General features: G+C 38.9%; 1 pseudogene; it reads left to right on the top strand.

The window, feature by feature from the left end:
• Window positions 1-137026: 137026 nt before the first annotated feature.
• LOC131808146 (KATNB1-like protein 1) lies at window positions 137027-137969 on the top strand (annotated as a pseudogene).
• Window positions 137970-288358: the final 150389 nt, after the last annotated feature.

The following is a 288358-nucleotide window of genomic DNA, read 5'->3' as shown; positions in this document are numbered from 1 at the left end:
CTCCCACTGAACAAGGAGCCTGACCTGGGACTCGACCCCTGGACCCTGGGACCATGACCTGAGCCAAAGGCAAATGCTTAACCAACTGAGCCATCCAAATGTTATCTTAAATGTGGTGATGGTTTTGCAGGAGTATCAAACTTTTCAAATTGTACCTTTCAAATATGTGCAGTTGATTGTATGTCAATTATGCTACAAAATTGTGTATAGCAGCAATGGCTACAGTCGCCAAACTGTGGAAAGAACCAAGATGCCCTTCAATGGACAAATGGATAAGGAAGATGTGGTCCATATACACTATGGAGTATTATGCTTCCATCAGAAATGATGAATACCCAACTTTTGTAGCAACATGGACGGGACTGGAAGAGATTATGCTGAGTGAAATAAGTCAAGCAGAGAGAGTCAATTACCATATGGTTTTACTTATTTGTGGAGCATAACAAATAGCATGGAGGACATGGGGAGTTAGAGAGAAGGGAGTTGGGGGAAATTGGAAGGGGAGGTGAGCCATGAAACACTATGGACTCTGAAAAACAACCTGAGGGTTTTGAAGGGACAGGGGGTGGGAGGTTGGGGGAACCAGGTGGTGGGTATTAGAGAGGGCACGGATTGCATGGAGCACTGGGTGTGGTGCAAAAATAATGAATACTGTTATACTGAAAATAAAAAGTAAATAAATTTTAAAAAAGAAAAAAAAAACATCAAAATTAGTGGTAACCCTCTGTTATTACTTATAAAATGAGCTTATGGACTCCTTCCATAAGCTAGTAAATATGCATATGTCATTTCCGATCAACAACACTGAAAAAATTAACATTATGCCTATATTACAGATGAGGAAACTGAGACATTTTATGTAAATTGCCCAATTTCACATAACATGTAATTGGCAAAGCCAGGATTCTAACCGAAAGTTGTTTGATCCCAAAGTCTGGGCATTTTCTCCTATTCCACATTCTTCAAACAACAATGAATGTGCACAGCAATCACATTAATTTCAGAATCAGTTTTATTTTATTTTGATTATAAACATTCATATATGCTTCATCTTTGCAGCATGGTCTAATATTCATATCTTTAAAAAAGAGAGAGAAACGAAATGTGTCTTAAATTCCATTTCACAGAAGACTACCAATAACTAGAATGGTTTTTTATCAGTTGAGAATAAAAAGTAATAAAGCCTGGCATAATCTGAGTACTATTTACAAATTCCATGGGGAAAAACTGGACCTGTGCACACATGGAACGGGTTCCTTTGAAGGGTATGGATTTCCTTAACTACCCATTTACCCATATACTATCAATGCTGGTCTGGCTACCCCATGTCCAAATAGGCAAAAGTGGGATGAAAGAAAAGGATGGCTTTGGCAGGACGCTCCGCCCTTCCAGTGCCTTTGACTATTTCCGGGATTCTTGGTTTTCTACCCTCCTCCAGCTCTGGAAGCCTAGTGCGCTTTCAAGAGACTGCCTGATTTCCAAGGAGTAATGAAAGTCTGAGGAGTTAATCCTGCCTCCAAGAGTATCTGCATGCCATGCAGATTATTTGGTGGTGTTAGTTGCATTATTGCAATTATGCAATTGTGCAATTAAGCTTTAATTGGTGGTATTAGTTTCTTTCCTTTTTAATTTAAGGCATCCGTGCTATAATGCTCAACCAAGTTATTAATGATCTGATTCAAAAAATGATACCACATATCATCCCAGTAAAAGACGTCACCAAGGTACCATAAATGTAGAATGTTTCAGCAACTGTAATAAGAGCAGATCAGGAAAACATTGAGAGAAATTCTAATAATTTAACTTTCTTGAGGTAACTTCTATTAAAAAGTATTTAATTTAAGAATAAACAATAATTATTCATGTAGATTTTAAGTTAAAAAAATTGATGCGTATGTGTATAAAAAACAGTTTAAGAGCAAATAAACTCATATAAACTGGCTTACCTTTAATCTGACGTCAAATGAGGATTTTTCCTAAAATCCTGAAATTGGTAAATAGGGACAAACCTGAGGCCTAAAAGCACTAAATGTTCAGTCCACATACAAAAGAGAACTACCAAATGTTGTAGTCGAACAGCTTCCCCCAGAGATTAAAAGGAGACCAAGGAAATGGTTTTACTACCATAAGCATCTAAGAAGAGAGGCTGAGGAGGGATGGGAACTGAAGGAGGAGGCTACTCTTCCAATGCCTAGCCCCATCCCCAGACAATTTCCTAGCCAAGTAAGAGAGGAGACTCCAAGAGAATCACTGTAGAGATTACGGATGCCTGCAAGAAAGGGCATTCCATTCACTCAGTAGCAGGGCTGTGCCAAACTAAGGGAACTGCTGATCTACCCTTGTGCCTATAAAAGAGAAGAGGTTGCTGGAGAGAAATCGCAGGCAGAGGGCATAGAATCCCCAGCACGGGGGCAATCTTCACTTCTACTATTTGTGGCACTCAAGGTGAGTCAGTTTCCCATAGATGAAATGGACATCATGGAAGGTAGCTGGGTTATAGACATTTTGCTAGTACTTTCTAAAAAATGTTAACACTGGGGAAAACACACCCCCCCACACACACATGCGTGTGTATGTACACACATATATACACACAGGCTTAAGAAGCTGTGAGATGAATGTCAGTGGCAGCCATTTAAATACAAAGATTGGGTGGAAGTGACGGATCTGAAGTCATAGCCGCCAAGACAGTAACCTACGCAGTGGGAAGGCCTCACAGCTCCTCCAAGCCCAGGACCTACCTAAGAACTCACACATGTGCACACAAGAAAGCCAGTAATTGGACACCTTCAGTGCAGAGTGTGTAGACAAGTAGTCCTTATAAACCAAAGGAGTGGCTCAAATAAAGGCGTCTCTGACAGTGGTCTCTTATATAAAGAAACTTCCTCCTTCCTTGCCATCCTAACACTCCGGGTTCTGACTTGGGGGAAAAAGGAAGAGGGAGAATTTCAAAGAGATTTAAACTAACCGAACGTGACCAGGAAGTCATACAATCTGCCCAAGTTCTGTTGAGGAACAGGAAAGGGACAGTCAGAGGACCCTCTGTTCTTATATATTAAAAACATTAGGGCCATGACGGGAAGAAAAAGTAGTAAGAGTAAGAATGGTTTCATGTTTGTCCTGACAAGTAGTTGATACTATTGAACGAATTATTTATTCAAGTTTTTCAGCTGACTTTGTTCACCACAAATGATAATCAGGAGCATAATAATGACAATACGATACAAAAAGGTCCTACTGTTTTTTTCTTGGCTCCTCTTATTTTTAAGTTTTCTTCAGGATTACTCTACAACTTTTCTCTTCATGCCTATCCAATTGGAATTATGAATCAGGTGGAGGGAACAGTCGACTCACTCTTTTAAAGGACCATATCCTTTGTGTTTCCTGTTTACATAATCCTATGCCTAAAGATATCCATTTTATTTCAAAAATATTTAAAACGATGCAAAATACAATTATTCATCAACATCTATGTTACGAGTACTTTGCTAGGTACCTCAGGAATGCAGAAAAATAAAATAAAAGCAAACACATAAATAGAGAACAAAAGGAAACAAAAAATAATGTAATCCAATGCTAGGTATAAAAGAAGAGAGTTTACTGGGGGTCATGTATTAGACATGCTTCATAGAAAAAATTAAGACATGCTAAGAAAGTTAACATTCTCTTTATTAACTACATATACCTTGATCAATTCTTTTAAAAACTAACCTTGATATATATATATATTTCTACTTTTCTATTTCCCCTAGCCCCAACATCCCTATAAATCATTTAAAATGTAATAGAATGGAGATTTAGCTTACACAACTGAGTGAGAACTTTATAAGGTCATTTCTACTGAAGTAAATCAGCTGGGCCTCTAAGCCACGGTATTTAATTACTTTATTTACTAGCTAAGTCCAACCAAGGAAAGCATTTTATTATTCAGCATATTTCACATCTAAAAGGCTCTAAGTTTATACACCAAAGGAGATATGTAACTGATGTAACAGGGAAGTAGTTTACAGCTCTAGTACTAAAAGTATTCTTATTACATAACGCTATCAAGACAGACCACTACTTGATGAAGTTCTAGAACCTAGGTGAGGTTCGGTGGGGTGAGGTCCGGAGCCGATGACCAAGAAAGAATTCTTGAGAGAAACCAAGAAAGAATTCTTTGGTGCAAAATGGTGATTTATTAAAGCATGGGGACAGGACCCATGGGCAGAAAAGAGCTACTGCTCCGGGGATGTTAGGAGTGGCTGGTTATATACACAGGAGCTGGGTAGGTGAGGACAAAGGGGTATTCAGAAGGGCTATTGGGGTAAAGAAGACTGTCAGGATATTGAAGGCCTGGTTACTATCAAGCCAAGGCCGCTTTCCCTCTAATGGCACTAACCTAAAGACAATTGGGAGTCTCCTGGTAGAATGTTACATTCCTGCTATCAAGCGTCCTTGTTAGTGAGATTTAGGTTTAGAAGAAATTTAACTTTATTTACTTTTCCTTCTACCTCAGCCTCCTTCAGTTTTGTTAATGGAGGAGAGGGTGACATTAGGGCTTGAAGAACTGAGTTCTGTGCCTCTGGAAATTGGGCTATTGATAAGGTAACTTCTTTGTTGAAAATCTCAAGGACATTTGTAAGATTTTTATTTATTTATTTGACAGACAGAGATCACAAGCAGGCAAAGAGGCAGGCAGAGAGAGAGAAAGAGAGAGAGAGAGAGAGAGAAGCAGGCTTTCTGCGGAGCAGGGAGCCCGATGCGGGGCTCGATCCCAGGACCCTGAGATCATGACCCGAGCCAAAGGCAGCAGCCTAAACCACTGAGCCACCCAGGCGCCCCACAAGGACATTTGTAAACCATGGGAGACTCCTGCCTTGCAGGATTGTGATCTCTGCAAGTTAACTATTTGTTTTTCTTTTAGGGCAGTCAGGGGTGCCTGAGGAATGTGACACATATTACCCAGGGGAGCAGGTGGAGAGGGGGTGCAAGGTGCCAGCTTTTGCTTTGTCCTCAGCCAGCCTCCTGCTCCCTCATCATACTGACTAATAATTTAGAATATTAAGATGTTCCTGAGTTCTTGAGGGGATATGCCAGATTTCAGTATATCCTTACTTGTGTTGGAAGTTTATTGCTTGTGATATGGTAAATCCTCATAAATTGGTTATTTCCTTTTTGTTTATTATGGAAAAAAGGTCTTCAATGTCTTTAATCAAACTGCATAATATTGTTCTATGTGTTTTTAAAAATTACAAAGATGTTAATGAACTATAAGTATCCTTCTGCAATTTGCTTTTGTGCTCTGTATCATGTTTTTGAGACACACACTAACTTCTAGGGAAGGAGAATGACAAAGGGTGGGGTCTAGCTGTATTTGTAATCTGTAATTTGTCAGTTATATATTTTTAAACTGTTCCGTATGTTTAAAATGTCACCAATTTTTAAAAATTTAACATCCTTTAAATGAAGGCAATGTCACATAACACAGAAAAATGCTGTAAGTATGTTACCAATTCCCAAACCCACATTAACAAATAATGTTCTAAATTAAAAGTTCTAAACAGGTTTCCTATTGTTCTGTAGTGGTCAACCTTGACTTACCTGAGACCTTATCAAATTCAAGATATATGAATTTGAAAACAGTAAACTCCACCCTTTAAAATATTCAGTGCTTCTGAAAATCTGTTCATTGACCACTTAGCTGATCACAATGATTGACAATGCTCTGGTCTTCTCACAATATTTAACTTGATGGTCCCCATAGAATTGAATCTATGAAACAGCATACTAAGCTGAAAGCCAAGCCCTTCTAAAGCGAAATATGCTCCATGCCCAAGCTCTGAGATATCTGCCAAGACTTTTTACAAGGACAATGACCAATAATTGATATTGTCAGTTATTGATGAGCCAATTAAACTTGTAGGTATGGTTAAAACTGAAAGGCAAGAACTGGATCATCACCTTGGGAACCAGTGAAGATGTGGCTACCCACAGCTCCAATCAGTGAGAACAATAGCAATATGGAAGCGCAGAGCTCACCCTTCCTTCAGATTGTGACTTAAGAACTACCAGAGCTTCTGGCCACAAACCAACACTTCTATATACCATGGCTACTCCATAGCTGTGTTTTAGATGCAATACATTGCATTTTTTGTTCTTATATATTAAAAACATGTAAACCTCCAATTTGTTAACCGACTCTTGTTTTGAATTCATTGTTCACTACTCTTTATATATTTTGGACATTAACCCCTTATCAGATGTATCATTTGCAAATATCTTCACCCATTCAGTAGGTTGCTTGTCATTTTGTTGAAGGCACAGAAGCTCTGCAGATGCTTTTTATTTTGGTGTAGTTCCTCTTGCCTCAGGAAACATACATAGAAAAATGTTTCTACAGCCAATGTCAAAGAAACTACCTAAGTTTTTTTTCTAGGACTTTTACAGTTTCAGGTCTCACATTTAGGTCCTTAATCGATTTTGAGTTTATTTTTGTGCATGGTGTAATAAAATAGTCTAGTTCCATTCTTTTTTTTTTTTAAGATTTTATTTATTTATTTGACAGACAGAGATCTCAAGTAGGCAGAGAGAGATGGGGGAGAAGCAGGCTCCCTGCTGAGCAGAGAGACTGATGAGGGACTAGATCCTAGGATGCTGGGATCACGACCTGAGCCGAAGGCAGAGGCTTAACCCACTGAGCCATCCAGGCACCTCAGTTCCATTCTTTTGCATGTGGCTGTCCAGTGTTCCCAACACCATTTGTTAGAGACTGTCTTTTCCCCAATATATATTATTTTCTCCTTTGTCAAAGATTAGTTGACCATAGAAGCATGGGTTTAGGGGCACATAGTGGCTCAGTTAAGCATCTGACTCTTGATTCTGGCACTGGTTATGATCTCAGGCTTGTGAGATTGAGTCCTGCACTGGGCTCTGCACTGGACATGGAGCTTGCTTAAGATTCTCTCTCTTTCCCTCGGTCCCTCCCCTTCCTTCTTCTCTCCTGCTCTAAAAAAAAAAAAAAAAAAAAAAAAAAAAAAGTGCATGGGTTTATTTGTATACTCTCTAGTCCGTTCCATTGGCATGCATCTATTTTTGTGCCTGTACCACACTATTTGATTACTACAGCTTTGTAGTATATTATGATATCCAGGATTATGGTACTTCCAACTTTGTTCTTTTTCAAGATTGCTTTAGCTATTCAGGGTCTTTTGTGGTTTCATACAAATTTTAGGATTGTTTGTTCTAGTTCTGTGAAAGATGTTATTGGTAATTTGATAGGGATTATATATTAAATCTGTGGACTGATTTGAGCGCTAAGGATATTTTAGCAATATTTAGCAATATTGGTTCTTCCAATCCATGAGTGGCATATTTGTTTGTGTTATCTTCAATTTATTTCATAAGTGCTTTATAGTTTTCAAAGTGTAAGTCTTACCAGAGTATAAGTCTTACACCTCCTTGGTTAGATTTATTCCCAAATATTTTATTATTTTTGGTATACTTTTTTATTTTTTATTTTGGATTTTATTTATTTGACAGAGATCACAAGTAGGCAGAGAGAGAGGGGAAAGCAGGCTCCCTGCTGAAGAGAGAGCCAGATGCCGGGCTAGATCCCAGGACCCTGAGATCATGACCTGAGCTGAAGGCAGAGGCTTAACCCTCTGAGCCAGACAGGCACCCCTATTTTTGGTATAATTGTAAATGGGATTGTTTTCTCAATTTATCTTTCTGCTGCTTCACTGTTGGTGTATAGAAATGCAACAGATTTCCACACATTGATTTTATGTCCTCAGATTTACTGAATTCGTTTATTAGTTCAAGCATTTTTTGGTGGAGTCTTTCAGGTTTTCTTTATATATCATGTCATCTGCAAATAGTGAAAAGTTTTACTTCTTCCTCACAATCCAGATTTTTTTTTTCTTCTTGTTGTCTGCTGTGGCTAAAACTTCCAGTCCTATGTTGAATATGGTGGCTAACATAATAAAAAAATAAAATAAAATACCACTGGGGGGGAGAAACGTGATGGGAGTGATTATCTTTGTTTTGTTCTTGATTTTACAGGAAAAGCTCTCAGTTTTCCACCACTGAGTATAATGTTAGCTGTGGATTTTCGTAGCTGCTTTAGTATTTGAGGTGCGTTCCCTCTAAGCCTACTTTCTTGAGGGTTTTTAATCCTGAACGGATGTTGTACTTTGTCAAATGATTGTTCTGTATCTACTGAAATGATCACATGGTTTTTATCCTTTCTCTTGTTAATGGGACATATCACATGGACTGCTTTGTGAATACTGAACCACCCTTACAGCCCAGGAATAGATCCCATCTGACTGTGGTAAATGATTTTCTTAATGCGTTGTTGGACACAATTTGCTAATATTTTCTTGAGAAGTTTTATATCTATGTTCATCAGAAATATCAGCCTATAGTTCTCTTTTTTGTAGTGTCTTTATCATGTCACGGTAATGCTCACCTCTGAGAATGAATTTGGAAGCTTTCCTTCCTCTTCTATTTTTGGGAAGAGTTTGAGAAGAATAGTTATTAACTCTTCTTTAAATGTTTGGTAAAATTCACCTGTGAAACCACCTGGTCCTGGACCTTTGTTAGTTGGGGTTTCCTGATGACAGATTTAATTTCACTGGTGGTAGTTGGTCTGTTCAAATTTTCTATTTCTTCCTGATTCACTTTTGGGAGATTATAAATTTCAAGGAATGTATCCATTTCTCCTAGGTTGTCCAGTTTGTTGGCATATAATTTTTCATAATATTATCTTATAATCCTTTATATTTCTGTGGTGTCATTTCTGATTTTCATTATTTAGCTACCCCCCCTTTTCTTCTTTTTTTTTTTTTTTTGGATGAGTCTAGCTAATGGTTTTTTGATGATCTTTTTTGTTGATCTTCTTTCCAAAGAACCAGATCCTGGCTTTATTTATCTATTCTATTGTTTTTTTTAGTATCTATTTCATTTATTTCTGCTCTAATCTTATTTCCCTCCTTCTCTTGGTTTGGGGCTCTGTTTGTTCTTTTTCTAGCTCCCTCAGGTATAAGGTTATGTTGTTTATTTGAGATTTTCCTTGCTTCTTGAGGTAGGCTTGCACTGTTATAATCTTCCTTATTAGAATAGTCTTTGATGCATACCAAAGATTTTGGACCATGTGTTTTCATTTTCATTTGTCTGAAGAGGGAAAAGTCTTGACACAGATTTTAGAGATTACAAATCCCTTCATTTACCCCAACCAAAGAAATAATCAAATAAGTTAAAAAAGAATATGACTTGCAAAACGAAGGTCATTCCCCTCTCTAAAGAAAAGGGCATCCCCTGCCCCCGCCACCAACCGCAGGCAGCCCAAACTGTTTGAACTGAAAGTAAAAATATATGAGTTTACCTTTATAAACAAATTTAAGGTAAAAGATATAAAAATTTAGTCCACAATAAATCATCCAAAAGCATTGTTCTACCACTGGCATATTAACTCATTCAATCCTAACAACCCATGAGATAGGATTACAGCCACTACCCCAATACAGATGCAGAGCTCAGCATAAAAAGTATGGTAATTTCTTCCAAGTTACACAGTTTGTAATGCAGTTGAGATGACATTTGAACCCAGGCTCAGTGTGTAAAACATGGTGCTATACAATACAGCGCCTCACTAAACAATTTTAAGTCTCCCGACTAACTTTCCCTTTCAACAAATTGCACTGTTCTATAACATGGAGATACAGTGATGAACAGGATAATGGGGGCATCATAATAGGAAAAATGACCAAAAAAGTAACAGAAAGTATCAAAACTGTTTTGAGAAGGAAAGTTCAGGGATCTGGAAGATTAAAGCAGGACCCCTCATTTGTTCCATAGAAATGAAGATGAAGATGAACCCAGAAAGGTGAGGAGGAATCTGCCTGGTAAAGAAGGAGAAGATGGACTCACACATGTGCAAGAAACTAGTAGGAATCCTATAAAACTAGAGCAGAGAGAGCAAGCTAAAATAATAGGTGAGCCTTGAAACAAGGTCGGCCACATTACAGAGTTTGGGCATTATGGAAAAGGTGACAAAAAGCCACTGGAAGGGGGTGCTTTCGAAAAGGAAATCTTCTAGAGCTACTGTATAGAAACTAGACTGGAGAGAAAGACCAGAAGGGCAAGCTGCAAATGGGAAGAAACTATTTCAGTACTCCAAATATAAGATGCTAGTGTGGCGATGGTAGGGATGGAGAGAAGTGGATATATCTGAGAGACATTTATGAGACAGGATCTACAGGACTTAGTGATGTATTGGATGTGGTAGGTAAGATAAAGGGAGAAGTCAAGGGTGACATTCAGAAAGGAAGCAGGAAGAGAGCGATGAAGCACCCAAGACACCAAGCCTTTTGCTATAAGCATCTGATGAAAAATAAAAATGTAAAATGTATTAATATTTACCAACCAATACCACTGATCAACTGAGTGTTGAAGAAAACAGATTACTACATCTATCAGGATGATATTTACATTTGAGATGCTGAGCATTAAAAGGTGGAAACAGAGGAACAACTGCCTAGATTTTAAGCATACGCATATAAGAAGTACCTCAATATGCAGAAAAAATAGCACAGAAAACCAAAGCAGAGATTAAGAAAAGTAAATGTAGAATGGGAATAAGAGCCAGCACTAATGAGTCTTACAGAAGCATCGCTCTTAGCTTAACTATGTTTTTAAACTCTGAAAGGTGTGGGTGTTAGAATAAATGGACAAGAATCAGCAACTAACCAGAAGAGAATCAAGGGTCCAATCTCTTAAAATTCTTTAAACAAGGAATCAGGATCTACTAGTAGCAGCGTCATCAAACAAGTATGCTAAAGAAAGTAAATCCAGGGTAGGAGGGATGTTTGTTCCTGTGATTAGTTGCTATCCTTAATAATATTAATAATTAGTAATAATAATAATAAATAATAACAAATAATATTTTATTAATAATATTATTTTCTGGGATTTGAAACAGAGGCTACAAATGCTGTCCATTAATTTTTAATTATTGTACCATCAATTACTTGAAATCATTTCAAATATACAATGAACACAATGGCAAATATTAAGAGTTTATTCATCTTCAATATAAAAATAAAGATTCTGTAGAGGTAAGTTACAAGTAGAAAAGCAGAGACCTATTATTTTTTGTATAAGATAAAATATGGTTTTATATATCTTATAAATAGACAAAGTTATGATTCCCATGATTCTCATCTACAATATCTTTATTACCTACATTTTGGAGATCACCGTCTACTAAAAACATGTATTCATTAAATATTTATTTATTCCTTTCCCTATCTTTATTCAACAAAAGCCTCTGTCACTGCCAATCAGAACTCCTCATGACCACAAATAACCACAATGAGTTTATATAACTCCATACAAAAGCTAAAAACTTGCTTGGCATTTTAATCAGCTTGTGCAAGGTTACAAATGTTCAATTTCCATTAGGCTTTCTAAAATACTGAAAATAGCTTACAAATCCCCTCTATCTACAGAGGATGTATTCCAAGACCCCCCGTGGATGCCTGAAATTGGAGACAGTACCAAACCGTGTACCCATTGGGTTTTTTACTATACATACATATGATAAAATCCAATTTATAAATCAGGCTCAGTAACAGATTAACAACAATAACAAATAATAAAATAGAGCAATTATATTGTAATGAAATTATGTGAATGTAGTGACTCTCTCTCAAAATACCTTACTCTACTGTATTCACCCTTCTCCTTATAATGATAAGACATAATAAATGCCTACACAATGAGATGAAGCGAGGTGAAAGACATAGGTACTGTGACATAGCGTTAGGCTACTACGGACCTTCTGATAATACCAGAAGGAGGATCATCAGCTTCCAGACCACAGTTGACCAAGGGCAACTGAAACTGAGGAAAGTGAAGCCATGAATAAGAGGGGACCCCTGGGCTAACTTGAAGGACCCCAATTAGAAGATGCTGCCCTAAGGTTGGTAACATTATCTGAGTGTGTTATTAGGCAATGGCTATAAGTGGTGATGAACTTTCCTAGGGACAATGAGGAAGAGCTTCTTTATAGTTTCCCAAAATGATAATGATATTGTGCAATGACTAGAGAGAAAATTTACATCACAATGCACTCAAGTGTCACTAAGTAACAGGTGAGTTAATATTTTTTAATCAGTAATGTCAGAATAGTCATCAGGCAGAAGAAAGTAGCATTTTCACTAGGCATTAATGCCATTGTTCCATTATCCCAACAATCTAAAAGAACAAAGACTGGCATTTAAAAAGACTACTGTGGGTGCCTGGGTGGCTCAGTGGGTTAAAGCCTCTGCCTTCAGCTCAGGTCATGATCTCAGGGTCCCTGAATCGAGCCCCACATCGGGCTCTCTGCTCTGCTCAACAGGGAGCCTACTTTCCCCTCTCCCTCTGCCTGCCTCTATGCCTACTTGTAATCTCTGTCTGTCAAATAAATAAATAAAATCCTTTAAAAAATTTAAAAATAAAAATAAAAAGACTACTACATTCATTTGTAAATTATTATTTCCTTCAATGTCTGTCATTACAGAGATGGCAGACTGGTAGGGTTGAAAATCTTGTTTGAAGTTTGTCTAACAAATGATAATCCTGATAATTTAAAGCAACAGAAATAAATTTATCTGAAATATTCAGCATATTGAATGGATTTGCCATTACAACAGGGGCCTTGTTTTTCTCCTTTACTCTGCAAATTAAGTGGTTCCTCACCCAGAACGACTGTATGGCACCATTATACGGAATGAGGAATCCATTTGTTTCCAAATTCCACTGTCAAACAGACGTGTCACCTTAAACAAGGCACTTAAAACTCTGTTGGATTCAGCTTCCTCATCCATTAAATGTAAAATTAACTGACCTCTAAATTCCTTTTAATTCTGAAGTACCAGCTATGCTTACTCTAACAGCAAAATAGAAAGGAAAAGAAAAGCACTCAAAGTTCAGTCATCAAACATATATAAAAGCATACCACATTCTGAGGAACTGAGAAATTATGTTTTTCTGTCATTCACTGCTTTCTGACCAAATCTATATCTCTAATACAAGACTTACATTCCATAAAGACAGTCTCACTAGGTGTTTTGTTGATTAAAAAATATTAAGAACAAGGATTTCAGGTCTGATAGTTAAATAATTGCATTTCGGCTTGGAATACACGTACCTCACAACTTTAGCACCCATTATATCTTGTACCTAATACATCTTTACTCTGTCCATTATAATCTTTAGGAAATTTAATTTAAAATTTTACTATTGGTAAAACTATAACTGAACTTAGATAATAATGCATTAAAAAATTACTCCTGAAGAAAGGTCTTAAAAACCTGAGAGAAAGGTGACGGGAGTTGTAAAACCAGTGCCCTCTCCAGGCCTGCTCATATTATAATCATCGTCTTTCTCTGAGTTCGTCTTTGTCTTTCTGTCTGTCTGTCTCTCTCTCTCCCTCTCTCTGTAGAGCAATAATTCCAGGTGACCAAAGGAGACTAGGCATTGACTCTTATTCTGATGTCCTAAGGTTAACTCTCTATTCTAATCTTCAGCAGGCTCAAGTGTCCTTACTGGTTAGCCAAGCTTGGAGATAAACAGGTGCTTTCACAGGAATCAGTTCCTGAGATAAAAAAAAAAAAAAAAAAAAGTTTGGATCCTACTTCCTGCATGCTACTTCTTGTTAAAGTCCATATCTTTTATTTAGAATTTTCCTTCAATCTGACCCTAGGTACTCAGACTTTGCCTGAGTTGTAACTGCCTGGCTCCAAGACCTATTTTTATACCCCTACTTCCTAAATGAGTATACTAACCACTCCTAGGGTTCAAGTGTTAACACACAAAAAAACTATGTGTAACCATAGGATAAATATAATGTTACAGAATGAATCTTTGTCTTGACTGTAATATAAAAATATTTTATTTAAACAAATGTGGACATATTATGAAGTATCTAGTACAATGCAAAATCTAAGTGAATTTTAAGAATTGGAGACTTTATAGTATTTCATTTTTGTATCGGACAGATTTCTCTAGTTGACTTTGTTGATTTTTATTAGGGACACTTTAGCAGAAATTTTTTGAGGGGAAGATGATTAATGGTATCAGCTATTCCTTCTCCTATGCCTCCACATTCCTTTGGGGACGTGACTTACATTGCATTGTAATTATCTAATTGGATGCTGAGCCCCTTCACTTTACAGGCTGAACAAAGATAAAGTCAAAGCCCCTGACAGCAAATTTCCCTAGTTGACAAAATGAATTGCTGAGATTTACAAAATGAGATTCAATCTACGCTAATATAAGTTTTATTTTGACTAAATCAGCTCACTTTGACATGAGGCAGGATTATGAAATATAATTTACATATATTTCAAAAGACTGTGATTTTATCTTTTTAATGAACTGATCCTATTAAAAATATATTAAAATTTCTCTAAATACTGTGATCATAAACAATGTTGACATTATGAAATTTAAAGATTTTTAAAAAGTAGAAAATTATTTCAGAAAAGCAAGCAAAATGTAAAAGCAAAAATTTTTAGTCAAGTACAGTTAATGATCAAATTCACAAAAATCTCTGACATGTTTGCTAGTTCAACTGACCACCGTGGGAAGAAATATTGAAATTCCTTAGATTCAATAAAAAATAAAATATTGGCTTGCATTGTACCACTAGGAGGAAAATGAAATTTCCATTTTCAAAGTGAAATTTCTTTTTTTTTTCTAAAGTGAAACTTTTTAAAGTGTGTGAATCACAGCATATAACTCAGACCTGAATAACTCTACAGAGCTCTTCTCTTGATAGTAGAAAAGGAGTAGAAAGCGGATATTTTACATTTCCATTGACTCATTTCTTGCAGGTAGACTTAATCAATACCTCAATTAGAGGAAGGTTTCTTCCATTAGAGATTCTGACCTGCTGGTACCTCTTTCTGCTTAACATAGCTCTGGGAAATGGAAGGTAGATATCAGAAAAAAAACATTCTGAGAATAGCCACTGCTGAGGACTAAAATATGTCCAACCTCTCCAAGCCATGAGGTTTCAAGTAAGATCTGGCTATAAACAGATGGGCAAGACTATGTGGGGTCTCACGTCCAACCAACAACTATGATTTAGTCATTTTTCACTTTTACTTACTAGCATTTTCTTAAACATACATCTGTCCTCAGCCCACAAGACTGGGTAGGTGGTAGCTGTTTCCATAACACCTCCCTTATAACAATGACGCTTTGGCAATAGGGACCAATGACTGTTTATTATCCAAATATTATGGGTCACACTCCTAATTACTATTGAACTTTTTACTTTCCTATATTCTGAATTCTTCAAGGCCCAAACTATATTCATGGTGAGAGAACCAATAGATGTTTATTTTCATGGCTACTTTGGGGGATTCCAGGAACCTCATCTGATATTTGTTATTTCAAAAGTGACCTTTAATGATGTTGAATTTATTCCATGCATCTGTCAAGGTAAAAGCTAACAACTAAATAACCCAAATCATTCTCACTTGAAAAGCTCCAATAGGGACCATACCAACTCTAAATGTCACAACCAGAGCAGGTAGCAAGGAATGGGGGAGTGAAAGGAGAAGGAGGCAATCAAGTATTATTTCTAAGCTTTGAAAAACCATAACTTGACCAAAGAGAAGGCAGGATCAGCTACTGCATAATTTGTGAAACCCAGTACAAAATAAAAATGCAGAGCTCCTTATTCAAAATGAAGAACTCAGGACAGAGAGATCAAAGAACTAAAGCAAGTGTGGGGCCATGAAGTGCAAGACCCAAAGCAACCACACATGCATGAAGTCCCTGGAGAAGGCATCCTAGTTGGAGAAATGGTATTTGTAAAGTCTCAGAGTCTAAAAGAAGTAAATAGCAAGGAGAAAGAAAGAAAGAAAGAAAGAAAGAAAGAAAGAAAGAAAGAAAGAAAGAAAGAAAGAAAGAAAGAAAGAAAAAGAAAAGAAAGAAAAAAGAAACCCAGTGTTGGGGGAAAATCCTACTCTCATAGAGGACGGCAAAGAATAACAAGATTCCAAAAGAGATGACTATAGCTGTTGGGTTGCCATCACTCTGCAGTTGCCAAAAGTATACAATGAGACAGTGGATCAGAGCAACAGTTTATAACTCAACAGCGCGACAGACAAGCAGCACTGTCCCCTCTTCCCCCTATCCCACCCAGTGATGTAAAATCCTAGACTGCAGCTACATTTGCCATGGGTTACATAATAGTTGAGGAACTCAGGGCTAAGGACTTAATGACTTTTATAGGAAGTAGTAAACAAGCCAGTCCCCCTCCCTCAGGGAGGCTGGGAAACCCAAGATCTCTCTTTCTTTCCTTTCTTACAAGGCCACCCATCCTACAGGATTAGGGCCCAGTCTGATGACCTCATTCAACCTAAATTACCTTCAAAATATGCTGTCTCCAAAAATAGTCACACTAAAAAAAAAAAAAGTCACACTGGGTATTAGGATTTCAACATATGAATGGGGAGGAGGGGCAAAATTCAGTCCATAGTACCCTCTCCATGCTTCAGAGAACCAACCCTGCTAACACCTTGATTTTGAACTTCGAGCATCCAGAACTGTTAGAAAATAGATTTCTGATGTTTTAAGCAACCTAGTTCATGGTACTTTGCTACAGCAGCCCTAGGAAACAAATACAGATTTTGGTCCTGGCAAGGGGGTGCTGTTATATAACAAATACTACAATTGTAAAAGTGGCCCTGGAATTAACTAAGAGGTAGAGGCTGGAGGAATTTTGAGTTACATGACAGAAAAAGCCTAGATTGCCTTGAACAAAATGCTGCTAGAAACATGAATGTTAAGGGTGCTTCTGGAGAGGGTGGAAATGAAGGACATGTTATTGAACACTGGGGGAAAAGCAATACTTATTACAAAGTAGCAGAGAATTCAAGTAAATTTTCTTCCATTGTTCGGTGGGAAGTAGAACTTGTAAATGATGATTTAGAAGATAAGATTTGGAGTTTTTTGAGTAGATTTTATTTGGATGAGATTTTGGACTTAGAGTTAACCATAGAATGAATCAAAACTTTGGGGATATAGGAAAGGGATGAATATATTTAACATGTTAGAAACACATAAATCGGGAGGACAGAAGATGGACTGTTGTTGGTTGAATGTGTCCCCCAAAATGTATGTTCAGTATGAATGAGACCATATTTGGAAATAGGTTTTGCAGATATAGTCAAGTTAAGATGAAGTCATACTGGTAAGGGTGAGCCCTTATCCAAAGATTGGTATCCCCATAAGAGGGAAATTTGGACACAGACAACAGAAAGAATGCTATGTGATGGCAGTGGATGATACTGGAATCGTGAGTCAATAAGCCAAGAACAACAAGGATTACTGATGACTGCCATAGCTAGGGAAAAGGCATGGGACAGGTTCTCCCTCAGTGCCTCCAGAAGGAACCAATCCTACTGACACTTTCATTTCCAGCTTCTAACCTCTAGAAGAGATATAATAAATTTCTGTTTTATCAAGCCACCCAGTTTATAGCACTTATTACTGCAGTCCTAGGAAATACCATTTCCTTTGGCATAAGGAGAAGACAGTAACTATGCCTCTAGTATATTGAGATAGAGAATCTGAAATCAAGTTTTCTAGTTATGAAATTCTTACACACCTAACCTGAGTGTTTACTAGAATTCAGTATGCATGTTTATTCTCTGGGACACCCTGGCCTTGTACCTTATGAATTGAACATCTAAAGAGAAATCTGGAAGTGTTGCCAACATCTCTTTACAACAAAATGACAGGAGGGCGAAAACAACTGAGCATCCTTAACTTAGGCATACTCTCTAAAGCAAAGGAAACTCATCAGATTAGTGTCCTTCTTTGAAATAAATGAGTTAAAGTGTTAAAGTGCACCGAGGATCAGAACACTAAATTGTATTTACACTTCAAGCAGCAAGCCTATCTATCCTACATTTTCTTTTTGGTAAACCGTCACTGGCAGCCTCAAATAAAAGGGTTAGACCCTGATGCCATGTTTCTACCACTTACCAACCCTGATCACACTGGATGAAGCTAAGGTTCAGACCTCTGGTCTATGAGAAGAATCAAATTCTCTCTTTCATGGGATTTTAAACTAAGACATACACTGGAAAGCAGTTAGAAATGGCCTCAAGATCTAGCTGTTCTCATAAACTTAGAAGCTGGGGCAACCATCCTCAATGTATACTGATGACCAACATGACTGCATCTGTAGCAATGGGCAGACAAGAGAATGTTGAAAGTGGAAAGGTAATGAAAGGGAAGTTTCATGAGTTTTGCTGGAACTTTTGCTCTCAGGTCTGATTTTCTTGATGCTCAATTGTATATCCTTTGTTTCTGTGAACTATCCCTGTTTCTTTATAATAAAACACCCTTACACTATGTTGAATGGAATTTCTGTTTCTTCTAATCTCCTTGACATGTTTCCTCAATACAATTCAAGAGTGTTTGGAATGATTCTGTTTAAGGAATGATTCCTCAAAAGGAGTGCCACTACAAATAACTTTCTCCTGAGTAGAAAGAACCACTTAGAGCTGGCCAAGAATAAAGAGACCACAGTACCAGTTAGGAGGCTACCAGGAGAGCCACTGCCAAAGGAAACAGGCTCCACTTAGCTGCTAAGCCCTATGGGAACTACAGCCAATGAGAGAGGCCATGAGCAACATTGATCCATTACAACCTAGAGCTTACCATAAGGTGCTTCATATTATTTGCAACTTTTCCACCTCAGAGTGAGGAACTCTTGGGAGACAGTAGATATACCACTCTTATCAATTTCTTCAAATCAAAGCCATCACCCAAAAACCACCCAAGTAATGAACTAAACAGCCCATTTTAAGAATAAAAAGAGGCCTTAGGAGTAACTTATAAGCTTCATGTTAAGTATTCAATTTATGAAATTAAAGATAAAAATAAAATAACCAAAAAAAATTTTTGATTCTTTTGGGATAATAAAGATGAATTACAGGTAGTAAAGACAGAATATCTGGCTTTTTAATTTTTTTTCCCTAATGCATCAAATTAATGCATCTTTCAAATTAAGTCTGTGAGTTCCATTTTTTAATTCTTGTTCTGAAAACATAAATCCATAAAATGGATGGAGAGTGGGTTGGAAAATCTCAATTGCTCAATGATGAAAAACAATAGCAAAGGAATACAAATGAAACTCAACAATCCATAATTCTTAATGCAGTATGACATTTAAGTTTAATCCCCAAATAGCTTTAAGAATCACCAGACCTAAATATATTGGAATGATAGTACCTGATGTTAAGTTAAAATGCATTACTAAAATCCTATTTCAAGAAGACAAAAAAAAAAAAAAAGATTGATGTTTACCCCTTATAGTGCAGACAAAATTCATAATAATCACGATCGTATGTGAAATTAAAACAACCTTGAAGAACTGCCTTTTGAAGTTTAGTTTGGATTTCAGTGATCTTGATATGCATATATATCAGTCACAAGCAAATGTTATGCTCCATCAAATGCTCATTCCAGATTCTCAATCTATTTTAAGAAGCCAATTTTTAAAAATGCAGTCTCATTTTTGTTAAATTAAACCTTCTAAAAGGGAATGGCAAGTTTCTATACATATGCCACCTTCTTTATCCTCAGTAAAACCTACAGAATAAAGTTAATTCCATTTCCACAGTGGGTAAACATCAAATAAGACTTTCTGTTGTTCTCTTCTAATAAAGAATTTTAATCTTTCCTGTAGGCCTTTATCATGAAAGAATATAAGTGCCTCTGTTAGATCATTTCTGCAGTCAGAAGTAAATAGATAGGCAATGAAGACTGAGAACTCAGGAGGTCTACTGCAATGGTATTTCCATTAGGGATACAGCAGCCATCTGCCTACTTCCTTCATTGTTACCCCTCAAGGCTTAGTGAAAGCATTCTTGGGAATGAGTTCTTCTTTATTTCCTCTACCCATTTGCAGAATAAATCATCATGCCAGCAACTTATGTCCAGGTAGTTACTTTGACTGAAGAAGTCTGTACCTTACCAAGGACATGCTTAATGTTTAAATTTAGGCAACTTCAATTCATACAAAAGACTTAAAGCTCACCTTCAAAAGAATTCCTGCTAACATAGCAAAGATTTAGAAAATTTTTATCATCATCAGTTCCCAATTATCTTAAGAAAGAACTGTGAGTCTTAACAGTAATAAGATCTTTATTCGGGGTCTCTAGTTCAAGTTCATTTGGGATTTTCTGAGAGCCAGACTAGGCCAGCATGATATGGTTACCAAAAATAGGATCTAAACTACTTAGAAATTGGGTGTACACATACACAATCTTATTCTGCAGCATTGGCCACTGTTCCTATTCAGGGAAATGGAAAACATATTTGAAATCTTCTGTTTACACAATTTGTGAGTTGCTCACATTCATAAATCATTTATAAGGAAAGAATCTGAACTGCATATCTATGAATACAATGGTAATCAGTTCAAACCTCATTTTGACTGCTTTTCACTTCTATGTTATTTCTACAACTCATTTATTTAAATATGTATTGAGCACCTGACAATGGGCCAGGCCCCATTATAAGTAATAGGGAAGCAGCAAACAACAAAGATAAATACCATATTAACAGGGAGCTTACCCTCTGCAAAGGGGATATTTATAACAGACAAGTTAAAAGCATAAGCAATATCACTTGATGCTATGAAGTAAATGAAACACAAGGATGCTTTGGATCGCTAACAGGTAAGAGTAGATTAGCCTGGGAGTCAGAAACAGCTCTCAAATGAAATGACATTGAACTTAGATTGAGTAACAGGAAGTAGTTGTTCATGGATTCACTGTTCTAGGCAGAGAAAACAGCAAGTGCCATTCTAAGGTGGAAAGAATTTGATATATTCAAGTAACAGAAAGAAGCTCTGAGGGACTAGATTTAGTGAGAGAGGAGGAGAATGGTTAGGGATGACAGCCGAAAAATAAGCAGGAAGAGCCCAGATAGGGTCTTGTAAGCCCTTGTAAGGAGCTGGAATTTTATTCTCAGTACAATGAAAAGCCACCGAAGGAATTTAATCAAGAGAATTATGTGAACTGATTTACATTGTTAAGTTTCCGTCTAGCTTCTGGGACCAGCCTGGTGGTTCACACCAGGCTATCTATCCCCATGGACTGAGAGCTCAGGAGAACTGGACTGCAGTGACCTAAGACCTAAGACCACCTGACTCTGAATGGACCACATGAGGCTACTGTATTCAATACCTATATGTGAGTGAAGCCAGATCTAGCTGGCTCTCCAGGCCTGAGGAGAGGCCTAGGATAACTCTTCCTGCCAATTTAAGCCATGTTACTTCATGAAACAAAGTACCAACTACGCAAGGAAATCCACCAATTGGACAGGCTGTACCTGGACTACAACCAAAGTTAGACTGTAAGAGTCATCTATAAAACACTAAAGAAACCCAGAGTGCAGAGTGCAGAAAGATAATAAGTCCTGGTTTGTAGCATTCAATGATCGCACTAAGAAGTAGCAAGTCTATTTGTACTGAATGTAAATGTGAAACATAATGGATTGTTGCCTAGCAAAGGGGAAAAATGCTTTGTCACATACAATATTTCTGATGGTTGTTTGGTTAGAACATGAAGTGATTGATATTTCCTAATGCACATTGTTTAAAAGGCACATTTTACGGGCTGTAGTCTTGTAAATGATCTTTTTTAATGGTCATGAATTCTCAGCAAGCTGAAGCAGGAAAGGCAAAACAAATCTCCAAGATGAACTAAGCCTACAGAGGCCAACCTCAGAAAGGAAAAAGGAAAACAGTAATCATGCATCAGGTACTTCCTATAGCTGTGTCATCTCATTCATATAAAACCCCCCAGTGAAGGGTACTACCTTCTTATTACAGACAGAAAAACTGAGGCTCAGAGACATCATAGGGCTTGCCCATTATCATGAAATGAGTAAGCATCAGAGCTGTCTCTGTAGTCACTCCTACACCTGAGCATACAGTCTGAGTTCCTTCCAATACACCAAGCAAGGCTAAAGCCAACAGTAAAGAAAATCAGATAGTACATTCCAAAGGATTAAAGCACTTGAATCCCTGGAGAACCTATGTACAAAATGAGCCCATGTGTCCTTCCAGTCAACCTGCCATTTTCACCACTGTTAACCCTTCCTGCTACTAAGGTCTCAAGACAGGACTACAATGAAAGAGGCAATTCATGCATAGTCCCTTGCCCCCTTCTTGGATCCTTTTTCTACTTAGCAATGCCCCATGTTTTCATGCTTCCTTGGCCCATAGAATTACCAGCCTCTGTTCTCATATTCTTCATTCATGTTAGAACTGAAATGATTCATATCAAGAAGACAAATCTAAAAGAGATTCATTGTATGGTGATGAGAGATTTAAATTATTAAAATTAATGTCCGTATTTTTCAGAGATCAGTCCATAGCCACGGGTAACTTAGGGGGAACCAGGACCTGCCTGAAGTCAATCTGCACGGATGATACCTGTAGCATGACTCAAGTAGACTCTGGTCCAGTACTTGCCCTGTCAAAGCTTACTTACCTTGTCTCTTACTTCTATCCTCTCCAGCTACTCCTCCCAAACAGACATTATTCTTTTCCATTTCTGTAATTCGGCTTCTACCATGCGCCCCACCTGAAATTCTCTCCTTCCTCTTCTTTATGCAAATCCTACTCATCCTCATGGCTCTTGTCAGGACAAGTACTTTTTTTAAAAAAAATGAATCTTATTAGCATTAAATATGTTACGTATTAACACTTTTAAAATATAAACATACATAAAGAAGAAAAGTTTTAAATCAATGTGATTCTATCACCAAAGTAACCATTTTTAGTAAGCTTTACCTGTCCTTAGCCCTTTTCTGATCATTCCAGCTCTCTCTCAATACTCAACCTCTCTCTCTCTCTCACTCTCTGTCCCTCACTCTCCTTTGAACTCCTTCAGTTTACTGACTATAATATGCAGTCGCTAACATATTTATTCAATTATTCCTTTAAAAAGTGTTTATCAAGTCTACCTATTCTGTATTAGACATCATTCTAGATTCAGGGTGGTAAATAAGACAGATTTGGTTTCCACCTATAGGAAATTTACAATCTAGTGTCTATACTCCTGAATATAACTTCCTAATTTAACAATCTGCATTTTATAAGTGAATACTATCTCCCAAGTGAACTGAAACTCCTTGGGGTCAGTAAGTACGTAATGTCATTATGATCAAATATATAGCCAGTACTATTTATTACAATGCCCACAGCATACAAAAAGTCAGAAAGCTGGCCTTTCTTCATATCAAAATCAGCTTCAATTACATGTGACAAAAGCCCTAACAATGAACACATTGTTGATTTATAAACATTGTTATATTCTACTCTATTCCACACTAGATCACATTAATTAAAAATTTTTAGCATAGCAAAATCTTAATTGAGGATTACAGTTTATAGTCTGCCCAGGCAGAAAGGACGTCTACGCTATATTAACATGGTTTCTGAGCAGGATAAATTGAACAGCTATTATCTAATCAGGTGCAATAAAAAGATGGGAAATTACCGTGAAACAGGTGACATGTGTTTATTGTACATAACATAATAACTGACTTGAACAGTGTCTGGCGGAGACTGGATGCTGCAAACTGCTTGCCAGATGAATAAATGGTGTCGAGAGTTCTTGGGTAAGAACAGCAAGTACAAAATGAGGGAGCACTAGACTCTGAGCTAGGTAACCTGGGTTCCAATCCTGATCTTGCCTCTTTAGTTAAGTTCCTTTACCTTCGGGGACCTTAATTTCACATATAAAGAGGGGCCTGGTTTATCCACATTCAATGCTTTTTATTCCCCCATAGTCTTTCTTTTCTATGCATTATGTCACTGTCTACAATACAAAGAGCAGTAGGAAAAGAAAGGCTATGCAGTCGATGTGATTTTTTGTAGTCAACAGCATTTATTTATTTATTTACATACTTACTTCTTTTCATTGGAGTAAACAGTTAACACATTACATTACTTTCAGGTGTACATTAGGAATGTGACAACTCTATGCATTACTCTCTGCTCACCACAAGTGCAGCTACCATCTGTCACAATACAAAGCTATTACAATACTACTGACTCTATTCCCTAAGCTGTGCCTGTTACCCCATGATTTAGTCATCCCGTAAGTGGAAGATGGTATCTCTGGCTCCTCTTCACCCATTTTGCTCATGCCTCCCTCCACCCCTCTGGCAACCATCAATCTGTTGTCTGTATGTATGGGAGCTGCTGCTCCTGCTTTTTTTGTTTGTTCATTTGTTTTGGTTGTTGGATTTCACATATAAGTAGATCTACACTCAGTTCTTGAAGAGTAAATGCAAAGTAAGTACCACAAGAATTATATTTGTTGTGACTTATTTTGCTGAACTTCTCCTAACTACTGAACACAGATGAATAATGCATTCTTCATGCAAATTTCAACAAAACTCCTAATTACAATAGTCTATACAAATCAATTCATGTCGTATAAAACACATCACATTCTATAACATTGTGATGCACAAAGTAGAGCATCTTCTGGAGAACATTTTGATTACATTACAATCTTCTTCATTAATCTCAAGTTACCAATTTATTTCATAGACTAAAAAATAAATTCTATGCTTCTATCAAAGAGAATATTCCTTCCTTTTCAGGAGTGACCTCCTTTTTCCTTTGCTGAAGCTTTAGTTTTTATATTCTCTTATTTCATCTCCCCCATGATCATTCACTTCCAACCTCCTACAACTCTTTATTAGAGAGTAGCAGGGAAACATAAATCAAAACTAGGCATATCTTTGCCATTTGGCTTTTCTACTTGTACTAGTGAACACACATTAATGGAAATAAGGAGACCTGCCTACTGAAAAGCAGATATCAGGCCATAAAAGAAATCACCCTCCTTTCATTCTTTTACTTTAAAAAAAAAAAAAATCAATTCCTTTTTGTTATGGTATCAGGTATGGTATCAAGCTTCCTATTCCAGAGCACATCCTACCTCATGTACAGTAAGCTTAGGCCATACTGAACTGCAGTTTCCTGGACTGACCACGCACACTCTTCTTTCAGGACCTAAGCCCATGGTTGCCTTTCTATACAAATTCTCTCCCAGCCTGACCCCTTGTGTTTACATTGTTCCTACTCATTCTTCAAACTAACTTAAGCATGATGTCCTCTGAGGCGTTGTTCTCGACAACATCTCTCCTCCCCCTCCACCTGCCCGAGTAGACATTAAGGTCTCCTCCTCCACCCACAAGCCAACGTTTCTGACTGCCTATCTTCCTTCATACTTCTCACATTAATCCATTAGCACTTGAGAGATAGGAATCATCTCTTATTCATTTTCCTCGTTCCAACAAAAGAAGTACACAATAAGCACACAAGAAATGGTCACTGCTGAGTGAATTCATTAACTAATAATGAATACGGGGTGGGGGGACTTTGTATACCTAGATATATGGAAAGGGAACTTAAATGAATAAATCAAACACCAGGTTTTAGGACTTTTCTTCCCTCAGAGCACGTTCTCCAAATGGCAGTAGATTTTCTTCAGCATGTCCATTACACACAGGCTTCAAGAGATCAGAAACCAAGTCTTTTTCCTTCGTAATTTCTTCTGATGGCCCAAACAGAAGTAAGAGCTTTTAAAAAAAATGTTTTTTGATGAAAATTATACAACCCTTTCTATCCATGGACATTTAAAATTTCTCAGTTTGAGCTAAGTACAAAAGACTACACAAGTTAACTTGCCATAGGATCCAAGATGATAACTTACCTACATACTTCATGCAAATTTGTTGCTAGTGGTCCTAGACCACACTTGTAAAACACAAGCATAGATTTTGAAAGAGATGGACCCTCACAGAGATTTAAGGCCAACCTCAAACCTCAAAGCCAGTGAGACATAGAGTTTGGGTGAGTTGTTTGAAGCTATGTAGCTCATTAAGCGAGGGCTCAGGTGATGGTCGTCCTACAGAATTAGAAGCTTTCTCCAATTTACTTATGAACAGGCCCCTCAAGATATCTCAAGCCAAGAACTTTGATTATCTTTAATTCCCCTATTTGATATTTATTCATTGATTTCTCTTTTTTTTGAATTATTAATTTTTTATTTTTTATAAACATATATTTTTATCCCCAGGGGTACAGGTCTGTGAATCACCAGGTTTACACACTTCACAACACTCACCAAAGCACATACCCTCCCCAATGTCCATAATCCCACCCTTCTCCCAAACCCCCTCCCCCCAGCAACCCTCAGTTTGTTTTGTGAGATTAAGAGTCACTTATGGTTTGTCTCCCTCCCAATCCCATCTTGTTTCATTGATTCTTCTCCTACCCACTTAAGCCCCCATGTTGCATCACCACTTCCTCATATCAGGGAGATCATATGATAGTTGTCTTTCTCTGCTTGACTTATTTCGCTAAGCATGATACACTCTAGTTCCATCCATGTTGTCGCAAATGGCAAGATTTCATTTCTTTTGATGGCTGCATAGTATTCCACATCTTCTTGATCCATTCATCTGTTGATGGACATCTAGGTTCTTTCCATAGTTTGGCTATTGTGGACATTGCTGATATAAACATTCGGGTGCACGTGCCCCTTTGGATCACTACATTTGTATCTTTAGGGTAAATACCCAATAGTGCAATTGCTGGGTCATAGGGCAGTTCTATTTTCAACATTTTGAGGAACCTCCATGCTGTTTTCCAGAGTGGCTGCACCAGCTTGCATTCCCACCAACAGTGTAGGAGTGTTCCCCTTTCTCCGCATCCTCGCCAGCATCTGTCATTTCCTGACTTGTTGATTTTAGCCATTCTGACTGGTGTGAGGTGATATCTCATTGTGGTTTTAATTTGTATTTCCCTGATGCCGAGTGATATGGAGCACTTTTTCATGTGTCTGTTGGCCATCTGGATATCTTCTTTGCAGAAATGTCTGTTCATGTCCTCTGCCCATTTCTTGATTGGATTATTTGTTCTTTGGGTGTTGAGTTTGCTAAGTTCTTTATAGATTCTGGACACTAGTCCTTTATCTGATATGTCGTTTGCAAATATCTTCTCCCATTCTGTCAGTTGTCTTTTGATTTTGTTAACTGTTTCCTTTGCTGTGCAAAAGCTTTTGATCTTGATGAAATCCCAAGAGTTCATTTTTGCCCTTGCTTCCCTTGCCTTTGGCGTTGTTCCTAGGAAGATGTTGCTGCGGCTGAGGTCGAAGAGGTTGCTGCCTGTGTTCTCCTCAAGGATTTTGATGGATTCCTTTCGCACATTGAGGTCCTTCATCCATTTTGAGTCTATTTTTGTGTGTGGTGTAAGGAAATGGTCCAATTTTTCTGCATGTGGCTGTCCAATTTTCCCAGCACCATTTATTGAAGAGGCTGTCTTTTTTCCACTGGACATTCTTTCCTGCTTTGTCGAAGATTAGTTGACCATAGAGTTGAGAGTCTATTTCTGGGCTCTCTATTCTGTTCCACTGATCTATGTGTCTGTTTTTGTGCCAGTACCATGCTGTCTTGATGATGACAGCTTTGTAATAGAGCTTGAAGTCCGGAATTGTGATGCCACCAACGTTGGCTTTCTTTTTCAATATCCCTTTGGCTATTCGAGGTCTTTTCTGGTTCCATATAAATTTTAGCATTATTTGTTCCATTTCTTTGAAAAAGATGGATGGTACTTTGGTAGGAATTGCATTAAATGTGTAGATTGCTTTAGGTAGCATAGACATTTTCACAATATTTATTCTTCCAATCCAGGAGCATGGAACATTTTTCCATTTCTTTGTGTGTATTCATTGATTTCTTAATAAGTGCTTGTTTTTCCTACCAATAGTTTTCAAATTAAGCATTCAGAAAAGAAGAGGAATTAATAATGATAATTTAGATGAAGACTGGATCTTAAGTATCAAGACATTTAGATGGTACTCGAATTGATGAGTTGTTTGGCAATATTAAGTTGCATATATGCAAAGTGTTTGCAGGGAGGCTCTAGGAGTATTTAGGGGGCTTTAGTAGCACCTGCCATTCTTAGAATGACAGCAGAAAGCAAGAGTCAAATGCCCGAATCTTCTTTTAATACGGGAATCAAAGTAATACCAAGGAGCTATTGTATTAGTTATTACCCTATAATGCTAATTAACAACCCACCCCCAAACTCAGCAGAATATAACAATAAGCACTTGTTCTCATGCTCAGGTGTCTTCAGGCTGGCCATAAATGGACTGATCTAGGCTACACACAATTGAGCAGCTCTGTTTCCAGCTGCAGATCCAGATGGGCTTGGATCCCCAGTGCAGGTTGGATTCAGTGCAATAAAAGGTATATACACATTCTAGAGCACACACACACACACACACACACACACACTCACTCTCTGGGACCTAAGATGAAAAGGAAGCAGCTCTGTTTCAGGCACACACACACACACACATTCTGGGACCTAAGATGAAAGGGAAGCAGCTCTGTTTCAGGCTGCAGATCCAGCTGGGCTTGGATCCACAGTGCAGGCTGGGTTCAGTGCAATAAAAGGTATATACACATTCTAGAGCATGCATACACCACACACACACACACACACACACACACATTCTGGGACCTAAGATGAAAAGGAAGCAGCTACCTGGAGGAAGCTCTTTTCATGGCAATGGCAAAAGAGCAAGCTCTACCACACAAGCCTTTCTTTTATGTCTAATGTCTACTAACAGCTCACTGGCCAAAGCAAGTCACATGGCGAGCCCAAAATCAATAAAAGGAGAAGTATACTCTACCACAGAAAGATGTGGAGGGAAGCGGACATGTGCTGAACAAGAAACTCCACAAAGTATACAAAGCTATACAAAAACTATAAAGCTGGCTTAAAATTGGAATCCTTCTGACCAATGTTTGGAAAGAAGTATATTGTTTAACATAAGCTCAATATGAACATATTTAAATATCACTTGCCTTCTCGCTCTAATCAAAGCTATAAGGAGAGAAAAGCAGGTTATGGCCAGAACAGCTCATTAAGAACACAAATGACTCTTAATAATGATTAGATGCCTTGATTGACACAAAATGGCAGGACTCAGCCAAATTCACTCCGTAGACGTCATCCTAAAATTTAGTCAGGGTGAGAGCTTTGGAAGAAATGCTATTTGTCACTAGCAAGTCAGTGGTAGAAATACCTATTTCCCTCTACCTATTTTAGTCTAATACTTAACCTGCTTCTCAGCACTCCACCAGGCCTACCTGCTTCCCACTTTAGACAACACATGTCTGACTATGGTATTACATAAAGGATTATTATATTTTATCACTAAAACTGATTTCTCACAAATAAATTTAGTACCGAACTATCAACTGTATCACTGATTTTCAGATGCTATATTTATTTTTAAGTTATATAATCAAATTACATATTTTTCTGGAGCAATCCCAATGTACACTTGATGTCTCAACGTTAAGTATTAAGAGTGTCACTTTCTGTTCTCAAAATTATCCCGATTTTTTCAAGATTTTATTTATTTATTTGAGAGAGAGAGAGCAAGCACAACAATGGGAGAGGCAAAGAGAGAGGAAGCAGCAGACTCCCTGATGAGCTGGCAGCCCAACGTGGGGCTCGATCGCAGGACTTCGAAATCATGACCTGAGCTCAAGGCAGATGCTCAATCAGCTGAGCCACCCAGGTGCCCTATCCTGATTTGTTTAAAAAATTACATTGTAGCCCTAATCATAAAAAACACATGATGATCTATAGACTATCATACTGGCCAATTACCACCACCTAAGCTTTGGTGAAGATAATTAAACTACCAGTGATTTCAGAACTATTTGATAATTCATCAAAATTTCATTTTTATAATCATGCTAATTGTCATTTACAACTTTCTAGTTCTAATAACTTCTTTCCCAATATCCTATATACATACTAAACTCTTTTTTGACAGAATCTACTATAATACATCATGTTTATTGTAATTGGTTTCTTGGGCAATTTTCTTGAAATGCAGAGTAAGTTAAAATGAGAAACACTAATCTCTTAAATGGTTTATTTAGACCTTCAATTGGCAAACGTATAAAATCTTGAAATTAAGATTATTTCTCAGGAGACAGTGCCTTTGTGAGCCATTCTAGTCTCAGAATTCTTTAATGTATAGATTATGTTCAGAAATGTTTAGACACTGTTTCCTATACTACAAAGGCTATATGCAAAATCTTCATCAATGTTTCTGGACAAATATGGTGGTCAATATGCATGTCAATTCTATTCCCACCACACAAAGCTGATCTGGTATTTTTGGATATCATGGTCAGTTCATGAGCAATCAGTTCGTACTCAGTGCTACCAATCAGATCAAATGATCAGGAAAATCATCTAAAAATAATGGATTATACAACCAAAAATGTACAGACTCAACACAGATACTATAGAAACAAGTCAAAAATATCTATAAAATAGGGACGCCTGGGTGGCTCAGTTGGTTAAGCAGTTGCCTTCAGCTCAGGTCATGATCCCGGGGTCCTGGGATGGAGTCCCACATCGGGCTCCTTGCTCGGCAGGGAGCCTGCTTCTCCCTCTGCTTCTGCCTGCCTCTCTGTCTGTACTCGCTCGCTCTCTCTCCCTCTGTCTCTGACAAATAAATAAAATCCTTTAAAAAAATCTATAAAATAAATATTATTTTTTAAATATCATCTTCTGAAAATACAACTGTTCAGTGAAAACAGTTTTCATTTCCCTGTTGGCTTTTCAACAATAAAGACTGCTTCTATCCATTCTCTGTTGGGATTTCCAGAATTTCTCTTTCATTTTCAACCCATTCTTTTTCTTTGGTTGGTTGGTTGTTTTTGTTTTCTGTTTTTTGTTTTTGTTTTTAATTTAATTTAATTTAATTTAATTTTTTTCAGTGTTCCAAAATTCATTGTTAATACATAAACAATCCATTCCTTATTAGCTTTAGATGCCAAATCACATCTGATGCTCTTAACCATGGTTTGTCTGGCTGCTTGATGTGCTTACAGAACACTGATTCAACTCCTGAAAAAGCATCAGCTGCTATGGTATCACATGAGAAACCATGGCTAAGTTGTTAAATGGCTAAATGACAAAAGATAGCTAAGTGGCAAAACAAATTATCTTGTCACTGAATAAGTAAACAATTTATTTGAACAAAGGAAAAATCAGTCATACCAATTTGTGGTTGCATGATAGAAAAAAATAAATGTAACCCTGTCTTTTGCACCTGGTTTTGATGGTTAGGAAGATGTTATAAAAAACAAAAACAAAAAAGCAAACATGAAAACAAACCTCAATTATCAGACTCCAGGAGAACTCACTTTCAAATACTACCTGTAAGGTTACAAGCTGGTGCTTACAATTAATAGACTAGTCCTCCTAATTTTCAGTTGAAAATTCTCAGTTTGCCAGCACACATGACAGGGTCATGCATACAGTAAATACTCAACTGAATATTAAATGAGGACCAAAATTTGGCTGGATAGAAACTAAATAGTGTAGTGCCTGTCATAGCTATTTTCCTCCATTCCACAAAATATTAAGTATCTAGTATGTTTTGCAGAAGCTTAGCAGATTACTTACTTTCTAAGCAATCACAACCAAAATAAAATATCCCAGAAAAAATTTTTACAATATCACATTCAAATAAGACTATTGTCACAAAGTACTATGGAGTCTCAGATTACACTAGGAAAGGACAAAAACAGTATTCTGTGATGTCATAAAATGGGGAATTTTACATAACCAAATAGTCTGATTAATAAAATGCTATTTATGCATATATACACAAATATATATGCATATATATGTACCTTATACTTGAATTTAACATTAAACATATATTGAACATGGCCAATTTTTCTTTGACTATTTATAAAACACATCAAAATTTTCCAAAATCTTGATTATCATTTTGAAGACCAACTTTTTTTTTAATTGTGGAAAATTAATAGACTCACAGAAATGCTAGGTAACACATAACGGGAAAGCTGGATCTGCCAGCTTTTACTATAAGCGGTACTAAGTGACATTTGTTTTTACCCTTGCAATTATCCTCTTACATGAAAAACTCTCTGCCATTTCATGGACTAAATGAAATTCTATACAGGAGGAGTCTAATGGATACAGAGTTTCTTGTTAAGGGGACAAAAATGTTCCAGAATTAAATCATGGTGACAGTTGCACAATCTTGCAGATATACTAGAAACCACTAATTGTATGCTTCAAAAGAATGAATTTATGATGTGACTTACTTATAGCTCAAAAATAAACAAGTCATTCTCCCTTATAAACAACCTGACCTACTTAACATGTTAAATAAATGCATAAGTGCAACATAATTAATATACTGTTCTGATTATATAATCATACATAATTTTAAAATCTTACTTCAGGATTAACAGCAAAGAAGGCAGGAATAGGTTTAGTTTTGTTTTATTTATGAGGATGGGCAACGGAAAAAAGTTTAGGGACTAACTTCTTGGAAGTGCGTACCTGCAGGACACCTCAGATAAAGAATGTATCCAAAGTCATCATCACTCTAAAACTAAGGAATCGGGGGGAAATTCACCATAAAACTTCAGCATTAGTACATTAAGACTACAGGAAATTGCTCAAAAGCAGGCCTCAGGAACAGAAAGCAGATAAAATAATGCTTTTTTGTTATGGCAGCTGTAAAACTAATTTCAAAAACCTGACAGTCTTTTCAGGCAAACCATCTATAGTGATAGCTCCACTGGGTTTCCTTAAAAATGGCTGACCCCACACCTGATTCCAAAATAAATATTTTAGGAATGGGGAAATAACAAGCAAAGGTTACCAGGCACTTCCTATCAATTTATCTACCAATATAACTGGATATTGTCCCCTCATACTCATAACTGTAGGACCTGGACCAACTAGAATGATGTTAACTAGAGCTTATCCATTTAATTAATTCATTATTCACTTAATTTTGCCTTGATTTACTTAGCATGGAGATGTCATTTAAAAATGGCAAGATATCTATATTCTCTAAAATAAAAAGCAGGGGCACCTGACTGGCTCAGTGGGTTAAGCCTCTGCCTTCAGCTCAGGTCATGATCTCAGGGTCCTGGGATGGAGCCCTACATCGGGCTCTCTGCTCAGCAGGGAGCCTGCTTCTCTCTCTCTCTCTCTCTCTCTCTCTCTGCCTGCCTCTCTGCCTACTTGTGATCTCTGTCAGATAAATAAATTAAGAAAAATTTTTTAAATAAAATAAAATAAAAAGCATTTCAACTATCTTCCTAGCTTTCCATTTGCTCTATTTGTCAGCATAATATAATTCTCCCTATGGACATCGGAGTGGCACATATAATAATATCCACAACAATTCAGAATATTCTAGGAATGGTTTATTAACTATGCTTTTCTGCTTAATTTAGAATATATTAATTCCCAAACCTTACAGTAAAAATATTTCTCAAACTGTATTTGTGTACTTACCTGCCTTATCAGATAGAGTGCCCATAATTGAATAGCTCTGTCATAATCAGAAGTAACAGTAAGTGCACATTTCATTAGAAATGGAGGTAAATGATAATAAACTCAGAATAATTTTGGAAGATTATTTGAAATAAGTGAAGCCAAACTGCTTTCTTGATTTCTTGTTATTTTAACCTATTTTTAAATGTTTATGCAAAAAAATAAAAGTGAAAAGAACTAAATTATAAGGAGTTATAAATCACAGAACAAGAAATCAGTTATAAAAATAAGAATTTTATTTTACTTGTGTTCTAGTCAATAAAAGTAAAATCACAGACTGGAAAAGGACCAGAAACTTCATCTTTCCCATAATTTAACTCAGTGGACTTCAATCTTGAATGCACCAGACAATCACCTGGGGAACTTTTTACAACTTCCTGGACCCCCCTCCCATAGTGTTTCAAGTGGTCTAAAGAGGTACCTTGCCATTGATAATTTTTTAAGTTTCCCCAGGTGATTCTTTTGATGAGCCAGAATTGAGAACCACCATTCTTTTTTTTTTTTAATATTTTATTTATTTATTTGACAGAGAGAGAGATCACAAGCAGGCAGAGAGGCAGGCAGAGAGAGAGAGAGAGGAGGAAGCAGGCTCCCTGCTGAGCAGAGAGCCCGATGCGGGACTCGATCCCAGGACCCTGAGATCATGACCTGAGCCGAAGGCAGAGGCTTTAACCCACTGAGCCACCCAGGTGCCCCGAGAACCACCATTCTTAAATCCTACTCCCCACACAGCTCAAACTTTACCCAATTCTTTAGGCTTCTCTGTAGAGTTCTTCTCAAAGTAAGGTTTTTCTCCCCCAAACTATCTGTCTATATAACCTGTATATGTAACCACCTGGATCTTGTCCATCACTGCTTCTTGATCTACCTGGTATTTCACTTATATGGATATATCTTTCACTCAACCACATTTGTGCCCTTGGAGCTGATATCTTTTTGCACATCTTAAGTCCTCAACACCTATGTATAGTACGAATGTAAGAATGGACGAAAATAAATGCAAATGCTTTCCCATATTCCCAATACTTGGTCTCGTGCCCCATTCTACTCCCTTACTTATCTCCTGGCACCTTGTTTCCCCTTCCCCACAAAACTTTTCATGCAACTATTCAACTACTTATTAGAGTAGAGAAGACAAGACTTTGGAGAAATAAAGAGGGCTATCTTACTAGCAGATTGTAATCCGCAAAATTAGAATCATAAAAATCTCATTTACCTTCAGCTGGTAAGACTTCCAGCTTCCTTGGGTTTATTCCATACCTATATGTCTTATGTTTTAATAAAAAGGAGGCCACTCACCACTGTGTTGTCCTCCACTTTGCACAATGTGCATTATTACGATCCAAGATCTATTTAATGTCTATGTCTTATTTTACATAATGTTGTAACGCCACATGGCAGCTCCATTTTAAGTGTCATGTTGTTTCAGTTTTGAAAATGCCACCTTCAGTCTAGACAAATTAGTGTTTCAAACTGTTACTATTTAGAATAATGGTAAGCTTCCTTTCATGGCAGATCATTTCTTACCTAACTTCAGATATTCTTGATTTGTCATTGGATGAGATAGATGTGTAACTGTTGCCTCTCTAAAGGATAATTAAGTTATGTGACCTCTTTAAAATCCTGTAGGGATATAGAGGTCCATTTCTTGATGGATACAAATGAACTTGTTTAAAGGAAGAAATGTCTGGTTATTAAAAGCACTGTAGGATGAGTGAACAACCATTGCTGATCTTCTTCCTCTCTAATGATCCTTTGTCAACCACCTTCCTCTTCTCACCCCTCAATATATTTGTTTCCAAAAACTTCTAGCCTCACTGTCCTTCCTTCACAATGTACAGACTTTCCCTTGAAGAGAGCAACTCCTTTTTTCCTGATGACAAACATTCCAAAATATGAACCTAAATCATTCTTGATTCTGAGTCTCTGATATGTAATCTGACTAACTTTCGGGCATCTCTAACTTGATGTCAAAGATGACATGACTGGATAAACTTGTCATCTCATCCCTAATCAAATTTCCTTTCCTCTCTATCCTCTCTTTCAGTGAACAGCAACTTGTCTGCCCACATGTAGCTCCAGGGAGGAATTTCCGAGATCTTCACACAGGATTCCACCTCTTCACTCACCACCCTTTTTCAGGCAAAATAAGTTGGCAATAAATTCTCTCCTTCATATGCCTGAAACCTGATTGATTCTTCCATCCTTCTTACTGCTACTATAATCACTTCTCCCCTATATAATATTAACTATTGAATTGTCTATTGAAAAAAAGTTCTAATCACATCATTCCCTATTTAAAAATCCCTCCCAGGCCAACTCTTTTTTCTTTCTTTCTTTCTTTCTTTCTTTCTTTCTTTCTTTCTTTCTTTCTTTTTTTTAACAAGTAACCATAATATGCCATAGAAATATCTCTGTAATTTGGCTCTTGCTTATCTTTCTCCTTTTCACAATCATCTTAAACACTAATTGCCCTCTCAGGAAGTTTCCCCTGACTTCTCAGTCAGGGTTAAGAACCCTGCTTAGGATCCTAGAAAATGCTGTGCTTACAGGATCAGAGCATGTACTGCCATGTACTGTACAATCAGTGTTTACTTGTCTACTCCGTAAAGGAAGGGGAGGTATCTTCATTAAATTTTAAACCCAGCACTTAATATAATAGCTGGCAATAAGAAATGTTCAGTGAACAAGGTGAATAAATAAAAATGAAGGGGCATTTTTATTACATCAAGCAAACATGTATCGGAGGGTAAAAGGAAAAAAGGAATAGGAAGAGAAAAAGAAAGACTTCTAAAATGAAAAGAGGTGGGTGGAGACCAACCTTCTCTTCCACCTACAAATGGCTTTAATTGCCACGAAGGCTAGTATGAAACCTTTATATTCCCGATCCCTTTTAGCCATCTTCTGAATCTCAGTTAGTTGAACACAGCCTAGAATTCTCTTTAAATCCTGAGCCTGGTGTCAGAATGAGTTAGGAGAAATATGAAATCTTTTTTCTCTCCTTCAACACTAAGAATTGTTTGCATTATGCTAAAAAAGACAGAGCCATTTTGCAGCTCTATTCTTCATAAATATGCTCCTTCCATACTTGCTGAACACAGCAAAATTAAAACGTCCCCTTTTCATTGGCTTTCTCCAGAGAAGAAAGAAAGCAAAATTTGAAAGGAATTTTTAATAACTGTAGAAGTCTTTGGCTTAAAAAAAAAAAAAAAAAAAACCAGTGCATCACAGAGTATGCATGAAATTAAATCCAGTCCAAGGCCTAAGATTAAAAAGTTGCCAGGGCATGTAAGTGATCAATTATGACATCTATGAACTTGGAGCCAAGAGACCTTGATTTCAAGTCTTTGTTTTGGATAAGTCATTCAAATTCTTCTGGCCCCAGCTCCACATTATAAAATAGGGATATCTCTCCAGCCTGCCTTATAAGATTATTTTAAGAATCAACTTCATGGGTTCCAACATGTATTTTAACAAATACTTTTTTGAATGTCACTGTTCCGGGCATCATTGATCCAGGCCTCCTAGAACTCACATTCTATTAAGAAAGAGCCAGAAATCAAGTTAAGTAGATGGATGTAAAATGAGCGCTCATAAGGAAAGTATACCAGGGCAAGGGGACAAAGAATGATCGGGAAGACATGCATTTGTTGGGGAAGGGAGGCAGATTTTTTTCCTGAGGAATTGATTTCTGAGAGGAGATCTGAGTGAAGTGAGAGGGTAAACTATGTCAACATCCAGAAGAACATCCCAGGCAGAGACTGTAAAAGAAAGGTCCTAAGGTAGGCATATGCTTAGGGCTGTCCAGCAACAGCAGAGAAACCAGGGGGCTTGAAGTCAAATGACTGAAAGGAAGGGGGAAAAAAGGAAATAAGGTTAGAGAGAGAGAGAGAGAGTAGGGCCAGACATATGTGTGAGAGTATTTTGTAAACTATTACTGATTACAAAATTGCAAGGCTGATTCACCCTAAATGGCATGAAAGACTGGCATCGTTCTCCATAAATTTTAAATGGTTTGTATTTATCACTTTAGACCTTGAAATAGTGTCATTTGTTGCAATGCTATAGATTACTGTATCAAATGAACTTCGCCACACATGAGCACATGGGCACACTCACACAGTGCACAGCTTTGTCTCTATTCTCTATGTCCTGTGATGGAACAGTCTGGGATTTCTCATTTCCCTTCAACATCCACAAACAGTACCAAATGGTCCTTCAGCCATCTCACCAATAGTACCATAGAGACCTCCAAAGTCACGACTTTTATTGATTCTAAAGCAAAAGCCAGGCCCTTGTTAAGATTGTAGCCTAACCTTGGTTTCACTGTTAGAGAAGAACGCTGAAAACTCAGAGATGAGTCAAAACAAAAATGACAAACAGCAATCCAAGTATTGATATAGGAAACCAAAAGAAGCAAATAAATGAGCTGGGACACACATGGAGATTGTAAAGAAAAACCATAAGCAGAAAGAGGGCACACACATTTTTATTTGTTAGATGACAACTGAGGTTGGGCCACTAGACAATGATATAACCAGATCCCTAGAGAACATTTGGTTCTATGGGGATCTCAAAAATATGCAGCCCACGGAGAGCTTAAAAATAACAGGAACTTCAACATAGTGAAATCCACAGCTACAGTTTTAGAATTCCTTTTCCCTGACCCTCTCCTTTGCTACTTGCATCTGCCCCTCTAGCAGATTCTTCTGCCACCTCCAACCTGCCCCCTTCCACAGTCCCTATCTCTCAAACGCTGCTCCCAATGCTTGATCACACTGTTTAATGCCTACATGGTTTTCTGTTAAACATCTCCCCCGGTATGTCTTTCTGTGCTAGTTTCTCAGTGTAGCAATGAACAAAGCTACATTCTCCCTCAAATCAGTTTCCTTTATTACTCTACAATTTATCTTCAGTGCACCCAAATTCTCAGTAACTCAAGCTCAAATCCTCAAAGACATCTATGAGGCCCCTCCCCTCTCCCCTACTCCCCAGTTCAATCAGTAATTAAGCTCCATTGATTCTCCTTGAATATCACTTGTCCCCTTCCCTCTGTTGGCCCCACCCTTCTACCTCTTGCGGACAGAATAGTGGCTTCTCAGCATACCTCTTCCTCTAGCCCCTCTCCTCTTGATAAAATGCCACCAGGGGATTTTTCCAAAGTATACCTCATTAGACCACTGCCTTCCTCAAAAAATCTTATATCCTAGGGTATTAGAGCTACAAAAATATCAAGAGAAGCTTGTAAAGGAATTTGGACAAAATTAGAGATCAGTACCTGTCTGTATGTCTGTGTTAGTTTGCAGAGTGGTCATAGATCACTCCAATACCTTCCTACCTAAATTCTACCAAAACTCCAAATTTGAATAATTCTTCATTTTTAGATTTATGAACATTAGATCTTGAAGTATACAAAAATACTTTCCTTCTACAATTCAACATGTTCCAAACATGCCGCATGGGCAGTTCCTGCTATAACAGAAGGTTATTTGTTGTTTCCTGACATTAGGTAAGAACTAAGAATTAAGTGCAATGGCATATTCATTTAGAATTTCATGTGCATCCCACTGATGTCAGTAGATTGGCATTAATTATACTGGAACAGAATATTTGATGGATCTAAAGAAAATCAGTCATGTGGAACAGTACACAGCCTCAAGTTTTAGGTACGAAATCTGAATCTTAATTCAGAAAGCCTGATACTCATATAACCCCCACTGTGTAAAATTTCTGACCTTCAGATAAGTCTCAGTAATGTTTTACATTTATTCCATAAAGCACTAGAATGAGAGACAGCGTACGCTTGCTTCCCTGAAGCTTTCATCGTTCTCCAGTGTTTTATGGTAAATTTTTTTCAATTTCTAAGCTGCAGAGTCAAAATGCTGTGACCAAAAGCTATGGGTCATATTTTCTTTATATTACAGAAGATATGGAATGATCATCTTTTTGTGTGCAGTATATATCAGAGTAGCAAGAAATGGTTTTCCATTGTATAAACCTTCTCCCAACAAACACCCCCAGCAATACATCTTTTTTAACACCTAACCCAAATGCAACTCCCACAGATAATTTCTTTCAGAGTCTAACAATCCATAAAGTTCAAAGTGTTCTAGAACTTTTCAAAACTTTAGTCTGAAACTACAATTCACAGGGCACGCTGCATATGCATGCAAGTGCACGCGCACACACACACACACACACACACACACATTTAGTAGTCCTTCAGCCATCTCACCAACCCTGGATAGGTTCTGAGAACCTAGATAGACAGGTGGAAGCAGGACAGATCTGTGGCTGTGAAATGTGAAGCAAAGGAGATCCAGAGAGACTATTTGAGAACAGCAGTGATCTATGAGCCAAAGAGGCTATTCAGGAGTGCCTGGGTAGCGCAGATGGTTAAGCGTCTGCCTTCAGCTCAGGTCATGATCCCAGGATCCTAGGATCAAGCCCCACTTCAAGCCCCACAAGGGGCTCTGGGCTCAGCAGGGAACCTGCCTCTCCCTCTCCTTCTACTGCTCCCTCTGCTTGTGCTCTCACTCTCTGTGTCAAATAAATAAACAGAAATCTTAAAAAATAACAACAACAACAAAGAGGCTATCCAAAGAAATATCCAAGACAAGGGGGATCAAGTGAAAAATTATGCCCAGAAAAAAGATCTTCATCTGGGTTAAGAGAATCTGAGGGGGATCTGAATAGGAGGCTCTTGAATTCCCTGAAACACCAACACATAAAGCGAGACCACATTCCACAACAGATTGGGCTTTGTCTGTAGGTAAGGAGGGTATTCTTATAGCTGAGAAAGCTATTCACACACAAGATGTTTTTTATACAGGCTAAATGTCCATTTTGAAAAAAAAAATGGTCATGAAAATTGTCATACACTCAAAAGACCTGCTATGCAATCATGAAACATGATGTTAATAAAAGCTTCTGGCTACACAGGGGAAAGCATGTGTTTAATTAATACATAGGAAAAAAGCAAACTAAGTGGATACACTATAACTGCTTAAATCAAAATTATGTATTAAAAAGAGGGCTGACAGACTGTGCCAAAATTTTAATTAAGACATTATAAAAGGTTGTAATGTTTCTCTTTTTTGTTCTTGCTTTTACTGTTGCTTCATTTTCTGCATCTGTACGTTTTCTTAATTTTTTTCTTTCCATACATGAATTATTCTAGTAAGAAGAAAAGTACTAATAAGGCTTATCTATTTTCTAGGCTATAACACCCAGAATTGTGCTGTCACAAAAAGAGCTCAGAAGTGGAATCAGAGATCCCGAGTTTGAGAATAAACCTGATGCTGTCTGATAGTGTGGATTTAAGAAAGAGACCTAACCTCTGTACTAACCGCCATCATCTTTTGACTAATGAATATGTACTCTTTGCCCACTGTATCTCATCAAATATTACACATCACTGAAGTAGACTGGTCTTGCTCCACCATTACACAGATAAATGAACTGAGGTCTAAAAAAAAAAAAAAAAAAATCAAGTAATTTCTCAAGTTACAGAGCGAGCAAATGGCAAAAAGAGGAAGAGAACTCAGAACTGTGAGTCCAAACCTTTTCAATTATAAAATAAAGATAGGCTGTGAGGCTCAAACTGTTCTACTTATGAGTTTCCATGAAGGTCAGAACCCTGTATTAGTTTTGCTCAAGCCCTTAGACCAGTGCTTCCTTAGCACACAGTAGGTACTCAGTAAATATTTGTTATAATACCTGCACAGGAGATTGAAATAGTGGTTTTGAGAGTTCTGGAACAGCTCTCAAAAGTTACCTTCTACAAGCTCAAATTTCTTTGGAGTTAATTTATCTTAAAACTTTATGCAGATTTTGTATTCTACTTCATAAAATCACATATGTGGTTTAATAATATCACTACAATATGTGGTTTAACTTAAATATTTTTCAAACTATTCAACTCTTAAGTAACTTTAGCCTCCTTTCCCTCATCAGATAAGTAATACGGGTGCTCCTGGAAGATTCTGTAAATTTAACCTATGGTTTCTTGTATGCGTGGCACAGCTCACATACCATTGTGTCGACATACTTGGGCTAAGGACCTTGGACATCAGTGGCCTCAAATGTTCTTATCAGCTCAAAAATGCTACGCTTTTGGAACAGAGCATAATCTCCCAGCTAAAAATGAACTAGTAAGACATATAGTGGAACATCTTTGTTCTGGACATAAAGAAGCTATGTCTTTCATCTAAGACTGCATTAGGTTTTTTTGGCAGCTGAAATTAAAATTAGTTCATTTTAAGCTTATCACGAACCAAACCCCTAGGTCTTTCTTACAGGTACTGTAGTAAGCCAGATACTCCGCATCTTATACTCACCTATTTTTATTTTTTGAACCTGCGTGCAAGATTTTACCTTTCCTCCCTAATAAAATTAATCATTAGGCCCAGGTCATTATTCCAGCCTGTTGAGAGCTGTCTTGAACCCAGTTGTGTCATTGATCAAAGTATCCTTCTGACAGAAAATTGTCATATATGCCTTTCATATATCTTCATCCAAAACAAACAAAATAAATTTGTAAACAAAAACAGTGTGGGACAAGGCTTCAGGGCATGCCACTAGACACCTTCATCTAGGTCAAAGATACTCATGATCGAGAGAAAACACATGCCTTAGTAAAAGGACATATCAAAATCCTTGTGTGAGCATGAGATATTTTTATATTTTTCAAAAGAACAGGAATTAGCTTTATAGGACTAGACACACTGAACTAGGATGACAAAGAATAATTCATCAACATTCTAGGTACTGTTGATCAATTACCTGTAAATTTGCCCATCTGCACCTTCATCTGTTTTTGTCTACAGGATACATTTAAAAAAAAAAATGTTAACCGTATGAGCTTCTAAATCAGGATCTCTGATGAACCATTCTAGTGGTTTGGTTTTTAATGAGGCTAATTTGGCATTATTTAGTTTCACTGTTTTTTTTCTCTGAGAGTTCAAAAGCAATAGGCGTTTATTTCTGGAAATTAACATACATTTCAGTAGTATAAAGATTCTGGAATTTTCCTTTTATCCATCACTTTTAAGATCATTTTTATCTATCTGGAACAGATGTTTACAGAACCCTACTATACCCCCTCAGTTTTCCCTGAAGGTCACTGCACACCTTCTCCCTTTGTATCTGCCAGAGGACATTCTCTGCCAAAGGAGCCTGCTAAACCCATGAGCAGGGCAGCTGAATCCCCCTCAGAGAGATAATTCTGAGGCACATTCCACAGTCTCTCAGAAAGACCTAAGATAGCACGAATATAATTCCCAATCGGAATAATTCGCTACAATGTCCTTCTGCTTGCTTGCCTCCCTTTCTCTCACTTTCCCATTCCCATTCTGTTTCCTGGGATCACTTCCCAAAAACCTACTTGCACCCAAATCCTTATCTCTGAGTATGCTTTGGGGAAAATCAAAACTAAGACGCAATCTCCAACCTCCTAGCACTGTTCCATCTGTGTGATTTTCTTAAAATTACTGCAAGTGCTTGCCCAGTCACATCAAATGTTGTCTCACTACCCATGGATACAGTGCATTTGTACCTACAGAATAGGAATCACTGAAAACCTATGTATGGGTGCTTTCCTATCACTGCCCCATCTCTTTCTTGCTTCAGTGGCACTTAGTCAGGCTTATCTTACGTTTTACCGTACAAAAGTTATCCTTCTTGTTGGAGAAGATTAAAAAAAAAAAATAGCAGTTAAGAAGTATTCTCTTTTCCTCTCTCAAGATACCTCAAGGTCATACTGAAAGTCTTCAAAAGAAGAACCCAAGGTTAAAATACATACACATAGTTCTAATTAGCATCTGTAAGTTACTAAGAGACTAAACAGTTCAGCAAGTGGGAATATTGGTCTTACCATCCAAGGGTCTAAATTCCAAACTATGGTTCTATTATTCTTTCAACAAATACTTCTTCACTTCCCAATTATGTGTGAGGCACTAGGCTAGAAAATGGGGAGCTGTATCTGAGAACAAGATATGCACCCTGACGCTTACATCTGAGCGGAAAGTATTGGGCTAGGTACGGGCAGGAGCATCTGACCATTCCACATCATTCCTCTATATCCATTCAAGTAGGATCTTGAATTTCTATATTGATACTTAATTCATATCCTAAAGCTTCTGAGTCCTTTTAATAAACTGGCATATTCTTCTACCTATACTTTTTTCTAACCCAGATGATAACACAGAATATTCCTCACAGCTCCCAAAATTCTTTGTGATGTTCTAATCCTTCTTAATTCTCTTCCACTGAGAGGTTTCATTTGGCTGAAAGTAAATGGCACCTTATGAAAGATGGAAAAAGAACATGCTGGAGGCCGAGGCACTGAGGAGAATGTGCTGAGTCTACGTAAAATGGTCCCCATGGGAAGACCGCCAGATAAGCACGTTATGCCAAAAATGACCGCCCTGTGGTCAAGAATATCAGCCTTAGAATACGAAAGGCTGTGAAACTGCCACAGATTAGAACTTTCCCAAATGTGGCCTGGCACTAAACTGCATTAAACCCTGGTAAGAAACTGAGGTTCCATAACACTGGTTTCAGGCCATAACTCGGAGGACAGATTTAGGAATATGTCACTTCAGACAGTGCTTGTCTTTGCAAGAAGCCTTTTCAGGCTGAACACAAAAGGTCCACCAGAGACATACTGCATGTGATTTCTGTACACCATTTATAATGACCTTTTTCAGAATATGTACTGTTGACATGATTCCTTCTTTTTTTAGACTAGCACAGCAATCGCTTTTAGAAAACTTAGCTATTGAAATACATGAGTCTAAAAGAAGAAAGTTCGCTTTCTATTATGTTTCTTTCATTAAAGTGAGTCAGATGTATCATTGCTGTTTGAGTAGAATTATTTAACTGATTTTTTTTTTTTTTTTTCTGGAAGAAAAACACCTCAGGAAACATGGTAAGAGGTTTTCAAGTCCTCGCCCTGGAAAAAGTTTCTTGCTAATGTCCCATTTCCCCTCTGCCAACTGAATAAGCCTGATACCCACTGGCTGATGAGATGATAAATTATGGAGACAGAAACAACTGTGGCTTTCTGCTCCTTTACTAGCTTTGTGGCCAGAAGAGAGTCACTTAATCTTCCTGAAACTCAGTATCCTCTTTTTCAAAATAGACTCTTTAAGGATTAAAAGAGATGACATATCGACAATGTCTGGCCCAGAACCGGTACTCTGTAGAGTAACTGAAGGTCATAGAGTTGCAACACAACAGCAGCAGCTGTACTCGGAGACAACCTGCAACTCAGGCTTCTGTTCCAGTGCTCTTACAAGTTCCATGCCCTGGCTCAGGGAAGCCACAGGTTTGGGCGATTTCCTCTTAATTTTTACTCCCAGTATCTTAGACAACTGAAGTTTTCATGCATACACATGGACTCAGGATCATGAACAATATCAACAATCCGTTTGTGAGGCTGTCATCCCAGTGGTTCTAGCATATCTACGAGTAATTTATTATTCTTAGAGATTTTTTTCTCCTTATCATAGAGGGTAAAGAAGAGAACTCTTTGTCCATCCCAGAATGGTCTCCTTTAGGGGACAAACTTGTCCAGCAAATACTGTTTATATAAATCAACTCTTAGTTTTTAAATCTTGTGATTTAATCAGACTCTTATTGAAGTGGGAGTTAACTTCGAATGCTCACTCATCAGATATGGGCATTTTCTAAAAACATTAAATGCTAAAGAATAAAAGCCTATCCTGTCCAACCTATAAAATGTTTGATATACAGGTTAATGTCAAGATACGTGACACTTTTAGACTAAACACTCACTGTTTGTCAGATTGTTTTACTTGTCAACCACAGCACTGTATAGTAAAATACACTGTCAAAAAGCATTTCTTTGAGAGGGCATTTCTTTTGTTGGTTTGCCTGCTTCTGCTGTAAAACTAATTATCCATGACAATTAGCATAGGTGCAGATCCTAAAAGAAACAGGAGTAACTGAAATGAAACCATGATACCAGCAAGTCATTGTTATAAAAATGAAGCATGAGACCTGGGGCGCCTGCATGGCTCAGGGGGTTAAGCCTCTGCCTTTGGCTCAGGTCATGGTCTCGGGGGTCCTGGGAATGAGCCCTGCATGGGGTTCTTTGCTCAGCTGGGAGCCTGCTTCCCCCCTCCCTGCTTCTCTGCCTCTTGTGATCTCTCTCTCTCTCTCTCTGTCAAATAATTAAATAAAAAATATTATTAAAAAATGAAGCATGAGACCTAACACCAGCAAAAACGCTGTTACTTCCCTGGGCTCATCACCACCAAATATATCCCTTTTGACACTTCCTGGAATGATAAACAGTTTCCAGTCTGGTAGGTATTTTTTTAAAGTGACCTTGCACAAATTTTAATACAGAATTAAAATTCTGTAATTTTAATACAGAAGAATTTACATTTTAATACAGAAGAAAATCCAAATTCATAAATTTTATACACTTCAAGGAAAACATTCAGACAAGATCAAAGAACTCAGGGGCAAACAAAACAAAAAACCCTCAATATGTAAAATTCAAATTTTACAAGAAAATCAAATGAAGACCCTTTTTTTAGACACATAGGCAATGATGTGCCACATTTGAAGCAGATCAGAATTCTTCATTGGTAGCTCAAATGTATGAATTCTAAACAAAGTTTAGAAGCAGAAGCTTTTTTGTAGCAGAAGCACTTCACACACTGGTTTCCATGGTATAGTCTATGCAGAAATATTCCACTAGAGGGATAAGGTACTTGAAAGAAGTAACAATGTCATCTGGTGGCACCTTGGACCTCTGCAGTCTTTTAAAGGGTTTTCATTATTAATTTTGGGGGCTCATTGGAACCTATCGCTTCCTCAGATTATGGATTTCTTTTAGAGTCAATAAACACACTGCATTTTTTTGAAGAGAATAAACAGTAAAGATGAGGTTTCAATTGCTGCAAAGGTCATGATCACCACCATAAGATTAAGTTTCTTCTTTTTAGTTGAGAATCATTATTTATGATGACCACAGTGTAAAATGTCACAGAGGTTAAGCCAGAAAGAACATTAATGCTCAAGGTAAGGTGATCTTACCAATCCCTCACAACCCACCTTGGTATTTCATGTTCATGTAAATTATTTTCTTTTCAGTTAAAAAAAAATCTATTGCTCTATGTTCTATGATTTTTTTAAAAGCTACACAAAAATAAGAAATTTAGTTTTGCTGTTCACCTCTGAAGCAGGACAGATGTTTAAGAAATTACAGTTAACTTCAATATATGCAAATCTTATTTTTCCTTAAGGGAAAAAAATGCTAATGATGTTCTTGCAACAGCAAACTTCTCCTCACCTGAGGAGGTCATTTTAAGAATTACTTGTTACTCAAATTGGAAACAGAATTAATGCAGAACAGCCTAAATTATTTCTTGGGCATATTACTCTAATGATGGGTAAATCTGAGGAAAATTACTTAGAAATATTCATTCCAGGAATTCCAATGATCAGTTTTACTGAGTCATCAATTCCTTAATTACTCAATAACACACTTGCTACTCCCCCCCATTTCTAATGGAAAAATCTCTCTCTCACCAATCTGGCGAGTGATTCCATTTTCTTAATACAACTAAAAATAGGAATATTTGTAGAAACCATTACATTTCAGAGGGACTTATACCCAGTTTCAAAAAGAAAAGACATAGTTTTGGAAAATAAAACAGAATTTAGGGAATAGGCGTAATTTTAAGACCACCAGTACATTGCTTTCATTATCCCCATGTTTGAAAAATCTTAATGATATCTTTAAAGACCTACAGAGGGCTTTGTTTTTTTTATTCAATAGTTGATTGAGAAAACCTGAGTCTTAAGTGAAGAAAATTACCAAATTGTAGGCCAGAATGGCAAAATACAGAGAGTGTGTCCCCAACCGCATGGATGACCTGGATGACCCCAACAATATCTAATCCCTGAGGACCTCAGTGTCTGCCACGGTGAAGTGAAAAGCGTGACCTAAGTGATCCCTGATGTCATTCCTAGTATTTACTGTTAGTACATATTTGGAAGACCCTTATCAGAATTATTTTTAACATGACAACTAGTTTTTATGAATATTTTTAAAGATAATAGGGAAGAGGATAGACATGTATTTGTACATTAAAGAAAAATTCAGCAGGATACATAGTAGTTCATGGGAAGAAGTAGAGTGTGTGTGTGTAGAATAGGGAAGTGCTTTGTCTCTATATTCTTCTGAAATCTAAGAATGTTTATAACACAAGCATTTAACTTTTGCAATCAAAATAATATAAACCAAATACACATGAAAACTGTAGCACAAATATTCCTTCACAATTACCATTTTTGAATTTCAAATATATAATTATTATTCCATGGCTGTAGTGTTGTTGCTGGTTTTTTTTTTTTTTTCAAGAAAACATTGAAATTTAGAGTTGTCTTAACCCTGATGTTCTCCTTTTTGTCTATTATCCACTTCTACTTAACGTCCAAGCCTGTTCACATATCACCTCCCTCTCCTCCTGCCCTGGCTCTTCATCAGCAGCTCCACTCCATTACCTGCACAGTAACGTAGTCATGTTCATGTCTCTCTCTCCAGGCCCCAAACACAGAGAATTCGTCTTACTCATTATTTCCTCCCAAATTCTTAGCACAGTGCCTAGCATTAGGAGGAGACTCCATGTATTTTTTTTTTAATAACTCCATGTATTTTTGTTTAAGATTTATTTTATTAATTTGAGAGACAGAGTGTGTGCAAGCATATGCAAGGGGAAGGGCAGAAGCAGGGAGCCTGACATGAGGCTCAATTCCAGGACCCCTGAGCCAAAGGCAAAAGTCAGAGGCTTAACCAACTGAGCCACCCAGGCACCCCAAGAGTCTGTGTATTTTATTCCTGGAATGCACTGTGAAATCTGACACCGTATAAATGCTACTCAAGAGATCTCTTCTTATTCCATTGAAAACACAAGGAGAAAGAAAAAGTAAAAATCCTATCGTATACTATAAACATAAGCACCTTATAACAAGTAACAATTCGAGCTAATGTCAGTGGAAGTATGTTAGCCGCATAAGAAGCTCGTTCTTTTGGGCTGCTTTGCCTGGGCTTCCAGGATAGAGTCAGATTCACTGACAATCATCTAAAGGTATTCTATTATCTAAATTTCTTAAGAGAATTTTCTAATCCAAAATTCTGCAGGAACAGGAGTTAAATTTAAAGAAAAAAAAATGGTGAAGTATTGGGCTAGGTAAAAATAGTAAAAATTAGAATTGTGAATTGTGTCTTTCATATATGACTGCTAAGGTTAGTATCACCAAGCAGCCCATTTCTTAGTAGAGGACGCTGAGGACCAAGAGGCAGCTGATTTGTAATGGATAGCAACTTCTAATGGTCCAGGATATGGAAACAAATTCAAGTTCTGTTTTTATCACTTACTCTCTGTGCCAATTTGCACAAGTCACTTTAGTTATCTGAGCTTAATTTCCTTATTTATAAAATAACATATAGTATGCCTGCTTATGGGATTATTGGAAAGATTAGATGCCCTAGTGTATATAAAACCAATGCACAAGCTATTTATTGTATATGGATATAAAATACTACTCTTCATTATAGGGATTTCTTCAACAATTTTTCTTTCCAAGGGTTGGGCAGAAATGTGTGATGAAGTGGGAATAGGCCAACGCATGGGAACCAGAAGTCTTCTAGTCTTTGCTCATACTCTTTCTAAATGTGTAGCTTAAAGCATATCTTAACCTCTCTGCTTTGGTTTCCCATTGGGGGAAAAAAAAAAAGAATATTATGTTCACATAGCTGAAATATTTAAAATAATCAAATGGAAAAATGGTTGTGAAATGCTTTGCAAAGCCAAGAACTTTCAGCCGATACAAGCACATTTGTGTCTTGAAAAGTGGGTGACAGAAAGGTAAAGTGACTCGTGCCAGGATGCTCAGCTTATTGTTATACATAGGAAGAAACTGGGCTAGAAATTAGGTTCAAGTTCCTTCTACTTCACTACCTATTTGAATAAGTGGATCATGTACACAAAATATTGGTCCAAAAATATATAACACTATACAAATGGAAGCTCTATTTTCTAATATAAAAGAAGAAGCAAAAAATATTTATATTCATAGTTTAAAATAATATTCAGACATTGAGACATCACTGTTTGATCACATTATACAACAAAATACATTTACTGCACATATTTAACAATGACTTTGCTGACTAGTTTTTCACAATTACTACTGGTTTCCAGCCACTCATCTACTTCCCATCAAAATTAAACACCTTTTATTTCCAAGTCTGTTTGAGTACAGCTGCTGTTTGTCCTGGTTGCACAACCAAGGATTTATTTATAAATTTATCTCAGCCTTGCCCAAAATGTTCTTGAGTGTTTATCAACTAAGAAAACTAACCTGACTTTCTTGCAATCAAAGCTTCTAATGAAGTTTATCTATCAAGGTATAATGAGTTACAATTCCTTGTTTATTTTTTGTTTAGATGTGTTTTATTTTTTAAATTATATCAACTTACTATAGAACACCTTTCCTGATACTGTTGCAAGTTTTCTACTGAGTTCAGATTTTTTAAAAAAGAAAGATTTTTAAAAATTCTTTTAATACTTTGAGGGAACAAAGAGAAAAATGACTTTTTCACATCTGGTTAACTGAACAATGTTATACTATGTCTCTTTTGTATTCACTTCTCTCTCCAGAGATAATCTTTATGCATTATTCAAATTTACTATTATGACACAAAAAGATGGCTCCAAACAAAATTGCTGATCCTTGTTTACATACACAAAGGGATCTGAAATATAAGCCTTCATATTAGCATAGTTTGTGAAATGTCATTCCATTGTGATAATTTCCTGTTCTGTAATTTGGGTCAGCATCTGAAAAAATCATTATCATCATTAGAAAACACTACAAAAGTACGCTCCTTCCAAAAAAACTTATTTGCCAGATTTGAGACAAAAACAACCTCAGAAACTCCACCTTGCTCCCTTCTTAAAGACTCTTACTACTGTCCTATGAAGCTGTAGCTCTTTGTTCACTTCTCCTCCAGCACTGGATCATAAACTCTTCAGGGCAGGACCCATGCACAAATCACCTTTATAATCCAAAGAGCTTAGCACCTAGAAGGTGCATCAAAAGTGCTTGCAGGTGGGGAAAAAAAAGTGTTTCCAGAGTTGAGTTTATATAACAAGAGATGTATGCTACACTCTTGTAACTTTATCTTCTGCATTTTTAACCTCATGTGGAGATGGAGAAGACATCCCAAAGAGCATGCCTTTCACCAGCTATAAACACCTGCTCAGCCTGATTCCTTCCGGATACCAGGACATACCTGTTATTTCTTATCTTCACACGAGCACAACTATGTAAACACATGGCAGAAAGAACCAACACATTCAAGGGGTCAGTAGCTATCATGACCAAAAATCCCAGTTTCTCAGGAGCAAGCCCTAAAAATCCCAGTTTTTCAAAACAAGCCCTATTAACATGCATTGTCCTGGCATCCAGTTTGGCTTAGGAGATCCCCTGTGCCCTCAAAAGTGTATTTGGAATGATAAGTTATATGGTCCTCTTATTAATAACCATGATTCAACTGTGTTCTTTTTTCTCTCCTTGGAGACCTTGAGGGAAGGTTCTGGAAACACAAATGATAGGCAAAATTGTGCAAGGAATAAAGACAAGATAACGGGAGGTTGAGTGGAACATTTTCTGTTGCCCCTTAATTAGTACCTAAAACCCAAAACTGAGAATAAATAGACATAGAGTCTGTCATATTTTTATTTATTTACTTACTTATTTCCTTCCTTACTTACTTATTTTTTAGAGAGGGAGAGAGAGAAAAGGGAGGGAAGGGTGGGGGCAGAAGGAAAGGGAGAGAGAGAGTCTTAAGCAGGATCAGGGAGCTGGCCGGGGGCTCGATTTCACAACCCTGAGATCATGACCTGAGCTGAAATCAGGAGGTGGACACTTAACTGACTGAGCCACCCAGGTACCCTCAGTATGTCCCATTTTAAACAGAATGGCCATGATCAAGAGTCAGAAACCTGTGTCAAAACTCATTAAGAAGCAGAAAAACTTTCCCTAATACTCCCAAATCATCAATCCAACCCTTTGCAAATCCCCAGCCCTAGCACTTCTTGTAGCTTATAAACTGAAATGGACAGAAGAAAGAAATGTGGGAGTCCTGGATTGTCCACTAAAAGGTGGCCCAAAAACCTAAGTAGAATGTAGACACTTTCCAGTGAAGGGAGAGGGACTCCCAGGGAATCATTCAGAGAGAAGGATTCTCCCTTCTCAAATCCTTCTCAAAGAGAAGGATTCTCTCTCTTCTCAAAGAGAGAAGAGACCATTATCTCATGCCCCAAAGGACATCTGCTTATGCAGAAAACTTTTGAGATTTTCTCCAATGTGCCTTCAGAACCAGGGGAAGAAAAGTGGCAAGAGAAATCAGTACAGAGAGAGGAAGAACCCACGGAGGGCCTCACATCCTCTACTTAGGAGTAGCAAAAAGTATGTCTTCCTTTAGGGTCATGTGAACACGAAAGAGAGAAGCTACGCTTAAGCTGTCCTGCCGGTACCAGACTCAGGAAAGCTCGCTGCTGGAAGAGGTTCATTCAAAGAGGCTGAGTCTAAACCAGGGCCAGACTTCCTCCAAGGACAACTGTGTGGTAAGGAGACAGCACGCCCTTTACACACACCTTCCACAAAGGGTCACCCCAAATACATGTGTGCTTCCAGAGAGACAGCCTTTGGGCCTGTGTCACACAGAGGCCATCAGAGGCTGGTCAGTATTGTCCAGACTGGCAGGAATAATGAAGGAGCCACAAAGGGGCAAGTTAAGGAAAAGACACTAGTACCTTTCTCCTCTCCACTTACCATTATTAATGTGGAAGAGGAACTACAAAGAGGAGGAGGACAATGTGAAGAACCCCAGGAGTAACACAACCCTTCTCACTCTAAGGTCATCCAGAGCTATAAGACTTAGGTTAGAGAGGAGATTAGAATTCTAAACTGGATGGATTTTTTTTTTTTTTTTTTTTTTTTTTTTAAGCTAGAAGTGACTGAGAAACTTCACATACTGCCCAACGTCATTTGGGATGCCATTTAGCAATGAAAGTCGAAATCAACAGAGTTGAGGGAAATAATTAGAGCAAAATAAAATTTCCAATTCATACCTTACCAAGGTGAGCTACAAGAACTCAAAATCAGGATTTTTTTTTTTTTCTGTAAGTTTGAGCTTTTTACATTTGTCAAGTGCTCAAAGATAAGTGCTCAAGGTTTTCTGAACCTGGAAAGTGTCCAGCAAGGACTGACTTCTAGTCTACATCCTATGTTCATAACCTATGCCTTAAATGGCTGCTCAACAATTCATGAATTCCTATCAATGGTTTAATTTAACAGTATCTGATCCATTGATTAGAACCTGGCTGTGACCTCAAAGCCTTGCCTTTTTATTTTCCAAACCACTTTCCAAGGTCATGCTTTCTCTCCTCCAAATCCATGCATGCCTAAGGCTTGAAAGGATTCCCAGCTAGAAGGACACAACCAAGGGTGTCCTCTACCACGCAGCCTGACTTCCAGGTAACAGTACTTTTTGTCTTCATCTTCTGCATCTGTTTTGAGAAACAAAAAAAAACTTTCCCCATAAAAATGCTGCCCCTCTCAGGAATGGTAATCTAAGGGCCATATTTGCTGCTGCACTTTCAAAGAATATTCATATTCTTTTGAAAGCTTCTGAAACACTATGTTAGATCTATAGGTTTCAGAAATGGCTTTGATTTAAAAAAAAAAAAAAAAAAGTTTAATCTTAGCATTAGTTAAGTTTTGTAAAAAGTTCAATCTTAGCATGAATAAGTCTCCAGGTCAGAACTGGTTTCCATTAGGCCAGAGGAGCATAAAGAGAGCTGAGCTCAGTCAAAAAATGGTTAAGTATTAAAGACTTATCTTTGATGAAAGGGCCATGAACCCTTTTTTCTGTCTTCACTGTACCTTTATCCCTGTGAGGTTTTGTAGCAAGGTTTTTATAAGATCGAAGTCGAATTAATGGTTGGTCAGGGGTCACAGATCTCTTGGCTCCCGAATTTATCAGGAACTTGGAACCAACCCCAATGTTTCCACGCCTTTCCTGGCTTTTGACTCAGCAATAATCAGTTTAGTGTGTACCACTGTGCCAATCTTTTGGGTCCACAGCTACCCAAAACTCCCATTATGAGAGAAAGACTAATAATAACAAATCTCTATAAGCACTATAGAGATTTAAAAGAAAATTCTTTTCCATACATTTTCAATATCTCTCAAATTACACAGGTGGCTCCAAACTCTACTTAAACGTAATGCCAACCCTTTAAGTTTCAGGCGATATGCTATAACCTTAACCATGTGGACACACCCACACCCACACACACACTTCACCATCACAATGACTACTCCTACCACTAGGCCAAGTATACAACTTGGAAAACAAAATACCAAATTCTGTTACTCATCAGATAGCTAAGAAATAAACAGGAAATAAACTCATTTAGCAGAATAAACCACAATGAGCAAAACACATCATAAAATGTTTGAATAGGACTTTAACAACATATTCTGAACCAATATACTGAATTTGGTTTTGGTAATTTTATTTGTTCTATCTAAAAATCTACGGTGTTTTCTTGTGCATTATCCATGAGAATGCAAACCGGTACAGCCACTGTGAAAAAAAGTATGGACATTTCTCAAAGAACTAAAAATTAAATCACCAGATGATCCAGTTAATTCCACTACTGGGTATTTACCCAAAGAATACAAAAAACACTAATTCAAAGAGATACATGCACCCCTCTGCTTATTGCAGCATTATTTACAATAGCCCAACTATGGAAGCAGCCCAAATGTCATCCATAGACAAATGGAAAAGAAGAGGTGGTAGATATACACAATAGAATATTACGCAGCCAAAAAAAGAATGAAATATTGCCATTTGCTAGAACATGGATGGATCTAGAGGGTACAATGATAAGTGAAATAAGTCAGTCAGAGAAAGATAAATACCATTTGATTTCATTTACATGTGGAATTAAACAAACAAACAGACACAGAAAAAAAAGAAACGAGCCAAAAAACAGACTCTTAACTATGGAGAACAAGCTGATGGTTACCAGAGGGGAGGTGGGTGGGGAGATGGGTGAAATAGGTGAAGGGGATTCATACTACACTTACCATGAGGAGCACTAATATATAGAATTGTTGAATCACGGGGCGCCTGGGTGGCTCAGTGGGTTAAAGCCTCTGCCTTCGGCTCAGGTCATAATCCTAGGGTCCTGGGATCGAGCCCCGCATCGGGCTCTCTGTTCAGCAGGGAGCCTGCTTCCCCTTCTCTCTGTCTGCCTCTCTGCCTACTTGTGATCTTTCTCTCTGTCAAATAAATAAATAAAATCTAAAAAAAAAAAAAAAAAAGAATTGTTGAATCACTATATTAAAATTGAAAAACAAAAAGAAAAGAAAACTGACCAAGAAAAAATCAATGGTGTTTTATGAAGCAGGAAAGAAAGCTAAAGTAATACACTGTCCCATGTACCCCCAATCTGAAATATTTAGGATAGAACCAACCTCTTGCTAGCACTCTTCCCCTTGTCTTTAGCATCATTTCACCACCCCATAGTCATATTCTCAGAAGAATTATCAGGAAGCCCTTAATATTCTTAGAAAAATCACAGCATCCATTTGACGTGAAGAGAACCATGCTTACCGAAAGACAGGTTGCTTAATGGTCTTAAAAGAACAGGAACTTTGCAGTAAAGGCAGAGTGAAGTGAGCTTCTGCCTCCAGCTACGAAAATTTGGATTTATTACCTCTCTAAGCCTCTGTTACTTTATCCATAAGATATGGTAATTTGGTCCCACCTATGAGAGTTACAGTGACCATAAGTAATATATGTGGGAGAGCTAGCACACAACAGCTTTTGTTTTTGTTTTTTGATAAATGCTTTGCAAATGAATTTGCAGCTCTTAAAGTGAAACTCAAAAGCAGTTTCTGAACATTTTAATTATATAATACTTAATATCATTGAAATGTTATATGAAGTGCTTTGGTTCTAGAGAGCTCATAAGATGGCTAAATGAAACGTCATCAGCTTTCCCTTTTTTCTTGTTAATTTTCAATTATTTACCTTCTGATTCTGGCTAGCAATTCACAGATTGTTAATTTGCCCTCTAAAATCACCTGAGGAAACAAGGTTTGTTGGTACACAGCTCAGAACATAATCAAGATTCTGATTATTGGCTATGCTGCATCCCCAAGAGACCGTAAGAGGGAAAAGATGATGAATAAGGCATTGTTTCTCTGATCACATTTTCAACAAAACAGCAAAATTCAGTACTGTTCAGCAGCTTATAATTTTTAACAATTTATACTTGTAACAGAAAGAGAAAATGATTTTTAAGACCTCTTTTTTTATTATTGTAAGCAAATTCTGCATTTCTAACCAGCTACGTGGAAATAACATTTAAGCAAGAAGCAGTCAAAAAGGTATAAAATAGCAAGTGACTGAGATCACTATTGCGGCGAGAAGGATAGGGGAAAAATATTTTTCAAATGTTATGATGGTCCCCTCCTTGCACCCCTGCCCCCCCCATTTCAGAGATAAACCTCTTATAGGCCACTTATAAATATAGTAGACAGATACAAGCCTGGTTGAGACAAAAGCCTTTAAGGGACGGATGGGCATTATCAGCTTTTAACCAACCAAATAATGATTGCAAAGAACTGCCGACTTGGAAACTGAACTCTGATGACCTGCTAGTCTGGCCACTCCCCCCATATAGAAGTTTCTCCTGTAACATAGTTAAACCACTCCTGTGAGAGAACTGTGTTAACTTCCTTCCAGGTAACCCATCCCAACCTGCTATAGCTTTTGAAGCTCAGGTCAAGTTCAGGAAAACCGGGCTCTGAAAATTTTATAACTACAGAACTACTTCACAGACAGGGTCTCGAGATGAACTGCTGGAGGACAAACAAGGAACAGGCCGACTTCTGGAGCTCCACAGATTCCCAATGAGGCTCCTATCTGTGAGACCTAACATCAGGAGCAATTCTACCGCGGGCAGAAAGTGGTTCTCCAAAGATGCCTGTTCTCAGCTGAAAAGCATGACAGCGGTCAAGAGAAGTGAGGACTTCCATCAACTCTAAGGGCTTTAAAAGGTGGCTCAGTAGGGCGCCTGGGTGGCTCAGTGGGTTAAGCTGCTGCCTTCGGCTCAGGTCATGATCTCAGGGTCCTGGGATCGAGTCCCGAATCAGGCTCTCTGCTCAGCAGGGAGCCTGCTTCCTTCTCTCTCTCTCTCTCTGCCTGCCTCTCAGTGTACTTGTAATTTCTCTCTGTCAAATAAATAAATAAAATCTTTAAAAAAACAAAACAAAAAAACAAAAAAAAGGTGGCTCAGCATGGTGTTTGAGCCTGAATTTTTAAGAAAAAGAAAGAAAAGATCCCACCCCTTTTTCTTTTATCTTGCTTAACTTAGTCAATACCCAATTACTCAACTGGCACCTCAAGTTTGTGGAGCCCAATCCTAGATCAAAAGGGTGCATGAAACCTGAAGCGAGGCAGGCCTCGGCCCTCGATCACCACTTTTTCCTCTGTGGAGGGAAGGCCTGCTCAGGTGATTTCTTCCTCACTGACAGAGGACTAACGGGAAGTCTGTGCAGCAGAACTGGCTTATTGCCAGCTGGCTTGACAATGAGGAGGACAGGAGGTTAACTAGAATTATAGTGATCATTTTGTAGTACATACAAACAAAATCACTATGATGCATACCTAAAACTAATTTATGTTATATGTCAATTATATGTCAATAAAAAGAAAATGGCCTCACATTTAACTTCTCACATGAATTTTTTTTTTTTAAGATTTTATTTATTTGAGAGAGAGAGAGAGCATAAGCAGGGGAGAGAGGGAGAAGCAGGTTCCCCACTGAGTGGGGAGCCCACTGTGGGACTGCATCCTAGGCCCCTGGGATGATGATCTGAGCCAAAGGCAGACGCTTAACTGACTGAGCCACCCAGGTGCCCCTTCCATGAATTTTCTAACGCAAATTTTACCTCCAACATCTGAAACAGCAAGAAATTGGCCTTTACCAACCATGTCTTATTCATCTTTGCCCTCTTAACATCCAGAGCACAGCCAAGCATACAGCAGGTGCTTGGCGAACATTAGCTGACCTAGGCAAAGGACTGAAATGTGTTCACACACTAACCTTCAAAAGCATGTCTTCATGTTGGAGGTGATCAGAATCAGAAGGTTCTCTGCACAGTTTTTCCACATCCACAGTAAGGTTTTTGTACCCAACGACGTGCAAAAGGCAAGCCTGAATGAGTCCCAACCTAAGGAGTTCAAAAATAGAAGAAATACACATGAAGTAAAAACAACACATTCTTTGGCATTTGTTCACCTGATTTATGTGCAATAGAACTTTTCTTATTTATATATTTAGAACATTGCTCAAACAGGATCTATTCAACAGAAGCACAATTTCTTTTTTTTTTTTTTTTTAAGATTTTATTTACTTGACAGAGATTACAAGTAGGCAGAGAGGCAGGCAGAGAGAGAGGGGGGAAGGAGGCTTTCCACTGAGCAGAAAGCCTGACGCGGGGCTCAATTCCAGGACTCTTTGGATCACAACCCGAGCCGAAGGCAGAGGCTTTAATCCACTGAGCCACCCAAGTGCCCCCAGAAGCACAATTTCTTACTGAATTTCCATGTGTACCACTGTGGAAATTGGGTAAAATCTACCTCTCATTTTGGAATTTTTAAAGCCAAGTTGCAACAGCGTGACTTAAAAAACAAGGAAATTCGTTATGCAGTTGACTTGAAAGTAAGACATAGAAAATACAATGATGGCGCCTTAGGGATCATTTAGCCACTCCTAAGGGGGTATATCAGAAATACCTCAAAAGGGTGTGTGTGAGAGAGAGAGAGAGAAAAAAAGAGACCTCAGAGATTCTTTCCAAATAAAACACCACCTGCCTACAGGTGGTTGTTAGATCACATCTCCAGGGTCTTCCTAGTGCTAACATTTGAAGAGGATTGTAGTGATAATAACAGCTGTTTTTAATGTGATCTTTTCAAACTCAGATATGAGATCACTCCCCCGTTTAGGGTCCAGGGAGAGAGAAGCCAAGCGTGCAACCCTTCAGGACAACTGAGCTGGGATGCCCTGCTGGCTCACTGCAAGCTCTGTCCACTCCGTCGGACCGCACCAACATCAGCAACTTCCGGCTCATGGATGGGGAAGGCCCCCACGCTAGCCACCCCCCTGGGACGCCTGGCCTGTCATCACCACGGAACAGGTGACCTTCAGAGACTCTGAGTTGGAGGCAGGGGGCACTGCTAGCCCTCTGCCCCCACCCTGCCCTGACTGAGCTCTTAGTAGTTTTTGAAAAGGCCTTTTGGGGCTTGCCCCAGCCAGGTAAAAATAAATACATAAGATTTTGTAGGGTTTCTCAGCAGCAAGAGCTCCGCACGGGGATCCTCAGGGTGAAGGATTACCAAACGCTTTCCCACCTTCTCTACATTCACTGCATGTCTCTCCTGTGTAATTTCTCTTGGGTGTAATCTGGTTAGAATGGCTTCAGATGGGTATCCCACACAGACTATACGCATAGGGTTTCTCTCCAGCTTGAGAAGATAGATGCCTGCTGATGAAGGGATATGTGATAACTGAAGGCTTTCTCATTTTCATTAAACTCAAAGGGACTCTGCCCCATAGAAAATCTATACCTTTTCCTAGCAGTCAAGGGCTTTTCCCAAATTTCATTCTGCTTTGCTGTGGTCTCTTGGGTTGAAACTTCTGGTCTGCACAGATGTCCTGGAGAAACCTCTCCTGGGTCCTCAGCTCCTCCTGGCTGAGCAGGTTTCGGCTTTAGGAGAGTAGTTCTACTTCGGCCAGCTTCCTAAAGCTCCCCGTGTCATGTCTTTGTACAGGATTTTCTGAACAGGGTCCAGCAATGTCCACTCCTCCTCGTGGATAAGTGTGCTACCCCTTCCTCGAAGGTTCCCGTGTCCTGGGACCAGGTGGTCATCAATCCTGGGAGCCATGGCTTCCCATTCCACGTGACCCTCCTCAAGATCAATGGGGTCTTGCACAGACACCGTGAAAAAAAGTTGCAAAGTGTCTCCCTTTTAACAGGCAAGAACAGCAGGTGTCACCATTTAAGTGGTGATGGCGCTAGAGGTCCCCACCAGGCCGGAAAAGCCAGAGCTGTGTGCAGGAGCTGGGGGCAGTCTCTGGGCTGCTGCCCTGGCGGCCAGAGGCGTCTTTCCAGTTGCTTCCGTCTGGGCTCAGAGCGCTTGAGGCAGGGGCGGGGCCGGATTGCGGACGGGTAGGGGGCGGCGGGGGGTTTGCTCAGCGCCTACTCGGCAAACTGTCCATCTCCTACCAAGGCCCAAAGTCCTTCTGCGTAGCCACTGCCTTCCTTTCTGGCCTCTTCTCCTTTTGTGCACCCGCCTCTGGCCTATTCTCTGCGCACCACTTGCCAGCTTCGCCTGGGCCACACTGAGCCTCAGTTTCCACAAACTGAGCTCAGTTTCCTCAAACTGAGCTCAAACTACTTGCAGTAGTAATGCTTTCGCATCCAAGCAAACGGACTGCACATTCCCCTCCAGGACCTCCTCCAACAACTGATAATGAGACATTAAGTTTGTCAACCAGCTCATTTCTAAAACAAACAAAAAGCATTATTCTTCTTCGAACCCGGTGAGGACAGAGAGAGCATGTTCAAAATAGAACAGAACAGAAGAGGCTATAGTGGGAACTGAGGAAACCTCATTTTTTTCCCTTCCACGTGCAAGTAAAGGTTCATTATTAAGGGTCTACAGAATATAAAGATTTATCAGAAGTATTGGATGACAATGACCACTGTGAAGAGGCAAAGTAAATATAATCTTTAATATTATATATTACATATAATATAATAAATTAATATTATATATTAAATATAATATTTATGAGATAGATTACATGGTCATTGCCCCTTAAAATTCTAATTTAGGGGCGCCTGGGTGGCTCAGTGGGTTAAAGCCTCTGCCTTCGGCTCAGGTCATGATCACAGGGTCCTGGGATCGAGCCCCGCATCGGGCTCTCTGCTCGGCAGGGAGCCTGCTTCCCTTCCTCTCTCTCTGCCTGCCTCTCTACTTCTGATCTCTCTCAAAAAAATAAAATAAATAAATAAAATCTTTAAATAAATAAATAAATAGATAGATAAATAAATAAAATTCTCATTTGCTCATAATCCATTTCAGCACCTAGTTAAACTAAATGAACATGAGGCAGGACATCTTCATGTATCTCACTATTACACAGCAGTTTCAGAATTCAGTATGCTTGTTTTGTTATTGTTTGCTTGCTAAAATTGGGCTTCATTGAGGAAAATATGCATTTTTTTTAAAGATTTTATTTATTTACTTGACAGAGAGAGATCACAAGTAGGCAGAGAGGCAGGCAGAGAGAGAGGAGGAAGCAGGCTCCTGCTGAGCAGAGAGCCCGATGTGGGACTCGACCCCAGGACCCTGAGATCATGACCTGAGCCAAAGGCAGTGGCCCAACCCACTGAGCCACCCAGGCACCCGAGGAAAATATGCATATTAAACAATTTTTAAAGTTCTCTGGAAGTCAAACTTTATTCATCAGTGTTTACATCTCTGGAGAGCTCACCAAGCCTCCATGGACTCTTCACACAGGAGCTGTGTGCAAAGCAGCATAAAGATGAGGATCTCACAATGGGTGGTTTTCCATTTTCTTGCTGTAACACAATTTTCTCCATTTTTGTTTATAGTACTAAATGTCTCCTAATGTAAGATCAGGGCCAGAAGAGTTGCGGGGCAAAGGAAAGGAAGTAGATACTTGCCTACAGCATTTTTAGACAGCAGCGATTAATTTCCTCATAGTTCTCATGCCATACTCTGATTCAGTCACAATAGTGCCATTAGACTTACAGATCCAACAGGCATTCAATTATAACTGTGAAATGAAGAAAACAGGAGTAACTCATTTTTCTGTTAACCTAAATGATACTTGGTAATTGTTTGAGTGAGACCCTTATTTTTAGGGATCTTTAAGCTCTGTGATGTTAATCATTTGACCAAAAGTTCTTGGGCCCTCGCAGGTAATCCCTGACTTTATTTGCAGGGAAAAGAATGTGCCCAAAGTAGTTCTCCACATCTCTGAGTTGGGCAAGTATGCATACTTCATTTACTCATTTTAAAAGGTGACCTGTTTTTTAATACCTTTCCTTGACTTCAGAGCTGGGAATCAATAAGCATATGATCAGAAAACATTAAAGATATAGGTACTAGAGCTGAAATGATTGCTATTAGGAAATCAAAAAATAATCACACTCACATCATGGTTCTTTAATTCATATGCAACCTTTACCCACTGCTTTATGATTAAAATGTTCCTTTGAAACTAAATTTATTTTTGCCCTCTTTGCAGGATGATGAATGATTAGGATTTTTTTTGCAGTCTGCCCAAATCATCCATTTACATACCACTGACCACCCTCTGCAAATAGTGACACTTTTATGGATGAAGCTCAATTTTCTATTAAGAACTAGAAATGAAATATTATGTCTATGTAAGTCAGTAAATGAAAGAAACAAGTGACTTTGATGGAATAATCTGAAGCAAAAACAATATTTTAAAAGATGAAGCAGGAAGATAGAGCATCCCTTTCTGGCTCCTATATGACGAAGCCAGCTCACATCCACCAAACGGCAGAGGGAGTTCATAAAAACCTATCACATTTGTCTTTTGCTCCCCAAATGTATCCAAGTTAGTCCCTACTTCCCTGTTATAGTACTTACTTCGAGCTTTCCAAGCACCTTCGTTCCCCCAAGGTCCCTCACCCTTAAACACACTATTACCCATCACCCACCTTTTTGACTCCAAACGTCAGGCCTTATTTCCCACCAAATCCTTTCTATCAACTATCCAGTTGAGACTAACTGCTGGGACTCTTAGGGAATACAACTTTAATCTCCTGTGGGGCCTGGAGCATTGCCACAACTAAAAGAGGTTTTTCCCCGGCCCCAGAAAACACACAGGCGGAATAATCCCACCCTACCCCCCCAAGGGAGGAGGAGTTGATGGTTGATTATTTAAGCACCTAAGGGACCATAATTACAAAGACTGGGGTGACACAAGAAAGAAAAAAATAAGAGCTTGGGAAAGGAAAAAGTAAGTTATCAACACATACTATTTGGTACTGATAAATCCATAATGATAGGCTTAATTTTTACTGCAAACAAAAAGGACATCAAGAACATAGAGAAAATGCAAAAGCCCACAGATATTTAACCTTTTTTTTAACGTTCTCCAGGTCTGTAATATATATGGAAAAAGAGACATTATGTGATTAAAATTATCTGAATTTTTTATTCCATAACTTCCCAAACCCTCTCCAGGCAAAGTCATATAGAGATTCTGAAAGTCTTACTTCTGTTTGTCCAATCATTATTTTATGTCATATTATATAAATTATAGCAATTATTGAAGAAGTACAAATGAATCCTTATAACATATGAAGAATTTATCATGAATACTCATGCTGTCACCTGATCCTAGCTCAAAAGAAAACACTTCGATTTTGATGCTCCCGTGTTCCCACTTGATCTCCCCTTCTGCCGTGTGCTTCACAACCTTGCTTCCAACAATTTTGTGTCTATTAACCCCATACTTCTCTTTATGATCTTACCTCATGTGGCTGTAACTCGACAATGCAGTTAGTTTTGCATTATTTGAACTTCATGCAAATTATATAATTCTTCTGAAGATTACCTAATTGCTTCAAAACTCTGATTTATGCAGGTTGACCCATAGAGTTAAAATTCATTAATTCTCAGTTTTGCATTTTGTTCTATTGTATGACTACACCAAATTTCAGTTCAGTTGGAGTTTTGAGTTACTTAAAAGATCTGGGGTATGAGATTATCAGAAGTAATTAAATTTACAGGATAATCTCAAATAGTTTTCCAAAGTGATTTTATCAACATATTCTGTCCATTACTATGAGATAGGTGTGAAAATATTCCACTATGATGGTAAATTTAACAATTTTTACTTACTTTTGGGGGGGTGTGGCCTTGTCACTAAGTTTGTAGAAGTTTTGAACTATTGTCACTTGCTAGGGATTTGAAACTCATAGCTAAGTAATAATTTTTTATGTCTCTAGTAGCACATTATTTGAACTTTATGTCTTAAAGTTTATTTGGTATGGTATTAATATAGCTTTTTTAACATTCTGTACTATTGGCCTCCCAGATCATTTTTTCAACCTTCCAACTTCTCATGGCCTTACATTTCAGGTGTGTATCCTGTAAATAGTCTGTATCTAAATGTTTTTATATAATCTGAAATATTTTTGTTTTAACTGGAAATTTTAGTCAATGTAAAATTATTATTATTTCCTCCTTTCTAATCCTTATCCCTTTCATTTATTTTTAAAATATTTTAACATGCTATTTATTTGTGCCTTTCCCTTTTTCTTTTTTTACTTTCTTCGATTTTGCCAAATATTTTTCTTGTTTTCAATTTTATTTTTATTTATATTGTGTCCTGGCTTTGTTTTTTTTGTTTGTTTTTTTGCTCTTGTCTGTTATTTCCTTCCTCCTACTTTTTTAAATTAATATTACTATTCTTTTGTTAATATCTTAAGTTGTACACCTGGCTCATTAGTTATCAAGTTCTATTTTTCACTAATATAAGAACTTAAGGCTAAAAAAAATTTTTCAAAACATTACTTTTATTGCCTCCCACAAGTTTTACATGAAGTATTTTTATTTTCCTTCAGTTCTTAGCATTTATTTTTAATATTCATTATAAATTTCTCCTTGATTTTTGAGTAATTTAGAAAATTATTTTAATTTCCAAATATTAAGAAAATTATTTCTTTCTCTTTTTAAGCTCTGACTTAATTGCATTGTGGTGAGAGGTTTTGGCCACAACAATAATTTTGAAATTTAATGGAAACTTGCTTCATTGCCCAATGTAATCAATTTTATAAAAGACCCATTCTATAAAAGCTTGAGAAAAACATATATTCTCTACTGTTTGACACAGAATTCCATATATGTCCATTATTTTTTTAATTTAAGGTCAATTGGCCAACATGGGAGTACATCATTAGCTTTTTTTTTTTTTTTTAAAGATTTTATTTATTTATTTGACAGACAGAGATCACAAGTAGGCAGAGAGACAGGTAGAGAGAGAGGAAGGGATGCAGGCTCCCTGCTGAGCAGAGAGCCTGCTGCGGGGCTTGATCCCAGGACCCTGGGATCATGACCCGAGCCAAAGGCAGAGGCTTTAACCCACTGAGCCGCCCAGGGGCCCCCATCATTAGCTTTTGATGTAGTGTTCAATGATTCATTAGTTGCGTATAACACCCAGTGCTCATCACATCACATGTCCCCCTTAAAGACCATCACCGAGTTACTCCATCTGACCAGCCACTTCCCTTTCCGCAACCCTCAGTTTGTTTCCCGGAGTCAAGAGTCTCTCATGGTTTGTCTCCCTCTCTGATTTCTTCCCATTCAGTTTTCCCTCCCTTCCCCTGTGATCCTCTGTGCTCACATATGTTCATTAAATCAAGTGTGCACCTGTCTGTTGTAATCTTATGAAAAGTTTGCTTAATTTTTTGTCAGGTTTTGCTATCAGTGGTAGGTAGAGGTATGGAATCTCTCACCAGGATGGTGGCAAGTTTCAGTTCACATATATTATGAGACTATTTATTAGCTGCACAAATTAGAGTTGTTACATTTTCCTAATGAAATCAAATTTTTCTCATTGTGTTGTGTTTCTCATTGTGTTTCTGTATGCGTTAGGCTTTTTGCTTTAAAATCTTTTTTTTTTCTGATATTAATATAGTACACTAGGTTTCCTTCATTAGGAATTTCCTAATGAAACTTTCTGTTACTGTTATGTGTCCTTACACTTTAGATGCATCTTTTGTAAATGACATTTACCTAAATGATTTATCGATTTGCAATCTCTGTCATTCAACTAGTGAGTTAAGTTGATTTACATTTATTATAATTACTGACATAGTTGGAATGACTTCTAAACTAGTTATTTTTTCTGCTTGTCTCACATTTCTTTTTTTCCTGCTTTCCTGCTTTTTAAATAAGTTTTTGTTTCATTTTTTTCATTAGTACACTTTTTTCCCCATATGTTTATTTGAAATTTATACTCTTTCTATTCATTTAATGATTGCCTTCAACATTTTACAATGATTGTTTAATTTAACAAAGTCTATCATTAAACCATCCCTGAACTTTAAAACAGATTAGTATTGATCATCTCCTCCTTTCCTAATTTATACACTATTAGACATCACCATCATTATTTTACTTAGGCAATGTTAATCAGACTGTTCAAGTTTTTTTTTTTTTCTTTTGTTTTTGTGATTGTTTTTGCATTGTCTGAAAAAATGGTCTTTAGATTTTGGAGGTTTTATGAGAACAGATTCTTATAGTAGGCTCCTGTTTATTGGTTTTTTTTTTTTTTTAATCTTCACAAGTCTTTTTTAGAACATATTTTATATAATTTACCTCATTTTTAACTCTAAAATATTTACATCATTTTTAATTGCTTTCAGTAGAAGTATCATTTAGGGAAGCTGGTTAATTCCTGCAGAAAATAGAAGAGCAACTCACAAAAATCTTTAAATATTTGTAAAATAGGACCTAAAAAAGTGAATTGGGAAAAATAGACTTTTTATAGTATTAATCGCCATCCTTCATATAAAAAGATCATCTACCATTAGCTGAGCCTGTGTTTTTAATTCTGATTTGTAAAGCTCTAGCCTTATTGCATTCTCTGTTTCCCAGGTGGCCATTGGCACACATTCCTGATTTGGTAGAGGAAAATTGTTCTCTGGCCCTGAAACAGAGCCTGGGTAATTGGCCCACACTGTAGCCATGGCCTTGGCTTTCTTAGTAGAATGTACTAACCAACTAAGCCATCCCACAAAGGTGACCACCCTCATAGATTATTCCCAACAAAGGGAAGAGGCTGATTTTTATCCTTAACTTCAACCGTAAAAATGATGCACACACAGAAATATAGCTGACAAATGTAGATAGAAGGACTAAACCAGAAAAACACCATTTCCATCACCAATGTAATAGCTGACCCAGACAACGATTATTATTGGATGTCAAAGCCACCAAAATTCAGTCTCTCATATCACCCTACTAATTACATATTAAATGCAAAGAGGAAACTACATTTCATAATGGAGAGCTCTCACATTAAAAAACCTTAATCAAATGTAAAAACTTAACATCACCAGCTGTGGCACAACCTTATGGCAGTTGATACAATAAGAAACATCAAAAGGAGGGGGTTCCCCGGGCAGCACAGTCCTTAAGCACCTGCCTTAGGCTCCAGTCATGATCCCAGCACTCAGGTTTGAGCCCAATACAGGCTTCCTGCTCAGTGAGAAGCCTGCTCTCCAGACTCTGCCTGCTGTTGTTTCCCCTGCTTGTGTTCCCTCTCTCACTATCTCTCTCCCTCATAAATAAATAAAATAAAATCTAAAAAAAAAAAAAAAAAAAAAAAAAAAAGGATCCCTGGGTGGCTCAATCAGTTAAGCATCTTTCTTCAGCTCAAGTCATGATCTTATTGTCCTGGAATGGAGCCCCTTGTCAGGCTCCCTGCTCATCAAGAGGTCTGCATCTCCCCCTTCCTCTGCCCCTCCCTCCCACTCATAAACACATGTGCACTCTCTCTCTCTGTCTCAGATAAACAAATTAAAATCTTTTTTAAAAAAATAAGAAATACCAACATTATTTGTATCATATCTTGCCAGAAACATTTAGCCAGATCCTAATCATGAAGGGAAAAAATTTTTTTCAAGGAAAAATTTCTTTAATTTCAAAATATGGAACATTCTACAAAACAATAGACCATTACTCTTCAAGAAAAAAAATCAATGTCATTAAAAACAAACAAGAGAAAAACAAGTAGAATGTTCCAGACTAAGAGACTAAAGTCACATAACTAAATGTAATGGAAGAACTTTGGATCTTAGATTCTTAAAAAACATTTCATCAATTGATATGGACAGTACATTAGGCAGTGTTATTGAATTCACACTATAAGTGTGAGATTAGCCTTGGAGTTAAGCAAGAACACATCCTTGTCCTTAGGATTTATAAGCTGAAGTAGTTAATGATAAAGCGTCATGATGACTGAAACTTAGAATATGATAGAGGGAGAGATAAATTAGGGGGAGCATAGAGAGAAAGAAAGCAAAGGTGGCAAAATGTTTACAATTGAATGAGAGATATATAAGTGTGCATTTTCTTAAGTTATAAAGTGTCTCAAAATAAAAAATTAGGGAAATAATGCAGATGATCCATTCTCTTCCCTTACTTCATTAAACAAGAAATCTGATCTTGAAATGGAGCCTAAGAGATTTAGGTAGATAGACTACATTTCAGAGTGAAAACTGATAAACAGTGAAACAAATGTCTAAACAAGTTATGGCATCTCCTTATGGACTTAAAACTTAGATGGTGTGATTGGCTGAGATGACTTGGTGTTACAGTCACTCCTAAAAGTCAACCAGCTAAATGTCTGGTTGAATTCTAACATCTCAATTTTCCCTCCTGTTTAGGAATTTCTGATCATTAATTCACATTAAGGACATTTATTATCTTATAATTAAGAATTCAAAAAAATAATACAGCAGGTAATGTATTTTTGAGGTCTTTGAAACCATATTGAGGCTTCAAAATGTGGGTCAGTACACTGATATAATAGATTGCCAGTACTTAAACTGTATTAATATTCAGTATCTCCAGAGTAGTTTAAAATACAATCTAATTCTAACACCAATGGATTAGGGGAAATAATCCCCCAACCTAAAATCAATTTCTGGCCAATTTGCACTGTTGAACCATTTTATGCTAAAAACATTATTAGCTAAGAATGTGGGCTGTAGGGGCTACCTGGTTGGCTCAGTCAGTAGAGCATGTGACTCTTGATGTTAGATTCATAAGTTTGAGCCCCACATTGGGAGTAGAGATTACACATAAAAAAAGAAAAACATTAAAAAAAAAAAAAGAATGTGTGTTTTAGTTTGTACATTGTGCCCTCTTGGAATAACTTGAGAATGTTAAGGTTGATTACAGGTTAATTTTTAGCCTAAATATTGGCAATATGTTAGGGAAATAAAAGCTACTGAGGCAAATATATATTTTACAGTACAATATTGTGAAAAAGTGAAGAGATTACAACATAAATTAAGAAACATAATGTAAATTTAAATGAATGTAAATTTTAATTCTGTAAATTCTTTCTTATTTGCATTAAATACCAAAGTTAATAAATCATTCCTCTAGCTACCCAAAATGGCTGTACTGGTTAAAAGAGCTAATGCTTTAAGAAAATAAAAAAAAAGATGAATGGATCAAGAAGATGTGGTATATATACACAATGGAATACTATGCAGCCATCAAAAGAAATGAAATCTTGCCATTTGCGACAACATGGATGGAACTAGAGCGTATCATGCTTAGCGAAATAAGTCAAGCGGAGAAAGACAACTATCATATGATCTCCCTGATATGAGGAAGTGGTGATGCAACATGGGGGCTTAAGTGGATACGAGAAGAATAAATGAAAGAAGATGGGATTGGGAGGGAGACAAACCATAAGTGACTCTTAATCTCACAAAACAAACTGAGAGTTGCTGGGGGGAGGGGTTTTGGGAGAAGGGGGTGGTATTATGGACATTGGGGAGGGTATGTGTTTTGGTGAGTGCTGTGAAGTGTGTAAACCTGGCGATTCACAGACCTGTACCCCTGGGGATAAAAATATATGTTTATAAAAAATAAAAAATTATATTAAAAAAAAAAAGACATAGACAAACAGTAAAAAAAAAAAAAAGAAAAGAAAAGAAAAGAAAAAAAAATACCAGGAGGGCATACAACTTGAAAATATGAAACTGTTAAACAAGTAATATTGCCTAGATATTGAGTTGTTTACACAATAAAGAAACAATTATTGGGGCACCTGAGTGGCTCAGTATATTAAGCAGCCAACCCTTTTTTTTAAAGATTTTATTTATTTATTTGAGAGGGAGACAGTGAGAGAGAGCATAAGAGGGGAGAAAGTCAGAGGGAGAAGCAGACTCCCCATGGAGCTGGAGCCCCCATGAGGGACTCGATCATGGGCCTCTGGGATCATGACCTCAGCCGAAGGCAGTTACCTAACCAACTGAGCCACCCAGGCACCCTCAACTCTTGATTTTATCTCAGATCATGATCTCAGGGCTCCAAGACAGAGCCCTGTGCCAGGCTACCATTACCAGCGTGGAGCCTGCTTAAGATTCTCTCCCCCCTCCTCTGCCCTCTCCCCCCGCCAAAAAAAATAAAGAAAGAAAGCAATTACTTTACCGGGTGACAATTCTTAAAGAATCTATGGAGACATTTACTCAAGACTCAAAAAGAGCACTGTATCCAGAAAATGCCTAAATCACCTAAAGAACTTTTTAACCTTGTTTTTAAAGATTCCCAGAATTTAAGATTTGTCCCATTAATTAACACTTTTATAATCAAGAGCTTCTTCCTTCTGTTACCACAAGCTATCTCTTGTATGTTACCATTTTTCTTATTTAAACTAAGTTGGTCAAAGGTATGTGCTGATATGATAATCATACCAACCAACTCCAAGCTGTTTCAACTTACTCTAAAAGCACTCATCATCAATTCTGTTTTCTGGCTTCTCTGTATCTCTCTTGCAAGGGAATGACTGATTGGAAGGGCTAGAAGGGACTTTTAGACCGTACTGTTCAGTGGTTTTCAATATGGGCACTGAGAAGCCATCATGATTTTCACAGATATATCTTCTCTCTCTTCCAACCAGCAACCCGGAGTTTCCCAGAAAGCTGACATTTATACTAAAATCTTGAGGTCTACATTTGAGGCCCATGTACTTGGTTATTCACTTTTATTTAGTTCTTAATCTTTCCAGTATATATTTTTTTCTTCTCCTCTGTGGACCATGCCAAATTTCTGAAAAAGCCATCAAATTTAAAGACTGTAAAATTAGATATATGCATAGTCCAAAAAAAATTTATAGTTTTCAAGTGAAGTGCTGACCAAAAAGTAATTACAGTAAAATTTATTTATAATTTATGTCCCAGATGTTGTACTCGGGTTATTTTGAATGCCTTAAGTAAAAAGAACAAGAATAGAGTATCAAAAACAAGAAACTTGTAGCTATGTTGCTTATAAGAAAGATTTCACAACAGCAATAATTCATTTTTTAAATATAAAAAATATAATTCTTTTTATCTTAATTTATCTTGAATAAATAATACAGTAGCAAAGTTCAAAAATCGAACAAACTATGAAAATGTCCACAGTGACAGCATTCCTCCTGGCCTGATCCTCTGTCCATCATGTCCCCCTCCATTCCTCCATTTCAAACAGAGTAACTGCCATTATTGTGCTCATCCTTCCAAAACAATTTACACTTAAAAACATCAAAATACAATATGTATTTCTCTATCCTCCTCCATTTTGCAAGGATGTAAATATTCTACACATGCTGCTCAGAAACTTTTTTTTTTTTTTCACTTAATATACCTCCAAATATTTATTGAACCTGGTGCCTGGCTCCCTTACAGGAAGCTATAAGAGAATTACACAAATATTCTACTTCTAATTCTCATCAGAGTATTCTCCTAGAAGTTGTCTTAAACTAAGCTGTCAATAATTGAACAATATGTCTTTATATGAACAATGTTATAATCAGGGGATGGCTTCCAGGACCATTAACCAAATCAAATAAACGGTAATTATGACCAAAATATATTATTAAGCCAAAGATAGAAAAGGAATCTTTAAATTAATGTTAAATAGCTAATAGAATTACTTTTCAAATACCATGACTATACACATATAAGAACAAATTTCCAAGTGATTATATAAGCATGCGAACACACTTCTAACATAAATTTTACCTATCTAAAAATACATTCACTACAAACACATTTGATGATATTTTTCTTGCTTCTTAGAATTTTTAAGGTTTGGTTTTTATTTTTTGCATGATTCTGATGCCCAAATTCACCTTTTTTTGCAAAGTCACATGCTTTTTCCCCCTCGATAAATATCTTATGCAGAAGAATTTAAAATCATTTCACTGATACCACTCTTCTGAAAAATAATCATTGAAACATATATATGTCATATTTAAATTCAATGAGGGCTGCAGTTTCAAGAGTTTATTTTAAAACTCTCTTAAACTGATCATTTTGTCCTTATTTTCCTTTGTCTTTATCTTCTAAATAACATCAGTGAGAGCTTTCAAGGGAAAAAGGAGTCTCACGTGAGTCTTCTGGGCAGAGGATGTGAAAGCTGTGGGGCCAGGCTCATGATCACATGCTTTGACCAAGGGTAAGAAGAGCATAGCAAGCAGAAGAGGAGCTTGCTCTCCATTGTGGAAGATCTCTCTCTCTCTTTTTTTTAGACTGCCTAAATCACTATTTAGCATCTTAACTTGGGGGGAAACCCTCAAATAAACGTACAAATATAGCTGTGCAATTAAGAAAACGCTTTGGCAAAATGGAATCAATGAAGCTGTAATCAGCAGGAACTGCCCGTTTTAAATCTGATTCTTGGCCACAAATTACTTATGGTTCTCAATTTTTTTTCTGTCATTTCTGTTTTTAAAAACTCAAAATATGATCGCTAATCTAAAAACATAAAAACATGAATTTTCACTCAAGAATAACTATTCTGATTTAATGATTTTAAATGTGGTATGAGGTTATGGTTAGTGCTGTGTAGGTGTTCACCACAACAGGTATCTTAAGAACGTTTTTTCTTTTAAGTATTCACATCTCCTTTTCTGTTCCTCTTACCCAATAGCCCTCAGATCCTCCTCCCCTTAGAGGCTAAGTATTTTCACACTGCTTCTGGCCCTTCCCAGCTCCTTACTCAGGACCAATCTCTCCCTGAAAGTTAAGAACTTCCAAAAGGGCCCACCCATTCCCCAATATCCAATCACATACTCCCCCCGCTTCTCCTAGGCAAGTTCATGTTTCGGGGGTGATGAGTACTGACTAGAGAACCCAGAAAGGCAGAACGTGAAGCAAGTGGATGAGCTAAAAGGAAGAATGCCTTACACTTGTATGATTACAATTACCTGCTACCACCGATTGTAAAACACACCAGTGAATGGGGGCTGCAAGGTTGACTTCCTGACACAAAAGCTGAATGGGTGCCCCCCGCCATGATCCTGGCAGTGAACCTGAGCTCCTGGCACTTCATACTTATTGGGACAGCACAAAAGCATTCTCTTCAAATACAACAGTTCTGCAGGTAAAGGTTGAGTGTTGTTTCTAGATGCATAGTCCTGAGTGTGATCTTCAATTCCCTCAAAGATTTTAATACGTTTTATGTATCTGTGGTCTGTGGTTTTGATAAACCATCCAAGGTAGATTCTGTTGTTTGCGACTAGAACTTCTTTTTTTTTTTTTTAATTTTTTTATAAACATATAATGTATCTTTATCCCCACGGGTACAGGTCTGTGAATCGCCAGGTTTACACACTTCACAGCACTCACCATAGCACATACCCTCCCCAGTGTCCATAACCCCACCCCCCTCTCCCAGCCCCCCTCCCCCCAGCAACCCTCAGTTTGTTTTGTGAGATTAAGAGTCACTTATGGTTTGTCTCCCTCCCAATCCCATCTTGTTTCATTTATTCTTTTCCTACCCCCCCAAACCCCCCATGTTGCATCTCCACTTCCTCATATCAGGGAGATCATATGACAGCAACTAGAACTTCTAATTAATAAACTCTATTTCACAGAGTTGTGAGGTTCCAATAAGATACTGTAAAATAATTAATGTGGGTTGGTCTTATGATAAATTGTTAATCTTGTGTTTCAAAAGAAAGGGTAGCACCAAATTCTGTTAAACACAGTTGACGCTGTGGCTTATTTTACTTCCAGTGTATGGCCTCTCTGAATAGTACCTTATATAATTTGGGCCTTATATAATTTGGGAAGGATGAAAAGTAAATATATATTACAGTATTGTTTTTACTATGAAGATCTTTACTTAAAATATATTTAAAACCCTTCATTCAAGCAAATTTTTAATCAAAGTAATTTTCATTGTGGATTTATTTGCACTCAGCAATCCTTGCAGTGTTACCCATCTAAGTCTCTGAGACATGAGACTTCAAGGACTTTATGGGCAGGCACCATGCATCATTCATTATTGTACCAGCACTGGGCCTGACATATAATAGATATTCAATAAATGTTCGTTCAAATAAGCTAAATTATAATGAGAAGGGCAAGAACCTTAACACTATCAATTTCATTTGCCTTTAGTAGAGACATTCTGTGTATGCGTGGGAATGTTTGCACTAGTCAGTTGGTGTTTTACTCCTTGTGGACATTATTTAAATTGTAAATTGATGAGTAACCTCTCTAATTCTATGTAATATATAAGCAATATAAGCGATAGATAAAAGAGCTGTATTATTTTACTGAAAATAAATTATTTTATGCCAAACAAAGACTTAAACTCATCTGTCTCCCTTGAGGTTAATTAAGAGGTAATTATTGTATATGGGCAAAAGGTGCAACAACTAAAAAAACAAGGTCTTTATCTGTGAAACAGTATTGTTTGCATTTATCTGGACAGACCAACAAGAAGCAGAAATGCCCTTGAGATCATCACTGAGAACTCAAGTTTATTTTTCCTCAGTTGTTTCATGTTGATCAAGTAACAAAACTGATAAAGTAGGAGGAGAGAAAGGAATGCTGATTCATCTGTGAAATGACCATCCCTTACATAATAGTTTTTGTTCCAAAGGCCCTTCTGTACAAATTTAACAGAAGTGCATTTGGATGAAATTCTAACTAGATGCTCCCTGATGATCTCAACCATGAAACCACCAAGTCATTCAGTTGGAATGTATTATGATTCTCTCTTCCTTGATGCTCTCATTTCATTATGGAAACTCATGCAGAAGTAATGAGCCATCCTACACAGATCTTGGTTAAATGCTTTATTTTAAAGATTATTTGATCTGATTAAAGAAAAAAGCTTAACTTTATTTCAAACTTTTACCTTCGTAATTTTTTTTTCCAAGCAGAATTACAGTACCTAGTCTGCACCTAGTATATGGAAACACTACCTTTAACATCTCAAATAACAGAAAGCTTCTGGTGTTTACTTCCATAAGGTAGCCAGCAGGATGTAGAATATTTCTGACTAAACTTCATCAAAGAATGGAATACTTTATATAGAAGTACAGATTAAAGATTAGTAGTTTTTCCCTTGGAAAAGATAAAGACTAAGAGGAGGTTTGTGTGAAATGAATAAAATCATGTAAGTGAACAGAGATCAGGTTTCCAGATGTAACAGTAGTAACTGCTGTAAACCCAATGTGTCCCCCCCACCAAATTCACCTGTTGAAATCTAACCCTCATTGTAATGGTATTTGGGGGTGGGGCCTTTGGAATTAGATCATGAAGGTGAAGCACTCATGAATGGGTCTAGTGATCTTATAGAAAAGACCCCAGAGAACTCTTTGTTCCTGCCTTTAGCTGTGTGAGGAAACAGGGAGAAGGCCATCATCTGTGAAGGAGGAAACAGGCCCTTATCAGACACCGAATATGCCAGCACCTTGATCTTGGACTTCCCAGCTTCCAGACCTGGTGGAAATAAATTTCTATTCTTTATAAACCATCTAATCTATGGTATTCTGTTACGGCAGCCAAAATGACTAAGCTATAGCCCTAGTGTCTTTTCCTTATAAACTCGTTTTTTTTTTTTTGACAAATAGAGGGATATATAACTTTAGCATAGTTGAGAGGTGAACAAAAGTCTCATGTTCATAATCTTAATAATCACTTATAATCACTATAATATATAATATTATATATTCTTATTTTATTATATTATATTATATATGATATATTATATTATTATATATTATAGTAATATATAATTATTATATATTATAATTATAATATATCATTATATTTTATTATATTATATATAATATTTTATATACAATATTTAATATAGTATATTTTATATAACATACTATAATTATAATTTATTATTATAATTATAATACATAATGATCACTTATATATCACTATAATCACTAATAATCACTCCTTTACCTAGTCTACTAAAAACTGATTGGAGTTGGCAGGCTTCTTTTTAAAACCAGAAGCAGTCCCAGGAAAGGATCAAAACCACTAAACATTCACACCATAGCACAAGCTACCATATTTCCTTTATCCTAAACATTTATAATTTATACATACTTTTAATAAGTAGTATCTCCTCCAGTAACCACATCCTTCAACTGCCAACCCTACCAGCTAAATAGAATCAGGCACCAAACTCTTCCTCCCCATTGCTTATAACTGAAATACAGGGTCCCATGATACCTTTGACTGGTGAGGAGCAGGTGTCTCCTAAGGTGCTTGGGAGGCTGGTGGGAATTCAGTTCTGACCTTTATAACAATAAGGCTATCCTCATAAGTGGGGGATTTCTCCAAATATAAAAAGACTAAGGGAAAGATGATGGGTAAGCACAAATATGACGAACATCTAATAAAAAGCGATAGGGTTGGACTCACCGGCCTCATTCTTCAGAAAGATTATGTGAAGTAACTAAGATCACAACCAGAATATGGGAGACCTCCCACGAAATTTTTTCTTGGCTGAATGCCAAAGTACCCCAGATTAATACTTCTAAAGAGAGCATCCACACACTAGATGACCAACGGACAGATTTTAACAGGTACAGGCAAACGGTGTTCAGATTCAGTAACTATGCTTTCACCCAAAGTCAGAGCAAACTATGTCTGAGGACATAGTTGTCACAATTACACATGACATCACCGAGACATCTCGGCCTCCACCAAAGCCTCTGAAACAGGGAGTCTAGGGAGCTGGATAAAGGAAGTTGAACTACAACCCTTCAGATGTTTCAGAAAGCTTACAGCATTATTCGATCACCATGGACAACCAGAGCCCTGGGAGCTTTATGGGCTGTACTTAAAGCATGACTTGCAAATGGACAAGAATGCTGTGTTCACACCATACCAGTGGCCATTGGCTACAACTGCCCCAGAGTTGTAAAGAAGAAGAAAAGAAAGCCTCTCTCTACTGTCGTTTATTCTACTCTCCATCCTTTTTCCTCTATGTCCCACTTTGCAGGTCTGTTTTTGCAAAACTATTTTTAAAACTGACAACAACAACAAAGCATGCCAAAGACTGATACGCCCCAACAGGATTTCCATACCGCTGCAGGCTTCACTGATGCCCTGACACAAACAGGACAGGCACCTTTTGTGTGTGAGCACTGAATCATAAGATCTCAGATGTAAAATAGTCCTCAAAACAACAGAAATTGGTTACATTCTGTCAGATGAGTAGGGCTGAGAAAATGTTAAAGTAAATTTTGGTCTCTTCTGTTCATCAGATGTGGCTACCATTGTTTTCTAAATGACTTAAATAGCAAATGCATCTTGCATCCATACCAAGGACCTGGAATACAAAATACAAGTTAAATTCTTTAACTCTATCATTAATAAATAGCGGTAAAACTAGGTAAGGGTACTTTGGGGCATATGTTAAGAGGGCACAGACTTTAAAAGACTTTAACACTGACGTTCTGAATGCAGAGATATGGGTGTCTAAGTCATAATCTTTCTTAATACTTTAACAGGGAAAATTGGTCCATATTATGAAGAATAGCTGTTTTGTTCATCTATATGGGCTATGCCTTATTGCAGTAAAATTATAATGAAACTAAACTGGGGTCTAGAAAAATCATTCAAATAACTATCTGTCAAATCTCCTGCAAAAGTTACTCTTTGTTTTATTGGCAGGTGCCATCTAAAAGTATAAAAATTGTGAAGTGAGCGAACACCTAAGATCCTAAGAAAGGATGACCTGGACTGGATGGCTCAGTCAGTTAAACATCTGCCTTTGACTCTGGTCATGATCTCAGGGTCTTGGGATCGAGCTCCATGTCAGGTTCTCTGCTCAGTGGGGAGTCTCCTTCTCCCTCTCACTCTCCCTCTGTGCTCTCTCTCTCTATGTCGAATAAATAAAATCTTGAAAGAAAGACGGACAGACAGACAGACAGGCATCTGATTATCTGTGACTTAAGTGACTAGGAGTTACCTAAGAGTTTTCTAAAACTATTAGGTTTTTCTTTTAAAATCTAATAGATTTTTTTAAATACAAAACTAATAGAATTAAAAATGTTTCACATCATTTTAAAACTGAATTTGCATCAGATCACTGAATCTGGCTCTTTATTCTGACTCAATGAAGAACAGTTCTAGGTTATATTAGAATATTAAATTTGCCACTGACAAGTTGGTGCTCTTAAACATTACTCTGTATCCTGAAAAGTCTATTTCTTTTGTGCTCTCTAATTCTGTCATTTTTCACTCTACCCTAGATTTTCATTTCATTTTAGACACCACACTCAGATGTAGTAAGGATTTACTGAAAATTTTATGAAGTTCAAAATTGAAGTAACATAGTAGATGAGAAGGAAAAGTGCTGTCAATCGGTAATTTGATTTAACTTCTGTTTTGTTTGTTCATTGTTTTCCAATAGAAATGGTGCTAAAGGCCAGCGCAAAATCCATAAAATGTCTTTAAAATCTGTAAGTGGAATTCATCAGAAACCCATGCAGCTTCTCCGTGAGCCCTAAAATTTGAGAAACTGGTCATTTGCTATTACCATCTTTAAATTTACCGGCAAATTAGTTAATTTTAAATGTCCTAAGTTTAGAGAACCCTTTCTATTACCATTTTTTCTTTCGCTTAAAATAAAAAAATCCCACACTTCACAAAGAATTCAAGGAGAGTGACTTGGGCTGGAGAAAGAGCATGGATTATGTCGATTATCACCAGCTTATAAAAATTGAATAACGTTGAGAGCTAAGCCAATGATGCAAAGAATTCCCAGCCACCCTTAATTTTCTTCTTTCCAATAGAGTTTTTAATATTCTTACATTTCATTTTTGTGTCCTTATTTTACTTTTTGGTAATTAAAAATATTGAGCTAAACCCCATTGGTAAACCACAGTCTCGGCTTTGTGCCATTTAGAGATTAAATAGAAAGAAAATATCTTACTCATAGAAAAGAAAATAGTCTTTACCCTTATTTATTTCTATGGAAATATTGCTAGTGAGTTGTAAACATTTTATAACCAATGAAAAACAAGTAATTGCACTAGATGAAATTCAGAACACAAATAGCAGAAGAACATACAACTAAAAAGTTCACTGCAGTTATCTCTGGGTGGAAAGAATATGTATTTTTACTTCCTTTTTATTAATAGCAATTTCTAACTTTTCAGCAAAAGGCACACGTTGCTTTTGTAAAAAGAATAAACAATAAAAGTCATGTTTAATTTTAAAAAACCCACAGCCAGAACTTAGTCCACAAAGGAAATGCAGAGGCCTCTATTCTGTTCAATCCTACGGTCTTGCAGGATGATAAGGATTTAAGAGAGAGACTTCACAAATACAAAAAGATTAGCTGGAAGTAAATACCGTGCGGTGGTTAGAGGCTCAGGTTTTCTTTTTTGTTTTTTTAAAGATTTTATTTATTTATTTGACACAGAGAGAGATCACAAGTAGGCAGAGAGGCAGACAGAGAGAGAGGAGGAAGCAGGCTCCCCACTGAGCAGAAAGCCCGATGCGGGGCTTGATCCCAGGATGCTGAGATCATGACCTGAGCCAAAGGCAGAGGCTAAACCCACTGAGCCACCCAGGCGCCCCTAGGCTCAGGTTTTGAGGTCAGACTTATTTTGGAACTGCACCTCTGCCTCCTACTCAGTGTGTTTAGCCATTTCCTAAGCTCTCTCAATTTTGGTCTCCTCCATTGTGAAACGGAACTAACGATGCCTACCGACAAAGTTCATAGTCACTGTGAGGATTAAGAAATCACACAAGAACAAAAACACGGCAACATAATACAGTTAACTTAATAGTAATAACAAGTAATAACTACAACATTATCCAAAAATTAGTCCATACTGGGTGTTGGCCCCATTCTAAGGGCATTCATGATTTATCTCATTGAATTGTAACAACTCTAGATGAAGTAGGTCATGCTATTTTCCCATTTTATACTTGAGAATACTGAGCTAGAGAGCCTCCAAGTACAAAGTCTTGACTTCCTCACCACCATGCTACACGATGTCTCTTAAGACTATCATTTTTGCTAGTGAATAGTAACAATAATTTGTATTTGTTGATTTGTTCATAAGAATTATTTGGTTATGTGTATAGTATTTTAGAAGCTCAGAAGTTTAGAAATCTTCTGGCTCTAAATTTTATGTTAATTGAAATATACTTCAAAGACTATCAATGAGGGGTAATAAAAGGGTGTTTAATTGAAAAGTCTGAAGCTGTGATTGATCCCCTAGAGCGTTTGTTACAATGTTTTTCTTCCAAAAGCATTTGGGACTGGGGCTTGTCCTAATTAAGGAAACGAGCATCTTAAGAGCTATTCCATGGCCCCTCCATATGGCCTGGCAGGAGACCAGCATTATTTTAGCCTTGGTCTCCTAAATGATGTTTTCTTCTCTTTGGAGTCCCAGAATGCTTCTACAGCCTTAATGGTGATTCCTCTTACAAGAGACATAAGGAGAAAGATAGATAACAAGCCTTCCAGAAAAATCTGTTTCTCTTGAAGATATATGACAATGTTCTATTGTCTTTAGAATTTTCACTTTTCCTTTTCTATGAATAAATAACTTCTCACTTAATATTCTAAATCACGATCCCTGGGTTTCTCACTCAAATTCTTGTGAAATATTAAGGAAAACAGGCCTATCACATTAAGAAAAACCTAGTGAGATACTTTATACTTTGATAGGGAAAGCTAGTTTACTTTTCTTTTTCTTTTTTTTTTTTAAGATTTTATTTATTTATTTGACACAGAAAGAGCACATGCAAGGGGAGCAGCAGAGGGAGAGGGAGAAGTGGGCTTCCCATTGAGCAGGGAGCCAGATGTGAGGCTTCATCCCAGGACCCTGGGATCATGACCTGAGCCAAAGGCAGATGCTTAATGACTGAACCACCCAGGCGCCCCAGAAAGCTAGCTTATTTTTCTTGAGTTCTATGAGGACTATGGTCATCCTTCATATCAAGTGGGTGCATTTATCTACGGCTTCTCCCTATGCAGAGCCTAATTTCGAAGTTTTCTGGGAATATATATAATTTACTTACAAGAGCCTCAAAACTGTATCCACATCAGGGAGCAGTATAATAATGATGGCCACTTATGGCAAGAGGTTCTTTTATAAATTGCAGAGCATTAATGCTTTAATTTACTCTCTCAGAATCTAGATGGTGATTGAATTCATAAGCTTATTCTTTCCTCTGGGCAAGCCTCATGCTGATTTATACGGTGTGGAACTTTTAGTCAGTTCTGTTCTTTAGGATGTTATTAATCAAAATCTAGGAGAAGATGGCTTTTAGACTGAGGCCAGAACTCCTGGATTCTAGCTGTAACTCTGCCACTTCCAAGGTCATTAGCCTTGGATAAGTTTACATTTCTGAGCCTCAGTCTTCTCAACTGCAAAATAAAATGCTTAAACAGATGATTTTCCATAGGCCATTTCCAGTTCCAAAATTCTAGGGTTCTAAAGAGTTGCTTAGTTTTATGTACTGCAGTTCATAAAATGAGAAAATTGGAAAGATACCCTGACTCATCAAAGGCATGTGAACATTAAATTTTTACTGTCCAGAACACAATAGTCACACATTAGCAGTAAGGATTATTTATTTTTTCATGCATATTTTCCTACAAACATTGCCTAGACTATATTTCCTGTGTATATAGAATATAATTCCTGTGTATACAGAATATATTATTCAGATGTACACACATCAAAAATTATAATTATGGTGCATAAATTGTAAAGGGAAACTACTTCTTAGCCTCTGCTTACACCAATCTTTCCTTTTTAATTAATCAGGTACTCATTCATTCAGTAAACATTCAATAAGCATTTTTGGAGCACACATCATTTAATATAAACTGACATTCCACTATTTATGTTTAATTCTCCCAGAAATCCCGAGGGATACAAAACCAAGTATTAAAGAAGTTACATCTTTAAAAGATGTAACTTTAAAAGAGTTGATAACTAGTGGGGCCAGAATTTGAACCCAGATTTGTTAGACCTGTGCCAAATGTTTTTGTTTGCCTTCCTGACTCATTTGTTCTCCATTCTTTTCCCCCTGCTGCCATCCAGAATATTGACCTGTATGACCAAGTCAGTGTGCCATTAGGGATGTCCAGAAAGAGATATTAGAGAAAACAGGGAGTGAGGACAGATAAGGACAAATTATGTTCTTGCCTCCTTCCCTGTAGGCCTACCAAGAGCTGGCTGAGTCCCCACCAGAGCTCAGGGTTCCACTGAAGTTGGCCTACCCTACACAATTCTCCCTTCCAGGTTATGGTCACATTACTTACACTAGCGAGTCTAGTTGTAACAGGTCTGGGGTACTACACTTCACTTATAATCATATTCTGACCTATAATCGCATTCTGCCCTTGCCTTGGGAAACAGTTCCTTTTTAAACCCCTCCCAGATTATCCTAATTAGAATGTACCTTCTCTTTCTTGCTGCAACCCTGACTAATACAGTCACCAAATCTCTTCCTACCAAGCCATGCCATTTCGCAGGTTAGGATGCAACAACAAACTGATTTAATCAAGAATCCAAGACCAACGGTGTCAGCCAAAGCTAGTATTTGAAAGACATAATCATTGTTCTGTTTCTGTATTTCTCTCAATTAAAACTTCAAATGAAATCAGCTAGGATATAAGATTCAAGAATGATCAAAATTCTGTAATTGCCTCAGTATGTTTTGCGTCAGAATGAGTCAAACAACAACAAAAAAAAACATCTAACCCACAGTGGTACTGAGTAACTGACCTATAATAGCTCCTACCATTAGAAGGAAATGCTCTTGACATGCTATCCCTTCAACTACCCACACTTCGAGACAGGGCCTAGGATTAACTTTGAAAGAGAATTACAACATAGGAGGGATCATGTGACATCACCAAAGAAGCACACTAACTCTTTGTGTTGTTATTTATATTGCCTGGAGGTTGACATAAACTCTAATTTTTTTGTCTCCTCTATCTGAACAAAAAGTAGTGGGAAGAATTTCTGCTGATTCTACCAAATGGGCAGAATTCTAGGACTACTGGTGTTAACTTACATTCTAGCTGAGGAAGATACCTACACACCAATCTCTTTGTTTGAGTCAATTAGATAACAACCATGAGCTTTGATAATTTCTTGGCCTGAAACAAGCAAGGACTGATTAATCTATATAGTTGCAATAATGGAAAAGACATATTTAAGCAATGAAAAATAGGTCTCTACACTGTGAATCCCTAGCCTGCGGTCTGTTGACTGGGATTTTAAGTCTAGGTTTTTTGGGAATCTTTGAAACTACTGAGATCCGTGAAAAAGCTTGTGTGCATGTGCTTTTGACTGGTGAGCGTTTCCATGGCATTCACTGGAGTCTCAAAGAGACCTAAGAACCAAGGTTAATAAGCAAAAATGGCAGTATATCTGTTTCATTGACAAGACTGGATTATACATTAGTAGATAAGATCACACAGATATTATTCTGATTCCATATAGTCATCGGGCAACTTCTGATTTTTGCTTTAATTTCCCACATAGAGTTTTGGAAAGCTATGTATTTTAACTTCAATTATTGCTTTAGCTAAAAATCAGCTTCATGGATTTCAAAAAGTTCCTTTATGCCCCTTTTCTCAAGGCGTGAGGTGCCCTAAATAAGTTATTTATTGAATTCCAGACATATGGGACTAGAGAACTGGACCCAGAAACAATGACAACCAAATAAATCTCTGATGTCTTTGAGATCTTTCCTGACCACCAACCATAACCCCACAACCACATAGCCTCTCACTACTACAGGTTTAATCTGGAGTTTTAATATGCCAATATTGAATATCAAAAACCTCACATGTCCTAGTACTTTCCTTCCCTTATATGTTTATTATATTTTTTTCATCAGAGAACCAGCAGTGAGCAATTTAATGACTGTAAAATAGTTTTTTTTCATTTGAAAAATAGACGTCCTGAGGATATAATAAAGAATAACATTTGCTTAGAGGGAGCAGGTAATAATTGTTCCTTTCTATCCAGATCAGCGGATTTTACTTTTTGTGCTATGGGGTAATAATGTATTTGGTCAGCTTTGTCCTCAAAGGGTTATTGATGTGATTTTTAAGAAGTTATATTTTTCTATTATTATATTCACATGAAGGAGTGCTCTCTTCAAAAGAAATATGCTAGAAAGAAATCCATTATGATGCTGTAATGACTGTCCTTCCCCAAATACAGGATAGAGAATTAAAGCTGTAACTCCAATGTTCTTATTCATACTGGGAAAGATTTTGCATTTCTAGTTCTCACGGAATGCTCAGCTGTCTTTTATATACATATATTTTTATCCCCAGGTCTGTTACTGTATATGGTCTCTGTTCCTTTCTGATCTACCACTTGTAGGCTCTCTCTTTGCTTAGAGGACCCCTTTCAATATTTCCTGTAGAGCTGGTTTGGTATTTGCAAATTCTTTCAGTTGTTGTTTGTCCTGGAAGCTGTCTTTTAAAACCATTATATCCACAGAGGCATTCTTAATTCCCTCTGTAGCCCCCAAGTTTCTTTCAAACCCTCTCAAAATTATCACCCATGCCTTTCAAGGCATTGATCATTTAATGATCTCTATCATTCTTGAACTGCCTTTACCATTTGACACTAATCACTCCCTTCTTCAAAAATTCTATCTCCTTGGCCCCTGTTCAGCTGCTGAGAATATTTTTTCTTTCTTCTTGGTCTTCTCATACCTCTCCACCACTCCTCCTCCTCTCCATTATTGACACTCAATGCCTCAGCCCTTCTCTTAAATGCTGTGCCCTCCAAGGTTCCACCCTTGTTAATTTTCTCACTGAAAAATTTCACCCACCACTTCTACGGTGGCAACATCCAGATCTGTGTCTTCCTGCCAGGCCACTATACTGAATATCTAGATCCAGTGCATCTAAATACCAACCAGGCATCTCTATATGGGTACTTCAGGTTTACCTGCCCAAAATGGAATCCATTATCTCCTTCACCTTCCCCCTAGCCAAACTAGCTCCCCCTTCTATGACCTTTCCTTAGCTTAACTTTGTCCTTGTTTACACGGGTGTTCAAGTCAGAGGGGACTAACACTCAAAGATCTTGACACAACTGATAACATTTGAGCTTCATCCTCATGAATATATAGAAATTTAACAATTTAGGGGTGCCTGGGTGGCTCAGTTAGTTAAGAGTTCGACTCTTGATTCCGGCTCCGGTCATGATCTCAGGGTTATGGGATCAAGCCCTGCATTGGGCTCCACTCTAAGCATGGAGCCTACTTAAGATTCTCTCTCTCTCTCCCTCTCTCCTTCCGGCCCTCCCACCCTGCTTATACGCACATGGTCTCTCCCTCTAAAAATAAAAATAAAATCTTTTTTTAAAATTAAAAAAAAGGAAATGTACCAATTTGGAAAGAGCATAGAAGAGAATTCCAAGACTGAGACAAGATTTTCAAAAAGTCATTGAGTTGAGCATTTTTCCTTATGTGTTCTTTTAAGTTCATAAAAAAGGAAAGGACAAAGATAGGGGGAAAAGTCATTGAGTCATAAACAGCATGATGTGTTTAGAGAATGATATGAAACTATATTGGTCTGGGATTACAGAGTTTAAGTAAAGTGAAAATTGGCAGGATATTAAATAGAAGTAAACTGGGGTCAGATTGTAAAAGATCTTGTGTATCCTGCTAAGGCTTTGTACATTATTCTATAAGCAATAGAAGGTCTCCTACAATCGTCAGAGAACGGTCTTTTTTTAGCAACACCTTTTGGCTTTTACACTGACTCCAGCCTCTACCAAATTCTCATCAGATCTGTCCTGAGCCATTTTTGGAAAAATTATGACTCTCACAGAGACATTCAATATCTATTGATATTGAGGTTCATGGAGTCTGCAACAGCATGGTACTACCTTATAATCTTCTTAGGATATGGTGGTGAACATTTATTGTGTTAGGTAGCCATCATCCACTTCCCCATCTTTTGGAAACAGAAACTCAATTTTCAGGGTCCCTGGTTGGCTCAGTTGGTTAAGCATCTGCCTTCAACTCAGGTCATGACCTCGAGGTCCTGGGATCAAACCCCACATTGGGCTCTCTGCTCAGCAGAAAGTCTGCTTCTCCCTCTTCCTCTGTGCGTTCTCTCTCTTTCTCTCTCTCTCAAATAAATAAATAAGGAAGTAAGGAAGGAACAAACGAACGAACGAGCTCAGTTTTCCTTTGAGGATCACCTCTCTTCCAATGAAGTCTGTGTGTTTCAAGTGGAGGTGACTGTCCAGCTCATGCACCCTTTCTTCCACCAACTGGGCCATTTCATCACTCTGACCAGTGCTTCCAGGGTAATGCTTCCAGGGTACCCATGACTCAATTAAAGCAAATGATAGTCAGGTTCAGATATTTGGTTTGTACTATTTAGGGAGATGCTATCTTTCCTATGGAATCTGAATGTGGGGAGATGTTAAGAGCGTAGCAACTGCAAACCAGCTTATCCCCACCAAGAGCCTGAGGATAAAGACAACATGGAACAAACTATATGCAAGAGATATCTGTAGCTGTGTTCTGAGTGCCATGGGGAATACAGTACAGTAATTGCAAGGCCTCTACCCTCACTAAGCTGAAAATATATCTGAGAAAACATAGTAACTGTAAGAGTCATACTTAAAAAAAAGAAGAAAATTAGGAAACTACACTCTTCTAGTTACAGGCCAAGGAATCAAGGACATAAAATAAAAATGTGCATCTCTTCTCTATTAAGACAAGCAGGAGAGTCTGCCAATCTGCCCAAACACAAGGAAGGTGAGGTTGAAGAAGTATTAAATTAGGCATTTAGGCTTTCCTTTGTCTCTCCATCTTCTTCTTTCTCCCCATCAGCACACATTCTTAAATGTTAATGGGTAAAAATATTCTTACCCCTCACCCTGCCCTGGCTTTATTGTGAACTGTCTTAGAACCCTGTTTTTCTGTAGAAAAGGAAGGGTGTTGGCATACTAATTTCAAAACAGATTGACAGGCAACAGAAGGTTAGACTGAGAAATATTCACAAGATCTGAGTGTGATCCAGGGATAGCGATGGAAGAAAGATGCTTAAGAAACTGCAAAATCAGGAGAGGGGATGACTGAGTCAGACTGAAGAATGGAGAAAGAACTTAAGGGAATATGAGCAAACTAGAGAAAAAAAAAAAGCACTAGTAAGTAAAACTATCCAGGCATAGAGGAAGCACCTGGAGGAGAGGTATCATTAAAATATTTTTTATCATGCAGAGAGGAATCTGAATGAGTGGAAGAGATATAAAATGTACTTTTCAAACACAGTTGTTTCGAACTAAAATTAAGGAGTAGACCTGAGACCAAAGTACAGAGCTGATGATCAGAAAACTGTAACTGCCTCATCCTGGAAAAGCCCAGCACTGTTTCTCTCTGGCTCGTGCTGGATCTAGTAACGAGGCCATCTGCTTATAATGTTTGCTCCGTGTGTGGCTTATGCCCAGAAATCTCCACTCCTTCCAGCAAAGTCATTTTTACACTGTACTTGACAGACAGAGCATGTGTTTGTGCTAAAAACACTGCAGGAAAGGGGTACCGGGAGGAATCAGAAAAGCCTTGACCTTGGAAGAAGACAGCCATGGACTCTAAGGAGGTAGTATCAAAAACCTAGGGGCAGTAGAAGCTGAGGAACCTATCAGAAGAAATTCCTTATACTCCTGCCACACTATGGTAGGCAAAAACATCTGTTTGCAGTTGCTTTGGGGGGAAGACAAAGCATGGTGGCCTCATTCTTTGATTTTAAGTAAATTTACTTTCTTCAATATTTAGCTAAATGAAGTAAACCCAAAAAATGACTTTGAAAATCTTAGTGAGGACCCCACTGCCAACTGGATAAAGCCCAAATTACTCATCATGATCCTTTGCAATCTGAGCCCAACTTACTTTGCCACCAACCCCATCTCAAGCCATTTACTACTATACCCACTCACATTTTTGACCATCCACAAATACGGCATACCCTTCGATGCCTCCACACCATTGAAAGTATAGTTTGTACTACCCAAAACATAATTTTCACCCTTTCCCAAGTGGATGATAATCCTGATGAAAAAATATTTCTATCCAGTTTACTACTTCCAAATACTAGACATTGTGATTAAGTGACATTATATTCCTTTTGTGCTCATCTTTCTTTTTTTTTTTTAAGATTTTATTTATTTATTTGACAGACAGAGATCACAAGTAAGCAGAGAGGCAGGTAGGCGGGGGGAGGGGAACGGGACACAGGCTCCCCACTGAGCAGAGAGCCGGATGTGGGGCTTGATCCCAGGACCTTGGGATCATGACCTAAGCCGAAGGCAGAGGCTTTAACCCACTGAGCCACCCAGGCGCCCCTCTGCTTGTCATCTTTCAGTGACTATTTTCTATCACACCAAACCAGATGTTTGTTCTCATTCATTTAAGACCTAAGTGCTCCCCCAGTTTTACCTCACAACACTGATTGATTTTAGTATTGTTTTCTTAATTAAGCAAATTCATGTTTGGTTACACACACACACACACACACACACACACACACACACACACGTTTGTGCCCTCAGACTTTCTTGCTTGGAGGTTTGCTGGGAAGCCAGGATGGGAAGGAATCTAGCAAGTCTGAGGTGCAAATGAGTTCTAAGAAGCAACCACCCCAAGGTAGCTGACAGAGAAACTAGAACCAGACCTCCAAGCAGGAGCCGGCAACAGAGAACAGGAAGACTGCAACATGGAGGCTTGGAAGGGGTGAAAACTTCTTCGGTGTTGACTACAAGCTCATGTAAGAGAAGGAGCCATGGAGGTTACCCTGTTTTTAAACAACGAATACTGCCTCTGCCTCTGCATCCCTCTAGACTAGCGGTTCCTTTATTTTTTTATTCCAGTGTACTAAACATACAGTGTTATATTTGTTTCAGATGGGCAATACAGTGATTCAACAACTCCATACATCCCCCTGTTCTCATCGAGAGAAGCACACCCCTTAATTCTCACATCTAATTCATGTACTACCATCAGTTGTTCTCTGTAGTTAAGAGTGGGGATTTTTTGTTTGTTTGTTTTGGGTTGGGTTTTTTTTTTTTTTTTTTTTTTTGGTCTGTCTCTTTATTTTTCCTTGGTTCATTTGTTCTGCTTCCTAGATTCGACATATGAGTGAAATCATATGGTATTTGTCTTTCTCTGATTGACTTAGTTCACTTAGCATTATACCCTCTACATCCATACACATTCTTGCAAATGGCAAGATTTCATTCTTTTTTATAGCTCAGTAATATACTGTTATACATATGTGCATCTACCACCTCTTCCTTATCCATTCATCTGCTGATGGACACTTGGGCAGCTTCCATAATTTGGCTATTGTAAATACTGTTGCAATAAACATAGGGGCACATATATATTTTTGAATGTTTGTTTTTGTTTTCTTTGGGTAAATACCCAGTAATGGAATTCCTGGATCATATGGTAATTCTATTTTTTAATTATTTGAGGAACGTCCATACTGTTCTCCAGAATGGCTTCCACCAACAGTGCAAGGAGGTGCCTTTTTCTAGATTCCTAGTTCTCATTTTCCCTGCCATTGCATATGATGCCCAGAACTCACAACCTCTAAGAAATCCCAACTCCACTCTGATATCCTGCTGTGTTCCTTGCCCTTGTATCTTTGTCAGCTACTTCAAGGTGTACATGTCTGTCTCCACAATGAGCCTGTAGACAATCGGAGAGCAGTGGCACTATCCTAAGTTTCTGACATATACTCCAGCACATAGGTCGGTCTGTGCTGAAAAAGTGCCTGTTGACTGCATGAATTAGAGGCATTTTAGCCCCACCACCCATGTCATAATTGTTCTGTATATGAATTGAATGGATATTTTCTTTACCTCTTCTGCTGTTGAGATAGGTGATTTATTTTTTTACATTCTAACACCATCCATGTTTTGTAGAGTTGAATGAAGTTCCCTTTTGTTCTGCAGCGCCTTGCTGTATTTCATGTAAAGAATATTAGTCATCCCTCCAGGTCAGGAGTATCACATGTCTGGATTGCACAGTTCGTGTTTTGTGAATAACTGCTTCTTGTCTATTAGTCCAGTTTCATCATGGTGATGATGAAAGGAAGCACTGTGAAAGAGAAAAACTTTTCCTGATTTTACATATTTCACATGTCCTGATTTTACATGCCTTGTAATATACTAATAGCATATTCAATTATAGCTTTCAATTCCAAATCCACAATTATTGGGACAGAGTGGGTTGAATTGTGACTTTATTCGGGAATATCATTCTTCAGGGTCAGATTATGCTTTCAAAGTCCCTCAAATCTTCCACCCTACAAATGGATATATAAAATGCTGTCCAGACACTCTCAGTCATTGTCAAAGACAATCACTGTTCTGCCCTTCAAGAGAAAATACTGTGTTCACTTAGGTAAAGATACTTTATGGCAAGAAGGTTCATTTCAAAATATCTTACAATGCAGATTTTTTTTTAATTAGGGCAGGTTCATATTTTTAACCTATAAATCTTACTAAAGGAAAGAGCTTTTATTGCACAGTTAAATGTCATTTCAGTTTAAGTTTTTTGTCTTTTTTTTTTTAAGAGGGGGATTATTTCTAGTGGCTTTTTTCAAAATTTAATTTTTTGAAACAGGAGTTAGAGTCTCTAATTCCTCTAGAAAACTCATAATTGTTTGCTCTTCAATGCATTGTTTATATAGAAACTGTCAGACTTCAGTTTTTCTACCATCTTCACCTCATGTAACTAGAATCTTATTTTATAAAACAAAATAAATTAAGTAATTATGATAATGGTCATTTTGCTTTTGTTTTCTTTTTTCCATTTGAAATCCCACAATGAATATGTTTTAGGTTCTTTTTTCCCCTAATCTGGAAAGTTAAAAAAAATTGTTTTTCTTTTCATTGATTTTATTATATGGTACTGCCATCTATGGGTCCTACTCAAAGAAAAATTTTGTCTTGGGGGGAAAATTTTTGTAATCTGGAATTTAAAAACCATCTAGTCCTCACCTCTTAGTTATAAGTAAGAAAGACAAGACTAAAAGTTACTAAATAACTTCAGTATGGGCACATGGTTAGTCAATAACAGAGGCTGAATTATTGCCTATATTTAATGTTTCATAACTGTATAAGTGATTTTTAATTTACATTTTTTTATCTCTTTTATAACTCAAACAAGCAGAAGGATCTGGTTCCTAACATCTGAAGAGGTACTGTTTTTAAAAGTGACATAAAGATGAGCTATTTTAAATATATAAACATCTAACCATTTAAGGATCCTTACATTAAGTAATTAACTTCTATATTTGTTGGGAGGAAATTTTAAAGAATAAGGCAAGATCTCTGTATTTAAGGAAGTTTTAAATCTCATTTTGTTAAAAAGATATTTGCATATGAAACTTAGGTAAGTGTTATTTAAAGGTAGAAGGATTAAGAATTCAATGTAATTTTTTATTTCTTTGTAATAATCTCTAAACACAAGCAGATCATGGAAGAAAAGTGTGACTATTATTTCCGAGAGTAACTACAAAAGTATTTTGAAAGTTTAATGGCGGATAATTCCAGTGAGAAATTTGTTTTATATTTCTTCCCCCAAAAGTTCAAATTTAATAAAATACACATTGGAGTATAATGATTTTCAACCTTTTATTTTTTGGTGTTCAATTTAATATTGTCAACATTTTAATAATTTTTGCAATAATACATGTGAATGAAAGTGATCTTTGATTTCTTTTTTACTCAACCTTGGAAAGTTCTGGAGGTTGAAGTTAAACTAGCTTCTGAAAATGAATTAGGAAACTTTTATCCGTTTTTACGCTGCACAGCAGTTTTAATGGTACTGGACGTATACTTAATTTTATTCCAGAATTTACCCTCATTTTAGGTCATCAGCAGCTCCTCAGGGACTTCTGGAAGTTGTTACTATACCCTGAATATGTTTTGGGCTCTTGTTGTTTTGTTTTGTTTTATAGCTTTATTGAGGTATAACTGATATACAGAAAGCTGCACATATTTATGTATATAGTTGGATGAGCTTGGGATATATGCATACACCTATGACAGCATCACCACTATCAAGCCAAATATCTTCATCACCTCCAAAGGTTTGCATCCCTTTGGAGTTTTTTCATTTTGTTTGTTTTCATTTTTTGTTTTTTCTCCCCCCTCTGGTAAGCATGCTTTGCATGAGATCTACTCTTAACAAATTTTTAAGTGCACATTCACTTCTTTTCTGATACCAACACTATTTTACCATTTTCCAACTGTATTAATTTAGTGTTTGATAACTCTGAGATGTTAGCATTTCCAAAAATCATATCATATGACCACTACTGAATAACAAACACTACACACACTAGACGTTAAAATCTGTATGTGAAAAACTGAAGTTATCAGATAGTGGGTCAGCCCACACTCTCCTACTTACCTACTGTTTCTCCAGTAGGAGAATCGGTAGGAGAATCCAGTAGGAGTCCAGAAGGAGAATCTCCAAAAATACATCCTCAAATGTATTTTTGAAATACATCCTCAAATGTATTTTTGAAATACATTCGAAGTTCACTGTGAAACAAGGTAATTATGAGGTAGGTAACTACTTATTCAGAGAGAATGATTAGGGCAAGTTGAGCAAGTTAGAGTCAAAAGTACATTATTTCTTTTTGTATTTTCTAAGGAGATTCACAATTATTATAGTGATCTTCTGCAGGATGCAGAAATAATTTATTTCAAGAAATTTCTTTGTTGTGTATCAGGCTAAGCCTAAACACCTAACTTAACTTAGTGCAAAGAATGGGCCTTAGCACCCTCCCCAAAAAGGCTTATAATGAATGTCCATTGTAAATAGGAAAATAAATCTTTTCTCAATTCTCCCTGTACAGAACATACATGTTCTTGTTTACAAATCACTTTATAAACAGGGTGAGAAATAATGTGAAACTGCTTCAAATAAATGTAACCACATTCTGTCAGCACTTACTGAAGATTTCATAACAAAAATAATTAGAATGACCATTTAGAATATTTACTATGTGCCAGAATTCAAGCTCTCAAAACAATATTATAAATTTTTAATATCCAGTCATGGTCATTCCAAATATTGCAGTCTCATGAAGAAATAATTTTATAAATCACTGGAATACAAAGAAAATGTATGCACAAGGAAGGTACAAACCAAGTGCTACTGGACAAAATTATTGAAAGAGATAATCTTTGAGATCAAACTTTAAAAGCTCAGGTAGCATTTGAATAAAAGTTGAGGCCAGAAGTATATACCAGAAAGAAAAAAAAAAAATAGCAGATAAGAGATAAGTAAGTGGGAAAATTCAGATGTGTTCAAGTAATACCTAGTTACCTATTTTGGCAAGAGCTTCAGTTAACATTAGAAGCTAACCTCAGAAAGTGGAATTAGAAACATGCTGTAAAAAGTCTTGCAAATCAGAGTTGATTTGTGATGGATTTAGACACAGAAGGTAACAAGAAATTTCTATGAGCTCTGATCTGGAATGGTGACAAAGAAGCAGCTAGATGGCATAGAACAATGAAGGAGACTATTTACAACTTTAAAAGTGGTTGATGTGGAATAACAATATAAACCAGATTGGTGATGGTGAGAAAAAACAAGTGGACAGTTATGGGAACCATTATGATGATGGACTATCCCATGCCTTAGCCATCCAGTGATGTTAGGAGGAAAGAGGAGTCAAACACAAGTTACAGGTTTGAATCTAAAACACCTGGAAAATGAGGCTGCCATCAGGAAGAGGGAAGTCAGGAGGGATACTTCTAGATGGAGATGTGACAAGTTTCTGGTGATAATATTAAATTCAAAGTAGCAAAAAGCTTTCAAATATAATTCCCAGGAAGTCATGTTGGAAGTACAAATCTGAAGATCAAGGTGGAAAAGGTCATGTCAATTATTTCCACACTGATGAGATCACAGAAATCATAGGAGTAGAAAATGAAAGCAACTGAAAAATCCTTATTTCCAGAACTGCAGGAAGATAGATAAGCGAAGAAGGACATACAGAGGTCTTCAGATAGGTGAGAAGAGAACCAGGAAAAATGCTACTGAACAAAAAAGGGGACCAGTTTCAAGGAGGGAACTGTCAGTTCCTTCAGTCCAAGGGAAGACAATAAGGATTTAGAATAAATTTCAGACTAGGAAATTAGCAACAATCTTTGACAGATTTTGATTAGAGTAACCATCCCCAAAATATTAATTTTCACTAACAGTGTTAGACTGCACTATTTACTAATAATAATATTTACTAATTTACTCCTCATTTTCACTGTTGTCAGTGCGAAGCACATGCCTCCAACACAATGACTTTGGGCTCGGCCTTATCAATTCTTTGGGCCAAGAGACTGTGAGCAGACATATGCCATCTTGTAGCAAAGGCATAGATTGTCTCTGTGTCAGCTGTGTGGTTAGGCTCCACCCCTCCTGTGTTCCACCTTCAGCCATGAAGATAGCACAACCCAGACAAGGGCTGCTCCTTCAGCCTGGGTCCTGGAATGGGAAGATAGATGGACCCCATCCCAGCTGATCCCAGCCAAGACAGCCCAGCCAACTTTCAGCCCTCTTGCAATATAGGTTAAAAATAAATGCTAGTTCCTGTAAGCCACTGAGGTATTATGGTTATTTGTTACCACAACAAAAGGCAATACGTCACCTTTAGAAAACAGGTAAGACTGTTTAAAATTTCTAGACTCTTAGGAAATATTGCTGTTTGAAGCTCCTTGAGGCATACAAATGAAAAATAATTTACATTAATCATTGTCAGAAACCTGCATCCATGTTTGGAAAACATTGCCTATTAGCCCTTGGTCATTAAGTAACTTGTAGACATACGTGAGCTTTTGTAAAGTCCTTCTAATCATATGATATACAAGATTAAAACGTGCTTTCTTTTCATTTGTCTCCATGGGCTATTTAAAAGCCATATAGCCACAGTCTCCCAATACTTGGATTTACCATGGAAAGTACTTTTCCTCCCTGTTATTGTTGGCAAAATCTGCATCATTCTGGTCTGTTCAGAACTCAACATTCTGTACTGCCAATTGTGCTATTGCAGTGTCTCTTAAGATTTCCACCACTGTTCCTTTATTCTTGGTACTTCCTTTGTGATTTATGAGTTGTTTTATGGCATTGTAATGTAGCTCTTGACATATCGTTGCAACACACTAAATTACCCCGATTTAAATAAACAACTTAACATGTGAATGTATTCAAGCATTTTTAAATGTGGCATTTTTCTTCCTTGATTTGGCCTGAAAAGCCAATGGCATAAAAGTTTAAAAACACCCTGCCATAGCTTATAATGTGCACAATGTTTCCTTTGCTGCTTCTATTTGTGATGTTGCTGGAAACTGAAATTGTGTGTTTTTGAGGAAAGATAGTGTATTGCTTTACAACATGAGGATTTCTTTCATTTATCATCACAATACTTCCAAAATCATATGCATGCTTTTGCTTGTATAAGCATACTTGCATAAAAATACTGACACTTGTATAAAATATTGATAATTCAGTCTTTAATTGTGTTTCCTATCAAATAATAAAGCTACATATCAAATAATAAAGATACAAAAGGTCAATAATAAACAACTGTCCATTATTTTCCTTATAAATGTTACTAGCCCAGCTCTCTGTGGTCAGAAGCATGTTGCTGATAATAATCTGTTACATCTGAAAAACAATAAGATTGAAGACACGCCCCCAAATATGCTACTATCTTGAATGCAAAAGTCGCATCTGTTATCACTGCTGACTCAGGTGAGAGGCAGCAAATGGCACAATGAGGCAGCTGTAATGTCCAGGAAGATACAAAGAGCCTAGGATGAAAATGCTAGTGAAAAGATTAAAGGGATTTTTAAAAAATGAAAACTCACCAGCTTTCAAGACAAGGCAAACTGAGGAGGGAAGGTTCTCAGTGGGAAATAACATCAGATCTGCATCAAGAAATATTTTTAATAAAAGGAAATCTGGATTCTTAGAAAACAGTACCTGTCCAAATGTTCTTTTCCCTGATTTTATTACTTGAAGGGTTTAGTTCTCATTCCTCATTAAATAGTACTACCTGCCTAATTGTGTTCTCAAGAGTATATTTAATTACAGTCTCTACATTCAGTGATTTGGTCATTAAATCAATACACGGTGACATCATGTTTCTCCTGGAGCAGACTCAAAAAACATAACCCACTCAGCCCTTAGATTTTCCTTTTTTTCTCCTGAAAACATTCATGGGAAAATATGGCATTTCAATTCCACTGTAATTTCTTCCTTCAGCAATGGAGCACCTGTAAGATTGCCTTGAACTCTGAGCCTACTCGTTGACAGAGAGGCAGTCCTAAGCTCTGAATCCTATAGGACTAAGTGGGAGTCATACTTAAGCATCTACCTCAATTCATCCTCCAAGCTCAGTTCTTAGTACCACTGTGGAGTCTGAGAAAAATAGGAAATTCTTGGCCTTAGCAGCTCATATTCTCAAATATCTCAGTAAAGCTAAAGATTTATTTCTCCCTAGTGCCCCCCCCTTCAGGAAACCACATAGTCTAGAAATCATAAGAGACCAAAAGTTAAAATTTTTAATAGGAACTGTCAAATGTAACAATGCAATTTATTTTTTGGTATAGTTCTCCAACAAAATTTTGGAAACCCATGAACAATAGACAACACCAAAAGTATTCAAGTTGTAAAATTCACAAAGGACCTACTTTGAGAATTAGTGAGGTAAATAGGAAAACAAGTAAAAGATGCTAGCACATATCATGAGGTTAGGTAAAATTTTATTAATTTCAGCACATCATCCTTAGTGAAAATGTGTACCAACAGACAAAAAGTGCATTTCCCCTCTTCTTAATGAGTTTAGATGTTTAAGCTCAAATATTAACTTTAGCCATCTTTAAATAATCAAATTATGAGTATATAAGAATCAAATGAAAAGATTTTATTCCTTTAACTGTCCGAATTAGAGAAGCTTACATGACAGCTCACATTCTTGTGTCCTTTCTTCTGCTTCTATTATTTCCTAAGACCACAGTTTTCTTTCTTGTAGGCATAGCTTTTGTGTTTTTAAGAGTTTATATAAAGTAATAATATTGCTTCTGAATAAAGACATATGTTATATTTTCAGATTCCTGAAGATCCTGGTAAGTTCTAGGTTTATTTAACATCAATATTTTAATAAGCGTATAAGCAAAGGACATACTTAAGCTTAACTGAAAGTCAACGAGGTAGTTTGTGTGTTAAGCGCTGTCATCACCATTTTACAGATGAAAAATTGCAATTCAGTGAATTTTTTTTTTGATCTTGCATTAGCTTAAACTTAGTAGGTGAAAGCACCACCCAGGTTTGGCTCTTTTTGCCTCATCACCTTTCCTTCCAGATGTGTTCTGTCTAAAGATCCAGTGTCATGCTTGATGCTTCTTACCGCCTACCTCACATCTACCCTCCAAACTTATGACCATCAGGCCGCATTAAACTGCTGTGCACCTCTGAGCCTTTTCCCTCACTCTTCTGGAATTTCTTACTCTGCTTATGCCTGCCTGAAAACTAAATAATTTGGGGGGCGGGCAAAAAAAATCACAGCTCAGAAGTCACCATCTCTCAGGAAAGCTTCCATGAACTCCCTCTTATATTTTGCACCTACTACACCGCATTGTAAGTTTCCTTCCCCCTATCTCTTTATCCCTTCTCCTCCTGGTCCAGCATCTCCTCCCAGATTGTAAGCAATCTGAGGATAGGGACTAAAATTGTTTTTCTCTGAATCTACAATAATTAACTGTTGAAGACATCACTGGCCCTAAGTGAAATTTGTTAAATTAGGCCCTCAACTGTGGACAACAACCATTAGTGGCCACACTAGAGTCAACTTTAACAACCAGCCCCATTGTGATTCAGTCCCATTGTGAAACAGGTTCTATATAAACAGCAGATGGATATGACAGACAATGATGCTTCCAGAAGAAGTAAAAGAGACTTGTATTTTGTATCCGTAATGACTTGACAGTATTTTTTAATGTGCTGCTCTCCATTCATCAGTAAGAGAAAGACTTACATCCCCATAAACATTTTCTAGTCTCATAAAATAAGAATGGTATCAATAGATGAGTGGTCCTACTATTAGATGACTGTCAGAAAGATCAGTTATTTCCAAAAAAGAGCATTTTAATCAGTTTACAGCATATACTTTCATATGGCGAGGAATCTTATTTATTTCTGTTTTCATATTTGTACTAATTATCTACTGCTATAACAAATCTGTATAACAAATTACCCCAAATTTAGTGGCCTAAAACAAAGTTTCTGAGGGTCAAGAGTCTAGGAACAGCTGACTTGGGTGAATGTGGTCTCTCATTAGGTAGTAGTCAGGCTGCTGACCGGGGTTGTAGTCATCTCAAACCTCAACTACCACTGGAGGATTAGTTTCCAAACTGATTTGGCCTCTTATTTCCTGACTGGCAGCTGGCTGGGGGCTTTAGTTCCTTGCCATGTGGGCCTCTCCACAGGGCTGCTGAAAATAGAGCAGCTTCTTTCCCCCAGAGCAAGAGAAATGAAAATGAAGGAGGGAGAAATGGGGTTGGTGGGTGGGTGGGGGGCGGCGGAAAGAGAAAGGACAAAGGAGGGGGAAAAAGAAAAATAAAAAAGAGAAAAGAACACTCAAGCTGGAAGCCACAGCCTTTTTTATAACCTAATCTTGAAAATAACATCCATAATTTCCACCATTTCCAACTTGTTAGAACTGAGTAAGTCCAGTACATATGCAGCAGGGAGGAATTGAACAAAGACATGAACACATGGAGACAGGGGATCCTTGGGAACCATCTTAGAGGTTATAATGTTACAAATTTATGCTGGAGTATTCACCTGGAGGATACAATGCTTAAAGCTAGACATATTTTGGAGATAAAGATATTTATGGCCAAGCTGGACTTCTGGTTACACCTTTTTAAATTTTTTTAGCCTATAATTACTGCAGTCATACTTTATATTATTGAAACTTGAGTTCTAAGTTATTAGCCGATGCATGTTTTAGACTAAGTCCCAAATTAATTTATTTAAAAGCTTTTGGTACTAACTCTAAGGGATACAATTTTGTTTCATATTGCCTTGTAAATATTAAAGAACTTCTTTTACTCCAAGCTTGGATAAATTATTAAAGATATGGCTCCATAATTAACTAGCAAAACAGACCAGCCAGCCATACTCCAAGTATTGGCCAGGAAATACAATCTCCAATTGTTTGCACACAACATTTTAGCCCAGCTGAGAAAAACCAAACTTTTGGATGACTGACTGAAGTATATGGAATCCATCTGCTCCTCTAAAGACTCTAAAACAGTGTTTTTCAAGTATGGTTCATAGACCTCTTGTACCATCAAAGACTCCCAAGGTGATTACCCAAACACAGATTCTAGGAATCCACTTCCAAACTACTGAGTCAGAATCTCTAAGGGGCAATAAAGATGGAAGAGATTCATGAATCTACCCTTAAATGAGCAACCCATGACCCTTGTTACATTAGGAAAGATCATTAAAGAATGATCATATTGGTCCCCTAGAAAACAGATTCTACTGAGTTATATTCTAGCATCAGTGTTATTTACCAACATTGATGAACCTTATAAGAAATAAATCTACAAGACTCAGTATTTTGTATATCTAAGAATCCATAGGAAAATTTTTTCAATGGTCTCAGTAGATTTAACTCCCAAATGAATGACTTGATTGTATGTTATCACCATTATGAATCTTAACACCAATCCTTTTCTTTCTCTGACTGATCACTAGAAAGGTCAAAGTCAATCTGCAGCTCACTTCTGGCCTGCCCATAAGACTTCATAGTTGAACCTGATGTACTATTTTCATTCCTGCCTTCATTTTAAGTGGCTGGCTTCATTCTCCTTTACTTTGCTTTTCCTAAAATAATATTAATCTACTTAACCTTTCTACATTTTATGTTTCCTTGTAAGTTTGTTTAAAGACTTACTGGAACAAGAAGAATTAAATGATTTAAAGACATGACTATTTTGAATGAATGAATGAGAAAATCATATATAATTTTTTTAATTTTACTTTCTAAATTCATTGTTTTATCTATCTATTTATCTATCTATCTTTCTCTTACCAATTCCCTGAGCCAAGGTCTAAGTTACTTATCCTGGGCCTTCCTTGAGAAATGTTAGCTTGGAAATACATTTACCATGTGGCTTCCCATCTATATTATTTCTCTTTAAATTTGTACATTTTTCCTTTAAAATAATTTTACCAACTTATAAAGATACGGGAATTATCTATGCTTTAATTTTAGAGATCTAATTGGCTTTATTAAACAATACATGAATCTAGTAGCATCCCATCTAGCAGAGGGGTGCTACCAAGGAATTGTTTTTAAGTCACTCATGATCCTATAATTTGAACACAAATAATAGTATTTTGGTTTGGTTGTATTTCCTTCCAGTCACATTTTGTTAACTTACAGCACTTTTCAATTTTACTCAGCAAACATTTTCTGAGTGCTATGTGCCAGTGAGTATGTTACATACAGAGATGCAAAGACGAAGACAAAGTAATAGCCTTCAGTCAGCTCGCAGTCCAGCAAATTATGTCAACATATAAATAAGTAATGCAATATAATGCAACAAGTGTGTGGAGATCTAGAGCCTTCCACAAACCACTAACCCTTAAGTCAAGACCTACAAGATGAATAAGAGTTCTGTTAGTAACCATTGGAAAGAAAGGCATTTCACACGGTCACCTTGTGATGATCTGAGTGGAGCAGTTACAGAGAATGAGTCCAGGAAGGCAGAGACCAGGACTGAAGGGTATTGCCTGCCAGGAAAAGGAATTTGGATATGCATTCTAGAAACAACTGCAAAACCAGAAATAGTTCTAAGTGGTGGCTCAGTCAGTTAAGTGTCTGTCTTCAATGCAGATCATGATCCCAGGACCTGGGATGGAGTGCTACATAGGGCAAGGGCTCCTTGCTCAGCAGGGAGACTGCTCCTCCCTCTTCCTGCCACTTCCCCTACTTGTGCTCTCTCATGTTCTCTCTCTCTCTTTATCATAAATAAATAAATAAATTCCTTAAAAATAAAAATAAAAAATAAAAAAAAAGAGTAACATGATCAGATTTGCATTTCAGAAATCATTTGGGTAGCATTAGAAAGGCCTATTTGGAAAAAGGGCTGCCATTAAGACAAATAAGTCATCTGGGAGGCCATTGCAATGGTAGCAAGAGACAGTCTGAACTGGGCCATTGTAGTATAAGTGAAGAGTCAGGGGATGAAACTGAGAAATGTTTAAAGTGAATTAACATGACTCGGGGGAGAGCCAGGTGGGAGCAAGGTAGGAAAATGGAATCTTAAGTGATTTCAAAGTGTCTAGTTTAGGCTGCTAGAATGACAAAGTTGCATTAACAGAGAAAGGAAACATCTGTTAAAGATAGTGGAAACAGGATTGCGGGGGAAGGGCAGAGACTAGTGAGAAGATGAGAATTATCTGTGACATCATCCTATTTGAAGTGCTAGTGGGGCTCAGAGAGACATCCTTCGTGGCTCTTGCATATACAGAGTTGGTAGAGATTTGGAGAAAGGAATTTGGGAGCATTCCCTAAACACTGGCAATTAAAACTTGCTAAGATTTTGTTAAGGCTGATTTAATGTGTGCTGGAGGAAGGAGGGGAGGAGGCAGTAAAAACCTGATGGAAATGCATGGAGTGGTTAACCAGGCACAAGGAAACAGAACCAGCACAGACAGGAGCCAAGATTTTGCTGTAACTACAGAGACACACATAGCCACAGGAGAGACTTCTTTAATTCAAGATGAGAGAGGCTAGAGTATATTTTTAGTCCACAGAAAAAGCACTTACAGAGAAGACAAGGATGAGAGAAAGGAGAGAGGAATTAATCAGCAGAATAAGAACACAAGGGGGGGGAAAGGGATGTGATCAAGAGACAGATGCAGAAATCACCTTGGAACTGGGGAGGAAATGCTTCTTGTAAGAGAAGAGGGAAGAAAGAGAAGATGGGTAGTGATCGAATATTACAAGTATGAGGTGGAGGTTTAAGGACCTTCAAATCCGTTAGCTTCTTGACACTCAGGAGATGATATCAACTGCCGGCCATGGACAGGGTGGACAAGGTTCTCGAAGAATCACGGAGTGTGAAGGGAGCTGCCACAGAAAGGGAAGAGGGCATCCCCCAATGGCAAGGAAAAGACTGCCCAGCACCATCCAGGCATCACTGCAAATTTATAGTGGTGGTGAAGTGCTTAATGATTTGCTTCTAGCCATACTTGGCCAACTGAGTAAAGAAAAGGAGAACGCTTATTTAAGCAATGACTCAGAGTTGGGGACTATTTTGGGTAAGAAAGGGAACAATACATAGCAATCTTCAACAATAAAAGCTAGTTTGAAGGCTGCCCAGAAATTTAGGGAAAGCTAAACAATGTGAGGCCTCCCCTTTAACTACACGGCATGCAGCAGAATGTGTGGTGTCCATAGACAGGCCACGTTCAGAAACCACTGAGTGTATGCTGTCTCTGCAAGCAGGCAAATCCCAGAAAGGGTCTAGAAGAAGCAAAGCGTGCTTACATCCTCTTCCAAATTTCATCATTTGGGTAAGTCATTCCTTGTCTCCTAAAAGGAGTAAGAGAAACAGAAGCCAGGAATTTTGTTCCTAGGGGAGGTCTGGCCACAGGGAGGATGAAGAGGGGAGAAAGTGTCCCTTGTGCTTTAGCAGAAGCATGGGGTTTTCTACCAGGGGCTAGAAACTGGATGTGCTGGTGAGAGTGATTCTAGTGATTTTCTAGCCTGGAATAGGAAGGAAGCATAGACAAGAGATTGGCTGGGTGGACATAAAGAAGAGAATGCCAAGGGTGATGGTCTATAAGAATAGATTTGACAGTTATGAGGTAGATTTGGTGGAAAAGAGGGAGTTGGATAGTCTGATTTTTCTCAGCAAGTAAGAGAACTGAAAGCTTCAGAAAGCAAGTCGCTCTGATGACTGAAACAGGAGGAAGAAGCAGGCTTGGCTGCAGGTCACACTGCAGTTGAAAACATCAAGAAACTGAAAGGTGAGGTACTAGATAGGCTGACTACATGGACACTCAGATAAATCCCAATGTAGGCAAGACTCAAGGTGGGGAAGGAGACAGTCAAACACCAGAGTCCTCAAAGGATGTGAAGCAATGAACTACACCAGGTGAGAAGATGACACTAGTTGCTGGGATGACCGTTGCAACAAGTAGGGGGATAGGTAACATAAATGTTGGATAAAGCCTGGCAAGACTTTGCTTCTAGGCAGGAAAAAAAAAAAATCCTTAGTAACATCAAGATAGCATTAGGAAAATGCATTCATTGCCTCTTTCCCCTGTTATGGCTAGACCAAAAAGAATGAGCAACTTTAACTCAGAGCCTACAAATGTGAAACCTCCCCTTTTCCATACTGCCCTCGAGTGTCCAGAATAAAACAGAATGACATAGGAGTGGTAAAGGAGCATGGATATCTATCCAAATAATGTTCCCACACAGTATATACCAGATCATGTTCCTATATAATGCATCCTGTCCTAAGGAAGTCTCGATAGCAGAGAAGAAGACCTACAACATAAAAATTGTTTAATTTGCATAAACCAAGGGTTTCCTAATGATGCGATGAAAGAGTTGCCCAAGGTTATTAGTGAGTTAGGAATAAAATCTGGGTCCTTCTGAGTATTAATCCAGGGGTCTTTCCAAGCACCCAGCAGAGCTCTACCTCTGTTCCTGGCAGTCAGGTGCCAATAAGATACCTTAGAAGTTGCAGCAACGGCCACAGTTGCCAAACTATGGAAAGAACCAAGATGCCCTTCAACAGACAAATGGATAAGGAAGATGTGGTTCATATATACTATGGAGTATTATGCCTCCATCAGAAAGGATGAATACCCAAATTTTGTATCAACATGGATGGGACTGGAAGAGATTATGCTAAGTGAAATAATTCGAGCAGAGAGAATCAGTTATCATATGGTTTCGCTTATTTGTGGAGCATAAGAAATAACATGGAGGACATGGGGAGATGGAGAAGAGAAGGGAGTTGGGGGAAATTGGAGGGGGAGACAAACCATGAGAGACTGTGGACTCTGAAAAACAATCTGAGAGCTTTGAGAGGGCGAGGAGTGGGAGGTTGGGTGAGCCTAGTGGTGGGTATTATGGAGGGCACATATTTCATGGAGCACTGGGCAATGAATTCTGGAACACTGAAAAGAAATTTAAAAAATAAATAAAATTAAAAAAAAAAAAAAAGATACCTCAGAAGTCACCAGATGAGACAAAGAAGAGACTGGGTAGGTGGTGTTCCAGGTGTACCCAACCATTTCACTCAAAACAGCTTTGATTTTATCTGTTTTATATATCAGTGTTCCACTTAAAGTTTAATGTTTTCAAATAGTGTACTAGGTAGATGCATGTTTAAAATGGAAAATGGTGTTCTGATATCGCCAGTTGGGTGATGTTCTTTGGATCAAAATCTCTAACCACCCAAACAAATTAAAGGCTCCTGAAGGTCAGAATTTTGCCTTAAACATCTTTGAATCTCCTGCCTCTTATCAAGGGACTTTACACAAAATAGATGACCAGAAAAAATATTTATGAATGACAAGTTTGATGCCTAGACACTATTACTCAGTGACCTTCTCCCAAATGTCTCTATTAATAGAGAGAAGACATGGGGAAAAGTCTTCTGCTAACCAAGGATCTTCACTTCCTCTAAAGTGTGTGTGTAAGCTGGAGCCCCTGGGAATAAGCAAGTCTTATTGATCAGCTAATGTGTTCCAACACCTGAGCAAGACAGGAACCATGAGATGGAAACTGCGGTTGGAAGGTCAGAGCTCAGCCTCTTTGGTGGCCCAGAAACTAGACCCCATGAATACAAACAGAGAAAAATTAATTCAGAGTGGCTAAGGAATTTCTCCTTTATTTTTACAAGAATCAGTATTACATGGTAAAAGGGAATGATAGACATAGATATAAAACCTGTTCTATAACTTACTAACTATGTGACTTTGGTTAAGTTCCTTAAACTGCCCCATCTTCAGTTTATTCATCTGCCAAATGGGGTGAACACTTACAAAGATGCTGAAGATTAAACAAGGTCATGTGTTTACCATGCTTTGCACTATATGGTATCTCTGCACAGTGCATGTAGTTATTTCTCAGTAAGCAGTAACCATTATTATGTAGGAAGAGGCACAAGGTATAGTAGGAAAGGTTGGGCTTTGGTACCAGCAGGGGCGTGGGGGGAAGGAACCCTGAATCTAATCATCTAATCTCTATCTTTGGTTCTACCACACTGATGAGTTAGGTAACATCTCTGGGTCCCACATTCTTTATATGCATAAGTTGATGACACCTAATTCCTTCATCTAGTGATAGCTCCCTGAGAAGGATTAGGGATCTGGGATCTTTCCTTTCATTTTTTTTTTTAATCTTTCCACAACAATGCAATGCACATAAGCCCATAACCCATGTATTTTAGGTTATAAATCATGAAGCATTTAAGAAAGCAATCCCCAAAGCTAATTCCCAGCTTTATTTTCTTTTTCAAAATTACCCATTATTTCATACTTTTCAGCATCCCATCATCCCTAAGAACCTCAAATTCCTCCATGTGAAGAGGAATTTGCCTCCATCTTGCTTCCTCCATTATAGCTACCCTGTCCTCTCAACCCAGCACATCCTCTAGATGATGTATCCTTTGAATTTCCTCAAAGTTAGAAAGGAAGAGGCCAAGTGGTACTGTCTAAGGCTTTTCTGATCTTGTCACACGGGGTCTGGGAAAGACTGTTTACCCCCACATGAAATGATTTTGTACTATCACCAGGAGATTATATTATCTTGTCTTCTCTACCTGGGGTCTATGAATTTGGTAATTTTGTGACTGTGTAAACTGGATGCATAACAACACTTGGCTTAAGAGCTCACACTCTGCTCCCTAAACAGATGTCATGGCATGGTCTGAGAAACAGACATGTTCTTACTAATTCTTCCACTTATTAGGTAATTTTTATTTACAATTCGCAGAGACACTGTTTGTGTTAGGACAGCTCTGGCATTGCTGAAGAGTTCATTCTAGGGCAGAGGTTCTCAAACTTTGATTCACTTTTATCTCTGGAAGAACCACACGCCAATCAAATCAGAATCTCTGGAGGTAAGATTCAAGCATCAGTATTTAAAAATTTAAAAAAAAGTAAAGAAAAACTCATGTGATAACAATGCACACCCAAGTTTAAAGAACAGTGCTCTAGGGCAGTACATCTCAAACTTGAACTACATAAGAGTCCCCTAAAGAGGTTTTGAAAAATTCTGTTTCCCAGTCCCTACACTAATTATATCATAATCTATGGCCCCAAGGAATCAGTAACTTTTAAAATACTCTGTGTGGTTCTATGTTGTCCATTTGAGAAGTACTGTTCTGTCAAGAGAATAAGACAAACCACAGGCTGGGAGAAAATATTTGTAAAGCATCTATCTAATAAAGGACAACTGCCCAAAGTATACAAAGAACTCATAACTCAACAATAAGAAATTGAATAACCCAATTAAAAATTGGACAAAAATCTAAACAGACTCCCCAACAGATGGCAAGTAAGCATATGAGAGGATGTTCAACATCACATGTCAACACATCTTAGTTCCAACCAGAGATAACTCTCAATCCGGCTCTCAAACCAGCAAGTACTTAAACTGTATGGAACTAGAGAAAGAAGAAGGTGAGAAGGCAGGAATAAAGGAGGAAAAACATCCTATAAAGACTTTGGTTGAAGTACAGATGTACCACCCTTAAAGGATCAAGTGGCCAATATCCCTTCCAGGAAAAGACGATCCAGCATTTCTCAAAGCACAACTCCTCATACTTACATCACATGCAGACTCCTGGGCCCCATGGAGACTTGCTGAATGTGAATCAACAAACATGAGGTAGAGAAATGAGAATTACTAACAAGCATGCCAGAAGATTCACATGCCCAAAATGTCTGTAAAATATTGATTTAGAGGAAAGCGAGTTCTAGTCTCATAATGCTAAGTCATATAGCTCTCTCTTTAAACTACCTGGAAAAGTAAAGCTTAAGTCTCTGAAGGCAGAATGAGAACAAAGCCCCAGCGGCCCTGAATAGAACTTGACACCCGAGTGTCCTTCCTAAGACTGAAGGACAAGGGTTCCTATCACCCAGACCTTTTATTAAATTGCACCCAAGTGAGACCCAATCAGCTTGCAGTAAGAGATGCCATGAAAAAGAGGAATTTGGGATGCCTGGTTGGCTCAGTTGGTTAAGCAACTTTTGGCTTAATCTGCTTTTGGCTCAGATTGTGATCCCAGAGCCCTGGGATGGAGTCCCGCATGGGGCTTCCTGCTCAGCAGGGAGCCTACTTCTCCCTCTCCTCCCCTGCTCCTGCTTTCCTTCTCTCTATCTCAGTCTCTCTCTCTCTCCAGTAAATAAATAAAATCCTTTTAAAAAAAAAAACCTGGAATTTGTTGTTCTGTCTCCTACAATGAAGTCTTGGACGATGTTGCTGATTTAGAAAACGGATTCTCTTCATAAGATACTCAAGAGGTATTTCTTTTTTATGTTGTAAATAGTGGTCCTTCTCCTGAACATATATATATATATATATATATATATATCTTTGGAGAAACTGAACTGCTTAACTAATCAGAATTCCTTCTGTACATTGACCAGTAAAACATTTACAGTCCAGTCTGAGGCTTATGCCTACCAAACACCAAGGATTTAATAATGTGTATTTGAGTTCACTGCAGTCCTAACTCTTTTTATGATGGTTCTCCTTCCCGCCCCCCACTTGCTTTTTTCACCTATTTCCAGTTTGTTATCTTTTTATCTTTTATGTATCCTTATAAACCACTTCAAAATACTTTTTTAGAACAAAGCATACTCTAGGCAGATAGATGGGTAGACAGAAAGAAATCCTTACGGACCTCATTTTCCTCAGTTAAAAATGAGGGATTCAGACCAGATGGTCATTAATGTGTCTTCCAGGTCTAAAGCCCAAAATTCTTACATAAGTTTTGGTACAACAATGAAATCTTCTTTTAAACATGCCATATTCTAATGTGTTGCTGCAACATTTTGCTAACTAAGAGCTTAGTCAGAAAAGTGAAAAAATATCAAGTCAGGAAGGATTTTATATCTAAAAAATATAATTGCTTTTTACTCCATCTGATTTTAGGATACAGCTTTATAACTTTTTGAAAGCAATTGAAAAATAGAAAAACTACAGTATAAGTAAAAAAATAAATCTTAATTTTAATCAACTTTGCTTATTTCATCATCTTCCAACCATTTTTTTTTTTTAAGATTTTATTCATTGATTTGACAGACAAAAATCACAAGTAGACAGAGAGGCAAGCAGAGAGAGAGAGGAGGAAGCAGGCTCCCTGCTGAGCAGAGAGCCCAATGCGGGGCTTGATCCCAGAACCCTGGGATCATGACCTGAGCCGAAGACAGAGGCTTTAACCCACTGAGCCACCCAGGCACCCCAGTTCCAACCATTTTTTTAAAACTTGTTCCTTCTCTTCCTTCTCCCAGTAAAGAGAAACAGGAAATTTTGATTTGGAGGCAACAGTCACAAAGTTTAGATTTTCAGACTACAACAACATCAAACATTGTGAATGTATTCACAGTAAATTATATGCTTACAAATGGTTAAAATGATACATATTATGTTATATATATTTCACTACAATTTTTTTAAAAAACAAAGTTAGCCATATCAATCACAACGGGTTGCTACCTTTAAACCTTACCTTGTGTGTTAATACCTTTGTATTACTCTTTTCTAATTTATATGTTTGAATGTTGCATATATTCAAAAAACTATAAAATGGCAGAGTTATTTTATAAATTCTAATCTCCTCTCAATAATGTTGCTATTTAAAGAAACATAAACAGCAGCACACAGAATGCAGCTGCCACAGAATTAACAGGGAGATACAGTTTTCTCCCAAATAATTTAGACACTTTTAAAATTTATTATCATTAACTGATTTGAATAACATTCTGGAGTGTTTCCTAGGATATACTTTCACTCCAAAATACTTTAGTGAGACTTCCATAAATCATTATCCCTGCCTAAATAACACACTAGGTCTATTTTCAGCCCCTCTGTCCAAACATTAAGATCTTATTCATACTCCCTAAACAAAAGTCTCTTTAGTTTTACTTAAAAAAAAAAAAAGTGTGTAAAGTCATGTATGTAGAGATATAAATGTAGCTAGAGATAGACACAGACATAGACATAAAGATAACTGTTACTGCCAGATTGAAAATCTGCATTTAGCAAGCATGGGAAGCATGGAAAACTCAAAAAGGTGAGAGACAGTAGGAGAGAATTTAACCTGATCTTTATCAAGACCTTTTGTGTTTGCAAGGTGTTTGAAATAGAAAGTCTCATTGAATTCTTGTCCTCCATCCTTAAAACAGCAACAAACCACTAGCATCGAAGACAGACTTGCACATCTCTTTCCCTTATCCTCCTTCTACCTACTTTAATACCCGTGTCCTCATTCTAAACTGTTGGTTCTGTGGCGTCACTTCAGGCCCCATACTTGACCTCTTCAGATATGGCATTTGGATCTTTCCTGTAACAGAGAAAATAAAAAGCACAATGCAGTCTCACCACCTGCTTCTTGCTGACCCCAAAAAGGCTGAATGAATGTCCAGGTCCACCCACTATGCCTTCTCTGAGGCAGGCTTTTTATTTTTATTTTTTTTTAAGATTTATTCATTTATCTGAGAGAGAGAGAGCGAGAGCGCGCAAGTACAAGCAGGAGGGGTAGAAGAAGAGGGTAAGAAAAACTCAAAGCAGACCCCCCCGCCCACTGAGTGGAGACCTTGAGATCACGACCTGAGCTGAAATCAAGAGTTGATCGCTTAACCATTAGAGCCATCCAGGGACCCCAAGGCAGGCTTATTTTTTCACGTGTGTCTGCTGACAGAAAGTACCACCCTAACCAAACAACAGCTACGCTAAAGGCAAAAGGAGAACCAGGCCTTTTCTGTACTTGAAACAAACCCCTAGCCTGATGGAATATTTTGGAAAAACACAGAACTAAAAGTAGCAGTCACTGGTCTCCCAATCCACATCGCAGTAAAATTCAAGAATACGGTGGAGTTTTATAGACTTGACCTTGGTGCAACCCAAAATGGTCCCATGTAAATGCATTATGAGTACGGAGGTTCCCTTGGCCTTATGTCTCTCATGGTTGGATGCCATACACCACCCCGATCAGACAGTCCCGCCCCTCTTTTTTTTTTTTAAGATTTTATTTATTTATTTGACAGAAAGAGATCACAAGCAGGCAGAGAGGCAGGCAGAGAGAGAGGAGGAAGCAGGCTCCCTGCTGAGCAGAGAGGCCGACGCAGAGCTCGATCCCAGGACTCTTGAGATCATGACCTGAGCCGAAGGCAGAGGCTCAACCCACTGAGCCACCCAGGCACCCCCCGCCCTTCATTTTATACTTGGTTTCTCTCTCCAGGCCAGATTTGAGATGTAAACAATGTGAGTCTTTTAAAAACTCCCGACCTACACTTTGAATAAATTTTTTTTTTTTTTTTTTTTTTTTTTTTTTTTTTTTTTTTTTTTTTATTTTTTATAAACATATACCGGCTGTTGAACATTACTTTATCAAGGTATCACTGTTGGAGCCTTCATTTCATATAACTCATGGTTACCTACAAGACTTTATATTAAAGCAAACACCCAAAACAGGAAAAAGACAGAATAAACAGATTTTAAATATATAGACAAAAGCTTATTAGAATAGCTTCTTTTAAAGTCCTTCAGAAGTCTTATATTGAAATAATCATTAATACAATTTAATTCACTAGTATAATGACAATTAAAAGTGGTTACAAATAAGAAAAATGAGCAAGTCACATTGTTATAAATATTTTTGTTGCCCTTTTAAAGATTTGTGAAATTTAAGGTTGAACACAGTAATTTAATGCCTTTTAAACTGTCACCTAAATATCATGTTCCTTTTAAAATTACAACCTCTCTTAGTCCTAATGAGTCATAAATCCATTACTGTTAAACTCATGACTGATTCTAGGCTAAAGAGCACCCCATAGTTGGCTTACATTTTATTATACCCCTTAAATTGCTTTTGCTATGTTTTTTCAAATTTTTTAAAGTGTGTCTTTCATTTAATATGCAGTAATTTTACACAGTTAGGAAAGAGAGGCAATTTTTCAAATGAAAATCTTACGTTTTATTTCCAAATACACAGGCTTCATCTTAATCGTCTTTATAAGACGGGTGGTTAGCACAGAGCCTGGCATATTCCTGGCATCTAATAAGTGCTGATTGAATTAATAAAAAAACGTTTTTTACACAATGAATTCCTGCATATATCTAAGCTAAAGTCGTGCTATGATCATGATACTATTCTCTAGAACTGCCCATGCAAGACTTGAAACTTTGAAGACAGCTGTTTGGTTTGGCTTTTTCACTTTCTTCTGGCTTGATTTCCTCTTACTGTGCTTAAGATGACATATTCCTTTAATTCTAAGGCTATATGGATTATAAAGGAAACATCAATTTAATAATAGCTTTTCAGGTGAAATAAGAAAGAAAAAGGAACTACCCAAGTGAATGTATACATCGATCTTATGATGTATCCCAATCTTACAAACGTGAAAACATGAAAACTTAGTGTCTTGGAACCAAGTAGAGAGATCATAATGATGGTGACTTGTCATGTTATTATGACCTGTCTTTGTTCTGTTCTCCAGCCCATCAAATGAACTTATGAGGAATGTGTACTCGTGATGCTGTTTGGGAGAAGTTTATGGGCAGTACAGAGAATATGTGGCGGGTTTTTCTACTCATGATGTTGTTTAGAGGAAGTCTATGGGCAGTATTAGATCAAAGAATATATCTTCCTATAGACTTTGGTTCAGTGTCTCCTGTACCACGAATTCCTAACAAATGTGAAATAGCAAGCATCTTATGTAACAAGGAAAGAGTAATAGTTTTCACCAAGTGTAAGTACCAAAATTCTTTTCAAAGAAAGAGAACGTTGAAATGTATATATGGAAATTTATATAATGGAGATGCTTTCATATAAATAATTATGAGAAGAATTAAAGTTTAAATTGTTCAGATTTCTCCTTCCTTATAACCTAGTCTAAATGACTCTATTTTGAAGACTTAAAGTTGAAACAATTAACAGGTTTATAAAGGCATGTAAAAATAGCCTGGGAGAAGAAGAAGAAGGAATGGAGAGTCCAAGAAAAGAAAAGACAATCAAAGGTAAAATATAGGTTAAGAAAGTTCTTGGAAGTTCTGGGACATTCTAATCCAAATCACCAGTTGTTACTTGTCCAACATAAAATGCCTGCCCTGCATTTATTTCTGGAATTGTAATGGCCTGAAATAAACATCCTAACAAGGCGCATGAAACAAAGCATAAAAATGTTGTCACTGAGTCTCCTAAACAAGATGCTTTATTATGCCCAGATGATTTTTAATTCAACTTTTAATTTTTCTCTGCCTTGGAGCATGCTTCTGAGTTGTTTTTCCCTAATAAGAGTTTTCATATATCCAGGAAATGCAAGCTAATTTTAATTCCCATCTAAGCAAAACAAAGAGGAAGATAAGCATGATCCTGAAAATAAAATAATTTGATGTATCCCAAATTCTCATCTAAATGATAGGCTGCTACTATTCTCACTTGTGAACAAGCAAAAGTTGATTATACAACAGTTAGAAAAAACAGATTTTTTTTAAATTTCCATCATCTATTTATTTAATGTCACTATTTATATTACAAAGCAATCTTTTAGAATGATTTTGTTAGTAGAAATGGTAGCAAAAATAATTCTCAAATGCTTATCTGCTCTAAATAGAGAGCAACTATGTTTGAATAATGATCATAGTCCCATTGGGACAATTCCTAAATTTTTATTCCAATTAATGATTACTGGAATACAAAGGTGATGGTTTTTTAAAAGCAGAGCTCTGATTTAGTAATGAAAATAAACAGTATATCAATGTAGAAATTACATATTCATGTTAGTATAAACCATCTGAAGATCATTTAATTCATTCCCCAGGTTTCTATGTAAATGATGCAAAATAAATTATAGTTGCTGATGTTCTTAAAACGTCTAGTGGAGATTCTAATTTCTTTAACAATAATTAGTTCTTGTGACAAATTTCTGAGAATTCTTAAAGTCATCTGCTATTAGCTAATCTAAATCCCCTCTGACATGTTAATCCTTTATTTTTTCCTATAGTGTCAAAAAGAGCTGACCTGGTAAAAACTCTTTAAAAATGTATTTATCTTTTTCAATATGCACCAAACAAAATTGTGATATGAATCAAGAAATAGTTTTTTTGGTATCTGGGAAATGCTGGCCTCATAGAATGAATATGGAAGTTTTCCTTCCTCTTCTATTTTTTAGAATAGTTTAAGAAGAATAGGTATTAACTCTTCTTAAATGTTTGGTAGACTTCACTTGCGAAGCCATCTGGTCCCAAACTTTTTTTGTAGGGAATTTTTTGATTACCGATCCAATTTCTTTGCTGCTTACTGGTCTGCGGAAATTTTCTATTTCTTCCTATTTCAGTTTTAGTAGTTTAAATGTTTCTTGAAATTTATCCATTTCTTCTGGATTGTCCAAATTGTTGGCATATAACTTCTCATAATAATCTCTCATAGTTGTTTGTATTTCTGTGGTTTTAGTTGTTATTTATCCTCTCTCATTTGTGATTTTATTTATTTGAGCCTTTTCTCTTTCTTTCTTGATAAGTCTGGCTACAGTTTTGTCAACTTTATTAATTTTTTTCAAGAACCAGTTCCTGGTTTCATTGATCTATTCTATGGGGTTTTTTTAGTTCTTATATCATTTATTTCTGCTCTAATCTTTGATATTTCTGTACTGCTGGTTTTAAGTTTTGTTGTTCTTTTTCTAGTTCCTTTAGGTATAAAATTAGCTTGTTTATTTGAGATTTTTCTTGCTCCTTAAGGTAGGCCTAGAACACTATAATCTTTCCTCATAGAACCACTTTTGCTGTATCCCAGAAGTTTTGGACAGTTGTATTTTCAATTTCATTTGTTTCTAGTGCTTTTTATTTCTTCTTTTATTTCCTGGTTGACCCATTCATTGTATAGTAGCATGTTGTTTAATCTCCATGCATTTTTTGACCATTTCCTTTGCTGTGCAGAAGCTTTTGATTTTGATGAAGTCCCAAAAGTTTATTTTTGCTTTGGTTTCCTTTGCCGTTGGAGACATATCTTGAAAGAAGTTGCTGTGGCTGATATCGAAGAGATTACTGCCTATATTCTCCTCTAGGATTCTGATGGATTCCTGTCTCAAGTTGAGGTCTTTTATCCATTTTGAGTTGATCTTTATGTATGGTGAAAGAGAATGGTCGAGTTTCATTCTTCTACATATAGCTGTCCAGTTTTCCCAGCACCATTTATTGAAGAGACTGTCTCTTTTCCACTGTATATTTTTTCCTGTTTTGTCTAAGATTAATTGACCAAAGAGTTGAGGGTCCATATCTGGGCTCTCTACTCTGTTCCACTCGTCTATGTGTCTGTTTTTATGCCAGTACCATGCTGTCTTGGTGATCACAGCTTTGTAATAAAGCTTGAAATCAGGTAACATGATGCAACCCACGGAATGGGAGAAGATATTTGCAAATGTACAGACAAAAGGTTGATATCCAGGATCTATAATGAACTCCTCAAACTCAACACACATGAAACAGGCAAACATATCAAAAAATGGGAAGAAGATATGAACAGACACTTCTCCAATCAAGACATACAAATGGCTATCAGACACATGAAAAAATGTTCATCATCATTAGCCCTCAGGGAGATTCAAATTAAAACCACATTGAGATATCACCTTACACCAGTTAGAATGGCCAAAATTAACAAAACAGGAAACAACATGTGTTGGAGAGGATGTGGAGAAAGGGGAACCCTCTTACACTGTTGGTGGGAATGCAAGTTGGTGCAGCCTCTTTGGAGAACAGTGTGGAGATTCCTTAAGAAATTAAAAATAGAACTTCCCTATGACCCTGCAATTGCACTCCTGGGTATTTACCCCAAAGATACAGATGCCGTGAAAAGAAGGGCCATCTGTACCCCAATGTTTATAGCAGCAATGGCCATGGTCGCCAAACTATGGAAAGAACCAAGATGCCCTTCAACGGACGAATGGATAAGGAAGATGTGGTCCATATACACTATGGAGTATTATGCCTCCATCAGAAAGGATAAATACCCAACTTTTGTAGCAACATGGACGGGACTGGGAGAGATTATGCTGAGTGAAATAAGTCGAGCAGAGAGAGTCAATTATCATATGGTTTCACTTATTTGTGGAGCATAACAAATATCATGGAGGACAAGGGGTGTTAGAGAAGAGAAGGGAGTTGGGACAAATTGGAAGGGGAGGTGAATCATGAGAGACTATGGACTCTGAAAAACAATCTGAGGGGTTTGAAGTGGCGGGGGTGTGGGAGGTTGGGGTACCAGGTGGTGGGTATTATAGAGGGCACAGATTGCATGGAGCACTGGGTGTGGTGAAAAAATAATGAATACTGTTTTTCTGAAAATAAATAAATTGAAAAAAATTTTAAAAATAAAATAAATAAATAAAATGGAGATAATATTAAAAAAAAAACAAAACTCCATGTATTTGCATTCTTTCCAGATTTTTTCTTGTAATTGACCTCTAGCTTCATAGGTTGTTTTTTTTGTTTTGTTTTGTTTTGTTTTTTTAGATTTTATTTATTTATTTGACAGAGAGATCACAAGTAGGCAGAGAGGCAGGCAGAGAGAGCGGGGTAAGCAGGCTCCCTGCTGAGCAGAGAGCCTGATGCAGGGCTGGATTCCAGGACCCTGGGATCATGACCTGAGCCAAAAACAAAGACTTTAACCCACTGAGCCACCCAAGCACCCCCTCCCTTTTTTTTTTTTTTTTAAGCTTTTATAGTTTCATAGCTTTTGTGGTAAAAAAAAATATGCATGGTATGAGTCAGCTAACTTTTAAAGCTCCAGGCTCCAAGTCCTGCTAGTTTCACAAACTCATGGAATTCAGCCTCTTTGGTTTTTAAAGCCAAGCATTACAGGAATTAGTCTTCTTCATGTGAGCCCCCTGGTAGGCTCTGCCCTCTCCCCCACTCTGCTGCCTCCCTCCTGAGAGCTACCGCCTTCCACCTTCCTGATCTTCCTAAACTTTCAGGTGTAACTTCCTCTCTATATTTAGTTGTGGAGTTTGTTCTGTCAGTCTTCAGATCACTCTTCAGTATATTGATTTTGAGGTGGATGATATCTAGTTGTAAACACGATATAGGGTGAGCTCAAGGTCTTCCTATGCCACCACCTTCCCAAGCTCCCTTCTAAAAGCATTTTTTAAACATTCACCAAAGCGTAACAAAAAACAGTGTGAATAACTTTTCTTTATGACACAATTAAAATGACATTCTTTTTAATCATAAATTTTGGCTGACATTGAATTTTATGTTTATGCATCTAAGCTTCCAATCCTTATGTTTTTATAATCGATTTCTGTATCTAGTTCTGCTATAAAACTATGTCGTCTCTTGGTATAGGAATTTACTTTTTTTTTAATGTTTGTAGTCTTAGTCTTTCAGACAACAAATCTATGTATTCATTTTACTTACTTTTTGAATATATTCTGCCTAATTTTGTCAAAAATCCCAAGAACATCTTGGAGAAAAGTAGACCATTTACAAAATGAGAACACATGCAAATATCTTTCTTGAAGTCATAAAATAATCAAAGCATAAACCATAAAGATGCTGCTGATCAATTTTTAAATCTTTCATTTATCCACACAATTTATTTAAGGAGCTTCATGATATAATTACACATGATGTAGATGAAAATTCCCTAGATAAGAATTTATGAAGTTTGTTAAGAATAATAGTAGAGCTTTCCCCTGATAAGACTAGTCACCTCGAAAGTTTGATAGGTTTCTGTGGGTAAAATACTTTGAAATTTCTCATGTGTTTTGAGGGCAGGACACTGAGCTATAGACTAATTGTTATAACAGCTCATCTGTCATATACTTGAATGCCATAGTAAGGACAAACCTAGGAAACCACACACACCCCATGTGCCACCTTTGAAATATTGTTATACACTCTTTATTTGACCCATCTCCTATTAAAGAACTATTAAAGGAAACCACACAGTGTACCCATTGGTTAAGCATAGTCCCCAGTAGGCATGCCCTCCCTGAGGTCCTGGGCTAAAGTAGACAGCAGTGCTAGGTCTGGTGGTATGATGAAGTCTAAGAGGTGCTAGCTGTGTGCACATCAAGCACTTATCACTTTTCACAATCTCCAGCCCACTCAGTGTAAGATATGAAGGTGGGGAGGGAACTGTGCTAAAGACTGCAATCACAGGGACACCTGAGTGGCTCAGTTGGGTTAAGTGTCTGCTTTGGCTCAGACCATGATTTCAGGGTCCTGGGACTGATCCCTACATCAGGCTCCCTGCTCAATGGAGAGCCTGCTTCTCTCTTTCCCTCTGCTGCTCCCCCTGCTGTGCTCTCTGTCAGAAAAAAAAAAAAAAAAAATTTCTTAAATCTTAAAAAAAAAACAAAAAAAAAATTGCAATCACAATCCCTGCCCCAGTTCAGACTTGAATCTCCCCTGGGACCTCATCTAATGGTCTAAGTGTCTTCTTGTGAGACTTAGAAATCTTGTGATAGGCTACACGCTCCAGTTACCACTGAAAAAGTTCCCCAGTGGCTTTTGGAATCTCCAAAATCTTGGCACAAACATGATAGCTTAGATTCAAATATTTCTCCCCAACATTCAGTCAATACCAAGACCATATAAATTCCAAAACCCTCAGCTTGATCCATATAAATCTCACTCAACCACAAAGGAGGAAGAAAGGAGAATGGAAGATTACATAAAGCATCACAATGCATTACAAAGGCACAGTCTCCCAAAAGGGAAAAGACAAGGAAAGTTGTGTCTTCAGATCTCTGTCTAGTATAATCATCATATTTCATTTCCCAAACACATTGGACCTGCAACATTTTAATCCATTAGCACAGCAAGAAGAGCTCCATTCTTCAGCAGGCCATTCACCGTCCATCTTTATCCCCACACTCAAAAGGCCTTTCATTCACACATATACATACCACACCCATACATTCCTGCATCTACTCTAGTAAGTTATTCTCTTCTCTCTGCCCTGGTTATACCATACCAACTTTCAAAGCCATTCAGAAGGTCACCAAGAAACCAATAGGCTCCATCATGGTTAACAAACTTGATAGAGAACATGCTTATTTTGTTAGAACTCAGACTTAAAAGAATCCTGATCTTGGTTCTCCTAATTTAGACAATGCACTTACCATTTGTTTCCTTTTTTTAAATGTGCATTCAGATAGGAATGTGTGGTAGAGACGACTGGATCTCTGTCTCTTGCCTTGTCGCCCTACTTCACGCAGGGCAGTAAGGCACCAGCTAAATGACAGTGTTCCCAGGCTCCTTATCATTTGCTGTTGGGAAGGGACTTGGTGCTGAACACGGAAAGATAAAAGGATTGCTATGTGGAATTCCACGGAGGTTTCTTTAAGGCTCTGACTGAGCTAGTAATTGCTCCCCTTTTGTCCTCCTCCCTTTTTTTATGTTGCTTAAACACGAACATGATGGGTAAGTGGCATACCTGCAGCAATCTTAATCCATGAAGTGACAGTGGAAGCCATGTTCCAAAACAGTGGAGCCAAAATATGGAAGTGTTCGACTCCCCGATGACAGAGGAATGGCCATCCCAGTCATGGACATCATACTTCCAGACATCATTCAGTGAAGAAAGAAACAAGCTTCTATTTTATTTAAACCTCTGTTGCTTTGGATTTTCTGTTATAGAGAACAGAACTTAATCCTATCTGAAACCATGCTATGGTTTTTTTCTGACTTGAAATTATATTAAGCCCCTAAGTGCTGACTTATTGACATAACTATTGTCCAGAAAAATCATATTCACTATAGAAATATAAAATTATTCAATAAAAGATAAAGTAGTACTTCTGCAACATCATAACAGACTCAGGCACAGACTTTAGACAGATGATTGATAGCTCTTTATCAACATTTCTAAGAGATGTTAACAAAAGACATTCAGTACTCTAGCTCTACACATAAACATTGATTAAATGAGGCCCAAGGCAGACCTCTGATAAAATACGAGGTTAATTCATTTGTTAATACCCTGTCAGCATCTTTCTCATCATTTTTAGTACATTTTCTGTCCATTTTAATGGTTACCTTTTTAAATTTTGAACTCTCTCTTCTTTATATTTTCTTTGTAGATGGCATTTCTGCTAAAATTCCGAAATGAGATATGAGTCACATAGACCTAACTCTGTTAACACAACCATGCCAAAAAGCAGGAACACACTGCTTACATACCAATTAGTTTTCCTGAGTTAAGGCCCTGAGCCCTGCTCAGTAACATTCTTCTCTCACACGGAGATGTCCCTCTGTAAAATAAATGTGACTAAAGAATGGGACCTGGACAGAAAGCAGGAGACCAGAGAAAGGAAATGTTTTGTTGAGAAATGCTTTGACAATTAGGATTGAATATTATTAATGTCTCACTGAAGCACTTCTTGTATTTTAGAATACAGGTCTCCAGGATAAGTACAGTGAAACTCTCCAACCTCTATTTCTGATCTCTCAAATATGCAATTCCTGGACAACTTGTCCTTGACATCCAGAACTGGAAAATGAGCTTGATTTAACTTGAGGAACTTGAGTTGTTGAAGCTTTAAAATTATAAAATCTACATCATCCTGTATAGTTGGAACATAAGACATGCTTATCACCCTATCAAATTTTATTTTAGTGTTAGTAGTCAGTATGAACCACTTCCTCCAAATTAGAAACGTTTCACTGATTTTACAAAAGCATCTGGACTAAGATTTGGCATCTAAACACGTTCATATTTCCCACCCCAGTACTCAGCTCTAGCATCTTCAAGATGCCAATGCTATACACAGAACAAAACTCTTCAGATACCTCTTTACTTCCCCCACTTTCCCAGGATTCAACCAGTGAAACAGAACAGTAGGAGATATATAATAAGACAGTATTGCAAGAAATTGACTCACACAATTGTGGGTGCTGCTCAGCAGGTGTGAAACCCACTGGGCAGGCCATCAGGAAAGACAGACCGGAACTCTCACAGAAGAGAGAAGCTGCTGTCCACAGGCAAATTTTTTTTCTTATGAGGCAAGACTCAGCTCTGTTCTTAAGGTCTTTCAGCTGACTGAATGAGATCCACGCAAATTATCTAGGATAATCTCCCTTACTTAAAGTCAAGTACTTATAGCCTTTCATCGCATCTATTAAATACCTTCACAGCAATACTTAGATTAGTGTTTGAGTAACAGGTACCATCACACCCTCCTCCACCAACTTGGGCAGTAAGATAGAGGAGTCACCCTCTGCCCTGGGTTTTGATCTCTGTTAACAAATATTGACAATACAGACAGGCTACAACTATTAGAAGTCCTGATCTTCACCTTCCCACATAGAGTTATATAAAGGTTTTCAAGAACCTGTCATTGCACACTTTTTTATCTTCTCATATACGCCTCAGTGTCCATGACCAAGATGATCATGTAGTAAGTACCCAGTTTAATGCCATCTCAACTGAGACCTGCGACACCGGAAAGAAAAATCTCCACATCCTATGGAAAAATTTTCTCACCTGCTATCTCAAGGAGGAAACAGGAAGAGAGCAGCAAAGATGTGACCTGGTTTCAACCCAGCAAACTGGTTTGACTTACCTTCAGGCAAAGGCCACCCAAAGTCATGCGGGTTCTCTTACCTCTTCTTTTCCCCTATTCTTTTGTTATTTATCACAGCAAAAAGACACCCATTTTTATCTTGTACCAGGAGCTCTTAGTCTGTTTTCTCCCACAGTACCCCAGCACTTTTAGCCAAAATTGTTGCATTCTGGGGAAAAGGACAGAACCCTAAACAATGATCTAACTCTAAATAAAAATTTGCCATGACAAAGGTTCACTCAGTGGTTGAATTAGAATTTAAGGTTTGAGGTAGGAGAGAGAAGAGGTTTTCTTTTTCTTTTCTTTTCTTTTTTTTTTTTTTTTTTTTGAGATTTATTTATCTATTTATATATTTGACAGAGAGAGAGTGAGCGAGTGCAAGTGTGCCCAGAGAGCAGGAACACAAGCAGGGGGAGAGGGAGAAGCAGGCTCCCCACTGAGCAAGGAGCCCCATCTGGGACTTGAGCACAGGACCCTGGGATCATGACCTGAGCCTAAGGCAGACACTTAACAACTGAGCCACCCAGATATACCTTTTTTTAAAAGATTTTTTTTTTATTAGAGGCTTTTAAAAAATATTAAGAAGGGAGTTGAAGTAGTGAAGTTTATCTTCAAAGACAGACTTGTATCTAATTGGTTTCCTTTATTAATTACATGAACTTTGAAAAGCCTCAACCTTCTGCTTCAGCTTTCTTGCCCATAAATAAGGGGAAGAGATTAACTTCTCTTATAGTTCTATTTTTCTTTGATCTTATGGATATAAAGCAGCATAACAGAAAAGAGCTGACCAGAAAAAGTACAGAAGAGTAACCTGAAGTATAGAATGAAAAGGTCTGGAAATAAGTAAAAATTATAAAATAATACATTAACAAAATATCAAAAATTTCTTTTTTAGACATTTTAACTGCTTTATTGAGGTATAATTTACATACCACAAAACATCTTTTATTTATTTTTAATTTTTTAAATTTTAATTCCAATATAGTCAACATACTAGTTAGATTAGTTTCAGGTGTACAATATAGTGATTCAACAATTCTAAACATTACTCAGTGCTCATCCCAGTAAGTGTACTCTAGGGGCGCCTGGGTGGCTCAGTGGGTTAAGTCTCTGCCTTTGGCTCAGGTCATGATTTCAGGGTCCTGAGATTGAGCCCCGCATTGGGCTCTCTGCTCAGCAGGGAGCCTTCTTCCCTCCCTCTTTCTGCCTGTCTCTCTGCCTACTTGTGATCTCCCACTCTGTCAAATAAATAAATAAATCTCATTAAAAAAATAAATTTTAAAAAAAGATTTTATTTATTTGAGAGAAAAAGATAGCCAGAGAGAGCATGGTGGGGGATGGGCGGAAGAGGGAGGGCAGACTCCCCCAAGCAGGGAGCCTGATGCAGGGCTCCATCCCAAGATCCTAGGATCTTGAGCTGAGCCGACTGAGTCACCCAGGTGTCCTCCAGTAAATGTACCCCAATCCCTTTCACCTATTTCACCCATCCTCCTACCCAACCCCTCTAGTAACCATCATTTGTTCTCTATAGTTAAAAGCCTGTTTTTTGGTTTGCTTTTTTTTTCTTTGTCCATTTGTTTTGTTTCTTAAAATTCCATATATGAGTGAAATCATGGTACTTGTCTTTCTCTGGCTGACTTATTTCACTTAGCATTATATTATACTCTCTAGGTCCATCCATGTTCTTGCAAATGGCAATATGTCATTGTTTTTTATGCTGAGTAATATTCCATTGTGTATATCTACCATGTCTTCTTTATCCATTCCTCTATACATGGATACTTGGACTGCTTCCATAATTTGACTATCGAAAATAACACTGCAATAAACATAGGGGTGCCTCTATCTTTTTGAATTCACATTTTTGTATTCTTTGGGTAAAAACCCAGTAGTGGAATTACCAGATCCTATGGTAATTCCAGTTGTAATTTTTTGAGGAACATTTGAACTGTTTTCCACAGTGGCTGTGCCAGAAACTATAAAAAATTTCAATAAAGACAGACTCTGACCCTGCATTTGTACAATTCACATCCCTGGCCTCACCCCAATCCTGGCTCTGTACCCTTGGTAGCCTCTGGGTTAAAGGCTTACAACAGGGAGCATGGTAGTGCCATAAATGCAAATGGAAAAGAAGAAGAAAAGCAGGATTGAGAGTGGAGATAATGAATTCAACAGCAGGCATTTTATCTGAGGGGCTGTGTGGGCATCTAGATGAAAGAGACTCTAAGCATTTGAGAATAAGAAAATGGTATCAGTAAATGGAAGAAAAATCAATACTTACTTGGTGTCTGTTATATGCTGGACAATCTACATATATTACCTCATCTACCAACAGCTGTTAACATGACTCTTTAATTATGAAGTTTAATCTCCATTTAAGACATTTTTTTAATGGATATTAAGGTCACAGCCCCAAGATCATACAAGTAGCCAAAAATACAGCTGTCTGAATTCTAGGTCTGTCTGACTCCAAAATCCACCCTTGCCAATAAACTGAGCTGCCATGAGCAAGTCACATACATTTGCATTCATCAATAAACCCTGAAATTGGATGAGATTCCCAGAGAGAGTAAGTGCCCCTTGCTGCTCATCAAGCCCGTGTTATTATCCTAGTGACCCTCTCAAGGATAGGAGGCCTTTTTCTTGCTACTCTCAGGACTGGAGCCATTCTTTGGACTAGAGCTTTTCCATCCACTAAGAAATTTCCCCTGCAGCCTTACGGTCTACAAGTATCATAGCCTCTGAACTCTAAGCTCTACTCACATATGAAGACCCCTGGCTCCCTTCCATATTTATTCACACTCCTGCAGCCTTGTTAAAACCAACAACCTGTTTCCACACTCTTTGGAACCTTGTGATCTGACCACCAGTTTCTCTCAGGGCATGCTTGTGAGTCCCTAAGTGCTGGCAATATTTAGTTTCAGGTCATACCTCTTCCCAAATGCCCTGTTAATCAGAGTAAACCTCGCTATGTCTTAATATACGACATCCCCAAATTTCTTGTTCCATTTTACTTCCCTAGCATTTCTTACATAGGTGACTGACTACAGAAATTATTTGTTTCTCAAATAAATCTCATTTCTTCCTTCTCCATTCATTTCTTACAGTCACGTCTTTCCCTTAGACCATCATCCTCCCTCAACTACTCCAGTATGAATCCTATCCATACTTCTAAGAGTAGCTTATATTTTAGCCCCTCACAAAACGTTCTTTCATCAGTCCAGTCTGAATCAATCACTCCATCTATGCTATGACAGTGTTGATTCATTGGACACTCATGTGTTATTTCTAATCAACAACACATCAGTTTTGACGGCCTAACTAGAGGACAGAGGCCAGTGTTTTATATTGTTTTATAATGTTTGTTAATATTCCCAAAGCTTCACACACAATGTAGGGACTCTGACAAACAGCCACTGAATGAGATGTTTCTAAAGCAGGGAAACCTGGAGTTGCAGTCCTATATACTCCTGACTGTCCTTAATTTCTCTCACTGGCCTCTTACTTCTAAAATAAGGATAGCATTATATGAAATTCCGGGGGTATTATGAGGAGGAATATAATGAGAATATTTTAAAAATATCTACTGATATATTTTCCTTTTTGGTTTTTCTCCTAGCAATTCTCAACCATTTTCTGCCCCAGTTAGGAGGGGGCAAATCCACCTAAGAAAATAGAAGGATTTGACTGAAAGAAGTCCCAATGAGATAAGAGGAGAAAGAATAAAGCCCTTTTGACCAAGAAAGGAACCAAATAGAGAGAGAAAGGCAAAAGAGGTTATTCACGAGTGCCCTCCCATCTCCTACTTTGTTCCCAAAGTATGCTCAGCACCAGGGACAAATCTAAGGAAAAGTGGTAGGAAGAGCCCAAAAATGCCAGAGAAACCAAAAGCAGGATTGTGCTATCATTCCTATTTGGGAATGTAGAAGGAGACCACCTTGAAGAAGCTGTGCATGAACATAAAGCAAATGTAGTAGAGTTGGATGCTGTGTTCTGGCCTACGTCAGGTACGCAGAGGATGCAGAATTCCCAGCAGGTCCCAGAGAAGATCTGAAGAGTAGCCAAGGGTCCTAGCTGGTGAGATCACTAATAAGATTATTGCAGGAAGAAGACAAGGGATTCTGTAATAGCACATTTATAGGAGACCATCTAAGAAAATGAGCAAATCAGAGTGTTAGCCAGAATCAAGGAAATTACTGCCAGCAAGACCTGAAGACAAGAAAGGGGCCCCCACTGCATCTTGACCATGCCAATGGAAAAAAACAAGAATCACAGCAGACGTGGAAGATCATGAGCAAATGAAAGCGAACAATCACACTGACTCTGTTGTCCAGAGACCATTAAGATAAACACCTCCATGGAAGAACAGCAAATATGCATGGGGTTCTCATTCAACACCATGTGGGAATGGGTTCTTCTCCATTTCCCAAGACAAGACCAGAAAATACTTGGAGTATTTGTCAAACTCCTCTAAAAAATTAGCTTTGACTAGGGAACAATGGAATTACTTTAACTGACAAATTAAATTTTCCTCTCTCTTTGTGAGATGAAGGGCTTGAGGACAAAGTAGAACAAAAGTTGTAAAGAAAGATAGATGGTATTCTTCTCACATTTGAGTTATGGTAGTCCATTCTTGAGATATCTCCCTCCACAATAAATTTACAATGAATATTTTGTATTAACTGAAGAAAGCAACTTATGCTACAGAACTAAGGATCCCGCACCACTAGATATGCCTTAATCGCTTATTTTCCTGATTGCCTTAAAGTAGGTTAAGAAAAAACCTTCTCAGGTAAGAAAAGAAGAAAAATCATTATGACATGAGACTTAACTGAAATTCTGCCCTATTAGATTTTGCTAAGAAGAGAGAAGTGCCAGATGAGGGGATTTCAGGGATGAGTTATTATATTTGCAAATTGGGATAATGAAAATTACCTAAGCAGTACCATGAATTTGAATCAACTATGTGATTTTTTTCTTGAGTTTTAATATAAAGTAATTGTTCATTCCTTCCAAAAAATAGTTAAGGTTGCTGATTCTTTTGCATAAATCCATGTGCTCTGAACAATAAAGCTAATAGCCCAGTAAAGTATAAAATGTAGCTACATAGCTGTTTCCAGGGCTTTATTCCAGGGGCTAAACAGCAGTTTCTATTTCTAGTCAACTGCTGTCTTTATCAAATGACTTCCTTGACTCAGTGACAGCTTTTTAAGACATCTTCTAAAGGAGAACTTTAATTTCTCATCTTTGTCCTTTAAGAACATAGTTTCTAAAGTATTAGGATTGACTACTGTTATATTTTTGAGGGTTTTTAATAATATTAAAAACAATTATGTATGTGTAAAACTAGCTGTACAGAACATATTGGCTTTGTTATTCATCATAGAAACATGCACTGGTTTTACTAATTTCACTAGGATTATGTTATCATATTTCATAGTTATCTAAAGTGTTAAGTTCTAATATCAACAAACAAAAGTATTTTAGTCCAATGACAAAAAAATTGTTTTTAACCTTGTGTTATTAGTTATGTAGCCTTTCCAAAAAGAGATCCAAGGAAACAAATATAAGAAAGCACAATCAAGAAAAAGCTTCTACTGAGAATGGGGACTAACAGCCTCACAATTTTAGATTATTATGTTTACTCTATCTTATTAGATATAAGATGGTAATGCTAATGGATGTTCACCCCTCAGTCTTCTCTGTGCAACAAAATTACAAAATGTGCTCTTAAAGAACACACTGGTTATGTTTATCTGACATTTTTGCTCATTATGAATTTGGATGCCACAATAATTTAATGTCCTATATAATTTAAACCAGATTTGTTTTCTGTTCTATACATAAGCAAAATAAGTTAGATGACCTCCATGATTCCCAAGATTTTCTGCTTTTTTATCTAAAATTTTTATACTAGAATTGTCATAAGGCATATATCAAAAAAGTTTTTTCTTTAAGATTTTATTCATTTATTTGAGAGAGAGGAGAGAACAGGAGAGAGAGCGAGCATGAAAGGGGGAAGGTCAGAGGGAGAAACAGACCCCCTGCTGAAGAGGGAGCCTGACAGGGGACTTGATCTCAGGACTCCTGGATCGTGACCTGAGCCGAAGGCAGTCGCTCAACCAACTGACCCACCCAGGCGTCCTATCTCAAAAACTTCTGAAAGTTCAGGGCAGTTGTGGCAAACACACAGATTGTATAAGCTCAAAATAACCTAAATGAAGTGTCCCGCTGGCATTTTCCCATTCTAAATATGCAGTGGCTTGAATCACCCCTTTGGCTTCTGAATTGATTGAGGATGGTCTGAGAGAGAATTGATTTAATTCCTACCCTCAGGGATAGCCTTGGAGCAGTCCCTCAGGGAGAGAGTTCAGTCTGAATCCAGACCCCAGCACATTCTGATCCACCTCCAAATCTGTCTAAGAATCCCAAGACACTTAAAGGGAACTTAGCAAAGCCCAACTCCAGCAGGGTATGACTAACTATTTTTAGCAATTTAAAAAGGGAGGTATATGTGTGTATACATAAATATACACACATGCATATAGCTTATGATAAGTTGTCCACTCTGAGTATTCAATTTTTTATCTGTAGAATGAAAAGAACACACTAATGATCTCTAAAGCCTCTGCCAGTTCAAAAATGCTATGATTCTTCAAATTAGATCCTTTTCTCCATACTTCCCTTCAAAATGGTGATGGATGAGACATAAAATTTTTCAGTAAGAAGAAAGCACTGAAAACTTAGAAAGTGAAAAGTCTAAAAGGCATATTATAAAGAAAATAAAGTTTATATTAGACATAGAGTTTAAAGGATTATATAACACTGGTTATTAAAATGGAAAAAAATCAATGTGAATCCATGGTCTTAAGGACAAATTTTTTTTCACCTTTCTGTCATTAGAAATAACCCAACTCAAAATGTTTGCTCATCAACACTCACGCATACCTCCTTGCAGCAAAAAAACAAAGAAGCTTGGAAGATAACCAATTCCAAGTAAACTCTCATGAAGGAAATGCAACACCTTGTTGTGGCTAAAAAGTAGGAACATTTTCAAAACGTATGTAATATTGGTGGACTAAAGAGACATGTTACAGGAACTCTCATTGGTTAACCTGCAACCATTCAAGTATCCTAAAGTGAATAGTCAATGGATACAACTGATTGATTAAATGCCCACTATGTTATTTTTTTAAAGAAAATTAACATAAAACTACACAAGAAATGTGATCGTAGCAGAACAGAATCACTTTGTATTAACCGTTAATACTAAGCAATATGTTAATATATGTGAGTACTCTGTTTATTAAATATATAACACATGCAGATATACTGTCCTCGTTCTGTGTCAACAGGGTCGATACAAGGAATTGGAGTAAGTCAAACTGTCCCATTAATGGCAGAAACTACCCCCAAGAGCAAGAAATATTCACCACTCAAGGGCATTTCCAATAATCAGGTGTAATTCATTTCATAAGCCTTACAAGAATTTTGGCAATGTTTGTGTCTTTTTCCTGATCTTTAAAGTATTTAAATATGACATTTAAGGTCCTAATTTTAGTTAGAAGAATTTGATTAAATAGTTTTGTAATCCATGTTTTTGTCTCTATGAAATTTTAACTTGATAAAGGTATGTTTTAATGTGTATATAATGTCTAAAAGTTTAGTAGTCCAATATGATACCTACTAGCGACATGAGCTATTTAAATGTAAACAAATTAAAATTAAATACAATTAAAATTCTGTTTGATCACACTAGCCACATTTAAAGTGCTCAGTAGCTATAGGACTGACAGCTAGCATATCTGACAACACAGATATGGAAGGTATATTAGCTTAATTTTAGATGTGTTAGGATATGCACTGACTAACTATATTTATATAAAAGGCTCAAAAATATAGTAGTTCACTCAGCTCAGTCAAGAAAGAAGTTCCTTTCTTATCTAACTAGAACTGATGGGTGGTCCCAACACAGGATTGATAGGTAGAAAGGCAAATTTAGCCCATTAGGTCTCCAAGAACCCAGGTCCCTCTTTCCTGTTTTGTTGTCCCTTGGGGTACTACCCTACTCGGCAGGACTGGAACTGTCCCTGTAACATCTTATCTGCATGTTCCAGCATGTCAGAAGAGGAAGAAGAGAAAATGAAGGGCAAGAACTTCCCTTACAGAAAATGCAACAGAATATTGTACACATTACTTCCATTCACAATGTAGCCCCCGTCTGGTTGTTATGGAGGCTGGGAAAGGTGGTGAACTTCTGTGGCTGTATGCCCATCTACACTTGGGCCAGGGCAGTATTATTTCTAAAAAAGATAACAGAGGGGCGCCTGGGTGGCTCAGTGGGTTAAAGCCTCTGCCTTTGGCTCAGGCCCTGGTCTCAGGGTCCTGGGATTGAGCCCGAGTCAGGCTCTCTGCTCAGCAGGGAGCCTGCTTTCCCCTCTCTTTCTGCCTGCCTCTCTGCCTACTTGTGATCTCTCTCTCTCTGTGTCAAAAAAATAAATAAAATCTTTATTTAAAAGAAAGAAGAAGAAGATAACAGAAAGTTTACTGGAGAACAACTCTTCCACAAGGGAATACTGTTTAATGGATTTATGGGGGGGGGGGGGCAAAGTGGAGATTAAACAACATTTAAACAGTAGGAGATGTTCTCCTCACTCAACAATCAGTGGAAAGTAAAACTCCAATCAATATCCATTCCACTGGTTAGATAAATTCTACTACTAATACATTTTGTTCTGGATGAAGTAATGTAAAGCAGTAATAGAAGACTTAACAGTTTCATTTAAAAACTGACTAAAAAGAAAGTTTTACTGTCTCAGCTCTTATAAAATAAATATTAGCGTTCACTTTTAACTCAACTTCTTTATAGGGAAAAAATTTCTTTAAAGAATGGTGCTACCCATAAAATCTGTAAAATAATGTACTTTAGTCAACACTGTATAATTATTACGCTATAGAACACTCCAGCCAAAAACAATAGTTAAACTGCATATATAAATAAATTTGACAATATAACAGGTATGTTTTATAGATTAAGCTTAAGTTACACAGTAAATGTTTCTAATATTTGATTTTGTGCATGAAGAATTTTAAAAGGACATTATTATTAAAAGACACTAAAATAAGTTCATTCTTCTTTAATAAAAGATGATTTGCTATTGAGCTTCAATCCTAATCATTTTTAATCTGCCAGTGTTATTATATAATAGTGGTTTATATACTTACCTTTCACTTGTGAAAAATTGCTTTTTAAAATCACATATATTATATATTAAATATTTAAATTATACATTTTAGGAAATAGAAATTAGCAAAAGGACAATAAAAATCACAATATCATAACCATCTTTTAGCAACTGCATATAAAAATTTAAAAACGTGCTTTATAATTGTTAGCAGTAATCTTTTCTGATATGCTTTTGCTCAGACGGAAATGTATGAAGAACTTTACTTACACATATTTTTAAAAAATAAGAACAAATTTCAACTGTTGGCTGAAAACATTTCAAAATCCAAAATTGATTAATTTTGCATCAATAATAAAAGTTTCTCAGACCAATGATTCCCATGTGGTGCTAAATTATACTGCTCAGAGACTGTTAGTACTGGCAAGTCAATGTTCATGCTAGTCAACAATATGTGTAAGACAATTGTGTACATTTTGTTACTTATTAAAGTGACCTTAAATAATATGTTAAATGCACTATTTGTAAAGCAAATGAATTCTATTTTAATTTCTTCATCATTGGATTTAAACAAGCAGTTGGAGAAATCAGTTTCTCAAAATATTTTCCCCTCTTACTTCCTCTTACCAACACTGAAGAGGAAAGAGTGCAATATGAGGGTAGCATCCTCTCAAGTGGCTTTCTTCATTGTCTATTATTAGTTTTTGACTGTTTTCCCTTCTGATCCATATGGCCCATTTACATGCACATTTCTAATCTGTTGGATTAACACCAACAATTTCCAACCCATTCAAGATATAAGATAAAGCAGGGGAGAGTGACATTTTATGATGATTATTTTGTGTCTGTTTTATGGCTTATTTAAGAAAAAGAAAATACTTCACTCCTTATTCCACAATATGAGTCATCAGATATCATGCAAAATTCTTATCGTATAGAGTATTTCAAAGAGCTAGATTCAGGGGAAAGGAAAGTAGAAAAAAAAAAAGAAGAAGAAAAATCTCTATGACTGCACAAAAGAACTGACAAGAAATTGAAAGCAATCCTCAGAGGCCAGAAATGACAAGCAGAATCCAGAGAGAGAACAAAATGCCTGTGCTGGTACCTGTCATGGGAACATCTGCTGATCCCGAGAGGCCTACAGCTTCATGCTTACCAGGCTATGTGACTAAAGAACAGGGATAAACCTAGGGACTAAACCAAATGGGAAGTTGGATTAGACTCTCATAAAAAAAAATAATAAATAAATCCCTGAGAGCTGACATCTTAGTGAAAGAATGAACTGAAATTTTTAAAAGACTCCATACTGCACAAGGAGAAGATAAAGATACTTGCCCTATTTTATTTCTGTTAGCTCTGGGATGAGAAGGAATGATCATCTCTTCTGAAAATGCTTAACCAGAAGCCTGATCTCAATTGGAATGGAGCTGAAATCGTATTACTTGCTTCTGAGGATCCCCAGAAGCCTTAGGCAATAATTTAAAATAGTCATGAATTAGCACTATGGCTTGACACCAAGCAGAGACAACTCAAGTACTCTGGAAGAGAACACCTTAAAATCAAAATGTGAAAGATTTTTTACAGATAAACTCCCACGGAACATGAACTCACAGTCAAAAAAAACTGAAAACACACAAGAAATCAGCCCCCTATGAGCAAAAATCAATAGAAATAACAAATAAAATCAGATCCACTTAAATGGCAGATACTAGAATTATCGAGTAAAGATTTAAATATACATGTTTACTCTAAAGATTTAAGAGAACTGAACAGAACGCTATCTAGAAGGGATTTAAAATTTTTAAAACTTCTAGAAATCAATATAAAAGGGAATGTAGCTTGAAGAAGAAGGAGGAGGAGGGGGAGGATGGGAAAGGGGGACGAGGAGGGATGGAGGAGGGGGAGGGGTGAATGAGAAGAAGAAGAAGGGGCAGAGGAAGGGGGAGGAGAAGGAAAAGAAAGAAACAAACACACAGACAGAAATGGCCAATGAACACATCAAAAGGTGTTCACTCGGCAAGGTAAGAAGTAAAACCAGAGAAAAACTACATTACACATCAAAATACATTGGCAAATTTTCAAAAGCCTGACAATGTCAAATTTGGCAAGTGTGTAGAGCAAGGGGAATCTCAATCTCAAATACAACTGGTAAGAGAATAAACTAATACATACACTTTGGAAAAGTCCGGCATTATCGATTAGAATGGAAAATACCCCCTACCCAATGTAACTGCATTAATGTATAACTACTCAAGAAAAACTCATATAATAATGGTTATTGCAGCATTGATTCAAAATACAAAAAAAAAAAAAAAAAAAAAAAAAAACCTCTGGAGCCGAAATGCCCATCATAGCTGACCAGTGAAACGAACGAACTGCAACTAGATGGAAGAACACAGATAAATCTCATGACATAAGCAAAACAAACAAAAAACCCCAAAATTTGTACAGTATATATAAAGTCCCAAACAAGCAAAACTAAACTATATTATATAGGTGAAAAACCATAAAGAGTAAAAAGTTATATAATAATAAAAAATAAGAAGAAGAACCATTGTTATTATAAAATTCAGGATAAGTAGTTATCTTTGGGGGTAGAAAAATTATGATGAAGAGAAGAAAATGGTATGCTTTGGAGTGTTGATAATGTTCTTAACCAGGGTGGTGGTTATATGGAAGAATTTCTTAAGCTGTACATATAGTTCTATTTTGCTAATATTTATATGACAAAACAAATGTATAAGTTAATATAGAAAGGGGCAATTTAAAACTGAGAGACAGGGCACCTGGGTGGCTCAGTCAGCTAAGTGTCTGCCTTCAGCTCAGGTCATGATTCCAGGGTCCTGGGATCAAGTGCCGCATTGGGCTCCCTGCTCAGCGGGGCTCCTGCTTCTCCCTCTGCCTGCTGCTCTCCCTGCTTGTGCTCTCTGTCTCTTTCTCTGACAAATATATAAATAAAATATTTTTAAAAAAATTAAAAACAAACAAAAAAAAAACTGAGAGATCATTTTTATTCACTGATTATTCCATGTGTTACTTTATATTTTCCAGACTCTTCTGAAATTTGGCTGTAGCCAATGTGACTATTTCCAACTAATGGGCTATTAGCAGAACTCATACATGCCCCTTCCGGTCTGAAGAACTTAGAAGTAGACTTAAATTCTCCATGCCCTCTCTTCCTCTGCTGTGGCAAGCCATGAATCCCCATTTTGGGATAGTAAAGGCACAAAATGTAAGCAAGTTGGATTCCTGTATATCAGTGCTGAAGGGAGCTGTTCTGCAGAAACACTGGATCTTCAGAGAAATTTGCATGAATGGGAAATAAAGTTCATATTTAAAGCTATTAAGAGTTTAGGATTTAGGAGTCTCTGAGTGGCTCAGTGGGTTAAATCCTTTGCCTTTGGCTCAGGTCATGATCCCAGGGTCCTGGGATCAAGCCCAGAATTGGGCTCCCTGCTCAGCAAGGAGCCTGCTTCCTCCTCTCTCTCTCTCTGCCTGCCTCTCAGCCTACTTGTGATCTCTGTCTGTCAAATAAATAAATAATCTTTTTTTAAAAAGAGTTTAGGATTTAATGTTTCTGTAGCATAGCCTAGCCTAAGTGACCAACACAAAAGAATTCAGAGCAAATAAGATAAAAATAGGACAAAACATATTAAACAATATGCTCCCCAAAAAATTTTTTGTGGAAAATGTGAAATAGGGGTAAGGAGACATAGAGAATAAAATGAGAATTACAGCTCCAGAACATTTTCCGCAGAGAACGGAAGAGGTAAAATTCATAGAGATATTGGCTCTGGATCTTTCTAAACTATTTGAAATGAGCCTTCCTCAAATTCAAGAAACCCTAATATGTCAAGCTGAAGAAAAAGAAATCCACACCTAGACATGTCCTTTGGAACTGCATGACACCAAGGACAAAAAAAGAGATATAAAAAGTAGCCAAAGAGCTAAAATAAAACACAAGAAACAGCAAGTGTCATCCCTTTTATGCTGTTCCTACCACTGGAGAAGAAGGAACCCTCGGGCACTGTTGGTGGGAATGTAAATTGGTGCACCTCCATACTGTTTTCCATGGTGGAAAACATGGAAGTATGGAGGTTCCTCAAAATATTAAAAATAAAAATACCATATGATCCAGTAATTCCACTATAGGCTATTTACTCAAGGAAAATGAAAACTCTGATTCCAAAAGATATATGCACCCCTATGCTTATTGCAGCATTATTTAGAATAGCTAAGATATACAAGCAACCTAACCGTCCATTTATAGATAAATGGATAAATTATATGAATTTAGAAAATACGACTAGACAAAAGAGAAAATCCCACATGTCATAACTTGTGGGATAAAACTAAAATGGTACTTCGGAGTTTTTTGGTTTTGTTTTTGTTTTACTTTTTAAAGATTTTATTTATTTATTTGACAGAGAGATAGCACAAGTAGGCAGTGGGGCAGGCAGAGGGAGAGGGAGAAGCAGGCTCTCTCCTGAGTAGGAAGCCTGATGTGGGGCCCGATCCCAGAATCCTGGGATCATGACCTGAGCTGAGGGCAGCTACCTAACCAACTAAGCCACGCAGGCACCCCTAAAATGGAACTTTGAAATAAATGGATAGCCAGAAATACTTGTATTACTAAATAAGAAAAGCTAAAAATTAATAACCTAAACATTCATTTAAGTCCTTAGGAATAAAAACAATATAATAAGCTCAAAGAAATCCAAATAAAGAAGTGAAAGATAAGAACAAAATTTAAATAGACAAGGAAAGTATGAAGAAAATGAAATAAACCAAGAGTTGGTTTTTAAAAAATAATACTAAACTGATATTAGCAATTTTCATCAAGAAAAAAAGAAAGAGAAAATACAAATTAAAATGTGATTAAAACAAGAACACAACTGCAGATAGAGAATGAAAAGAACAAAATAAATTTAACTGGTAACTAAGCCTCTTCCTCCAAAGAAAATATCAGAACTGGGTGGCTTCACAGGCAAGTTTCCACCAAATGCTCAAAGAAAACACCACCCCAATTTTGTGCAAACTTTTCTGCAGATGACCAAAAAAGAGGATTGTTTAAAGAGGCTACTTAATTAGCTAAAGTTATGTTCAGTATTTTACAAGTGATTGTGTGATGCTGGTACAGAAACAGAAATACAGATCAACTGAATTGAGCAGAGTCCATGAAGAAGTATGCATCCATACAAGCATCGTGTGTGATGGAGACACCAAACAGGAAGGACCATGCAGTAAATTGTGCTGCAGCAAATGGCTTTTCATATGAGGGGAAAGTGAAATTGAAGGACATAAATAAAAAGAGGAAAAAAATGAAAACATTTTAGAAAAAATACGGAGGTGGGTTTCTTTATGACCTCCTTAAAAGGAAGACAAAGAAGCATAGATCCTAAAGGAAAGACTGATAAATTCAACTACTTAGAAAATTAAGAACTGGGAGAAGTTACCTGGAAAGCACATAATCCACAAAAGAGATTTAAAAGAAAACCTACCAATAATAAGGAATAAGAAAATCTGTTAGAAAAATGGGCAAAGGAAGACACTTCACAGAAGCAGAAACAGAAATCTAAAATATGAAAAGGCACTCTATTCTCATTAGTAATCAGAAGAATGTAAATCAGACCAGGAGATTTCATTTTAAATGTACCAAACTGACAAAAACTAAATAACCAGGCAATAAGAAATTCTGACACAAAGGGACTTTTTATACACTCCTGGTGAGAGTATAAATTAATATGACTACTTTGGAAAACAATTTGTCATTATCCAGCAAAGTGTAAATCCACATATCCTATGACCCAACAATTTCTCCTCCAAAGATTATACTCTACAGAAAATTGTGCATCTATTTACCAGGAGATATACATAAACATATTTGAGGGGTGCTTGGGTGGCTTGGTCAGTTAAGTGACCAACTCTTGGCTCAGGTCATGTTCTCAGGGTTGTGAGATCAAGCCCTGCAACAAACCCCACACTGGGCATAGAACCTGCTTAAGATTCTCTCTCTCCCTCTTCCTCTGCCCCTCCCTCTCTGTTCGTGCTCTCTCAAAGAAAGAAAGAAAGAAAGAAAGAAAGGAAGAAAGAAAGACAAACCATATTTGGAATAGCATTGCTTTCCCCAGCAAAGAGAAACTAGAAATAACTCAATCTTCTACCAAGAGGAGAAATGATGGAACTATAGCTACATGCATTAACATGAGTAAGTATAATACAAAAAGGGAACAAAGCAAGCTGCAGAATATATACAATACATTTCCTTTAACACAAATGTCAAAAACATGGGAATCTAAGCAAAATTTAATTTAGGAATATAAAAGGCAAGATTATAAAGAAATGTAAGGAAATGCTAATCACAAAATTCAAGATTGTAGTTATCCCTGAAAATGGAGGAGGAAGAAGGATATAATTGGAAAGAGGCACACTGGGCACTTCATAGGTACTGGAATATATGAATATATATATTCATATATTCATAATGCATATACATATATACACATTACTACCTTAACTATTGTTAATTTTTAAAAATTCCTGCCTCACAAGTAATTTCAACACAGCAATACACAAAACAGCAGTTATGATCTTGGCATTGGTCCAACATCACATGCAATTGCCAAACTGCAACAAATGAAGAAAAGAGGGCAAATTCTCAGTACATAGTGTGGGCTCAGCCTTCTCAACTCATCACTGGTAGCAGTAAAGTTCTGGGTGTTATTATATATGGAATATATTTACTATATTGGCAGTGCCTCTACTGGCTGGACTCTTCCTGACCATAATGGGTAAATCCTTGGCTCCCACAATAGCATCCTACAGACTTGTCTTAACCAGATGTATTCTCCATAGGGATGCACTATATTAAAATACATGAATCAAAATATATTTATAGTTTTTTTACCCTGTATTTCAATTAAAATTCAAGTCTCTTTTGAATAATACATCAATTAGGTTAAATCTATTTTTTTTAAAAAAACTCATTATCAGGAGTTATTAATTAAGAAAAATTGTTACAACGGATCCCGGCAGGCTGCGTGCACAGCCACGTTTGAATGGCTTACAGTGGGGTTCAGCGCAAGAGCAGAGGAACGTTCTGGGTTGTTGGGCTCAGGTGATCAGTGCCGGGTCTGGGCTGAGGCGTCCTGAGGTGCCAGGAGGCATCGGTATTTAAGAGACTATGGCATCTGAAGCCCACAATGTTTAAAAAAAAAAAAAAAGAAAGAAAGAAAAAGAAAAAAAGCCTTTTGTAATAATATTGAGGATCATTCCACTGATCTTCCTAGAAAAGGGATCTCAAATTTTACTAATAAGAGCATGAAGGAGGTTAGGAAAGCTCCCAAACTGTTGACTGCTTACGTAAAAAAAACAGTTGGACAAGCTGTGGAAAACCCAGATATACTACATCAGGGATCTACCACAGAAAGAAAGTGCATCGTCCTTTTCCAAATTCTGGTTGCAGGGAAAAAACAGTCCCCTACAAGTGGGGACTGTGACATGGCAAATAAAGAAAATCAACTGACTTGTGTAGCCCACCTGCCTGTAAAGGTACGCCATGATCGTCGAACATATTTGGTTAACTCCAGTGATTCTGGTTCTTCACAGACAGAAAGCCCATCATCAAAACATAGTGGGCTTTTTTCTGAGGTTTCTGAAGACCATAAAACAATGGCACAGGTTTTGTTCAGCAGGTATTTGAGATTGAATGTAGCTGTAACATTCTGGAGAAAGAGGAATAGAAGTGAACTTGTAGTTTATTGGGTGAGATAGAAGACCTTGGAGCTGTTGTGGACTGCCTTCCTGTGTTCACCAATAGTTTACAGGAAGAAAAACAATACATCTCACTTGGCTGCTGTGCAGATTTGCTACCTTTAGGGAAGTTCCTACTTAAAAGCAAATTTGAAGAATATATAATAGTTGGTTTAAACCAGCTTCAAGCAGTCATAAAAAGGTGGTAGTCAGAACTATCATCCAAAACAGAAATTATACATGATGGAAATATTCAGATTTTAAAACAACAGTTAAAGGGATTATGGGAACAGGAAAACCATCTTACTTTGGTTCCAGGATATACTGGTAATATCGCCAAGGATGTAAGTGCTTATTTATTACAGTTGCATTGACAGACTTCATCTACTCAAGAACGTTTTATTATTCAAAATGTCCTCAGACTAAAATTTCTTTAAAAAAAAAAGTCTCATCTGAGAACTGTGAATTGTGAAAAGAAATCAAAACCCTTTTCTTTTTTTCTTTAAAAAGCCACATATGAAACCACTAATGAAACCCTAACAATCTACTTCACATTGAAGTAGAAAAATATCCAGAAGGAGCAGCTTCAACTTCAATGAGGTGAAAGAACACTATGAAGATTGCCTGCCTTTGCTGCATTTGGGATTTACATGGTTCTTTGGTAACACTGTTTAAGAACTACTGGTCTTGGGGCCCCTGGGTGGCTCACTGGGTTAAGCCTCTGCCTTCGGCTCAGGTCATGATCTCAGGGTCCTGGGATCAAGTCCCGCATCGGGCTCTCTGCTCAACAGGGAGCTGCTTCCCCCTCTCTCTCTCTCTGACTGCCTCTCTGCCTGCTTGTGATCTCTGTCTGTCAAATAAATAAATAAAAATATTTAAATAATAATAAATAAATAAATAAAAGAATTAGTGGTCTTAATGTGATCCTGCATAAGAATATAAGTCATACAAAAAAAAAGAATATAAGTTATACTATGTCAAAAAGAAGACAGGACTTATGACTAGGAATCACAAAGACTAATTGTGACTTTTTTGAAGATTGTGTTTTAGAAGAAAATACTTAAATGTGTGCAGCTAGTTTCTTTTTTTTTTTTTTAATTTATTTATTTGAGAGAGAGAGAGAGAGACAGTGAGAGAGAGCCTGAGAAGGGAGAAGGTCATAGGGAGAAGCAGACTCCCTGCGAAGCTGGAAGCCTGATGCAGCAGTTGATCCCGAGCCTCCAGGATCATGAACTGAGCCGAAGGCAGTGGCTTAACCAACTGAGCCACCCAGGTGCCCCTAGTTTCTTATTTTGAAAAGACTTTGCAAGTTTAACATGTCATAGCAAATAATCAATACTAAAAATTTGTCCACACTGAGACTGTGTATGCAAAATGCATTAATTATTAATAAGCCAATGTGTATGATACCCATACTTGTTTAAAAAAATTAAAACTGACCATGCTTCTGTCATAATAAAATCATGGGTTTAAATCTGGGGTTTCTGCTCATGTAAGATGTGGTTCTTAAAACCTATTCCATACCATTTTTAAAACCTGAGAATATTTTTAGGATCTTTGATTTTTTTTTTTTTTGCCAGAATCATTGTGTCATGTATATATCTATTATTCCTATATAAAAGAGAAAGGTGAATATGTATTTGTATGAAGCCTTAACTGGAAATGTCCATGGAGTTGGCTAATTTATATTCACTTTTTATTATATATAGATTCCTAATATTTTCAGTTCTGTATCATTTAAGCTTTCTTCATTTGAGTAAATTTACTAAATATTTCTAAAAAAAAAAAATTGCTAAATCAAAGTCTGGCTGTAGTATACAGCTGGGCTCTTCTCACATTATTGTAGAATAAAAAGGCATTAGTTCTGTCAGTTTCTTTTAACGTTAAGTTTAGCAGTTACTTATAGAGCTAAGTATTCATCTACCCTATGACAGCAGTTGCACATGCACATATTTACTTAAGAGAAATGAAAAATTATGTCCACAAAAAATATGTGCATATGTCCACAAAAAGACTTGCTCAAACAGCTCTTTACATAATAACCCAAAACTGAAAACAATCCAAATGTCCATCAACAGAAGACTAGATAAATAAATTGTGGCATATTTACACAATGAAATACTATTCAAAATTTTTTTTTTAAGATTTTATTTATTTATCAGAGAGAGAGGGGGAGAGAGTGAGCACAGGCAGACAGAATGGCAGGCAGAGGCAGAGGGAGAAGCAGGCTCTCTGCTGAGCAAGAAGCCTGATGTGGGACTCGATCCCAGGACGCTGGGATCATGACCTGAGCCGAAGGCAGCTGCTTAACCAACTAAGCCACCCAGGCGTCCCGCTATTCAAATTTTTTACTTTATTTATTTACTTACTTATTTTTAGAGAGAGAGAGTATGCAACGGAGGCAGAAGGGGGGGAGAGAGAGAATCTTAAGCAACACAAGGCTCTGTCTCACAGCCCTGAGCTGAAATCAAGAGTCAGACACTCAACTGACTGAGCCACCCAAGCTCCCTTCAAAATTTTTAAATTAGCTATTAATGCTTCTAAAAGTATGAATGAATCTTCAAACTTTATATTTAGCAAAAGCAGCTAGCTACAGATTATACATTACATAATTCCATTTATATGAAGTTAAAAAGAATTTGAATTTAATCTCTAGTGATTGAAATCGAGCAGTGCTTGCCTATGGGCATGCGAATTGACTGGAAATGAGCACAAGGGAATTTTCTGGAGTGACAGAAGTATTTATCACCTCAATTGTGGTCACATGGGGTGTACATTTATCAGAAGTCAACAAATCACACATGGAAGGTCTGTTCATTTCTGTTCATTTCTCCATATTTAAATTTTACCTCAAAAGGACTTTAAGCTTTAGATGTTACATATTAAATGTAAAAGAAATGAAATATTTTATTCCAGTAAATGAACATCTTTCAGCCTCTAATCTCAATGAAAAAAATTTTTCTGCTGTATTTGGCTCATTACAAAGATATTTTTCAGGCAGCCTTTTAAGAGAGAAGGTACCTGGGGAAATTATGTATTGATGCACTGTGGCTTATTTGAAAAGTCATACAACAGTTTTGTAGATTCATTAAAATTTATAGTAAATAATAGATTCAAGAGTGTTTCATTGTTGGCATAAATCACTGGAAATGATCTGCTGTCATCAAAGTTCTCAGCTAATCATGAAACAGAAATGCATAAGCAAACCATATACATGTTTACTCAACAGTGAAAGCTAAAAGCAAAACAGAAGAAAATCAGCATAAGAGAGAAGAAACTCAGAAGGCCTAAAACCTTTAGTTTTATAGAGTAGTTGAAAGAACTGTTCTCCAAGTGGAAAATAGCTGGTAAAATATAATGAAGACAATATACTAGGAAAATTTATTGTAAACATTCTCAAGAGTTAACAAGCTACACAGTTAAGATAAGAACAAATTCTAAAGGCAAAATACAAGATACTGGGTAGGTCCACATGTGACCCTTTGTTGTATGAAGGAAGCTACTCTAAAGTTAGAATCTGGCCTACCTCCAACTCTACACATAAACACATAAATATAAACATAAACACACACACACACATAGAGCTTATTAGGTCTTTCCAGATCCAGACAGGAAATTTAGTGATTGCCTATTAAAAAATGAAAATGGGTATAAAAGGCCCCAACTTTCTAAGCAAGAGAAATAATATTAAGCTTGACAGTATGCTTTGAAACTAAGATTTTGCTGCAGTCAAAAAGCACTTCGAATATTATTTGTTATTGATGACTTGTATCTGTTGCTAAGGACCAAGTTGATGTTATTTTTTCAAGATTTATCCCTCTGTGCCACTCTGGACATTGACAATGGAGATGGAAAAGAAAATAGGCCCCATAGGAGACAATTAGGGCCAGTGGATAGAAGTTAAGGAACACCAACATTAGTGCAAGATGAGGAAGACAATTCTCACGCTCAAACATAGAATGAGCTGCCATGAATTCACGAGTCAAATCTAACCCATATGACACAACTTACAGGATTGTTGCAAAGGCAAGAAGTGTAGAGGTTAAGAGCATGCTCTTTGGAGTGACAGCATCCTCTGTTTAAATTTGGCCAAGAAATGGAATTTACAGCTCCAAATGTGGTTGTCCTCATCCTTGTAGCATTCTGGTATGGATTAAACAAGATTGGTATGTGTTGAGGGTCTTACCACAATGTGTGACACTGGTAAGAAGTCAGTAGTGTCATGATCAGAGGAAATGAGTTCCTTACCTGAAGGAGGACCAGCAGGTGAGGAGATGAGGCTCCACATCTGATATCCAGGCCAATTCCAAGAATACTTGAATCAGTGAAACAATGCCTTGCAGATAAATTACATATTTTGAAGAGTGATGAGGAAGTGTTTTTTATAGCTTATTAATATTTTATACATCAAAAAATAAAGAGATATGGTTGTTTTATTTAGAAAGGGAATTACATGAGCAGGTTGTGTTTAAGTATAAGAAATAATCTTCTTGTCTTCAATTCACTGAAAACAGAAGCTTGCCCAAGGTCGTGTTGGACAGAAGTTAATTAGCTAAAGGATGCTAAATATCCAGTTTTCATATAGTCAGACCTATGCAGCCAGTGACAAAGACCAGTATGGCCAGAGGGCTAAGTGGCTTACGGAAAGGACTAAAGAGGCAAAAGGGACCAGAAGGGTTTCATGAGGAGCCAACTTGGCCTCAAGGACACCTCTGCAGAGCTTGCCTTTAGCGTCAGGACGCTCAGTGTAGCCTCTCCTGAAACACAAGGGCAAATGCTTTGCCTATTCTTGGCTTTGGGTTCTCCATGAGAAAATTGACTTGATAAGACCACTCCCATTGCCTAAGGATGGATTTCATATAACACACCTAGGGTTGCTAGATTCTATCTTCTTCTCCATTGTATTCTCTCTTCAAACCTCTGTGTTCCAATGTTGTTTCAGTATTTCTGACTATGTTCAGGATCAAATCTTAGTACCACCTCATTTCACTTTTATCAAGGAAGGTATAACTCCAAGCTGAACTGATATGAGGAACCTAAAGTGACAACGAGAAGAGGTAACAGAAATCACATGAGTGTGCCCAGAAAATCCTGTGCCCTCAAATTTAAGGGTAAGGAGGAGAGAGAAATTTAAAGAATTAAATATATGGGATCAGTTCATTCATTCACTCAATAAGGATTTGTTGGGTATTTAAGTACTAGTAAGCCGAGTATTCTTCTGTAGATAGTACATTCTGTAGAATGTAGTATACATCCTAGCTGAGGACAACAGATGATAAATAACAGACATAAATAATTAAACTACATAGAGTATAGAGTAATAAGATACTTTGTGTATGGGGGGTAAGTAGAATAGGGTGAGGGAGACTGGGACTGGGATGGTCAGATTAGGGTGGTGGTAAGAATGCCAGTCAAGACAGAACCAATTGAGAAGGGAGAGTTAAACAGACACTTGATCAAATTTCAGTCCTCCATAGTAAATCTTTCACCAAATAGCCAAAGAAAGATGAAAACTATAAGATAGGTGTTTTGTCGGGACGCCTGGGTGGCTCAGTTGGTTAAGCAGCTGCCTTCAGCTCAGGTCATGATCCCAGCGTCCTGGGATCGAGTCCCACATCGGGCTCCTTGCTCCGCAGGGAGCCTGCTTCACCCTCTGACTCTGCCTTCCACTCTGTCTGCCTGTGCTCGCTCTCACTCTCTCTTACAAATAAATAAATAAAATCTTTAAAAAAAAAAAAAAAGATAGGTGTTTTGTCATAAGAACTGTGGCTATACATACGTATCTATGTATATTTTTTCTCACAATAAAACAATCCTTTTGCTGTAAGCATTTTGATCTACATGGTCTTTAATGGGTTATATTTTTAATCTGATGTTTTCAACGTGATCTTTTATTAACAATACTTGTTACATCACGGATTGACCTTAAAATATGAAAGTTTAGTACCAGTTAACATTTGAATTTTAGAAAATCTGCTACGCAGAAGCAGATGACATAAACATTCAGTCTACACACAGAACTCTACTAGATATTGTGGATACAGCAATCTGAAATACACAGTCAATGACCTCAAAGCCTTCACAATCTAGTACTTTTAATTGTTGATACTTATTAAAGTGCCATATTTGTTACCACACTAGGCACTGATTCAAGTGTTTTATACATGTTAACTCACCTTGCCTTCAGGATAAGACTATAGGTTGGTCCTATTATTAGCCCCTTATTTAGATGAGGAAACCAAGGCCCGGAGTAGTTTCAGGGATTTGCAATAAAGCTAGTTAGCGGAAGAGGCAGGCCCTGTAACTCTAGTGTTTGCTCTCCTCCACTCCTTCAGACAATATAGATCAGTTCACAAATACATTCAACATCATGATGCTGAGATCTGCCTAAAATGAGACAGGTGTCAGCTTCTTCTTTCAAGTTCATGTGGCAATTTTCAGGGGAAGACCATCCTTCATTTTATCTAGCACTCATCCTGCAGCAGACATGGTAAGAGAATTTCAGGCCACCTAACACTGAAGTAAGGAGCATGGCTTTAATGGCATGGGGAAATAAAGAGCCTGCTCTACCACCTCTCACCAGACCCACGTACCTTGAACACCCTGATTCCACCACAGGCCAGTTCCCCCAGAAACACTCTGCCATGGGACCATGCTTAAGTCATGAAATTACATCTTGCTGAGTAATATGACTTTCTCTCTTTGCATATTTACCTTTGTACTTGTTGAAACTGTTTTCAGTTTAAATTCTCCTGGATATTATGAGTTTTTTATGTATTCAATCAACTATTTCATACAAAGCTAAGAAATTTTCCCCCATACCATTGTTTTAATACTTTTAATGAGAACTAGTAAAGTAGCTATAAAGTTCAAACAGCTTTAGGGGGGAGAAAAAACACATTAAAATTTGTGTTCTAAGATTACCATATAAACACTACTGATCCTCTCACCAAATAACAAATTCATACTTTTTTATAATGGCAGAGCAGACCATAATTAAAGATTATTAAGTCTTAGATAAAGAATTTACAGAAATAATAAATTAAAACAGTTTATTATATTGACATTATCTTATTCCTTGTCACAATCTGCTATTTAAACTGTTATTGGTTGCTGCTCCATAGAAGAAAATCTCATATAAAAACAAATTCCAAGTTGCCACATTTGTCATATATATTTGTGTTATTCAACACTTGCCATCAGATTGATAAGAGATAAAACTGGAAGCAATATTTTTAAAATAAGCTTCACAGACTTTTTTAAGAGTGTATTACTTATGTTTTCACAGTAATATCCAATGTGTTTAGGAGTCAGACTTCTGACAACCTGAACCATCTAGAATACATCAATAAATTCAATAAAAGAGGCTGTCCACAGATCAAGCGCTTTGTTCCACAGGTCAGGTGTGTCCTGCAAGCAACTCTCTCAGTGGAGGAAACACGAAAGTATTAAAAGCCAGTGTACCGAGGAGGCAAAAACAACCAAAGAGAAAGAAAATAAAATAAACTTTAAAAGACTGGTAAAAGGGAAGCCTGGGTGCTTCAGTCAGTTAAGCATTCAACCCTTGATTTCAGTTCAGGTCATAATCGCTGGGTCATGATCTCTGGGTTGTGAGACAAACTAAACAATTGTTCTTTGCTGTGATAAAACCAGAATGAATTAATCACCAACTTGTCACCCTTTAATACCAGAAGCTTTGAGATGATCCATCTGCTTAAGCATTTTTAAGTGACAATTAAAAAGCAAAAGGAACTTCTCTGCCAACCTCCATTCCCTTCCTCAAATTTCTGCAACTTAACTCCTCTATATCTCTCTTTGACAACAAAAATCTCAGATTGAAGTCGCTGAACTGCTCATCGTCACTACCAGCAATTACCGGACATCCAGAATGGGAACCAGACACAGAGCAGCCAGCAGGAGGAGCAGAGGCTTCCATGAGGCACCCTTAGGACAGTAAAGACAGCTGAGGGTACTTATACCCACATCCCATGTCAGTACTCTGAAGAGGTCTGGGAGAAGGGAGGAATGAAGACAGGTTTAACAGATTACATGCTTGTCTCCGTTTTCTATTGCTGCCGTAACAAATTACCACAAAGGTGGTGAATTGAAAAAGACACATTGATAACCTTACAGTTCCTTAGGCCAGAGTCTTACACAGATCCCCCCAGGTTAAAATTGAGGGCTCATGTTTCCTTCTGTAAACTCTAGGTTCCACTTCCTTGCCTTTCCCAGCTTCTAGAGGCTGCCCACAGCCGTTGGCTCATGCCCCTTCCTGCATCTTCAGAGCCAGCAAAGGCAGGTCCAATGCTTCCCATATCTCCCTTTTCCACGTGCAAGGACTGTTGTGATAAGGGTGGGTCCACCTAGATGATCCACAACGCTATCCCCATGTCAACTTCAAGTTCCAGCAAACATTTAGTTATTTACTTACTTACTTATTTATTTTTGCAGTCACATCTGCCAAGTTCCTTTTGCCACCTTATATAACATATTCACAGATTCCAGGGATTAGGATTTGGGCATCTTTGCGGGGAAGGGAAAACTCAATTCTGCCTACCATAGTGCTGTGGGTAGGAGGTGGCTTGGCAAGCAGTTATCACTGTTTTCTTCCACTCCTGCTCCCCTCAGTCAGCTTTCCACAGTCAAAGCACTTGAAAACACTGATCATATTGAGTCTCTCTTTTACCCAGATTCCTTCAGTGGTTTCTTGATGTTCTGAGTAATACCCATCCTCCTTTTCACAACAAACAAGGGTCTAGATAAGTTAGCCCGGGGTATCTGACACTTTTAACACTGGTATCCATAGTAACAGATCCATTTTTAAATCACAGTCCGGTATCTAAGTGTGTGTATAGTTCCACAAACCAGTGTTCTTCCTTACCATATACTCTGATAATTTAAATTCTGATCCATTCTTCACGTAATTTATTTTTAATGATGCTTGCAACCCACTAGTGACCTGTGTCTTTTGGTTCAGAAAACACACATCTGGCCCTGCCTTTTTCTCGGACTGTGGCTCCTACATTGGGTCACGCTCTCTCAGACCTAGACACACTCACCTGTTATCTCAGGCCAACCACTGATGTAAATGTTTTCCCTGGAACTTCTCAAGGCCTGCTCCCTCACCTCATCTGGTTTCTGCTCCATTGACACCTCTCAAAGAGGTCTCCCCTGACCACCCCATCTTTACTAACCCTTCCTCCACCCCTAGCATCATTTTCTATCTCTTATCTTTAGTTTTTTTACATGATCTATTTTTTAAATTTATATATATATGTATATATATATGTTTTTATTTACAACCCTAATTACTGGTTTGCATATTATTTCTGTTTCTTCTCTCCCACTAGAAGGAAAGGTCCACTAGGACTGTCTTATTCACAATACTAGTGCCTAAATAGGGCTACCTAATACACAGAAAACACTCAAATATTAGTTATAGAATGAATGAATGAAGTATGAATGAGTGAATAAAGGGACTGGTAGACCTAAGACTATATGGGTTAGTGTAAGAAATTTTAAGTATTGTTACATTATAATTCATATAATTCATTACAAACATCGGTAATTACCATTTTTTGATGCCACGCCAGACGCTACATGGAGACACAGCTCTGTGAGGCAGTTATTTCAACAGATGGGAAAACTGGGGTTGAGAGAAGTTAGGTTTCTAGTCCAGGAATAATATGGCCATTTTTACAATATTTAACACTTGTTGTCAGGCATTGTTCTAAGGAATTTACATGGGGGCACTATTATTATTGCTATTTTACAGACTGGGAAATTCAGATGTAGGACTTGATCAAAGTCAAACAGCTACTAAGTGGTGGCACCAGAAATCAATGCAGGCAGTCTGGAACCGGAGTCGGTTCATGACCTACACACTCTTGCTACTCAAAGTGAATAGCGCCAGCAGCAGCAGCAGCAGCACCTGGGGGCTTACAAGAAATGCAGAATGTCGTGCCCCATCCCAGGCCTGCATTCCACTAAGATCCCCATGTGATTTATAGATGCAATAAAGTTGAGAGGCTTTCCTCTAAACCATACTGCTTCTCAGGTAGACAAGTGGAGAGCGACAGAAATAATTTTATGACAGTAGAACAAGCACACAAATAGTATTTAACTGGAAGTATTAAATGTAATTTTATATGAATATAATATAAAGTAAAATAATCTGAAATAAAGCAAAAGGAAATTGCAGAACTTCTGGTAAATGACTCTTCACCCCCAAAATATTATTTTCCATTAGGTAAGAAAAAAAATTATGAAGTACATTAATAGATTGGAATCATTATATTTTCCTTATTCTTAGCCTCATATTTCAGCTTTAAATCATATCCACTGTCTCCTTGCTATGAACAATAAGTAGTCAAAATTACTCCCTTCTCTACTTCTACTTGTTTCCCCTACCTCCACATTTATCTGGGTATTTTACTATTTTCCTTCACTAAGATGTGTAGCATTTCCATTCTATTGTACCACCATAATCCCCTAGTTATTTAGTCTTAATTCAGTATTCCTTTGGATTCAGTGACCCTACATGTGCCTTTACCACATGTGCCTCATCTCTGAATACAGGTTGTTGCCTTATCCTTTGTTGACTGGATCTTTTTGTTTTGCTTTGCTTCTTTTTGTCAAGTAGTGCTTTTTTAAAGGAATCATGGGCAACATATTCCATACGTTGCTTCATCTTTAAAAATATATACCTGCTGCCTTTATAAATCAAGAAAAACTTGGCCAACTAGATTATTGGGGAGTTACACATTCCTTCAGAACACTATAGATGCTGCTCCCCTGTCTCCTACCACTGAATGCTGGGAATTGACCCCTTGTAGATGCATCACTACTTCACCCAGAAGTACTTCTTTTTAATCTTTGACGTAATTCATAACTTAAGCAGCAGGTGGCTTGATCTAGATCACTATACATATTTTTCCCTGGTAGACTCTTTTCAACCTGCTCATTTAGTTCTTTTTTTTTTTTTTTTTTTTAATTTCAGAATAATCTTCTTGTTGTTCAGAAAACTTTTTCTCTTCTATCTGATGGTTTCTCTGTTTTAGGAGGATAATCTGTTCGGAATCCTTTGCCTACCAGAAAGCACTTTCTAATTCTTTCAGTTTCTTATTTCTTTGTCTTCCCTGCCATTAAAACTCAAGCTTCTCCTTCATGCTTGTGATTGGATTTCAAGCTTTGCCTATTCTGTCACTTCCTATCTGGGGTTTATTTGTTATCTGTAATGGAATTGTGTCAGCTCTACAATCCCTCCTGCCTTCTAATTCTATTGTTTCAGCATAATACCTTAGTGCTCCTGTTTTATCAAATTCAGACCCTTATCAGATTTTTCCAGAGCATGAAGCACACTTCCATGGCATCTTCTTCTCTTACTTATGTAATGCTTAATTTCACATTCTCTTCAGCTCTCTTTCACATGGTATGTTCTGGTTTGTTTGACTATTTGATCATTGTCCTGCCATTTCTTTTCCCCTGGGCCTCCAGTGACTCAGTGCAGACCTGTCTTTGACACCCCATCCCATCACATCTAGAATCTGCTTCCCTCCACCTCACCTTCTGCCTTTCTCATCTACCATTTGAGGGCTAGGAGTTTATAATGTTTGTTTTTCTGCCGAACAAGCTGGACTGAGGAGTGGAAGAGCGCACTCAAGCTAAATACAGTCCTTACTGAGGGACTGACACTGAGCTCTTGAGAATGTCTTTATAAGAATGGCTGAAGGATGAGTCACAAAACTTTAATTCCTTTAAATTACTCTCCATCCACTTTCTGATGGGTATAGCTTCAATCCCCCACCCAACCCCTACATTGATGGTTTCCATCCCATGCTTTGTTATGAAATAGCCAGCGTCCCTAACTGTACTGGACTGGACTGGAATACCAGGGAATTAGAAGCCCATTCACCTTCGATGTGTTTTCAGTGAAAACTGCCACTAGGCATGCATACAGATGATAACTCCATTTCATCATCTCTCTGAGGTATACAGGGGTTCCTTGAACTCAGATCGTTTTTCTCAGTAATGTTTATCAATTTGTCTCCTTCTCTCTGAAGCCCACAGCATATCCCGGTGTTAACTGTGGATGCTGTTGCACATTTGCTTGTGTTTTTATACTCATTAAAAACAAGGATTTTATAGTCATAATTTCCTGAGTTCCCATCTCAGCTCTACTGCCTACTCTCTGTGTTATTACAAGCAAGGTAAAGCCTTCCAAAATTTCAGTTCTCTTGTCTACAGTGTGGGGTTGATGATCTCTATATAGAGTTATTATGGAGATTACATGGAATATTGTAAGCACGCAGTATATTTTTTTTAATTTTTTATTTTTTATAAACATATATTTTTTATCTCCAGGGGTACAGGTCTGTGAATCGCCAAGTTTACACACTTCACAGCACTCACCAGCAAGCAGTATATTTATACAGCTATTAATCTTACACGTATTCAAAGTATCATGGAGGTACTAAGGAGAAGCATCTTCTTAGACATATTCTACTAGGAGCATGCTCTAACAAGGGAGGCTTTCTAGAAAAGGTGACACTTAGCCACATGTTACCAGTTGAAGAAGAGTGAGCCAAGAAGGAGAAGGGAAAGTCAGATAGAGGGGACAGACTCCACTCATTCATTTATTTGTTCAATTTAAGTATTTATTAAACATCATCTCTACGCCAGGCCCTATTCTAGGCTTGGGGTGGGGGGTATAGAGCAGTAAGCAAGAAGACAAAACATACATTCTACTGGTGGAGATAAACAATGAATAAATAAATGCACACTCTAATGGCAGATGCTGGGAAGCATTAGAAAAATACAAGGTAAAGAGATAGGATAATGGAAAGAAAGGGCTATTTCAGATAGTGTGGTTAGGGATGAGTTCTCTCAGGAAGCAACATTTAAACAGAGGCCAAAATGAAGAAATGAGTAAAGCTTTGAGGTAAGATACAACGTGGGGGGGGGGGGGGACAAAAGCTTAGCTTTTCAGGACACCATAGTCATCAGTGTGGCTAGAATGTGAGAGGAAACTAGGGCAAGGTCAGGTATCAGCTATGCTAAGCTAATTGATCTTTAACCTGTGCTGACCAGGAGCCACTGAAAGATTTTAAGCAAAGGAAGGGCACTGTTTTACTTGTGCTTTAAAAAGAATATCCTAGAAATGGCATGCGGGATAGACCAAGTGGTAAGGCTGTGAAGGAGCCTATTTGGAGGCTGGAGAAGAGATAAAGAATTTAAAAGTTACTTAGAGGTAATAAAACAAGGAGAAGTATAGGCAGATGGATTAGCTCAGCATATCAGCATATCAGGTTCCTAGCTCTGAGAACCAGTATTTAGGTTGAGATCTGACAATTCCCAAGGACGAGAACTGGGGAAAGATGTAAGTCCCAGGAGCTTACTCTGGGTCTGATTGACAAAAGGAAAACAACATGGGGACCAAACAGTAATAGGTAGACCATTAAGACTGCAACTCAAGGAAAATTTAATTCCAAACCCCGCCAGAAGACAAATTAAAGTTATTAATATAAAGCCTGCTCTCTAGCTCTGTCCAGGACTGGAGTAAACCTGAGTTTGTTTCTAAGGACTGTTACTTGATTTTGTTTACATGGAATGAGAAAGGAGCAGGTGGGGAGAAACCAGGAAAAAAAAAAAAAACAGAAGATGACAAAAAGCTTCATTCAGGACTTTTAAAAATGCATCCCTTAATTGGCATCTAATTTTTATATGCACCATGACATCATCTTGTCATTTACCCTGGTGATCCAATGATAGATTTTATATTCTTCCCTAAGATGTTCTCCAATTTCTTCCCTGACAACACACTAGTGGAAAAAACGTAGACTCTCGGGTTCAAAAGACCTGACTTCAGTGCTGGCTATGCCATACATTAGCCACATGACCTAGAAGCCAAGTCACTTCTCCTGTCCATATCCCTGTTTCTTCACTAGGAAAATAAAACACTCAGAGTGACTTCTGAGGATTAATTAATGTAATGAACATGACAGTACCTGGTACAGAGCCTGGCAGACAACAGGTGTTCCATGAATGTTTACTCGATTTAGCTCAAGCTTGGGATGCGTGTGGACCAGGGAAGGGAAAGGAAATGAGAATGGATCACAAAAAAAATGTTTTATGTCAAACTAAGGCATTAATAGAGAGTCGTCTAGGAATCTTAAGGAAAGAAACAGATTTTCTTGCAGGGGCCAAGCTAGAGCAAGGAAATCAGGAAATATGATAGTCCAAGTAAGAAATAATGAGGTCAGCAGTGCAGTGGTAACAAGACTGAAAAGAATGGGCAACTTCTTTTAGTTATTTAGGAAGATGATCAATTAGCAGTGGAGCAGAAGGAGAAAAAAAGAGTCTAGGATACTCTCAATTTCTGGCCTGAAGTACAGAATCCAGGTCCTATTCAAAAGACAAGGAACACAGGAGAAGTAGCAAGTATAAAAAGGAAGATAAGGAAAATCACTCACTGAGTATTCACTCGTTGAATGATTCCTATCGTTCACCAAATATTTGTGGAATGCTTACAATGTAAGAGCATGAAGCATACAGCAATTAACATACAGAGATGGTCCTTCCCTTCATGAACTTACATTGCAGCAAAGAGTGAACTACGTAAAAAGGATTCAAAGAAAGAGACCCAGGGAGAGAGAATAGCATATATGAAAGTTTTGAGGATGAAAAAAATACCACCCTCAAGGATGTAAAGGAATTTCAGGCTCAAGTAAGGAGAGTGAGGCACAAAATCAAGACGGAGGCATCTTCTAGATCATATAGGCCCTGGCAGACCATTTTAAGGAGGTGGGTTTATCTTTATAGTTTGTGAAACCATTGACAAATGTTGAACAGTAAACTGAGATAGGGGCAGATTCACATTTGGAAATTACATTCTTAGTGAAATGTAGAGAAAGCTTTAAGGATATCCACATATCAGACTAGAAATTCTGAAAAGCCCACTTGGCCACAATACATCCAGATATTAGAAAAAATAATGTAAACAGATACTTAATGCATTGCTGGGCTAACAGGAAAGAAACAGAAATCCCCAAATCCCATGAAAAATAACAACGTGCTGAAACCAAAGGTAGGCACACTCTGAAGCCAGAGCTGCCCTGGGGAATAAATGTTAGTAACACAGAACTAGAGCTTTGGGAACTAATGGCTGTGTGGGAGAACAGGAGCTTAAACCTGGGGTCCACTGCAAGTCCACTGAAACCTTGGGTTGAAACTATAACTTTGGGGTTATCTTCTCTACCAGACAGAAATTATCTGCATCTCTATCAAGTAACTTTTTAAATAGCCAATTTTCTACAAATAAACATGAAAGCGGGGGCATTAAGTTTAAAATATCTACACTCAGTGAGAAAGTGAGCTAGAAGAAAATTCATCTTCTTTCAAAGGAAAAGATAAAGAGACCTATTTATCCCAGCTGCAGGTAAAAACCATGACTCTCTACAAATATAGATTGCACATGCATCAAAGATGTACTTAATTGATTAATAAGGGGGCCAGCAGGATAGCCCCAGGTGGAATATGATTGCTATGTCAGATGCTCGTTAATATCCTATAAGGCAATAAAACTGTAATTCTGGGGTTATCTTTTCTACCACACAGAAATCACTAGCATCTCTACCAAGGAACTCATCTTTATATTTTTTCTACAAATATATAAAATACATATATAATTTTCTACAAATAAACATGTAACTTCATGGAGTTTGAGCTCCAGTTAACAATAAGTCAAACAAAGGTATGTTCCCCTAGAGCTACACTGTCCAATGTAGGAGCCACTACACACATGTGGTTATATAAATTTAATCTTAAATTTATTGAAATTAAGTAAAATTGAGATATCACCTTATACCTGTTAGAGTGGCCAAAATTGACAAGGCAAGACAAATGTTGGAGAGGATATGGAGAAAGAGGAACCCTCTTATACTACTGAAGAGAATGCAAGTTGGTACAGCTACTTCGGAAAACAGTGTGGAGATTCCTCAAGAAGTCAAAAATAGAGCTACCCTATGACCCAGCAATTGCATTACTGGGTATTTACCCCAAAGACACAGATGTAGTGAGAAAAGGGCCTTATACACCCAATGTTCATAGCAGCAATGTCCACAATCACCAAACTGTGGAAGGAGCCGAGACGCCCTTCAACAGATGAATGGATTAAGAAGATGTGGTCCATATATACAATGAGATATTACTCAGCCATCAGAAAGGATGAATACCCAATATTTGCACAGACATGGATGGAACTGGAGGGGATTATGCTAAATGAAATAAGTCAAGCAGAGAAAGACAATTATCATATGGTTTCACTTAAATGTGGAACATAAGGAATAGCATGGAGGATATTAGAAGGAAGGAAAAAATGAAGGGGGGGGGGGAATCAGAGGGGGAAATGAACCATGAAAGACTATGGACTCCAGGAAACAAACTGAGGGTTTCAGAGGAGAGGGGGCCAGGGGGATGGGTTAGCCCGGTTATGGGTATTAAGGGGGGCATGTATTGCACGGAGTAGTGGGTGTTATACACAAACAATAAATCATGGAACACTAAATCCAAACTGCAGGTTTCCAAAAGATTCACTGCAGAAAGTTTTGGGTTGGGTTGCCCTAGAGAACTAAATATCCTTGGGTAGGCTTCATAGACAATGCTCCAGTAGGATGTTGAAAGAACATATCATCATCCTTTTATCTTATTTCCAAGTTTTAGATAATTTTCCTTAACAGTGGAACTATTAATAATGACAATTTTGGAGACCCTGAGAATTTATCATCTTATATTTGTTTCTGCTTTCTTTCAGGCCTTAATGTCACAGCACCCTCACTGTAGGTGGTACCCTAAGCTCAGAAATTAAAGTGACCCCTGGTTGATAGTACACAGCGGGCTCTGGCAAAAACTACATAATTCTTTTCAGAATTTTATTTTTTGAACCACTTTAATGTGGTATTATTAACAAACAAAAAGCTGTACCTATTTAATGTATATAATTTGGTGAGTTTGGGGAAAAGCATACACCCATGGAAACATCACCACAATCTATTTCACAAACACACCTGTCACCTCTAAAAGTTTCCCTCCACCCACTTTATTTATGGTTGTTATTTTTGTGTGTGTAACAAGAACACTGAACATAAATTTTAAAGTATACAATTTCTTAAGGATACAGTACACTACTCTTATCTCACTGAAAAGTTCTCCTGTGCACCACTTTGTTTTATTCTCTAGTCCAGGGAAATCTAATAAAATCCTTGTGCCACTCTTTTGGCATACATTATTTTACCTGAAAATTTATTGATATGAATTTTTTCCATAAAGTTTCCAGGAAGCACAAGGACTTCTGGGCAACATATAAAATTAATGATAATACCTACCATTTGTTACATGATTTTTAGTTTATAAAATGCTTTTAGTAACAGGAGATAGAGCCATTCTCTCTTCTGGGAAAGCTTGATCATCTAGCATCAACTCTAGAGAAGTCACACGTGGCCTCCTCTACCTGTTGCCTCTCAGAGGAACTGCCCAATGAATGACCAAGTCAACACCACCTCTTTCCCTTGGATTTCTTGTACAGATTAGCCATTCTGTCTCTTCTCTTTAAAGACCATTTCCTTTTCCATCCATATCTCTCTATTCCAGTATGACAGGAAATAGAGATGAACTCTCTTTCCACAACCTATAAGTTGTGTGACTCTATGCAAGTTACTGACCCTCGGTTTCTTAACCTGAAAAACTCGGAATAGAAACATCTACCTTAGAATTGCTCTGAGGGCCAAGTAACAAAAAGATTTGTTTATTCCCACATGGATTTTACTATGTTTTTTGCCCTCCTTACCAACCTCAACTTATCCAATACCCCAAAACAGAAAATCCTTGCTTGGGATCACCCCTTTACATTCAGGCACATTATTTTTCAGTTTACATATAAACAGAGTTGTTGCCTTTGAAGATTTTTAAATTACTATTTTAATATCTTTTTTGTTATTGTACTAATAATATTATTATACGATAGTTGTAGAACGTGATCTATATGATGGGTATTCTTTGGAATATATTAAGACTTCACTTTGGACTAAGTATCTGGTTAGTATTTATAAACATTTCATTTAAGCTTAGAGAGAATATCGTAAATGTTCTACTTATCTATTGCAGAACAAGTCTATTCATCACCCACTATGACTAAGAACTTCTATCAATTTCTGTCTGTTTTTAGTTTTCTTTCCATTTTTAGTTTATTTCTGTCAGTTTTTAGTTTATATATTTATGTATTTTGAAACTATGTCATGAAGTGTACTGCACCTAGTAATTACTGCATTGGCTATGCCTCTATATTGAGATAGCTTCCTGGTACTCTTTCTCTTTTATCCACAATTATGCCTTTCATTCCTAATATTGTTTTAGGAGTTAAAATCTTATTTGGTTTAGGACGCCTGGGTGGCTCAGTTGGTTAAGCAGCTGCCTTCGGCTCAGGTCATGATCCCAGCGTCCTGGGATCGAGTCCCACATCGGGCTCCTTGCTCGGCAGGGAGCCTGCTTCTCCCTCTGCCTCTGCCTGCCACTCTGTCTGCCTGTGCTTGCTTTCTCCCCCTCTCTCTCTGATAAATAAATAAAATCTTTAAAAAATAAAAATAAAAAATAAAAAATAAAAAAAAATAAAATAAAATCTTATTTGGTTTGGGATTAATATTTTTATACCAGCTTTCTTTCAGTTTCTATTTGTCTGATATGTGCTTCTCCCATCTCTTTACTCTCTGTCAGGCTTTAGCTAGGTCTCTTAAAAGGAAGAAAATAATCCTTCCAATCTGAGAATTTTGTCTTTCAGCAAACAAATTGAATCTATTTACACTTATTATGATTATTGCTATTCCTGCCTTTATTTATTTCATCTGATCCTACCTTCTCCCCAATTTGAACTGGATCTCAATCACAAGGGGTTGAGTTAATCACATTTTTTCATTTCACTGCAAATTATCACTAGTTGTATATAATTTTTTTTGTCCCATTTCCCTCCTTCATATATCACCTATCTCCTGTGATTAGTGCACATAATTAATAAGCCTAATGTGAGGGGTACCTCGGTGGCTCAGCCAATTAAGTGTGTCTGTCTTTGGCTCAGGTCATGATCCCAGGGTCCTGGGATGAAGTCCTGTGGCCCATGGGCTCCCTGCTCAGGGGGGAGTCTGCTTCTCCCTCTCCCTCTGCCTCTCTCTCTGCCCCTCCCCCTGCTCATGCTCTCCTTCTTTCTCTCTTAAATATATAAATAAAATCTTTTTTAAAAATAAGCCTAATGTGATTATAAAATATGTAGCTGTGTTTTGAATAGGTGTATCTTCAGTTTACATAAACAGCATTATACACTCTCATTCTGTTTCTTGCATGTTTCACTCAACATTGTTTTTAAGATTTATCTATGTGGCTGTATCTATATCCACTTTTTAAATCCTAAATACTGGGGTGCCTGGGTGGCTCAGTGCGTTAAGCCTCTGCCTTCAGCTCAGGTCATGATCCCAGGGTCCTAGGATCGAGCCCCGCATCAGGCTCTCTGCTTGGCAGGGAGGCTGCTTCCTCCTCTCTCTCTGCCTGCCTCTCTGCCTACTTGTGATCTCTGTCTCTGTCAAATAAATAAATAAAATATTTTTAAAAAATAATAAATCCTAAATACTATGTATTTTTTCATAATATGCAACATTACATTTTACTCAGCCATTCAAGATTGGGGACCCCAAATGCCCTCCACTTTCTGCTTCCACAAACAACACACAGAGAACATTTTCATGTGTGTCCTCTTATAAACTAGAGCAAGAATTTCTCTGACTTTTGGCATTACTGGGTAATACAAAATTTTCACGTGTTCCTAAGAACTGACTGTGAATTATTTTCCAGAATAGCTGGAAACTTTGAACTTGTATCACTAGTACGTGAAAGCTTGTCTCTCCACATGCTTCTGGGAGGACCCCAAATGTCCCACTTTCTGCTTCCACAAACAACGCACAAAGAACATTTTCATGTGTGTCTTCTTATAAACTAGAGCAAGAATTTGTGTTAGCCTATTAATCTGTGTAGCCATTTATCTAGTTTTTACAATTTGATTGATATAAAATAATATCTTATTTGTCTTCTTTTATAATTCCCTGGTTATTAGTGATTTTGAGCATTCACTTTTTGCATATTTATGGCCATTCAGAATTCTTCTGTGAGTGACTTATTGATGTATGCTGCCTATTTTTCTACTGGAGTTCCCATATTTTCTCATTGGTTTGAATTTTTATACATTCTGGATATTAACTTCTTGATGATTTTAGACATCACAAATAAATTTTTTTCAGACTTCCGTCTGTATAAATTTTGTCTATCTTTTTCTACAGTCTTTCATCTGTATAATTTTGTCTATACAATCCTTAGTGGAACACTCTCAATCGATCTTACAGGGTTTTTGCTTTCAGGAGCTTTCCAAAAAGGTCTTTTGAACCCTAGACTAGCAGAAATATTCCCTTACATTTTCACCTATTAGTTCTAAAGTTCTACCTATACTTCTACCTATAGTTCTTTAAGCCATCCACAGGGCAAGGACCCAGCTTTACCTCTTTCCTGTGGTATACTAGAATAATTTTCCCACATCTACAAAACAAATGAAAACCTCGCTGGAATTCTGACTAGGGCTGTGCTGCATGTACAGAATAATCTGAGGAAAACTGACATCTTTGTGACAGTAGACTAAACTCTCCTTGAACATGCTCTCTCTTCTCCTCATTTATTGAAGTCTCCTTTTATGTCCTTTAATACAACCTGAATGTCTTCTCCATAAACATTTTCTGCATATTTTTATAAGTTCTTAGATATTTCATCAACTCAGTTGCTACTGTAAATAGTAGTATATTTTCTCTTATATTTTATTTTATACTTATCTCTGGTATATGACAAATTTGCTAAACTCTACTTTTGTTATAGTAGATTTTTGCTTGTTGTATTGGTCTTCTAGGTATACAGTTAAATCAACTGTAGATAAAAGCAGATGTTTCTTTTTCCTTATACTTTTACATCTCTTATGCCCTCTTAACATATAATTTTGGTCAGAATATCCACTATGATAATAAACACTGGTGATCTTAAAGAGCACAGATTCTTTGTCACTAATTTAATGGAACTGTGTATAAAATTTTTCTATCCACTGTAACTGGTGTCAGATATATAGACTTTACAAGTTAAAGAAGTTTCTTTCCATCCCAGTTTTCCTGGAATAATGTTGTTGTTTTTTTTAACGTGGAATAGTTTTAATTATAAAGTTGAACTTTATCAAAACCCTTTTCTTCATCTGTTGAGATAATCGTGATTATTCTGTCAGTATATAAGGGGAGAAGTTTGCATTAACTGATTTTGAGTTTGGATCATCTTACACTCCTCAGATAAATTCTAGTAATCCCACATTAATTCTAATTTATTGGAAAATTTAGGTAAAAAGTATTTTGTTTAGGATCTGTGCACTAGTGATCATAAATAAAATGGGTATTATTTTTATTATGTAATTATTATATATTAAATATTAACGCTTTACTAGGTTCAAGAAATGTAGTGAGCAGCTTTTCTTCTTTTTCTAGTGATAATTTGAATAAACGAGGATTAGCAACTCTTTGAAAGTCTGGTAAAATTTATCCATGTAACCATCTGATCCTTTTGTTTTGATTTTTCTCTTCTTTCTTTCCTATCATTGTCTGACAAAATTTCTTTTTTTTAAGATTTTATTTTTATTTATTTGAGAGAGAGAGATGGAATGAGAAATAAAGAGCATGAGAGGGAAGAGGTCAGAGGGAGAAGCAGACTCCCACCATGCAGGGAGCCCAATGTGGGACTTGATCCTGTGACTCCAGGATCATGACTTGCACCAAAGGCAGTTGCTTAAGCAACTGAGCCACCCAGGCACCCAGAATTTCTTAATGTCCTCTTCTCCTGCTAATGCTTTGATGACTTGATTCCTTTCTACATTTTTTAGTTATTACCTTTACATTTTGAACATGTATATATGACTTAACAAAGTCTGAAATCAATATTTATGTCATCTTCCTAAATAATATAGACTCCAATCTTCCTTGGCACCAAACCCTCATTTTCCACAGTATTACTGTGGCATGTTTTGCCTCCACTTTAAGGTCACTCAAATCAATTTTATTTTTATTTACCAATATGTTCAGCAATACCTTACCTCACCGCTGCTTTTTATTCTAACTCTCTCCTTCCTCCCTCTTGAAGTACATTCCTTTTTAGTTCTTTAGAGCAAAGGTCTTTAAATATTCTGTTTGTATTAATCTGAAAATGTCTATATTTCACTTTCACTCTTGAATTATAGTTTAACTTGGTATAGAATTCCAAGTTAACAGATTTTCTTTCAAAACCTTCAAACTATTATTCCGTTTTCCTATGTAGTATACTGTTGATCATCAGCAAGCAATTAGCCTTTTCTCTCTGGTCACTTTTATAGTTTTGTCTATGCCTTAAGGGATTCTGCAGTGCTCACCATAGGATGTGTATATGTAAATGCATTTCATATTCTTTAGAACCTGAGTGCTTCTTCAATGTGGGGGCTGATATAGTTCTTCAGTTCTTTAAAAAAAAAAAAAAAAGGTCAGGAATTATACTGTAAGTCATTAAAAAACCCTATCTCTTTATTTTCACTATTAGGTTTATGTTGGGCCTTCTCGTTCTCTCCTCCAGGTTTCTCAGCCATTTTTCCATACTTTCTCTCTTTCTATCATTTTTATCTTTTGAGTCAGAGCACTAGGTGACTTCCTCAGGTGCATCTTTCACTTCACTAATCATCTCTTTCCTGTACCTAACAGACTATTTAAGACATGTATTAAGTTTATAATTTTAAGGATTATTTATTTATTTTGAGAGAGAGTGATAGAGTGTGAGCAGGAGTGGGGCCAGAGGAAGAGGGAAAGAGAGGAGCTCAAGCAGACTCCCCGAGCATGGAGCCCAACACTGGGCTTGATCTCACAAACCCGAGATCATGACCTGAGCTGAAATCAAGAGGTGGACACTTAACCAACTAAGCCACCCAGGTGCCCTTCAAGTTCATAATTTTAATCACTACTTTTTTATTTTTAGAAGTTCTACTTGACTTTTTTCAAATCTACATATTCTTTTTCTACACCATCAGTTCATTTACTTTGGTTTCTATTCCTTCATTAAGCTTTATAAGCCCTTTAAATATACTTAGTGTATAAAATCTTTCAGATCATTCTACTTCCTCTACTTAATGGAGTACTAATTCTCCTGTATCTTGCATCAGTTAATTTTCTCTCATGATGCCTATTTTCTCACATAATTTATAATTTTCATTATGAGCTCATTTTCAATGATGGTAGTATTTTCCAAAATGTCTCGAGGACTCTGCATGGAATTATCCATATAGAGTGCTTTAACATTTGCTACTGTGAGGACTTCAAAAGTATCGGAACCAGTTTTATTAATAATTTAATTATTAATTTAATTTAATTAATAATTTAATAAAACTCTAACTCCAGTACTAAATAGTAAAATAAGTTAAATTTGGGACTTTGATTTCTTATAACCGACTTTTTTACCACAGTCCCTGGCACCCAGGAAATGTCCTTGCTTCTTTGTTTTCTCCAGTCTCCTTGGATTGGGTAGCTATTCAGGCCTCCAGGCCTTATGCAAGAGCCCCGTCCAATTCTTTGCAGCCTAAGTCCATATTTCCTGCTCTTCTGTGGCTCTGGCTCTAAGTTCTCTACTTTGCACTCTGTTATTTCATTTTTTTAAGCTTAGCATTTATTATTATGTTCTTGTTGCTGTCGTTGTGATCTAGCAGGTGCTTGTAGCATTAGGGATACCAATCTATACCAGTTTGATCCACTTTGGTGCTAGAGGTTTCCATTTGGGTGCCCTATTTTGTGCAAGAGTTCAGATTCTTTCCTAGTTCTCTTGTCCTCTTAGTTCTCAAACGGATTTGAAATATTGATTTGAAATCTGATTTGAAATATCCCACTCACTCATTCCCACCGCTTACTCATCTAATGTAAAGGCATGCTTGGAGAAAAGCAAAGCCAGGCAGTCCCAGTGTTCTCTGAATTCTTCAATCTGAATTTCTATATAATCTTGGACTCTAGGTTTTTCCATTCCTTTAAGAAACTAATGTCATACAAAAGAAGTGACTGCTCTTTTTTATGCAGAAATAAATCTTCCTTGGCTCACCCAGTAATACCTTCATTAGGTCTTATGCACAATTATTGGATAATTCCATTTTTCTTTCCTGAGGTTGCCTGCCTAATTAAGAGCACTTCAAGATGTAGAATACGGGTCTTTATCCAATTCTGAGTCTTTATGCTTATGCAAGAGCCCCCTCCTTTTTTCTTTCCTATCATTGTCTGACAAATTTTCTTTTTTTGTGATTTACAGCACAAAAAGAATACAGGTGATGTGTTTTACAGAGGGCCCAATTAAATAACTGCTTTTTGCTATTTCATTACAAACACAATCAGAAATAAAAATGAGGATCTAAAGTATGATTCCTTTTGGTCAATAGAAGGTAACTTCCCATGCAAAATAATACGGAGTAGTCCCCACTTATCTGGAGGGGATACATTCCAAGATTCCTAGTGGAAGCCTGAAACCCCAGAGAGTTCTGAACACCATATATACTATGTGTATTCCTATACATACATACCTATGATAAAGTTTAATTTTAAAATTAGGCACAGTAAGAGATTACCAATAATAACTCATAATAAAATAGAGCAATTATAACCATATATTGGAATAAAAGCTATGTGAATGTGGTCTCTCCCTCTCTCAAAGTGTCTTACTGCATTGCACTTACCTTTCGTGTGAGATGATAAAGTGCCTATATCAGGACACAAAGGGAGATGAACAACATAGGCATTGTGATGTAGTATTAAACTACTACTGACCTTCTGATGTTACAGCAGGAGGACCAGCTGCTTTCAGACTATGTCTAACCATCAAACCCATGGATAAGGGGAACTACTATATTCAAAGTATTTGCAACTCAACGTAGGCCCTTTTTGGATATTATTTTTCCAATAAGTGAGCAATAATTTTATGTTACATTGCTATATATTTTATATGGTTACATATGTAATATGTAACACCTCATTTTGAAAGTTGTATTCTACCCAACACAAAAGTTAAGTGGGGCTGTTAACTAATAAGATAGGTAAGAAAAAAGACAGAATAAACAGATTACTCTATAAAACTAGGTCTGCTTCTCTTTAGGAGGGTAGTGGAAAACTGCATTTCCATAAAACATCCAGTGTTTTCATCTGCTATTTATTCCCTCATCTCTAGCCTTCCCACTGTTTCAGTAAGGTCATTTTTTAATAAATAACATGAATAAAGTGGGATCATCTTCTCCAAATAAATAATACCTATGTATTATGATAAGACCAAGTATTATATTCATGATAAACTCTTTTCTTTAAAAAAAAAAAATTCAGGCATCTTTTTTGTGTTCTTTAGCATTCTTTACCTCCTATTTTCATTCATCAATATAGAAAGTGCAAGGCTGCACCGGAATTCTCAAACTTCCTTACTTTGTAAGTGAGTAGTGTCTCACATAAAGATTGTCCCCACTCACATGTCCTTCTGTCTGACCACCTTTTAGTAAGAATGTCAAGTGCCCACTCAGTATAAAACCTATTACTGCCAACAAAGACTTCTAACAGCAGCCCTTGGCCTATGCTTTGTTCCAGCTAAAGTAGAAAAGGGACTAAATTCAAAGGCATAGTCAGATTCATTCTGTGGGGTGGCATGGAAAAAGAAAGTCGGGTATGTCTCTCTCCTTCCACTCTGCTCTGTCGCCTCTCTCCACTCCATCTCTATATGCTCTGTCTTCTCTTCTGTGACTGCAGATCTATTCATGGTGACTGGAAGGATTAAAGATGGATTGACTTTTGGCTCTGTACATGTCCCCCATTTATAAACTTTTAATGTTTACAAAGAAAAAGCAGATTCTTTAACTAAACACAGCAGAAATTATACGGCTCCAATAAAACCCTGTCGTTCAATTATTCAATCTTTATGGTCTTTCCAGAATAGTTGCTCCTCATATATATTTTCTAGTGGCAAAGAAATTCTCACTGTTGATTTAGCAGGCGAAAAGGATGACAGCTATTATAAATAACAGAGAAATCTTATATCCCGGATCAACATACAAGATAATAGAAACTCCTCGTTTGAGCAACATGCCAGAATTCAACATCCGAATGATTTTTTATCTCCTTCAAAGCAGTCAGCTCTGAATATATCCTCACTTAGTCTCACAGGCAATGCTGCATTTGCTCAGAACATTCTGGCCCTTTCAAGGGGTGCCTGGGTGGCTCAGCCATTTAAGCGGTTGACTCTTGATTTCAGCTCAGGTCATCTCAGGGTCCTAGGATCAAGCCCTGCCTTGTGTTGGGCTTCCCACTGACTGGATTCTCCCTCTCCCTCTGCCCCCCACCCACCTTGCACGCACTCGCACGCTCTCTCTAAAATGAATAAATAGATCTTTCTTTAAAAAACATTCTGGGGGTGGGGCAGTCCTGGGCTCTCTGCTCAGCAGGGAGCCTGCTTCCCTTCCTCTCCCTCTGCCTGCCTTTCTGTCTACTTGTAATCTCTGTCAAATAAATAAAATAAAATCTTAAAAAAAAAATTCTGCGGCCTCTCTTTCAGAACTTTCTTGAGGGTTTGGTACATGGTGCTTTGAAAAGCCTCTGTGGCAGCAAATCAGCATCATGGAAGAGTTGTTCTTATTTCATTTTGTTTTCAAGATAGAAAGATTACTTGGAGCCAACTGAAATAGGTGTTTGAGTTGAATTATACAGTTGGGTTTGCACAAATACCAAGTAGGAAGACTGAGAGGTAATGGGGCAGTTTCCTCGTGTACCTTATACACTGATTCTGAAGATATGATGAATCTCAAAATTAGTTGAGAAAACAGCAGCCTCAGAGCAACAAAAACAAATTCTTTCATAGCAACCCCTCTAAAGGGCAACACTCCCCTCATTTAAGAGTTTAAGCACTATTGCATTTCTTGTGTGACATCGCTTTTTGTTTATGACTCATATATTCATTCTCCTTAAAAATATTTTAAAAGATTTGCTGAAGATATTTTTATGTTCAAGTTGTATCTTTTTTTTTTTTTTTTTTTTTTTTTTAAGATTTGTTTTCAAAATTGTGCTTGGGTACTATTCAAAGAAGGTAAATGTTTTCTGGGGGAAATGCTAGGATGTAATCATTGGAGTTTTATTGGCTTCAGAGTAGGTTTTCTGGGTCACGTAAATCATGCAAACATTTGTGAATATTCCCTTTCTTGGGACACAGAGATGGCGGGAAATAACAGGAGATGCCATGGACTTGGAATGAAGAGGGGTCACTTCTAGTCTTGGCTGATCTTTTGGGTAAGTGACTTGGTAAGTATTGGTCTATTTTTCCATCAATGAGGCTTATTAGCCTCTGAGGATTTGGGGAATTCAGTGAAGTGACTTTTTGAAGGCCCTATGGAATGAAGCTGTGGCAGGAGACAGAGCCCTAGAGGGCAAAATGGGAAATCCAAAACTACTGTTATGAACCCATCTAGAGTTTAGCTCCCTTTTAGCCACTGATCCATTTACTGCATATCGGCCTTGTGGAAAATGCTGGATAAGCACAAGCACTGTCAGAAGACCTGGCAAAGGATCACAACAGAAAACTGGAAGCAAAGTTTTCTAGAATTGTGATTATCATCAGTGACCATAGTAAACACAGCCACAGGAGACACCAGCTACTAAGTGAAGAGAGAAACTATACATATGACATAGTACATAGCTTAATTTATCTACATATGCATTTTTTAAATCTGGAAAGATATATATATACATATATGTGAGTATATATATATAATCTCACAAGGAAAAGAGGCCATCTGTGAGATGGAATTTTTTCTTCTTTTTTTGCTTATCTGTATTTTCTAATTTTTCTAAAATGAACACATGGGAATATGAATAACTTCGATTCTCATAAAAATAAAACAGTCAGTGTAAGTAGGATCACTGTGCAAAAGTGACACCAGAACACAGGTCTGTTACCACTCTCCACCCTCCTTCATGCGTGGCACAAATTCAAGAAAACTATGGATTATCTTGCTTAGCAAAATTTCAAATCGGTCTGTTGTCCATATAAAAACTGATTAAAAGACGCATCCATTACACTGAATTCAAGGTCACTTCTCTCCGTGCAACTGGAAAAACAGTGTAAATAAGACACACAGCCAGCATTGCTCTCATCATTTATGTCTGTCTGAGCTAATTAAAAGTAATCTTTTTCAATTGCTTTATACTCAGAAAAATTAAGGTTCTTGTTTATTCTCTTTGTACTACCCAGAAGAAGCATGCATATGAAGGTTGCCAACCTGAAAATACAGTGCATTTAAATCTTAGAAACGGGAACTACATTTATTTTCTCATTTTTCCATCTTTATTGCTGTTCTTCAATGCCAAAATGTTCTTTGGAGAACACATAGAATGAAAAACCACATCCATTTTCAATAACTTACAGGAGAGGGTCACTCTCAAGGAGCTTTTGCAAAGGGCACAGTGGAAGAGAAACACTTTTTTTGAGTGAAGTACCATGAAAAAACGGTAGTATGTGACAACTTCTGTTTGACAGTTTTTCACTAAAAAATTATAAGGTATCCATGTTATTTCTCAAGGCATTCATTTTCTTCAAATTAGACATTGGTTCAAATACTCTTTTTAAATGGCATTGCTTGCAGGCATGCTTTTTCTCGGGGGAAAAAAATACCACCCAAGAATAGTCTGGCATTATCATTGGCTTAATGGTGTCCATTAGCTTTACATTCCAGAATTTAATGAAAAGGATTTTAGGAAACTTTCAAATCAGCATGGTGAGTGAGGAGGTGGGAGGGTGGGTGGAGGATGGGGTGAATATATGATGCATGCTGCTTCTGGATACTATTTTAGCAGATTTTCCAAAAGAAGTTATTTTAGCTCATTCTTAGCTTTCAAGTCATCATTTGGAAAATATATGCTGCCTTTGAATGGAACACAGAATTTCAGAGTAATATATAACTCCTTCTATTAGAGAAAAATAAGAAATCTTGGTTTCTGCACATATCACATATTTGGAAAACAAGTCCAAGAGATCCTGCTCAAGGTCGCCCGTGGTAGGCCATGATCTTTGCTCCCTGGTTTTACTCCTATGAATCACTGTTACATAATGACATGGCAGATGTACTTAAGGTTACTAATCAGTTGACCTTAAGCTAGGAAGATTATCCTGGAGTATCCACTGAGCTTAAGCTAATCAAATGAGCCCTTAAAAAGCGGAATCTTTCCTCTGGCTGGTAGCAGAAGTACTTAATGATTCAAAGAATGAAAAGGATTTGATAGACCTTTTTTTTTAAATGAAAGAGGTCATGTGTTTAGTAAATAAGAACCTTAGTTTCCAGTAGAACAGGAGAAAACTCTCAGGAAGAGAAGCAGGAAATCATGGGCATGTGAGGTAGAAACCTGCCAGTGTGCCCAAGGATTATTCCACTCCATCTGCATGTGAACTCAGAGATGAACCAAAAGAATATGGGTTGGGGGGCGCCTGGGTGGCTCAGTGGGTTAAGCCCCTGCCTTCGGCTCAGGTCATGATCTCAGAGTCCTGGGATCGAGTCCTGCATCGGGCTCTCTGCTCAGCGGGGAGCCTGCTTCCCTCTCTCTCTCTCTGCCTGCCTCTCCATCTACTTGTGATTTCTCTCTGTCAAATAAATAAATAAAATCTTAAAAAAAAAAAAAAAAAGAATATGGGTTGGGACATCAACAGAATCTGCTACCCTTAGGATTCAACAAGACTTCCAATCAACACAATAGCCTGGATCTTGGGCAAATTTTCCCTATTAGTGTGAGTAATAAATGGCTGAGCAAATCCTTTATATATGACAGTCTCTTGTTGACCAAGGTCTAGGGGATCTGGAACACTCTTATGGGGCTCAACTATGGCTGGACTTAAGACTTCAAGCATTAAATTTGAATTTAAATTTAAATTGTATTTGGAAATTACATTCCTATTCTGCACAGGTCAGGAAGGAAGCCCTTCAGCTACTTCCTGTCTAATAGTTTCTCCTCTGCCTGACAGCTGTTTAACATCTGGATCATTAGCAAGTTGGGCAGGGCTCACACCTGGCACTCACCCCGTACAGTTGAAGAGCAAAAGCAGTTATATGTTATCCTCCAAAGTTTTGTCAGATGTCTGTTCCCCACCCATCACAATGTCCTCACAGACATGGAAAGCCATGTTGGCAGCAGAGACCAGAAGCAAGGAGATATAGCAGGGCAATAATACCCCAGGACAGGGCCAAAAAGCCTAACAGTCCTTCCCCCAGTTAAAACTCCAGTTTTAACTACCAATGTACAAGAAATGTAGAGGACAGAGCAACATGTTAAATGCCACTGCAGGAATGAATGAAAATCCAGACTGTGGGAAACTCAACAGAGCGAATCACCAGGTATCAACAAATAAAGAGAAACCTATAGATTAAAAAAGACCTAAAAGATATATCAATTAATTGCAATGTGTGGATCTTACTCAAGAATAAGGATGACTTTAATCTTTATTCAAACTACTAAAAATTATGAGTTTATGAAAAAGGAAATGTGAATACTGACCAAATATTATGATGTTATGAATAATATTATATTTTAATTACTTGAAAAAGAAATTAGAACCTTAGTCCTTACAATAGCAACTAAACTGAACTGAGCCTACAGATAAGAGCATTGCCAATATCTGGATTTCCATTTTATGAGTCCATGAGTTGAGGATGCCTCTAAGTCACACTTTATATAAACTTCTGACCCAAAGATCTATGAGATAACAAATGGGTGCTATTCTAAACTATTATTTATAGGAATCTGCTACAGCATCGATACAGAAGGAACATGGTGACAAAGTGAACAAGGGATCAAGTCAGTCACCTGGGTCAGCCCTAGGCTGTCTGTCTCTCAATCCCACACTCTCAGACAACATACACACTGTTAATCACCCTCCCCCGCAGTGGGTCAGCATACATCACCAACCCCTTCCTTGCCACAGGTGCCTCTCTCAGCCAGGGCTACTGCCCCCTCTTATGTGGCCAAGGGCATGGTGCCGCTGATGGTCCCACACCGCAGGCACAGCACATGCTCATGTGCTCCTTCACACACTGCCTTCAATCACCACAGTGGCCCCAGTGCCCCAGGTGTTCAACTGCACCAGCTGCGCCTTTGGTAGGTAGCTTCTGCCACCATTGGGAATATCCTGGACTCTCCACTGAACCCAATTTGGGGCCTTGTAGCATCTCCAGGTTAGGCAACATTTCAATCTGTGTAACACAGCAGAAAGAATATGGGCTCAGACATCCTGCTGCCAGGGTTCAAATCTGGACTCCATCCTTTATAGCTATGTGACCTAGGCAACTTGCTCAAGATCTCTGAACCTGTGCTTCCATTGGTAAAAGGGAGGTAGAAATTGCTTTGCCTCAAAGACTGCGGGAAGCTTTACATGAAATATTCCTATGATGCTTAGTGTAGTTACTGACATGAAATAAATGCACAGTTATGTTACTTATTGTTATTTTCTTTCTACCACTCATCCGGAATTATGCCCCGCTGTCTGTTCCTACCTATTCAATTAGTTCATGCAGTGAAAATGCACAATTTCTTTTTACCTTAGAATGTGTTTCAGCCATCCTTGAATTTAATGATACCCAACCTTACTAGATTTTAAGAAACACCTAAAGTATTTATTAAAAGGGGCGCCTGCATGGCTCAATGGGTTAAAGCCTTTGCCTTTGGCTCAGGTCATGATCCCAGGGTCCTGGGATTGAGCCCCACATCAGGCTCTCTGTTCACAGAGAGCCTGCTTCCTCCTCTCTCTCCCTGCCTGCCTTTCTGCCTACTTGTGATCTCTCTCTGTCAAATAAATAAATAAAATCTTAAATAAATAAAAGTACAAATTCACAGGCCCTTGACTCCAAAACTTCTGTTTCAGGCAGACTGGGATAGGAAGTCAGGATAGCTCCAGAAATCTACATTTTTATCAAGGACCTCAGATAATTATGAACTGCTCTTGTCAGGGAGTAGGATCTATGTAATCCTGGGTGGTTATAGTCACTGATAATGGTAGTAGGGGGACCCCATGAGCCAGGATACCCAAAAAGGCTGGGAATCTTCTGGTGCCACCACTGTCACTGTCACAGGATACCAAGATCTTACAAGGAGAAGTTCTGAGCATCCCCCAGCTAATGGCAAAGTTTACAACAGCAAATACACTGGCCCTTAAGAAAGTGTTCTCTCCACCCCACTTTCTATCATTCAGTGTCACTGGCTAAGAACAATCCCGAAAAAGAAGAACAAAACTGGAGGTATTACAATCCCAGGTTTCAAGATACACTACAAAGCTATAGTAATCAAGACAGTATAGTACTGGCATAAAAACAGACACAGATCAACAGAACACAATAGAGAGCCCAGAAATAAACCCATGATTTAGGTCACTTAGTCCATGACAAATGAAGCAAGAATATGCAATGGGGAAAAGACATTCTCTTCAACAAATGGTGCTGGACAGCTACACACAAAAGAATGAAACTAGACCATTTTCTTACACCATACACAAAAATAAACTCAAAATGGATTGAAGTTATAAACGTGAGACCTGAAATCATAAAATTCCTAGAAGGAAACATGGGCAAGAGCTCTTTGACACCAATTGTAGAAACATTTTTCTAGATATGTTTCCTGAGGCAAGGGAAACAAAAGCAAAACTAAACTGTTGAGACTACACCAAAATAAAAAGCTTTCCACAGCAAAGGAAACCATCAATAAAACAAAAAGCCAGCCTACTAAATGTTAAAGGACATTTGCAAATGACACATCTGGTAAGAGATTAGTATCTAAAATATATAAAAAACTCATACAACTCAACACACACACAAAAAATCCAATTAAAAATGGACAGAGTACCTGATTAGACATTTTTATCAAAGAAGATACACAAATGACCAACAAAAGATGCTCAACATCACTCATAATCAGGGAAATGCAAATCAAAAGCACAATGAGATATCACCTCACACCTGTGAGAATGGCTAAAATAAAAAATAGAAGAAATAAACAGTGTTGGTGAAGATGTAGAGAAAAAGAACCCCCATGCACAGTTGGTGGAAATGCAAGCTGGTGCAGCCACTGTGGAAAACAGTGGAGTTTCCTCAAAAAATTAAAAATAGAGGGGCACCTGGGTGGCTCAGTTAGTTAAGCATATGCCTTCAGCTCAGGTCATGATCTCAGGGTCCTGGTATCGAGTGCCGTACTGGGCTCTCTGCCCAGTAGAGAGTCGGCTTCTCCACGATTTCTATGATCGCTCTTGCTTTTGCTCTCTCTCAAATAAATAAATAAAATCTTTAAAAATAAATATATAAAATAAAAAAATAAAAATAAAAATGGAATTATTATATGACCCAGAAATTCTGCTACTGGATATTTACCTAATGAAAACAAAAACACCAATTTGAAAAGGCATATGCACCCCTCTGTTTATTGCAGCACGATTTGTAATAGCCAAGCTATGGAAGCAACGCAAGGATCCATCAAGAGATGAGCAGATAAAGAGGATGTCGTATATATAAACTTATATATGCAAAGGAATATCGGCCATAAAAAAGAATGAAATCATGCCATTTGCAATAACATGGATGGATCTAGAGGGTATAATGCTAAGTGAAATAAGTCAGAGGAAGGCAAACACTGTATGATTCCACAAATATGTAGAATTTAAGAAACAAAACAAAGAAAAAGAGACAAACAAACAAACACAGACTCTTAAAAACAGAGAACAAACCGGTAGTTGCCAGAGGGGAAGTGGGCGGGGGTAGGTGAAGAGGTGAAGGGGATATTAAGACCTTGGGGAGCACCGAGTAATGGACAGAATGACTGAATCACGATGTTGTACACTTGAAACGAATAATCACACTATATGGTAACGACACTTGAATTTTTTAAAAAATTAATTTTAAGAAAAACAAAGTGGCTGGCTCAGGTTAGCATTATCTTGGAAAGGGACAGGATGAGCGATCAGGCCAGCCTGCGCTAGAGCGTGAAAGAACAAAGCACCAGCAGTGCGAACAGGGCCTGGCATGAAGTAAACACTCAATCAATGACTGTTGGGTTATGTAAATCTTGACCAAATGTGTATAACTTAGTGAGTGACAGGCTAGAGTCGCTGCCTTACCCATCTGCTATCTACAGCATTTACTGGCTGCATGAGGTTCATAAAAATCTTACAGTCAGTACACATTTTGCAAGTGACCCCAAGTGTTGTGGATAAAGGTAGAGTTACGGGAAGCTAATTAACCTTAAGACCTAGCAAGGTGTTCACATGTCAGATACATATGTATAATATATGTATATGTATATGTATACATATATATATATATTCAAAGATTGATTTATTTATTTTAGAGAGAGAGAGCACGAGCAGGAGGGGCAGAGGGAGAAGGAGGGAGAATCTCAAGCAGGCACCCCACTGAGCAGGGAGACCCATGCAGAGCTCGATCCCAGGACCCTGAGATCATGACCTGAGCTGAAACCAAGAATTTCAGAGGCTTAACGGACTACACCACCCAGGTACCTCTCACATGTCATATATTTTTATAAAATTTGCAAGTTAAGGAATTTTTTGCTAATTTCTTCATGAGTTCCCAAAACTCTATAAACTTCAGGCTCTGTAAAACCTGGATTTGCCACCTTAACTCCTCAAAGCAGGGCTCAGAAGTGCTAATAGCAGAGGGAAATAGGATGTTTGAAATAGCCATGCCTTCCTGGCAGTCTGGAGCCTTCAACACTGATAGATTGTGCTCTGAGTGAGTCAAAAAACCACAGACCCCCGGCTTAGGACTGGCTGACACTCTCTCCTCTCCACACCTGGCCAAGAGTGTGCAGAGCTCCGCTCCCCTGCGGGATACCAGCAGCTACAAGGAGCCAAGGAAAACCCTCTGCAGCCCTGCAAATCCCTTAGGCTCCTTCTCATTATCCCAGGGCTGGGAGTTCCTCACTCCTAGATCATCCCACCCATGCCGAAGTCCATTTTGGCTCCAAACCACGGGTCCCTGCCTCTGTCCCCAACTCAGTGACCATGCTACCTAACCATAAACGGCAAGGTGGTCAGAGAAAATGGGGATGCCTCATACACAAGCAGGGCTTTACAAACACTGTGATTCAATTTGAAATATTTGCTTTATGAAATTTGTAGATTTTAGCTATTGGACTAAGATCATGCACAGAAATAGATTATAATTTACTGCTGTATCACTGTTTTTTTTTTATTACAGCATAATTAAAACCTACTGTTAGCTAGCACTGTGGGGAAATGTCTGTGCTATGCAGTATGCATTTTAATTGTCTACATAACCACCATCCCTTCTTCCAGCAACCCTGCTTCTCTGCAGCGGGTGTGCATAATTCTCAGATCCCATTAGGTGCCTGTAATCCATAGCCTTTCAGTAAACCTATACTCTGATCCCCAATGCTCAGCCCCAAAGATGCCTGCAGAATGAACAATGTCAAAGTGAGGGTACCCGGGCAAGGGGAAGCTGGGCACACGTGTAAGCGGGACGTCTGGAGGAGGCTTGACATGGAGCATGTCAAGTACACAGGCTGTACTCCCTGTGGCTATCAGGGTTGACATCGCGAATGCAAAGACAGGAGGAGATGGGGCACTCAAGTAGGCAACAGGACGAAAGAGGATTTCAGATTCTCTCTCTCTTTTTTTTTGTCCAGTACGTTGACACACAAGGTCTCGTTAGTTTCAGGCGTACACTTTGCTATACTTTATGCTATCCTCACCGTAAGTGTAGCTCCCATCTGTCACCATACAACGCCACTGGCTATATTGCCGATGCTGTGCCTTTTGAATAAAAATCCTCCCGTGAAGAGGATTTCAGATTCTTAATAAATAATCAACCTCCACCCATTCTATAGGGTCTTTTAGGCAGCAAACATATATCTACTCTGTGACAGTCCCTGTGCTTGGCCCTCAGGGTGAAGCAATAAACAACACACAGTCTTCGTCCTCAGTAAGCTCACATTCTAGTAGGAAAGGATTCACATACATAACTGCATTGTATCACCATGGGTTTTACTAGAGATCTGAGGAGCTGGTTGAGGTAACGGAAAGGACATGATCTTTGGAATCCGAGAGACCAGGATTCAGATCCCCCTTGTGCAATGTGTTCAGCTCGATCGCCTTTGGAAAATCTACTGCATTAAAGACGTGCGATGTCCTGGAGATGAGAGAACACTGCTCGGCAGAGTGCTGAGAGGCTTCGGGGTTGCAAGAAGGATGTGGCTGGTAAAGGTGTCCTGCTCCCCTGTGCTCTTCTCACTTCCAGTCCCCCAAGGGGGCAGGAGAGTGTCCTGGGACAAAGATCAGAAATGACAGATGGCAGGTACCAGGTACAGCGGTAGCGTGTCACAGGCATTTGGCAAATGGTGGTGATCATTGCTGACAAGTCTTGGGGAAACACCATTTCGTCATGTCCCTGGGCTATTTTAGTAAGCAAGAGACTCCACTCTCTGCTCCCCCTGAGCCTTCAATGGAGTCCCAGGAGATGTCCTTCTGCCATGCAAAACAGATCTGTTAAGGACCCGTTCTGAATGCTTACTAGCTCCACCTGTCACAGAGAAGTTCTATCTTCATGGCTTAGACTGTGGGCACCCTTCCTTCCCTTCTAGCTCACCACCGAGCTCTCCTCCCGTGACCCTCCCTCTGTCTCTTAGGGAGCCAGTTCCCTGCCATGGCCTGCTTCCTCCTGCCTCCAGATTTGGGACATTCTATTCCCATCATGGTCCTTCAGGTCCAGCCATGTCTGCTTGTGCAAATCCCTCCGAGAAGCCACACACTCCAGCCACCCTCCTATCCCACACAACTACTCACAGAATCCCCCTGACTGTTCATGCACTTTCCTATTTGCGCCTCTCCAATCCGTTCTCCGAATTGCAGCCCAGCCGGTTTCTACATACAAATCCCACCAGGGCACTTACTCTCTGTTGTATGGCGACAGAGGGCGACTACACATATCAAGGGAGCACAGAGTCATGCAAAGAATTGTTGAATCACTATGTTGTACATCTATAACTAATATAACATTCTATGTCAGCTATATATCAATTTAAAAAAAAACAACAACAACAACAACAACAACCACCCTTCAGTGGCTCTTCTCCCATCACACTTGAGTGAAATCCTTCTCCTGACCATGACCTGCAAGGCTCTACTCTCCACTTGTTCATCCTCCAGCCACACTGGTCGGTCTGCAGTTCCTTGAACCCTGAGCCCTTCCCACCTTCACACACATACCTGCCTCTGCTTCGAGAATGCTGGCACTCTGTCCTTTGCAGACCCTACCTCCCACTCAGCTCCAGGGCCACTCCCTCTGGGAGCCCATTCCTATCTCCCCAGACAGAATCATGGCCCTGGTATTCTCTTTCATTGTACCCTACTCTTCTCTTTCATAGGAATTACCTCTCTGCATATTGATGTGTTTGTATATTTTTTACTTAATGCCCTTCTTTCCCTCTAGATTGTAAATTCCATGAGGACAGGGCCTTAGCCCCAAGCAGGAGGCTCAGAACCCCACAATTATACCTAGCAGAAAGATTAACTCATAAAGGTACAGTGCTCCTGCACCTGTAGACAAAAAGAGAAAAGACTTGCCTTCAGGTAACATTATGATCAAATGCAAAAAAAAATTTAATTTCCAGGACTATACCGAAAATGTCTGCAATCGTAAAGTGGTCAGAGTATTTATGTAAAGTAATATTGGTACTAAATAGCCATGTCTCACCTTACTTTTGAGAGAGCTTGGCCAGGGTTTCTATTCATACCGAGGCTTCTGATACCCTGAAGAATAGAAGGAAGACCTTTCTGGGGACTTAGAAGAAGAGAAGAACAAAATGTTAGGAGAAGGGCAGGGAAGGGCAGGTTGAAAGGACAAGAAGAGGCCAAACAGTGGTGTGCAAAGAGCCTGAGTTCTGAAGTCAGGGTCGATTCACACCCACCGGGCACTCCCCCTCCTCAACCGTGGCTTTGGGCAGGTCCCCCGTCCTCTTTAGACGTTCATTTCCTTGGGTGAAAAATGAACATAGAGTTGACTTGGGTGTCATAAGAATCAGATTAGGTAAAACAGGTCTGGCATAAATGCAAAAGCACCTAGCAGTCATCACTCACAGCCTCCATTCATCTGCATTTCCCCATCCAAGTATTTATCAAACTCCTACTGGGCACCCCAAAACTCTATTAAGCTGCTGAGGTTCCAAGTGAGAGCAAAACCACCATGTTTTCATGCTCACAGAGCTTGTAGCCTCTTCAGGGATATGGACATTCAAACCTATAGTTGGTGAGACGGAGTGGATTCTGCTGTGAACACAGATAACCATGGGGGAAGGTAATGACCCAGGGCAGACTCTGCAGTCACCTGGCCTAGGTCTGATGTCTCATACTCCCACCTACCAGGCAGGACCTTGGGTAACTCAAAGTGCTTCCTTTCTGACTTCCTTCCATTTGCTGACCTGTAAGAGAGGGGTAAATAGTAGTGTCTACCACACAGGCTCACTGTGAGGGTTAAATGAGTTAGTATAGAGAGGGCTGGTACTTGTAACTACTATATAACTAATATAACTACTATATAAGGATTTGCTGTTTCATTATACTATTTTGTTTACCTGGGACAGTTAAAGAAGGAGTCATAGCAAGAAACACTTGAGCTGAGATAGTCACAGATGATTAGTGCTATCTAGATGAAAAGAAAGAGGAAAGAGCAGGTGAGAAGAAAGTAGCAAATCGAAGGAATGAGAAGCAAGCCAGTAAGGTTGCAGCTGAGAAATGAAGTCAGACCAGGCAGGACTTGGTGAGTCAAGTCAGGAGTGTTATCTTCAACCTACAGGCAATCTGAGCCTATAGGGAGGGCACCTCTCTACCTTCAGAGTACAGGAGAGACCTGTGAGGGGACTGAGTGAATGCCAGCTGGAGGTTTACTGTAGAAATCTAGAAGACATTAGGATAAATGGACAAGAGGGGTGGTAGGTAATACACATGATGAGAGCACAGATTTGAGAAGGGTTTTAAAGATAAAAGTGAAAAGACTTGGTGATGGGGCAAGAGGCAGAGGGAAAAGGAGCAGAGAGAGACCGCAAGTACAGCTCATGGATACCCAGTGACAAAACCGGATGGGCAGGGATGGAGATGGAGAAGCATGATGTAGGTCCTTGTAGGGGCAGCATGGAAGGCAACAGAAGGTAGAATGCCACCTATGAAACACTGTACATGAGTAATCAGAGAGCAAGGAATCTGGGGACTCTTCCCTTGCAGAAGTCACGTGACCTGCATAGCTCATCTTCTCTTAATAGCTCTACCAACCGGGGAGACAACTGATCATCCAAAGGTCATTCACATTTGGCTGTGGGATGCAGTGATGTGAGAACAATGTATACTTAACCTGTCCTTTCTAGCCCAAACAGTCCTCCACATCAGGATCCTCCCAGAAGCCTGAGACTAGGAAGGGCAGAAAGATAAAGTTCTAACTAGATGTCCCACTAAAGCAGAGAGTTAACTAAGCAAAGGGCATTAGAACAAAACCATGTTCTCCTGGGTGTACAAAGAATCCAGGTAAATTGTCACAGAAACAGCCAATGGATTTTTAGCTCATTCTTATTTCTAGCTGTCCTTGACAGAGCATTTACAATGCGCCACACATTTCATCTACCTTGTCTCACATCTTCCCAGGGCACCTACAGAGACGGGAAGAAAAATTCAGAGTTAACTTACCTGAGTCCCACAAAAACTGAGTGAAAGAACAATGGATATGGACCCAGGTTTGCATAACTGAGACCAATCTTTTGTAACCCAATCTTTTGTAACCCAAAGAATTTCCATGACTGAGCAAACATATCAGCATTGACTGCCCCACCCCACCCCCAATATGAACAACAGGCGCTTCCAGGTAGTTAAACACAATTAAGGTGAAATCCTTGGCCACACAACAGAACAGAGCTAATCTGCAGAGATCAAACCACGACCTTGTTCTTATTTGGTCATTATGCCAGTGGGGTGTTTAAGGCAGACAAACACTTGCCATTAAATGGCTTTCAAGCATTCATTTCCCTTCATTTTGTATTCGTTGCTCATTTATTACAAGAACGCAGCCTTTCAAAATAAGCCAATGGACAGAAGAGAGACAAGTGATGCTTCTATAAATTATCAAATGGAAAGGCTTTTACAGAATTTGCCAATGACTTACTTATTAGGTAGGAATAGGGGAACTGGAACGGTACCTTCAGAGATAAACAGAACCAGCGCCCACCATTGCCTTGCCGCATGCTCATACTGCCACCTGCTGGACATCCCACGCATCTCCCCTTTCCCTAATGATCCTCCTGAAGACCTGCACTGCCCATCAGGCAAATCACTCACAATTTTATCACGTCCTTTTCGCATTTTAAGGCGTCATCCTCAAGAGGAATTTTTCTTTTCAGACAAAAAAAAAAACTATTTTCAGACTGATAGCCAAGAGATACAGGTGGGAATCCATGCAAGTATTGGTGGTGGAGAAGAGCCAAGGACACAAGGGAACATTCCAGGGGCAGGGGAGGGCAGTGAGAGGAGGCCACGTGGGCCTGGGATGCAGCCAGGAGAGCCCACTGCCCCCAAATCCAGTTGTCTCATTGTCAGAGCCCTCAAGGTTTTTTTGCTACTCTCTACTGATAAAACCTCTCCAGATCGCTTTTAAATACAATGAGATCCATGCCTCCCTGCATATTTTCTTTTCCTACAAGCACAGCTTGTCTATCTAAGGGCTCCTGCTCCAGAACATAGCGCTATTATTTTACAAGACCACAGGCAGCAGTCTTTCTTTTTAAAAGAATTTCAATCTTCCCCTTTCATTCACTCACAGTGTGAAAATAAATCACTGTGGTCAAGCATTTTAAAAATTAAAGGCTTGGATGGCACATGTTGATCAAAGCTGATCTTCAAATACCTATTTCCATGGGCTATTACTTTTTTAAAGTTTTCTTTCTTGTTTTTCTTTTATTTACTTCATGTGGCATTACAGAGATACAGCAGACTGAAATCGCTTTCTCTCACTGCAAACCAGATAGAACGCTAAACTCCATTCCTTCTGGACAAGTTTGGAAGAGAAAGATTGGTTGGAGAGGATTGGGGGTAAAAGTCAAGGTACCTGTGTAGTGACTTTTCTCTTGAGGTTCAATTCAATAAGAAATAACTTAGAACCATGTCCTGAATTTACTTTCCAAAGGAAGATATTCCAAGACTCTAGCTTGTCCAGATTTCTAGAACTTCTAAGTAATAGAAGAGAACCTGGAATTTCTTAGCCAGTTTTCAGGTTTTTTGCACCATTCACTGAACCCCATTACTCTCTTCTGGTTTCACGTGGAGAAACCATACAGGCAGTCTCACCCCGAAGGGTCTTGCGTATTCCCATGGCATCAAGCACGCATGATCGTCAATGACTCTGAAGTCTGTGTCTTCGATTTCAAACACTCACCAAGGTCTAGACTCATCTCCCTAAGTCCTCACTAAATATTTCACCTTAGATGTCCCACAATACCGTAAGCTCATTGTGTCTAATCTCAAGTCTTGATGATCAGCCTGGCCCCATGTCTCAAACCTACTTTTCCCTCATGTGATCATCCCATTTAATGGTAGAACTATCCACTCAACTATGTAAACCTAAACCCCAAATGTCCACCTTATATTCCCACCCTCTGTGTATGATTGATCACGAAGTCCTATTATATCAGCCACCAACAAAACTATTATTATCTTCTCTCCAGCTATATGGACACTGCCTTTTCCCTTGGGCTATTGTAACAGCCTTGCACCAATCTACCTTTCCCCCTGCTTAATGCTCTCTTTTTCATCCTCCAACTGACAAATACATAACAGAGCACATCCTTCACATCACAATCATAATGCATAAAATGAAAAATTGATAAATCAGGGTGCATTAAAATTAAAAACTTTTGCTCTGAAAAAGATCCTGATTAAGAGGGTAAAAATATAAACTATAGACTGGAAGAAAGTATTCACAGTCGCTTATCCAACAAAGGAATTGTCTCTAGAATATATAAAGAACTGTCAAAACTTAACATTAGAAAAACAATCAACTCAAAAATGATCAAAAAGACATGCACAGACACTGCACAAAGGAATATATACAGGTAGCAAATAAGTACGTGAAAAAGTGTTCAACATCATTAGCCATTAGAAAAATGCAAATTGGGGCACCTGGGTGGCTCAGTCATTAGGCATCTGCCTTCGGCTCAGTTCACGATCCTCAGGTCCTGGGACTGAGCCCCGCATTGGGCTCCCTGCTCGGTGGGAAGCCTGCTTCTCCTTCTCCCACTCCCCCTGCTTATGTTCCTTCTCTCGCTGTCTCTTTCTCTGTCAAATAAAAATAAAAAAAAAAAAATTTTAAGAGAAATGCACATTAAGCCTATAATAAGAGATGACTACAGCTATCAGAATGGCTAAAGAAAAAAAGTGAGGACTCCAAATTCAGGGGTGGACGCAGAGAATGTGAATCTCTGCTGAGAACGTAAAATGGTAGAGTCACTCCGGAACATCGTTCACTATTTCCTTTTAAAACTAAAAATGGACTTACACCATATAATCCAGCAATAATTGTGCTCGGGTATATATCCTAGAGAAATAAATGAAAACTTATTTTCACACAGAAATTCATATGCAAATGTCATAGCAGCTTCACACGTAAGAGCTAAGAACTACCCAAATGCTCTTCAATGGGTAAATGGTTGAACAAACTGTAGTACAGATATCCCATGGAATATTACTCAGCAATAAAAAGGAATAAACTATTGATACAAACAACATTGTGGATGAACCTCAAGGAAATTATGTTGACTGAAAAGAGCCAATGTCAAAAAGATGTTATTTTGCATGATTCCATTTATATGAAATTTAGGAAATGACATAATTATAGAAATGAACAAATTAGTGGTTGCCAGAGGTTAGGAAGGTGTGCTGGGCGGGGAGATAAAGGAGCTATAAAAGGCTAGCAGGAGAGAGTCTTGCAATAAGGGTAGTTAAGAATCTTGATTATAATAATGGATATATTTAATATATGTGTAATAAAACGGCATAGCCCTACACACATGTATACAAACAAGTGAGATTAATGAGTGCTTATATTAACTGGTAAAATCTGAATAAGCACATTATACCAATATTATACTCTAGTTATACCAGATGTCCACATTAAGAGGCTGGTGAAAGGGTGCATGGGGTCTATCTACAAATTTCTTTGCATCTTCTTGTGAATCTATAATTATTTCAAAATAAAGGTTTAAATAACCGATTATGTTACTCCCTTCTGAAGTTATTTGTAGCTCCAGTATTCATAGAAAAAAAAAAAAACTACATTAATCTCTGCTTAACATATAAAATCCTCCATTCCAGCTTCATTACCTACTAAGTGTTATGGTTAATTACAGCTCTGCTGTCTTTCATCTCCTTATTAGGTGTGCTAAATGTCTACCATTTTTTAGAATTGCCTTTACTTCTAAGATTATAGGAAGTGAATGCATGAAAACTGAAAATTCTCAAATTTGCTATAGTTGGACATTCTAAACACGTTCCATGGCCATTTAGTAAATCTTTGCATGCCTAAGCCAATAATCTATCAAATAACCATCCATTCTGGATACTATAGGCTTTATGCAGTTTCTCTAAAGAGAAAGAAAAGATGAGATACAGTGGTGAGAGCAATAGATGAGTGAGAATTATTATAGCACAAAAAGCATGGGAAAGGTGAAAGGGGTCCACAAACCTATAAATATTCCTTCATTGGTGATTTTGCTCATTTCACAAAGACAGTATACTCCTTTCCTAGGAGTACACTAAAGTAACAAAGTCCCACAAACTGGGAGAGCTTAAATAATAGAAATAAATTGTCTCGCAGTTCTGCTGGCTAAAAGTCTGGAATCAAGGTGTTGTCAGGGCCAGTTCCTTTTATGGGTTGTGAGAAAGAATCTGTTCCTTCCCCCTCCTCCAGCTTCTGCTGATTTTCTGGCAATCCCTGGCATTCCTTGGCTTGTAGAAACATCACTTTAATCTCTACCTTCATTTGCACATGACATTCTCCCCGTGTTTATATCTGTGTCTGAATTCCCCCCTTTCATAAGGATGCCAGTCACATTGGATTAGGGGCTCAACCTCCTCCAGTACTAACTCGTCTTATTTAGCTAATGACATCATCAAAACCTGATTTCCAAACAAGGTCACATTCTGAAGTATTAGGGGTTAGGATGTCAATATGTAAATCTGGGGGAAAACAACCCCACCCCGAACCCCCAGGTAGGATTAGCAACCAAAAAAAAAAACGTGTTCCTACTTCTGTTTAAATTAACAGATAGTCTACATGTCAGTAATGTGCCTGGTACCGGAGGGCACACAGAATTTGGTGTGGACACTCACTGGGGCTTACTGGGAAGATGCTTATGCCCACCACATAAGAAGACATTTAGTAACCACATGAGAGTGTTTGACACTCTGTTAGCAGATATTTGACAGCTTGCCAAGTATGCAGGTTGGATCATTCTACAATCAAGCTGCTGATCACATGACAATCATATTCCAAGGAAGGGGCGCCAGGATGGCTCAGTCGGTTAAGCATCTGATGCTTGATTTCAGCTCAGGTCATGTTCTTAGGGTTGTGAGATCAAGTCCCACGTCAGGCTCTGTGCTCACCACAGAGTCTGCTTATCTCTCTCCCTGCCCCTCTACTTTTCTACCCACTTCTCAAATAAATAAAAACATAAAATCTTTTTTAAGATTAAAATAAAACATAAAATCTTTTAAAGATTTTTAAAAAATAAAATTTTTTTTAAAAAACATATTCCAGTGTATATGCTTGACTCTCTTTGTGAGTCAGTCTAGAGTCATCAATTATCTATAAAATTCTATAGAAAAAAAAATTCCTTATTGCAAACAAACCATAGTTGGTGAATAATTCATTTAATTTTTATAAGAATCAAACTGCTTAATCAAGGTATTATCTGACAAGGCACTGTGAGAAGAAATTGGATGTGGCCATTCTAAACACTGCCTGGGAACTGCTTTGTGGCTTCTGTGGGATAAAACAGACTGTCCAAGGAAATTCTCTGCACAATCCTCCTTCATCTCCAACAACCTAGACCATTCATATATATGTTCAGTGCAGTTAGGTCAATCTAACCAGTTCCTGTTACCAAACTGGAAGCTATTGTCTGATAACTTCTGGTATCTCCTATCTTTTGGATCTTAGCACCTTAATCTAAATTTCTAATATAACATCCTGTATGTATGTCTAGTTTCTGCTGCATGTGATACAGAATTATCTGTGCTTTCTAGAAACATCCATCACCTACTCAGGAGTTTAAATTCATATCAAGATGTTACACAAGACATCCATTCAGAGAAAATTAGAATATAGTGAGGTTCTGTGGGAATGTATCCTGTGAGATAGAACTCAGCTGATATACAGGAAAGAGTCTTGCAGAGATGATAGGAAATGGCAGGCCAAAGAAAGCAAAGAGAATCATGCAAGTAATTGTTTCATAAATGATATAGCTCAGGCATGGAGCCCATAGCCCACGGACAGCACCCAGTACCCAAAGAAGAAAACAAGGGGGCCTATGTGGGATAGAGAGTGAAAAACCAATCAGGAAAGAAGGGGCTGGAGCCCAAATCCTAAATCTTCCAGGCAGCAGAAATCTAAGACAACACCAATACCCAAGAGATCCAGTCTGAGGGAAGCAACTTAGATTCTTGGCACAATGTGGATATCCACAGGCAAGGAGGCCCTAAGTCTGAGAAAAAGATGCTAAGTGGGAACAGTTTTGTGTCTTACTGCTGGAGACTCTACACATTCCAAATTATCAGAGACTAGAAGTTTCCCTTCTCTGAGGTGGAGTAGGATGGGGGGACCCAAGCTGCTCAAGGTGCCCAAGAGGAAAAGATTCCCCTTTTTCAAGGGGAACCTTGGGGAAGAGGCATAACAACATGGGTATGTCCAAGAATTCATCCAAGTACATGCAAAAAAGCCAACAGCTATCATCATTGTCACTATCACCATCATCATCATAGTCACTAATGCTTATAGAGCATTTACCATTTGTCTGACACAGTTTTAAGTCCTTTATATAATTCATTTAAACCTCAAAATAACTCCATTAGTATCTTTTTTTTTTTTTTTTTTTTTTTTTACAAATGAGGAAACAGAAACAAAGAGAGCTTAAGTAACTTGTCCACATCGTCACCTGAAAAGTAGCAGAGACAGGATGGAAACCTGGGCAGTATTGTTCCAGAGTCTACAAGAAACCACCATAGTCTGCCCTGCTTCCCTCCCGGGTCATCTGCCTTGACTTCAGTGTGACATCCTCCCTCTCATTTTTCTGCCTCCATCCCCTGAATTCCTGCATCCTCCTGCTACTACCTATGCTAACCAACAATACCCTGCACTTGGTAACAAAGCTAGACAACTTGTGCTCTACAGCCAAAAGGATAAGAAGAGGACTAGGGCTAGGCTCTGAATGAGACTGTGGGCTAGAATGAGAGCCCAACTGGGTGACTAACACAAGTGCATTCCCCCTTCTGCTTTGCTATAAAAGCAATAAAATTATAATGATGAAGGCAAAATGGTCTGGAAGCAAATGAATTAATGCTTCACCCCTATATAGAACACAGCACAGTATATTCTCTCCAAGACTGTCAAACAACTATTCTCCTTGCTGGATGCGTTAGTCTTCTTGGGCTGCCATAAGAGATTATCACAGATTGGGTGGCTTAAACGACAGAAATTATTTCTCGCAGTTCTGGAGGCTAGAAATCCAAGATCAAGATGTCAGCAGATTTGGGTTTCTCTGTGAGCACATATCCCTGTTATGTCTTCCTCTTCTTATAAGGTCGCCAGTCCTATCAGGGTCCCACCCTTATGACCTCATTAAATCTTAATTACCTTTTAAAGACCCTATTTCCAAATATAGACTCGTTAGAAATTAGGGCTTCAACATATGAATTTGGGCAGGTGGGGGGCACAGTTCAGGCCACACCACTGGAATTAAACCACTTGACTACAGAGCTTGTAAACCCCAGGGCTTTGGGCATGGTTGAAGGCTCCTCTAGAGGGAGAGCCAATGAAATACCCTAAATTTTATGAAGGTAGGAACCAGAAAGTTTTATTATATCTATTTCTTCCACATTCATGTACCAGGTGATGAAATATATCAATCAGTATGTATTAATTAAAAGAATTGAAAGTCCTTTCTCTACATGAGTGTAGTTCATTGGGAACATAGTCATGGCCCCTGCTCTAGCACATCTCCTTTGCAACCAGCAGCAAAAAAAAAAAGTATACAACATCTGATCCTCAATATTAAACAATGCAAGAAATTCTATTGTTTGCAAAAACAAAGCACATTTTTTATTTCACAGAATAAAAGTGAACTTTTCTCCTTAATAATCTTCCATTTTCACAAGCCTAGAGAGAGAGCAGCAATTTTTAAATACCACTTCATTGATTTAAATGTCATACTGCCCGTGTTTCACAGAGCCTTCCTATTTGGGCTTGTTCCCACAGGGTGCCCGCCTTAAGACCTCGTTGTAAGACCTTCATTGCCTGCACACATGAAGGAGACAGAGAGTGCACATGAGGTATATTACAAAGTCAAGCTTGCAATGCAAACAAGCCTCTTATCTGGAGGACTATGGAGCTCGCTCTCAATTCTCATTCATCCTCAGATCAATCACAGAGCCCACGAAGGGCACGGAAGGGAAGTGAAACAAGCAAAGTAGGAAATTGAAACAAGCAAAATGTCTTTAAGATTCAAGAGGAGATCTAAAGCACAAAAAGTCCCTTAGGGCTAACAGCAAATAGGTTAACCATGGGGAAAAAACTGGGAATAAATTAAACATGCAGTCAAATGGGAAAACTAAAGGGTAATGTAAATAGAAGGTTGAAAAGTAAACTCAGGATTGTCAGGGAATTCCCAACTTTGTGTTCCATATTAGTTTAGTAACGTGATGCCCCTGCAGAAACTGTTTAGCAATATAGCTCACTTCATAAATGTAAATAATCCTAACTAATTTAATTTTCCTGAGATGGAGTCCTCTTAACAAACCTGCCCAGGTCTTGCCTTTCCCCACTCCAAACCATTTGACACATGCTGATGCCAGAGTGATTTTCCAAAAGAGCATGTCCAATCCCATTACTTCAGAGCTACCTCTAATACACAGAGCATCTTTGGGCAAATTAGAAATACAGCACCCCCTTAAGTTAAAAGGAAAAATAATCTATGTGGATTTGTGTGTGTAAATTAGTGTGTGGATGCACAACCTGAACAACCTGCTCTGGCCAGAGTCTCCTGCTCACATGTCCCCAGAATGCCAAGAAGTAAATGCCACTGAGAGTAGATACCCATGTGCATGTCCACACACACAAACATACACATTTCAACCCCAAGGTGAAATGCTATGGTAGGTCTGGAGTTGACTGGACTAAAAATCCAGCCACCAAGATCAGCAGTTGAAAGGAACACCGTGGGCTCTCAGGCTGGATATAGAGCATGCCAGTGGGTGTGTGATGGCTTCTGCTGGAAGTCTTCCTGCAGCCTCTAGCACTCAAGCTGAGATTAAATCTCCACCCTTGCCCACCTGCTCTCAAATAAGTTACCACAGTGTTTCTCAGAGTGTGGTCAGGGGGCCTTGGAGAGCCTCTGGGTGCTTTCAAAGAACGAGGACGTCAAAAGTACTTTCATAATAATATTAAGACAAGTTTTTCACTCTCAGTGTTTCATGAGTGTTCACAGCAAATTTCAGGGGGCTACACTACCTGTGATGACCTCATCCTTCTAAGGGCTAATGGAACTGGTGCTCCTGTAAAAAATTTCCCATTAATTTCTAATACAGTAAATACAAAAAGATATCACCTACATAAACAAAAGCTCTTTGGAATCCTCAGTCATTTTAAGAGTATTGGGGGCCCTTGAAACCAAAACTGTTGTGAACCACTGAATTACATGTCTACAGTGTGACTGGTACTCTCTAAAGTGTAGCAGCCGCATATGGTGGTCATAATCACTCCCCTGCTCAAAGCCCACAGTGTAGGAGCAGTGAGGCAGCATGGAATGCATCCCAGTTTTGGAGACAGATCTATATTCAAATCCTAGTTCGACCACTTATTAGATTATGTGATCTAGGCAAATTACTTAATCTTTTTTAATATGAGGACCTATGGGGCCTTACAGTAGCATCTTTAAATCTTCCCCATTCTCCATCTATCATTCTGGGATTCTCAAACAAAAGAAACACAACCTCAAGAACCAATAGCTAAATGAGAAACAAAACCAATTTTATCAATAGTTGGGCAAGTGCCCCAAACCCCAGCTCCACCAACAGGTAGATGAAGAACACGATAAGGAGTTCAAGCAAGGCTTCCTCTTCCCTGTTCTCCAAATTCTAGAATGATGGCCTATCTGAGCAGACTCCTTAGTCTATTTACCAAGCTGTCTGGACAGCACACCTGGCACACCTTACCCACAGAGGCACAGGGGAGTAGCCCATGGACTCAAGAGTGCAGAAGAAAAGGTGCAGATGTGAGCAAAAAGTATCTCAGAGTCCTGTAATTCAGGTCCCCGGGGAGGTGTGATCCAAGAAATATTTCAGACACTGATCAGCAAAATTAGCTATTTTCCCTTCAGTGAGAGATCAGAGGTAAAAAGTTAAGATAGCAATGGAAGGATCTCCTACTTTCATTAGAGATTATTATAATACCTCACAACCTGGCATATACCAATCACTCAAGAAGGGGCACCTGGATGGCCCAGTCGGTTAAGCATCTGACTCTTGGTTTCAGTCCAGGTCATGATATCAGGGTCCTGGCATCGAGCCCCACATCAGGCCCTGCACTTAGTGGAGAGTCTCCTTGAGATTCACTCTCCCTCTCCCTCTTCCCCTCCTGCTCATGCTCTTGTTCTCTCTCTCAAATAAATCTTTTTTAAAAAGTTAAAAGAAGGGGCGCCTGGGTGGCTCAGTGGGTTAAAGCCTCTGCCTTCGGCTCAGGTCATGATCCCAGGATCCTGCGATCGAGCCCCACATTGGACTCTCTGCTCAGCAGGGAGCCTGCTTCCTCCTCTCTCTCTGCCTGCCTCTCTGCCTACTTGTGATCTCTGTCTGTCAAATAAATAAAATCTTAAAAAAAAAAAGTTAAAAGAAGTGATAACAGTAGTATAAACTGGGGTTAATAGGAAGAGAATCTGAAAAATGAGAGCCCTCAAACTTTTATAGCCTCTGTTTTCCACCCTTATAAATGGGAGCTTAAGGGACCCTATGAAGTTCCACCTCCCTGCACAGGGGTTGTCCCTTCCCAGATTCTCCAACCCCTGATGGTGTGTTTGAAGTTTTAGGTGCTTAACATTCTTTGAGGCTTTTAACTCAATGGAATGACAGCTTTTTTAAAAGTTCTACTGCAAGGTTCTACACAGCGGTATACCATGTTCATGATATAGAAAGAAAATCATGACTTCCCAATTACCTGCCAAAAAACAAAACAAAACAAACACAATGACTGCTATCTCCTCTTAAGAGCATGGCCTTAGTGAGGTAACTGAAATTCAGCCAGGAAAAGATGTGAGATATATAGAATATCTCAGAATCCACTCAAATACTTTTGAGACCTGGCCCTGCAGTTATGAAAGGTGAAGAAAGAAAGTAAGGTTAAGTTCAAACTTTGAATTGGTTCTTGGCTCCCAGCAAGTGATAAAGCAATCTGGATAGGAATTACAGAATTTCATCGACCCAAATCGAACAATAAAGTTCACAAATGTCACATAAAAAATAAGGTCTTAACTTGGACTCCAGAGACTTAGGCTGCAAAACAAATCCCATTTTATAGATCAGGGTCTTGGGCAAGTCTCAAGGCAGCCATAAAGAAAACCACCTCAGCTTTTACCCCAGCCCCAAATCTCTGGTCAGTTAGCCTTCTCAGTCAGCTAAGAAGAGCCTCAGTCTTCTCAAGATGGTGACCCTTGATGGTGGGTAAGAGCTTTTCAATGGCCAGAAAATTGAGAGATAAATAGAAATGATAAAGTAAACAAATCCACAGTATCAATATTTTTAAATTGCTTAATCTGGCACATCAACACATCTGACAGATTAAAATATGTAATTGAATAACTGATTTTTTTTTTAGACTTAACAGTTTAAGTTAAAGGTATAAATGGATTTGCCAATGTTTGTCTGTAGTATTGGAATATACAAAAGAATATGAGATTTACAATACTTACAAATTTTATTTACTAAATTAACTAGAGCATTTTAAGTACTTAGAAGAAACTTACCTGTCATAGGCATTTACTTCTTAAGAAAAGCAAATCCATTATAGTTTAAAATACTTAAGAGACAACAATTGACCGGGTTAGTTAATAAACTTTTTTAAGTGATTGGTAACATTTACTAAAATTATTAACAGAATAATCATATTTAGAAATTGAATCTAACAGTTCAATTAAAAATATTCTTAGTTTATAATTTTAATACATCAAATACAAATTTTAAAAACAAAAGTAACTGCAAATACTCTTTTCTGTGAATGATATCAGCCCCCAATACCACTAAAACATACATGACACTTCTGATTCTGGGTTCCTTTGATTTCAGGCTTTCAGCATTTGGTCCTTTAAAGAACATAACCCTGACCCATAAAGAGCCAACCTTTCAGAAGGAGGAAAAATCATTTACATATCAAATGTGAATCTATTTCCTTACTATATTTAATCTTCAGGAATGGCCTCATAAAATAATAAAAGTCCCAGTTCAAATTAGTATCTGCTACTTCATTCCATTATCAAAAACCATTCCTACATAATTTATCGGTCCACAGAAAGGAAACTCCTTTTCTCGTTGGTCTCTAGCTCTATCTAGGCAGATCAAGTTCTGGTTGTCTGTAGGCCCATCAATATTAATCAAAGTTACACAAAGACACATGCCCTGTCTACATAATTTTTTAGCAAGATTAAAACACACGAGTGCAGAATCATTTGTAAATATTTACAACCTGGGATCTATGTACGTGTGGCTGACAAAAGAAGGAATGCAAAAGGAGGGAGGAAATGTACAGAATGCGGTAGAAATGGTCACACTCTAAAGTGAAGGGCTAAGAGAAATAATTGAGATATTACTGAAGGTGAAGAATCAGAAATAGAGCATTAAGTATATTATTTAATTAAAGCTATACAAGTGACCACTAAAAGAACTGAAATCATAAGCACAAATTATATACACACACAAATTATATACACACATATGCTTGTGTGTGTGTGTGTGTGTGTGTGTGTATCTAAAATCATGAGGAAGAGGAGAGGAGGTAAGAGGAAGGTATAAGCAACCTTATCTTTCATATCAAAGAGAAATGACATATATATTATGCATAATAAATGGAAACTATATAGTATAAATTTTAAAATATGATCTGGCATACACTACTTGGAGCATCAGTGCCCAAAATAGTAACCACAAACCACAGGTGGGTACTGAGCATTTAAAACATGTCTAATCCAAATTGAAATGTACTGCAGGTATAAAATTGCTAACAGATTGTGAAAACAATACAAAAATATAAACTATCTCATTAGGAAGCTCAATTTGATTATATGTTGAAATGATATTTTAGATACTCTGGGTTAATTAAAATCTATTATTAAAATGAGTTTTACATGTGTTCTTTTACTTTTTCATGCAGCTACTACATAATTCGAAGTTATAGATGTGGCTCACATCACATTTCCATTAGACAGGACTAATCTAGAGTGTCTGGCATTGAACATCAGAAGGACTAAAATGACAAAGGACCTGGCCTCGGGGAAATAGAACTGAGGGAGACCTAGGAGGCAGCAGCCACCTGTTTCTTTTCAGAAGCTCCTCTACAGTCCTTGCATTATCTTAGGCATACAGTGCTTTGCAGAAAAATTGAAATATTTAAGTGATTTTTTAAAATGGAAGAATAAAGTCTCAAAAAAGGGAGAGAGTCCATGAGGCCATAGATAAAGGTTAAGAGAGGTGGGGGGGGGGGGGGGGGGAAGGACACCAGAGGGAGCAGGGGGAAATGTAGCCGAGTAACAACAACCAACGTGCCAGACAGAATCTTCACAAGGTCGCTCCGTGGGTCAGGATGACGGCATTAGGAATCGTTGCAGGCTGGGGTCTGTTGGTGGCTCTCATGAAGAAAACGTCTTTACTTAGTCTCATTTCAGGTCATCCTCGACTCCAGTCCTCACTCTTCTCATATCGAGGAAGACCCACTTTCTCTGCCCCCATAGCCTGGCAGCGGCATCCTCTGGATCTTCAGCACTACCGTGGGAATCAGAATGTCTTTCTGATTTCCTGATTTCCTCATGACTCTTGGCTCAACGGGCTCATGAGCTCCCAGGTCAACATCTTCCTCCTCTCACCTCACCCTCCTTTACCAACAGAAACTTCAGTACTTCTCAAAGTCTCCTCCTTCAGCGAGTTCTCAGTTGTCGATAGCTAAATGTGGCTACCTCTGGACACCTCACATCTGATCTTTTCACATTTTCCTCACATAGGAAACACAGTATCCAAGTGCCTAAGAGGTAAGAAGGGTGATCCATGCAGTAAATAGCAGTAAACAAATATATACATAACCTAATTTTAAGGAATGAAAAATGCCACTTTATATTTTTTGTGATTATAAAAAAAATGTGCAGATTAATGCGATAGAAGGTTATAGGGTGGGTGAGCAGGGTTGACTAAGAGATTTCTAAATGAAGAAGTGATATTAGAGGGAATATTTGGACAATAGAAAGGGCCCAGCTATGGAAAACATTCTGTTCCCCGTAAGGAAAGACAAGGTCAAAAGGCTTCAGGTGGGAACAAACTCCGTGTTTAAAAACAGCGAAGTGTATGGCTGGGCAAAGTGAGGAGGAGGAGAGGGAGGCTGAGGTACCAAGGTAGCCTGCCTCCTACCTTGCAGGGCCCTTGGGCTCGGGTTAAGGACTTTGATTTTATTCCAAATACGATGGATTCCAGCAGAGGGTTTGGAGCAGAGAATAACTGACAGGAGTTTTAGTCTCACTGATTGATTGTCCTATGGAATTATAAGTAAATAGTCAAAAGAGTTTCCCTTTTCCTTCTCCACCCTCAAGATCAGTGAAATAAGAATTAAATCAGAATTCTTTATTCAGCATAATACTAGACTCAATTCTTTTTTTTTTTTTTTTTTTTTTTAATTCTAGTAAACTCTACTCCCCCATGTGGGGCTTGAACTCACAACCATGAGATCAAGAGTCATGCTCTACTTACTGAGCCAGCCAGGCTCAGAATTTGGAATCAACAAACATAACTATTTATGGGATGGTGTCTCTCTCCACTGCTCTATGCCATTTGCAGGCAAATTTAGGTTTCTCACCTGAGTTCTCCAGACTTAACAAAAATTTACTGAGCCCTTTCTAGAGATCAACACTGCATGTCTACGTGATCTCATTTCATCCTCCTCACAACCCGGTGATAATGGTAAGATTATCCCACTGCATATTTGAAAAGCAGGCCTAGAAATTAAATGACTTGTCTAAGAGTCTAAGCCAATAAATGACAGAGCCTGATGCAAAGCTCCACACCACATGATCTTTTTCATAGTTCTCTTATCAACCATAATGTGTTTTTTTTCTGGCATTTTAAAAGACAAATATCAAAAGGAATAATCTACTTGGAGGTAAATAGTGGTAATTGCTGTCACTTTCTGACAGTAAAACAGAGACTCAGCAAAGTAGAATAATTTGCTTGCAATTATACAACTTGGTAGTGGCCAAGCTGGGATAATTATTAGATTTTCCCAAATGTTTCCACTGTTATTCAACCCCATCTTCGAACATTCAAAAGCAGAAAGACATAAATTAAAGCTAAGAATGAATATGGGTTTCAAAGTAATAAAGGTTAATTAAGCTCTACATATACTCACCCAAAAAAGTACAGAGCATCTGCAAAAATGAGAATATTCGAAGTATGCTTCCAATGTAGAGATGTGGGAGAGCGTATTACGAAGTAGAAGCAGCAACTGGGTGGGTGGATGGACGTGGATGAGCAGGAAACCTGGTACCATCCAGGCTAGTACAGCGATTCGACTGAGTAATTAAGTTTCCCACAGATTAATCATTAGGAATTGTTGGCTAGGGACAACCTGTACTTTAAATTGAAATTGTGTTTGTCTTGTGTTTTGCCTGTGATTTTCCAATAAAACTTGTGTCATTGGGATTAGGGTACATCAATCTTGAAAAAGCTGGTGGGAAAAAAATATATATTTATATTAAGATTTATAAAAATAATATAGTGTATGTGGCAGCGCACACCGCTCCCCTGCAGCAATGACACGACAGTAAACGGGAAAATTCTATTACGGTAGTACATGCTTTATTGCACTAATATTTTCCTTTTTGATTTTAAGCTGTATTGTAAAACAAACCGGACCTTTCAGGAATCATTTGTCTTAGCATTTGAAAAAAAGCATTGATTTTAACACTAGAGCATATAATCAAGTTTTAGAAACATTCACATCGAAATGATCTTTGAAAGGCAATTTGTCAGTGTTCCATTTGTCCAACCTCTGAATATTACATTTTTAAAGTCTTTTTCCCTGCTCCTCTAACTCATGTATAAATTCCTTTTAGGATTATGTCATTATTTTTAAATTGTCAGTTTACCATGTTTTTTATTTATTTCACTTCCAAAATTAAAATACCTATATAGCAAGGTAAAGAAATAGGGAAGGTGGTTTTTTTTTTTTTCCTTTTACTGGCATAATTAAAATAAGAACAGCTTTGATGTCAAGAATAATTATGGAATAATTAAGAATTTAATTAAAAGACTCAGGGATTAAATCTCCTTATTTTTTGATATTGTCATCCCCAACACACAGCCTCTCCTGAAAAGAGAAAGAGAATGTGGAAAATTGCACAGCCTACAAGTAGCACACATTAATTTCAACCATATTTTAATGGACAAAATCCAACATATGGCCCCAAACCACCTGCAAGGGATACCAGGAAATGTAGTTTTCCTATGTGCCCAGGAAAGAAAATAGAATTTATTAATATAGAGCAAGTAACACACATAAAAAATAAACTACACAATGATAAGGTATTCAGATTTCCTTCTAAAACAGCTAAAAGTAGTTTACAGCTTCATCCCAGAATTCATCTCTATGTATATATATTTTTTATCCTTATGAAGAAAACTTAAGAGCAGTTGGCACAAAAGAAGGGCCTTTACTACCAAATTCCAAGAGAAAAATAAACCCCTGAATTTATGATTCAACTCATCTAAAGAAGCTGTGGTTTTTAAAAGCTGTTGAAGATAAAGTTCTGGATACACCAAACTCTAGATATCTAGTTCCAAGTCAAGGCCAACCACAGACAGACATTCCCAGTCCTCTGTCCACTCCCGTTCTCTGGTTTTGAAAGAATAACATCCTAATTGTCCGACTGTGCTGCTGCAGCCAAATTCAGGACCAAGCACAACACTATAGAAAAGCAAAAATACAGGCTGACTCTATGATATCCCTCAAATCACTCAGCAGAAAGGAAGAAAAGTATCAGATGGAGTCATCCAACCTGGAACCATCAACAAGATTGTATGTAAGTGGTGAACATAAAACAGCATTTAATTTCTACCCTTGGACCCACTTTCAGGTTCTGAATTATTTCAGTGCCTATGCCCAAACTAGCAAGATTGCTTAGTGGAGCATGGAGTTGGAAGCTAATTACAACTTTTATAACAAAATGTGTGGAACCATAATGGATACACCACCTCTTTTAATAGTAATGAGTCCTCTGTCATTGGTGGTTCCATCAATCAGAGCAAGACCATTAGAGGGAATGCTGGAAAGGGCTTCATTATTGAGTGTGAACCCTAAATGATAGCCACATACCACCAAGGCTCAGATTTCAAGATTCTATGCACTTAAACCTGCTATTTAAGTTTAAAAAAAAAAAAAGGAATATTTACCAAGCCATAACTTCAGCTCTGGCCATCAGTATCCTCGGTTCAATGAATATGTAGGGAAGGTGAAGAATGAACAAAAAACAGAAAATCTTAAACTATAACCTAAATGAGTGTTTTGTTTTTTCTCAAATAGATCATTCTACTAGCTGCCACTTATAAACAAATTCAGAATCTTCCACTCAAAATAGCATTCAGTTTTGCCATCTGAGGGTATATCAAAGGTAATTTACATACAGGAATGAAATAGGAAATGATAATACAAGTATGGTGATCCATACTTTTGGAGGTATGGTTTTTAAAAATTATGCTTAAAGATCACAATTACTGATTTCTTTTAAATTGGGGTATATAATTATACCCACAGTACCACAGATTAAATCATCAGGGCTTTAGTGGCTTAACCATGTTAAGCCTAGAAATTATAGAGAAGCTTGATCTAAGATAAAAAGACCAGCAACCTCAGAAGGCTAGGGATTAGTTCTTGTTAGCATCATTGGAGTTAATAATTCCAAGGGAAAAATGGAGCCACAGCCGTAAATTAAACTTAGTGTTTCTTGCTGACTAAACTCTGCATGTTGCTGTTAAAAATGCTTATTTCTTATGTAGCAAAACATCTGCTTTTTGATGCTAAAAGAAGGATCCTAAGGGAAGCAGTGATCTTTCCCAAGGCAACTTGATTAATAGTAGGCTTCCAAATTTTAGCTAAAAGACATTTTGATGAAACCAGCAGTACTGAATAACTGTTTCCACAAATAATCTTAATGTATATTTCCTTTCTCCCCACGATTTTAGACAGTGGGACTCTAAGATGTACTGGTTTTCTTCACTACAACTCTTGTTCTCATAGTTATTTCACAAGTCAGGGGTGTGCGCTGACCACCCACGCACCTGGGCAGTGTGTTCAAACGTCCTTGCTTGCTGGTTCCTAGGAGTCGGAAGAGAAGTCTTTTGAACATAGAGAAACAATAAACAAATAATAAACAAAATGGGCATAAAGTTTAAAACAAGGACTAAAACTTTTATTCCAAGGTGTTCATTTCATTGCAATAAAATGGAAATCAAAAATAAAACTGTATTTTCAAATGCAAAGAAGTAGAGAATTCTTTCATCTGGATAAGATATAAATATGATTGTTGAGGGTGAATAATCTTCGTGCAAAGTAAGTAGAAGATACTTCAAGGGCAAAGCAAGGTTTTTTTAAAAGTTGGGTAGAGCCAATGTTGACTTGAAAACATAAAATAAGTCCTTAAAACACACCACAGGAGGTGAGAGAGATGGAGAGAAGTGAGTAAAGGAAATGGACCAGTAAAGGGAAAAAGAAATAGCCTGCAGAATTGGGAATTACAAGACCTGCATTCATGTCCCTGAGCCATCCCAACCATGTAATCTTGAGCCATTGTCATCACCATCAATACCTGTAATTTATGGAGAACCTACAGCGATCTGGTCTTCCCCACAGGCTGCCTCCTTCAATCCTTACAGTGACTTTATAAGCATTTCCTGTTATCCCCACTTTATGAAAGGAGAAACAGCGTCAGAAAATTTAGATATCATCCCAAGGTTTTACAACTAGTAGATATCAGAACCAAAGGTTTCCCCTGGCTAGAAAGCATGTGTATAATTGAAAGCACCCACCCTTTCCACGATGGTGGGATGCTTCTTAAATATAAACTCTTACAACCTCAGTCTCTCCATCTAGAAAGGGATTATTATAACTCCTTCTCTCGTCACATGAGGATGCGTGCCTGATGTCTTGTGCTACAGTAACTTAATCTGTTGTTTCTCCTGGGCCAGTGAGAAAATGAGGCAGTCTGCTGATCTTGGCTGGATGTGGTAGGATAGTTTTAATGGTCTGCCCATGAGTCTGGTAATCAGCTAGCTGGTTGTTGGCTGACCTAGCATGGCATCACTGGGATAACAAGCTCTGCTCCATGTGACCTCCCACTTCCAACAGGCAAGCCCGTACTCATTTCTGTTGTAGCAGCAAAGAAAGCATGCAAGTCCTCTTGAGTCCTAGAGTCAGAAATGGCATCATATCACTTACATTACATTCTGTTGGCTAAGTAAATAACAGGACCAGCCCAGATTCAAGGGCTGGAAACAGATTCCAAAATCACATTTCAAAGGGCCTGTGTACACGGAAAAGTGAAGAATTAGGACCATTTTGCAATCACTCTATGATAGAATATGTGTAAATACGCTCTATAAAATGTAAAATGCCATATCACGGGGTCTCTATCTAAAACCGACTCATCTCAAAAAGCACTAGCCACTGCCACCAATCCAAAGACAGCTTGTTTTCATAACTGTCATCTCTTCCAGCTGAGCTTGTAAAAAAGAGCTAGACAAAACCATGTAATGAGAATCACTGTATCAGGCTTTCCTTATGTTCTCTGAATTCAGATGAGATTTTCCCCCATGCTTTTACTCTGAGACACCATCCACAGTTACATCGTATTAAGTTAGAAATTTCTTCCAGAATTAAAAACCAAGGAGAATAATTTCCAGGTTTGGTGTGATTTATTTTTGGCCGTTCTGAAATTGTACATTCCATCATTTTTGTTATTCAAGTATTTTGCTTTCTTTCTCCCTAAAGCAAAATCCCAAATGTTAAATCTCAAAATCAGAGTTCAAATGCTTTAAAACCACGTTTTATATGTCCCTAAGGGACACAGTCTGGGAGGGCATCATACCAGCACTGGGATTCATGTTAAGCCATGAAATTAACTGTGATTTGGACAAAAAGCTGCTGTAACCAGAAACTCCAGAGATTATCTCTTTCCTGTCTCAGAAATATTTATCTATATTTTTAAGTCTGCCCTGAATCCCATCCAGATGAGCTTCGAGAGGATGTCAACCCTTATCATGTCATATGATCTCTCCAAGCCAGTGGCTCTCAGCCCTAGCTAGCTGAACATTAGAATCACCTGAGGAGCTTTTACTAAATCCCCATGCCCAAGACACACTCCAGGACAAACAAATCAGAATTACTGGGATGAGACACAATCTTTGGCATTGTTTTCAAGCTTCCTGAATGATTCCAGTGTGTCCTCAAGGTTGAGAACCACTGCGTGGGCCCTTACTTTCCCTGCCTAAGAATGGAAGGCTTTGCACTAAATTCCAGTTTCTACTAGAGTCCAGTTCGATTTCTCTCTTTGAATTGCTGACAAAATCACTTGACTATTTCTCATTAAACTATTGTGAAGCAGTGTAGAGTAGAAAGAGGCTTTGGAACCCAAGCTGCAGTTAAATCCCTGGTCAGTTACTTATTAGGTACATGACATGGAGCTGGTCATTTAACCTCCTTAGCCTCTCTAAGCCTTGATTTCTTCCTAAGGCAAATGGTATAATAATTCCTACCACCTAAGGTGTTATAAAGATTAAGTGAGATAAAGTATATTAAATGCCCCCAAGGAAGGCAATCGGTAAATATCCACTTCTTTCCCACTTTGCTTAGGGATTCTTGAACAAGCTGCTCAGCATTCTCAAGTAGACTGCTGTTGACTGCTGAAGCAAAAGGAAAGATTAAAGCTCAATGTCTAATACACGGGTCTGTACACAGTGAAGAGGTCCAGTCATCTGCCTTTCCCATTCAACAAAAATCCTGGGGCTAATTCTCTTGGGAGTGAAATATCACTATGTATCTTTTTGCTGGAGCCCACTCCACAGGGGGTCTAAATGTCACTTGCTCTTTGTTCACACACATCATTGATGGGGGTCTTTATTTATTTATTTATTTATTTTCTCCATCAGCCCAACAGGCCTGATGGAGATTGGGTTTGAGGGGAAAGTCACAGAGGGAAGCATGGCCAGCCTTCCTCTGCATCACACTAGCACACCACATAAACAAAGAACTAAAAATGACTGCAGAGTAAGGTAATACCACCATTACAGCTACAGAGCAGCAAAATCATCTTTGAACAGTAGACTTTCAGGGGTTTTTTACTAATCATAAGTCTCCTAGACAGATCTGCAAATGTACTTCTGCAAAAAGGAGTATTATTAAATTGCTGTAGTTTTTTAAGAAGCCTGGCACCAGAAAGCAAATGAATTTTTTTTTTTTGTCTCTGCATTGGTAACAAAGAAGAAATATATTTAGATTTTCCCTAAAAAATGTTATGAAGATGAATTGGTATATAAGTATCAGGTGTACAACATTATAATTCAACATGTGCATGCACTACAAAGTGATCATCGTCAAAAGTCTAATTACCATCTATCACCATACAATTGATACTCTTCATTTCTTTCACTCACTCAACCCCATTCCCCTCTGAGAACCATCAATCTGTTCTCAGTAACTATGAGTTCATATTAGTATTTTTTTGTTTGTGCATTTGTTTTGTTTTGTGTTGATTTCACATAAGAGTGAAATCAGATAGTATCTGTCTTTCTCCATCTCACTTATTTCACTTAGCACATAACCTGCTAGATACAACCATGGTGTTGCAAATGGCAAAATTTCATTCTTCTTTATAGCTCGATAGTATTCCAGTGTGTGTGTGTGTGTGTGTGTGTGTGTACCCCACATCCTCTTTATGTGTCAGTGAACACTTAGGCTGTTTCTGCTTCTTGGCTAATGCACATAAGGCGGCAATGAACACAGGAACACATACATCTTTTCAAACTGGTGTTTTTGTGTCCTCAGTCAGATACCCAAACGTGGAGTAGCTGGATCATATGGTAGATCTATTCTTAATTTTTGGAGGAACCTCTACACTATTTTCAGTAGTGGCTGCATCAATTTATATTCCCAACAACAGTTTACAAGAGTTTCCTTTTCTTGGAGCATCTGGGTGGCTCAGTCAGTTAAGTGTCTGCTTTTGGCTCAGGTCATGATCCCAGGATGCTGGAATCAAGCCCCACATCAAGGCCTCCTTCTCCCTCTCCTTCCGCCTGCCACTCCCACTGATTGTGCTCTCTCTCTCTGTGTCAAATAAATAAATAAAATCTTTTTTTTAAAGTTCCCTTTTCTCTATATTCTCTCCAACCCTTGTGTTTTTTATCTTTTTGATAATAGGCGTCTTAACAGGTGTGAGGTGATACCTCATTGTGGATTTGATTTGGATTTCCCTGACAAATAGTGATGTTGAGCATCTTTTCACATGCCTATTGGCCATCTGTATGTCTTCCTTGGTAAAATGTCTATTCAGATCCTCCACCCATTTTTAATTGAGTTATATATTTTTTATTATTGAATTGTATGAGCTCTTTATACATTTTGGATACTAACTCCTTATCAAATACATAATTTGCAAATACCTTCTCCCATTTTGTAAGCTGTCTTTTCAGTTTGATGATGGTTTCCTTTGCTGTGCAGAAGCTCTTTAGTTCATTGTAGTCCTGCTTGTTTAATTTTGTTTTTGTTTCCCTTGGCTTCGGAATCAGATCCACACACACATCACTAAGAACTGTCAAGGAGTTTACTGCCTATCTTTTCTCCTGGTAGTTTATGGTTTCAGGTCTTACATTCAAGTCTTTGATCCATTTTGAGTTAGTTTTGATTATGGTGTAAGACAGTGCTCTAGGTTCATTCTTTTGCTTGCGACTATCAGGTTTTCCCAGCACCATTTATAGAAGAAACTGTTCTTTCTCCATTGTACATTCTTGGCTCCTTTGTCCTAAACTGTTTGAAAATGTGTGGGTTTATTTCTGGGCTCTTAATTCACTTTCATTGATCTATATATCTGTTTTTAAGCCAATACCATATTGTTTTGATTACTATGGCTTTGTACTATATCTTGAAATCAGGGAGCATGATACCTTCAGCTTTGTTCTTCTTTCTCAAGATTGTTTCTCAAAACTGTGGTTTCATACAAATTGAAGAATTCTTTGTTCTACTTCAATGAAAAACGAAAAACACCATTAGAATTTTGATAGAGATTACACTGAATCCGTAGATTGCTTTGGGTATTATAAACATTTTAACAATACTAATTCTTCTATCCATAAGCATGAAATACCTTTCCATTAACTTGTCTCTTCTTCAATTACCTTCATCAATATCTTGCAGTTTTTAGTGGATAGGTCTTTCACCTCCTTGGCTAAATTTACTTCTAGGTATTTTATTCATTTTAATGCAATTGTAAATGGGACTTTCTTAATTTCTCTTTCTGATAGTTCATGATTAGTATATAGAAACATCACAGCTTTCTATATGTTGCTCGTATATCCTACAACTTTACTGAAGTCATTTATTAGTTCCAACAGTATCTTCATGACATTTTTCGGTCTTCTATATACAGCATCATGTCATCTGCAAGTGGAGATAGTCTTCTTCCTTTTTAATCTGAATGCCTTTTATTATTTTTCATTTATTTATTTATTTGCCTTAGTCCTATGGCTAGGACACCCAATACTATGTTAAATAAAAGAGTGACAAGTATGGGCATCCTTGTCTTGTTCCTGATCTCAGAAGAAAATTTTTTTGTTTTTTACCATTGAGCATAATGTTAGTTGTAGGTCTGTCATTTATGGTCTCTTTTACATAGAGGTATGTTCCCTCTATAATCACTTTGTTCAGAGTTTTTATTGTAAATAGATGTTGAGCTTTGTCAAATGCTCTTTCTGCATTTATTGATATGATCATATGCTTTTTATCCTTCATTCTGTTGATGTGGTTTATCACACTGATTGACTTGTAAATGTTGAATCATACTTGCACCCCTGGAATAAATCCTGCTTGATCACAGTGTCTGACCCTTTAAATATACTGTTGAATTCAATGTGCTAAATTTTATTGAAGATTTTTTGCACCTATATTCATCAAGGATATTGGCCAGTAATTGTCCTTTTTTTTGTGGTGTTCTTGTCTGGTTTTGGTATCAAGATAATGCTGGCCTTATGAAATGGGTTTGGAACCTTTCTCTCCTCTTCAATTTTTTGGAAGAATCTGAGAAAAATAGTATTATCTCTTTAAATGTTTGACAGAAGTCACCATTGAAATCATCTGGCCCTCAGCTTTTGTTGGGAGGTTTTAGATTACAGATTCAATCTCCTTACTAGAAACTGATCTATTCAGATTTTCTATTTTTAAGTGATTTAGTCTTAGAAGATTGTGTTTATAGGAATTCACCCATTTATACTTAGCTGTCCAATTTGTTGGTGTATAATTGCTTGTGATAGTTTCTTATGAATCTTAGTATTTCTGTGGTACCAATTGTAATTTCTCTTTAAGTTTTAATTCTATTTATTTGAGCACTCTCCTTTTTTCTTGGTTAGCATAGGTAAAAATCTGTCAATTTTATATTTTCAAAGCACAAGCTCTTAGTCTCACTAATCTTATTGTCTTATTAGTCTCTATTTCATCTTTCATACTCTGATCTTTATTTTCTCCTTCCACTAACTTTAGCCTTTGTTTGTTCTTTTTTCTCATTCCTTTAGGTGTAAAGTTAGATTGCTCGAGATTTTTCTTGTTTCTTGAGATAGGTCTATACTACTAAGACCTTCCCTCTAGAACCATTTTTGCTACATCCTATAGACTTTGGTCTATATGACACCATATCTCTGTTTCCATTTGTCTCTAGGTATTTTTTAATTTCTCCTATAATTTCTTCAATGATTCACTGACTGTTCAGCAGCATGTTGCTTTATCTCCACATTTTTTAGTTTTTTTCCAGCTTTCATCTTGTAATTAATTGACTTTCATACCATTATGGTCATAAAAAATATTTGATATGATTTCAATCTTCCTGAATTTATTGAGACTTGTTTTGTGGCCCATCATCTGATCTATCCTGGAAAATGTTCCATGTGCACTGAAGAACAATGTGTATTCTGCTGCTTTTGTGTCCAATGTTCTGTATATATCTGCAAGGTTAATCAGGTCTAATGTGCTGTTTAAGGCTGATCTTTAATTTTCTGTTGGATGATCTACCCACTGAAGTAGGTGGGGTATTAAAATCCCCTATTATTGTATTGCTGTCAGTTTCTTAATTTAGGTCCATTAATATTTGCATTATATATTCTTGTACTCCTATATTGAATGAATATGTATTTATGTGTTATAACTGCTTGCTGGATTGACTCCTTATTCATTATGTAATGCCCTTTTTTGTCTCTTGGTACAGCCTCTGTTTTAAAGTCCATTTTGTTTGATAAAAGTATTGCTACCCCAGATTTCTTTTCACTTCCACTTGCATGAAATATCCTTTCCATCCCTTCACCTTCAATCTGTGTGTGTCTTTGCATCTGAAGTGAGTTTCTTTTAAGAACCATATAGATGAGTCTCTTTTTTTTTTTATTTTTTATTTTTTATAAACATATATTTTTATCCCCAGGGGTACAGGTCTGTGAATCACCAGGTTTACACACTTATGAGTCTCTTTAAAATCTATTCAGTTATCCTCAGTCTTTTGATCTAGTTCATTTACATTTAAAGTAATTACTAATAAAGTAATTACTAATTAAAGTAATTACTGATAGGTATGTATTTATTGCCATTTTATTAATTATTTTCTGGGGGTTTTTGTTTGGGTCATTTTTTATTTGGTTTCATTACATTTATGGGTTTCAGCTATGTTTTTACATGATTTAGATATTTCATCTTTTTTAAAAATTTTTATTTATTTTTTTAAATTTCTTTTCAGTGTTCTGGAATTTTATAGTTCATCTGGTTGTTTTTATAGTTCATCTCTACTAAAAAGAAAAAGAAAGGTCTTTTTCTTTTTCTCTCATCCCTTGGGGTTTGACAGTTTTCTTTAGTTCTATGTTTATATTCCCTTCTCAATTTCTTTTGTATATTTACTATAAGTCTTTTTCTTTGTGGTTACCATGACACTCATATATAACATCCTATATATATAATGGTCATTTTGATAGTAACTTAAATTTAGTATATGTGCTGCCAAAGCGAGCACGATAGTAACTTAAATTTAAACACATTCTAAAACTCCACATTTTTATGCCCCCTCCATTTTATAATTTTAATATCACATTTTCATCTTTTTATTTTATGTATCCCTTAACTAATTATTGCAGTTTTGATTTTCAGTACTCTTGTCTTTTAACCTTCACATTTGCTTTAAAAGTGATTGATCCACTGTCTTTACTATAAATTTACCTTTTCCAGTGAGATTTTTACTTTCATATGTTTTCTTGTTATTAATTAGTGTCATTTATTTTCAGCTTAAATAAGTTCCTTTAACATTTCTTGTATAGCCAGTTTAGTAGTGATGAACTCCTTTAGTTTCTGTCTATCCTAAAAACTTTTTTTTTTAAAGATTTAGAGAGGGGGAGAGAGAGAGAAAGAGAGCACAAGCAGGAGGAGTAGAGGAAGAGGGAGAGAGAATCTCAAGCAGACTCTGCACTGAGCGTGGAATCCAGGGCAGGGCTTGATCTCACAACCCTGAGATCATGACCTGAGCTGAAACCAAGAGTCAGACACTTAACTGAATGTACCATGCAGGTAACTCTATCCTGAAAACTTTTAATGTCCCCTTCAATTCTGAATGATAGCCTTGCTAAGTAAAGAATTCTTGACTGGAAGTTTTTCTTTTCAGCAGTTTGAATACATCATGCCACTATCTTCTGGCCTGCACAGTCATGGTGCCTGCAGAAAAATCTGGTAATAGCTTTATGGGATTTCCTTGCTATGTAACAAGTTGTTTTTCTCTTGCTATTTTTTCATATTCTCTCTTTATCTTTAAATTTACAATTTTAATTATAACGTGTCTTGGTGTGGATCTTTTTAAGTTCACCTTATTTGGAATTTTCTGGGCTTTCTTGACCTGGACATTTGTTTCCTTTTCCAGATCAGGTAAAATTTTCAGCCATTATTTCTTCAAATAAGCTTTCTAGCCATCTCTCTGTTTAAAAGTGATTGATCCACTATCTTTATGGGACCCCTGCAGTGGAAATATCATCCTGCTTAATGTTGTCCCAAAGATCCCTTACATCACCTCCACTTTAAAAAAAAAAAAAAAAATCCTTTCTCTTCTTGCTGCTTTGTCTGAGTGAGTTACATTGTTTTGTCTTCTAGCTCACTGATCTGTTCTTCTGCTATTGAACCCCTCTAGAGTATTTCTTCAGTTCAGTTATTGTATTCTTCAGCTCTGTAATTTCTTTTGATACTACCTTATATTTTCTCTTTGTTGAAGTTCTCACTGTCTTCATCCTTTCTTCTCCTGAGTTCAGTGAGTATCTTTATGACAATTACATTGAACTCTTTATCAGGTAAATTGCTTCTCTCTGTTTCATTAAAGTCTTTTTCTAAGGATTTGTCTTGTTCTTTTGTTTGAAGCAATTTGCTGTCTCCTCATTTTGCCTGGCTCTCTTGTTTCTATGTATTGGGCAAATCAACTACCTCTCCAAACCTGAAGCAGTGGCCTTGTGTAGGAAATGTCCCATGGATCTCAAAAGCAGCACTATCTCCCTAGCCACATGCCCCAGGCATTCAAGGGGCATTCCTTGTGTGAGCTGCACAACCCAACATGCTGTAATGGGACTATGGCTGTAGTATGGGGGTGGGCAGGGCTCTCACCCAGCCCAGCTGTGGTAGATGGGTGCAACATGGGTTAAGGATGGCAACCTTCACTGGGGCACCATCAGCACCAGCACTATCAAGTTAGAATGATATCACAAAAATGGCACCTGCCAGTGTCTCCATCCACAAAGAGAATGCCAATAAGCAAATGCTTCAAGGTTAGTAAATGGGTATCCTTCACCCATGGTCTAGGCACTCTTCAGACTGGTGTTTTTGCCCTGGGCCTGAGGGCAAGTGAGTCTGTGAACAAGTAATTTAAGAGCAGGTTCTTTATTCTCTATAGTTCTATAATTTCCCTGAACATAATCCACTTTGGTTTTCAAAGCAAAGCATTTTGGGAACTTATCTCTCCTATACATCACCCTAGGGTTTGGGGTGCCTGATGTGAATACAAACCCCTCACTTCTCAGGGGGAAATTATGTATTTTTAAGATCCCTCCTGGTTGTGGATCCCACACCTAGGATGGGTTTTTTCTTGTGTGTTTGGCAAGACCGTGTCTTTCTCTCCTACCCATTTTTCTAAAGTTTTTATTTAAGTATCAGTTAATTAATGTACAGTGTAATATTAGTTTCAGGTGTACAACACAGTGATTCAACACTTCCATACAACACCCATTGCTCATCCCAACAAGTGCCCTCCTTACTTTCCATCACCTATTCAATCCATCCCCCATCCCCATCTACATCCCCTCTGGTAAACACCAGTTTGTTCTTTCTCTTTTTTTTCCCCTTTGCTTGTCTTGTTTCTTAAATTCCACTTATGAATGAAACCATACAGTATTTGTCTTTCTCCTACTGACTTATTTCACTTAGCGTAATACCCTCTAGTTCCACCCACATCATGGCAAATGTCAAGATTTCATTCTTTTTGATGGCTGAGTGATATTCCATTATGTGTATATACTACACTTCTTTATCGATTCATCAGCCAATGGGCACTTGAGCTATTTCCATAATTTGGCTACTTTATTTTATTTTTTTTTAAGATTTTATTTATTTATTTGACAGGCAGAGATTACAAGTAGGCGGGGGGAGGGGGGGGAGCAGGCTCTCCGCTGAGCAGAGAGCCCGATGCAGGGCTCAATCCCAGGACCCTGGGTTCATGACCTGAGCCGAAGGCAGAGGCTTTAACCCACTGAGCCACCCGTGCACCCCCATAATTTGGCTATTTTAGATAATGCTGCTATAAACATTTGGGCTCATGTATCCCTTTGAATAAGTATTTTTGTATTCTTTGGCTAAATATTTAGTAATGCAATTGCTGGAACATAGGTCTTTTACCTGTTTTGATGCTTTCCTTTCATCTTTTGTTGTAGAGGCTCTATTTATCCAGGTTTAGATCTTTTTCAGAGGAAATTTTTCCATATGCAGTTGCAAGTTTGTGGTGTCCATGGGAAGAGATGAGTTCAGAATCTTCCTATGCTAGCATCTGGAACCCCTCTCCCAAAATATATTTTTAATGATTAAAACCGTTTAATTCATTCTGACTCACTTTCCAATTACAGAAAATCTTTATATATTAAGATCGATTAAACAGAAGCAAGGCAGAAATTGTAGTATTATTGATTAATTATATGTAACCAAATGCCATAATTAAATAGTAATTTCAAATGATCAGTCTCTGTGGAAATCTGTCTGCCTTCAGAAGCCCCTCACCCTGCAATTTAGGACAAGTCATGGCTGCTCCATCTTCAACCTGTTGCAGATAAACTGCCCTAAATTCTACCATAGCAAAGCCCGCACCCCAGTGATTAGTTATGTGTTGGCACTTACAGCTTTCTCAGTTTTTATCTTCTTATTAAAGTCGAGTATTTTTTTAAAGATTTATTTATTTATTTACTTAAGAGAGATAGAAAAAGAGAGTGTACAGAGGGAGGAAGGGTGGGAGAGAGGGAGAGGGAAAATCTCAAGCAGACTCCTCACTGAACGTGGAGCTCGACATGGGGCTGGATCTTACAACTCTGAGATCTTTACCTGAGCTGAAATCAACGGTCAAATGCTTAACCGACTGAGTCAAACAGGCACCCCATAGTAAAGGATTTTTTTTAACAAGTATACTTGGGTTTCATGACATAAGGAATACCTAGCCAATATTTAAGCCTGTGCAAAATGAAGTTGTTTGAATCAGAAATACTGAGTTGTAATGAATGTGGTATCTTTTGTTGATTTTGTATCTCAGTGAAATTAGTACTTCCCACTTAAATATTATATACCTATCTGTTTATATGTTTACTAAATATCTCTACATTCTAGGTCAGGAATCTACAAAGTATGGACCAGGGGCCAAATCACGCCATACCCACTTGTTTATATATTATCTGTGGTTGCTTTCCCATTACAAAGGCATTGTTGAGTAGTTGCAACAGAGACTGTTCCACAAAGCTAAAAATATTTACTATCTAGTCCTTTATAGAAAAAAATTGCCGACCCCTGTTCTAGACTCAAGGCTTCCTAAACAGGACTTTGCTACCAACTGAATGACCTACACAGAGTAAGTGCTCAAATAAACATTCCTCGCATAAATAAGTAAATAACGTGAAATAAGTTTACCCTCTCAGCTGCAAAGCTATTTTTCAGGTGCAGGTCTTCAAAAAAAGGAAAAGCAGACATTTGTGCTGAAGAGATCCTGATGAACAAACCCTTAAGTTTTCAGCTGAGAAAACTGAGGCCCAAAAAGCCGAAGTGATTGTCCCAAGGTTAGCCCAAGGAAAGGCGAGAACTACTCCCACAACACATTTGTTTTTCCTTTAATTAATAAGACATTCTGTGAAGTCAGACTATTCCTGGGAGGGCCAAGGGCCTGAACACAACATGTATGCAATACTAATTACACTAGTTTGGAACTTTCAATTCTGACTTATTCCCTGAAGTTCTTTAAATGCTCACCATCCCAATATATTTTCATAAATTTGGTTTGAAAATGATATGCATGCATTAAAGAACACAAAGTACAGCCTTGCAACAAACTTTGTTAATTAAACCAACACTCAGAGAAAGTTTCAGTGCACACTGAATGATTACTCCATCCACCACCTTTCTGTTTTGACAAAAGTGTCTCTAGATCTGATATCCCAAACAAGGTACTGGTTTAAATTTTAACGCATCCACCTACTCCCTCAAGTGCGAGAAAGAATAATTTAATTCTGCCTAGTCATACTAAAAAGTAGGTAAGGATCACCCAGCACAGTACAGTTTCTCTGTCTCTTGCCAGCACTTGCTAAGAAAGAAATGCTGGATGGTTTGGTGTTCCCAGCGCCTTAAAGCAATTTCTCTTACATCATCATTTATTTTTTCTCCCAAAAGTTCTTTGTAACTCAGTTTCATAAAGAAAGGATGAGAGACAGAACTAAATCAGGGAACAGGGACACATTAGGACTGCAAGGCCTGAAACCCACAGGTGCAGCTCCTTTCACTCATTTAGTCACCATCAGTGAGGCACCTAGTCCTGTGTCAGGCACTGAGGGAAACGAAGAGGCATTTGGCATAGTCCTAGGGCCCCAGAAAGAGTTCCATTTCATATGGGAGAGAGTCAAGGAGAGGGTTACAGACAGTACCATGAAACGGCCCAATGTGTCTACATGGTAAGCCCAAAGTGCTTGGGAGGACACAGAGGGACACCCGGACCAGACTACCCTGACTGTCAAGTTAAGACTCAGCCAGGTGAAAAATGGGAGAAAAACAAACTCCATGAATGTGAAGTTATATGTACAAAGACAAGGAAATAAAGGAGAATGGGACATGTTTCCAAGAGTAAATATGATTCAGCATGTCTACACTTCCAAGTAAAGGTGAGCCGGGAATGCTTTGACAATGTATACCCTACAACAAGCATTTGTTCTAAGCCCTGTCTGTCCTGGGTGGTGGGACAGAGGCACCAAGACATGAGTTTAGGGTTTAAAAAAAAAAAAAAAAAGGTATCCTTGAGGTAAATCTTCTGTGTAGCAGGAAGTTCAGGGGCTCGCCTCTTCCATCCAATACAGAAATCTATTCCAACATCCTAAACAGAAGATTATCTGCTCTTAGTTTAAATTTAAACACTTCTAATGACAGGGAAATTATTGCCACAGAAAACAGCTTATTAGAAAGTTCTTTATGTCAAGTTGGAAAGTGCCTTCATGTACCTGGCCTCAATATGACATAGGCCAGCAACTTATCCCTGAAGAAAGGCTCCAACAGGGTAAACAGAATTCAAAGATCAGGTTTAGAAATGTACACAGCCTTAACTTAATTATTATTTCTATCTCCCCAATAAACCTAAACCGTGACAGGACCAAAGAAAGATATGAATCAAGATACATCTCCCAAGAGGGATTAGGCCTCTAAATCCTGAACTTCTAGACCCAAGGAACAAAATAGGTCAGGGGAGGAAAGGGAGGAAAAACAAAAACATACTCACCCAAGCAAAATATAAAAGCCAATGCACATAGCTCCATGGGTAGAAGCTAAAGAGAGAAAACTGGAATCAGGAAGACAAGTTCAGGAAGTTCAGGAAGGAGCAGAGTCATGTTGCAATGGTTCAACTGCATGACTCAGATTCACAAGGTATAGGGAAGCTTTGTACAACATGACAGAGACAACTATAAAGACACATTACGTTACAGACAAGAAGAGAAGGGGTGAAATTCACAAGCCAAAAAATATGTTACTCTGCTGAAGAGAGAAGGCAGAATTACTCAAATCCTATTTTGCTTTCCTCTTTGCTACTAAGAAAAATGATGCTGACTTTGCAGAGTAGAACATGCATTGTCAATAAAGAATGGAAGCCAGGGATGGATGAGAAGACAGCAAGATCCCATAACTGCTGTTGTACATTTTTTCAAGGCCCTGGCCCAGAGTAATCAATTCCAAGACACTGAAAGAACCTGCAGATGTTATCAGAGCCCCAGAGCTGCAAATCTGTGAAATCACGAACAATGACAGCAGAGGCAGAGACTAAAGCTAGGCTAATACCATCTTGGTTCCTAAAAAGATAAGTAACTGGATTCTGTGAATACGTGGAACAGACTGAGAGGCTGTAGTACTAATAAACAAAAGAAGCTTAAGAACCAAGTAGTAAGAGAGAAAGAGGCAAGGAGCCATGACTCACACACATCAATAAGTAATTAACAGTAAGAGAAGCAAATGCAAAACTAAGGATCGCAAACTGTGCTCACCATGCCAGGCACTTCTCAGCACTGAACCCTTAGACCAACTCTAAGAGGCAAATGCTATTATTACCCCATTTATAGATGAAAAACACCAAGGCATAGACTTTATGTAACATGCACAAGATTGCACAGCCAGTAACTGCCAAAATCAGGATTTGCACAACCATGCAGTGCCACATCCCTGAGGAATAGAGCACGATATGGAGGTGACCTTGGAGGAGGAAACAGAAATTAGACAAGGTTGAGAGATGATGCCAATTGAAATGGGAATTGGCAAGGCAGATAGAAGCCATGAAAAAGAGAATCTTCGCTGGAGTTCGGGGGCATAATGAGGTCAGAGAAGAATACGGTGGGAAACGTGAGCACCTTGAATGGGATGAAGAGAAGGTTGCCTTTCCTTTCCACTCTCAGGTGCTTTACCATTATGGTAAGCCTTTCAAATTTGCTCCCTGCTCCCAAGATCTCCCTTCTTTGCTTATTAAAGGCACTTTTGGTTACAAGTAATATAAATCTCTTGAAATAAGCACATGCAAAAATGCTTAAAAACAGGAATGTTATTGGGAAAATCCAAAGTCAGGATGAGCAGCTGAGCTTCACCAGGGCCTTGAATCCAAGACTGTGTCAACAGGTTAAGCCCCAGTGAACTTTCATTTGGCATTGCTAATGTAATCAGTTACCTATAAAAAGTTGAGACCTAAGAAAACTCCTGTTATGTATATATATCTTGTCTCTCCATCTAGACAAATATTTTCTAATTTCTTTACCACGACCCAAAGTAAGAAATACATGTTGCATTACGACCTGATCTACATACATATACGATCATAAGCAGCATATTATCTCCCATGATAATACACACAATCCAGGATTCTTACTGAAAAACATTTGTTGGCTGACTGGATGATGTACTGATTGGTGGCTATATTGCTTTCTTAATATCATAGGATAAAATAATCATAAAAATTCAGAGACCATAAACCATAGAGATTATCTTGTCCAGTGAATCTCAACATTTTAGTAAGTGATTCTTTTTTCCAAATGAAATCATAATTAAAGGCCAATATATAAGGTATGGGTCATAAATTTCCTTACATTATACTCAGTGCAAAGAAGACATACCTTTTTAATTTTCTGTAATGGATCTGATTTTTAAAAGCCACAATACCATCAAAGTCACTTCCCAAAGCCCAGATGCTGCACTGGGCAAATAAGGCAGACAAATGGAGAAATATATTTCAATTTAGGAAACAGTCTCGTTTTGACAGACTCAGCTTTTCTGGTTTTCTCCCCATCTTCAGGCCCTCTCCAAGATGGTGTCTGGGTGTAGAGGGAGAGAAAGTGGCTCTATGGCATTGGAGTTGGGATGAGGAGAACAGAAGACCCCATCCTCCACCACCTTCCTGTGCTAGTTCTTGGGTGTATACTGGGCTGGGACCACATAAGTGAGGTACGTATGCTCAACCCCATTACTCCACCCTGAGGCATTCCACTGGCTTCCACTGCTGACATTTATGGCAGATATAATTCACAGACTACTCTTTGTTAGCCTGATTAGGCCCAGGGTACCCCATTCTCTCTTGGCCCCACCTCAGCTCTCACCCACCCTCCAGAGGTCCTAAAGTTGGCCAGTGACTCCTCTACAGTCCTACCTCAATGTCCTAACCAATAGCCTTGGCAACGTGACCACCCACACTGCCCCAACCACTCCCACTTCTGGCAAACTGCCCAGCCAAGTTCCCTCAAGAAAGGTTTCTTCTGCAGCGACTGGGTGACCCAGCGAGTTAGGCGTCCGACTCTTGATTTCAGTTCAGGTCATGATCTAGGGCCATGAGATTGAGCCCCACCCACATTGGGCTCCATGTTCAGCATGGGTCATGCTTAAGATTCTCTCTCTTCCTCTCCCTCTCCCTCTGCCCCTCCCACTTGCACATGCGTGTTCTCTCTCTCTCTCTCACTTTAAAAAAAGAAAGGAAGGAAAGGAGGGAGGGAGGAAGGAAGAGAGAGGGAGAAAGAGAAAAGAAAAGCTCCTTCTGCTCGATTTGGGAGCTAAGGTCAGGCACTTACTCTGCCTAATCAAATGGCCACTCCAGCTTCCCGTGGGTGCAAGTCAAGGTAGTCTCTGAGGGCCCTGAAGAGGAAGCAGCACCAATGCCCAGCTTCTGTCAATCTGCATACTTAGGCCCCCTTCTCAGCTTTAGCTGAAAGGAAACAAAACACATGTGTCTTTCCTCCCATTCCTGGATCTCCCCCTCTTCTTTCCACAGCTCCTCAGGCTGGAAGGGAAAGGGTTTCTTCCTTCCTCTTTTTCTTTGCTTAGAACATTTTTCTAGTCTTCCCCCATCCCCTTCCTCTGGAGTTATAATAGTGAACACAGTAGAGTAGGGGTGGGGAGAAAAAGAGAGAGAGAGGACAGTTTTAAGTTCATAAGGGAACCTACATTCAAAGGTGTTTCAAAATAACAATACCCATTTTATTTAAAAGACATGAAAATGAAGCCAGGGTTGGGAACACAGAGCCTCATTTGCTTGAGCTATCTCTTACTCTTCTCAGAGCCCCTAAGGAATTTCTAAGGAATCTTGGAAATCCACTGAAACACATTTGAAGAACCACTGATAATCTAGCTAGGGCTCTCCAATTGAACTTTCTGCAATGATGGAAATTTGTTACATCCACACTGTCCATTATAGCACCATGACCCACATGTGCCTCTCAAGCACTTGACATGTGGCTGTGCAATTAAGGAACTGAGTTTTTTACTTTATTTAATTTTAATTGATTTAAATAGCTACCATAATGGACAGCGCAGCCAAGCCCGTCCATTTTACAAAGAGATAGGACCTTGAGGCCCAATATCACCCTGCAAATTTATGACAAGAGTTAACATGAAGACTCAGGCCCCACATTCTCTGACCATTTCTTCCCACCACTTCTCAGCTCTCATGCCCAGGTCATTGTCTCATACAAGGCTATTCAGCTGCCTCCAATTTTAAGGAAGTGTGCTGGGCTTTGTTGCAACATCCACCACTGTACCACGAAACTTGGTCTGGATTCCAAACCTTCTTTTTTTAAAGAAAGGTGTGTGACCCCTCCAGAACTCTAACCATTAGGGAAAAGACTCGAAGAATGCTGCCACAGAAGTTTCAAAACAGTGTGATCTCAGCTATAATAGCATCTGAAGGAGTGGCTCCCACAGATGTAGCATTTTGGGTTTCCATAAGTGCAAGTGAATTTTTTCATCACACAATGTGACTTTGTGAGATATCCTGCTGACCACAGAAAGGCAGCACACCCTGGCAGGAGGACATCAGGTGAGGAGACAAGGGAGCAGGGAAAAGGTTTTCACTGACCAGCTGCGCATTCTTGGGGAAAGCCTCCACCTGTCCTGGGCCCCAATTTTTGTTTTCTATGAAACATACACAGCAATACCTCTTCCTTCCTGCTCTCAAGGATGCTATGAAGATAAATCAGCAATATATATGAAATGCTTCTCATTGTACTCTATAAATCTTCTCACTTCTCATTGTTAAACACAAAAGTCAAGCTTCCCTGAATGTAAGATAGTTAAAATCAAGCATCCTGTATCATTTTATGCCAAAAATTATTACACCATTAACCAGGGGGGCTACCCTGGTGTCCAATATTAACTAGAAACTTCATGTTAGAGTCATAATTTTACTGTTATTTAAAAGGAGAAAGATGATTCAAAATGACAGAAGCCAAATTTCTTTGCTATCTCCTGTTGCAGGGAGTAACATAAAGCACTGGATTTTAAAAGGACACATTTATCATGTGTGCACATAATGCTTTGCCAGCTAATACATTGAAAAGCTTAAAGAAAGTAAGTTAGCATAGGATTTCAGGAAAACTCAATGTAAAACCAAATCATTCTTGTTATCTTTATTTTTTGCCTTAAGCAGTAGCAATAATAATACCAATGACATTGTATCCTGTTATATTCCAAAAATGAACCCATAGAAACACAGCTTTGAGACATCTTGGTCCCACCCCAAATAATAGCCCTTTGGGCTATAGACATATCTGCATGAGCCAGTGGGCTGGAGAGTAGGGTGTCATTGGCCTATGGAGCAGAACAGTAGGTCAGTGCTTCCCCCTCTGCCCTCCCACATCATTCTGCTTAAGCTTGTGCTACAGAGCTTGCCATATTGTGTTTAGTAATTTATTACTATTCCATGTCCCTCATAAACCCGTGACATTCTGGAAGGTGGAGCCATGTCTTATTTGTATTTGAATCCCAAGCACATGCGGAAGTTAAGGCTGCATTAGGCGATCACCGTCCACTGGGCATCAATAGTCCCAACTCCAAGTGCCCAAACACCATCAGAGTCAGCTGCACACAGTTGATTTTATCCGGGCAACATTTATTCTAACTTATAAACAGGCTTGATTCCAGAGTCACGAGCAAGGCTTGAGCCCCTCTAGTTGGAAATACAGCACGTTAGCAAGAACAAAATATCCCAGCCCATTTCCTCCCTGGCCACGAAATGCACAATACTTGCATTGGGTGTTTGGTCCATAACATCAGCAAGAGTGGCACCTGCTCACTCTATCACCCCAGTATTTATCAGCATCATCTGCCTCCACGGGTCATATTAGAGCCAGAGTATTATGAACATTTTTATCCACTTTGGACCCTGAATTCTTTATATGACCCTTGGGAACAAATTGGCTACTAGCTTCTCAGAAGAAAACCCCAGAGTAAAGACACAGGTTAAATTCCAAAAACAATCTACCTCTTAAGCATAAAGTTGCCCCTGTCAAAAGTGCTAGGGACTTTTCAGGATTATATGATCCACCCCCTCATCTTTTTAACAAAGTGAGTTGGCCAAGGCCACATGCCAATGCTGTCGCAAAGCCAGGACTGAGCGCGGGCCTCTCTACTCCCAGTCCAATTAGCATAACCAACCAGCCTAGTGAAGCCAAGGTTCGCAGGATAGGAAATGTCCTGTTTTCAAAGCAGGAGAAGCCCAGGCGGACTATGCCTGAGACTGAGAGGTCTCCTAAGGTATAAGAATTTTGGTACAAAAACAGGTAAAGTCTCAGACAATCTAGTACCAGTTGAGTACCCTAAGTTCAGGGCTCTATTCCCTATATAAATCTGTCCCATTTGACCAGTTTGATAAAATGTTCCTGGTTCTGCCTCAAATACATAAGGCCAGGAGGAGTCCACTGATAAGACATTGAGTTTGACGGTCACTGTACAGCTGGATCCCCTCCAAGAGGGATAAAATTCTCTCCTCTAATTATGACACACAAATCATCAAAACTAGAGCCTCGAGATTCTCCATGAAATTTTTAAAGGACTCTGCAGGTCTTTAAATAATTAAAAGTTAAAAAGATTCAAGAGGAAGAAAATGAATATCATGAAAATGAGCATTATGAAGCCAGTCCTGTTTAAGTACCAAACTACTATTATATGTCCAAACTAATCAAGTTGTCAATGCTGAGAAAAGAAAGCCATGGAAGGCTCACAAAGTTACGCTGATTAATTATCCCAGGAGCCAATTCAGAATGCAACCATTACTCACGAGATGCTGCTTTGACACTGTAATTAGCCTACCATTCCTGTGATTCCAAGGAAGAGTTCAGAGCCTGTGTTTAAAACTCTGAATGCCTTTCCCACAAAAGGAAGCTGGAACTGATATTTCAAATTCTCTGAAGGGACTTGGGAATCTGGGTGCATGATATGTCTATTCATAATAGAATTAATTATCTTCCCTCCAACTTAACCCATAGTTTGACAGAACCAGGTGCTGGGGTAGAATTTCGGAGTGGGGGGCAGATTCAGCAGGGAAGTACTGTTGGATTGGGCCAACCCTATATTCATGAAGTCACAGACTAACCAGTCAGACAATATACTGCGTTCTTCCTCTATACACACTCTCAACATCACAGTCTTCAGAGCCAGTGCCATTATCTCAAGTATGTAAGAACCTGAAATTCCAAGTACTCATTCACCACAAGACCACAGAGCTAGTAAGCAACAGTGCCAGTTTGAGTCCGGGGCTCTCTGGCACCAACTCCAGGCCTTTCCCTCAGTAGGTCTCCTCCCAGACATACCCTCACCACCAGAGAAGCTGCTCAACTCCCATGTTCTGAGAAGGCCAGGTTTGTAAAGGACAAAATGTATCACACCCTACATATAGAAACACATGTCTCATCAGAAATGGGAAATATCTAATAGCCCTACTAAACGGAAAGAAAACTCCACTTTACAATTAAAGAAGGAAAAAGCAAACGTGCCTGCCAAACCCCGATATGTTAGTTAAAAAAACAAATCAATTAAGGCGTTTTCCAATACAGCAACAGTGAGCAAGCTTTGAAACACAACAGTCTTCAATTTGATCAGCCTTATGGAAATTTCTGATTACAGAGTGGCCATTATCCCTAAATAAATCCCTGCAATCCATATTCCATACAGGAACAAAATCTCTTTCTCCGCTGAAAGTTGGTCTCTGGACCTTTATACTTTTAGGAAAATATAAGAAGCAGTAAGTTATAACTTACCAAGTGACAAGAATGGAAACCTGGAATATAGACTTTCCTCGAGGGTGAGGGAGGAGACCTCCTTACCTTTGGCTTTCCTCCTCTATTATTGTTAACCTTTAAAAAAGAATAGAAAAAGAAAAGAAGAAACTTCCAGTAATTTCAGCTCAAAAATTAACATTCCAGAATGCTCTCCTTCCCAAGGATGATGATAATCTGATTTACTGCCTCTTCGCCTGGTTTAAATCAGTGAAGAACATTAAGTGCGAGTTCTAGATATTTTAGAAGACAAATTTACCATCGAAAAGGGCAATGCTGCATGCAGCCGAAGGTTCCAGTGCCCTAACTATTAATAAATCCCTTGAGTCTTTGAATCTTTTACAGCAAGATCATCCAAAGAGCAAGTTCCCAGCCCCTTGGGATTAAGCACTATGAGTTTCTAACCCAGCGTTCTTGTCCCATTAACTTCTTTTTGTGCAGGTGACAGGTATTTCTGCTTCCTCTGCTCCTGGCAGAGTTCCGGGGATGGCCCTCTCTATCATCATGCTGGACTTCCCTCTCTGCACGGGGTCCCCTGGTGAAGAGAGACCTTTTGGGAAAGCCAAGAAATACACCAAGATTTCCTGCAAATTCTACTATTTTGTAGAGAAATTACATGACTATTTTTAAAAACAAGTTTTGAGGATACAAATTGGGAGTTATCAGAATTTCCTAAAGGACTAAATTAGAAGCAGGACAGCACAGGGAGATTTCTTACACTCTCAATAATTGGAAATGCAGAGTTTTACAAAAAGATCATTTCTCTACTTCCAGCAGGGCTCACATGAATGCTCTTAAAAGGCAAGTCTCCCCAGTCCATTGCAAACACAGTTCATGTCACGATGCGGTTAAATAAAGCAGGACGCTTGGGGAATTTGAGTCTTACCGTGGAATATTGTGCTTCTACAATCTTCAAGATGTTTACACCAAGCACAAAAGCCCCTTGGATATGGGAACACAAATGACCCAAGTAACCAAGGAGAAGTGAGCCTGTGTACCTTTGGGAACAGGCAAGAGATATTTATGGCTGCTGGGAGCAGCCCTCTATGTGGCACCAGCTGCTCCTCCAGCTCAAACCCTAGGGCCCAGGCTATGAGCAGCTCTCTGCTGTTTGTCCACTCATCTTTAAGCTTATTCCCCTGGTTTATTAGCAGTTCCCCTCAAGGTGGGCAAAGGAAATGGAACAAGATAAAATCAAAGCAATCATTGCAGCTGCTTCTGAACAGCCCTGATGAAAGTCTTTCTACGTGACCGAGGCTGTGCTTACTACTACTATCAACAATGAGGATTCAGGAATACATGTGAATTTCAATTCTCCATACTGAACCTATCTCCCTCTAGCCTGACTGCTGTCAAGCCTCCATAGAAGATAACCTGCTCCCTTCAGAGCCATGATCTCTGACACGCTCAACCCTTCTGCTGCTGCTGACTTGAAAAAATTGCTGAATCACTGGCTTGCTTTCCCAGCAAAAAATCTAGTCGCAAATTTCCTAAGTCCTATCTGCTCATCCGTTCTATCCCAGCCCAACCTAATGGTGGTTCTTACCTCTTCTTTGTCCAGAGAGAAGGAGCACTTTTTCTTCCAAGCACCTTATTAATTTTCCCATCACTCTTTGTCACTAATACACCCCTAGTGCTGGCTCTTCTCCAAAAAATTGTAGGAGCCAAGAAAAACTGGGTCTGCCTAAAGGCATGCAGAGCCAGCATTCTTCTCCTTACAAAGATAATCAACCTTTTCTTCAGATCCAGCAGTGTACAAATGGTCTGCACCCAAGTTGCTAGCTGCCATATGAAAATATCTGCCAATATGAAAAGTAAGATGCAGAGAGGGAACCCAGAGAAATGCCAAGAGCGCTAGGCTAGGAGTCAGACACTGAAACTGATATTGGTCAAACAGTGAGGAAAAAATTTGAATTCAAATCTGTTTGTTTCTAAACTCTAAACAATTATTCTACTTCTTATATTAAGAATACGTGAATTGTTATTGCAAACATAACTATGCTGGGTGCTTGATTGGGCATTGCTATACCAATCTTTAAAATCAAGGAAACCAACCTCAGTAAAAGAAGTATACTACCAATGTTTGACTCCAAAGACAGCTGTGACATCATCCAAATGTCCAATGTACAGAGGCAGGTTGGAATGAGAAAAGGGAGCAAGATTGCAAACAGCACCCATGACTATGGAGGGTTGATGGTGGCTGAGCCAGGGCAGGACTGGCTATGTTGGGAAGAGGGAAGGAGACAATGGCAGCACTGAGTGGAGGCAGCATGGGTTGGGAGTGCATCAACAGGGTTCTATGCCCTGTAGGGAGCCCTGGGAACACAAAAAAAGCAAAGGGACATTCTATACCCTCAAGGACAGCAGCAGGAAGGAATTACAACGACCCATTGGGAGCCAATCTCAGGAGATTATGATTGGGCAGCTGCTTAAGGACAGGAGGAAGGTCAGAGCAATGCCTGAGACTCAGCTCTTCGGAAGCACACAGGGCAAGAAGCTGGTGAGGAGACCAGGAAGACACCAGGCAGCCACCAGGCAGTGACCATGAACTCTAGGGTAATCAAAGGACTCCAACAAACATAAACCAGTGAACCAGATTGAAAGAGATTAGAGGAAAAGAAAAATGTCAAGACCCAGGAAATCTGAGCAGGAAGGCTAAGAAGGCTCTGGACAAGGACATAAGCCCAAACTCTCTGGCAGCAACCACAGTCTCAGGGGAAAAAAAAAAAAAAAGGCTCCCTGGCTCCAGATTAGCCCCAGGTAGCTTCCAAGCAGGCAAGAGTACCAGTGAGTTGAATCTAACTTAGAATCAGATATGCTACCAGGAAGCTCCCAAAGAGGGCATGCCTTGACTCAGGCATTAATTCCCATAAAGGTCATTATTGGCTTTAAACAGGAGAACTTAAATACCAAATTACATATAAGAGGCTGCCTGGTCTGCAAATGAGAATAGTGTTCAGCTCAGTCCTATTACCAAAACATACATTATTAACAGGGATGTGTATAAGGTACTGTGATGTGTGATCTAGAACTTGGGAGACCCACACAATTTGGGAAGAAGCCATGGAGAAAACCTGTCCTTTCTTCTCCCTAATTCAGCCATCAGATGACTTCAGTCTGAGATCCAACCCACCTTCCTTTCTGTTGCCTACTCCTCCGATCCACAACCCTCCGTCTCTCCTCCTACTTCTGACCAGCCATCATCATCTGAGTACAGAGGTGTGCAAAGTAGATGCTACAGGAGCCCACAGGTTGGGAAACCAGAAGAGAGAAGATAATGACTTGGAAAGCAATGAGAAAGATGTAAGTAAAAAAGCCTTCAACCTCAAAGCAATACTTATCAATAATTACTTTGAACATAAATGAACTAAACACTCCAATGAAAAGATACATGGTGACAAAATAGATAAAAAAGCAAGACTCATCTCTATGCTGCTTACAGGAGACTCATTTCAGACCTAAAGATACATGCATACTGAAAGTAAAGGAATGGAAAAGAAGTTACCATGCAAATGGCAGTGAAAAAACTTTTAAAAAAAGAGCTGTAAAAGCAATATTTACATCAGAGGAAAACAGAATTTAAAATAAAAACTGTAAGAAGAGACAAAGAAGAGCACTATAAAATCATAAAGTTTATGATTCAACAAGAAGATACAACAATTGTAAATAATTATGCACCCAACATGGGAGCAACCAAGTACATAAAGTATCTAACACTGAACATAAAGGAAGCAATCGATAGTAAAACGATAATAGTAGGGGAAATTAACACCCTATTATGTCAATAGATAGATCATCCAAACAGAAAATCAAAAAGGAAACCATGCCTTTAAATGACACATTGGGCCAGATGGATTTAACAGATATATTCAGAACATTTCATATTTACACAGAAGAATACACATTCTTTTCAAATGCACACGAAACACTGTCCAGAACAGATCACATGGTAGGCCACAAAACAAGTCCCAACAAATTCAGTAAGATTGAAGTCATACCATGCATCTTTTCTGTCCACAACACTAAGAAACTAAAAGTCAACCAAAAGAAAAATCTGGAAATAAGACAAATACATGGAGGTTAAATTACATGTTACTAAACAGTGAATGGGTCAACCAAGAAATCAAAGAGGAAATAAAAAAATACATGGAGTCAAATGAAAATGAAAACAATGGTTCAAAATCTTTGTAATGCAGCAAAAGCGGTTCTGAGAGAAGTTCATAGCAATACAGGCCTACCTCAAGAACCAAGAAAAATCTCAAATAAACAACCTAACCTACACCTAAAGAGCTCGAAGAAGAAGAAAAAACAAAACCCAAAATGAGTAGAAGGAGAGAAATAATAAAGATTAGGCCAGAAATAACTGATATCAAAACTAAAAAAAAAAAAAAAAGCCAACAAAACAGATCAATGAAACCAGGAGGAGATGCTTTGAAAAGATCAATGAAATTATAAACATTTAGCCAGACTCATTTAAAAAGGAAGGAAGGGAGAAGGAAGGAAGAAAGGAAAGGAAAAGGAAAAAGGAAAAGAAAAAGAAGAGGGGAGACTCAAACAAAATCAGAAATGAAAGAGGAGAAATAACTTCCACCACAGGAACATAAAGGATTATTAAAAAAATTGTGAAAAATTATATGCCAACAAATTGGAGACCTGGAATAAATGAACAAATTCCTAGAAACATACAACCTCCCAAACTGAATCATGAAAAAACAGAAAATTCAAAAAGCCTAATCACCAGCAAAGAAATTGAATCAGTAATCAAAAATCAAAAATCAAAAGTACAGGGCCAGATGGCTTCCCGGGAGGAATTCTACCAGACATTTAAAGAAGAGTTAATACCCATTCTTCTCAAACTGTTCCAAATATAGAAATGGAAGGGAAACTTCCAAACTCATTCTACAAGGCCAGCATTACCTTGATTCTAAAACCAAAGACCCCCACTAAAAAGAAAATTACAGGTCAACATCCCAGGTGAACATGGATGCAAAAATTCTCAACAAGACACCAGCAAATCAAATCCAACAGTACATTAAAGGAATCATTCACCACAATCAAGTGAGATTTATTCACAAGTAAATCAACATGATATACCACATTAATAAAAGAAAGGGTAAGAAACATGTGATCCCCTCAACAGATGCAGAAAAGGCATTTAAGAAAATATAGCATCCATTCTTGACAAAAACCCTCAACAAAGTAAGTACAGATGGAATATACCTCAACATCATAAAGGCCATATACAAAAGACCCACAGCTAATACTATCCTCAATGGGGAAAACCTGAGAGCTTTTCCTCTATGGTCATGAACAAGACAGAAATATCCATTGTCACCATTACTATGGAACCCTTAGCTTCAACAGTCAGATAAGAAAAAGAAATAAAAGACATTCAGATCATCTAGGAAGAAGTCAAACTTTCACTATTTGCAGATGATATGATACTATATGTAGAAAACCTGAAAGACTCCACCAAAAAATTGTCAGAACTCATATGTTAATTCAGCAAATCTGCAGGACATAAAGTCATACAGAATCATATAGGACAAAAAACGTACAGAAATCTGCTGCATTTCTATACATCAATAATGAAGCAGCAGAAAAAAGAATCAAGGAATCGATCCCATGTGTAACTGCACCAAAAATAGTAAGATACCTAGTAATAAACCTAACCAGAGGTAAAAGATATATACTCTGAAAACTATAGAAGACATATAAAGAAATTAAAGGGGACACAAAAAATGGAAAAATATTCCATGTTCATGGATTGAAAGAACAAACATTGTTAAAATATCTATATCACACAAAGAAATCTATACATTTAATGCAATCCCAATCAAAATACCCTAGAATTTTTCACAGAACTAGAACAATCCCAAAATTTGAATGGAAACACGGAAAACCCCCAAATAGCCAAAGCAATCCTGAAAAAGAAAAGTAAAGCTGGAGGCATGATGATTCTGAACTTCAAGCTATATTACAAAGCCGTAGTCAACATAAGACAGTGTGGTACTGGTACAAGCACAGACACATAGATCAATGGAACAGAACAGAGAAATGGACACACAACAATATGGTCAACTAATCTTCAACAAAGCAGGAAAGAATATCCAATGGGAAAACGACACAATCTCTTCAACAAATGGTATAGGGAAAACTGGACAGCAACATGCAGAAGAATGAAACTGGACCACTTCCTTATATCATACACAGAAATAAATTCAAAATGAATGAAAGACCTAAATGTGAGAGAGGAAACCAACAAAATCCTAGAGGAGAACACAGACAGCAATCTCTTTGACCTTGGCCTAGCAACTTCTTACAAGACATATCACCAGAGGCAAAGGAAGCAAAAGCAAAAACCAACTGTTGGGACTTCATCAAGATAAAAAGCTTCTGCACAGGACCCCTAGGTGGTTCAGTCAGTTGAGTTTCTGGATCTTGGTTTTGGCTCTGGTCATGATCTCAGACTTGTGAGATTGAGCCCTGAGTTTTGCTCTATGCTCAGCAGGGAATCTGCTTGAGATTCTCTCCCTCTCCTGCTGCCCTCCCACCTCAAGTAAATAAATAAATCTTAAAAATTTTTTTTTTAAAAAAGCTTCTGCACAGCAAAGGAAACAATCAATAAAACTGAAAGGCAGCTTATGGAATGGGAGAATATATTTGCGAACAAGTTACCTGAAAAAGTGTTAGTACCCAAAATCTATAAAGAATTTGTCAAACTCAATACCCCAAACCCAAATAGTCTAGTTAAGAAATGGGCAGAAGACAATGGATAGACATTTATCCAAAGATGTCCAGATGGCTAACAGACACATGAAAAGATGCCCAACATCATCATCATCAGGGAAATACAAATCAAAACCACAGTGAGACAGCACCACACACCTGTCAGAACTGCTAAAATAACAACACGGGAAACACCAGATGTTGGCAAGGATGCAGAGAAAGGAAAACCCTCTTACACTTTTGGTGGACATGCAAACTGGTATGGCCACTCTGGAAAACAGTATGGAGGTTCCTCAAAAAGTTACAAATAGAACTACTCTACAACCCAGCAACTGGACTACTAGGTACCCAAAGGATACAAAAATACAGATACAAAGGGTTACATGCACCCTGAGGTTTATAGCAGCATTGTCAGCAATAGCCAAACGATGGAGAGAATCCAAGTGTCCATCAACTGAGGAATGAATAAAAAAGCTGTTGAGTACAATGGGATATTACTCAGCTACCAAAAAGAATAAAGTCTTGCCATTTGCAACAACATGGATGGAAGCAGAGTATGCTAAGTGAAGTCAGTCAGTCAGAGAAAGACAAATATGTGATTTCACTCATGTATGGAATTTAAGAAAGAAAAGAGAAGGACATGTGGGAAGGGAAAAAAGAGAGAGAGAGCAAGAGAGGGAAGCAAACCATAAGAGACTCTTAATGATAGAGAACAAACAGGGTTGATGGAAGGAAGTGGGTGGGAGATGGGCTACATGGGCGATGGGTACTTCTAGATATTATGATGAGCACTGGGTGTTGTACATAAGTGATGAATCACTAAGTTCTACTCCTGAAACAAATATTATATGTTAACTAACTAGAATTTAAGTGAAAACTTGGAAGAAGAAAACAGTAATAAGATAAGTGTTGGCCAAAAAAAAGAAAGAAAGAAAGAAAGAAAAGAAAAAGTGACAGCCCAAAAAACACTCTTAACTATAGAGAATAAACCGATTGTTAGGAGAGGGAAAGAGGGTGGGGAGGTGGGTGAAATAGGTGACGGGGATTAAGGGCACACTGACTGTGGTGAGCATTGAGGAACATATAGAACTGTTGAATCGCTAAGTTGTATACCCGAAACTAATATAACACGGCATGTTAACTCTGCTGGAATAAAAATAAAAATAAAATAAAATAAATCTGGGCTGCCAGTGGGGGGAAAAAGAGATTATCTGAATTGTCCAAAGTCCTATATACTGAGGGTAGATGGGATACACTGAGGATTAGATTTCATAACCTCTAACGAAAAAATGAGCCCACAGATAGTGTGTCTATCTTTATCCTGTCTCCAAATCCTTGCTCCACTACTCCTATGAATATACATACACACATACGTACATACACACATACATACATACATACATACACACATACATACATACATACACACATACATACATATATACATACATACCTACTGTGGGCACATGCATTTGAATCCCAACCTCTTCCCTTTAAGCAGCAGCCTGACATTCAAGAACCCAGCCTACAGAGCTTAAAACTCAGACTACAGGGGCGCCTGGGTGGCTCAGTGGGTTAAAGACTCTGCCTTCAGCTCAGGTCATGATCCCAGGGACCTGGGATCGAGCCCCACATCGGCCTCTCTGCTCTGCAGGGAGCCTGCTTCCTCCTCTCTCTCTGCCTGCCTCTCTGCCTACTTGTGATCTCTGTCAAATAAATAAATAAAAATCTTTAAAAAAAACAAAAACAAAAACTCAGACTACAGCAAGAGCTCAGGCCTGCCTGGTTGCAACACCAGAGCAATGTATTTGCAGCTAAAAGCATGAGTTGACAAGATCTAGAAAGGCAAAGAGATGAATGCTGAGATGAAGAGTCTTTTCACAATTAGTGGATGAAGAATGACAAGGGAGAATGTAAATAAGATATATTTTTCATGTTCTGCATTTCATTTCAGTTTCTTATATATACTTTACATCCTGCCTGGAAAATCAGACCTAGTCACTGCTGGTTTGCTCTGAAGTTGTCAGAAATCATGGATGACTTCTAAAAAATTCTCATCTCTCACTAAAACACGCACATAAGAAAATTCCTCAACAAGAACAGGAGGCCCTTTGGGGCCTCTGACCTCATCACTGCCACTCTCATTACTTCTGTGCTCAGAATCCCAAATTGTACAAACCAAAATTATTTCCTCAAGTCAACACTGTACTAAGAATTCAGTTACTTCATTTCCTAAGCTAGGAAAAGCAGCTTCCCAGAGTCAATGCCTAAAGCCAAAAGCCAAAACAACCAGCGACCGGATTCCAGGTTTACCCGTGGTGCCCCAATGGGGCCTTAAGGTTTAATTTCAACCAAATGAAATAAACTTAATAATTTTCCCCATTTGGGGTCAAATCGCAAGACTTTAGCTCTTTTCTATCACAGTCCCTCCCTGAATAGACCCCCCAGCCCTGACCACAGTGCCTTCCCAGGGTGATGGTCTTATTCATGGTCCACGCTTGGTCAAGTACCTGGTTCTGAAACCGTCAGTCTGAAACTGTCCCTGAGACAGGTATGTTCAGAGCCAAGTTGTGAGTATGACCTTATCAACCCCTCCAAGATTCTAGTGCTTACAAAATAACTGCCTAAACCCCTATTTCCCTTATCTGATGCCACAGTAACTGTGGCTGCTTTCAGTAACTCTGTAAACTAACTTCCTCACTGAATAGATATCAATGTACAAGATAAAAGCTTTCTGGGTTTCATTCAGCTTACCTGGAATGACTCCACCGGATTTTAAGGCTAAGCATTTTCTTCTTAAAATGTCAGGCTTTTATTATTTTTTGCCAAAATATAAATCTGATCACCATGGAGCCAGATGAATTCTCTGGGATTATTATAGGATTGGGTATTCGTATTGTTTTGTGTAATAAGGTAAATATGCATAAGGCAGGAATCCTGCCTAAGACTATGCGTCCCTTTCCTCTACACAAAAGTACTATTTTTCCACAGCAGGGCTTTGGATATCAGTTCCTTAGGGAGAGTCCAAGACAGTCTGCTCCTAAAGAACACTTGAACAATGGTTCTTTTTTTTTTTTTAAGATTTTATTTCTTTATTTGACAGAGAGAAATCACAAGTAGATGGAGAGGCAGGCAGAGAGAGAGAGAGAGGGAAGCAGGCTCCCTGCTGAGCAGAGAGCCCAATGCGGGACTCGATCCCAGGACCCTGAGATCATGACCTGAGCCAAACGCAGCGGCTTAACCCACTGAGCCACCCAGGCGCCCTTGAACAATGGTTCTTAATCAGCTGGGGATGTCTATCTCATTCAAAACTTGGCAGCAGTCTTCTCGCTAATAAAGTGCACACAGGCACACATAGAGGCTGTTTGTAATTTCAAGGTGCTCACATCCCCGTAAAGTCCATCCATTTCAACCCTGCTTTGACCCTAGTCCTGTCCTTCTTTCCCAATGAAAGGGGATGTACATGCAGGAAATGCCACTTGTTACCCCCAAAGAGGGAACTCTACTTCATTCCGCTGAATCTCAGTTTCCCCACAAAATGGGAATTATAATATGTGCCAATCCACCAATGGGATATTGTGAAAATAAAATAAGGGAAGAAATATAAATATACTCTAAATTATGGATCAAACATTGCCCATTGTGCAATATCATTAAAGAGGGCACGTGTCGGCTGTATTGGACTCTGTCCATTCTGCTTCCAATCCCTTCCATCTATGTCTGCTGATCAGACACACCAGACCATTGATTGGATTTGATTTTTCACTGAGGGCTTCCGGGGCCCACATTGCTTACACATACTTTTGCAAATGAGGGTGTGTGCGAGGGGAACTGCAAGACTGCCGACGCTTTAATGACAGCGTATGGGCACCCGGGGAATAGCCAAATGTTTCTGCAATCCCAATAATTCAGAGGCCTCCATAAATCACCCAGATGAGAAAGAAATGCTAAAGCAAGGATATTGCTTTCTGCTGCCAAGAAGAGAGAAAAAATGGCTTAAAGAGGGTTCTTTAGGGGTGACCTAGTTATCCAATAACCCGTCCCTAAAACTATCATGTGTAATCAAGGACCTCAATGATAGGATGCAGGGAAAAATAAAGATAATAATGAGAATATCATCCTGTGTCTGTCTTAGATATTTTTGCATGTTAACTGCTTTAATAGATTTAGGGTACTTCTTTGGACAAGTTTATTTGTTAGGATAGGCTGACTGCTGCAACAAATACATGCAAAGATGTGTAACAGACCCAAATGCATTTGGAGTCTATCTCTCCCTCACATGGTGTGGGGCATATCTTACTTGGTTCTGCTAAACGATACGGAGCCGCAGAATGACAGAGGCTCTGCCAGCCTCAACACTTGGCAGGCAATGTTGTCCTGTCATAGACATATTGTAAACAAGAGGGGAAAGAATGGAGAGAATTAGGGTTGGGAGGCTTCATGGAGCAGACCTGTGTGTGAGACAGACAGAACACTTGTGCTCACATTGCATTAGCTACATGGAACTGCAGGCAGACTCTGGGAAATAACTGACATCCAGCTATGTACCTTGGGGGGAAAAAGGAAATGGATTTTCATGAGCATCTAGCTCCCTCTTCCCAGAAATCATTACAAAAATAATGATTTTGAAATAAATTGTTGAGCCAGTACTTGGGGGAACTCAGCTGCTTAATGTGTTCATATACTCCTTCACGTAGCATGAATTCGTCAACCATCTCTTCTGTGCTAATCACTCTCTAGGCACACAGAACACAGCCATTTTTTTAAAATGGCAAAGTCTTTGTAAGCACAGAGCTTACATTTTTGTATGGTCAGAGAGACACGAAACAAGACAAATAAATGACCTATGTGGGATATTAGTGATGAGTAGTAAGAAGAAGAAATTAGGGGGCGCCTGGGTGGCTCAGTGGGTTGAGCCGCTGCCTTCGGCTCGGGTCATGATCTCAGGGTCCTGGGATCGAGTCCCGTGTCGGGCTCTCTGCTCAGCAGGGAGCCTGCTTCCTCCTCTCTCTCTCTCTCTCTCTCTCTCTCTCTGCCTGCCTCTCTGCCTACTTGTAATCTGTCTGTCAAATAAAATAAATAAAATCTTTTAAAAAAAAAAAGAAGAAGAAGAAGAAATTAGGAAAGGAAACAGGGAATGTTGAACACAGGTGGTTTGCAACTTCAGAGAGGGCAGCTGGGTAAGATATCAATATTAATACCATCTGAGTTTGTTTTAAAAAAAAAAAAAGGTTGAGATTTTCCTCCTTTTAAAAAAATGCATTATAAAAGAATTCAGACATAAAATGGTATATTATGCTTTTAACTGTGAAATATAAGCTCCCTAGAACTCTCCAGAAATATCATCTCTGCTTTGCTTGACAATCCATAATATTGGAGTCAGCCCTGGGAATCATATTTTTAAAGACATGAACCAAACAAGATATATTCCAGAGGAAGCAACCAGGATGGCAAAGGAAGTTGAAACCACATTCATATTCAATCCTTCATTTGTACATTCAACAACAAATGTATTCTGAGCCTTGGCTCTGTGCCAGTCTCTCTTCTCTTCAGAGCAATGAAAGAACTGACAATAAATAGGTAACAATTAAATAAGAGGGCTTAGCAGTGCAGGGCCCTAAAACAAGATAGAGTTTGGCAGGTCTGAGTAGCAGGAGTGCAGTTCAAGCACCATGCACAGGAGTGTGAGCCAAGCACCATGGACAAGGGAGAATGGTAGGGCTCTTGTCCAAGGGTTAGCAAAATGGGCTACAGATTTACAGGCCACAGGAAGGTGCTTGGAGTTTCTTTCCTAAGAGTACCAGAAAGCCATTTGGAAGGTCTGCGTAGGCAGTGACCTGAAGAGCGTATTACTTTCCTCCACTGCTATAACAAATTACCACAAACTTGGTTGTTAATAAACCAATAACAAATGTATTTCCTTACCATTTGGGGGGCCAGAAGTCTGAAATCATTCTTACTAGGCTAAAGTAACAGTGTTGGCATGACTGGTTCCTTCTGGAAGCTCTAGGAAGGAATCTGTTTCCTTGCTTTTTCCAACTCCTAGAATCCTTGTTCCTTTTCTCATATCACTGTGACGTTTGTCCACTGTGACATCCCCCTACTTGTATCTGTAATTGAATCTCCCTCTGCCTTCCTCTTGAAAAGACACTTGTGGGGCACCTGGGTGGCACAGTCAGTTACACATCCAACTCTTGGTTTTAGCTCAAGTCATGATCTCAGGGCCATGAGATGGAGCCCCATATTGGGCTCTGCAATCAGACTTTCTCTGCCCCTCCCCATACCCTCATTCTCTCTCACTCTTTCAAATAAATAAATCTTAAAAAAAAAAAAAAAAAAAAAAGACACTTGTGATTACATTTAGGGCCCGTCAGATATTCCAGGACGATCTCCCCATCTTAAGATCCTTAATCATATCTGCAAAGTCCCTCTTGCCATATAGATAACATTTATGGATTGCAGGGATTAGAACCCAGATATTTTCAAGAGCCATTCTTCAGCCTGCCACAAGCATCTGAAGAAACTCCAGCCAAGAGTCACATTTCCCAAAATAAGTTCTTCAAATCTTGAACAAGTCACTAATTGTTACATGAGTTGAAAAGTTTCCCTGAACAAATTGGTTTGGGGAAAATGGATTAAGCGAAATTAAACAATTGTCCTTATTCCTCAGAGCCTCAAATAAAACTTTCTAAGATGAAACATAGTTGCAATTTATGTAAGCACTGAACCATCTGTTTCCACAGGACATTTTATAAAACTGATACTCCCTGAAGTTCTAGGAGATACTGGCCTGGAAAACCCCCAGGGAGGACAAGCTGCTTTGAGATATTTGAAGAACTACCCCGAGAAAATGAAGTGGACTTGTAGAAGGCCCTGGATGTGAAACTAGGAACAAATGGGAAAGTAACAGAAGGTCGAATCTTGGCTCAGTATCAGCCTTTTAAGAATCTGCTAGGAGGAAATGGACTGCTCCAAAATGCAGTAAGTTTTATCCCACCAAGAATGTTCTTGATGGTCTGTATTGGTGCTTCTCAGATTTTCCTATGACATATGCATCATCTAAGGGTCTTGAAAAAAATGCAGATTTTGACTCAGTAGATCTGGAGTTGAACCTGTGATTCTCCTTTCCTCCGAAGGGCAATATTGATGCTGCTAGATGATGAACAGAGAGATTCGGGCACCGAGTTAAGTGTTTAGACCCAACAGTCTTTATATATCTTGAGTTCTATGCACTATTGGCATTACCAGAAACTTCCTGATTGTTGAGAGTTTATCCTCTACAATGAGCATGAAATAATAAAACAGTGGAAACTACAGGATGATTGATATTGCAACGTAGGAAATATAACCAAGTCGATTAAGTTTTGTGTAGTAGGAGAGATTTCTTTCCACGTTTGTATTAAATTTAGGAAGTTCAATATCTGGAAGACAGATATAGACAGAGATACAAATATATGATTTCTATATGAATCTTACTTATGATCACTTATGAACTTGGAAACATGGTAAATGAGCTTGTTAGAATTGTATATAGAATAAGAATAAATCCACTCTGAATTGCAGCATAAAACTGGCCTGATTTTATTGGCTTAGTTCAATGACAAGCTAAACTTGATTCATTCAACAAATAATTTTGTTACTATAACAAATATCTATTATGTAGATACTACATAAAAATAATGTCTATTATCTACCAGATACTTCACTAGGTACTAGGGAACCAGCAATGGGCAAAACAGACATTCATGGAGCTTAGCAGACCCCAAATAAATAATTACCCCATTAAACAATAAAAACAGTGATAAGTGCTATGGTTGCATTTAGCAGGGAGCCCTAAAAGAGTATTGGAAGTATGGAAATAAAAGACTAAGCTGAGTCATATTGGACAGGTAGTTGTCTGAGGACAAGCTTGGTATACCTCATGCCTCCCAGAAGTTTCTCCAGAAAAAAACAGCAAAAAAACAAACTCCTATTCTCCCCAGTGAGTGGATGTCAAAAGACTAGAAATAAAGCCCTAAAAAATAAAAGGCAGTGGCCTTCCCTAATAGGTTGATTCTTTCCACAACCATAGGAGAGGGGGGATCTCCATTTTTATATTCAAAATCTTTTGAACACAAAGAGACATAGAAAAGTAATAATGGTGATGGTGATGATGAACCATTTCTGCTCCTGAGCAGCCACTTCCTGTCTAAAGGACCCAACCATAAGGATGAAATTGGCAGTGAACAGAAGGCAGTGTTCTAGTTCCTTCCTGGTGTCCAAATGATATTTTTTGTGGTGCTACTGTTTATGGGTATATAAAATGTTTCCTCGTAAATTACTGATCCACTAATATTCAGTAGATATTTACACACCTCTGATTGGTCCTGCTGCCTTTAGGTTGGGAAGATAAAAAACATCATTTGTTAATTTTTATTAGAGCACAGTGTTATATGTCATAATGGATTTATTCATCCTACAACTGCCAGACATTTGGCTTGTTTCTGGTTGGATGCTACAAGAATGAAGTTACTCTGAACATTCTTAAGAATTTAGTGTACATTTATATACATTTCAGTTGGGAACATTTATGTTGGACTAGAACTGCTGGGCAGCGTATGCATGTATGTTCAGCTTTTACAGACACTATCAACTTTCCAAGGTAGTCTACCAATGTATACCTCCCACCAGCAGCATATAAAAGTGCCAGCTTGTTCCACTTTCTTGCTAAGAGTTAGTATGGTCAGTCTTCTTCATTCTAGCCATTCTGGCAGATGTGTAAAATAATCACAGTATGTAGTATCTCAATAAAGCTGAGGGAAAAATGAATCACTCTCACAAGTAATTTTATTTAAAAGGCTCTGTGCTACTTATTAAATGCTCATCCAGGCACCACAGGGAATTTAAATTACTTCAAAAAAAAATAAAGAAATATCCCATTGTGATTTTTATTTGCATTTCCTAGTTCACTGAGGTTGAGCAAATCTTTGTCCTTTTTTGACACTAAATATACTTTCCGGAAAGGGTCTATTCAACTCTTTTGCCCACTTTCTATTGGGTTGTCTGTCTTTTTCCTTCATTGACTTGCAGGAGTATTTTGTTTTATGTCAGAGAGTTTTTTGTCAGTAATATGTATTCCAAATATATTTTGCCACTGAATGGCTTGCTTTTTCATTTTCTTAATGGTTTCTTTAAGTGAACAAAGAATCCTAATTTTGAATGACTGGAGCTCACTTTCTTCCCAAGGTCATACTTACATTCTCTTTTAATATTTTCCAGAAGCCCCCTGTTTTACCTTTCACATTTAATATGTCAACCCACTTGGAATTGATATTCATTTATAGGACAATGGAAAATTTCAAACTTATACAAAATTAAAATAATAATATAATAAATCCAATGGAATCTTTTACCCAGCTTCAATAATCGTTGACTGATAGCCAATCCTGTCATATTTATATTATGAACTCATGGTTTTTAACATTGTATATGTTTGAAGCCAATCTCATCTCATCCCATTTTTAGCCAACAGAGCCTGATCAAGTTGGTTCCTGAGTTCCTTTAGCACAACCCCAGTACTTTTCATTAGCTTCCATGCTCTCTGTTACAAGTTGTTTCAAGTTCATATTGTTCATCTCCTACCTTGAGTAGATGCTACTAGTGCCCCATCAAGATCGCTTTCACAGGACTATGTAGCTATCCCTCAGCTGCTGGGAACACAGGACTGAATAAGCGTTTTTGTCCTCCAAAATTCATATGCTAAATACTACCCTCCAGTGTGATGGTATTAAAAAGTGGAGCTCTGGGGAGTTAATTAGAATTAGATAAGGTCATAAGGGTAGAGCCCTCATGAATGGGATTAATACCCTTATCAAAAAAATGAAAGAGCTTGCTTCCCCTCTCTGCTCTCCACCATGTAAGAATACAACAAGAAGTCAGCAATCCCCAACCCAAAAGGGGACCCTCAACAAACTTAATGATGCTGGCATCCTGATCTCAAACGTCCAGCCTCCAGAACTGTGAAAAATAAATTTTGTTGTATATAAGCCGCTAAGTCCATGGCACTTTGCTATAGAAGCCTGCATTTACTAAGACAGCTGCTAATGGCTAAGAGCTTGCCCTGCTTCTCCAGAGAACTGCCCTTGAGTGGTAAGAGCCACCTAGCATATAAAAGTATGCCTATTCCCCACATACACAGGTAGGGCAACTCACTGACAGCAACTGACTAATTCCGGGGTATCAAAGGAATTGTTACTACATGTTATTTCATGCTCCAGAGCTCTTCCCCCCATACACACACACAGATAAGGTCAGCACCAGACTTTACCTGAAACTTTCCCTATCCTGACTCACTCTCCCTTATGGATTTTCCTAAAGGGCGCCCTCTTGATAAATCACAAGCACCAGAATCTCTTTCCTAGGGTCTACTTCTAAAGAACCCAAAATGAGACACTGACCCTAAACTAAAGTTACTTGTTTGGTCAAGAATATGGGTTTCTTTTAATAGAACCTGGCACTTCAAGCTTAAGATCTCGGTTTTAGGCGGTTCCATGAGGATATGGGCACCTGAGAAGTATTAAAAACACCAAGATGAGAAAGAAATACAGAATTTGAAAAGCTATCTGGATTAAAGAAAAACCTATTTGTTTTCCCTTTAAACTCTTCTCACTGGATATTTCTGAATTCATAATATTTTCTACAAAAACCTCTGAAATTTCCCTAAGGCACAATCCTGATTTCTTGTGGGCTAAAAATGCACAAGAAATAAAGAATGTGTGTCAGAGGTTATGTGAGCAACTTCCTGGTAAATGGGATTTATATTATCTCTTTAAAACAAACTATTAAGCACTAGCTTAGGTCAGGCCCTAGGCCACCTTGCTGAGGGCATTCCAGGATTGCCCAGGTATTTTGATATTGAATTCTGCTTGAAGAGAAAATGCTCATTTTCTACTTGAGAAGATATCCAGCTTGTCTTATAGAAAGTAATTTCAATTTTCTTACATTTTTCTTCTATAAGCCCCACAAAATCATCAATTAGTGCCTATTAATTTTTAAGTTTAGAGAGGTAATTCACAAACAAACATTCCCAACTAGGGGCTAGTTAGAGTTTTTTCTCCCTGAAGAATCTAAGAAATGCCCTACTCTTCCCTGGGGACTACCACAGTGAGAACTTTCTAAGAACAGGATCTAAGATGTTCCCAGAGGATTAAGAACACTTCGGATCACACCTCTGTCTCCCACAGGCTCAAAAAATTCTGTTGTTCCTTTCAGCAACCATCCTTGGCAATTTACTATTTAAGATACCAATCATAATTCGCACAGGACTTTGCTGGAATTAATCTAGAATTCTAGCTCCATCAATGCTGTTTGGAACCTATGATAAAACAGTAAGAAAGCTATATGAGAATAGGGACTTGGTTGTTCAATGCTGTAACCATGAACTGGGTGAATTGACATTATTAATAAAAACTTTCAAGCTTCTTGAATGTTTGAATAAACTTGGTGAATGAACTGAATGAACTGAGTGAATTGACAATATTAACAAGAACTTTCAAGCTTCTTCCATGGCCAGTCACAAAGCTGAGTTTTGAAGCCAAATCTGTCTTGCTCTGAAGTCACTGCACAGTGCCCAAATATATTGACTGGCACTGTGTAAAATTCCTTTAATGAGTCGTGGCCACGGCCATGAGCCATGTTCTCAGGAAGCTAATAGGATTTGGGGGTGGGAGTGGGGGGGGGGGTAGTTCTAGTTAAAAAATAATTTTGATTGATTTCTAGTTTCAGCTCCAACATGTAAAGAGATTGACAGTTATCACTCCTATCATTACAACAATGGAGGGAAAAAAACTAAGCAAACTGAAAATCAATGACTTTACTTGGACCCAAGAGAACTGAGGTCTTAGAGCCAATGACTACCCTGAAATCTGGAGGGACAGACGAATAACTGATATTACAACTGTGATCAGTTACGAACAGCAGAGGTTACTGGAGCCATAAACTAACAGAAACACTTAAATGCTCATAAAATCCTAGACGCTGGGTATACTAGTTCAGGAATGAAAAACTCCTGGGGGCTGCAGTCTTAGAGGAGAGCCTAGATTTTCATGGGTTTACTTCTAGGAATCCTATACCCTTCTCACTGCAAAGAGCCAAGGAAGATTGCTTCATGAATCTGTTATGTGAATTGGGAAAGTAACCTTAGTAAAACATACATAGAGAATTCTCCATGACAAAGACCTATTCTGTAGAGGAAAACACTTTACCAGAGCCTTATCGCAACTGAAGGGAAGGACATTTCCTCAACTCTAGTCTTCTGTAGCCTTCCTATCTCACCAAAGATAGAAAAAGTAAAAGCTAAAAAAAACACCTGTGAACCCAAGGACACAGGATTACTAAAAGACTGAGATTTAATAATAAAAATTTAGAACAGAGGCACCTGGGTGGCTCAGTCTGTTAAGCATCTGCCTTTGGCTCAGGTTATGATCTCAGGGTAGGGGTGGGCGGGTGGGGGGGTCCTCTGCTCAGCAGGGAGTCTGCTTTTCCCTCTGCTCCTCCCCACTGTTCATGTGCATGTGTTCTCTCTCTCAAATAAATAAAATCTTTTAAAAAATAAATTAAAAATAAAAATAAAAATATAGACCACCTCTCCACCACCATGCTTTACTACCATACCAACAGGGCTCCATTATATTATCAGCAGATTACATATGAGACTGTGGCAATATGCTGACTCTATCTAATGAGGAGTCCTTAGGGAAGCCTGAGGACAAGAAGGGAGACAAAAGCAGGGACACTAGAGGAATTTAAAGCCTCTGGCACCTAGACATAAAGGGAATAAAAACAACCCTATATTATATTAACCTATATTAACCCCATATTATATTAACCCTAGCTAGGTTAATACAATATAACTAAAGGCCTATTTACCTCAGTTCCTATTACATCTATCAGATACACCAGTCTAGCTTTCAAAAAAAATTACAATGAATTATAAAACTACAAAGAATGCTAAAACCACAAAGAAAGCTAAAGGCAAAAAAAAAAAAGTATAATCTGAAGATAAAAAGTAAGCATCAGAACCAGCATCAGAACCATTGCTAATGGCAGATAACATGCAAGACCAGATGGGAAGTCTAAGTAGAAAGACAGAAACTCTACTAAAGAATCAAAGAAATAATCAAAGTACTAGAAATCAATAACACTGCAACATAAATAAATAATGCCTTCCATGTGCTCAGAAGTAGACTAGACACAGATGAAGAAAGAGTCAATGAGCTTGAAATACATCTATAGAATTCTCCCAAACTGAACTCTAAAGATAAAAAAGAATGGAAAACAGAACATCCAAGATCTTGAGGTCAATTTTGAAACTTATAACCTTTGTGCAATTGAAATACCAGAAAGCGAAGAAAAAGAAAACAGAACAGCAAAAAATTTTAAAGTAATAATGACTGAGAATTTTCCAAAATTAATGGCAAACATCAAATCACGGATATAGGAAGCCTAGAAATTATGAAAGAAGATAAATACCAATAAATCTACACATGGATAGATCATAATCAAATTGTAGAAAAAGAGAAAATCTTGAAATCTTGAAAGAAGCCAGAGAGAAAAAACTTTACCTATAGAGTACTAAAGATAAGAATTACAGTAGATTAATCAGAAACCATGCAAGCAAAAACAAAGTGGACAAAACAACAATAGTCACTTTAAATATGAATGGTCTAAACACACCAATTTATAAAAAAAAAAGACATCCAGATGGCTGACGTACACATGAAAAGATGCTCAACGTCATTCATCACCAGGGAAATACAAATTAAAACCACAATGAGACACCACCTCACACCTGTCAGAATGGCTAAAATTAACAACACAAGAAACAACAGATGTTGGTAAAGATGTAGAGAAAGGAGAACTCTCTTCCACTGTTGGTAGTACAGCCACTCTGAAGAACAGTATGGAGGTTCCTCAAAAGTTAAAATTAGAACTACCCTACAACCCAGCAATTGCACTAGTAGGTATTTATCCAAAGGATACAAAACTACAGATTTGAAGGGATATTTACAACCAATGTTTATAGCAGCATTATCAACAACAGCTAAACTATGGAGAGAGCCCAAGTGTCCATAACCGATGAATGGATAAAGACAATGTGGTATACACACACACACACACACACACACACATACACACACACACTGGAATATTACTCAGTCATCAAAAAGAATGAAGTCTTTCCATTTGCAATGACATGGATGGAAAACAGAAGAACATATAGGAAGAGAGGAAAAAAAAAAGAAGAGAGTGAAATAAGCCATAATAGACTCTTAATGATAGAGAGCAAAGTGAGGGTTGAAGGAGGGAGGTGAGTGGGGGGTGGGGTATATGGGAGGTGGGTATTAAGGAGGGTGCTTGTAATGATGAGCACTGGGTATTGTATGTAAATGATGAATCACTGAATTCTACTCCAGAAACCAATATTGCACTATATGTTAACTACCTAAATTTAAATTTTAAAATAAATAAATAAATAAATAAATAAATAAAAGACCAAGATTGTCAGAGAATTTTTTTAAATTTTTTATTTTTTAAATTTCTTTTCAGTGTACCAGAACTCATTGTGTATGCACCACACCCAGTGCTCAATACAGGCCCTCCATAATACCCACCACCAGGCTCACCCAACCTCCCACCCCCTGCCCCTTCAAAACCCTCAGATTATTCTTCAGAGTCCATAGTCTCTCATGGTTCATTGTCAGAGAACTTTTTTAAAACAAGGATATATATATATATATATATATGTGTGTGTGTGTGTGTGCATATATGTGTGTATATATAATATATATCTATGATTTTTGTATTACATTACATATGTGTGTATATATGCAAACATAAAACAATATTGGACTCAAAATATATATTGGGAAGAAAAGAAAACTTGTTCTCCAATGACTGATTGTCTAAGTAGGAAATCCCAAAGAATAGACTAAAAATTCCTGGAACTATTAAGCAAGTATAGAAAATCTAAAAAATAAAGTTGATATACAAAAGTCAATTACTCTCTTATATACCAGGAGTAAAAAATTGAAATTTGAAATTAAAAACACAATTTCAGTTACAATAGCACCCAAAAAAATGAAATACCTAGGTACAAATATAATGGAGTATTATTATACACAATGGAATATTATTCAGCCTTTAAAAAGGAAGAATATCCAGACACTGGATCAGGGAACCTAGAGGACATTATGCTAAGTAAAATAAGCCAGACACAGAAAGACAAACATCATGTGATTCAACTTACATGTGGAATCAAAAAAAAGGCAAACTCATAGTAATAGAAAGTAGAATGTAGTTACCAATGGTTGAGAGTGGAAGGCAAGGGAAGAAATTGATCAAGGGGTACAAACTTTCAGCAATAAGATAAACAAGTTCTGGAAATCTAACATACAGCTTAGTAACTATAGTTAATAATAATGTATTATAGTGTGTAAACCTGGCAATTCACAGACCTGTACCCCTGGGGATAAAAATATATTATATGTTTATAAAAAATTAAAAATTTAAAATTTAAAAAAAAAAATGTATTATTATATGCCTGAAATTTTCTGAGAGATCCCAAGTGTTCTCACCTCACACACAAAAAAGGGTAGCTATGGGAGGTGATCGATATACTAGTTAGACTTGATAATCATTTCACAATGTATACATATATAAACATATCACACTGTATGTCTTAAATGCATATAATTTTTGTCAAATACATAAAAATATTTTTAAAACAAAATAAAATAAAATTCATGTTACTACCCTTTGACTCCTCTGCCAAAAAAAAAAAAAAAAAAGATCTTGTGCTAGGATATTTTTGTGATCACTTATTCTGGAGTCTTCAGCTTCAGAGAGACAGGGGAATTTCAAAAGATACATGCTGGAAAACACGAGTTCTAAACCCAACTTTGACACAATCTAGTTGTGTCCTCTTTGAAGTCATTTGACCTCCTCTCTGAGCCTATTTCAGGTCAGTAAAATAAGGAAGTTCGACCAGATTTATAAAGACTGCAAGCCAAAAATAACACCCATGATCAACTGAGCTGAAGAGCGAGGCCACTCTAAAACGGGGTGTGAATTCTCCCTGGGCAGTTCCTTTTCTGTTACCAGACAGGAAAGCACAGTAAGCAACATAGAGCTCCTCAAGGGAAACATCTGGTTCACATTGTAAGAACGTCCTCATCCCATGCACACAGCGGCCATTCAAGAACTTCTTGTTGAAGGATGAGATAAGGATGGTAAGTGGAATTAAAGAAAAGGGCAGAAAAGAATAATAATGATTTGAAAACCTAGTTCTTGGAGACCCATATGCCAACTCCTGGACAAGAAGTGTGTCAGCCCTTCTCCCCCCATCATGTTGGTGGCTGGACCAGGACTGGGACTCAGGCTGGCAGTGCAGTGAACATTCCCAAAGAAGCCCCCTCACCTCAGTTATGGGGGCTGACTCCCTCAGACTGCCAGAGGTTGGGCAAAGCCTCAGTCCTCAGACAGGCTGCTGGAGAGGAACAGAAAGACTAAAAAGGGTAAGACCTTGACTCCTACCTTAGCAGGAAATAGGAAGGTGGGAAATTCAGGCTTCATCTTCCAGAGCGCCCAGCTGTACACAGTGCTCTCCAGACTCTGGGCTTTGGCCTTTGCTCTCTCCTCAACCAGGAAAGGCTGTCCACCTCCCCACCACTAATTCTATCCACCTATTCCATCTTCTCCAATGCATTCAGATTCGTCCTTAGTCAAAATGCATCTGATTCCCCTGTTTTTTCTAATTATTTTTCTTTCAATTAGAGCCTTCTACTCTAATTTAAAATAGAAAATTCATGGGACATTAGTCCGGGTTCCGTCTGCAGAGAACTAGCTGTGCCTCTCTTCTTTCCAGGACCTCTTCCCTCTACCTCCTCCAGCCTGCTGTCCAGGTCGAACAATCTTGACAGCTTTAGAGGGACAAAGCTGCAAAGGCAGGATTAAAAGGATCAGGTCTCACATAGGAGCCTTGCAGGGAACCTGAAACACATGACTTCAAGGCCCATCAACAAAGTTCCAAGGCACAATCTTTGATCTCCTGAGGTCTATCCACTGGCTGAACTCAAACATTATACCAGTGTTTTTACAAAATTTTTTATGAGATGACTGAATAATGGCACATTTTCTTTTGTCACAACGTGCACTGAAATGATTGTGCTCTGGGCCTAAGGGTGAATGGACACTCTCTGAGAATCTAACAAGCTGACCTTGTTTCTTTTGTGTGGGAAGCATTTCAATTAAAGGAGAGAAACAAGCTCCATCAAATTTAAGCATCCAGAAGAATACACAATGAGTGGCATTTCTTTTCTGCTGGAACATTAATTAATCAAACAGAGCTGACAAAGACTAATAGTATCACAAGGCAGGGAAGCAAGGGTCTTTGCTGTTTTCTAAATTGTCAAATCAAGTACCCATCCCTGAAGCCTGCTCAGGGGCAGTACTTACAACTTCTTTGGGTGCTAATTCCCTTCCTGACGTTGCCATAGCAACACACTTTGTTTGTTTTTTTTCAGGCTCCCAGGTGAAACATTTGAAGGGAAAGCACCACGTTATTACTGCAGAGGAACAGTAGCCCTTTTAGTCCTTGAAAATAGGATGACGGTATCTTCTATTTGCGCAGCCCCTTCTCTAATAAAGGGCCTTGATGTGCTAGCCCTATGAGGAAGGGCAGGGCTTATCTCCATTCTGCAAATTTTATAAGCAAGGAAACTGAGAAACAGGGGAGAACCACGAGAAATACAGTATAAAGAAAGACTGGGAAAAATATAAATGACCTTGAATTCCAAGTTAAGGTCCTTCACCTTAACAATAGTATTTAATAATTGCTAGTAATATTGATTAAAGTAACTGCTCTTATTTTTTTTACTATTACCATGTTATCTCAGTTAATCCTTAGAACAATGCTGTACTGTAAGAATTTTACTCTTCTATACTTTTCAGATGAGGAATCTATGGCTTGGAGGAGTTAAGTACCACAGTCAAGATCACAGAAGTGATAGGAATCAAATCAAGCAGGCCATGTCAAGAACAGTGATGTGGAATGGGAGCTTTTGGAATGCTTTGAGAAAGAGGTGATGACATGATCTTTCAAAAGGGGTGACTTGACTGTTCTGTTGGAAGAAGACTGTAGAGATACAAGAATAGAAGCAAGGAGACCCAGGAGGCTATTACAGGAATCCATAGTGGTTCTGGGTGATAACTAAAGAGGTGGTAAAAAAGTGGTCAGATTCTGGATCAGTCTTAAAGACAAAGCCAACAGGATTTCCTGTTGATTTTTAGACTGTTAGACATGGAGTGTGAGAGAAAGAAATGAGAGAAAGGGCAATGCCAAGTTTTTGGCTTAAATAATGGAATAGATTGCTATCAACTAAGATGGGGAAGACTGCAGCTGTTCCATGTTTGACCAAAATCAGGGGACAGGTATTCAGTTTGGGATGGATTCAGTTTAAGAAGCTGATTAGATATCCAAGTGGAGACAATAAGTAGACAGAAGGATATAAGGACCTAGAGTGTAAAAGTTTGGACTGGACATATCGATATTGGGGTCATTGGTATATAGATGGTATTAATAGCCATGAAACTGTATGAGATCACCAAGGAAGTGATTAGAGATAGAAAAGAGGAGAAAAATCAAGGACTAAGCCCGAGGACACTCCTATGTTAAACAATTAAGGAGAAGAGAAGGAACCAGCAAAGGAAGCCAAGGAGCAGTGACCAAGAGGGTATGGTACACTGGAAACCCAGCAGAGAAAGCATATCAAGGAGCAGGGACTAAACACACATGCCAAATGCGGCTAACAGTTCAAATAAGATGATGACTGATACCCAACGATGGGACATAACAAGATGGAGGTCATAGGTAACCTTGACAAGAGTCACTTCCAGGAAAGATTTAGGGAAAAGCTGGATGAAGCAGGTTTAAGGGAAATCAGGAGGAAAGCAATTAGATGCAGGGAGCACAGATACTGCTTTTGAGGATTTTTGCTATAGCTGGTGCAAAGGGGCAACAGGTGGAGAAAGTGGACTGGGAAAGAGTCCCTATTTAAGATGGTAGATATAATAGCATGTTCAAAAGAACGATGCATTAAAGAACAAATAGTCAGTGACGTAAGAGAAAGAAGGGGAGAGTGGCTGTAATGATGTCCTGAGAGCACAAGATGGGACCCAGTGCACAAGTAGAGGCCTTTGGTATAAGTTTTAAAGGCAGACACTGGCAGGTGAGCAGTCTGTAGGAACCACGTCCCCTTGCTTTGATGTCTCCAATAAGTAAGATGCATGAACACCAGCATGCTGAGAGAAAAGGTGTTGGAAGTTTGAGGGGAAAGAGGGTCTCCAGCAATTGTCATTTGGGGGTAGGCGAGGAGGGGTGCTTCAATATCTTTTAGCTAACAAGTACCTGAAATTCAAATGTAATACAATTACTTCTATTCCAAGTGTGGAAGGAAAGAAATGCACATAGGACATTAGAAGATACTGTCTCATGTAGCACCTTTCTCAAATATCGGTTTTGATATCCAAGAACAAACTAAAATATTGCCAGGTAAGGAGCTTCCTTAACAATTACCTATAGGTGATAAAATGAAAGGATCAGATATCAGCCTCAAGGAAGAAAAACACTAAAATCTTTTTTCAGATGCTATAATTTAAGGCCAAATCTCTGGCCTTTTTCCTCCAGTACAATGATGACGGGTGGCTGGAGTCAGGATTGAGTTCAAATGAAGAACATTAAGTGAAACTACAAATGAATGAACAACAACAAAACAAACGAACAAACAAGCAAACAAAAACCAGGCTCTTAAGTACAGAGAACAAACTGGTAGTTACCAGAGGGGATTGAGTGAAATCGGTGATGGGGATTAGGAGTATACCTAGCTTGATGAGCCCTGAGTAATGTATAGAATTATTGAATGAGTATATTATACACTTGAAACTAATGTAGCAGTATATGTTAATTCTACACTATATGTTAATTATAATCCAATTTAAAAAAAAGAAAGAAAGATGGGGTGCATGGGTGGCTCAGTCGGTTAAGCATCCAACTCTTCATTTCAGCTCAGGTCATGAACTCCGGTTGTGAGATAAAGCCCCCTATTGGGCTCTGCACTGTGCATGGAGACTGCTTAGGAGTCTCTCTCACCAGCTTTCCCTTTGCTCCTCCCCTCACCCCTCCCCCACCTTCACTCTCGCAAAAAAAAATTAAAAAAACAAAGAAAGAAAGAAAAAAGAAAAAAAATGAGAGAAACTGACCTAGGTAACTTTAGAAAACAATGTTTTGACTGGGAATGTAAAAACAAAAACAAATAAAAATTATACCAAAAAAAAAAAAAAAAGAAAAACAAAAACAATATGGATAATAACTCAAACAGCTTGCTATGGTGAAGTCAGGAACAGCAGAACATTATCTAGGAGTGGAAGGGGATGCCCCACTAACTAGAACAGAGCCTAAACAAAAAGCTGACTCCGGGGGCGCCTGGGTGGCTCAGTGGATTAAGCCATTGCCTTCAGCTCAGGTCATGATCCCAGGGTCCTGGGATCGAGCCCTGCATCAGGCTCTCTGCTCTGTAGGGAGCCTGCTTCCTCCTCCTCTCTCTGCCTGCCTCTCACCAACTTGTGATCTCTGTCTGTCAAATAAATAAATTAAATAAATCTTTAAAAAAAAAAATGCAGACTCCTTGGGGTGCCTGGGTGGCTCAGTTGTTCAGCGTCTGCCTTCAGCCCCACATTAGGCTCCCTGCTCAGCGGGAAGCCTGCTTATCCCACTTCCCCTGCTTGTGTTCCCTCTCTGCTGTGTCTCTCTCTGTCAAAAAAATAAAATCTTTAAAAAATAAAAATTAAAAAAGCAGACACCTATAGAAAAGAGAGTGTCCAGTTGATAAGGGTCTGGCTCAACCCTGGCCTAAAACGTGAGCTTGATACCACTAACTGATCTATCCATTTCCTCAATGGGCTCTAAGTGTTACTGAATCACAAAGCAAAAAAATTTCACAACCTTTTATATCTAGGAACCCAAGTAGAGTGATAGGCACCATCAGAAGGCATTGAGACACCAGCCTCTCCAGTTACTTTCAAGAGGTCATCGATGTCTTGACAAGGAGGATTACAGACTCATGAGCAGCAATGCCATATGGCCCAGAGTGATTATAAAGCATTCTTTTCTGCCTTTTCAGGAAGGGCCTATTTTACTCCAAAGATATATAAAGTAGTCATGTGGAAACTCACAGAGTTGCATTAGTTATCTATTGCTATGGAATTAATTACCACCAAACTTTACATCTTAAACACACATTTACCATCTCACATTTTCTTTGGGTCAGGAACCTGGGTGCTGCTTAGATGGGTCCTGTGGCTCAGTGTCACAAGGTTGCCATGGAGATCAACTGGGGTCACAAGTCATCCAAAGACTCAGCTGGAGGCACATTCACCTCCAAGCTCACATGCTGTTGGCACCACTCGGATCTTTGCTGGTTGCTGGACTGAGGGCCTCCCTTGGTTCCTGCCAGGTGGGGCCTCCACAGGGCAGCTCGCAACATGGCAGATGTATCCATCAGAGAAAGTGGGGGAGAGGGCAGGAGGGAGCTAGCAAGAAGTGCCAGGCTTTCCTGGAACCCGGTCCTGTAAGTGACACCATTCCTTTCACTGCACTCTCTGTTAGAAGGACATGCTAGGTACGGCTCACACACCAGCAGGTGGAGATCACTCAGGGTCATTTGAGAGGCTGTCCACCATAACAGTGAACTTAAAACTAACCAAACTCCTGGAAATCTTCCGTTCACATTGTGTTCCCCTATTCCCAGCTCTGAGCAAAATAAAACTCAGAAATATAAGGAGGCCAGCTCTTCATCTTCTAAAACGTTGGCTTTCCTGGGCATAGTAGCCCCAGAGGGGCTGTTTTTATTTTTAAGACACGAAAGCCTCTAGCTGCAGGTTTTGGGTCTGCTTTTGGCTCTGAAATCCCCACATCACTTATGCTTGCAGCTCTCATTGTCTTGGCTCCTGTGGTCCCTCAGGATCCTGTTTGGTTGGGTTTTTTTTTTTCCTTTTCTTTTCTTTTTAAGCTTTAGTTCATTCATTGTCAGCTGCCACCATACTTCCCTCCCCAAGGGCCTTTGTCCACTCCCCAGGACACAATGCATATTGCTTCCTACCAGGAGATTTTCCACAGGAAGGTGAGTAAATGACAAAAGCTTCTCTCACTCAAATCATAGCCTATCCTGCTTCTACCAAGAAGGAAATGGAAGGTAGGCAAAAGATACTTTAGAATGTTTTTGCCTTCAGTTTAAACACAAATTTCCAAGTTTATGAGAAAAGAACTAAAAAGCCCACTGAGGAGCATTCTCCTAAGAAATGTATTAGGAGAAGGGCACCCAGATGGCGTGGTCATTAAGCCTCTGCCTTTGGCTCAGGTCAGGATTCCAGGGTCCTGGGATGGAACCCTGCATCAGGCTGCCTCCTCAGCGGGAAGCCTGCTTCTCTCTCTCCCACTACCCAGCTTGTATTCTGTCTCTCTGTCTCTCTCTCTCTCTCTCTCTCTCTCTCTGTCAAATAAATAAAATTTTTTAAAAATGAGTTATGGGGAATTCACACTACACCAGAAACAATCTCATCCCTGGTCACTGTCCATAGCTTCCCAAGCTTTTTCAGTGGCAAACTTAAGCCCACGTTCAGAGCTACCCCAGAGCTCAGTAATGAAACCAATCAGCCACTTCCCTTCCGGGAAATTTCTCTAGTGTCAAGGAAGGTGATGATGTGGGGGGCAGTGCCCAGTCCATGCACTCTGGTCCATACAAACCTGGGCTTAAATACTAGCTTGTTTTCTTACTCACAGTCCTGGCAACCCTAGGCCCGCATCTGAGCCTTCTGTACTTAGTTCACGGCCTTAAAGAAAGGGTTGACTGATGCAGTGCTTGGCATAGATTAGAAGCCCAGAGTCCCCACTGCCCACCCTTCCCCACACCCCCACCAATTTCCAAGACTTCCTAAGCCTCTTAGCAGTGCCCATTTTTCCATGAAAACTCCTCTTTGAAAGGTACTATTATCAGGAAAACCTCTGAGAAGCTCTTGAGTCAAAGAAAGCTGTTGAGCTCATTTGTGCTGTGGCATTTGGGACTTCAGGGCCTCTCTCGTTACTCATCAAGGGGTCTCTGTGGTTAAACAGGCACACACAGAGCATCTAGATGTTCTCTTCCCAGATCTACTCCCAAACTATAATGACCCTGATTGTGCCAATCCTCAGCTCTGAGTAAACCCAATCATCCATTTTATCTACTCCTGTTGCCAAGCTACTGAAAATTATAAAAGCCAGCTGACCGGCTCCCATTATAAATCTATGTTATTCTGCCTCAGCTGTTCACTAATCCTTTTATTCATCCTGATTAACTGTCTGTCCTGTTCCATATGGCAGCAATTCCAATCTGTTCTGCTCTTTTATAATCTTAAAACACCCCAGCCCCTTCTTTCTGAGCTTCCTACTTCCCTGAAAAATTTAAGGTCTCTCCCTTCGCCTTCCCTTTCTTTCAACTCAAAGTAACTTCAGTGCTTCCCCTGCCCCTCTGTTCTCTTTAGTCTGCACAGTAAGGATCTCAACCCATCTCCAATGTTAATGGTGATCCCTAGGCTTTGGTTCCCATCCCATATACCTCTTCCTAGATTCTTTTTCCTTTTTTTTTTTTAAATTATTTATTTGACAGAGAGATAGAGCCAGAGAGCACAGGCGGGGAGAATGGCAGAGGGAGAAGGAGAAGCAAGCTACTCCCTGAGCAGGGAGTCTGATGTGGGGCTTGATCCCAGGACCCTGGGATCATGACCTGAGCTGAAGGCAGATGCTTAACCGAATCACCCAGGCTACCCACTGCTCCTACACAAGCTGCTCCTACTCAGGGTAAGACGCCTCTTCCTTGTGTCCTCAGCCCTGTCCCTGCATCTGGCAACTCTCCCCCCCTCAAACTCACGCACACATCACATTCATCACCCATGGTTCTCTCTCACTCATCCATCTCTTAACTGCCCATAAGCAAGCCTCTGCCAAATACTTCTCCAAAAATGTTTTCTCCACGATGTCTGGTACCTTTCTAATTGGAAATCCTATGGCCTCCTCTCAGTCCTCCTCCTGTGTGACCTCTCTGCCACATTTAATGCAGCTACCCTCTCCTGAAACTGTTTCTCCTTCTGTGATCCTCCTACAGATCCTCCTCAGCTCCCCAGACCTACACTTTTCTCCTCCTAGCCCTCAAAGGCAAACATTTCAGATGCACTCTACAGGTCTCTTCTCTCTTGCACGCATGCCTCTTTCCGTGCAATCGTACCTACTCCCCTGGGTCTAGCTGGTATCTCATCAACACAAAAACTCAAACCTACCTACCTCACTAGTGTGGACCTCATTTCCAAATCTCATTTCTGAGATTTCCAGCTTCCAATCAAACATGACCCCAAGATCACCTGCCTTCATTGCCAGCTCACCAATTCTACATCCATTTTGGAACAGAACTCACCACTTCCTCCACTAGACCCCATGCAATCCCCACCTGTGTTTCCTTTTCCTACCTTTCCTTGATTTTCCCTTCTTACTCTGTTTATATAATCAGGTTCCTCCTTAGGTTACCTGCATAGAATCCCAATTCCCTGAATGGCTGCAAGCCATCCGGTCACCAAGTCTATTGATTCCTTTCCATTTCCATTGGCACCGTCTTTATAATTCTGTCAGTCGGACCTTATTGCTGGTGATGCATCTTAAATCTCTCCCCTCCCCGTATGACATATATGACTCAGCAGAAACAGAGCCAAAGCAATGGCCATAGGAGTGAGATCAATTCACTCAAGAACTACAGTGAAGATTGGGAACCCAAGTGGAGGCCAGATCAGGTTCACAATGGCTGCCACACAGCATAGAGAGATGCCCCGTGTGTGTGTCGTTACAAAGGCAGAGACCATGATAGGAATCGTAAGTCACAAACACCTACGCTCTTCAATTATCACCTCCAGTTACTGGGGCCTGCAAGAATAAAAGTTACATTTAAGGACACCGAATAATATCTTATCCCAAGAAAGAAGGGCCTTGTGCTTTCAGGCAGAGCCACCAGGAGAGCAAACACTTTTGCAAAGCATTAAGAGCATTCTCATATAACACAACCTTGGGTAGCTTTCCAGGGCCATAACTGTGGAAGTAGACACAGTATGCCAGGGGACCCTTATTGGCAAATCAGAGATGCCTTCCCTGTTCCCCACCCTATCGAGAAACAGCGTCCCTGACTTAGTCTTGTCGAGGTGGAACCAGCTTACCAGGGAATGCTGACGCAGGACAGAGTGCAGAAGAGACACTTTCTATAGTCACCTTCAGTTGCTTTGAAGGTTCTTGTGATTTATCAAAGCATGAGGCAAGACTGGGACATGGTTCTAAGCAAAGCATGTTTCCCCTACTGGCAATAAACTTGTGAAGCAGATGGGGAAAGGGCAGCGACCATCAGATGACCGTCAGCCAAGCGAGGCCAGCTTTGCTAACCAATTATTCAGACACATTTTTCATCCCTTGCCTTCTGTATCAGGGGCTGCATCTGAAAGACAGGACTCCTGTTTCAGCAAGCCCATGGAGCAATATGTAGCCCATTTCCTCCTCCTTCCATGCCGCATGTGTCAGTTTTCTCTACAGTTTCATGGTGATTTATAGTGATTGCAGGCAGTGAAGAGTCAGCAATGATTAACGGAAGGAGACACCTCTAAGTCACAGATCAATTCACTTCCTTCTCCAGCAATCTGAAAAAGGAATCTCATTTCTTTGTGGTTATTTCAGTACCTTTGCATCTTGGTAATAAATGAGACTTCCAGAGCTCATCTCTCTGTCTGATAGTGACTTTAAATCTTGGCGGTTGGTAGGGGAGAAGGGCAGAAAAGAAATTTTGCAAAGGCATCTCCTTCCAGGCCACATACCCCGGACAGCCTCACTGTGTACCTTTTAAAGACCCATCTCAGTTTATGGACCATCAAAGACTGTACAGTAGTTCTCAAGTGGTAGACAGAGATACAGGTTCAAGATAACCTATTTCATAACCCACAGAATAACTTCTTGGGAAGGCGTTCTCAACCCTGAAGTCAACACTCGTCAAATTCCTTTTTGCAGCTGAGGAAGGGAATGGTCTGAATTTTTTTTTAAAAAAATGCTATCAGTAGACTATTCTCCTGAGTCATCTTTAAGTCCCTTCTACCAGTTCTGTGGAGCAGGTATTAGCAAATCAGACTGACAGCTGGATCTTCGTTCCCTGCCACAACAGTGCCGTTCACAATAAAATGGTCAGAAAAGCAGGTCAGAAGATCAAGTGGGAGAGAAAGGAGGAAAGAGGCACAGGAAGACTGTCCTCATTCATTAGCCCGGGAATACTGCAGAGCTGACTGCAAGGCCACGCCCAAACCACTGAAAGAGAAGGACGCTGGACACCAACAACTTGGTCGTTTAACCTCTCTCTTCATCACTGGGCTACAATCCAAACCACAGTGAAACTGTTCTGTTCTCTTTAAATACCTTTAGAACTTTTTATCCTAGCTGGAGTGGAGATGTCTGTGTGTGTGTGAGCGCGCGCGCGCGCGCGTGTGTGTATGTCTGTGTGTCTTTGTCTGTGTCTATGTCTATGTGTGTCTGTGTGTCTTTGTGCTGAAGAGTATCTCCAGTTAAGATGTCGAAAAATATGAGTCAAATGCTGAAAAGTCTGTAGGAAAATAAGTCCACAAGGCTTAATACTCTATTGCCTGTCTTGGGGGCCGGGGTGGTTAAGTTACTCTACAGCAGTGCTTTGTTAAAAATTCTGGTAACTTCAATCTCATTGCAAACCCTGCGATCGCTGATGAGATGCAGTAAAAGTGCTTCCCCTCATATTTCACCGGCCGAAGCAAGTCACATGGCCACACCTAACTTGAAGGGAGTCAGAAAGAACTCTGCCACTGTTCCCGACAAAGCAGCCACCACCCTGTGCAGATTCTACCTCCAGGCATCTCTCAAATCCTTTCCTTCCTAGCCACTGCTACTCTGAGTTGAGCACTCAGGCCTCTGTGCTTTTCACCTGCACTACAACCAAAGCTCCCGACACCATTTCCTGCTACCCGTCTGGCTGCTCTCCAACCCATTCTGGAAGCAGCTGCCAGAGGTCACTTCTGAAAGCACAACCCATACCCTCGGCGGAGTCCTGCAGCTTTCGGGTCAGCATCGAAGCACTTAGGATGCCGTGAAGGCTCTTGCGGTGGCTACTGCCCACACCCCTGGCCTCATCTCCATGCCTCCCTCACATTTACTTTGCTGAGCCCCTTACAATCCTGTCTCCCTATCAAAGTTTACACTTCGGTTCTTGGTCCATGCTACTCCCTTGGGCTGAGATACATTGCCACCACTTCTCTTACTACCTAACTAAAAATGAGCCTTCAAAAACCAAGTCAAGAGATTTCTACTCCGGGAGACCCTTTCTGATGGCCCTCCACTGTCAGTCTGACTTAGGTGACTTGATGTCCCAGAGAACCGTGGGCATACTTTATTCAGAGCCCTCTCCACCTTCATTTTACTTAGTTGGTCCCACATGCGATTTTTAGCCTCCTGAAGTCAGGAACCAACACCTAGTATTGTGCCAGATATCTAGGAGGCCTTCCTGAAATGCCAGTGGAGCGGATGTATCTAGAAAGGTATGGCAAGCTTCGAGCCAATTCCTGAAATCTCGAAGGTGACTCACACACACTCTGCACAGGAACACACACACTGTCACTGGGACTGTCTCTGGAGGAAGGAGCCAAACCAGCAGGAGCTAAAAATGGAGAAAGAAGAAAGGGCCAGTTTCCTACCAACTAAGTAAGCAAATGTTTCAATTTCCATTCCTTCCCAGGCCCCAAAATGGCAGCACTTCCTTTGTAATAAATGTTTTCCTTTTCCTTTTCCTTTTTTTCTCTCCACTGAAATCCCCATCCTCTCTCGTCCCTAAGAATCCTGAGAGGCCTCTAGAATAAATGCAAAACCTGAGCTTGGTTATCCCTCCCAGATAACACATTTGTGCCTTCAAATACTTTATCACAGTGAGCAACAAGTTACTTCTAGGAGAAATTCAGGTCCCCAGCTAGGGATTAGTGTCAGGATAAAGGAACACAGAGAAGATGAAAAACAGAGAATTTTGATCTACTTCTTAAAGTCACAGACTTAAGTGGTTTCCTTATCTGACACATAGACTAGCTCTAATGAGGATGTACTGTTCACCTGTGCTTAACTCCCCAGGTAGCAGGTAAGTTCTTTGCCATCAGCACTAAAGAGCCCCACACAATGAGAAATAATGGACCATGCCCTCTTTTCCCCAAGCTTACAGAGTCTCCCTGCATCTTTGGTCTGATGCCACTAACAAACTCCTCAGGAGAGAACGGGGTTACTCACTAAGAGTTTTCATATTTAGGGGCACCTGGGTGGCTCAGTCATTAAGCATTTGCCTTCGGCTCCAGTCATGATTCCTGGTCCTGGGATCAAGCCCAGCAACGAACCCCCTGCTCGGTGGGAAGCCTGCTTCTCCCTGTCCCACTTCCCCAGCTTGTGTTCCCTCTCTTTCTCTCTCTCTCTCTGTCAAATAAATAAATATATAAAATCTTTTTTAAAATTTTAAAAAAGAATTTTTATGTTTATTAAGTATAAAATAAAAAATGAAGATAGAATTCCATTTTTTAATTTTATTTATTTATTCATGAGAGACAGAGAGAGAGAGAGGCAGAGGAAGAAGCAGGCTCCCCACAGAGCAGGGAGCCTGATGCAGGACTCCATCCCAGGACTCTGGGATCACAACGTAAGCCAAAGACAGATGCTTAACCAACTGAGCCACCCAGGTGCCCCTATAATTCCATTTCTGTACTGCTTCCAAAAGATAAAGATAACTACCACACACAGTACTTCCTTGGCTGCATGCATTATAACATCACTAAAGAAACAAAGAGGCAAGACAGTATTATAGTTATCCAGCTTTCTAACTCTCTATCTGTAAAAGAGATCTAACAGCATCTACTATCCTGTAGAACTGGGTATTTCGACTTCAACATGACCACTGTTTGTGTCTGGAATATTCCATGTTGTGGAGCGCTGTCCTGGGCCTTGCAGGGTGTGGAGCAACATCTCTAGCATCCAGCCACTACATTCTAGTAGGACTCCACCCTCCCTCAGTTATGACAAGCAAAATATCTCCCAGATATGACCAAGTGTTCCCTGGGGTGCAAAATCATTCTCGGTTGAGCACCACTGCTACAGCGGAATAAACAAATCAATACACATCAAATGCTTAGCCCTGTTCCTGGCACACAGCAAATGCTCCGTGACTTGACCCAGAGGATACCAGAGTCTGAAGGATAGAGAGACAGACTGTTCCATAACAGAGGACTTCACTATTCTTGTAGGACTCCTAATAAAGTTACACATTCTGAATCACCTTCATCTTTCAAAGGCCTTGTTAACAGGATCCTGGCGGCACTGGCCACCTGACAAACTTGTAAGTACCACATTATTATCCCTCCCTCTTCCCTGTTGAATAATACAAGCAATTTGTTGAAAATAGTGTTTATTATCCCCCCTTGATACCTGAATGCCTGCTCAGTCAACGACATCGTACACGATAGAGAATATTTATATTGGATTTTACAAACAATAAAAATAACCCATCTGGCCTCATTCTTTTTATCTTTGTTTAAAGGCCATTTTGGTAAGAATATAAAAAATTCCATCTCCCTACTGCAGAGAGAAATGTTACCGCATCCCAGTGACTGTTAAGCACCTGGCCCTCACCCAGGGCTCAGAAGTTACCAAAGCAGGAGCACCTGGGTGACTCAGTCATTGGGCATCAGCTCGAGTCATGATCTCAGGGTCCTGGGATCGAGCCCCGCATCAGGCTCTCTGCTCAGTAGGAAGCCTGCTTCCCCCTCTCTCTCTGCCTACCTCTCTGCTTACTTGTGATCTCTGTCTGTCAAATAAATAAATAAAATCTTAAAAAAAGAAAAAAAATGCAGTCATTCCTAGGGTCTGTGTGGAATTCAAGATACGAGCTGCTCTTGGCATTGCTTGATCCTAATAATCCCATCAAAGTAAGAATGGGATTAATTAATTAACTGCTGATTAATTAATTCAAAAACCATTCTGCTCTGATATAGAATAATGAAGGAAAAGAACGAGAACCAGAACAAGTAAATTTTAAAGGAAAGACAGAGGTTGGGGGAAAATTGATTATAAAAAGCAGCCAGAGGCCCAGAACCAAAAGGGACCACTACAGAGATGTTTAGATTCATTCTAACGGTGGTTAATGCTTCCCAGTCACACTAGCCTGGGTTTGTTAGGGTCTGACATTGCTCCAGAGGCACATAACTTAGAAAATTACCACGGTCCTTGCCTGGACTCCTGCCAGAGGCTCCCTCACAGCTGTCCCCACAGATAGGTGACTACTTACTAAATCCCAACACTGTATAGGAATCCAACATCTTGCATGATAGTAAATTCTCACAGCCTTAAATCTAGGCAACCCAGAGCCATTTGTCACCTTTAAATTCTGTGCCCCTTTCTCTTTCCAACAAAGGTGCAGGTAGGCCTAACTACTCAAAGGAAAAAAGAACATTTGCATTTGAAACACACATACACACTAAAAAAAAAAAAAAAAAAAAACCAGCCAAATGTTAAGTTCAATGGACCAAACCTGAAAATGACCTCAGAGTGGGTCATCTACCAGGGAGGGAGAGAGCATTGCCAAGGCGAAGGTCATTGGATTTGGTATCTGGCAGGCCTGGAATAGAATCTCGCCCTGTTACTTGAGCCAAGTCTCAAAGTCTCCAAGTCTCAAAGTCATCTGCAAAATGGAGATAATAGTAACAGTTCCTCACAGGGTAAGTGTAAGAACAGACGGCACAAGGCTTAAAAAGGACATAGAACCTGGTACCTAGTAAGCATTCAGAAAATATTTGTTCTTATTATTATCATTATCTTTATGTTTATATTAGTAAACCCATAATAGGAATTACTTCAATTTCCAATGATTTCTAAGACAATGCCCAAAGTATCCATCTCTGAACAACAGCACTGATACCACTTTCCACCCTTAAGTAAGAACATAAATGCATCCAAATACTTAGAGTTTTCCCAAAGCAAGAAGCAATGGTGCAGATATGGAAAGAATGTTTTCAGTCCACTGCCTGTTTGTGATACTCTCATAAAAGAAGTCATTATGTTATTAAACAAGTAATTACCTTTGTTTTATTATTTTTCCAAATAAAAATCAACCATGTTGAACCTAAAAGCCAGCTACCCAGGAGTCCCCAAGTCCTCCAGCCTTACCTGTGTAACCCTTACCTATAATATTTGTATTAAGTAAGATACAGGTTCAATGGCTCTCTTTTTTTTTTTTTTTAAGATTATTTATTTACTTATTTGGAGAGAAAGAACAAGTGGAGGGGTGGGAAGACGTGGGCTTCCTGGTGGTGCTCGATCCCAGGACCCTGGGATCATGACCCAAGCCGAAGGCAAATGCTTAACTGACTAATCCACCAAGGCACCCCGAGGTTCAATTGCTCTTAAAAAGAGAGAAAAAGATACAAAACACTGTGGCTCCAACAAGAGAGAATTTCAGTCCACTCTTCTGGTAACGGTCCAGGGACAACACAACATGAGATGTCTCTGCTTCACAAGAGCATCACAAGAGCATCACTAGGCTCCTCTACTTCATTGTTGTGTGATCTCCTGTGGTCCCTGGACCAGCAGCACCAGCATCATACAAGAACTGGTTAAAAATGCAAATTGTCATGCCCAACCCCAAATCTACTGAATCAGAAACTCTAGGGGTAGGGCTCTGCAATGTGTGTGTCACAAGCCTTCTAGGTGTTTCCTTATCTCTATCTGTCCTTATTCTTATCAAACTAGACTTACTGCTACTTCCATGTTTTCTAGCCCAAGGAAAGGAGGAAAGGAGGAAATGAGACATAAGTCATTTCCCATCAAGAAAGTGAAATGGAAACTCCTCACACTGCACATTTTGTTCACCTTCCACTGGCAAGATGCATGGTCAAAAGGACCTATCTAGCTGCAAAGCAAACGTAGTCTCTAGCAAGGCAGTCATGTACCTTGACGAAACCAGAGGAGTCCTAGATGAAAAGTAAGAATAGATATTGGGGGACAATTAGAAGTTGCTGTTAACAGAGAAAATGGCTAGAGCCTCCCAGTCCCTCACAATGGGAAGCCCAACATCCCAGTATCTCTCAGGCAGGCTGCATTTTCTACCTCTAGCTTTGACTTCTTGCATCCCCTAAATAATGATCATAGTCAAGTCTTCTTTTCATCTCTCCCACCCCAACCCCAGTGTCTTTCCTTCCTTTCCCCAAAACTGTCACTCAAGAGCAAGTACGTGGAACAGTGGGCATGGGGGATACTAACGCCCAGCGGATACTTTAAAATCAAAGACACACTTGTTCTAAAGATCCCCTTGATCCTTCCTATCGGAGCCTCTCCCTGGTCAACTTTCTTGCCTTTCTCCATCTCTGAGCCCCTCATCCCCTCATTTCTTGGCTGCCCATGGGAATCTAAAATGGCTCCCAGATTCTTAAAGACTGATTTTGGACTCAGCCAATAGGGGCAGAAACAACCCCTCATACATAAAGAAGTTAACAGTGAATTTTTCTAAACAAGGGCAAATCTCAGATAGGGATTTGTCGAATTTGTCAAAAACAATACACTTTTGGGACGCCTGGGTGGCTCAGTTGGTTAAGCGGCTGCCTTCGGCTCAGGTCATGATCCCAGCGTCCTGGGATTGAGTCCCACATCGGGCTCCTTGCTCCGCAGGGAGCCTGCTTCTCCCTCTGACTCTTCCTTCCACTCTGTCTGCCTGTGCTCGCTCTCATTCACTCTCTCTCTGACAAATAAATAAATAAAATCTTAAAAAAAAAAAAAATACATTTTTTTTTCCACCCCCAAAAGATGTCACAGAGCCACCCTGCAGAGCAGGTCATCTCTGAACAGTGTTCTCTCAGCAGTGATGCTGTTGGATCACCAGTAAGTTTAACTCAATCAAATCAGAAGGGCAGAGGAGGAATTACACAACACATAGGCACTGTTTTACGTGTTTATTTTTCATTTTTAGAAAAATGGGCTCTTCAAAACCAAATTCTCCTCTGAAATGGCAAAGATCTATTAAAACATTCTTTCTAGACAAGCATTTCCTCCCATGCTATCAAGAAGCTATCTCACTTAATCACCAGAGAGAAAAATGTTTATTTAATTAAAATCTTTAAATAAAAGCAGCATTGGGGTAAAAAACTGAAACAATACAAGAAAATACAAGATCAAAAGGAAATATCTCCTTCCCTACTCTGTTTCTCCTCAAAGGTTACTTTGTTAACAACTGTATGTGCATTCTTCCAGGAAAATGATGTACATGTTACGATGATGATTATGGCTAAGCATTTATCGGATGCCTACTCCGTGCCAAGCACTGCACGAAGCATTTTACAAGTAACTATGGAATCCTCATGACAACCTTATGAGTAGGCCCCATTCTACAAGTGGAGGAAACTGAGGCACAGGGAGAGACTTAGGCCACTTACCCAGGGTCACGTGTCAAGCAATGTAGGTGAGAATCAGTCCAGGCAGGTGGACTCCAGAGTCCAGGCTGTAAAGCAGCACACTTAGGGGAATCACCTCCACCCACTGGACCACCCAATTCTCAAAGGAAAGCCAAAGAGGCACTCCTGGAACCCCAGTGCAGCTGCTCAAGAGATGATCCCTCTCACAGTGGTGTACAGCATTTTCAGGTGATTCCCCACCCAAGAAACAGAAACACAGTCTTAAAATAAAATTGCAAAATAGAGAGAACCTTGTGGCAAAAGAGATCAGACCAAAGGCGTAGCTCAAAAATGGGGGTGGGTGGCCCCTCTCTTCCCTTTCCATGTATCCTCTCTCCTAAGGATTGCTGATGTGGGCATTTCCAGAATTACAGACGGAGGGAGGGATTCTTCCAGCCCAGAAGTAAAGTGGGGATGGGGGGAGGCATCTTCCGGGGATGGTTCCCTCTGGGAAGACGAGGTTGCTCCATGGGGAGTTGGACTGAGCAGTGTCAAAGAAAAATTAACACCACCCAGAGAAACTGGCAAAGAAGATATACGGGGGAAAGACTGAACAAAAAGCAAGGTGGGAATGCTGTTAAGTGTTGGAGCAAACTGGTGGAAAAATACTGGAGGAAATTAGGGGAGAGGCTGGTCATGGAGGGTAGGCCATGTGTGTTTGCTAATTGGTGCTTATGGAAGTTGGACTCCTACCTGCCCAAAGAGAAGGGGAGATGCGGCACTAGCTTTCCTGATGACTCTATTTCAAAGGGATGCTCCCACACGCCAGACAAAGACACTCCTGGGTTGTAAAACTGGCAAGAGACAAGGAGGAAACTGACATCTCAAAGTCAGAGAGAAAGAATTCATCATTGAAGTTCTTCTAAAGTAAGCGCTCTAAGGAGGAGGAGGTCAGAGGCCCCGAATCAGGAAGAAGCCGTGTTGTAGGATTCACAGCTTGGGCCAAGCCAAAGGCCAGCTGGGTCAGCTGACACTTGTTCCAAGTGACAGGGTCCTCGGCACACTTCGCAGTCAGACCCTGAAGCCCAGATCTGCAGCACCACAGCCTCTATCCCCACTATAGCAGCTCAAAACTGATTTTTCCTGTCACTGTGAAAATAGCCCCTTTGTTTGGAAAGTGATTTTTTTCCCCCTTCAGTTTGGGCTTTCTTCCCTCTCACTTGGCATCCAAACTGTTAGGATTTTGAAAATCATTTCATTTAAAGAGAATTGAATAGCGAAGCCTTCTTAATCAGTTCTCAGCGCTGCATCAACACAGCTGACTTTGCTTTTTTTTTAAATCTGCCCAGCTTCCTGCAGAGTCAAGATAGCAACCATTTAAACAGGGCTGTGCTAGCAGGCTTTTTCTGCTTGATTCCAGGCAGCTTTTACCTGAGTGGCTCAGGTACAGTTCTACTCAGAGACAAGACTCTGAGGGGAGACCGCTGGCCAGGAAGGTGCTCAAACACTGTCAGTGGCAAGTCATGCACAAAGGAGAGGAAATTCTACTTAAATGGAATTACTAGTCACACGGCTCATCCCCTGGACTATACACTCAGCCTGTGTCTAACTTTGGAAAAGAAAAAGAAGTCATTCATTTAAGCTCCTTCAAGGGAAACTCTGTCAAAACTCATTTCCCATCCCTTCTGCTGGGACGTGGAGGTCTTCCATAGCTCCACTGTGCCACCGATCATCTATTTCCTTCTCGTTAGAAAGCTTGGCATTTACATCAAGACAGAGACATGTTTAAAATCCAAAGCCTCAGCTGATCCCCCCCCTGCCCAGGAGTGGGAGAAAACCTGCCAAAGTCGCAGTGGTCATTCTTGCTTATCCCCCATTAAGCTAAGCCCGGAATGGACAGTAATGGGACTGCTTTGAAGCATGACAGATGGACGGTGCTCGGAAGCCTGTTCCTTCACCCTTCACCCTCTCTTTTTTTTTTACTTTTTTTTTAAAAGATTTTATTTATTTATTTGACAGAAAGCGAGAGATCACAAGTAAGCAAAGAGTCAAGCAGAGGGAGAGGGGGAAGCAGCCTCCCCGCTAAGCAGAGAGCCCGATGTGGGGCTCGATCCCAGAGCCCTGAGATCATGACCTGAGCTGAAGGCAGAGGCTTAACCCACTGAGCCACCCAGGTGCCCCCTTCATCCTCTCTTCTTAATTGCAAAATTGATCCCTCTGTATTTCAGGAAGCACCATCCAGGAGTCACAAACACATGGACCAGGGAGTTCCTAAGATACCCCCCTGAGGGAGTGCCAGGTCCCTGCCCTAAGAACCCCACCAGATTCTTCAGTCGCTTCAGGCATGGGGTGAGCCAGGGGAGAAACACTTCCCATTCTGTGGACAGCAGCAGAGCAAGGTGGCAACAATGCAGCTGTGATCTCCAAGGCAGATTCTATGGCCCCTTTGTCCTCCTGAGGAAAACCATATGGTGGCCATAAGTAAGATCCACATCAAAAGGGAAAAGAAGAAATGGACTATCACTCAGTGAGCAGCACAGAACCAGACAGGGACAAGGAAGGATCTGATAGGGCCTGATATCTGCCCAGGGACAGAACAAATCCATCAACCTGCAAGGCCTCTAGCCTACCCTTAAGACCTGTGCTGCCTGCCACCTAGCTTCTAAAGCCAGCTTTGTATTTCAGGAGAGGGTTTCCTTAACTGAAACAAAGATGCGGTTACTCTGGGCTTTGTTTTGTTTCATAAGTGTTTTCAGGGTCACGTTGTTTTGCTAAGACACCGTTCAACTCATAGCCACGAGTGCCTGCTGCTCTTCAATCACGCCTCAGAGACGCGGAGATCTTATTTCTAAATAACTATTTTCAAATACACATCTGAAAGTATTTTCTAAAATGGCCAAATGAAATATAGGGATGGTGGAAAACTGAGAGTGGGGCGTTGGGAAAAGGGTCAGAATCCTTTCCCACCCACGGAATCCCCACGCCCAGTGCCTGAAGTCCCCAGGTGCCTGGGGCGATGCAGCCTAGCTTCTCACCACCACCTTAACAGATCCACAGTCCACGCTAATAACCAACATAAAACCATGAGATGGGAGACACTCACCCCCAAAACCCAAGCACAAGGAAAGCGGTTTCTTTTTTTTTCTTTTTTTTTAAATTTTATTTATTTGACAGAGAGATCACAAGTAGTCAGAGAGGCAGGCAGAGAGAGAGAGAGGAGGAAGCAGGCTCCCTGCTGAGCAGAGAGCCCGATCCCAGGACCCTGGGATCATGACCTGAGCCGAAGGCAGAGGCTTTAACCCACTGAGCCACCCGGGGGCCCTAAGGAGAGTGGTTTCAATTCACAATTTGGCTCTGAGCTTTCCAGAAAGCAATGCAAAAAGAAAAGCATCATGAGCTCCATAGCTGATCAATCTTCTCACTAGTACAAGCTCTAATGGGGTCCAGATTCATCTTTCTGGTTTTGCAGATTAAGGAACTTGGGTGCAGAGGACATGGGAGTTTTGCACAGGTTGATCGAGCTAAGCTGAATCTCAACAGTCAGTTGAGCTTTCCTGAGTTCTTATACCACTTTGCACTCTGGCTTTTTCCCTCCAGCCCTCAAATACAGCTTATCCCTGAACTTGGACAGAAGCAAGGCACACAGTGGCCAGCAAAGGCTTTGGCAACAGCAGGATTCGCACTTCTGGGTCACTGGGTCATTAAGCTAGAGTTTGCATATGATTATGTGTGTACCTATGTATTCACATTTTGCAAAGGTAGTGGAGGCACAGGATGAAGGGAACTGTGCTCTTCCACTGATCTGTTGTGTGAACTTAGCAAAGAGTGACAGGGAAGGAAACTAACACGTACGGCCAGGCCAGCAGAGCTGGACACAGGTGCATGTATTCAACTTTTTTAGGACACTTGAACGGTTTGCAAGATGAGGAAAATGAGGCTCAGATGAGCACTCAATAATGGAGTCTTTAGGACTCCAAAGCACAAGATTCTCCCATAAATGATATTGGCTCAACTCTACAGCACGTCTTTCTTCATTTATAATCTGAGGAGATTGTGGATGTTTATTAAGAAGCATGTATGTGTACGTATACGTGTGTATACATGCATAGGAAGGAGCTTAGAGAAATACCCCAAAGGGTTAACAAGAGGCTTTCTCTAGGGGTGGGGAATGAACATAGCGGAGGAAAAGTGAGCAGAAGGGGAAGAGTGACATATATAAAACCTTTACAATTAAAATGTATTTATGTATCACTTGTGAAATTAAAAATAAAATAAAATGGATTGAACCAGACAATTCCAGCAGTCCTTTCCAGCCATACCATTGTGCATTCTCCTCACGGAGCAGCAGGTTCAGAAATCTCCTGCAGACCCACCTCACCTGAAAACGCAGGGTCTTTTTTTTTTTTTTAAACTAACAGTGTGAAGCAATTATGCCATCTAGCGGTCACACCAAAAATTACAAAGTACCTTCTTTAACAGGAATTCAGCACTAGCCAAGTGTTTAGCCATTCAGACTTGAGGGAAACAATAGTTCCATTTTTAATTTAGCAATGATAAGCAATTACATTAATTTGATAAAAGTAATTGTATCTATGATAAAATTTCTCCATTATTCTGCCAAGCCAACTAGTGCTATGTTCTCTAATATCCCCAAGTTGACATTTTCACATTCAGATTCATAGATTCACACAAGGTCATAGCCAGAAATGAGGCTATTAGGTACCATTGAACCTGCTGGCATCATTCTACAGAGGAGAAAAATCTGTCTCTGGGATGAGGACCCCTCTTTTCATCAACAGTGCCATTCATTTTCAAGTCAGCTGCTGAAGGAAGGAATACCAGGAGGAAATCCCCTACTTAGAAAATGTCCCACCTAAGGGCTCTGAAATTGCCGTCTGGTGCTGGATTAAGTAGTAAATCAAACCAAGCAGCATTTGAGGTCATAATCTCCAGGACACATCCTTGGATTCATACGAGGTCAAAACGAGTTAAAGAAAGATGGTGGATAAGGGTAAATATATTCATTACCTTCCCGATAAGTTATCTGAGAGAGAAAAAAATATGATTTCTTGAAAATTCCAAAGAAGTTTTAAAAATCACCAAAAATTGGACACAAGTGTGTCCTCTCAGATCTGCTGCAGTATGTGCAGAGGACTGCATATTTATTTTACATGCAAACACACATATTCATACAAACAAACATGTATGCCCACATTCATACCTGTGACAGTAGTTATGAGGGCAAATCACTAAGCCTCAGTTCAACTACCTGTGAAAGGAAACTAGTATCACCAATCCCACAGAAGCTCTTTAAGAATTAAATGAGACCATTTAAATGCATTTAAATTAAATTCATTAAAGGAGATGCATTTAAAGTGCTTGGCACAGTGCCCAGCATACAGTAAGCACTCAATAAATGAAATTAGTGGTGGTATTGCTACTATTTCATTACTGTTAAGGCACTGTTGGGTCTTGTAGCATCTTTGATTGCTCCTTCTCTGACATGTCAAATGAAGGCCAGATGACCAGCTGTCACCCAAGTTATGGAAGACAGTCCCTCGTTAGGTAGGAAGTTGAATCTCAGGGACTCTGATGTGCCTTCCACCTCTATGTCTCTGTGACGAGTCCTTCTACGATTTAACACACGCACAGGGTCAGCAAGGTCTTGAGTCTTCTGATCTCACCTCACCTCAACTGTGTCTGCCAAGAAAAATAAACCTGCCTGTCAAAATAAAGCAAGAATATAAAATAAGATCTAATATTTGGACAGAGAAAAGGAGAAACTATATAGCTATGTCCCCTCACTTGTTATTTTAACCACTTCCATAATAAATGTTTCTCAATGAAATATTTTTTGGCATGCTTGCTTTCTTCGGTCTCACTTTATTTAAGCATTGTCTTTTCCTTGTCCACTTAAAACAGTGAGACTAGGCGTCCCACTCAGTGCCTCTCCTGGCTGATGGAAGGGATATGGGATTTCAAATCATATTCTCATTAAAACTAAAGTCCTCTATGACTAACTAATGTTGGATTCTTTGTCACAAAGAAGTTCTTAATCTTTTGCACGGAGGGATGTTTATATCAGTCAGTAAAATCTGAAAATGCACAAATAAAGTACACTGTATCACAAAGGGACCAATTATATTGAAATAGAGTTTTATCCATGGATCTCCAAGGCTCTGTCAATGCCAAGTAAGAACCAAGAAGGGGCGCAGGAAATGATCCATTTACCAAAGACACAGGTTGGGATGGACACGCTAACCACTGAGAGCCACTGAATCGCCTTTGATCTCTAGCTCCCCATTTTTGCAAGCAGGTCATTATCAGCCCCATGTTCTTCTCTGATCCAGAGAAGACAACCTCCTTGACTTAACCACCTCTTCGCTATTTTTTTCATTCTCTACTGCGGGCAAGAATGTTCACGCAAGACAGCACAGAAGTTCTTTTTTGTTTGTGTCCCTGGGCACAAGAAAGAAGACACATTACTAGGGCCAGCATGGTGTAATGCACGGAGTAATGACTCTGAAACGAGCCAGTACAGATCTTGAATCCCGCTTCTGGCCTGGGGTAAGTCACTGAGTTTCTTCCTCTGAGGGACAGGAACAAGGAGTGTTACAGGAATGGTCTCAGTGTCTGGCACAGAGCCCAGAGGGCGGTTACTGTTCCGTAGATGCCGATTCCCTTCCTCCAAACAAGTAGGTAAACAAGCAATGGGATGGTTATTTCATTTCTCCTTTAACCCTTCAAATCTGCTCTCACCTATCTTCTTCAGCTCTTTGCTGTGGGAGGTGGACGAGCACAGACTGCATTAGTACACTTGCTTGCCCTCAGCATTAGTCAGACCCAGACATTTACAAGTACCAACTGGGTACTAGAAGGAAAGAAGAAAGTAAAATCAGATTTTAAAACCATCTAGCTCCTTCCCTACTAGGTCAGCTGAGCTGGGTGTCCAGCTCTAACACTGGCAGCCCTCTCCATAAAGCCCTTCTCTCTGGGCTCCCGCTACCACAACCCCCTTGCTGCCCAGCCCAAGGGACAGAATGGCTCCTTACCTCCTAGCCCTGGAATGATGCACCACCCTTTAGTGGCTTCCCTTAATCCTGCCCACACCATTATAAATAGTCCTTTTACTAAAGGACGTTGGTATGATGTCTGCTTCCTACTGGAACCCTAAGTGATACAGACAACAGCTGACAAATGAGGGAGTTACCTAGAGTAGTCCAGAAGGCGTGTGTCAAATCATTCAGAAACAATCATGCACACGCATAAGCGTGCATACGTGCGCGCACACACACACACACACTCTCACTCTAGCTTGGTATTTGTCATACTGATATGCCCTGGATAATATGTCCATCCTTTTCCTTATCCTAGTGAGAGTACCCCTTTTTTATATTTTAAAAAGAAGAAAGAAAGAAAGAAAGAAAGAAAGAAAGAAAGAACATACAACTGAGAGATAAAGCAAACTTTTTCTTCATGATTACTTACACCAATAGGTAAAGAGCAGAGTGGAAGGTACAGAATTAAAAGCTAGATTAATGCAATTATATCTTGTTTTATAGATGTGACTTTGTATATATTTCATATAATTAAAAAACAAATTAAATTTCAAAGCAAAGCTCAGATTCAAAAACAAACGTAACCAAATGGATCTAAGTAAGTATCAGCTTGACGAAATAATACACACAAAAAGAAAGTATTTCTAAAACGTTTATAATATAGTAATTTGATAGTTTATCCTTAGTGGGATATACCTGGGTACGAGAAGGAAAGAAGAACTAGGGCACTGGTTCTCACCACTGGCAATTTTGACCCCAGGAGACATTTGGCAATGTCTGGAGACATCTTTGATTATCCTAAGGGGTGAGAATTGATACTGGTATCTAGTAATCAAAGGCCAGAAATACTGGTAAACATTGTGTAATACACAGGACAGCTCTCCCACGGCAATAATTCTCTGCTCCAAGTGTCAATATTGCCTTCATTGAGAAATCCTATATAGGGCAGGATCAGAAACCTTTTTCTTAAAGAAATGAATAGTAAATATTTTAGGTTTGTGAATCATATAGTCTCTCTTGCATCTACTCAACTCTGAGGCTACAATGAGAAAGCAGGTATAGACAATTTGTAAGGGAATGAGCGTGGCTGTATTCCAATAAAATTTTATTGATTAAAACAGGCCCTGGGATCATGACCTGAGCCGAAGGCAGGGGCTTTAACCCACTGAGCCACGCAGGTGCCCCATGTTCTGGCAACAACACAGCCCCTAGACTCTGTCTTTTAATTTGCAGATGGTGACTTTCATTATAAATTTTCACATTTTGGGGCGCCTGGGTGGCTCAGTGGGTTAAAACCTCTGCCTTTGGCTCAGGTCATGATCCCAGGGTCCTGGGATCGAGCCCCACATCGGGCTCTCTGCTCAACAGGGAGCCTGCTTCCCTTCTTCTCTCTCTCTCTGCCTGCCTCTCTGCCTACTTGTGATCTCTCTCTGTCAAATAAATAAATAAAATCTTAAAAAAAAATGTTGCTGGAACAAATACATATCTAGAGAAGAAAAAATGAACATCAACTCAGTCTCACCCCAACACAAAAAAATTAACCTAAGATGGATCAGAGATCTAAAAGCAAAGCGCAGAACCCTAATACTTCTAGAAGATTTTATAGAAAAATATCTTCATTTTTCATGTTGGCAAAATCTTCGTGGACCAGACACAAAAATTACGTACCATAAAAGAAAGAATTTGATAAATTAGATCTCATCAAAATTTAAAATGTCTGTTCATCAAAAGGTATTCCTAAGAAAAAGAAGACAAGTCACCAACTGAGAAAATCTATTTTCAGCATACATACGTAACCAATAAACAAAACTCAAAAAAACTTATATTCAGTAAATGCAAATATCTTCTCTAAATCAACAATAAAAAGATGAAAGACTGAATGTAAAATGTGCAAAATACGCGGAGACACTTCTAAGTGAAGATAAACACACACACACACACACACACACAATGGCCAAGAAACACATAAACAGATACTCAATATCATTAGACATCAGGAAAGCAAAAATTAAAACCACAGTATCATCCCATTCCAACCAGAATGATGAAAATTAAAAGACTAACAACAGCAAATGTTGGTAAGGATGCAGAGCCACCAGAATGCTCACGTTGCTGATCAGTGTATAGAAGTATACAACTACATTGGACAGGCCATGAGTTGACAGCTGTTGAATTTGAGTGATGGGTACATGCATATTCATTATTCTACTCTCTCCACTTTCGTGTATATATGAAATTTTGTATCAGAAAAACTTTAAAGGAAAAAAAAGGGAGTGGGTGGAAATGAATGACCCTGATTCTCAGAAAAAAAGCCTTACTTTCCCCAGTCCCAACAATGACTACCAATGAGTGTTAGTGGTTGTTTCAAATCCAGCCTGCAAATTAGAGACTTTTTAAAAGTATCAACCCCAGGCCCCACTCTGGACTGATTAAATCTTAATCTCTAGAGATAGGGCCCAGGCACAGTGTTTGTTTAAACTCTCCAAGAGACTTTAATGTTCAGGCATGATTGAAAACCACAGATAAATATAATCTCAACTTCTGGTTGCTTTTCCATGTCCTGAAAAGGAAGAGAATTCACCCCACATAAGACCATTTGTAGAAATCTGGTTAGGATTAAGGCAACAAATGCACCCAGCAGAAATCTCTTAATACCCCCCAGAGGTGAAGGGAAAAGCAACAGAATGGCATTACCAGAGCCCAGTGTAGGCCAGGGTTGTAGGAGAGCCATAGTCATGCGTGTGAACAGATGCCAAAGAAGGAGGAAGCTCACATAAGCACACTGACCTCCCTCTCCTCCCACCTTCCAGGCTGGCAGGGAAGCCTGAAGTGACACATTCCAAGACGGCACACTGAATGGGACAGGACTGGCAGTATACCAAGGGGGTGATATCAAGCCAACAGCTCCAATTCTCTGTGACAGTATGGTCTGTCCACCCAACACCAGACGTCCCCTCCACCTCCTTGCCCACTGGTGATAGGAGGAACAACTGAATCACTTTCTAGAAACCTACCAATGAGGAAGGGGCCGGAGGCCAGTGTAGGACGTGGGGGTGGGGTAGGGTCTTTCAGATCTGCAGAAACAACGCATCAGTCACAAAGAATTTAAGCCACCAGTCTACAGGAACTATGAAATCGCATGTTATCTCACCAGCAGAGAATTAGCCTCATTCCTGGCCATTCAGAAAGAAGGAAAGAGAGAGAGAGAGAGAGAGAGAGAGGAGGGAAAGAAAAGAAAGGAAAGGAAAATAAAAGAAAGAAAGAGAGGGAAAAGGAGAAAAGGAGGAAGGCAAGCAGGCGGGGGCGGGGGGAGGGAAGAGGGAAAGAAAAAAAGAAGAGATAGTAACCATTGCTTTCAATTACTGTATCTGAAAATGCCATGTAAAATCTCATTATTTGATGTAGTAAAATCTAGAGACATTATCTATGCCATCCATCCCCCTCATTTTACAAATAAGGGAATTGAGACCCAAGAGGTGAAGTGATTTGCCTAAAGTCACCATCTGGTGGGGAGCAAAGTCCAAGTACCGTGACTCCTAACCCAGGGTGTAACTCATTACACCACACAGCCTCTCCAACTGCTGTCCTCTTTGCCAGCCAAAATGGACCATTAGACCCCCAGGGTAGCAAGATCACGCCAACACCTGCCACTTATTTTACCCTGCACCTCTAGAAGTGACTGCCCAGTTCTACTTCATGGAAATCGCCTGGTCTATCTCAGAGAGTAGAGTTTTTTAAAGCTCAGAAAGGAAAAAAAAAGTGCCAACAAGCTTCTGGCTGGCTCCCTGGAGAGCACCTGATCCAGAAGGCAGGTACTGAGTGGGCCACCTAAGCCAGTGCCAAGTTCTCCCAGGGAGACATGCATGAGAAGAAAGCAGGCTCCATTAGCTCCTGCTAAAAATCCAGTCAGCTCCCAAAACGGCTGCTTCCGGTATTCACTCAGCCTGCAGGCTTGGGAGCTGGCATCCCAGAAGCTGGCCCTATTGCTACATGGTGAAGGCGTAGGCCAGGGCCCTTCCCTGGTAAATCAGGAGTCTCGGTCCTCTGCTGGGGGAGAGACGTAGTGTGGTATGAGACACGAGGTGGCAGATCCCAGGGCCCAGACCGGAGGAGGGAGCAAAAGAAGTTAGCGTGTTCTCCCCAGAGCAAGGTAGAAGACAGGAAGCAACAAAGCAACGACAGAGCAGCTCTTCTAAAATAAGGTTATCTTTCTTGAGTCTGGGATGCTTAAGCAGAGTTCCAACCAAGGGTGAGAGGAAAGGCTGGTGATGTCTCGTGGGTTCCTTCCAGGCCAGAGGGCCACATCCTAGGACAGCCCGCAGAGGACAGCCCCCTCCAGCCAACATTCTAGAATTCTCCACCATAGCCCTAACGGTTCCCTTCACAACACATCACAACCTGGAATTACGAATTTAGTTGTGTGTTCACTTGTTTATCTTCTGTCTCCCCCACATGACTAAGTTCCACGAGGCCAGGGACCGTGGCTCCCAGTGCCCAGGAGAGCATGGGATACATCACAGGCACACAAAAATTAAATAAATGACCAACTCTCTGAAACATCCTTATTCCTAAAGAGGGGCAAACCCCTGGAAGAGGCAACCAAACTCTGGTGTTTGTAAGCAGGATCAACCACAATATATTCCCGGATCTCCACTTGCCTGGTGAACTGGAACCCGGCCCTGCCTGTAAGATTATAACATTCGCACGGCTTTATGGATGGTGAATCCCTTCCATATGCATGACTTGATCCTCACAAATATCCTCTTAGCTTATTTCTTAGTTATCACATTATTGTAAAAATAGAGCGGCCATGGCTTAAAGACGGCAAATGGCTTACCCAAAATAACAGCATGGAGTAGGAAACACTTATTCTACCTTGAAATCTAACCCATGATAGAGTTCTAGTTTGGAGCCTATATCAGCGACAGGCACTATTTTTCCATTTCTGCAGAAGGAAAACAGAGGCCCCAAGAACATACTGGCTCTGCTAGTCAGTGAGGCCTACATCAAGAGCCAAAACTCCTCAATGGATTTGAAAGGGGGGGAAAAAGGGAATTGAGGAGTACTCTTCCCTGGTAGGGAGGGAGGAGAGAAAAGAAACCGAAAACAGAGATGTTTCTGACACATGATCAAGCAGTGAGATTCGCTCAGTGGCAGCAGGTATGAGCCCGCTGGGACAGGGCAGTCCTCTCCACCGGGAACTCTGTCCTACTCCCCACCCTTCCCTGGTGTATTCCTAACACTCCAGTCTTCTAAAGGGCAAAGTGCTTGACATATATTAAAACTACTGTTATTAATAATGCCCACACTTCAGATGTGTGTAGTGCCTTTCCTCCTAGGATTTTAAAGCCTTTCATATGTATTATCTAATTCCCTCTCAGAATCTGTATTGGAAAACCATTCCCAGGTTGCTATGCAAATACATCTAAGAGTTGCTTAAAACATTTAAACACATTTCAGCCTTATCGCTACCCTACTCCCCTACCCCCGTTTAGCACATTTCCATTTTGATCATCTGTCTTTGAAACACCCAATTACCAAAACAGAAATGCTAAAGAGCAACTGTGAACCTCCAGATTTTTTAGCCAAACTCTTGGTTCCTTTCCATACCTCTGTTATAAGGTACATAGAAGGAGCTTCTTTCCCGAGGGCTTCAGGAAGAGAACAGGACTCACCTCTGTCCCCACTGTCACACCATCCTCCCTTGGCCACGTATTCTTTCTGCCCCTGATGTAACAAGGCGTGGAAACAATAGTTAACCCAAACTGAGTGCCTACTCTGTCCCCTACACTCTGCCTATTGCTTTACACATATCATCTCATTTAATCCTTGGGACAGAGACTTCCAGCTGTCCCCCGCATCCATGGTAGCAGAAATTGCAGTCAGGCACACATGTATATTTCCATCCTCCCTTGCAGCTATGTGTGGCCATACGACTAGCTTCTGGTCAGTAAGTAAAAGGATGCATGGACCCTCCCAGGAACGCACCATCTTCAAGCATGTTTTTCCTCACCCTCGCCTTCGCAGGGATTCCACTGCTTTGAGTAGTCTACAAACCTGAAGCATAATCCATTGATAGCCTCTGCTTTCACCTTCTCCAAATGCTGTTAGAGAGACTGTTCACTGTTCCTTGATTTCTGTCTTATGCCTTATATATCGATGATCTTTGTTCTCTCCTTCTTAGACCAACCTTGATTTAAAGGAAAATAGGCTACCTTCCAAACAGGCTGAAACAATCTTCCTCTTACTCTCTTTTCTCTAGGGCATTATGATCCTCCCACTGCTCTTCACCTCTTTCCAACTCAGTTTATCACCACTGTTCACCAGGATCCATCCCACCTTCTGAAAGACAGGCCGGGGCCTCTGGGGCTCCTCCTCCACTTGCACCTGCGAACACCACCCCCACACACCCACCTCCTGCTCTGTCCCTGCGAGGTGCCTGCTTCCCTGCACACGTCATCTCACCCACTTCACATCTTCTCTTCTCTCGTGACTGCTACAGCTGTACTGGCTTCTCCCCCATCTCCCCATTAGACTAAGAAGGCAAATATTTATTATTATCCCATTTTCCCAATTGGAAAATGGAGACACAAAGAGATGTGAGAGCACTTTCATCCTCAACATCAGGATCCACTAAATCGGGCCCTCAGATGCTCAGAAGCTCTAACAGCAGTGAAAAGTCATCCTTCACAGGTGGAGCTGGAGAAGTAGGGAACTCACTGATCTTATTTTACTCAACCAGGATTTGTGGATTAAGGGGAAGTGGATGGAGGTAGAGAAGTCACTACTTAGTAAGGCCAGGTGTCTTAGCTGTCTTTGGACCCTCAGTTTTTAATCACCCACTGTATATCCTAAATATTTGATTAATTAAAGAAAATAAGGAATGAAATGGCAGTGAGCCTCGGAAGCTGACCAGACACCCCCCTATTCGGTATGATGGCTCCATATTCAGCTGCGATATTTCTGGATCTACATCTTAGATCCCTGCGAGACTGGGACTAGGGAACAGCAGATTTTCCTATTTATTCAACATGGTTCCACGCACTGATTTCTGAAATGCCTTCACATACATTATCCAAGTAATTGTAAGAAAAAAGAATAACCAAGAACAAGTTTTATCATAATTGTACTTCAAAGAATGTGATGTGCAGAGATACTCAAATGGCAGCTTCTATATCCTGAAAGGGAAGAATCTGAGTATTTTAATCCCAAACCCATGTTTGTTCCAGGATTAGGTGCTGAAGGAGCTGAACACTGTAAAGTAATAACCCACAACGAGAGGGACTAAAGCACCTGACATTATATAGTAAAGAGGTAGGTACATGTCACCCCATTAATACCACCTTTCAGAAAGGACCATTAGACATACAACCCTCACTGGCCCCCTGGATGACCCAAGGCAGTCCAGCAATTTGGTCCAAAAAAGGAAGAATTGCAAATGAGTGCCCCTAATCGCTGACCAAGATGGGCAGGAATGGCGTATCAATAGGCAGTTGTGGCCTATCGACAAGGATAGGAGCAGGGGAAGGCAAAGAAACATTTCTTGAGTACTTAGTATGTGCCCAGTTCTTTGATAAATATTTACCAGTTCTTTGATAAATATTTCATACATATCTTCAATACCCACAATAATGTTGCATCATCAGTAGCATTAAGCTACTTAACAGATAAAGAAACAGAAGCTTATGAAGGCTACTTTACTTGTGTGAAGTCAGACAATTAGAAGACAACAAAGCTATGTCTCAAATCTAGGTCCACAGGACTCCAAGACTCAACCTCTCTACACTCGTCAAACTGCCCAACTGTAAGGATATTACCAAAGTTTCTGAACCACCAAGGCCATCACAGGGATAGAGAAATGATATAAAATGGAATTGTCTGTGCAGGAGACTCTGCCAGTTGGCTACTGAGCATCGATTCCCTTCTTCCTCCTTCCTAATGGAATTCCAATTCTGTTCAATTACCCATCCATCTTTCATGTGACTCTGAGAAGTTCACTTGGGGCATAGACTCTGATTAGTCTAAACAAATCAGTGGATGGCATTCACCTGTGACTCTTACTGATTACAAAGTGGGCAGATGACCTAAAGCCCCAATCAGATTAAATGAATTTGCATTCCATATTTAAGAAAGGCACCCCTCCCTCACTCTCTCTTTCTCTCCCCTAATCTTTCTATCTTCTTCTCCCTCTCCCTTTCTTCTAAACATGAAATCAAGGGCACAGGTTTTCCTAATCTCTACTGGTGGCCATCTTGCAACCAGGAGGAGACCTAGTCTAAAAAGGAAACAATGTATGGATTACCTATCACAGTCAATGGAGACAACCTAGCTGCTTAATGTTTCTGAACCACTGATCAATCAACTCCAAAGCTTGCCTTCCTTATAGACTTATTACTGTTACAAGATAATACATGTTCTATTTGTATGGGCCAGTTTGAATCAGAATTTATACTACCTGTAGCCAAAATCCTTCTAACTGATAGCTTCTTTTGCATCTGTTATTTTTACCAAAGATATGAGAATGGTCCAAGTTACGGTGGGGGTGGCTAAAGGGAGAAATGAGAGTTTGAATCACTGATCCTGGCCTTGTAGTTCAGTACTTTGAAACCCCTCAGTTCATGTGATGCAGCACATGTCAGCACCGCAGACCTCCTGCCACCTGTCCAGGTGGCTTTCTGGTAAATCTGGATTTGATGGATAAAGGCCCAAGACTCCTATAACCATAGGAGCTAGGGACAGTCTCAGCTGGTTTTAATTCAGCAGCTGGAGACTGAAAAGAAACTCTTAGTCAGGTTGGAAAAACCTTCACTTCATAGTCACAGAGGGCAGTGGCTTGATTGAGCAGAAAAGAAGCTTCTGAACAAATGGGAGAGATGACTAAGACCACACCCTCCCCATGGTATAGGTTGGTGTTGTACGGAGAGTTCTGATACCCCATTTTGTAGGCAGAGGAATATGTGAGAAAAAGGGGGGTAGGGGGACAATAGAAGGAAGGGAGGAAACAAGGGTTGGAGAAACAAGGAGGGGCCCAAGAGCAAAGGGACCTTGTGACCTTCTGAGCATTTTGAATAGCCTGAAAGCTTTGGGATCTGGAACCTTCCACAGGAGAAAACTATCTACAAAGCAGAAGAAAGACCAGCTTAGGGAGTTGCACCAGTATTTTCAAAGACATTTCCAGCAACAGTAGCAATAAGAAGGCCCTTCTTCAGGCAGCTTGCAGGCTGCAGGTCACTGCTGGAAAGTGGAAGAGGAAGGAAAGAAAAATGCAAAAGCAGGGGTCGGGGGAGAGAAGTCCTCATTTCTGAGAACAAAAGAGACACTCTCTGGAAACACCCAGAAAAATCTGGGAGACTTTCAGAGGACCAAGTTCCTGCAGTTATGATGCAGGAATTCAGTATTACTGATTTTCAGGTATTGTTGACTATGTGGTCATATCTGAGTTAATAGACTGCTGAATCTTGAGACATCTGATTATAGTAGTAATTCCAGTTTGCCTGGGACCTTCCTCATTTTAGCAAAGGGAGCCCCATGTCCTGGGAAAACAGCCCCAGGCAAACCAAATGGCTGGTCCCTTCCTAAGCACTCCCTACACACTCAACCCTTACCTGGAAGAACCCCCACACTGGCCATTTTCTTAATCTACATCAAAATGGTAACACCATGGGGCGCCTGGGTGGCTCAGTGGGTTAAGCCACTGTCTTCGGCTCAGGTCATGATCTCAGGGTCCTGGGATCGAGTCCCGCATCGGGCTCTCTGCTCAGCAGGGAGCCTGCTTCCTCCTCTCTCTCTCTCTGCCTGCCTCTCTGCCTACTTGTGATCTCTCTGTCAAATAAATAAATAAAATCTTTAAAAAAAAAATGGTAACACCAAATACAGGAAAAATAAAAGCTAATGATTTTCACTGTCTTGAACCTCACTTGAGACAAACCTTGCTTACTTAGGGATGCTGCCAAGCACCTAATGAGCAAAGCAAAGGCTAGTTCAGATGCCTCTTAAAAAGAAATTAGCCAGGGAACAATTAAATGCCTGGAATGAGCAATTAGCTCAACTGGCAAAGACTTATAAATTCTCCCTCAAACAAAATAGTTAATTGAAATTATCAGCCTTTGGAGGGGAATTACTCTTTTTGAAATTAGTGAGTGTGTCATTAGGGTGATGAAGAGCTATAAGGAAAAGGTCAATAAAGCACTTATTCAAAAAGAAGCAATCCAACCTTTTTACTCAATGCCACAATAATCAAATCAACAATGTATTTAGCCAACATGGGTATCCTTGAACTATTACTTTGAATATAATGAGGTATACTTTGTTCTAAGTTATCTTGGAGCAGACAGGCTATCCACCAAACCAAGGAAAGGAAAACCAAGCCAAGGAAAAGAAGAAAATAAAAGCATATGCAAACCAAGATGTCTGCTATAATCATCCAAATTCAGTCCTTGAGTGAGCATGGAAATGGAGATCCCTAGATGCCATCAAGTTTGGCCTACTTAAACATCACTGACTCGGATTTATTTATTTATTAATATTATTATTTTAAAGATTTTTGTTTATTTATTTGTCAGAGAGAAAGACAGAGAGGAGCACAAGCAGGGGGAGAGGCAGACAGAGTGAGAAGCAGGCTTCCCGCTGAGCAAGGAACCCAACGTGGAACTTGATCCCAGGACCCTGAAGGCTGCCACTTAACCAACTGAGCCACCCAGTCATCCCTCACTGACTGATTTAAAGGTATCCTTTCTCTCATGTTTACTGTAGAATAGATGTTCAGTAAGATTTAGTCATTTTAACTGCATTGTTTTGGATATTCCAATAATTTATATTCGTGATCCTCAAAAAAATCAAATTTGTCCCCGGGGACATTTAGCAATGCCTGCAGACATTTTTATCTGTCCCACCTGAGCGGTGGGGGTGTTGGCTACTTGCCCATAGTAGGTAGAGGCCAAGGATGCTGCCAGACATCCTCCAATGTGCAGGGCACAGGGCCGCCCCATATGAGAAAAATCACCCAACCCTATGTTAGTAGTGCCTCTGTTGAGAACCTTTAATTCAGACATACTTTAATTTGAAGTGTGAATTTGGTCCAATTATAAAAAGGAAGGCTTTCCTGACAGATGAGTAGAACTAACATGAAAACAAAAATATTATTTGAATTCAGTAACCAAATTTACAGTACATGAGAAACTTCCTTACATATCAACATTGAGTGTAGCAATGACAATTTTGGGGTTTTTTTTCTTAAAAACCAATGCATCGGGATTTTTTTTTCAGCAAAATCTTTCATTAATTATTAATTCTCCAAAGTCTTAACAGTATACTTCAATCCCAATACTCCGTACTTTAGACATTTTTACTCATTGAGACAGGATTTCTGCAAATAAGACAGGGTTTCTACAAATAAGTCCTAAGGATGTAATGCACAGCATGGTGACTATAGTTAACAACACAGTATTGTACATTTGACAGTTGGAGAGTAGCTCTTAAGAAGTTCTCATCACAAGAAAAAACAAATTTATAACTGTGTGGTGACAGACACTAAACTTTTGTGGTAATCATTTTGCAATAAATATATTGAATCATTATGTTGTACACCTAAAATTAATATAACATTATACATCAATTATATTTCAATTAAAAATAAATAAAAAGACTGGTTTCTCTGGAGCACTGAACCAATTACAGTATTCAAAATAGTGAAGTTTTTTTCCCCTGACTGAAATACATTTACATATATATGATAACTATATATAGTCATCCTAAAATGAGCTAATGTATTCCTTTTTATTTTTAATCAAACTTCTCCTTAATGAGAACTCAGCTAAAAAAAAGATTATATCATTTTTATGATTCTTTATCTAGTTGACTAATCATCCTAAGTTTAAAAAAAAAAAAAAAAAAAAAGCAAAACAACCACTTTGTCTCTTTGCCCAAATCTTGGCTTCAGGAGCTAAATTTTTGGCTGGAGTTTAAGTCTATATTCTATTCCTAAGCATTCAACATTTATTACCTGGGAGACTTCTTTGTCAACAGAGCACATATTAAACTAGTTAGTGGAAGTATGTTGAGATTACATATGTTAATTTACATTTGACAAACCTGCCCATCCAATGCCTGCTGGGACATTAGCTAAGTGTGCAGCTCGGTTGTATTTATCAAAACTCACAGAAACAGAAAAGCCAAATCCCCACACAGGGCATAAAAACATGAGTTACATGCTATGGCGAGGGTTCCTGAGGGAAATGGCAGCTTCCAAGAAAAAAAAAAAAATTCAGGATAGGTCATAATCTTTGATCAGTCACATATTTTTCACCTTGTTGTCTTTCTCCAGAGAGGTGACAGAATCCCCTTAGAAAGAACATAATAGGGACGCCTGCATGGCTCAGTCAGCTAAGGGCCAGCTTGTGATTTTGGCTCAGGTCATGATCACAGGGTCCTGGGATCAAGTGCTGAGACAGGCTCCACCCTTCATGGGGAGTCTGCCTGAGACTCTCTCTCTCTCTTTGCCCCCCCCACCCCGCTCACATTCCACATTCCCTCTCTGTCTCTAAAATAAATAAATCTTAAAAAAAAAAAAAAAAGATATAGGTAACTACAATAGACTTATGCTTGATGGTTAAAGCAAAATTATAATACTTGCTGGTATACTTCTGAATGTATGCAGAAGAAATATTTAAGACATCTTTACCATAATAAGGAAGAAAAAAGAGACATAAAGGGAGGTAAGATCTTTATAGTTCATGAAGAACTGGTAAGAGGATGACACCAGGAGACTATGATAAGGTTGGGGGGGGGGCACACTCATGCATCTGTGAGTGTGTGTGCATTTGACCAGCATTTGTGGTGCAATACTTAACGCAACAAGAAATGCTCTACAGAGAGAAATACTCAAAAGCATTATAGGTTTGATGTTAACATCAAAATGGAATTCTACAAAATGTTCAAGTGTGACACTTAGCACACCTTTCCACTATCTGTTTCCCCCATTAAGCCATATGTCACTTGAGGATATTGGTTTATTTTGCTAACATTCATATCCATAATGCTAGCACAGTGTCTAGAACACACAATCCATACGGCTTTTTAACAGAATATATTAAAGAAAGAGTGAGATATCAGTACATTCAAGCACCTATGGCCACTCTCCTGGGACCCAGCAGACCGCTTTGCTTCATATTCTGGCTTATGCCACCATACGGCAACCCTGTGTGGGCACCATCACCTAGATTCCAACCCCTGCTATTGTTTCCCAACTAGAGACAAGTTAAAATGCAAATGTCTTTTAAATTTACACTACAGAAATAAAAATTAAAAACCCCAAACTCTAATAAACCATGATTAAAATTAAAGTTCTGGGATTGAATGTGCAAATGTCTTTTAAATTTACACTACAGAAATAAAAATTAAAAACCCCAAACTCTAATAAACCATGATTAAAATTAAAGTTCTGGGATTGAATGTACAGCCTGGCAATATTGTATCATATACTTAAAAGTTGCTAAGACAGTAGGTGTTAAATGTGCTCACCACACACACAAATGGTAATTATGTAACACTGTGGAAGCGTTCACTAGCTTTACTGTGGTAATCACTCCACAATATACACCTATACCAAATCATCACATTGTACACCTTACATTTATAAAGTGCTCTACGTCAATTGCATTTCAAATAGCTGGGGGAAAAAATAAAGATAATTTTTCTTTAAAAATCCAGAAACCACAAGTTTTTTTTGACAGAGTCTTGAGAGACTGAGAAGCTTTGAACTATTCACATGAGACTCTGACAATATTCTGCACAGAGCAAACAATTACACCTTGTTATTTAGAAAACAGAGGAACTAGAACATATTTGCCAGCCAGGTAAGTTCAAGCCACAAAAAATAGAAACATAAGATACACTGGAGGGGTAGAATGCTTTTTTTTTTTTTGGTCAGATTTGTACTTCTTCTATATTTTGTCATCACAAAATTTAGCAGTTTTACACAAAAGTTTCTTGTGGGATTTTTCTGTAATGGTTAGTTATTACACAACTTCTAACTTTGAAACTGTAAAACTGACCTGTCTGTTGTAAGAAACTGCATTTACCAATCACTATTTGTGATAGGAAATTACATTTTACAATATTTAACCCCCAACCACTTCACTGAGCTTGCTGTAGTAAGTTAAGCGATATAAAAACTGTTCAGGTCCTCTTGGGGTTACTGAAAATCACCTTTCTTTCTTTCCTGGTACTAATTATTGTACAAGTAAATATAAACAGTGACTACAGCAGAAACATTTTAAAACACACACAAAAAATCTCTACTTTTTCCTCTACAGCCCTGAAGCATGTGCCCGAAATCAGCGCCTTCTATAGGACTATCAATGGGGAGCAGAGCTGGAACTGAAGGGCACCAGAGCCCAGTGATCTTTCAGAAGAGGGTCCCATATGCAAAGCAAGAAAGAGATGTGGGTGATTCAGGGAAAGAAAAGAGCACCAAACAGAGAGAATTGTTCTAGAAAGGCATGCCAGAATAGTGATCCTGCATAAATCCCTTTGGGGGGTTTCTGTTGTTATTGTTTTGTTTTTTGAGAGAGACAGAGTGCACACATGCATGTGCAAGGGGCAGAGGGAGAAGGAAAGAGAGAATCTTAAGCAGGCTCCACATTCAGCACAGAGCCTGATGCAGGGCTCCATCTCTCAACCCTGAGATCAGGAACTCAGCTGACATCAAGAGTAGGAGGCTTAACTGACTGAGCCACCCAGGATTCCCTGCATAAATCCCTTCAGAGCTCCATTTACCTGGAGTTAGTCCTCGCTCTGCCTGCCACTCACACACTTCATAATCAAACAACTTGCTTAAACTCCCTGAGCTTTTGTTTCCTCAACTGCAAAATAATGATACTCACGAAGGAAAAAGGATTAAAAGAGAGGTTAATAAAGAGTTTCACTTGGGGCGCCTGAGTGGCTCAGTGGGTTAAAGCCTCTGCCTTCGGCTCAGGTCATGATCTCAGGGTCCTGGGATCGAACCCCACATCTGGCTCTCTGCTCAGCGGGGAGCCTGCTTCCTCCTCTCTCTCTTTGCCTGCCTCTCTGTCTACTTGTGATCTCTGTCTGTCAAATAAATAAATAAAATCTTTAAAAAAAAAAAGTTTCACTCAACTTTTAGCATGAAATAATGTTGGATAAATGCTAAGTGCTCCTTCTGTTATTGTCATTGTCATTGCTATCTTCCCATTTCCACTACTTCACTTGGGTCTGGTCTTGATGACACAATGCCCAGAAATGTTGGGGGTACCCGCCATGGCCCACACCATGGAGTAGCCACAGAGCCGCAGCGGTGTCTTGCTGGCGTAAATATTCCGTAGCATCTTGTCATGGCTCATCCGTCTCCCTGGAAATCTCACCTCAGGGCTCTGACGTTGCAGCTTCCTGGGGACAGCCACATCTGGGCATCCTGTCCAGCATGGTCAAAAGGCCATTCCAAAACATCTCCTGCCATCATGTTGTGGTAGAGAGGACAGAGGGTAAGATTTGGGATCAGGCATATCTGAATTCCACTTGCTCACCGAATTTAGCAAATTAGGTATTTCCAGACTCTTCATCTTAAACTGGGTTTACTGCTTTCTACCTTTGAGATTCCCTGTGAATGTAAAGTAGTCATCACAGTGCCTGGCACAAAGTAGATGGCTCAACAAAAGCTAGCTAGCACTATTACTACATTTGTGAGAGTTTCTGTTGAATTCCCCCGCAGGCTCTGAGAAATACTGCAGATCAGAATTGGAACTGAGTTCAGAGGTCATGTCTCCAACTACAGCCTCATACATGGAAGCTGAGTATTTCCATCTACCTAAATCTCAAAGGCTCTAAGCCTTTATCTTTTGGTTGACAGGAAGTCGTGTCTTTTACTCGTTACCTAATTCCTTGTTTGCCCTGTAGCCCTCCAGATGCTGGTGTATGTAGTCATGACTGAGATCTGCAGTCATGGCTACAACCATGGTTCCCATCCCATGATGGTGCCCTGGAAATGTAAGTTGGTCCTGACCCAGAAGAACAAGTGTTTCTTCCAAAATGAGAAAGGCACTGTTCCTTCTATATCATACCCAGCTATGGGACGAAAGAACCTCAGTTAACACAGCACCTTAAATTCACAAAGGAAACCTTCATCCTAGGATAATAAGATGTGTTCAAGATTCTGCTACTACATAGTACTCAGCCACTTATGTCTCATTTTAAAATCAGGTTCTCCTGGCCCAACTCCTTCTTCCTTCTGTTGAGTTCTCTCTCTGTGGCTTTTATCACTCCCCCTACGATAGGACTTTAGTCAGAGATGTTACACATGTACCAACCTGATCACACATGTCTATAAATGTTTGAAACCCAGCTGTGGACAGCAATAAAGCCCTTTTCTCCCAGGCCTTTTACGAGCAAGTCGTTGTCAGTAGTGACTTGGGGTCAGTGATATCTCCTAACTATTCACCAAGAGTCCAGCTTAGTCCTATCAAGGCCTACTCTGTTATAACAGGGGAGGAAAACCCAAGGTTAAGTGATGGATCCAGGACACATAAGCAGCTGGGAGCAGGGTGGGAACCAGAAACCCAGTCCAGAACTCATTCTCCCATATCGCACAGCCCCCCTCTATTGTATAAGCTCCCTCCACGAGGCTGATGCCTTTGATTTAGCCAGATGGTTGACACATTTTTTTGTTTTTTGCCAAAAGTATGACTTGCTTTCCAAAAATTCTCAAATTAAGCAGCTCGTGACTACTTCTTAAGATAAAGAGAATTGAATTCTAACAAGGCCTTGTAGAAAGCTACTTGACAGGACCATGTTGCTTCTGTTTCTTATCTCTGGATGCCAGATGCCTGCTTCCTCCTGTCCACCCACAGCGGATTTGTGATTGGGTTTGAATTCTCGAACACTGCTTCCTGGAAAAGGCCCCAGAGCCAGCCATTGGTATGTCTGCAAGAAAGGAGAAACATTTTGCCAAACCAGTCTTGGCATGCCCTAAGGCACTTAAAAGTTCCAAACTGAGCCTCAGTGGTGGGTGCTAAGAAATATTCTGGCAATTACTGAGTTTCAGAAGCAAAAGAAAACTAAGACTTGAGGTTCTGACTACTTAGCAAAGAAAGAAAACAAAGAGAAAAAGAAAGGCCGTCCTAGGCTCCAGACTGAGTGAGCTGACCACAGTGCCGCCTTCCAAATGAAAACTTAAATTTAAATTTGAATCTTCCAACTATGTAGTGGTAGCTGGGTATCTGATACAGTTTTTGATTAATATTTAACCAGAATGTTTATTTCCCCTGTGTAAAAGCATTTTGCAGGAATCTTCCATTCCCCCAGCATAACTTAAGTTAAACCAGTCCCAAACACAAACAAGACATCGCAAGTGTTCCTGATCATCACTCAGGGGCGTGAACTCAGAGCTGACAATGCAGATTCACTCCCCTGGAGAACATCTCACAGCATATACACTTGGAATCCATTCGCTCTCAGTTATTCGGCTCTTCCACTAATCGATGACTCTTTTAAAGCAGGACTCCTTGCTCCAACTATTCTCATAGCGCTTTCATGTCCAGAAACCCAGATCCATATGCAAAATGTGCCTGGGTGGTTCAGTGGGTTAAGCCTCTACCTTCGGCTCAGGTCATGATCGCAGGGTCCTGGGATCCATACCTGCATCGGGCTCTCTGCTCAGCGAGGAGCCTGCTTCCCCCTCTGTCTCTGCCTGCATCTCTGCCTACTTGTGATCTCTCTCTGTGTGTCAAATAAATAAATAAAATCTTTAAAAAAAAAAAAGTGTATTTGTCTTCTCAGGCTGCCATAACGAAATACTACAGACTGAATGGCTTGAACAACAAAAGTTGATTTCTCTCAGGCCGGGAGGCCATAAGTCCAAGACCAAGGGATTAGCAGGTCAGGTTTCTTCTGAGACCTCTCCTTCTTAGCATGTAGGTGGCTGCCCTCTTGCTGTGTCCTCACACGGTCATCCTTTGGTGCAACTGCCATGTTGTCTCTCTGTGTGTCCTCATCTCTTCTTTTTGTAGAAGGCCACCGGTCTGACAGAATTAGGGCCAATGCTAACGGCCTCATTTTAACTCAGTCTCCCCTGTAAAGGCCCTATCTCCAAAAACAGCCACATTCTGAGGCACTGGAGGTTAGGGCTTCAACATAAGAACTTTAGGGGGACACAATTCTGCCCATAAAAGACTGTTTTTGTGGAAACATTCCAAATTATATGAAACAATAAAGAAATCCATTCTGAACTTAAGAGCCCAGTGGTTGTGTTGGGCTATGTAGCAAGACACACTCAGATCTAACATGTGGTTTAATTTTAGGGTCTGCACGCTTCTCGTTCCCTCCAAATACTTTGCATGCTTTCAAATTCTTTTATTAGAGCTTCCTATTTTTTTTTTTTAATTTATATCAAATGAGGTTTTGTCCTGTTAAAATGCAAACAGCCCTAGATTTGAGCCTTGTTTGTCACTGGGACTTCAACAGAGCCATGGCTTCCTTCCTGAGAGCAGTTTCTGATGAAGGACAGATGACTGAGCACCTCTAGGCTAGAGAGGAGGTGAAAGGAGGGTCATGGACAAGGGTAAAAGGAAAAACAAAAAGCTGGGGGCATGAGAATTCAGACCTCATTGACTTTACCATTGAGCCCGAACAGTGGCCAAGACTGAACATTCTTGCTCCAGTCCATAGTGTTCCATTTGTTCCTAGGAAGCAGTCACTCAGGCAGAGACCATATTCTCTAGTTAGCTTTTCTTTGTCTCTAGTTGGGGCCACACAATGACCTCCTGGACAGCAGATGGTGGGCCATGATGTACTCCAGCTCAAGTCTAGCCTACAAAAATCACCTACACAATTTTTGTTCTTTTTTTTTATTTTTTTTAAAGATTTTATTTATTTATTTGAGAGAGACTGAGAAAGAGCATGAGCGAGGAGAAGGTCAGAGAGAGAAGCAGACTCCCCGTGGAGCTGGGAGCCCGATGCGGGACTCGATCCCAGGACTCCAGGATCATGACCTGAGCCAAAGGCAGTCGTGAACCAACTGAGCCACCCAGGTGCCCCTACAATTTTTGTTCTTATTTCCATCTACCAGGTGGAAGCAAAGGATTCTGAAGCCCTAAGAAATAGTAGAACCACAAAATGCAGAGCCTGGGTCTCTGAATCACTACATGGAAGGCTTCCTACTGAACACTTGCACTGAAATGTTATTATTTGAATAATTCCTACTGGTTCAACCACAGAAATTTCAGGGATTGTCCCTTTCAGCAACTAGCAATTTCATAATTAATAAGTTAATACAGTCAATGTGTGGGTAAGTTTGGCAGGAAATTAAGAATCCCTTCAAACGTGGATGGTTTAGGTTAGTCTGTGCCAAGAGTAAATATTGATAAAAAGAAGGGTATTATTTTATTTTTAATGTGAAGTGACTTTTATTTAATTATTGCTATTCAGCAGGCTGGCCTGTAGTGGTAATAATCATAGGAACCCACAGTTTGTTACTCTCAATGTGTTTGAAAATAACTGGCATAATGAAATAGTGAGACATTAGTAAGGTGAAAAGAAATCTGAGACTAGAAGTCAAGTGTCCTGAATGCTAGTTCTACTTCAACACTATCAGCTATGACAACAAGCTTCATCCTTCCAGTCACTACCAGCTCTAAATGCAAGACTGGAGATGTTCACCTGGGTTAGACAGCATCTTCTACAAGGGAAAAAAAAACCTAAGGAGAATTGGTCACAGTGCTTTACACATTGAAGGTAATTGATAAACATATTCAATAAATAAATATTTCAAAAGGGACTCTCAGCCTGATAAAGCAATTCAAACTAAAACCAAGAAAGCAAAGGGTGAACACAGATGGAAAATTTCACCCCAACTCCCTCCTACACTGGAACAAGTGTCTCTGTGTGTCCATGTGTGTAAAGGATTCAGCTCCATTTCTGAACAATGAAAACAGGACAGAAATATGAATAAATCTGGGGATGACATACAATCAAAAAGTATAATCATCTGTTTGAGCCCTGCATTTAAGTTTAAAAAATAAAAAAAGAAGACAAAACCATCTGTCTTCCAATATTGAAGTAAAAACCAAATCTATTTAATTAAAATAACTTAACATAGCCTTTTGTTTAGCCACAAGCAGAGAGCTTTGTCTATCTAGGTATATTAAGGGCCTAGGTCAGTTCCTGGAATACGGCAGACACCTAAGTGTTGTAATAACTGAGCACTGGCAGAGTGCAAAGCGCTATGGTGGGTGTGGCAAGTGAAGCCTCTAGAGGCTTACAGGCCAGCAAAAGAGCAGCGCATGCCATCAACCCACTCAGACCCAAGGCAGAATGAGATACATAATAAACAGGGGTATAAAAATCATGCTTTGGGGGGGAGCCTGCTTCTCTCTCTCTCTGCCTGCCTCTCTGCCTGCTTGTGATCCCTGTCTGTCAAATAAATAAATAAAATCTAAAAAAAAAAAATCATGCTCTGGGGAAAAGGAAGTTCATTCTAATGGGGAGGAGGAAGAAGCAAAGTATTAAAGAGGATGTGGAATTTAGGCTGAGCCCCAAAGTGAAAGAATGGCTGAGGGAATGGCATGGCCAAAGTGATGGAGAAACAAAAGAGCCTGGCTGGCTCGGGAGCATGGATACACACCCAGCACCTGAGGAGATAGCCTGGGAAATGAGGGGCGGAGCCACACATCGGGGTCTGATTGTGACGAGGGAGCAAAATCTTCACCTCAAATGGAGAAGGATGAATATCCAACTTTTGTATCAACATGGATGGGACTGGAGGAGATTATGCTGAGTGAAATAAGTCAAGTAGAGAGAGTCAATTACCATACGGTTTAGTTTATTTGTGGAGCATAAGGAATAACGTGGAGGACAAGGGGAGATGGAGAGGAGAAGGGAGTTGGGGAAATTGGAGGAGGAGATGAACCATGAGAGACTGTGGACTCTGAGGAACTAACTGAGGGTTTTGGAGGGGAGGGGGATGGGTGGTTGGGTCAGCCTGGTGGTGGGTATTGTGGAGGGCACATACTGCATGGAGCACTGGGTGTGGTGCATAAACAATGAATTCTAGAACACTGAAAAGAAATTAAAAATAAATAAATAAAAATTTTTTTTTAAAGTGGACCCTCATGAAAAGAAGTAAATCCACTTCCTTTGTCTTCTCCCTTCAAATTTTTTAAAGCATTTACTTCCTTTAAGCAATATGGCATGTTAATAAGTTGTTTTAATTTAAGTAAGAGGACTGTCATGCCTGGTTTATTTTAATGCTATAGAAGTTAAAATAATGGGAAGGAAATACATTATGAATCATATTCATTTTTGGATAACAAAACCTCATTTTGTTTCAGTACTTATCACTAGAAGGGACTTTCTTAAGGTATGTGTTAGCAATCCAGATGCCTCCCCGGGAGGCTTCAGGAAAGGAACTGAATTCAATCTTTAGAGTATTTATATGGTTGAGTCTAAAGAGAGGGTCTACTAAGAGCTCCTCATATGTCAACACAATTCAGTTGGTAATCCATCGTTACTCAAGTCATTGTAGGGGATACAGAAATAGGAACACATGAACAGACAGAGTCATAGCTTAAACTGAAGCTCAAAGAAATGCCAAAGTCTCTCTTCTATTCATTCAGCAAGTATTAATGAATTAGTAAATTGTTTAATTAATAAGTATTTACTTGTACAAGCACTGTTTTAGGTCCCAGAAATAAATAAGTAAACAAGATCATCAAAGTCTTTCCTCACATGGAGATTATGTTCTGGGGGGAAAGAGCTCTTACACAAGATGTGATGGAGTAATATTTTGAGACCTTCACTAGGATTTCTCTTTTCCAGAGCCAACCTCATTTCACCTTCACATTCCCTTATTTCCTTTCAGAGGCAGGGGGCTCCCTCTACCAGCATTATTCTTGATGGCTTTGAGTGCACACATGATTTTTTTTTTTTTTTTTTTTTTTTTTTACTCATAGGAGAGACAACAGTATTGCAAATCAAGGTATTTGGAGAGGAAATGCTTTGTTTTATTTTGCTTCGTTTTGTTTGATTTCAAAAACCTTGGCTTTGAACACCAAGAAGACAAACCCTTCTGGAAGAAGAAGACACAGAGTTTATCCATAAACACAGTTTGGAAAGAGAAGAGATAAGATGTCAGTTTTCTCTCCACATAAAGAAAAGATCAAAGATCTTTCTGAGTTGAAGGAAAGAGCTTCAAAACTGGGAGATAAAAGCAAAAGAGAAAATTACTGGTGGTGGTCCCGTAAATAGGGGCCTTTCCTCCTGGCCTGCCTCAGAAAAGAAACTTGAGTTGGGAGAAGATAGAGCCCCCAAATGGGTTCAGGAATCTGAGGGCAGAGAATTTCTCACATTATGTCCCCTCTAGCAGGCTGTGCTCCCTGCAGAGCAGAATGGAGCCTGGCATGTTCCCTCAGGGGAAAAAAAAAAAAAAAAAAAAAAAAAACCAGCATAGCTGTCCTGTGGCCACCCCACCCCAGTATCTGTCAGCAAAATGACATGGGAGAGCATCAAAAAGTAAGGGTACAGAGCAGTCTGAGACAGTACCAGTGGACCAGGACAGGCAACTTGCCTTAGACAAAAAGGGTGCCGTATGCCTGTCATGGACCCAACTAGAAGCCAGAATAGCATGATCACCTCAGTGACTGATGGCAGCAGAGACAGAAGTCTTCAACCACTCAAAAGAGATCTGAGTGGATAAGAAGTAGTAACAGATCAGACACATCTTCTACAGCTCTAATTCCCATAATCTCCCATCCTGCTCTGACATGTACAAGAAATCAACTTTATTGTGTCAAGCAACTGAAATTTGAGGGCTATTTGTGACAGCAGTTTAGTTTGCCATGGTTATTGTTAAAAACAAGGAAATTTCCATTTCTTTTGCTTGCTTGAATATGTGACATATAAAATTTGTACCCAGGAAGTGATAAATATTAAGAAAAGGAAGCAAGGTGACATGAGAGATAGTAACTAAAGAAGAAATAAATGATTTCCATCATGAATAAATTATCTCTGCTAAAACCTGAATATTGAGAAGAAGCCAGCCATGTGAAGTTCTTCCCTCTGAAAGTTCCAGGCAGAAGAAACAGCAAGGACAAAAGCTCTAAGGGGGGATAACTCGGTGTGTTTAAGGAACCAGAGGAAGGCTGATGTGGTGGGAGCACAGAAAGCAAGAGAGATCAGGAGGAAGTAAGTCAGAAGGATGAACATGACCTTATCATATAGGGTGTTAAAAGCCATGGAAAGAAAAGTAGAATGGGGACAACAGACCGACTCAGTCAGAAGAGCATGGAACTTTTGATCTTGGTTGGGGTCATGAGTTCAAGCCCTGTGTTGGGTGTAGAAATTACATACATATATTCATACATAAAAAGTAGTCTGGGTGGCACAGTCAGTTAAGCATCGAACTCTTGGTTCCAGCTCAGGTAGTGATCTCAGGGTGGTGAGATTGAGTCCCACATCAGGCTCCATGCTCAGCATGGAGTCAGTTTGAGGTTCTCTCTCTCTCTCCCTCTGCCCCTCCTGCTCATGTACACTTTCTCTTTCTCTGTCTCCCCCCCCCCCTCAAGTAAATAAATTAAATCTTTTTTTTTTAAGATTTTATTTATTTATTTGACAGACAGCAGAGAGGCAGGCAGAGAGTGCGGGGCTCGAACTCAGGACCCTGGGATCATGACCTGAGCTGAAGGCAGAGGCTTTAACCCACTGAGCCACCCAGGCACCCCAATAAATAAATCATCTTAAAAAGTAGTCTGAATTTTATACTAAATTCCATGAGAAACCATTCATGAGTATTAAGAAGGGAAATGATATGACCTGATCTATCATTTATTTTGGCTGTCGTTTGGAGAAAAGACCAAAGTGGGACAAAGATGGAAGCTGAGAAAAAACTTGAGAGACCATTAAAATAGTGCAGATGAGAACATTTGATTGTTTAACCTGAGGTGATAGTTATAGAAATGAAAAGAAGTGAATATATTGGAGATACATTTCAGAGATGGAACTGATTAACCGAATATGACAAACATGGAAAAGAATGGGATGATTCTCAAGTTTTTCTTAAGAAACTGGGAAACGGTGGGTGCCTGGGTGGCTCAGTGGGT

The sequence above is a fragment of the Mustela lutreola genome, chromosome 9 (assembly GCF_030435805.1).
Source record: "Mustela lutreola isolate mMusLut2 chromosome 9, mMusLut2.pri, whole genome shotgun sequence".
NCBI classification, from domain to species: Eukaryota; Metazoa; Chordata; class Mammalia; order Carnivora; family Mustelidae; genus Mustela; species Mustela lutreola.
Note: the sequence above shows the minus strand (reverse complement) of the source record. Positions and strands in the feature narration are given on the sequence as shown.